The sequence below is a fragment of the Schistocerca nitens genome, chromosome 1, assembly GCF_023898315.1.
Source record: "Schistocerca nitens isolate TAMUIC-IGC-003100 chromosome 1, iqSchNite1.1, whole genome shotgun sequence".
NCBI lineage: Eukaryota > Metazoa > Arthropoda > Insecta > Orthoptera > Acrididae > Schistocerca > Schistocerca nitens.
The window spans coordinates 200,430,124-200,718,481 of record NC_064614.1 but is presented as its reverse complement, the minus strand read 5'-3'; the positions used below and the strand labels follow the sequence as shown (position 1 = coordinate 200,718,481).

Below are 288,358 nucleotides of genomic sequence, written 5' to 3'. Positions count from 1 at the left end.
CGCAGGTGATGATACTTACCCGCCGTCGCCCACCTGATGAGCAACCACTGGTTCTTTGCAACCAGTCCATCACCTGGACTATTACTGCCACCTACCTTGGAGTCCTCCTCGATCGCCAGCTTACCTGGAAGGCTCACATCGCCACTGTCCACCAGAAGACCTCTCAGAGGGCCGGGGCATTATACCCCATGCTCAATGCAACCTCCTCGCTCCCAGTCAACAATGTTCTCCACCTATACGTCACCTGCAACTGTGCAACTGTCCAGTCATGGACTACACGTGTGAAGTCTGGGGCAATGCTGCTCCCCCGCACATACATAAGCTCCAACAACTACAAAACAAGATTTTGCGACGCGTCTACCATGTACCAAATGACTTTCCTCACTGTCTCCTTCACGAAGCTGCAGAAGAACCCCTAGTAAAGGAGCGATTTCAAGAAGCGGTGCACACTTCTGACAACCCACTCGTCCAGCAGCTAGGACGACCAAATGACAGTCACAACCACTATAGGTGGCCCGTTGCCCTGATCGAATAGCCAGGTCAACATAGAAGCTTCACCACCACCTACTCCTCTCCGAGACTAACACCATCAAACAAGATGCCCACCACCACCTACAATCCACAGCAGTGGTAGGAAATGCCCTTCTGGGTAAACCCTACGTTCCAGATAGACTTGGACTACTCAACACCCAGTCCAGAAAATATGAGGCCGCGTGCTCCCACACAGGAATGATGAGCAGCACGAAAGGTCTACCGCCATTTATGTATAGTGGTTAGTGTTCACTAAGTGAGGTCTTCACTGGATGTGGGTACTGCGATGTTTTCGTACGTCTGTTTATGATTAACCTTTAATACACGCTCATCTGAAGATAGATTGGGTCGAAAACTGAATGAAGGTTAGTGTTTTGGAGGGTAGAGCGGAAAAAATACCAAGGCAAGAGCCAAAGGAAAAAAACCTCTGTGATAGTCGTGCCGAGTAGCAGTAGCAGTAGCGGACTACTTGCTACCTACGACAGATCATGCAAAGGTTAGGTAAGTTAGTAGTGAGTATCACGCAGGCGGATACCTTTGACATTGTGAGGCGTTGTCACTCGGCAGTTGCAGCTGAGTACTGGAGTTGTCATCTCGCCCAGCATCAGCATACCTGTAACAGTTCAGTTCATCATTTGTTAGTGTCCGATAGGCCATTACCGGATTGTTTGTCATTACTACTTGTTTATGCGTTAGTGTGCGACTTTATTGGCATCCATGCTGTTGCCTGTTGATCGACTGTGATAGCAGCTGGCATGTCCAGTCAGTATTGCTGATGTGCAGGGGCTCACCGATGTTGTCGCTTGTAAGTGTTAGATCGTCATAGGTGGTTAGCGCTAGCTAGCAGTGTCTTTGGTCACTTATGCTTCCATCTATGATTGTGATCATAGTTCCTCAGAGTAAGGATGTGAGGATTATTCGAGTGTCTCGAGTTCCTGTACAGTCATGTGGTGAGTTTTTTTAAATTTTTTCTTGAGGGTTTCAAGACGGTAGTCATTGTGAAGATCTGTGGTGCGAGTGTAGTGTGGATCTTTACTAATGACATGGTAGCACTTTCTTTTTTAGGATCTGCCGGAGTGTAGGAGTGGCATATCCCCAGACAAGAGCTGAATACGTCATCTGAGGTCTGATCGGTGTCATGTATATGGATCTTGATACTCTCCTATTTAGTGTACTTTCCCTGTTCAGCATTGGGTAAATTTGTTTGAACCTCACATCCACTCTGTTGGCTATGTATTCTGTGTGTTCCCCCCCACCCCCCCACCCCCACCCCGGTCCAGGTAGACACTAGGGTATCTTTCTCTTGGAAACGTACTGGGCGTCCATGTAGTATTACCAGTCTACAATGCTGATGTTTGCGCTATAGTTTTAGTTTGTGTGTGTACAGAACTGCTTCACATTTGTCAAAGTTTATTTTAATATGTCATCATTCGAACCAAGGCTCAGCCGTTCTGAGTGTTTGTAATTGCGAATTTATGTTCGACAGTTTTCAGTCTTGTTGCAAGGATGGCTGTGCCACCCACATAAATGGCTAACAGCATGTTTTGTGTTGCTGATGGATCATTATACTAGAGGCAGAACAAGATGGGCCCCAGTATGTTTCCCAGGGATACTCCAGCTCGAATACCGTGTCATTTCAATTGTTTTCAGTGGTGAAACATCTGTTGCTGAGATATGAGTGTATGAGCCTGCCAGGGAAACCAACATTGCTTAGTTTGCATCTGAGTCCGTTGGGCCACTGATGGTCGAAAGCTTTTTTGATGTCCAGGAGCACAGCCCCTGTGCTTTTGTTCGTGTTATAGCTGTGTATTGTGTGTTCAACTATGCAGAGGAGTTGTTGTGTTGTTGAGTGGTGATTCCTAACGCCAAATTGTTCTGGCCTTATGGTGTCATTCACGAAGTGAAGCATTTTAGTATTACATTCTCTGAGTGAGCACAGCAGACTGATGGGTAGGTAATTTTGTGGGAGGGAGTGGTCTTTCCCTGGCTTCCTAAACATCAGGACCTTACCCACCTTCTAAAAGTCAGGGACGTGTTGGTGTTATAAGATGTCATTCATTATGTGTGTAAGGATTCTACAACTCTATCCATTAACTCCTGGAGAACACGGTTTTGAGTGCCATCAGGACCAGGGGCTTTCCTAGCAATGGAATGCTTGACAGCCCATGTGATTTGGTTTGTGCTAGTATGTATGATCTCATTGCATGTGGGCCTGGCTACAAGTCGTGTAACCTCCTGGTCCGTTTCAAGTGTGAATACTGCGTCTGATGGAACCAGAATCGGCCTGAAAAACACTGCAAGTGTTGTGGCCATAAGCTCTGCCTTCTCCTTCGCCAAGCATGCAATGCTGTCTGGGTCTTGTAAAGTAGGAATGTGGTATTTCTCCCTGGTAATATGTCTGGCTAGATTCCACATGCCAGGATGTATGGCCGGCCGGAGTGGCCGTGCGGTTCTAGGCGCTACAGTCTGGAGCAGAGCGACAGATCCGGTCGCAGGTTCGAATCCTGCCTCGGGCATGGATGTGTGTGATGTCCTTAGGTTAGTTAGGTTTCAGTAGTTCCAAGTCTAGGGGACTGATGACCTCAGATGTTAAGTCCCATAGTGCTTAGAGCCATTTGTCATGGCCTATAGTCTGTGAAGTGTAGAGATCTCGATGTTCATGTGTTCTATGTCTTTATGTATGATGATGGCTTTCCCAAACCCATTCCTGCCATCCACTCGGTGGTACAATAGACACAGTAACTTGGGTGTTCAGTTGTTTGTGAGGCACAAGCAGCATCTCGTTCACAAGAACAATTTGGATGCTCTTTCGCTCCATCAGTGTGACCAGTTTGGTTCTTTTTAATAGGATCTTGTTGGCATTTCAAAACAGGATCTGTGAGGTAGTGTTAAAATTTGCATTACAAGGCTGGTGTGGTGTGTTATCCATGAATTGTCATAAGTGGTGGAGAGAGGACAGTTTGCATGTCAATCCAGTTAACTGAGCCTGACATGAACTGTGTGAAGAGTGTGTGGCACACCCCATAATTTTCATGTTTATTTCAGTGGCTGTGAGTCCGGGGAATAATGTCTCCACTAAACTTCCGAGTGTTATGTTGATTTTGGAAGTGTCAGAATGTGGGTTATCAGTGGTGTTGGCGCCCATTGATGCTTGTCTTGGCGTCAGGCTTGGTCTGGCTTGTGATTCAGCTGTTTGTGGAGTTGTTGTGGGTGAGTGGACGTGTACTGTGGGTCGTTGGGTTGGTGTCCGAGTTGTGTATCTGTGTATTTGTGTCTTGTTGTCTGCGTTCTTGTTGTGTTGTATTTGTGTTCTTTTTGTTCCAATTGTTTCTCTTCTGCCATCTTCTCTGTGGCTGAGACTGTCCCCGTGTGAGTGTCTTTTCTGTGGCCGGTGGTGGGCTGCAATCCATGGTCTAGAGGCGGTTGTTATTTGTGTCCTGTGGCGTAACTGATGGGGGTGTGGTGTTGGGTATTGTCTGACTTGGCTGTGTGTCTGATGCTGGAGGAGTTTTCTGTGTGCATGTGCAGCTCTGAGGTTCCTCTACCCCCCCACCCCCACCCCACCCCCCCACCCCCCGTGTTTCTGGGGGTTCCAGCTACCATTCCAGCAAAGCACATTCTGTGATGGCGATAGGTTTGATGTGTTTTACTGTTTTACACCTCAGAGCCATATTGTCAGCTATACACCCCCTGTAGTTGGCTGGATGGGCCCCTTCAAAGTTGACACATTTGCATTATGCTGTTTGAGGAAGTTTGCACTGTTGTGTTGTGTGGGATAGAATTTGTGGCAGCATGGAGCAAGACCACATCAAATACCTGCAAGCACAAAACGCTGGCTGTTGTGACTGGAGTGGGGGGAGGGGAGGGGCACCATGTTGTAGATCTCTACATTAACGACCATATGAAGAAATAACTTCATCCTCAGCAGGCCACGTGATTTGGCTGTGTCAGCCAGCTCAACCATGTAGTTGATCGGAGGTCTAACCATGCCAAACTGTCTGACCCGGTAGCTGAGTTATCGGCATGACAGATTTCCGTCCTACAGGCCCGGGTTCGATTCCCAGCTGGGTCAGGGAATTTTTCCGCTCAGGAACTGGGTGTTGTGCTGTCTTCATCATTATTTCATCCCCATCTGGCGCGCATGTCGCCCAACGTGATACCAAATGTAATAAGACCTGCACCAAGGCGGCCGGACCTGCCCCGCAAGGGGCCTCCCGGCCAATGACGCCAAATGCTCATTTCCATTTTACCATGCTAAACTCACTCATTTGATTTAAGTGAGTGCATTCCAGCCTAGGGCAGTGGGTTCATTAAGTACTGTGTTGGTGGGGGTTCGAGCATCTACCTCCTTATGTATTGCTGTGTTTTTTTCTAATATTGTCCTGTATGTGAAATGTTCTACCTTCCTTTCTTCCTTAAAGTTGAGTAGATCGTATAGTCTGTTTTGTTCGCCACATACAGTGCGGCGTGGTCCCCAGTGAGTTCTGAGTAATATGTTCTGGGGTTGTGCTTTTTGCTAAAATCTTTGTTTAAGAGCTCAAGGTCTCCATACTTGTGTACAATGGCTGGTGGGAAGCCAGCCAAAGACACGTTTGGGTTCCATGTAGTTACATGTATGTTTGAGTGTGATGCAGTCACTGGGTTGTTTGTGATGTTCCCTGTGTTGTGGTGTTGCTACTTGAAGTTGCTGGAGTTGGCAACAGCCACTTGGCAGTTGCCTCATGAGCTTGTGGGTTCTCTTGCCTGCTGCTGCCACGGTCTGTCTCCTGTTTCGTGTGTGTCCTCTGTCAGCTCTATCTCCAGTTCTTTCGCTGCCTGAACCGCCTGAGGTGACAGGGCATGTCTAGAGTATTTGTGGCAGCCGCCTGTGTGTGTGTGTGTGTGTGTGTCCGTTTTTGCGTAATATCGCCCTCCATGAGCAGTTTGATCAGCTCCTACTGGTCGGCGATCTGCTCTCAAGGCAACTATCGTCAGGAATGTGGTGAGTGGGACAGAGACGCTGGTGAGGTCAGCTGGCATCTCTGCCGCTTGTGCTCCAGCCATGCTGTGGGTGACTGGTTGGGCTTAACTAGGGAGATCCAACATCTCCCTAGCACAATGAATTTTATTAGCTTGGGAGGGATCCGACACATTTTGCTTTATTTTGAAAAGAAACAGATTTAAAATGTGCCCTACATAATTGGGAAGTTCCTACGACCTGTCAGTGCAGATTGCAATGCACAACACTTAAAGGAAGCGCAGGAGGAAGAAAGAAGTCCTGCAGCACACGGGAATGATCGATGTGAACAGGTCCCTGGTACTGCCTTCGAAGTCCCTAACAAAGGATGGGAGAATCCCACCAGGGAAGTTTGCAACAAGGACTGCGGAAGTTGCTAGTTGTAGACTCGTATCTTCTGAGTGCTTGTGAGTGTTAGTAGATGTTTACGAATGGCAGTTACACCTTAGTTCGTTTGCTACCACTCTGTAGAGCTATGAGTTGTATGTCGGTAGTAAACTGCACAATGAATTCGGCCTGCCTTCATTTGTGAGGCAAGTTGAGCTCAGTCACCTGCTGAAAACTTGGTCAAGGGTTTGCGGTCAGCAAATATCTTTCACGTAGGGTCTAAAATGCTTAATGGCTAAGTACATGATGAATAACACTCTATCAAATGTACTCCATTTCTGTTGTGATGCAGATAGTGTTTTTTTGTGGAAGAATGTCAGTAGTTGCCAGACACGCATTCCTGCAACACAGCACCCATGGCCCCCTGACTCGTATCACCCATCATTACAAGGCAAACACCTGGAACTGGATGTGCCAACAAAGTAGCTTAAGCTAATGCCGCCTATAGATCATGAAACGCAAGGTCCGCCTCTGTCGTCCATGGAACTTTTCTACTGCTACATTCTCTCCAGATAGCAATCTGTTGTGCGGTTTTGAATGTACACTACTGGCCACTAAAATTGCTACACCAAGAAGAACTGCAGATGATAAACAGGCATTCATTGGACAAATATATTATACTAGAACTGACATGTCATTACATTTTCACCCAGTTTGGGTGCATAGATCCTGAGAAATCAGTACCCAGAACAACCACCTCTGGCCATAATAACAGCCTTGATACGCCTGGGCATTGAGCCAAACAGAGCTTGTATGGCGTGTACAGCTGCCCATGCAGTTTCAACACGATACCACAGTTCATCAAGAGTAGTGGCTGGCATATTGTGACGAGCCATTTGCTCGGCCACCATTGACCAGACGTTTTCATTTGGTGAGAGATCTGGAGAATGTGCTGGCCAGGGCAGCAGTTGAACATTTTCTGCATCCAGAAAGGCCAGTACAGGACCTGCAACATGCGGTTGTGCATTGTCCTGCTGAAATGTAGGGTTTCGCAGGGATCGAATGAAGGGTAGAGCCACGGGTCGTAACACATCTGAAATTTAACGTCCACTGTTCAAAGTGCCGTCAATGCGAACAAGAGGTGACCGAGACGTGTAACAAATGGTACCCCATACCATCACACCGGGTGATACGCCAGTATGGTGATGACGAATACACGCTTCCAATGTGCGTTCACCGCAATGTCGCCAAACATGGATGCGACCATCATGATGCTGTAAACAGAACCTGGATTCATCCAAAAAAATGACGTTTTGCCATTCGTGCATCCATGTTCGTTGTTGAGTACACCATCGCAGGCGCTCCTGTCTGTGATGCAGCGTCAAGGGTAACCGCAGTCATGGTCTCGGAGTTGATAGTCCATGCTGCTGCAAACGTCGTCGAACTGTTCGTGCAGATAGTTGTTGTCTTGCAAGTGTCCCCATCTGTTGACTCAGGGATCGAGATGTGGCTGCACGTTCCGTTACAGCCATGCGGATAAGATGCCTGTCATCTCGACTGCTAGTGATACGAGGCCGTTAGGATCCAGCACGGCGTTCCGTATTACCCCCCTGAACCCACCGATTCCATATTCTGCTAACAGTCACTGGATCTTGACCAACGCGAGCAGCAATGTCGCCATACGATAAACCGCAATCGCGATAGGCTACAATCCGACCTTTATCAAAGTCGGAAACGTGATGGTACGCATTTCTTCTCCTTACACGAGGCATCACAACAACGTTTCACCAGGCAATGCCGGTCAACTGCTGTTTGTGTATGAGAAATCGGTTGGAAACTTTCCTCATGTCAGTACGTTGTAGGTGTCGCCACCGGCGCCAACCTTGTGTGAATGCTCTGAAAAGCTAATCATTTGCATATCACAGCATATTCTTCCAGTCGGTTAAATTTCGCGTCTGTAGCACGTCATTTTCGTGGTGTAGCAATTTTAATGGCCAGTTGTGTAGTCAGTAAAGGAACCTGCTCAACAGCTTCCACCTTCTCAGACAGCGGGGCAACGCTCGCCTGAGTGACAGCATAACCTAGAAAATGCACTTCTGTTTAGCGATAAGACACTTATCACTGTTGATTACAATGTCGTAACACTCTAAGTTTTAAATACCAAATGTAAGTGCTCAGTATGCTGCAGCCAGGTCTTAGAAACTACTAATATATCGTGCCAGTAGCAAAAAACAAATGTAATTCCCTGCCGTACCTTCTTCAAGAAGCGCTATCATGTTTGAGAAGCCTTTCGTAGTCTGAAAGGCATTGAATTACATTCAAACAATCTGGACGGTATTGTGACAGCTATCTTGTTTTTATCTGCCTAAGCTATGGAAATTTGAGAATATCCTTGTGCACAATCTATCACACTAACAATATGAACTTTGGACACATTGCTATTAAAATACGCTACATTAAATGCGGGATAATGTCGAGAATAGTGCAAATGTTTAAGACAGTATAGCCAACACACAGTCTCCAAGAGCAATTCTTGTTTCTCGCCCCGGCACTGCAATATCTTGTGATGTTCCCATCAGTAAGCATTTTCTTGAACTCTGTGCGGTCAGTAGTTTATCCAGTGGTAATCAACGCAGTCGAGCAGCAACAGGCTGCCATTGTGTGGTCCAAATGCAATGTTGCATAGAAAGGCATCACTTGTTTTTTGCCATAAGAATGTCTGTGAGTGAGGGGAATTCCTGAAGCAGCTACTGAAAGATGTCAGAACCGTTGTGTCGCTATAATTATTGGCATGTGGCATGGGGGGTGGCGCATCTGTTGCAGTATATGTTTTGTATTTTCCAGTACAGTCTTTGTTGCAGCCCTTGAGCACTAATGGTCACGTTTTCCTCTTGAGGTTTAGCTGTTATTGTTTGTAGTTCTTTATGTTTCAAGGCGATAGCACAAATTTTTGCTTTAGGTGTCCGATACATGGTTCTCCACTTTGAAAGTTCCTGTGTTTCGAGTGGGTGGCAAACTATGTTATTCTCGCGTAACGTACACGTGTGTGTTCCGCATTTTGCCAGCCGCGGTGGTCTAGCGGTTCTGGCGCTGCAGTCCGGAACCGCGGGACTGCTACGGTCGCAGGTTCGAATCCTGCCTCGGGCATGGGTGTGTGTGATGTCCTTAGGTTAGTTAGGTTTAAGTAGTTCTAAGTTCTAGGGGACTTATGACCTAAGATGTTGAGTCCCATAGTGCTCAGAGCCATTTGAACCATTTTTTTTTTTTTGTTCCGCATTTTGTCGAGAGCGGCAGCGAATCTTGCAGTACAGATGCTGATGCCACGGTATGTCCAAATATCTTCGTGCCATGTGTGACGGTGCCATTGTGCAACATGCGTTCCGACGTTGGAGATAGGCATTGAGAGTATGTCATTTTCACTAAATAATGATTTATTAATAGTGGTATTAGGCGAAAATGACGGAAAAACTCGGCGCCAATAATAACACCGCTTGCTTCCGCAACTACAGAAGTCCACTTAGGGCGGAAATAGTCATATATGTGAAGTGTCAACTCTTTCCTTTAAAATACGGAAGTCCAAAAATCACTAGCCACTGTGTGCAGAGAAAGTGCCATTTTTGTTGGGCGCTCATTGGGCCCTTACGGCACACACTAATTTCCGATCCAGTGTAGATAACGAAATGTTCACCAGTCATGATGTCCTGCACAAAACGACGACATGAACTGTTTACTGCAGACCCGATGGCGTTCTTACAACTATTAAGGAGCTTATTCTTCATTTGACGAGCACACACACCTTCCAGCACTCGTCATTAAAGTTTGGGTAGTGGGAGGATCTTGCACATTGCTTGGCAGCGTCGCCTAAACGTCTGTGGTACCAACATCAGCCGAAGACGACGCGCTTATTGTTCTTTGGTACCGGTACACTGCATATTCTCTCACCCTCACGTCGTTATCTGCCTAGCACTCTGTCTTCTTAACTCTGCGGCCAGTTGGCTAAAAGATGGCGCTGTGTTTGCCATGCCTAGCTCAGGGCCGTTTGCATCTGTGTGCGTGGATATCAGGGGTGCCAAACGTATGTGGTTCCTCGTACAAATACGAGATTTGTGGTCTGCTGTACGAGGTACGAGGACACGGTCAGTCTCGTTCAATTATGTACGAGATTCCGACATAGGAAATTTTATAACATGCTTTTTTTATTGTGGTAAACAATTTATAGCGGAAATGGGTCTTTACACTTTGGCCACATTGAGTGTGCTACATGAAAAGTAGATGCATTGGGTATGTTCGCGAATTTTTTTTTTTTTTTTGCTTTTTTATGTACCTTTTAAAGCTTTCCTACTTCCCTTAGCTCCCTCGGAGCTCGTCGACAGAGTCCGGAACGTTCCGTAGTTTTACGCACTGCTGCCAACGAATGCGATTTGCAGTGTGCAGCACTACAATGAACAGAAGTTCAGTGTGCAGTGGACGCGATAGTTTTATTGAGGATGATAGTGATGATGATGATGATGATGATGATGATATATTTCGTATTCATTGATATAAAAAGCTACTGTAACATAATACAAACTTGCACAAATATGCTCTTTCACCAAATGTGTTTTTCGTGCTGTTTACACAACAATAAGCGAGGACTGCACGCCCGTTGGCAATACTGTGAAGAAGCCATTCTGCTGTTACACACTGGCTTTTGCTTTCGTTACTCCTTGTCGCGCTCCCTCCTCATCCCAGGAAACTAGAAAGCTTTACAAGGAATAGTGGCCCATTCCCATGTGTATTATAAGTTATACTTCTAATTTACATGGAAATGACACATGCATGACAGATTGTTTATCAGCAATTCAAAAACCGTTAAAAGTAATACTCAAGGAGAATAGATCTGTTCTCCATGGTAATACATTAGACTCGTTCATTTCCTAAATATGGCGCAATGTTCTCTAAAATTAGCGCTTCTGTTGATAGATTTTTGTACTTTTTAGTTGACATTTAAATTTCTAAAATTTTGACATAAATGCAACATGCCTGTGACTTCCTACTAATAAAGAAATTAAATGTTTTTTCTAATACTGACATAAATCAATCTTTATTTATTTGCAATTCGTAAAAAATAGTTACTTGATAAAGGCTATCACTGGAATTCATTTTAACTAAGTTTCGAATTTTGCACACGTATGTGACAACGAGCATGAGAAAGTCCAATGGAAATAAAATAATTTTATCTTATTGATTTTAATTTTCGTTTCAGTGGCCTTCGGTCCACAAAAATTGAAGTAACAATTGTAATCGTATACTGAATGTCTAGTCTAAGCTATCCCTAAATAAACATGTCATCATTTAAAAGAAAAAGCAGTCTACTCGAGTCGGCGAGGAACAAATTCTGTTCTTCGCATTTGTTGTCTCTATCACAGAAGCGAAAGTACTACTCAGCCAAGAATAGATGGCCCATTCCTCCGACGCTTACCTACAATTACCAAAGTGAAATCGTAGCGCTGCCAACATATGCAGTATAACAGTGCTGGTGCGGTATGATTTCAGTACGTGTTTCATAATGAAACAGCCACAGATTTGAACATGAACACATATGTAACGCTCTTTAACGAAATCAGGCGATGGTTACGGCGCTCTGAGCTCACAGTGCATCAACAGCTCAGCACAGATACACTCCTGGAAATTGAAATAAGAACACCGTGAATTCGTTGTCCCAGGAAGGGGAAACTTTATTGACACATTCCTGGGGTCAGATACATCACATGATCACACTGACAGAACCACAGGCACATAGACACAGGCAACAGAGCATGCACAATGTCGGCACTAGTACAGTGTATATCCACGTTTCGCAGCAATGCAGGCTGCTATTCTCCCATGGAGACGATCGTAGAGATGCTGGATGTAGTCCTGTGGAACGGCTTGCCGTGCCATTTCCACCTGGCGCCTCAGTTGGACCAGCGTTCGTGCTGGACGTGCAGACCGCGTGAGACGACGCTTCATCCAGTCCCAAACATGCTCAATGGGGGACAGATCCGGAGATCTTGCTGGCCAGGGTAGTTGACTTACACCTTCTAGAGTACGTTGGGTGGCACGGGATACATGCGGACGTGCATTGTCCTGTTGGAACAGCAAGTTCCCTTGCCGGTCTAGGAATGGTAGAACGATGGGTTCGATGACGGTTTGGATGTACCGTGCACTATTCAGTGTCCCCTCGACGATCACCAGTGGTGTACGGCCAGTGTAGGAGATCGCTCCCCACACCATGATGGCGGGTGTTGGCCCTGTGTGCCTCGGTCGTATGCAGTCCTGATTGTGGCGCTCACCTGCACGGCGCCAAACACGCATACGACCATCATTGGCACCAAGGCAGAAGCGACTCTCATCGCTGAAGACGACACGTCTCCATTCGTCCCTCCATTCACGCCTGTCGCGACACCACTGGAGGCGGGCTGCACGATGTTGGGGCGTGAGCGGAAGACGGCCTAACGGTGTGCGGGACCGTAGCCCAGCTTCATGGAGACGGTTGCGAATGGTCCTCGCCGATACCCCAGGAGCAACAGTGTCCCTAATTTGCTGGGAAGTGGCGGTGCGGTCCCCTACGGCACTGCGTAGGATCCTACGGTCTTGGCGTGCATCCGTGCGTCGCTGCGGTCCGGTCCCAGGTCGACGGGCACGTGCACCTTCCGCCGACCACTGGCGACAACATCGATGTACTGTGGAGACCTCACGCCCCACGTGTTGAGCAATTCGGCGGTACGTCCACCTGGCCTCCCGCATGCCCACTATACGCCCTCGCTCAAAGTCCGTCAACTGCACATACGGTTCACGTCCACGCTGTCGCGGCATGCTACCAGTGTTAAAGACTGCGATGGAGCTCCGTATGCCACGGCAAACTGGCTGACACTGACGGCGGCGGTGCACAAATGCTGCGCAGCTAGCGCCATTCGACGGCCAACACCGCGGTTCCTGGTGTGTCCACTGTGCCGTGCGTGTGATCATTGCTTGTACAGCCCTCTCGCAGTGTCCGGAGCAAGTATGGTGGGTCTGACACACCGGTGTCAATGTGTTCTTTTTTCCATTTCCAGGAGTGTATGTAAAACCTACAGGAAGATGTACCATTCGTGTGGGTATTAGTGGCCATACACAGCTCTTAGAATTCATCGTCTTACAGGAGTGTAGTCATGACGTCATTCTCGGATGGGACTTTTTGAAAGCTTCTCAGGCAATTATAGATTGTGGTCGCTCGAAGATTATGCTAGACGAGATGAGATACTGTGGACAGGAAGATGCGCATCCGAGTGTGTGGAGACTACGTGCGCTGGATGAAGTGATCATTCCTGCATTCAGTGCTAGAAAGGTAACGGTCACATGTCATGTCATGCATCAACCCATGGATCTTGTAGAGGAATCTAAGAGAAGCTTACCACTGAAGAATAACTTGGTCATCCCAGCCTCTGTCGTCTCGTTTATGAATGGATTCGGTGAATTGTGGGTAGTTAACTGTCGCCGAGAACTGCAGATCCTTCCAAGACGCATGTGCATGGCAAACACTGAGCCGTTAATTGAAGAACAGCTGAGCGCCATAGAAACCTCCCATGACGAGTGTGTGGGTGAAATTAGCTCTACCAGTACAAGACAAGATCTTCTAGCTCGACTATCACCAGATCTCACTAAGGAACAACAGAAGAAGCTACTTGCCATTCTTCAAGAGTTCTCTGAATGCTTAAATCCACAGGTGGAGAGGAAATTAGACAAATCGATGGTGAAGCACCGGATTAGCACTGAAGACCATCAACCAATAGGCCATAGAGCATACCGTGTGTCAGCAACAGAACATCGAATAATTCGCGACGAGGTAGAGAAAATTATGAAGAATGACATCATTCCCCTTGAAGAGTCCATGGTCGTCACCAGTGGTCCTTGTCTGGAAGAAGGATGGCAGTTGGCGCTTTTGTGTTGATTACAGGAAGCTTAATAAGATAACTAAAAAGGAGGTTTACCCTCTTCCACGAATTGATGGTACATTAGATTGCCTAAGGGGGCTAAGTTTTTCTCAACCATGGACGTGTACTCGGGGTATTGGCAAATCGCAGTAGATGAGGCTGATCGTGAGAAAACTGCATTCATCATCCCTGAGGGCCTGTATGAGTTTAAGGTAATGCCGTTTGGTTTGTGTAATGCACCAGCAACTTTTGAACGGATGATGGATAATATTCTACGTCACCTGAAGTGGACGATGTGTCTTTGTCATGTAGATGACATTATAGTGTTCTCAGAGACACTTAATGAACATACAAAGAGACTGAGGACCGTTCATAAGTGTCTCCAACAAGGCGGACTGAAACTTAATCCAAGAAAGTGTCTCTTTGGAGCAAAATAAATCAAAATACTTGGACACCTTGTGTCAAACGAAGGTGTGCGGCCAGACCCAGAAAAGGTGAGATCTATAACGGAATTTCCTCTTCCTAAAAGTATTAGAAATGTTAGAAGCTTCCTCGGATTATTTTCTTATTACCGTCGATTTATCAACGACTTTTGTATCAAAGCCAGGCCACTCCAAGAGTTGTTAAAAGCTGATGCTAAATTTATTTGGGGTGGTGCTCAACAAGATTATTTTGATGTGCTGCGAAAAGCTGTGATGACTGATCCTGTACGTGGTCTGTATGATGAGAGAGCACCTACAGAACTACACACAGATGCCAGTGGGTATGGGATCGATGCTGTTTTGGTGCAAATTTCGTATGGAAAAGAGAAGGTTATAGCCTATGCTTCTTGGACACTTACAAAAGCCGAGAGAAACCACTCAACTACAGAAAGAGAATGTCTTGCTGTGATCTGCGCCATGTGCAAATTTCGACAGTATATCTATGGAAAGGCCATTCACTGTTGTTTCAGACCGTCATTCACTTTGTTGGCTGACAGGTCTTAAGAATCTGCCAGGACGACTCGCCAGGTGGGCACTACCTCTTCAAGAGTATGACATTACCATAGTGTACAAAAGTGGAAGAAAATACCAAGACGCCAACTGCCTCTCACGAAACCCTGTGCAAGACCATCAAGGCTTCGATGTAGATAATTACTGTCTCGCTGCACTCCAGGATCTCTCTGCTGAGCAGAAGAAGCACGCCAAGATATCTCAAATTATGCTTGCCTTAAATCGGTCAGAGGATGTGAAAGGACAATTTAAGGTAGTTAATGGATTACTTTGCAAGAAAAACTTTGATCCGTTTGGAAAGAGGTGGTACCAGTGATTCCTAAACACATTGCGCTTAGTTGCTCTACAGAAATTCCGGACATTTAGGATTTATTAAGACCTACGATAGAATCCGCAAGAGATTTTTCTGGCCAGGTCCGTGACTTTGTGTAGCACTGTAGAGAGTGCCAGAGGAGAAAGGCAGTTCCTCAGAAACCACCTGGCCGACTCATACCAATTCCACAAGCCAAAATGCCTTTCCAGTGCGTTGAGATTGGCCTCTTCGGACGATTTCCAACGTCTGTTAGTGGCAATAGATGGATTATTGTTTGCACTGATTATCTGACACACTATGCCATTACAAAAGCCGCGAAAACAGCCGAAGCATCCAAGGTAGCCAAATTCATCGTGGAAGACATTGTATTAAAATACGGCGCCCCAAGGTCGTTAATTACGGATCGAGGGAAAGTTTTTCTATCGAATCTTGTGACAGAGATAAACCGTCGGTGCGACATTGCTCATCACATGACGACTGCCTACTGTCCGCAAACTAACGGGCTTACTGATAGCCTTAATAAGACCTTAGCTGACCTGCTATCATTGTTCGTCAATGTTGAGCAGAGAAACTGGAATGAGGTGCTACTTTTCGTGACGTTTGCCTACAACACCGCCAAACAGGACACCATAGGATTTACGCCATTTTTCCTGGTGCATGGGTGTGAGGCGACTACAATGATGGACACTGTGTTTCTGTCACATCCTGATGACATGGGCGACGACTGCATCGGCCAGGTGTTAACCAGAGCTGAGGAAGCTCGGCAGTTAGCTCGACTACGCACGCTGCAGCAGGCTCAAGAAAACGATCGCCGAAGGTATGACGCGAGCCACCGCCCTGTTGTCTACTAGGCTCGTGACCTCGGCTGGATCTTCACTCCTGTTCGGGAGGTTGGTCTCTCTGAGAAGCTCCTCTGGCGCTACTTTGGACCTTATAAGGTTCTAAGATAGTTGTCTGATGTTACATACGAAGTTGAAGATTTCGACCCCGACGCAAGACGACGAAAGATCAGAGATACGGTCCACGTCCTTCGAATGAAGTGCTGCAAGGATCCTGACACCCAGAGTAAATTCGGAGCTCCAGCGACAGGCAACAGGCGGAAAGGTGGCGAAGAGAGTAGCGGCAAAAGAAATTCTAAGAAAATCACCGCTAGGGCGAGCATCAGTCATCGGGAGTCGGAGTACGCAGGACCAATGACTCGTTCCCGACTAGGACGACGAACACCGAGACGCTGTTCTGTTAAGGAGGGAGCAATGTCACAACAGAAGCCGAGTAGCACCGTGGTGTACTGGTTATGATACTAAACTGTTGTGTGGAGGGTCGTGAGTGCAAAACTCATCTGCACTGAACAGTTTTAATTTCTATATTCTGTTCGAATACATTCAAGAAGGATCCACAAATGTCAAGAATCAATGTACTGGAATGTTCTGTAGCTGTATATATACTGTATGTGTTCTAGCCGGAGGCAGTTCGCTCCGCGCTCGTGTATGTACACTCCTGGAAATGGAAAAAAGAACACATTGACACCGGTGTGTCAGACCCACCATACTTGCTCCGGACACTGCGAGAGGGCTGTACAAGCAATGATCACAAGCATGGCACAGCGGACACACCAGGAACCGCGGTGTTGGCCGTCGAATGGCGCTAGCTGCGCAGCATTTGTGCACCGCCGCCGTCAGTGTCAGCCAGTTTGCCGTGGCATACGGAGCTCCATCGCAGTCTTTAACACTGGTAGCATGCCGCGACAGCGTGGACGTGAACCGTATGTGCAGTTGACGGACTTTGAGCGAGGGTGTATAGTGGGCATGCGGGAGGCCGGGTGGACGTACCGCCGAATTGCTCAACACGTGGGGCGTGAGGTCTCCACAGTACATCGATGTTGTCGCCAGTGGTCGGCGGAAGGTGCACGTGCCCGTCGACCTGGGACCGGACCGCAGCGACGCACGGATGCACGCCAAGACCGTAGGATCCTACGCAGTGCCGTAGGGGACCGCACCGCCACTTCCCAGCAAATTAGGGACACTGTTGCTCCTGGGGTATCGGCGAGGACCATTCGCAACCGTCTCCATGAAGCTGGGCTATGGTCCCGCACACCGTTAGGCCGTCTTCCGCTCACGCCCCAACATCGTGCAGCCCGCCTCCAGTGGTGTCGCGACAGGCGTGAAGGGAGGGACGAATGGAGACGTGTCGTCTTCAGCGATGAGAGTCGCTTCTGCCTTGGTGGCAATGATGGTCGTATGCGTGTTTGGCGCCGTGCAGGTGAGCGCCACAATCAGGACTGCATACGACCGAGGCACACAGGGCCAACACTCGGCATCATGGTGTGGGGAGCGATCTCCTACACTGGCCGTACACCACTGGTGATCGTCGAGGGGACACTGAATAGTGCACGGTACATCCAAACCGTCATCGAACCCATCGTTCTACCATTCCTAGACCGGCAAGGGAACTTGCTGTTCCAACAGGACAATGCACGTCCGCATGTATCCCGTGCCACCCAACGTGCTCTAGAAGGTGTAAGTCAACTACCCTGGCCAGCAAGATCTCCGGATCTGTCCCCCATTGAGCATGTCTGGGACTGGATGAAGCGTCGTCTCACGCGGTCTGCACGTCCAGCACGAACGCTGGTCCAACTGAGGCGCCAGGTGGAAATGGCATGGCAAGCCGTTCCACAGGACTACATCCAGCATCTCTACGATCGTCTCCATGGGAGAATAGCAGCCTGCATTGCTGCGAAAGGTGGATATACACTGTACTAGTGCCGACATTGTGCATGCTCTGTTGCCTGTGTCTATGTGCCTGTGGTTCTGTCAGTGTGATCATGTGATGTATCTGACCCCAGGAATGTGTCAATAAAGTTTCCCCTTCCTGGGACAATGAATTCACGGTGTTCTTATTTCAATTTCCAGGAGTGTATATGCATATGTTGAATAAACCTTCGTTAAGTGAAGTTAGTGTTCGTCACTCATCTAATTACACCTTCTTCTACGTGACAATATTTCCACAGCCAGTGCTGAGATTTTATACAGATCTCTTATCGATTCATTCGCCAGCTATAATGTCCCACTGAAAAATGATATAGGCTTTGGTTCAGATGGGTGTAACGTCATGATGGATGAAAACGACGCCATAAAACTAAATTACAACGTGACTTTAAAGGAATCACAATAGTGAAATGTGTTTGTCACTCAGACCATTTGTGTGCCAGCGAATCATGTAAACAGTTACCTGACAGTGTAGAGCAACTAGCTCGTGATATTTATAACTTTTTTAATCACAGTGATAAATATCGGTTTGATTTTCGTAACTTCCAGTCATTTATTGAAGTGGAGCCCCACCAAATTCTTAAGCCATTTCGGACAAGATGGTTTTCATTGCCAGAAGTGGCTGAAAGAATGTTAGAGCAGTGGCAAGCCCTGCGCCTATTTTTGTTTATCGATTTCACTGCAAATCGTGCACATAAAGTCAAAGCTGATGTGCGAAATCGGGCAGTATTTAGTTCTGAAAAATCCAGCAACCCATTCTACAAACTTTATTTTTGTTTCCTCGAATGGTCGCTCCCTTTATTTAATAAATTCAATCTGGAATATCAAACCGAGAAAGTAGTTATTCACAATCTACATGAGAAAATACATGAAATCTACCAGGAAATCCTATTGCGCTATTCATAATGCGAGTATGTCATGAGACCAAACCGAGGTCAAGACCCTGAAAGTCAGCGATATCAACTCCATAACACTGAACTGTATCTTGGCGTCAAAGTGTACGAGCTCTTAGAACATTCAGACGTGGTCAGACATCCTGTAGATATTGAACAAAACTTCTCATGTTGCAAAAATTTCTACTAAGTTTGTGCCACAGAAATAAGAAAACGATACAACATGGAGGACCCTGTCTTGTCAAAGTTACAAGTCTTCAAACCAGAATCAGCACTCTCTCACAATTTCAGGGGCCATTTCCCAACACTAATGCCTCTTATTGAAGTGGTCCCGCTTAAAATTGCACCAGATGATAACGCAAAAAAAAAACAAATAATAGACGTCAGTGGAGACGGCTGCCAAACGCACAAGCTCGGTATTCTGAAGGATTGAATTAAATTAGTTAGCCAGATAAGTTTTGGGACCTTTTACTGAAAACTGAAGATTTTTCTGAGCTGGCTCTTTTTGCTCTAACTGCATGTCCCTACCTCATACAAATGCTGATTGCGAGCAAGTTTTCAGTAAGGTTAATTTGATAAAAATAGACATAAGAAGCCGAATAACTGTGGAAAGTGTGAACGGGACACTTCTTGCTGCAAAGAGCGTAAAAGGATCAACACGTACTGGAAATTGCGTCAGATTTGAACCGACAAAAGACATGTACAGCCGTATGACTAGGGAAAAATTATACGGCAACATAAATAAGAACGATGTCAGTGAGGCTGAGGATGTACCTGAGACACAAACTAAGACTATAAAATACCACAGAAAATTTCGTAGTTGTATGCAAATTTAGGTTAGATGGCGCCACAGTTCAGTGATCTGTGGCGGTATCGTGGCCCAAGTCCCACATCTAATGGCAGACCAGGAACTAAATCGCTTCAACGTCACCAAACATTTGCCAAAGCAACGAAGAGGTTTTTCCCGCCAATATATTCCAGTCAGCTAACAACACAGTTAATTGGTTCAAAAATGGTTCAAATGGCTCTGAGCACTATGGAACTTAACTGCTGAGGTCACCAGTCCCCTAGAACTTAGAACTACTTAAACCTAACTAACCTAAGGACATCACACACATCCATGCCCGAGGCAGGATTCGAACCTGCGACCGTAGCGGTCGCGCGGTTCCAGACTGTAGCGCCTAGAACCGCTCGGCCTCTCCTGCCGGCCACAGTTAATTAAAGTGCCTTAAAGATCGTCTAAGCAATAATATCATTTAACTGAGTAATTTTATAAACTAATAAATTATCACCTAATTGTTACATCTCGTGGTGAAATTATTTATTAATGTGCATTCTCATTTAACCTCAAAGTATATTGCGCTTTTGCGAATTCTTGTGACTTCCGAGAGCGAAATATGTTATATCATTGTTGTTAATCCATATTAAGCATTCACACATTGCAGTACGTCTCATTTCACCGCCTCCCCGCCCCTTTCCAGCAACGGCTTGCTTGATAAATGTACAAGGTTTGAAAGCCAAAGTACGAGATTTTTAGTTGTTTACGTACAAGGAAAAAAGTTCTATGGTTGGCAACCTTGATGGATATGCGCATTTCAGGACTGCCCACCATAACCCCTTAACTGATGCACATGCACTCTCATCGCTGAATCCAACTGCACTGGCATCAGCTTCGAGCGTGAGTCGGGTAAAGCAGAAATAATCACCCTAATATTGGCCAGTTATCTGCACAGCCAGAAGATCCGCAATGATTGTTCAGATAACAGTTATTTGCCAGCCAATGCACGTAGCGACTGTAAAATGTAAGAAGGGAAGCTAGCCAACTCTATAAACTTGTGCAGACGTGATTCTGATAGCAGAACATAGCGCTGCATCAAGGGCTCTTTGAGCACTGTATATGATTGTTGATGCTGTGCATCTTCGATTTGCTCCATCACATTAAAGTCCAACTGTGACAAAACCACTGTAATAGATCTGAATCAGCACTAGTTCCAAGCTGGCGAAAGATGTATTCCACTTTCTTGAACCACAGCTGTGCTTTCATGGACCAGAATGCTGGGAGCTTTTTGTTGATCCTGTTGAGCAACGTGCTTGTTGACTGTCGTTCGATTTTTGATCGTTGTGTCATTATGATTCTGCACCTGTCCCTGGTGTCAGTTCGGTATTTATTGAAATCGCCACATGATTTACTTATTGCAAGCGCTAAAATAAGAAGCATGAGCAATACCTACAGCAACAAACACTACAGAGTATTAAAATCTCATACGTGTGATGTGTATGTAGATCCATCTGACAACCAAAAAGATTGGTTTCTGAAATTTAAGTAGCAAATGTATAGTTGCAAATAAAATAAATTAAAGTAGAAAGATAGTGTCACTTACTTTTGTGTATATTTAGAATAAAGGTCCTACATTTTCTTTAAAATATAAGTGAGATAGATTGTGAAAGACAGATAAAAATAATTTTATTACTACATTTTAGTCAATACAGAAAATTGATCATCTTTTGGTGGATGATAAGTGCTCAGTTGTCATGACAACAAACTGATGAAGAGTATGATTTCATTCTGTATAATAAGTAAAAAGTAACTCTGAGAGTGTCATGTATGTTTGATTCTAAATGGTATGTGTCTTCAACAGTAATAACAGAGTGTTTATTTTAAGAAGGACACAATATCAGCTTTCTACATTCACGATCGCTGGTAGTTCAAGGTTTTACTATTGGAGTTATAAGTACATAATGGTTAACTTATGTGGTGAAAGTATGTAATGTTTTTATTGTAACATGCGTAGGTAAGATGTGTGTGAGTAAGCAAGTATTAGTGGAAAGTGATTTGTAGTTTCACACCAGCTCACGTAACTCTACAAATGATGAAAATGATTTCAATACTGGCAGTATATTCATCAGATTTTAGTATCGCCAACTTAAATGCACTTAGACATCTGTCCAATGGATTTGAGAATGGAAGTAACAAAGTTTCTGGTGGCAGTATAATTTACACTTGACTGTAGCTTTTAATAATGGAATATGAATAACCAACCTCCACTTATACTGAAACAACTTTTTGTGTACATGCACAAAGAATAACTCAGAAATCTATATGGAATAACTTTGATATTTCGTCTTGTTTCACTTATGTGGAGTGCTAGAATGAAAATGTTAGCTTTTGTATGAGTTTTCAGAGTATGTTAAATAGCATCCTAGAACTCATACAAGAATTTTAAAATTGTGTTTTTGGGGGTTTCGTATACATGTTGAAAAGATGACAGGTGTGACCAGATGTGAAATATCGAAATGTTACTTGTACTCTCACTCGAATCAGCACTGAATCTCTAATGTATCCAGTTTTCTAATAGAGCACCAGACACAGCTCGACAAGTGAAATGAAATTTGCTTTAATTATTCGAAAGTAGTTCGCAAATGGATCTTCATTTATGAGTGCTACTACTTTTTAACTTTGTTTGATGCCCCTTTGTTATTTATGCATAAATTTCCTTTCCAAATGCAACATTTATGCTTTCTCATCTTCTTTCTAGATTTTTGGTTCAAATGTAGTATTTAAACGCATATGACAACACCAATGTCTGTCCGAATAATCTCAGCTGACGCGATATTGTAAACAGTGTCACCGGTATGTTATGTTAACTGGGGCACATAAAAAGTAGGACTGGTTCCACTGCTGTAATGTCATTTGTTGTGATGTCATATTAGTTACATGTGGAAATAAAGCCATTTTTCCACATGCTACAAAAGTCACTCCACTTGGCCGTCACATGAGTGGTGTCACCAAAGAGGTTTTGCTAAACCATTCATATACCGGTTTTATGATTAATGGTTGTTTCACAAATATGGTCTCTGGAAATTGGTTGTTCTGGTTTTTGGTTTAGTCAGCTCAGTCGCTGTTTCTCTTCAGTTAAATATCAGTGGCAGGCAACTTTTACTCAGTGTAATACGTCTGCTTCTTCTTCAGTGTACAAACACTCACTCCATCCTCATTAGCCAATTGTTTTGAAAAACAAAACATAACCTGCTAACACAAGAACATTTCAAAAACGGATATGCATTTATATGGAAGAGAAAATCAACTGTGGAAGAAGAAATCTAGCAGTTAGAACCACATTTACAGAATCGATATTGGAGTGTTTACATTACCAACTAGTATACTACAGGGAAATCAGTTTACAAAAGTCAGTTTTTGGAGCCCCACGATTGTGATACAGAAAGTCTATGAGGGGCTTACAACACAAGTGAGTGAACAATGAATGTCAGTAACACATCAGTACAGCATGCATAAAGATCAACTAATCATATTTTTGACAAGTTCCTACCTAGTCGGGCTTGAGGTGTGATTAAGACATGATATCCTTATGCACTACGATGTTATCACTGACTCCTATTTATTTCCTTTGATGTCATATTTATTCATTACTTTTGAAGTTCTCTTGTTTTGTTCTCAAATACTTTGTGCTCACATGTGTATGTATTAAATGTTGTTAATAAACTATTCACAGTAAAATATAACAGTTTTGATGACCACCTACGCTTCGAGCCTTGTCACATGAAACACTAAACACAATAATAACCGCATCAACCATGCTGCATATCTTCTGCATAACGTATCTTAATTATCTACAATGCAGAATGCAACACCGAATGTTGACATGCCTACAAGTGCACTGGTGAACCATATAACAGCTAAGACATCACCATTCTGACAAGAAAATACTATTCTGTGGTTTGCACAACTCGAAAGCAAGGCTATGTTAGTCCACATAACTTCCAAAGAAACCAGGTATAGTTACGTTATCGTTGCTCTCAATAAGGACAAGGCCACAAAAGTCCAGTATATTTTGGCATCACCACCAAGTGCTAATAAATATGCTGTCGTTAAAAATGCTCTAATCAGTCGCTTGTTTCAACCTAAGCCAAATGATTAGGAAAGTTATTCTGCGCAGAAGAATTAGATCAGTGGTTCCCAAACTTTTGTTTATCACGCCCCCTTTCTTCCGAAAAGAAAACTTCCGTGCCCCTCCCCCCTAAAAAATATAGAGATTTTTATTAATTATCAAGAAACTATTGAAAAATTTGTGATGGTGACGTCATGTAACATGGTGGGCTGTTAATGTATCGACTCGCAGTTATTACGTCATCAGTCTTGTCTAGTGATTATAAGCCACTCCTAAAGTAAAGAAAGTCCTTGGTAAACAAGGAAAAATATTTGCGACCTTTGCAGATTAGTGGATGTGGGCCATTATTTTGAGTGTAGCTCATTACTTTCACTCATTATCAAAAATAGTCACTCAGTCACGGTGTTAACGAACATCCCTGATTTGTACGCCTATAGCGCTCCCCATTGTCATTGCGCATAGGTTGACATTTATGTCAACGACGACAGTTACCGAACGGCGACAAAGGCCCAGTTCCCAGAACCAGACAAAAAATGAAAAGTAAGTTTTACGAAATAATTTTGCAGACTACACAGAACTTTAAAAAATACGAATAAAACAACTTCCTTACCTTGATTACATTCCCTTGCTGCACACCATTTCTTCGGCAGTATACAATTTTAGGACTGCTCTTCGCTTGCCATATCTAGGATAAACTTTCGCTGTGTCTTCATCGAGAAGAAATACTATTATTAGTTGAAATAACATACCAAACGTAACATCAGAATCCATAAGGATCACACACAGTATTTATATTTAAATCAGATTCACTATGTTTATTTTATATTGTTTCTTTGAAATAGTTTTTTTTTATAATTTTACAGTATTATCTACATGTAAGAATAGTTAGGAGGAAAATAGCAAGTTCTCTTATAATGTGACGTATTTATTATGAAAATATTATTTCCACACACATATGGCAAGAAACAAACAAATAAATCCATGAGAAGCATGAGCTTGCATATTTTTTACAAGATTTTGAATTCTTGGCTGAATAGTAGATACTGTGCAACGTAAATCATTGGCAATACTGAGTTTGCTTCTAAGCTTATTTTTTATCGCCACTACCACTGAAAATGCTCTTTTGCACAAATAAGTGCTTGAAAATGGTAAATACAGTTTCAGTGCTTGTTCTGCTGTGCTGGGATACACCGTGAGATATTTCACCCAAAATAAAGGCTTATCCATCTTCTCAATGTCATACTTCGCTGCAGAATCATTTTTTATTTCTAAGACTTCCTCTTGTAGTCTGTCTGGCAACACATCCACATCAATGTGAAATGGACCCGTCGCTAACCTATAATAAATTTTATCATCACAACTGTTAGGGAAGTACCATTCGAATTCATCAATGAGGTGCTGCAAATGGTTCAATATTTTACTCTTAGTATCAGTATCCTTAAAATCGTTTTGAAATCGGGCTTCTTCCAGGATTCCAAACAATCTGGGAAAGCAGGAATAATTGCAGGCTAAAATTTTACGTTTCCATAGTTACAACTTATCAGTAAATGCTTTGATAGCAACTCGATGAAAAATTATGTTTGACTCTCCACCTTGTAGTTTCAAATTCAATGTGTTTGAAGATTCGAAAATATCTGACAGATAAGCCAATGCAGCATGAACACCGGGCTTTCTAAATTCCACATACAATTCAGTTTGTTTGTTATTTTCCAAAAACTGCATCACTTCATCTCGAAGTTCAAATAACCTTCCTAGCATATTTCTTTTGAGAGCCAGCATACTTCTGTATGAAATAAAAGTGTTTTATACTCTGCTCCCAAGTCTTCACAAAGAGCCGTAAATAACCTGGAATTTAACGCACTCTTTTTAATATGATTCACGATTTTGGTGCACAATTTCAAGACATTATTGAGTTCCTTTGGAAGTGTCTTAGCTGCCAATGCTTGACGGTGTATTACACAGTGCATAGCAGTAACACTAGGGTTTTTTTCTCCGACCATCTGCACGAATCCTGAGCGACATCCAAGCATTGATGGGGCGCCGTCTGTGCATACGCCTATCAGTTTCTGCCGTAATAACTCATTTTTACAAAAGAATTCAGAGACGGCTGCCATTATATGAATTGCTTTTGAAGTTGTCTTTAACTCTGTAGAAAACAGCAACTCTTCTTTAATTGCTTCATTTTCTATATAGCGAACGAAAGTTATCAGTTGGCAACAATTCGCAACATCGGTACTTTTGTCTAACTGTATTGTGAAAACTGCTATTGTTTGACGGCTGTAACTAATTGATTTTGTATGTCTTCGTCCATATCATCAATCCAACGTTTCGCAGTATTGTCAGAAAGCGGTATTTGTGAAAGTTTTTGTTTACTTTCTGACCCAAGAACAATATCAGCAGCTTTCAACCAACAGGGTTTGACTAGTGTCTCTCCGATAATATGACTTTTCTTGGTCCTTGAAATAAGTAGCGAACTCATACGAGGCTTCCAGTACCTTTTCTGATGTGTGAGCGAAGGATCCAGCAGTGTTCAACTTCATTCGTTTCAAATTATAACATTTTGCAGCAAAAAATTCCTTCGGCTTCTCTTTCAATGCACCATGCTTTGCTCACAAATGGCGTTCCAGACGAGAAGGTCTCATGGAATCATTGCTCAATACCTCATAGCAAATAACACATTGCGGCTGGTCAACACCATTTTTTTGTATTGAAGCAAAATCGTATTTGATATAATCATTATTACATTTACGCTTTTTCACGACACTCGTGGTGAAGTAAAAAGAAAACAAGAAGTTAACAGTATAATTTCGCACTAACACTGATTTTACTGAGGCACAACTGTGAAAGATTCAACGCGATTTCAGCAAAACCCGATACATCAGATGTGTCAACAACTGCAAGCAACCAACTGAAATAAAGGAAAGATACTGTCGTCTGTCGGCACCACAGATGACTGCCTGTGAGGAGTGGTGCGAAGAACGGGGAAGCCCAGCCGCAGCGCAGGTAGTCAGTGCACTGTCTGTCTGCGACCTGGTGGCCGAGCAGGGCTCTTGCTGGGAGATACGGGCTTTTCCCGGATTAGGGCGGAAACAGCCCACAGGCACCCTAAGAATTTGCTACCTGTTTTGCTGTGCTGTTCTGAGCAGTGCAGCCTGGGGTTTTATGCGAAAATCGTTTTCGTGCCCTTATCCTTCGTTACTTATAAACGAAACGTTATAAGTTTTGAGATAACATCAATAAATTGGCTGTCAAATTTCACAGTAATTAAGTAAGGTCATGGATACACCTCATACATCGCTGGAAACTGTGTACAGTGCCAAGCAGTTATCTCTGTACTTGTACCAAAAGAAGCCATTGTCGCAGAAAAGAACGTACACTAATTTCAAACGAAATTATGCCGTATTTCAAAAAGGCAAAACAAAAATAACTGTTTTGTCAGATAAGTAATCCGAATGAAAGAGCTGTAGTACCGACCGCTCGAAAAAAAAAATAGCCTCACAAATGGACTTCATTGTCTACCTAGCTGGGTTATGTTTCATTGTTAGCAGTCACGACAATGTTTCCAGAACGGCGTGAAGTACTCTGCTCAGAACGAACACTTGAACTAGTTTCACATTCACGTCGTGCACATTTTTCTGGTGTCAAAAGGCATAACCCTGGCGTCTAAATTACGAACACGCCAGTTCATTTGAAGCGTATACAGTCTAGTAAAGTCACTGTAATCGCATCACATGGGGATCCGCGGGTTGACAGGGTATTAAAACGGCATTTTTGCAGTTACGCAGTATAAGTGATTATTACTCTGATGAACATAGCCTACTACGGCCAAAAGTTATAAGATGATTACGTTCAGTTCATGTGTACAAATGTACGGAATAGTTCTGTTTTCCAATTGTCAGAAGTAAGTTGTTTACAAATCTGATATATTAGAATTAACGCATATCGCCTTCGTAACTTTGAGAGTTTCTGTGTGTGACATTCTAAACGTGACATTCTAAACGTGATCTTCAAAAGCTGTATGTTCTAGGATAGGTTATTGAGATAGGATTGCGGGAAGTGGGACGCCAAACAATTGCATTCAGCACCATAATCTATCATTAATACCTGCACATTCATATTTATTAAAATATCGACATTAAAAAGAAATATCAGATTTATACCGCTGACTCCACCCGCGCCCCCATTGCAACATCATCACGCCCCCCCCCCCTAGCGTCCCCCCCCCCCAGTTTGGGAACCCATGAATTAGATGATCACATCCCTTCACAATTGCTGCTTGATGCGTGGCTCCTGGCTAGCAGTGTTGTTAATGAAGATATTCTGCAAAATATCTGGCTGTCACGCTTGTTGAGCGATGACAGAAAATCCTTACCATATGCGCCGGTGGCCTCAGTGGCCTGGCACACACAGCAAACCATATTGATGAGATATATACCCACAATCAAACAGTTCCCTGGCCTCACTAAAAGCATAGTTCTCTGAGGTTATTACTCAATTCGCCACTCTTCAAACACAACATTCCAGTTCACAGTGCCAATGCTCAACGAGGAAACACTGCTGTTAGCTTTCAGCTGAAAAGGCATGCTGATACTACAGACGATTTGGCTCTGAAGTTCGAAAAAGATTTCCATGTGTGAGATGGGAAATAGTCCCAGGAGTCAGTAATGATGGCAACTGAATTCCCAGTCAGCAACCATCAACTATTTATCACCAAACAGTGTACAAAACTGGAGTTTCTAGTGGACACAGGTGTTGACATAGCAACATGCCCATGTTCTTGACTACATATTCACAGCTGTGGTGACTGTCGCCTTTATTCTGCCAATGGTTCTACAATCAAGATGCATGGTCATATGAACTTCTGACTGCGCTTCAGCTTTTGTCATGAGTTGGTGTGGCAATTAAGAGTGGCAGATGTGCATTGTATACACCATCCTTGGAGCAGGATTTTTTATCATTTTTTGGCCTACTATTGGACTTTTATCATCACTGTCTTCTTGATACAATCACTAACTTAGCTAGCCATTGATTTTTATACCATGATGACAACACAGTCATACCCAAGATCGCAAGTAATTCTTCATATTTAGAACATCTTAATCAGTTCCCAGAGATCACTCTGGTGCTTCCATACTAGCATTTGTACATCACCCAAAAATGTATTACATTCTAACAATGCAGGACTACTGATTCACACTCGACCTCGTCATTTACCAGCCGAGAAATTGAAGTTAGTGAAGAAAGAATTTTCTTTTATGCTCAGCCTAGGGATGTCATCAGACACCAGCTCAACCTTGCCTCTCCAAGTAGGTCCAAAAAAGACCACTGGATGGAGACCTATGATGACTTTCAGCAACTTAACACCTTAATAATAAATTCCTGATAGGTGTGCTCTCATTTAAATTGAATGTTTCTCATTCTGCATCTACACCATACATGTTAGTTCAACAGTGGACATATTATGTGCTTTCTATCAAGTACCCATTGTTCCAGAAGACATACCTAAAGCTGCTGTCTATACTCAATTCAGCCTATTCGAGTTAACTATGATGTCTTTTGAATTATGCAACACTGCACAAACCTTCCAGCATTTTATGGATGAAGTCACACATGATCGTGACTTGTATTACATTTATACTGTCGCTGGTTCAGTGATGTTCAGCTCTGAAACGTAACATCTGGGACATTTGTGGCAAATCTTCAGTCGCCTCCATTCACATGGTTTACTCCTCAATCCATCGAAGTGCATAGTTGTAGCATCAGAAGTTTAATTCCTGGGTTATACAATTAACAACCAAGAAATTCAGCTATTGCAGGAGAGAGTGGAAACAATAAACAATTTTCCACAGCCTTTGACAGTCCGTGAGTTGCGAAGATTTCTCAGTCTTCCTAACTATTATCATCCTTTTTCGTGTAGCCATACACTTCTGGCTTCAGGCAATCTTGTCATGGCATGATGTGTTTCACCCCAGGGACCTGAGTACAATGCTTTTTAAGCAAGTTTTTGTGTTACTAAATGTGGGCAGAGATTGGAAAGCTTTTGTGCACCACTTTGTGGCCTTTCAACGTAATAAGATCACATGCCTCATCAGAATGCCTCTTGGCACTTCTGTCCCACCTAATGAATGATTCGAGCATGTGCACACAGACATTGTTGGACCTTTATCGTTATCTGAAGGATATACCTACTGTGTGACTGCCAACGGCTGCTTTACCCGCTGTTGTGAAGTTTTTCATATGGTTGATGCCGCCTCTTTTTTTGCGGAAGGATCACCAATTTTGGCCTGCCTCTCCATATCGCCACTGAGAAATGCAGGCAATTTGAGTTCTGTCTAGTCAAATCATTCACTCATCTATTAGGCATCAAGCATATTCAAACTGCAGTTTATCATGATGCATTAATTGGGTTAGTGGGGTCTTTGCACTGCCAATTAAAAGTATCTATGCAATGTCATGAATCTCAATGTTGGGCAGAAACTCTGTCAATTGTGCTATTGTGTCTCCTCACTTCCAATAAAGAAGAACTTATTGTGACAGCAGCAAAACTGGTTTATGATCACCCAACCAATTATTCAGCCTGAATGATGCGCCTATGTTAAAATTTATGCTCACACATTCACCCACTATGTCCAGTTGTGCAGAGAGAGCAATGCACTCTCCACCCTTTCAGTTTCACTGACGTTTGGAAGTGTAACCAGGTTTGTGTTAGGCAAGACACCTTGTACAAGCCTCTGCAGACACCATATGACAAACAATGCACAGTTCTTGATCTAGATGGGAAGATATTTAAAGTCGATATTAATGGTACCTCAACTAAAATTTCCATCTATCACCTTAAACCTGCTTTCTGCAGCTCCTAAGCTGGTACCTGCACAAATGACAAGCCATATCGGATTAATTTATGACAGACTTGGTAGAATTACCCACTCCTTCATGCCTCTGCCAATCCTCATGGACAATCTGCAATGGACTCCAGGTAAAACGTCTGATGAATCTAAAGCAGACTGGGAGACCCACTACCCCATCACCTGTCGCCATGTGATCTGGATGCCATGTCTAAATCAATAGGAAATACCGTCAGGATTTGGGTCGTGTCGAAATGTGTTAAAGCTGCTATATCGCTAATGCTCTGCAGTGTTATGGCTGACTCTTGTTTGTTCTTTGATCTTATATTTTTACATTTATTTTGCTGTTATCTAACCCAGTACATAGTTCACAGCTCATGGTTCCAGTAGCAGGCTGCCTATCTAACAGCTTCCAGCGATAACTAAAATTTGATCTTCAATATTTCATATTATTATGGACCTAATTTAAACATTTTAAATGCTGTCATAGCTGTAAGTTAAAGGTCGCAGTTTCACATTATAGGCTTAACACAGTAAGACAAGTATTACAGTTAGAAACTGTGTATTTGACTTCAGGCATTGTAACTATATACATCCAGTATTTGAGAATGCTTATCGACTTGCAACCAACTTGACACATAACTTCAGACCTTTATGAAACATTTTCTCACTGACATCCCACACAAAATGATGAAAGGAAAAAATTTATTGACATGATCGCCTGGTGCAAAAAAGGATTTTTGATATCCAGCTTCAAAAAGAATCCAAATTTAGCACAAGTTAGAGAACAAATAAATCCATCTTTCAACGATTTAAAATTTACAAACAACCCACACCGCCTTAAAAGTGATTATATACAGGAGAAACATCGATGAAGAGCAGTCCAACTTACAAAAACATCACAATCTGCAAATGATAAGAAATAAAAGTTTAAAACTACAGGTATTCTTAGATAACCAAAAACTGTAAATTTACTTGGTGTATCTGGAGTTGGCTAACAAATAATGCACTAGTCTATTTTCCCCCTTCAAGGCTGCCACTGTGATACACATTTTTGCAGAATTGATTAAAATAAATGTGGCTATTTAATACTTGCCAGAGGCAATGTAGAGTGTAATTCTGTGCTTAAAACCAAACAACTGAACTATGAAAAACATTCTGAACATCTAGCAGTACAGATAAATGCATGTAACTTACAGTTATATGCTTCTGACAATCACCTGACGATAACACTCCAGTATTTATTTTAAAACTAAACAAAGTGTTAGAACTCTACAACTGAAGCTATCTTAATACTTTTCTGAATGGTGATCTTAGCCCAGACGTTTTTTTAACAAAGTCCACAGCTTGGCAAAAACTATTGAATGTGTTTAAATAGTATAATGTTATAACATTGAAAACATGAACCACAGGCCTACACGAATAATTGTAAATACCAAAGATATTATCATTATGAACATTAAACAATATTTTGATGGCATTTCTAATCATAATTGTTTGATATTGAAAACAGCATTGCCAAACACAGTAAGAGACAGAAACATATCAACATGTATTCAAATAAGAATCAGTGGGCAACAGGAACGTGTACAGACTTCCACATGTCTGCTCCATAAAGCTGTAGGGGTGTTAAAAGTGCATGTGATACTGAAAGTACAGTAGATGAACTGATAATTGCTGTCCAATACTGTTATGATGTAGCATTTCCTGCCAGATTTGCATCTACACAACACCGATTTAAAAAAATCTAGTGAGGGTTAACTCTGGAACACAAATATCTAGCATAAATAAAAGGTAATTGCTTGTATGTATATAAAAGAACTATGGACAATACGTTATTTCACTACTATTTCAGACTGCATAAAAAAAATTCTCAATGGAGTTATTTGCAAATCCAAGAAATTGTACAACAGGCAGGTTATTGTCAATTCTAGGAATAAATTTGAAGCTATTTGGGAAGTTATTAATGAGACAGTTGGAAAGAAAAGCAGTGGTCACTCAAGAACACACACTAAGAATGAGAATATTACCATATAGGAACCATTCAATAACCACTACTAAATATTGGCAACTAAGCTCGTTTTCAAATTGCTAGTAAAGTGACCTCTCTCTGTTCAGGCATAGAACAGAAAAGAATAAAGGAGTATCTTCTACATCTACATCTATATGGTTACTCTGCAGTTCACAATTAAATGCCTGGCAGAGGGTTCATCGAACCATTTTCATACTACTTCTCTACCATTCCACTCTCGAATGGCGCGTGGGAAAAAGGAACACCTAAATCTTTCCGTTCAAGCTCTGATTTCTCTTATTTTATTATGATGATCATTCCCCCCTACGTAGGTGGGTGTCAACAAAACATTTTCGCATTGGAAAGAGAAAGTTTGTGATTGAAATTTCGTAAATAGATCTCGCCACAATGAAAACCGCCTTTGTTTCAGTGACTGCCACCCCAACTCGCGCATCATATCTGTGACACTCTCACCGCTATTGCGCGATAACACGAAACCAGCTGCCCTTCTTTGCACTTTTCAGTGTCCTCTGTCAATCCCACCTGGTAAGGAGACCACACCGCACAGCAATATTCCAGCAGAGGACGGACTAGTGTAATGTAGGCTGTCTGTTTAGTGGATTCGTCCCATCTTCTAGGTGTTCTGCCAATAAAGCGCAGTCTTTGCTTCACCTTCCCCACAATATTTCCTATGTGGTCTTTCCAGTTTAAGTTGCTCGTAATTGTAATTCCTAGGTATCTAGTCGAACTGATAGCTTTTAGATTTGTGCGATTTGTCGTATACCCAAAATTTATCGGATTTCTTTTAGTACCCATGTGGATGACCTCACACTTTTCTTTGTTTAGTGCCAATTGCCAATTTTCGCACCATACAGAAATTCTCTCTAGATCATTTTGTAATTGGAATTGATCGTCTGATGATTTTACTAGACGGTAAATTACAGCATCATCTGCTAACAATCTAAGGGGGCTGCTCAGATTATCACCTAGATCATTTATGTAAATCAGGAACAGCAGAGGGCCTATGACACTACCTTGCAGAACGCCAGATATCACTTCTGTTCTACTCGATGATTTACCGTCTGTCATTACGAACTGTGACCTCTCTGAGAGGAAATCACGAATCCAGTCACACAACTGAGACGATACTCCATATACATGCAATCTGATTAATAATGGCTTGTGAGGAACGGTGTCAAAAGCCTTTTGGAAATCTAGGAATATGGAATCGCCCTGAGATCCCTTGTCGACAGCACTCATTACTTCATGGGAATAAAGAGCTAGCTGTGTTGCACAAGAACGCTATTTTCTGAATCCGTGTTGGTTATGTATCAGTGTCATTTTCTTCAAGGTGATTCATAATGTTCCAGTACAGTATACACCCCAAAATCCTACTGCAAATTGAGGTCAGTGATATGGGTCTGTAATTCAATGGGTTACTCCTATTTCCTTTCTTGAATATTGGTGTGACCTGTGCTACTTTCCAGTCTTTAGGAACAGACCTTTTGTCAAGTAAGAGGTTTATATGATTGTTAAGAAAGGCGCTATTGTATCTGCATACTCTGAAAGGAACCTGATTGGTATACCATCTGGATCAGAAGACTTGCCTTTCTTAAGTGATTTGAGTTGTTTCACAACACCTAAGATATCTACTTTTATGTCACTCATGCTAACAGCTGTTCTGGTTTCGGATTGAGGAATATATACTTATCTTCTTTCGTGAGGGAATACGGAAAACTGTATTTAGTAACTCCGCTTTAGTGGCACCATCATCGGTAACATTTCCATCACTATTGCGCAGTGACAGTATTGACTGTTTTTTTGCCACTGGTGTACTTTACATACGACCATATTTTGAGACAATGTTTCGTTGTGGAAACTATTAAAGGCATCTCACATTGACGTCCGCATTAAATTTCGAGCTTCCATGAAACTTAGCCAGCCTGGGGGATGTGTCGTTCTTCTGAATTTGGCATACTACGAGTATTTTCGTTGCTTCTGCAACAGTGTTCTGACGTGTTTTGTGAACCGTGGTGGATCAGTCCCATCTCTTATTAACTTATGCAGAATGAATCTATCTATTGCTGTCGATACTGTATCTTTGAATTTGATCTATATGTGGTCTATACTTACATAATTAGCTTGGAAGGAATGGAGACTCTCTCTTATGAAGGCTTCAAGCGAATTTTCATCTGCTGTTTTAAATAGATATACAGGGTGCGTCAAAAAAATGTATACACACTTTGAAGCGTCACAGAAAATTTACTTCCTGTTCTACAAAGTTAAATTTCTGGAAATGGAAAGCTTAAAGTCCAATTGGAAAAATAAATGTACTTTGCAAATGTGATTAATGTTCAAACTGGTGGCCTTCGGCATCAATACATTTCTGAGTATGAGTCACCACTGATTCCGTACATTGTGCCACAGTGTCCAATGAGATTTCTGCGCTCACAGCCTGAATCTAATTCCAAAGTGTGTCCAGGTTACGTGGTTTACGTTTGTACACCTCATTTTTTACTGTGCCCCATAAGAAGAAATTCAGTGGCGTGGGGTCTGGAGAGCGTGCAGGAAAATCGATTGGTCCCCTGCAGCCTATCCACTGGCCTGGCACATTGTGATCCAGGTACGCTCGTACGTCCGTATGATAGTGCGGCGGGGCGCCATCTTGTTGGAAATAAAACTCATCATTACCGTATAATGCACGAATGGCAGGGAATATGGAGTCAGCAAGCATTGTTAGGTACGTTTCTCCAGTAACAGTACCTTCAAAGCGGAAAGGCCCAATGAGTCCCCTTGCAGACAAACGACACCACACATTTACACCAGGCAAATTCACAGCCTTTTCAACTGTAATGTGAGGGTTATCTTCAGCCCAGTACACACAATTGTGCCTATTGACAGTTCCATTGAGTTTGAATTGGGCTTCATCCGACCAAATTATGCTACCCATAAATCCCGGTTCACGTCTCACCATCTCCTGAGCCCATTCACAAAATTCTAACCTTCGATCTGAATCGTCGTCACTTAGCTGTTGCACTAGCCTTGGAATGTACACACGAAACTTGCCTTTCTTCAGAATGCGTATCATACTACTAGCACTTACATTACTCTCATGTGCCGCTTGCCTTGAAGATTTTTGAGGCGAACGCTGAAACAGTCCCAAGACCGCAGTTGTGGAATCATCACTTGTAGCTGTATGAGGTCGCCCTGATCGATCTTTATGCACATCACACACTGTTCCATGAATTTTGAATTTGTCACGTAGATGTGTAATTGTTAACCTTGAAGGTGGTTCTGTACCATACTCACTTCTCCACTGTCTTCGAACCGCAGCTACATTCTCAAACTTCCAGTACCACTTAATTATCTGCTTCCGCACTTCAAAGCTCAAACGCACGTCCATCATGTTGCAGTTACTTCCTTGCCACTGCTGCCATCTGTTGATGAAACATAACATTACTTTCTCACAGATATTTAACCTTGTAGAACGGGAAATAAATTGTCTATGACAGTTCAAAGTGTGTATACATGTTTTTGATGCACCCTGTATTTTGCATTTATTTTTAGTGGTTTTGGTTAATATGGTTTTGACCCTCGCTACAATGACCTTGTGTTCACTAATCCCTAAATCCGTCATAAGGCTCTCTATTAGATCAGGATTATTTGTGTTTATTGTGTTTATTGTTACATGACAGGTCATGCACAACCATTTGATTCAAACAGTGGTGACTTATCAATTAATACTGCAATATGCCTACATAGTTATATATTAAAAACAACATTTACAAATGCTAAAATAACGGGTATGCACACTCAAGAATGAACATTTTACATGTGTTCCTCTTGTTTGAATTTTTCGGAGTAAAATAATATTTTCTGTCGAAGTGTACTTCAGTGTTTCTTTTTATAGTTTATAAATAGAGAACATATAAAAAGAACACATTCCTCCATTTAAATAGACCACTACCATGCACAGAGATCATAAAGAATAAAAATTAATATTTGCTACTTACCTTTCTCATTTATAAAGTCTTCCACTCTGTAATAACATTTGAATTTTAAGTCTTTTTCAGTGTTTACTTCTGCAGTTTCTAGCTTGTAGTTCTTAACATAGAGCATACTGTAATGCTTAACTTCAAAGCAAATGTAATACATGGTATTTTCAAACAAGCTATGTCTGTAAGAAAACAAAATGTGGTCTGAGCAATTGCTTGTGAGCCAAGCTTCTGTAAAAGAATTTCCTTCGAAAAGGTGTAGGCTATTTATCTCAGAGAGTAGTATTTCATATATAAATACACAAAAAATTGTCATTAAGTCAAAACTTTTGGTTAATGGTTTGCATTATTGCCTATTGCTTGTTCCCATAATAGCTCTGATGGTTTCTTTCTGTAGCTTGAAGACTCTGAGCAGATTTGTTTTTCAGCACCCCAAAAATTATTCCACAGCTAACAAATGATATAAAATATGTATGATAAACAATTTTCTGAACAGCTAAGTCAGTTACTTCATTTACATTTCTCGTTGCAAAAATAAAACTGTTTAATTACTTCACTAATCAATCTACATGATCAGTCCAAGTCAAGTTTCTGTTCATAGTAGCGCCAAGAAATTGAATAGGGTCTGCAGAAATCAGGTCTGTGCCCTCATAACTGAACCGTGATATCTGTTCAATAGTTTATTTAGTCCTGAAATGTACCATTTGTGTTTTTGTAAGATTTAATTTCATAACTTTATTATTTATCCTAGTGCCAATTTCCTGGAGAGTTTTTTAAATATTCTCTGCGTGTTCTTCATTGCTTTTACAACAGACTGCTGCTGTTGAGTCGTCAGTATACAAAATTGGTTCTGAGGTTATCTTACATGACATGTTTTGTGATACACAAACAGTAATGTACTCGGTATGGATTTTTGGCGTGTGCCTGCTTTTATCTTCTGGAACTTTCACATTTTTGCTATAAAACTACCATCTGTTTTCTGTCTTAAGAAAGGTAATGCAGAAGACATAGATAACCACCAGTTCATTTCCCTGCTGTCAGTATTCTCAGAAATAATAGAAGAAATTATGAAAGGCAGATTAATGAATACAATCTTGTAAGCGAATCACAGTTTGGTTTCCGAAGTGGCAAAAATACAGAGTCAGCCATAGTAGAATTCACAAAAGTTGTACTTGATGCTCTTGATAAAGATGAGTGTGTCACAGGCATATTTATGGATCTTTGTAAGGCGTTTGATACAGTCGACCACAAGATTCTATTAATAAATTAGAAGCATTACGAATAAGAGGGGTAGCTAGTGACTGGTTTGGACCATACCTAACAGGCAGGGTACGAAGAGTAGATATCACATACTTCAAATAGATCTAAAAATTTAATAAAACACTTATCAGAAACAAAATACATTAATATAGGGGTTCCACAAGGTAGCATATTAGGACCAATACTGTTCCTCATATACATCAATGACTTTCCCAGTAGTGTTACTCATGGTGGAAAAATTATCTTCTCTGATGACAGCAATATTATAGTCACTGAGAAAACAAGACAACTCCTTGCTGATAACGCAAATGAAGCTCTCAAAGAAGTTTATGATTGGCCAATAAGCAATAAGGTGACATTGAACATAAAGAAAACTGTTTCCATGACTTTCAGTTTGAAGAGGAAAAATGACAATGTTAAATTAAATGCAGATGGCACCTCTATAGACTGTGTAACAAATGCAAAATTTCTAGGAATGAATATTGATTCTCAGTTGAAGTGGTGTGAACACACAAAGGTACTTGCAAACAGAATGTCATCAGCATGTTATGCCCTTAGAATCCTATCATCAGTGTGTAACATGCAGTGTCTTTTAGTTACAGATTATTCATATGTACACTCAATTCTTAGCTGTGGCATTCTTTTTTGGGGGATAAATGCACAAAATATGAACACAATTTTAAAACTTCAGAAAAGAGCCATAAGAATAATAACCAAAAATACTAGTCGAGCTCATTGTAAAGATCTGTTCAAAACACTCGGGATTTTAACTGCTCCATATGAATACATATACCAGTCAGTTGTACACATAAAAAATAACATTGGTAATTACTGCACAAACAGCTCTGTCCATGACCATGCAACAAGAGATAGACTCAACTTACATTTACCAAGAAAAAATAAACATAAAACTTAAAACAGCATTTTCTACCAAGGAATGAAACTTGTAGTATCATTGCCACAGATACTACTACAACGCCATGCAACACAAGGTTGGCTGCCCATCGTCTGCCGAGCACAGTGCATTCTAGCGAGCTGTGCAGCTCAACGGAACTGGAGTGTGCCTCGTTCACTTCTTACCTAGATTTCAACCTAGGCAGACGCACTTTCATAATCGGCCCTAAGCCAGTTCTGTAATGTTTGCATTGGTTCTCTGAAGAGGGCCCATCAGGCTTAGCCCCTGAGAATATGTTGTATTAGTTCATGGTATTAAATGTTAAGAGATTGTCAGTTCATAGCCGCAGCTGCAGTCCTACAAACTACTGAAGATAAGTAATTTCATTGTACTATGTGTTTCTTGAGTAATAATCCTTCTCTCTAACAGTGTGCCGTACCGTATATTATTGCAACCTGGACTCCTTCAGCTCCTATGAACTCAGCCTCCTACTTATTTGTATTTAGTAACGAGCTGAAAACACCCACGCATTTTGTGCCTCTAAACAGTGAGAGACAATAAAACTGTGCAATAAATTACCAAAAGGAGATTAAAGAAATTGCAAAAATGCACTTATTTAAAATGGCAGCTAAGAAGTACCTGTTATGCGATAGGTTTTATACATTGAAGGATTACTTAAATAAAATAGTGTAGGGGTTTGATAAAAAATTTTACACAAATAAATAGTAATAATAATGATTACAAAACATCCAACATTCCACAAAACACCTTCATTTTACGTTTTTTCCCTTCTTTTTTCCTTTCTAGAAATACATACCCCCAAGCTATGTATAGCACAATACTAACACCTCTTCCTCTTTCTGGGCTCAACATCTCACTCATTATGGAGGGAAGCTGACTCAGTTTTTTGGGATAGCAAATGGGATGCTGCATCACAGAAAATGGCTCAGAGATCACCAGTGTGGGTATGTGTTTGTGTGTGTGTGTGTGTGTGTGTGTGTGTGTGTGTGTGTAGTGAGTGAAGTGTTATGAAACAATTTTAGTATAGTGTGTGCAGTGACTGATAGTGGGATATGAGTGAGCAGTGTGGCATTACATTGTTTAATAAGTTATTTGTAAAAAAGGATTGTATACCAGGAGTAAATCTAATGATTGTCTCTAATTATTAGTCTGTAAATATATGTGTATACGAATTAGCTTATTTTAAATTGATCTAAACTTGTAAATACTTTGACATGTCCTATATCCTTGAAAAAAGAGATCTACAGATCAATAAAGCTGCTATTACTACTACTACTACTAAAGTCAACTAAACAATATGAGATAAATGAGAGCCGCACCAAGTGCACCTTGTTCATTCGTTTAAAATGTATTGGCACCGCCCTGCCCCACACATTGCCCCCTAGATGGGGCACAGCTGTCTAGGAGGACCACACACACTGCACCCTCAAATGCCCACTGTTCTGAATGCGAAAACACTGCACTGTAACAACTGTATTCAACGTCAACGCATCTCTTATAGTCGAGCATATATTAAAACGAAAAACCCAGTTGTGACGATAATAAAGTCGTCTTTCCACGAAAATAGGCTCAGTCAATTATTTTAGCTTTATGAAAAAAATCGGTATGGTTTTCATGTTCGACTGCAGGGTACAATATGCATCTCATTATTTTGCAACATCCCATGGAGTGAAAAAAATCTTCAGCGCCGCTTACATTTGACATTTTTGCTCCATAGCTCACCTCTGTTGACCTATCTGTAAAGTTTCTATCATACAGAAGACAATCAATCGTAATAGCAGCAGATTCTTGTGTTCTAGTTTTGTAAGCAATTTGATCATAGTAGATTGCGAATGCAAATAGATAACTATGCAGTATGTCAATTCAGCCTTGTGACCAATTGCAGAAATTTATACATGTCAATGCGTAAAATGGGGAAAAAAGGCTTCCACTATTTTGCTGTGAAAACTGCCAGTCACCGCAGAATGTCCTAAATATTTCGAAACCGTCACTGGAGTAAGGAACAAGCGAGCGTTTCAACTCTGAAGAAAAAAAACATCTACGTTAAGCAATTTCTTACAACTTGATGGACAAATTACGTGACCTGAAAGTGTCCCTTATATTCAGATCAGTGTCTGTAAATAAACTGACGCGCACTTGAGTATTACAAACATTTCAGATATGTGAAACAACATTACATAATGCAGCCTTTCACATCATTTGCTCACATATCGGAAAAAAACACAATCATTTTACATTCGACAACAAGAAGCTATACTTCAAGAATATGTTCCTGCTTTGTACACTATGACAGGTGCCATTTTATCAATGCCATGCTATACCACACTGGCATCTACGAAACAATTCGTGAGAGCCTGACTTGTAATCAAACCTCCTATAAGACTTTACTGTGTCTATTTCGTCTGATACATCAAGACCAATTACCGTCTGCACGCTTACATTTGACATTTTTGCTCCATAGCTCACCTCTATTGACCTATCTGTAAAGTTTCTATCATACAGAAGACAATCAATCGTAATAGCAGCAGATTCTTGTGTTCTAGTTTTGTAAGCAATTTGATCATAGTAGATTGCGAATGCAAATAGATGACTATGCAGTATGTCAATTCAACCGTATGCACCAAACTACACAAGTTGTTCCGTAATTTCAATGCCAGCCAATGACACAGCTGAATGCTGCCCAATTTGTGCAACATCGCATAATCACTCCTTCACTACTTTGCAAATATCATGTACTAATTTGCGTATGCAGGTAGATGATTGTGCAGTACATCCATATGGCCATATACACCAAAGTATACCAGACAGCGTCCTACTCCGATGCAATTAGATTATCTAAATATTTCCAGTGCATCGATCATAGTGCAGAATTTACTATTACGACTGGCCGTCTTTCCCTATGTGGATGGGCGCCACAGAGTATTGTCGCGTTCGTAGGACAAAGTCAGAGTTTGATAGATATGTAACACATTGTCCTTGAGCAATGCTTCCTGAAACACGGTCGCGAATTTAATCTGCAACTGACCAGAAGTGTGAGGATCCTACACCCACTCCATTGCATGTCGTGTAAAGGCACAGGGCGAGTTGTGTCCGTAACTGCTGTTCAGCAAAGACTCTGCTGCACCAGTCTTACCCATGTGCACCTATCCAAATGCACAAGATCTCTCCAGATGTGTGTCGAGGAGGGTTGAACCTCTTATTTGTATAAGTAGGCATGAGAGTGTTGCGGTAATATAACAGATGGTTAAGAGGAAACGTGTGGTTTTTGTATGATGGAGCTTCAGATGGATGGAGTTTGAAACATGTCACGTAAATCAACCGTGCTATCAATTTTGAAGCATTATTCCACTGTCTTGAGACAGTACCAGAAAGGTACTAGTATGAGAGAAATGATCATAGAGCATAAACACACACTTCTATGGTTACATGGTTCTGCACCTAAAAATGCTGTATTGCTAAATCCATATGGTTAACGAAGTATTAGTTGTGTGTAATACAACGCTCTCTACTGCTCTCATGCAGGATATATTTGTCCAACATCAGATATACAATCACCCCACAAGTTTCCTATCCCAATCACTACAGTGACATACTTAAAATGATAAAACTACTTCCTTCTACCCTATTTTTGTGTCCTAGGAAGGCATCGCCAGTGTTATGTCCGCCGCTCAAGCTGCTTATAAACCAACTAGAACGAAGTCACAAGACTGGTGTTCTGTCTCTTAGGAAATTAATGGGTTTTATACCTCTTTTTAAGTTAGAAACGTACATACCCTCAATCACACTTCCCGCATCAGTCGTGCTTATCATTAATAGTAGTAGTATCGGTTTTGAAAGATGTGGCTATGGCTCACAAGGAAATAGAGCGAGGAGAAACCGATATGAATACTTTGGATAGCTGTTACTTGAGATACCGCCTACGTCCTGCTGCATGAAAATGCTCACGAAGAAGCAGCAACTTCTTATGACGGAGTAAGGACCAAGGTCAGTAGCCAAAGGAGATGTAACAGTCTTATTACTGTTTACAGTAGCATTCCTTGTGCACATAGAAGTCCTGGTCTGACGTTAGGTAGTTTTTCTCATGTCTAGGATTATATAACAATTTCGTCCTAACACCACATCTCTCGAGTACACCTCCCTCACAGAATTAAAGGTGATTCATGTGGCATCAGTCCACTCTCCTACAGAACACTCTAGGGAATGGCTTAAGTCTGATAAACGCATTGATTCTTATCCTTAATACTTAAGGAATTACATTGTTTGTGAGAACCAACCGTAATTCGGTAATATCTATATTCGATTGCATTTGTGATACCACAGTTACGGATTAGGATACATACATTTTGCCTGTTTCAGTAGAGCGCTCATGCATAATACTTATGTCGCCTTTGTTGAAGTATGTGTTACGAAAACTCACATAATTTACAGGGGCTGGGGGAGGGTTAAAAGCAGCCAGGGCATAATTTTTAAGCTTTTCTCGGCCTTGAGTGTCTGGGTACCTCCAACCCACGTCAATGCCCAACTTTCGTGGTACTTTTTCTCTAATTTTGTTTTCTCAGTCAATTTACGTAATTGTGCTAGTTTTTAGCAATGTTACGTATTTATTCGTATATACGTATTTTCAAACAATTTGTAGTAATAATACTTGATTTTCCTCGATTTTTACCGATTTTATGTCATTCTTCATGTTTTTTTTATGTTTTTCTGTATGTATTTGGTCATATTGCCAGCATACCTATGAGTTGTTTGATTTTATACGAGGATATTTGCGTGTCCTATACACCAGCCTATTAAAAATCTTAAGAATTCCCATTTTCACAACGATCTATATGCAGGCATTTTGGACAGGAACATCATGAAAGGTATAGTAACACTCGCCACGTATCCAGATGACACCCAATGTGTCGAGAAAATTGGAAACTGTTAGTCTGGAAACAAATCTGTGAACTGCTCCAACACATCAGAGAGCTTGTCTGCAGACTCATGTAGCAATGCATTTTATGGGAACTCAAACTGTGGCAAAGTTCTACACCTTCATCTGACTTCTACTCTAGTGTGCAGTGGTCTATGACAGGGAGTTGACATGTGCACAGAGTTGGTTTCTGCTGCTGGTTTAACATTTTTCCCAAAAGTATATGCTCTTATTGCTTACCAGAGGAGCTATGCTACTTTTGTTTACACCTTCCAATTCTGATACGTCCAAACAACCATGTGAGGACATCTACAAACTGTAGATTTCAGATATTTTTTATCCCAGTAATAAGTTATTCGTTAGTTGACAGTGTGTCAACTGCAGTTAGCATCCTGGAATGTGAGAGTTTACCCTCCCCGTAGTTACAGAGTGCACACCCGCAGCAACATAATTTATAGACGAACATTTAGCAAGTCATGCATTCGAACCACAACCGTCCACTGCTCAAAAGTTCAACACACGTACATATAGAGACCATGCATTCATATTACGAATCGCAAAGTCTCGATTTCAAACGCTTGTATGTACTTTCGATAGTGCTAAAGCCCCGCAGATAGCGAAAAACTCTTCGCAAAACGATTCCGTAGGGGATGTAACACGTTTAAATTCATCCTCCTAAAGAGCGTAACATATTCGATTCAAATTATCTTACCGGTATTTTTTAGTAACAATATTATCTAGAGTCTCCAGTAATAACAACAAACCAAGGCATCCTGCCGCACCTATCACCCCTCGTTTTATACCCCTAAAGATACATGATGATGGCACATGATGATCAAATTCGCTATTATGTGCTGCATGCCGTTGGAAGGATGGAGATAGTCCTTCATGAGTATTATTCTTATGTACAGAAGTAAGACAGAACAGGAGATTAGTCGGATGGTATAGCACTGTACTCGAAAGCACCCAGTCACTCTTCTGCAACCTGGTCATCTGTGATTGGCGGCAGTGCTGTAATTTTTTTCCATTCGTTGGATGTTGCAAATTAGTGAGATGCGAATTGTATCCTGCAGTCGAACATAAAAATTATACTGATTTTGCTCATAAAACTAAAAGAAAATGGACAGCACTTATTTTTGTGGAAAGAGGACATTTACTATAGTTGCCATTGTTTTTCCTTTCTAATAGAGGCTCGATTATTCCTGACATGTTGACGTTAAATTCAGTTGTTGGAATGCATGTTTTGTTGTGGCAGACACTTGCAGGTGCAATGTGTGTGGTCGTCCTAGGCAGCTGTGCCCCGACCAGGGGCGGGGTGTGGTGAACAAGCAAGGTGCACTTCGGGTGGCCCTCATTTATCTCATATTGTTTAGTTGGCTTCACATCCAATTTGTGTTGGTGAAGGACCGTCGCTTCAAGGATGGCTGGGTGCTACTCATCCACCAGGGAAGGGGAGTAGGCCCCAGAAATTCCGCGAGGTGCTCGGTAGCAGTTGACCATTTGGAAAAGGCCTGTGTCCCTACCATAGATGGGGGGAGGGAAGGAGGGAGGGGAGATGGATGAGGGGAAGCAGGAGTGCCTATAATTCCACTAATTCTTCGCCGCACATTGAGGAAAACGCATGTTCAACTGCCAGCCATCTGCAGTCTTTTGGGACAATGATTTTCCCAGTACATGTGTGATGTTATGGCCTGCTCAGTAGAAGTGTTGGTTCTTTTTGCGACAATTTAACTGTCTAATTAGAGTAGTGAAGCATTTTCCATCAGCTGTGGCAGCCTGTATTTGCTTCAATTACCTGGGCCTCACGGTGAGGCATCTGTAGAGAACTCTGATGTGAAACAGCAATAGATAAAGTAGTCATTTGTATGCTTAGAGGTAATACATATACTAAACTCCTCTCTGTCGAACACCAGCATCTCGTCAGTTGAATTTATTTCCGACCAAAAAAATAAAGATAGTACTTCCCATTCCAGCCTATTTACCACCACCTCGTAGATGAAGGGTAGAGTTTGATTATGTCAGCCACTAGTTTCAAGTCATATTGTGAAATTTTTTTCCCAGGCAGGATGATCCAATCAAAATAAATAAAGTACACTAACCTAACCTTCCTCTTCTGCATCTGGGCAGTTTCCATCTGTTGGTAGCTGCACTTGGGCTTTCCATACAGAAGGACTAGGGTTCAAATCCCAGAAAGGGCACCATAATTTTTAATTTTCCGCCATTTCCCGGGTGGAGGGTGGGATAGGACATCAGCAGAGGCCCTGGGACAAAGAAATTCACACAATTTTTGAAATTCCCGCCAAAATTCGAAATTCCTACCAATAGGGTAGTTGGGGGGGAGGTGGGGGTTGGGGGGGGGAGGAGACGAGAACGCACGTGGCGGGTGAAGAAAACATTGACATCATTTTGTTGTGTGAGTGGTGGTAATTAATTGATCAGTTTAATTAATTTGCATATGAGTTTGAAATAAACTTGGTACCGAAATTGGGGTCGGAGCCCCATTACCTTACTACTGAGGTATGACAAGTGGTGATGATTTTTTCTGTATTGTTTTAAGCGCAAAACAAACTAAGGACATATGTGTCCATGTCAGAACCATACAACACGAAGATGAAAAAGGAGTTAAAAGTGACTATACGTGAAGCCTAATTGACGGATGGAAAGACAGCTAAAAACAGAGACTTGGAGAAAGGTCCATAAAACACGACATAGAGACACTGGAGATCCTGAACTGAAGATTAAATGTCCTTCGCCACATTGCTGCGACGGATAAAAAGTAAACTGAGGTTGACAGCCTGCTTGTCGTTAGTTAAAACGGCTGTTAACTCAGATGTCAAATACAAATTAGGACATAAGTGGTTAAGAAAAGGGCATACTGACAGGAAATGATAAACTGTCAACAGTTGAGGACAAAGAGCACAAAGTGGTTGGGCTCACCCCTTAATAAATGGCAATGGCTAGAAACACAGTGCCCAATACACAACCTTGCTAAAATGATCTCCTCATGGCGAGAGGACTGAGAGGAGGTCGGCCAATCTGCTTGAGATGTTTAATCCCCAGGAATCTGTTCCCATAAGGGAAGACAAGTGGTGTTGCAAAAGTGACACCACCTGCTGACAAACGCAACACAGAGACCATTGGAGGGAATGGAAGAAATAGCAGGCTGAGGTACGAGGACTGCAGCCTTAGCAGCAGCATCAGCAGCCTCGATTCCCGTTGACAATCATAGGAGCTCAACATCTGGGCACAGAGAGCCCATCGCTGTGCTGGTCTTCTGGAGCGTATATGTGGGCTGCATTTCCTCATTCAGTAAAGCAGGTACGTGCTATGGTGCATGATATTCGAATGGCTGTTGTTCATAGCAATAGTTTTAAATACTGTAGTGTGCTAATCCATCAGCCTCATTTACTCAACACATATTAGGAATACTATGGAGTAAACAAATAGTTCAAAAAAGGTAAATATCGACGTGTTGTGGGTGGACATACTCGGATTTTCCATCGTTTATTATTTATTGTGGGTGGACATATCCGGATTTTACATCGTTTATTATTTACGAGTGGGCTATACTAAGGCAGTCTATAGTGACATTGCATCAGTGATGACGGGATAATGCACCCCTGTGACGCTTTTGTTGCTAAATGATGCATTGTCGAATTTGTTAACCATCTATAACCACATATTTACTTATTTGCTTTGGAATAATAGGTGCCTACAGACAACGCCATGACATAATTAAATCATAGTAATTCTGTCACCAGAATAGTGCATCATTTTGACACACACCACAGCCTCATACACACATTAATAATGTAAGGGTGATGTAGGTTTGGTTTGTAGCAAGAGTTTATTTGTTTGAAAATCGTGCTATGGTACCTTAATTATACTTACATGTCTTTTTAATGTTTTATTTTCTGCCTGAAAGAGCAGGTTGACTATACTCAGTGTGCTAGCACTACACAGTATTCGATTCGACCAGTAGGCAGATCTCAAATTAATACCTAGGTACGTTTGATCTACATAGTTTATGTGGTTTACATATCATTAAATGGAAGCAGGTTGCCAAATATCTTCTTCTCTAGTTACACTGGTGCACATAGTGAAAAAGAAGAAGACCGCTGTAGTAGCAAGGCACTGACGAAACTTGCGAAATGTTATCTGGGTGGGCGGGGGCACACTGGCACAGAGCATGATGCATGTGTGCAGAAGCTCAGAAGCGAGCTAGACACAGTGTGGACACATCATGTGATGTGTATGAGCCATGCTGGATGTGCCCTGGAGATCGGCCAGTGCATTCTGGACTCTGGCCAAGACATTAAAATTAGTTAACTATTTGTTCCACACAGTGACCCACAGTACAGGTGTGTGTCCCATAATAAAGGACATATAGAGTGCACTTCCTGCTACATTCCTTTTGCTGTGGTAACGGCAATACATTGTGTGTGTGTATGTGTGTGTGTGTGTGTGTGTGTGTGTGTGTGTGTGTGTGTGTGTGTGTGTGCGTGTGGAATGTGACTGTAGATAAATTCCTAATTCCCAGGCACTGAATATAAGTACACAGGCTCCTCATCTTAGGCATTGTAGTGTGTAGGGCATTGTTTTCAACGCATCTAAGCACATGGTTGCTACACATCTAATCGACATTAAGTATTAATTTTCAACACAAATACACACTGTCTACTGGTTAAACATGTAAAATGTTTAAAAAATGCAGTGTAATACATGTTAAGCACAAATGACAATCCTGGATGGGGTTACACTATTTTTATCTATCCTGCCAAATTTGCCAATTTTACTGTCAATCCTACCAACTTGATAATTTTAAAACCAATCCTAACAATCGTACCAGTTTTTATGGATTATCCTGCCAATTTTACAGCCAATCCTCACAATTTACTCCTAATTTTTAGGATCTAGCCTCCTGCCAATTTTCTGTTAAATTTGCATCCCATCCTGCCAATTAGCCAATTTTACAGCACATGCTGCCAATTTTCCAGTTTCATGACCTATCCTGCCAATTTAATAGGAATACTAGACACAATTGTTTTAGTAGATTAACAGCCAGTCACACAGAATTCGCTTAGATGAGTGAATGGTCTAACATTTTCACTGATTTTGTAGAATTTTAAATCCAAAATATCTAGTAACTCACAAGAGCTTAGTTCAGTAATACTCTCATGCCTTATAGTGAATATGTTGGTGTTGTCCACCTTACTGGGCAAAATTATTTCAAAAGTTTCCACCAATTTGCAGAAGATCATACAATTATATGCAGACTTTAATGTCAAAGTATAAGGTGCAATCAAAAAGTTTCCACTTGAGGACATTGCTGCAGCACATATGCAACATAGCATGACTTGGATGTGGGTATATAAACATCGACATGTAGGCTTCCCAGAAAAGATAACAAAGGCTGCAGACTTTTGGTGGCCCCCACATGGAACAAAAGCTCCAACTTGTGTACACTAAGAAGTTGTCAATGGAAGTTTCTACCATCAGTTCGATTCAGATGCAACATTTCTGGGTAATATAATATCAATAAAATGCAGCCCTAAGGTTGATGATGAATCATAAATAGGCACAAAACACATTAGCAATTTTTAAATGCGACCTGCTTTGTGAAAAGGTTTTTCTTAGTGTTTTCAGAGTCGCCAACAAAGTGTGACAAACAGACATCATGTATATTGATCTGACTAAGAATTCTGAGGTGTGTTACTGGCTAGCTTGCTGTTGTATTTACAGGGTGAGTCAAAAAGAACTTTACATCTTTAGAATGTTATAGAAATTTGTTGAGATAATTCATAGAATCGGTATGTGTGTCATTTAGTAGCAAACGACGTCAAGTTGGATTGACATAGTGAATCAGTACCCCATTCCACAAACAGGTGTGCAGTGTAGTGCACAGTTAAAGTGGCTACTTTCACTGGTGCGGAGTGTGTTCAGTGTGTGTTCTGGTTTCATGAAACGAACTCTGCAACAATTATTTGGCGTCAGTTTCACCCTGGATACGCTAAAGAACCTCAAAGCAGGATTAAAATTTACTCTTGCCACAATAACTTTGCTGAGTCAGGTTATTCGCTTTGACATACTAAATAACCAAGTCGCATGAATGCTGATGATTACGTTGTGAAGGGCCAATCGCATGGCCACCTCGCTTCCCAGATTTGACACCACTGGCTTTCTTTCTCTGAGATTTCATTAAAGACCATGTGTATGTTCCTCCTCTAACAAATAATTTAGCCAACCTGAAAAATCGAATCTATACTGCTGTTGAGTAAGTTACACCCAATTTGACACAACTCAAATGGTAGTCGCATGGAACCAAAATGACACTCAAAACTCTTATGTAAAACTTGAGATTGTTTGCTACAAAATGACACATCTACTGATTCCATAAGTTATTTCAATACATTTCTCTATCATTTCAAAGTTGTAAAGTCTTTCTTGACTCATGCAGTACATCTTAGAATGATTAATTCATTACAGCAGCAATGGGTGTCTTACAGAAAGTACATTTGCAGAATTATGGAACACTGTTTGTGCATCCACTGTTGCAGTCTTAGACATACACAAATCCTGTTTCTATGATGTGAAGGTTGTTAACAAATACGTTGGGGGCCTATACGCAGAGCAAGTTGAAAACATTTACAGTGAGCAACCATTATCCTTTTTATATTACTGGCATAGAAATGTACCTATGGCACATATCCAAACTGGAGGCTGTTATTATCATCTCACCATAAGTTTGAGAAACGGTAGCTATTGCACACATAATATTGGCTTATGCAGTGATCTGTAGTAGCTATGTATAGTCAGGGATGGAGGGGTAAGCTGCACCTCTGCAGTGTTCCTATTTGCTTTGCATGACCATTTCAACATAAAACTATTTTATTATCAGAACAAAAATACTTACTCTGAAAAGTGAAAGAATTAGTGAAGTTACAGGTGGTGTTGCTTCAAAAGTAGCAAGATGAAAATCAGATGATCGAGGGAAAACAAAGCACAGAGCTACAAATTAGGATTAGAAAACAAAAACTGAATCAAATGTTTCCAGAACAAAAATACATTAATCCTGATACATTTGGTATTTCATTTACATTTAATTACAACAGAAAACCGAATTTTGTGCATGTTGTCCCTTGTTATATACATTCTTTTAATGATTCTGTTGGTCGTCCTCTTGTCAATACCAACAAAGTCCGCAATGGACAGAAGGAAATTACAAGAGGCAAAGTATCTCAGACAGTATCTTCCTCATATCCTCTGATTAACCGAGCTCTCACTTCTACCTCTTGACACCATGTATCATCCACCTTCAAATGCCACTACTTTCTCAAACCCAGCCCCGAAATGAGATCCACTAATCCTGATATTCCCGCCACACCATTCGCTGAAGCCTTCTGCCACCCTCTTAACCAGTTTATTACCAACCTCTATAACATCCTTAAAAATGGTATGACATTCCCAGATCACTATCCCTACCCCTGCAATAATCCTTGCGTACACACCCACTTACTAAAGTCCCACAATTGCTAAATTTTACAGCATAAAAAAGTTATCTCATCCCTTTCCATTATGTCTAGTGCAAATCTACCTTTAGGCCCCATATAAGACCTTTGAATTCCTTACACAACAGAGATATTTTATTGTAGGAATAGGTAGAAAACCCACCACCATTGTTTGTATTGAAAGCCTAGCAGTCATGTCTCACATGGTTTATGTGACCTTGTGATAATTTATACACTTTAGTTCATTTCAGTTCGCCCAGTGTTGCTTATCTATACAACAAGAGCTACATTTTGTACATGTTTAATTCTCTTTAAATTGAGTATAGATATTTGTATTACTTGTAACAATGATACAAAATGGAATTATGTATTTTGCAATTAATACGTCAATTTTCTTATATGTGCATCCAAGTACAAATATAAAAACAAATATTTTATTTCAGCTTTGCGCATATTTACATGCAGTTAGTGTCATCAAAGTTAATACATTAATAATAACAATAATAATAATTATACAAACTTGGGCAAATGTCATTAATTATAAGAAAATAATCCAAGGTAGGTACAACTATACATTTGAATAAATGCTAATAACAACAAAAAGTTTCCTCACAGAGCACTTACAAGATAAATAAACTACCTAGTGAAGTGAATGACAAAGACACAAAATAATCAGATAGATAATTAACAATAAGTAGATGAAACAGCAATAAAATAGTTACATAGTGTGGTATATGTTGAAAGGAGTCTACTGGGACACACTTGTCTGTGTCACCCAAATATGACAATATTATTAATGGAACTATGTTTTTGTAAACGATGTATGTCTCTGACAGGCTTTATAATGCGGATCGCTGACTGTGCACGATGGCAGAGCCTAAGATACTGCTTCTAGTCTGAGACTTAGTGCTGGAGTAAGAAAAGCGCTTGGTGCACAGTTGTAGGTTGTTGTCTGTGAGCAAAAGACGATGTAAAGATGCTAAATAATTATGGTTTATTTGTTACCAGCGCATTAGTATAGATGAGTTGGTTGATAATTGTCAGTTGTTGGGTAACCCCAGAATGAACGTAAACTGAGCTGATAAAAAGGCTAGTCAGATATTTCATTTTGTAATGTTTCTAAGATTTGTTAATGGAGCTATATGTAATTTGATGATTTGCATTTATGCTGGTTTAGTGAGGTTGTGCAGTATTTGCTGTAAAAAATCTTATTGTTTGTGGATCTATTAGTAAATACGAAAATTATGCTAACCAATGTAACTCCAGTTGTCAAGTGTTTTTGAAAAGTCAAATTTAACTTGCAATATAATTTTGCTAAAAAAATTTTGTTTTTTCTCACCATCATTCAGTGTATCCCGTACAAAGCAGAATAACTTTAGTAAGTGCCTGAAAGATCTTATCTAGTAAAGAAGGTAACACTTGCCGACAGCTCTGCTAGCCATTCGGTTTGTGAGGTCTTTGATATTAAAATAGTCAGGTACACATATTCTGTTCTCTCAACCACTCTGTACCAATAATATTTGTTAGATTCTTTTGGCGCAACGCAATTTACTAACTTGTGCAAAGTTTTTTTAACAGTTCGTCGGCATTCTTATGCTCCGCCTTGTTTTCAATTGATTTGATTGTTCAATATTTTTTGTCTTTGGCTTTGTACTGTGTGTTTCACGATGCCGCGCAAAAGTGTTAATGTTCCGACGCGTAATCTGACAATTAAAGATACCGAAATGGACGTATTTCCGATTATTGACAACAATGTTGGGAATAATAGTTACCACTCCGTGGTGCAAAAGTTGCAAAGCACCACTGAGAACGTGAATTTTGTTTCCGAAAGTAATGTACAGTTTACTGACACTATGATTTCACCTAGTTTAACATAGGCTCAAACTGTCGATTCCGGAATTGTGGACGCGGCTGAGGTAGATATTGCTATCACGCACGCGCCAGAATACGATTCTTCACCGAATCAGCTCAATGAACTTCCCAATTCTTGTACAGTCAATCAGAATGCCAATAGTGTGTCAGAGGACACAGTAATGCAAAGTATCCAGTCTGTTTTTAAAAATCCAACACATTTCTTTAACGGTTATGGTGCAGATAATGCAACAAACGAGACGTCCATGGTTGTAGATGATGTCTCCACACTGCAAAACCCAACACTGGTGACTCATCGACGCATCAGTTGATGGGAATACGGAAGCGTTGCTTCAAAATCTCATGCAAATGATGATTAAACTGAACAGTCAGTTACGAGAAATAGAAGTTGACACTACATGGATTCTGGAAACAGCGATCGTGTGAGACCCAACTCGTTTTATTTGTTCATGAGACCCAGAAAATATTAGATACAGGCTCCCAGGTAGATGCTGTTTTCCTTGACTCCGGAAGGCGTTCGGTACAGTTGCGCACTGTCGCCTGATAAACAAAGTAAGAGTCTACGGAATATCAGACCAGCTGAGTGGTTGGATTGAAGAGTTTTTAGCAAACAGAACACAGCATGTTGTTCTCAATGGAGAGACGTCTACAGACGTTAAGGTAACCTCTGGCGTGCCACAGGGGAGTGTTATGGGACCATTGCTTTTCACAATATATGTAAATGACCTAGTAGATAGTGTCGGAAGTTCCATGCGGCTTTTCGTGGATGATGCTGTAGTATACAGAGAAGTTGCAGCATTAGAACATTGTAGCGAAATGCAGGAAGATCTGCAGCGGATAGGCACTTGGTGCAGGGAGTGGCAATTGACCCTTAACATAGACAAATGTAATGTATTGCGAATACATAGAAAGAAGGATCCTTTATTGTATGATTATATGATAACGGAACAAACACTGGTAGCAGTTACTTCTGTAAAATATCTGGGAGTATGCGTGCGGAACGATTTGAAGTGGAATGATCATATAAAATTAATTGTTGGTAAGGCGGGTACCAGGTTGAGATTCATTGGGAGAATCCTTAGAAAATGTAGTCCATCAACAAAGGAGGTGGCTTACAAAACACTTGTTCGACCTATACTTGAGTATTGCTCATCAGTGTGGGATCCGTACCAGATCGGGTTGACGGAGGAGATAGAGAAAATCCAAAGAAGAGCGGCGCGTTTCGTCATAGGGTTATTTGGTAAGCGTGATAGCGTTACGGAGATGTTTAGCAAATTCAAGTGGCAGACTCTGCAAGAAAGGCGGTCTGCATCGCGGTGTAGCTTGCTGTCCAGGTTTCGAGAGGGTGCGTTTCTGGATGGGGTATCGAATATATTGCTTCCCTCTACTTATACCTCCCGAGGCGATCACGAATGTAAAATTAGAGAGATTCGAGCGCGCACGGAGGCTTTCCGGCAATCGTTCTTCCCGCGAACCAAACGCGACTGGAACCGGAAAGTTAGGTAATGACAGTGGCACGTAAAGTGCCGTCCGCCACACACCGTTGGGTGGCTTGCGGAGTATAAATGCAGATGTAGATGTAGATGTACCACTCAGTTCAATGAACACTTTTCCAGCATACGTGACGATCTTAACTCATACGTACATATGACTGATAACCGTTTTATACAGATAGATACAGACATTACCCCTCAACCGTGCTCCACTGGGCTCGGAAGCCATTGCTGCACTGTCATCGTGCTCGACGAACTGCGTTCGTCTAACCGTGCTCTCTCGCCGGGCGTGCTGGTCGAATTGAGTTCTGCCGCCTGTTGGCACTGTGGTACGTGCTCGACGAACGGCGCTCGGACGTGCAGTCGGCCGCCTACGAAATTAATTTTGACGTCTATATCAGCTGCTAGAGTCACCCTACACAGTGTACAGTTCTTTCAACGGAGGTCGCTGGCGGTCTTCTCGGTGAAACAATGTATTTCGTGGGACAGTAGAATTTTCTAAGTGCAAACATGTCGAAGCACGCATCTTCTTCGTCTTTGCGTGATGGGGACATTGAACTATTGTTAAACCAAACCGATAATAAGTGGTCCAGTGACAGTTTTTCGAGCGATGGAGACAATGATGACAATTTCAGTGATAGTGATACAGAAACGTCAAGTGTGGAAGAGGACGTCGCAGAAGTAGTGTTGACTGCTGACACTAGTTTTCCAAGCTCTTCGTCAGTTAAATGTAATGTTCGTAGGAGTAAGTTTCCTTTCACAGGCACTCCAGGAGTAAAATTTAGTTTCGACGATCCTCCAGATCCATTAAATATTTTTACCTTCTTTTCTGATGACAGCTTGTTAATAATTATATCAAGTGATACAAACAAATACGCTGAACAACTTAAAAGTTCATATGCGGACAAATTGAAACAACGATCTCGTGTGCACAAGTGGCTACCTACAAATAATGGAGAGCTCTATTTGTTGTTTGCATTGCTATTTCTCCAAGGAATTGTGCAAAAACCCGAATTCAAAATGTATTAGTCGAGAAAAGAAGTTGTTGAAACTCCAATTTTCCGAAAAATTATGTCTGAAAGTAGATTTAGTCTTCTCTTGAAGTTCCTTCATTTCAATTACAATACTTTGTATTCGCAAGACTGTGGAATTCCTTCCAAACTGTTCAAACTGAAACCTGTCAGTGACCATTTACAAAAGAAATTTGAAGAGGCTTATACTCCAGAACAAGAATAGTCAATTGATGAATCCCTCCTACTGTGGAAAGGGCAGCTTTCTATAAAACAGTATATTCCACTGAAACACGCGCGTTTTGGAATTAAGTCATTTCGTCTGCGCGAAGCAAAAAGTGGCTATTTGTGTCGCTTTATCATTTACACAGGAAAAGACACAGTATTTGAGCCGCAATGTACTGAATATCCTTTAGCGTAGAAAGTTGTCTGTCGTTACTCGAAGGGTATTTTGACAAGGGATATACGGTTTATACTGACCAATTCTATTCAAGTCCCCAGCTGTTAGATTTCCTTGTATCTAAAAGCACTGACTATTGGAACAGTAACTGTGAACAGAAAAGAAATGCCAGCAGCTTTGAGGGAGGGAAAATTCGAGAAAGGTCGAGTTAAGCCTTTTATAGAGGATAGCTGATGGCGACGCGATGGCGAGATAGAAAAGATGTGTACGTTCTATCCAGTATCTATAGTAACGAAATGAAACAAATCGAGTAGAGGAAAATAGTAAAAACAAAACCTAAAGTTATACTGAAAGTCTTGCCATGATAATAAAAATTTATTAGAGACATAGACATAACAGTCGTTGACATAACAGACGTTGACATAATAAGTTACATTTGATGCCGGTACTAGTCGTTGTGACCAATAGATAGCGCTAGTGCTCCACAACATCGACGCTGTCTGTTAGGTCACGTTAGTTGCTGGAGAAATGGCGTCGAAGCAGGAGAAAGAGCAGTGTATGCTTTGGTTTCACGAAACGAAATCGCCCATCAGTGTTCAGCGAGAAGTTCGGGCTTCTTAAATGTATGATGAGATAATTATTCAGGTAGTGAAGGGAGACGAAAATTTAATATTCATGGGTGACTGGAATTCGACAGTAGGAAAAGGGAGAGAAGGAAACATAGTAGGTGAATATGGATTGGGGGTAAGAAATGAAAGAGGAAGCCGTCTGGTAGAATTTTGCACAGAGCATAACTTAATCACAGCTAACACTTGGTTCAAGATTATAAAAGAAGGTTGTATACATGGAAGAATCATGGAGATACTAGAAGGTATCAGATAGATTACATAATGGTAAGACAGAGATTTAGGAATCAGGTTTTAAATTGTAAGACATTTCCAGAATCAGATTTGGACTCTGACCACAATCTATTGGTTATGAGCTGTAGATTAAAACTGAAGAAACTGCAAAAAGGTGAGAATTTAAGGAGATGGGACCTGGATAAACTGACTAAACCAGAGGTTGTACAGAGTTTCAGGGAGAGCACAAGGAAACAATTGACAGGAATGGGGGAAAGAAATACAGTAGAAGAAGAATGGGCAGCTTTGAGGGATGAAGTAGTGAAGGCAGCAGAGGATCAAGTAGGTAAAAAGACGAGGGCTAGTAAAAATCCTTGGGTAACAGAAAAAATATTGAATTTAAGTGATGAAAGGAGAAAATATAAAAATGCAGTAAATGAAGCAGGCAAAAAGGAATACAAACTTCTCAAAAATGAGATCGACAGGAAAGGCAAAATGGCTAAGCAGGGATGGCTAGAGGACAAATGTAAGGATGTAGAGGCTTATCTCACTAGGGGTAAGATAGATACTGCCTACAGGAAAATTAAAGAGACCTTTGGTGAAAAGAGAACCACTTGTATGAATATCAAGAGCTCAGATGGAAACCCAGTTCTAAGCAAAGAAGGGAAAGCAGAAAGGTGGAAGGAGTATATAGAGGGCCTATACAAGGGCGATGTACTTGAGGACAATATTATGGAAATGGAAGAGGATGTAGATGAAGATGAAATGGGAGATACGATACCGCGTGAAGAGTTTGACAGAGCACTGAAAGACCTGAGTCGAAACAAGGCCCTGGGAGTAGACTACATTCCATTAGAACTACTAGCCTTGGGAGAGCCGGTCCTGACAAAACTCTACCATCTGGTGAGGAAGATGTATGAGACAGGCGAAATACCCTCAGACTTCAAGAAGAATATAATAATTCCAATCCCAAGGAAAACCAGTTGTTGACAGATGTGAAAATTACCAAACTATCAGTTTACTTAGTCACAGCTGCAAAATACTAACGCGAATTCTTTACAGACGAATGGAAGAACTGGTAGAAGCCGACCTCGGGGAAGATCAGTTTGGATGCTGTAGAAATGTTGGAACACATGAGGTAATACTGACCTTACGACGTATCTTAAAAGAAAGATTAAGGAAAGGCAAACCTATGTTTCTAGCATTTGTAGACTTAGAGAACGCTTTTGACCATGTTGACTGGAATACTGTCTTTCAAATTCTAAAGATGGCAAGGGTAAAATACAGGGAGCGAAAGGCTATTTACAATTTGTACAGAAACCAGATGGCAGCTATAAGAGTCCAGGGGCATGAAAGGGAAGCATTGGTTGGGAAGGGAGTGAGACAGGGTTGTAGCCTCTCCCTGATGTTATTCAATCTGTATATTGAGGAAGCAGTAAGGGAAACAAAAGAAACATTCGGAGTAGGTATTAAAATCCATGGAGAAGAAATAAAAACTTTGAGGTTCGCCGATGACATTGTAATTCTATCAGAGACAGCAAAGGACTTGGAAGAGCAGTTGAATGGAATGGACAGTGTCTTGAAAGGAGGATATAAGATGAACATCAACAAAAGCAAAAGAAGGATAATGGAATGTAGTCGAATTAAGTCGGGTGATGCTGAGGGAATTAGATTAGGAAATGAGACACTTAAAGTAGTAAAGGAGTTTTGCTATTTGGGAAGCAAAATAACTGATGGTGGTCGAAGTAGAGAGGATATAAAATGTAGACTGGCAATGGCAAGGAAAGCGCTTCTGAAGAAGAGAAATTTGTTAACATCGTGTATAGATTTAAGTGTCAGGAAGTCGTTTCTGAAAGTATTTCTATGGAGTGTAGCCAAGCATGGGAGTGAAACATGGACGATGAATAGTTTGGACTAGAAGAGAATAGAAGCTTTCGAAATGTGGTGCTACAGAAGAATGCTGAAGATTAGATGGGTAGATTTCATAATTAATTAGGAGGTATTGAATGGAATTGGGGAGAAGAGGAGTTTGTGGCACAACTTGACTAGAAGAAGGGACAGTTTGGTAGGACAGGTTCTGAGGCATCAAGGGATCACAAATTTAGCATTGGAGGGCAGCGTGGAGGGTAAAAATTCTAGAGGGAGACCAAGAGATGAATACACTAAGCAGATCGAGAAGGATGTAGGTTGCAGTACCTACTGGGAGGCGAAGAAGCTTGCACAGGTTAGAGTAGCATGGAGAGCTGCATCAAACCAGTCTCAGGACTGAAGACCACAACAACAACATGGACGCAGCCCTCCTGACGTTAAATCAATAAAGCGATGGCATGCAAAGTTTAACGAAACAGGCAGCGTTGATGTGCGTCATGCCATTGTTGGTCGTATTCGGCAATCGTTTCAATGGAGCCCGTCTGAATCAACTCGTCAAGCATCACGTGAACTTCAGATACCGCAAGCAAGTGTGGTGAAGATTCTTCATGAAAGGCTTAGGTGGCGTGCTCACAAAGTGCAAATCGTCAGGCCTTGCAACCGAATGATTTGCTGACAAGTGCCGAATTTGCACTGAGATTCTCAACAGGTTTGATGGCGCTAACGATTACCTAAATCGCATATGCTTTACCGAAGAATCCACCTTTCATGTCAGTGGAATGGTAAATAGGCATAATGTCCGTATATGGGGTTCAGAGTCTCCACATGCTACTGTACATTTACTTCGAAAAATTGAATGTTTTGTGCGACCTCATGTATAACAACCTTTTTGGACCGTTTTTCTTCGCGGAAAAATCCATTACCGCTAACATTTACTTAGACGTTTTGCAACAGTTCATTGCCCCACAGTTAGAAGAGTACCAACCATGGATACTTTACCCTCCCCCCCCCTCTCCACTGGACTTTGATAGTGCGTGATTTCCTCGATGAAACATTTCCGGATCGATGGATTTGAAGGAACGGTCCAACAGCCTGGCCAACCCGCTCTCCAGACATTACGCCCCTTGACTTTTTTTCTGGGGCTGTTTCAAGGACAGAGTCTTCGTCACACCAGTTGCTGACTTCGACGAACTGAAGGCTAGGATACAAGTTGCTGCGGGTACTGTAACAGAACACACGTTACGAAACACCTGGCGGGAACTGCAATACCACCTCGACATTCTCCGAGCTACCAAGGGAGCACACTTTGAGGTTTACTAATGTAATTGGTCTTAAAAAAACTAGAAACACTAACCTATGTAACGGCATCAAATGTAAATTATTATGTCAAGCGGTTATTCTATAATAAATGGTTATAATGAGGGCAAGACTTTCTGCTCACCCTGCACAATGACAGACGGGGCGGTGTTGATTTGGCTGACCAGTACATGACAAATTGTATTGCCACAAGAAACCGCCTGCAAAAATATTATATAAAAGGTTTCGCCATTTCATGGAGGTAACAGCTCTCAGGTCCTATCTTATATATAAGAAACTTGCTGGAAAATTGGGACGACTCGATTTTCAAATTCGTCTAATCGAAAGTTTACTGGAAAAATACAGTGCACATGTTGTTTCGCCCTCTCAGCACAGTAAGGTTGGGCGCCCCTGTCAAGTTTCAGCCCCAACACGTTTGGTAGGCCGGCACTTTCCCAAACACATTCCAGCTATTGAAAACAAGAAGGCGCCGACACGAAAGTGCCGAGTGTGTTGCAGCAAATTGGACAACGGGAAAAAAATAAGAAGAGAAACGCGAGTGTATTGTGAAGAGTGCGATGTTGGAATGCGTGCAATGCCACACTTTGAGCTATACCATACAAAGAGTAATTTCTAATAAATATTCTTCAAGAAACTGTTTTTCCTTTAGCTCTACCACTAAAACCCTTCCTCAGAACACAAAAATGAATAATAAATAATTTTTATTCCAGCAACAGTGTTGCTACTGTGAAAACCTTCGAATTGTTCGCTATTCAGTTGTTAGATGATCACTTGTCCTCACAACAATCGCACATAAGCGTGTCAAATACGCACCGCTACAATAAGCGCCAGAGGTGCGAAAGAATTATACGCGCGGGAACAGTTTTAGGCGCCAAAACTCCCTGCCCGAGTAGCGCTGCAGCGGCTGACAGTAGCCCACCACTGGGCACTTTTCACCACAACAAACCAGTGTTGCCAATTTAGCGACTTTGTCGCTAGAAATGGCGACTTTTTCCTTCGTTTTAGCGACAAAAAAACTTTTTAGCGACAAAAATTATTTAGCGGCTTATCTGGCGACTTTTGGAGTACTGACGACTTTTGAAGTACAAATCAAAACTATTGTGGGCCAGTATTTAATTAACAAAACTAAGATTTTAACTACAGAATGGGTCCTACACTGACTTTGTTCTAGATTTACTAAGTTAAATTAAGTTCTTAGCAGATCATGTAGCATTGTTCAGCGTTTAGTAAACCTGAATATGGGAATTGCCTACAGAGTAAGAAAACCTTGACTTTAGAACAATTCATTATTCATTACCCACTAGCCTGTTATTATCGATAGCGTATCGATCTATAATTCTTCAACTTTTGAACTCCCTTTATTTTTCGAATTGACAAAAACGTATGTAATATTAAGTATAATAAAAATACATTTCTGTCCAGCAACCTCTAATTTTTCAAAATGTTAACTCGCAGTCAAATTATTACCACATGTACAGTGATAACGCAAGAACAATTCGGTGGGGGTATCTCAGACACTATTACGTTTTAAACAATGAACAATAGGACTGATATCGAGTTACCGAGTGAGTAGATTGTTTCATGACCTCTAGTTCGCCTGAGTTTTAATGTATTTTCAGTGATTATAAATTGGCGAAACTTATGTTGTGGTGGCTTACATAATGGATTTACCGCAGAAGAAGAAGAAGCAGTACACTCAAAAATATCGGTATGTGTGGGAAGCAGAACCTGAATTCAATGGGTGGCTGAAAGCAGTCGTTGGAGACTTATTCGAGGCACGATGTCAAGTATGTGCAACAGAGTTTTATGATAAATTGTGTGATATTAGAAAGCATTTGAAAACTATTAAGCATAAAGGAAAAATTGATTTTAAAAAAACACAAACCACATTACCGTGAAAATTGTTCCAAAAACTTCAGTTAGAATAGCAAGCAGAGCGGAAGGCGCCCTTCCTTTATTTATTGCTGAACATTGTTCTATTTTAGCTGTAGATCATTTAGGAATACCGTGCAAGAAGGTGTTTTCCGGTGATGAGGGCGCTAAAACATGCAATTACATCGTACAAAGTGCACTAACATTATAACTGAAGTTTTGGCTCCATATTTTACGCAATCATTGGTTGACGATATAGGTAACCAAAAATACAGTGTACTACTAGATGAATCCACAGTTGTATCAATATCTAAAATGCTGGGTATCGTTATACGGTACTATAGTGTAAACAGCCAAACCATTAGATCAGCATTTCTCAAACTCGCTGTAGTAGAAACTGCAGATGCAAGAAATCTGGCTGCTGTTCTTGTGAATTCTTTGAAAGATCTCAAACTTCCAATCGCTAATATGGTACGATTGGCACAGACAATGCTTCTGCAATGGTTGGAATAATCAATGGGCTTTTCGAACAACTCAAGAGAGAATATGGTTTGAGGCATTTGGTATTGATCTGCTGCATTTGTCACTCTCTTCAGCTTGCAGTTTCGCATGCCTCAGTGAATACCATACCTAGAAACATAGAGTTTCTTGTACGGGAAACCTACAATTGGCTCTCAATTTCACCCAAAAGACAAAAGAAATATAAAAAGGTTTATGAGGCAATAAATTGTGGAAAACAGCCACTAAAAATGTTGAAGTTCTGTGCAGCACGTTGGCTTTCAATTGAACCAGCAATACGAAGAATTCTGGAGCAGTGGGAAGAACTAAAGCTACATTTTTCACTTGCCATGGTTCAAGACAATTGTTACACTGCCTATCTTTTGTACAAGATATATTGTGACGACTCAAATCATCTTTACATGTTTTACCTTAAACATGCTTTAAAAGACGTACATATAGCAATAAAAGCTTTTGAAAGAGAAGACAATGACCCCACTACATTACTAGATACACTTGTATTTGTCATGCAGTCACTCGGACAAAACGTAGTTTTTCCAACTGTTGATTTGTTGACAACACCAGTTCCAAGCGAATGTATGTACGCAGATCCGAACCTTGGCTTTATGTTTGAACAGAAATTGTCTGAGTCAAGTTTGTCTGAAGAAAATAAAGTTTATTTGAAGAAGAGATACATTCAGTTTAGTCTGAAACTCACAAAAGAAATTCAACAAAGACTGCCAAGTAACATTAGGATCCTGAAAAAAAAATGTCAATGCTGAATGTTGAAGAAACACTAAAAGTGAATAAAAATAATGTTGTAGCGGATGTAGCCAAAGAATTGGGTTTTAGTGGCGATTTCATAGACGGTATGCTGCAAGAATGGCATAATATCAACTTCATTAGGTGGAATAACACTACTAACACCGTTCGGTTTTGGAGTGAGGTTTTGCAGTATAAAAATGCCGCAGGGGAGAATCCTTTTTCTTTGATTTCACAGCTAGCAATGACTGTTCTATGCCTACCGCATTCAAATGCAGAAGTGGAAAGAATATTCAGTCCTATGAACATTATAAAAACTAAACAACGTAACAGATTATCGTTAAAGACAATTAATGCTTTGATCATATTGAGAGACCAGCTGAAGAAACAAAATAAAGAATGTGCATCTTTTGACATACCGTCAGACGTATTGGATCTTATTGGAACGAACAAAAGTTACTCTTTTGCGACAAAACCAGTCGAACTGCAACATCATCTTTTGACCGACGTTCAACCCTCTACATCAACTACAGTTCTGTCAGAGCGGGAAACAGAAGAGTTATTCGATTTTCTGAGTGACGACGATGAATAGCTCTCATATCGGTATGTATATATTTTGTAACCTAATTTGAGTTCTTGCTTTCTTTTGTTACAAATATAGTTGTATATTTCTAGTATATTTGACTACTTTGATTGAAACAACAATTTATGTGTTGCATCAATTATGATAATATGTTTAATTAAACGTTAGCGTATTTTACATGTATGTTGTTGCAAGCGATGCGTCATTTAATTAAGACAATATAGCAATTACTTATGAGACAATTTTTATTAATATATTATTACCAACCCCCCCCCCCCCCCCCCCCAGCTGGATTATTGCACCATTCACAGCACGAAATTTTCAGTACACCCCTAATAAAATCAGTTTTAGCGACTTTCTAGCGACTTTTGATATTGAATCCAGCGACTCGGGTTTGTTAGAGTTGGCAACACTGAGCACAACAAACAGCACGGTCGACGGGTTACGGCCGGTGATAAACGTCTTTGTGATAAAATTCAAGCTTTAGCCAGGCAATGCGCAGACAATACCAAACCTTTGAGAGATGAATTTAATGCTTTAAGTCGTCAATGTAGTGAAACCTATAAGCAGCCTACAGATGAAATCCAATCTATTAATGACAGAATAGATCAACAAGACACTCGGTGAGAGGCGCATCTTAAAGTTCACACTGAGATCTCAGAAAAGGGGCACAGAGAGTTGCTCCATAAACACACAGAGGAAAACAATCGCAGCCGGCCGGTGTGGCAGAGCGGTTCTACGCGCTACAGTCTGGAAACCTGCGACCGCTACGGTCGCAGTTTCGAATCCTGCCTCGGGTATGGATGTGTGTGATGTCCTTAGGTTAGTTAGGTTTAAGTAGTTCTAAGTTCTAGGGGACTGTAGACCTCAGCAATTAAGTCCCATAGTGCTCAGAGCCATTTGAAAACAATCAGTTTTTACAATCATTAGCAGAACAAACACAGGAAGTAGAACATCAGATGGTCACTAGTCTTACAATTCATGTAGACGCTAGTACAAAGTCCGTTACAGATGAGATTAACAGAGTAAAACAGTCACAGAACTAAATTTCAAAACCACTGTTGAAACAAGAATCCAAAAAGTTGAAGAAAAGTGCACAGATGACATTGTGTTGTTAAGTTCCCGTCTGGTGCAGGACCCTGACACAATTAAAGCAGATTTGAAAAAGATGAACAAAATTACACGCAGACTACAGATGCAAGTCGACGCTTTAGATTTCCATCAATTCCACACACATTTTTACGCTCAGGGAAAGATGTGATAAGCGATCGGCAAGATTAGAAACACAGTGAAACCAAACTGAAAATAAATCAGACGACACAGCTCCCATTCCGTTTACTGAATCTCAGGAACATCAGTCCATGCAGCAAACATTAAACCAGCTTCGTGCACATAACAGTTCACTACGTAGGGAAGTTAATAGTTTACATCTGGAAGTAGCCAATATGAGAAATTTTTCTCCACGTAATCAGTTTCAAATTAACATGCAACAGCAACAGTCAGTCGCCTACTTTTCAACCTCACAACATTATGAGCAGGGTACAATGAGTGCGAGACATTGAAGCAAGCCAGTCATCTCACAATCAGTTTCTTTATGCCGCCGAACCTCCTCAAAATCTACAACGCGAAGGATTCGACTATAAACATTTCCTACATAACAAGAAACTCAAGGTATTTAGAAATATACGTACAGACCTATATCCCCTTGATTGGATGCAGCAATTTTCATTTTTGTTGCCACCAAACTGGTCGGTGACACATGCTGTTGTTGTTGTGATCTTCAGTCCTGAGACTGGTTTGATGCAGCTCTGCATGCTACTCTATCCTGTGCAAGCTTCTTCATCTCCCAGTACCTACTGAAACCTACATCCTTCTGAATCTGCTTAGTGTATTCATCTCTTGGTCTCCCTCTACAATTTTTACCCTCCACGCTGCCCTCCAATACTAAATTGGTGATCACTTGATGCCTCAGAAAATGTCCTACCAACCGATCCCTTCTTCTAGTCAAGTTGTGCCACACACTCCTCTTCTCCCCAATTCTATTCAATACCTCCTCATTAGTTATGTAATCTACCCATTTAATCTTCAGCATTCTTCTGTAGCACCACATTTCGAAAGCTTCTATTCTCTTCTAGTCCAAACTATTCATCGTCCATGTTTCACTCCCATGCTTGGCTACACTCCATACAAATACTTTCAGAAACGACTTCCTGACACTTAAATCTATACTCGATGTTAACAAATTTCTCTTCTTCAGAAGCGCTTTCCTTGCCATTGCCAGTCTACATTTTATATCCTCTCTACTTCGACCATCATCAGTTATTTTGCTCCCCAAGTAGCAAAACTCCTTTAGTACTGTAAGTGTCTCATTTCCTAATCTAATTCCCTCAGCATCACCCGACTTAATTCGACTACATTCCATTATCCTCATTTTGCTTTTGTTGATGTTCATCTTATATCCTCCTTTCAAGACACTATCCATTCCATTCAACTGCTCTTCCAAGTCCTTTGCTGTCTCTGACAGAATTACAATGTCATCGGCGAACCTCAAAGTTTTTATTTCTTCTCCATGAATTTTAATACCTAGTCCGAATTTTTCTTTTGTTTCCTTTACTGCTTGCTCAATATACAAATTGAATAAAATCGGGGACAGGCTACAACCCTGTCTCACTCCCTTCCCAACCACTGCTTCCTATTCATGCCCCCCGGCTCTTATAACTGCCATCTGGTTGCTGTACAAATTGTATATAGCCTTTCGCTCCCTGTATTTTACCCCTGCCACCTTTAGAATTTGAAAGAGAGTATTCCAGTCAACATTGTCAAAAGCTTTGTCTAAGTATACAAATGCTAGAAACGTAGGTTTGCCTTTCCTTAATGTTTCTTCTAAGGTACATCTTAGGGTCAGGGTTGCCTCACATGTTCCAATATTTCTACGGAATCCAAACTGATCTTTCCTGAGGTCGGCTTCTTCCAGTTTTTCCATTTGTCTGTAAAGAATTCCCGTTAGTATTTTGTAGCTGTGACTTATTAAACTGATATTTCGGTAATTTTCACATCTGTCAACACCTGCTTCCTTTGGGATTGGAATTATTATATTCTTCTTGAAGTCTGAGGGTATTTCGCCTGTCTCATACATCTTCCTCACCAGATGGTAGGGTTTTGTCAGGGCTGGCTCTCCCAAGGCTGTCAGTAGTTCTAATGGAATGTTGTCTACTCCTGGGGCCCTGTTTCGACTCAGGTCTTTCAGTGCTCTGTCAAACTCTTCACGCAGTATTATATTTCCCATTTCATCTTCATCTACATCCTCTTCCAGTTCCATAATATTGTCCTCAAGTACATCGCCCTTGTATAGGCCCTCTATATACTCCTTCCACCTTTCTGCTTTCCCTTCTTTGCTTAGAACTGGATTTCCATCTGAGCTCTTGATATTCATACAAGTGGTTCTCTTTTCTCCAAAGGTCTCTTTAATTTTCCTGTAGGCAGTATCTGTCTTACCCCTATGAGATAAGCCTCTATCTACATCCTTACATTTGTCCTCTAGCGATCCCTACTTAGCCATTTTGCACTTCCTGTCGATCTCATTTTTGAGACGTTTGTATTTTTTTTGTCTGCTTTATTTACTGCATTTCTATATTTTCTCCTTTCATCAATTAAATTCAATATTTCTTCTGTTACCCAAGGATTTCTACTAGCCCTAGTCTTTTTACCTACTTGATCCTCTGCTGCCTTCACTACCTCATCCTTCAAAGCTGCCCATTCTTCTTCTACTGTATTTCTTTCCCCCATTCCTGTCAATTGTTCCCTTGTGCTCTCCCTGAAACTCTGTACAACCTCTGGTTTAGTCAATTTATCCAGGTCCCATCTCCTTAAATTCCTACCTTTTTGCAGTTTCTTGAGTTTTAACTACTGTTCATAACCACAGATTGTAGCCAGAGTCCACATCTGCCCCTGGAAATGTCTTACAACTTCAAACCTGGTTCTTAAATCTCTGTCTTTCCATTATATAATCTGTTTGATACTTTCTATTATCTCCAGGCTTCTTCCATGTATACAATCTTCTTTAATGATTCTTGAACCAAGTGTTAGCTATGATTAAGTTATGCTCTATGCAAAATTCTAACAGGCAGCTTTCTCTTTCATTTCTTACCCCCAACCCATATCCACCTATTATGTTTCCTTCTTTCCCTTTTCCTTCTATCGAATTCCAGTCACCGATGACTATTAAATTTTTGTCTTCCTTCACTACCTCCATAATTTCTTTTATCTCATCACACATTTCATCAATTTCTTCGTCATCTGCAGAGCTAGTTGGCATATAAAGTTGTACTACTGTACTAGGCGTGGGCTCGGGGACACATAAGCTCGAATTTATCTGTAGATTTTTGTAGGGCGAACCTTCGATGCGTATGAGACCCATAGCAAGGTTATGTCACTTCGTCGGAGAGTTACAAAATGCGTTTCTATCTGCGTTTCGATCGGAAACGACTCAGCGAGGCATTAAGGATCAGCTCATCATTTTACTCGATTTTGAACACTCCAGTTTTCCCACTATCACTAAGTTTTTTGAATATACGAGCCAACAAAACCAATTCCTGACCGAACCGTATAGCCAATCTGTGCTCATACAATTATGCATCTCAAAACTTCCGCGTTCATTACGAGTTTCCATTCTCACCCGACAGCAAAAGGGAAGTATTTCAGCACTCAGGGACTTCTTACAATTACTAGAAGTTCAGCAACCGCACTACTCATTTGTCAATAAGAACTTTAATAACAGCATTCAAGGGAATAACTTTTTTCGTTACAACGAGCAATCCTGCCCATTCCATAGCAAAATACATATACGATTTGGTTCCGATAATGATTTTCGTAGACATTCTAATAAGAGACAACATTTTGATAACCAGTGTATTCAGCAGCAACATCTATATCAGAATTTTGACGCCAAGAATCACAGTTACCAGCCGCAATTCTTGCCGCAGCAGCCTGCAAATATTCAACAATACGGTCTTACAAGCTCAACCGAAGGTCAATGTGCCGCCGCCCAGCTTTGCCAGTAATTCCCAGTCCAATAATTTGACGCAACCGCAAGGGAATAACTTCTCCCACAAAAACCAAAAGCCGCAGTCACATCAAAGCAAAGCAGTTTTCACTACAAACATAAAGGGCATAATCAACAATTTAAACGTAATTTCGGAAACAGCAACTTTCATCAGAATCAGCCTCAGCAGTGTCACTCTTAGTGGACCTAATATTCGTTTCCATCTACCGCAGCACTCTGCAGATCAAAACAACCATACAGTACAAATAATAGAACTACCGCAGCAATCTTCTGCCACCAATAAGCCCATTAGTAATGCATGACTAGAAACTACCGACGCTGTTCAGCCGGAAAACGTACAATTCCATTCTGCTACTCATAACACCGTTCAGCAAAACGTCACAACTTACGACGATATTAGGGACACACTATTGCAAGAGAGACGCCAGACTCGAAAGAATATTTCTCATCCCACAGTTGGAATTAAAATTGACTTGTAATTTTCTGCAGTGATCGACTCTGGTGTACCAGCATTTTAAAAATGTAACACCGACAATACCTGTCCTACCTTTCCACTTTGCCAGCTGAGGAGCAAAGACATTAACAGAGTAGAGGTCATTTCAGCATGTAAGAATACTAATTGGCATACAACATTTTTTACATACACGTATTACCGTAGTAACAATATCCCGATAAATTTGACTACGACGTTGTACAGACGATCAACAACAGGTAAATAGATGTAAAGCTTCGAGCGACGAAGAAGGCCCACAGTTACAGAATTTTTTTTTACAGCGCTCTAAAGTATTGAACAATGTTCCAGGAAACATGTCCAATTTTGTTTACGAATTCCAAGTAAAGCCGAAAGATACATTTAAGGCAAAACATTATTCCATTCCAGAACGAAATTTTCACTCTGCAGCGGAGTGTACGCTGATATGAAACTTCCTGGCAGATTAAAACTGTGTGCAGGGCCGAGACTCGAACTCGGGACCTTTGCCTTTCGTGGGCAAGTACTCTACCAACTTTTTTTTTAATCTCATTTTGTTCGTTTTCGTTCGTTGTAAGTGCTCGGGGCGGACGTCACAAGACACCCGTTTCCATTCGTCGTTGATCCATTAACTCAGTTTTTTTTTTATTACAGAGGGCAGCAAACACGCTGAGTTAGCATGCCGGCATCAACTGAGCTACCCAAGCACGCCTCACGCCCCGTCCTCACAGCTTTACTTCCGCCAGTACCTCGTCTCCTACCTTCCAAACTTTACAGAAGCTCTCCTGCGAACCCGCGAAAGGCAAAGGTCCCGAGTTCGAGTCTCAGTCCATTACACAGTTTTAATCTGCCAGGAAGTTTCATTATTCCATTCCATTCATCTACAGAGATCAAGTCAAGCAAGAATTACAAGCTATGTTAGACCAAGGTATCATTGAACCAGCTGTTAGTCAATATATTAATCCTCTTCACATTGTTAACAAGAATGATGGCTCACTTTGTCTTGTATTGGATCCACGTCAGATCAACAAAATCATCATTATTGAAACCGATCGTCCGCGAACGCAGGAAGAACTCTTTGAAAAATTTCACAGAACGTTAATGTTTTCTACTTTGGACCTAAAATCTGGATTCTGGCAAATTCAACTTCATCCAAACTGCAGAAAATACACTGCTTTCGTTTCGGTAACTGCTAGCAATTTGGTAAATTGCCTTTATGGTTAACAATTAGCTCCGCTCCATTCATCTGTGCGACGAATAATATTCTTCCAAATGAATTAAAAGACAAAATCATCACATACAATGACAACATTCTAATTGCAGAACCTTCTTGATTGGAACACATTTCTGTTCTTCGCATGCTATTGCAAACTTTTCTTACAGAAGGTGTTACCGTGAACCTAAGTAAATCTCATTTTCGCAAGGCTTCCATTAAATTTCTAGGTCACGTAATTTCGGCAGACGGCATTACGCCCGATCCCGACCAACTACAAGCCTTCTGTGAAATTTCAACTTCGTCTACCAAAAAAAAAACTTCACAGCTTCCTCAGTTTGATCAGTTTTTCCGCCGTTTCATACACTGCTAGATTGTGTTACGTTACTGGTAAAAATACTATCTGGTCGTAGGATGACCAAGTACAGTCCGAGTTTCCCAATCTAAAAAATGCTGTACTTAACGGTCCTCTTCTATCAGATCCTGACCCGACAAAGAATTTATCGATTACTGCAGACAGCTCCACAATTGCTGTTGGTGTTCATGTATTTCAGGAAATAGAAGAAAATAGTGCACCTGCCAAGAAAAACATCGCGTTTCCTAGTCGCATCCTCACATCGACTGAACTCGAATTTTGTTTTTTTTTTTTTTTGGGGGGGGGCTTTCACTAAATTTCGCCACTTTCTCTACAGCAGATGCACAACAGTTTACACAGATCACAGAGCTATTCAGTTTCTTTTACCAGCTAAATTCACACATGGCAGACGTAGTCGTTGGAAACTTTATTTGTAGGAATTTGATTTTACGATTCTCCACATCCCAGGAAACCAGAATACTGTAGCAGATGCACTTTCATGCTCTCTGCGCGGTAACCAGCAAGATATCGCCGCTAATCTCTGTAAAATCAATTTCAGCCTCCTCTACATTAAACAGGCAGCTTTTTAAAGCTTTATTTCAGAATCATTAAAGGACATCGCCAGAAAGCAGAGCAAAGACGACGTCCGGAAAGAGATCAACCTTCTGTGGCGTGACACAAGCCAGACAACAATCAGAACTTACTACACCGTGCACAATAACATTGTTTCACCGCGCTCGCCCTGACAGTGATAATTGGACTTCCTGCATACCTGAAGAACTTGTCAATACGTTAATCTGGTACACACACTTGAGCTACGCCCATCATGGTGCCCGCAAATGCTTTTTGATCCTACGACAGAACTGTTATTTCAAAAATATGGAAAAGCACATTTGACGAGTCTAGGCAACTTGCAAAATTTTCCAAAAAGTCAAATCTTCTACAACATCTCACATTGCCCCTCTGTAACTTATTGTGCCCACGAAATAAGACATATGGCAGCTGTTGACCTATTTGGATCCATTCCAAGAACTAATAAAGGTTTGTGTTGCATATTTGTTGCTGTAGAACTAACTTTGAAATTGTATCTTTCACTCCGTTACGAAAAGTCACAGGTAGAATTGTTTCTAATGCTTTTACTAAATATTTTTTTGCTTCATGTTGGACATGTTCAGAAGGTAATCTCCGACAATGGACCTCAATTTCGATCAGTATTATGTGAACGCACACTGTAAGCTAGAAATATTACATCCATTTTTATTTCCAGATACAGTGCTTCCAACCCATCACAGCGCATAATGAAAGAGATTGGAGAACTTTGTCGTGCCTACTGTCACAAAAAAAAAAAAACATAGTGATTGGGACAAGTACATTACAGATTTTCATGGCATCATCAGTTCCATAGCAAACATCTCTACTATGCTTTAGCCGTATCTTGTGTTGAAAAATATAGATCACCTAATAAAATTTGTGAAATTGTTTCTTTTCCTACCACAAAAAGATTATAGACATGGCACGTAACAATATAAAGCGTCACCACAGTGCCGCAAATGTTAACAAAAAATGGTTCTGAGCACTATGGAACTTAACATCTGTGGTCATCAGTCCCCTAGAACTTAGAACTACTTAAACTTAACTAACCTAAGGACATCACACACATCCATGCCCGAGGCAGGATTCTAAACTGCGACCGTAGCAGTCGCGCGGTTCCGGACTGCGCGCCTAGAACCGCTAGACCACCGCGGCCGGCGCAAATGTTAACAAAAACAGGTTAGTAACCTCCAGGAATTTTGCATAGGACAAAAAGTGTTGGTACGCACTCACTACCTATGCAACAGAGGAAAATGTTGTTGCAGCAAATTTGAACTCTCATATTCTGGACCTTTTAGTTTTCGATATGTAATCTTCCCCATCCCAATGTGGTTCATATTAAAAATTTACGGAAGAGAAAATCGTGAGGCAATCATCACACTAACAACATCAAGCACTTTAAAGAATAACTTTTGCTTTGGTTCAATACATGTAGCTTGATAGAAGTTTGGTGATCACATAGCGCAACTATTTTTTTCCCCTTTCAGCTTTAAATAATTTTTTTGTTACTTTTCAGGAAATATGATACTTAGCATTTGTTTTGCAAAAGTCGCTATTTGCATTACCAGTAAATCTCAATTTACACTTATTTTGGTTTTACTGCAAGTCCACATATCTATAGGACACACCAGACCTTTTACTTGACACATTTCCTATGCTTATACAAATTATATTGGTACCTTGTTTTCATGATTCCTTGATTATTTAGCACTTTATTAGCTGGCGATGTGGTCAGTAGGGAGGGTCTTGCAGGTTGGTTCTCTTATCTTATGTTTAAATCTTGCACGTTTTTCTGTTTTCATATGCATGAGCATGAAACAATAACTGAAAGAGACACTATTTATCTTGACATATGTCTAGCGGATCACATCCCTTGGGTGGTCTGGTCGCTGCAAATTGTAACGCAAACATTTTTTTTCATAATAAGAATTTGTATTCTTCGGTATATAATCTCTAAATATCTTATGTTCATATATTTGTGATACTATTTTGACTTTGCTGTTACCATGTAATGTGCTTTTTTTCTGATGTTATGCTGAAATTTATGCTATTGCCTGATGAATTATTACTACTTTTTATTAGATTATTCACTCTTTGTATTTTATGATGTTGCCATTTATGACCAGTCTTGTGGCCTATTTTGCAATATATATATATTGTAATTGATGATGGCACTAGTTTACTTGCTTTCACCTATGTAGATTTAAGAAATCAATATATCATGTAACTCATGTCCATTGCATATACTCATCCATTTTGTATATTTTGCAGAAGCAAAATACCAAAGCCTCATTGTATCCAAATGAGCCATTATGCTCATAAATAGAAGCACAAGAAAGTGTGAGTGAACTGTGCCAGCCATAAAAGTGTGCAGGAAATGCAATTACATGGAAAGCATGATGTAAGTAACTTATATGGAATATTAAACACCACTGACACTGCTCACACTGTTTCCTGGCTGGCTTTTATAAACATTTCCTGTTAGTGTACTAGGTAAATTAGGCAGATTGCCAATAATGTTTAGGATTAAAGATATTTTTCTTTGCATTTTTATTAGGTATAAGAGTATTATTAGAATATTTACTGTGTGTTCATGCCCTGAGCTGCACCAATTTTCAGTGTTCATGCCATGAGCTGCACTCCAATAATAAAGATTATATTAATATATTGATGATTTTTCTATAATGATATTGTATGATGTTGATATGTATTTTGTGTATGTTGTGTCCTTTCTAGGAAAATCTTTTTTACCTTGTGCCACATGATTGGAGACGTTTGTGGAAAACTATCACAGAAGCTTTACACCTAGAAACATTTTTACACCATTCCTTATGAGATTGCATATGACACTGCCTTCTTATGTTATCATGCATGACTAATTTTTCTTCCAGGTTAATAATCACATTTCCAGGTTGCACTATTTCTGCAATTCACCCTCATCTTTACATACTTGTCTCATGATTTACTAGAATATGTTAAGTTTACCTAGTCAGTAAGCTATATTGCACTTACTATTCCTGTTTTTATGCTTGCATATATTATAATCATATTTTTTCTTTTCTTTGGCCAAAGCAGTTCTTGACTGAAGACAAATGACAATTAACTGCAAATCATTTTCTTTACAGATAAAGTGCACTGCCCTCATCAATCGTTCCCATATCCTTCCCTGTAGATATACAAATTGTTAGAGATACAGATTATTTCATAGACTGAAATTCATGAATGCCTGAGGGTGCCATACAACCTATAAATATTGCGTCTTTACTCATATGGTACTATACATTGATTCTATGACTCTATTTGTCTAATATATACTCATAAAGTCCATACATAGCCATACTTTCACGTATTACTACTATTTATGCACTTTGTTCTTGTAAAAGCCATATCGCGTTGCGTATTCTCATTAAGAATTATGCATATGCCTCTGAGTACCACATAAAGTTATAGGTAAGAGATATTTTATTATACTTTCTAAGCTTTGATGTTTATTTCATGTAAAACGAGGCCACTTTGAGCCACATTTTAGCTATTAAGGCCAGTATTCATTTCATTTTAAACTAGGCAGACTTTCAGCCACAAGGGTGATTCCTGTCACATTTTAGCTATTAAGGTCAGCATTTATTTCATATAAAACTAGGCCACTTTGGGCCACAAAGATAATTTCTGTAACATTTTCTTAGCTACTAAGGTTAGCATTTATGTATATGGAAAGGCCACTTGATTTTTTCTATACAATTGTTTTGTTATTAAGTACAAGGTCACTTGAAGCCATTCAGTTCATGATTTTACAGTTAAGTTTTCATAAGTAATTATGTCTCAATATTTCATGTACAAGGCCATTGAGAGCCATAGCATAATGCTATGAACCAGTGATGTTCTCTGTTGTGTTAGATTATTCTATGTCTAATTGACAGCCTGATGCCACAGTTATTGATTTTGTCTTATTCAGAGTTCACTTTCAATTTTGCCTATTCACTCTGATGTAAAGCGTTGTTGTGTCATCCAGTATGAAATTTCATTAGGATACTGAACTTTCCCTGATCAGATAGATTACTCTATGTTGGCATTAGGTAGAAATGGTCATGTTCTACTACCTTACCTTTGTTACCTTTTCATACCTTCCATTATCCAGTCTCCTACCTCTGTTCACGGGTATTGGAGCAATTTATTATTGGTATTCATACTTCAACATAAGTGACTATATGTATGTCTTTTGGATCTCAGATGAATCTCGACTATGAAGAACAGTGATGATGCAAATTATCACATTATTGACATTACGATAATCGTCAGTTGTGGTTGTTGGTAATCTCTTGCTGAGTACCTATTGTATCTCTGCAAATGACTGAGGAACAAAATAACGAGTTTCAGATGTCTTGGTACACTGAATGCAATCCACATTGGTCACTATTCATTTGTTGAACCTGCACAAAAGAAAAAAAAATGCACTTTATGATGCAGTCACTTCAATATGCTCTTAGGCTTCAGCCATACTCTTCCTTTCCCTTGCTCAATCCTATACCAACATCTTGACAATTAGGATTGTATATTGGGCGGAGACTACTCAAGAGGATGTCGTTATCAGGAGAAAGAAAACTGGCGTTCTACGGATCGGAGCATGGAATGTCAGATCCCTTATTGGGCAGGTAGGTTAGAAAATTTGAAAAGGGAAATGGATAGGTTAAAGTTAGATATAGTGGGAATTAGTGAAGTTCGGTGGCAGGAGGAACAAGACTTCTGGTCAGGTGACCACACGGTTATAAACACAAAGTCAAATAGGGGTAATGCAGGAGTAGGTTTAATAATGAATAGGAAAATAGGAATGCGGGTAAGCTACTACAAACAGCATAGTGAACGCATTATTGTGGCCAAGATAGATACGAAGCCCACACCTACTACAGTAGTACAAGTTTATATGCCAACTAGCTCTGCAGATGACGAAGAAATTGAAGAAATGTATGATGAAATAAAAGAAATTATTCAGATAGTGAAGGGAGACGAAAATTTAATAGTCATGGGTGACTGGAATTCGAGTGTAGGAAAAGGGAGAGAAGGAAACGTAGTAGGTGAATATGGATTGGGGCTAATAAATGAAAGAGGAAGCCGCCTGGTAGAATTTTGCACAGAGCACAACTTAATCATAGCTAACACTTGGTTTAAGAATCATGATAGAAGGCTGTATACATGGAAGAACCCTGGAGATACTAAAAGGTATCAGATAGATTATATAATGGTAAGACAGAGATTTAGGAACCAGGTTTTAAATTGTAAGACATTTCCAGGGGCAGATGTGGACTCTGACCACAATCTATTGGTTATGACCTGTAGATTAAAACTGAAGAAACTGCAAAAAGGTGCGAATTTAAGGAGATGGGACCTGGATAAACTGAAAGAACCAAAGGTTGTACAGAGTTTCAGGGAGAGCATAAGGGAACAATTGACAGGAATGGGGGAAAGAAATACAGTAGAAGAAGAATGGGTAGCTCTGAGGGATGAAGTAGTGAAGGCAGCAGAGGATCAAGTAGGTAAAAAGACGAGGGCTAGTAGAAATCCTTGGGTAACAGAAGAAATATTGAATTTAAGTGATGAAAGGAGAAAATATAAAAATGCAGTAAATGAAGCAGTCAAAAAGGAATACAAACGTCTCAAAAATGAGATCGACAGGAAGTGCAAAATGGCTAAGCAGGGATGGCTAGAGGACAAATGTAAGGATGTAGAGGCTTGTCTCACTAGGGGTAAGATAGATACTGCCTACAGGAAAATTGAAGAGACCTTTGGAGAGAAGAGAACCACTTGTATCAATATCAAGAGCTCAGATGGCAACCCAGTTCTAAGCAAAGAAGGGAAGGCAGAAAGGTGGAAGGAGTATATAGAGGGTCTATACAAGGGTGGTGTACTTGAGGACAATATTATGGAAATGGAAGAGGATGTAGATGAAGATGCAATGGGAGATACGATACTGCGTGAAGAGTTTGACAGAGCACTGAAAGACCTGAGTCGAAACAAGGCCCCCGGAGTAGACAACATTCCATTGGAACTACTGACGGCCTTGGGAGAACCAGTCCTGACAAAACTCTACCATCTGGTGAGCAAGATGTATGAAACAGGCGAAATACCCTCAGACTTCAAGAAGAATATAATAATTCCAATCCCAAAGAAAGCAGGTGTTGACAGATGTGAAAATTACCGAACTATCAGTTTAATAAGCCACAGCTGCAAAATACTAACACGAATTCTTTACAGACGAATGGAAAAACTAGTAGAAGCCGACCTCGGGGAAGATCGGTTTGGATTCCGTAGAAATACTGGAACACATGAGGCAATACTGACCTTACGACTTATCTTAGAAGAAAGATTAAGGAAAGGCAAACCTACGTTTCTAGCATTTGAAGACTTAGAGAAAGCTTTTGACAATGTTGACTGGAATACTCTCTTTCAAATTCTGAAGGTGGCAGGGGTAAAATACAGGGAGCGAAAGGCTATTAACAATTTGTACAGAAACCAGATGGCAGTTATAAGAGTCGATGGACATGAAAGGGAAGCAGTGGCTGGGAAGGGAGTAAGACAGGGTTGTAGCCTCTTCTCGATGTTATTCAATCTGTATATTGAGCAAGCAGTAAAGGAAACAAAAGAAAAATTCGGACTAGGTATGAAAATCCATGGAGAAGAAATAAAAACTTTGAGGTTCGCCGATGACATTGTAATTCTGTCAGAGACAGCAAAGGACTTGGAAGAGCAGTTGAACGGAATGGATGGTGTCTTGAAGGGAGGATATAAGATGAACATCAACAAAAGCAAAACGAGGATAATGGAATGTAGTCGAATTAAGCCAGGTGATGTTGAGGGTATTAGATTAGGAAATGAGACAGTTAAAGTAGTAAAGGAGTTGTGCTATTTGGGGAGCAAAATAACTGATTATGGTCGAAGTAGAGAGGATATAAAATGTAGACTGGCAATGGCAAGGAAAGCGTTTCTGAAGAAGAGAAATTTGTTAACATCGAGTATAGATTTAAGTGTCAGGAAGTCATTTCTGAAAGTGTTTGTATGGAGTGTAGCCATGTATGGAAGTGAAACATGGACGGTAAATAGTTTGGACAAGAAGAGAATAGAAGCTTTCGAAATGTGGTGCTACAGAAGAATGCTGAAGATTAGATGGGTAGATCACATAACTAATGAGGAGGTACTGAATAGGATTGGGGAGAAGGGGAGTTTGTGGCACAACTTGACCAGAAGAAGGGATCGGTTGGTAGTACATGTTCTGAGGCATCAAGGGATCACCAATTTAGTATTGGAGGGCAGCGTGGAGGGTAAAAATCGTAGGGGGAGACCAAGAAATGAATACACTAAGCAGATTCAGAAGGATGTAGGCTGCAGTAGGCACTGGGAGATGAAGAAGCTTGCACAGGATAGAGTAGCATGGAGAGTTGCATCAAACCAGTCTCAGGACTGAAGACCACAACAACAACATTGATTTTGCCCTATATGATTTACTTGTCAGAAACCTTGTTTACGAGACAATTTACTCATATTATAATCAGATAATGATTCATGCTAGCGCACCTGAACACTATCAATTCTTCCAAGTTTAATGATGTTATACAGTTAGATTTTTTCGTTCAATCATGACAGGTTGCTTTATAATGGTCTTTAGGTTTGCACTGTAATGGTTTAATATTACTCAAAGTTTCTACTTGTCAGTAATGAGATAAATTTACCACACATTTGTCGCACAAGGCACTTCCAAATACGTATCATATTTATTAAACCCTGCTAAAGAGTTGTGAAAGGAGTCTACTGGGGCACACTTGTATGTGGCACCCCAGTATGACAATAATATTAATGTAAATTAAAATGGAACTATGATTTTATAAACAATGTATGTCTCTGATAGGTTTTATAATGTGGATCGCTGACTGTGCACGACCTCAGAGCCAAAGATACCGCTTCTGGTGTGAGACTTAGTGTTGGAGTAAGAAAAGTGCTTGGCGCACAGTTGTAGGTAGCTGTCTGTGACCAAAAGATAATGGAGTAGGCAGATTTTGTGGTGCGCTCAGTGAAGCCACCAAGTGTTAGATTAATAGAGGAATTAAAAGAACATGGAAGCTGAAGTTTTCATGCAAGCAAGGTAAAGATGTTAAATAATTATGGTTTTCGTTTTGCCAGTGCGTTAGTATATATGAGTTAGCTGATGATTGTTAATTGTTGAGTAACCCCATAATTAACGTAAACTTATTTATAAAAAGGCTAAATAGATATTTCACTTTTGCAATATTTCTAAGATTTGTTAACACAGCTATATGTAATTTGATGATTTGCACTTTTGCTCGTTTATTGAGGTTGGATAATATTTGCTGTAAAAAATCTCATTACTTGTAGATCAGACAGTCAATATGATATATTATTCTAACAAATGTAACTTCAATTGTCAAATGTTTTTGAAAAGACAAACTGAACTTGCAGTATAATTTTGCTAAAAAGAAATAAGTGTTAGTAATTCACCACAATCAGCACCGCTTCCTTGTCCAGGTCGTATGTTCTTCATAGAAGTTGGATTTTCTTAAATGTTTTCATTTAACAGCCAAAAGAATTTCAAGTGCATTTCAAAGTATTATGGCCAGCATTGCACGCTGCTGAGCCTGTAGCTAGCATATTTTTATTTTTTTTATTAGAGACTCGAATATGTCACATTCCACCATTGCTGCTTTAGAGGTTAGACAATATAAATATTTATATGCTGTCGCCATCATTCAGTGTATTCCATACAAAGCAGAATAATTTTCCTAAGTATCCAAAAATTATTATCTTTTAAAGAAGGTTACAATGTACAGTTTGTAGTTAATTTATTCTTCATTCTCATAAGAAATGTGGGTCATTTGACACACACTCAAGAAAGTCTTGAGCAGTGTAAAGTACTTTACTTTTAATCCATCCTGAAAGACTAATTTTAAATTTATTTGCTGGCACTATGTAAGCATTTCAGGCAATTTGTTGAAGTAAGCATATCCAAGATATCTGTAAATGTTATCAGTCTTTGCGAGCCTAGCATATTGCACATTAATTGTATGCCCACTTCTTGTGTTATCATGGTTATGAACTGTCCTCCTTAGGTCAAATTTACTTAGATTCTCTTTAACAAATACAAGGCGGTTGTAAATATATAGGCTAGGCAGTGTCATTGTATTTAGCTGCTTAAAATAATCTCGACATGATTCATGTGGACTAAGTCCTGCAATGCATCTTACAGCTTTCTTTTGCCATTTAAACACTAATTGTGAGCCTACAGAATTGATCCATAATAGTATTCCATAACTCACATGGGAATGAATGAATGCAAAACATGCATATAATAGAAGTTCTTTACTGACACTGCTCCTCACCTTTTGCAGCAGACAGATGACATGTGCTTGTCTGCCACATAATTTCCCTGTATAAGTATCCCAGCTGAGCTTTTGATCTGTGTGAAATCTTAATAATTTGACTGTTTTGTTCTCTTGTCTGAGAGCATTCAGAATGAATAAAATGTCTCCAGTTTTACTATTATTCTTCTGCAATACATTTACCTCAGACCAAATAGTAGATCTGTCCACTGCCACTGCAATGCAATATTGCACATTTTCAAGGTTGGCACCTGTCCACAGCTCGTGGTCTAGGGGCTAGCACTGGTGCCTCTGGTTCATGGGGTCCTGGGTTCAATTCCCAGCCAGGTTGGGGATTTTCTCTGCCTGGGGACTGGGTGTTTGTACTGTCCTCATCATTTCATCATCATTCTCTTCATTTGTGAGAGTGAATAGACTGGATTGTGAAAAGAAAATGGACTATGTAAAAATTGGGATTTTGTATGGACGCTGATGACCACGCAATTGAGCGCCCAACAAACCAAACATCATCATCATCAAGGTTGGTACCACATGTGATGAGTGTTATGTCATATGCCTATAGCTCTGCATCACATGGTACAACTACGGGTAAATTGTTTGTGTAAATAATGACACCAAGCGAGTTGGCGCATTGATTAGCACATTGGACTTACATTCAAGAAGACGTTGCTCAAACTGCATCCAGCTGTATGGATTTAGATTTTCTGTGATTTGCCTAAATTGCTTCAGGCAAATGGTGGGGTGGTTCCTTTGAAAGGGCATGGCCGATTTCCTTCTGCATCCTTCCCTAATCGGATGGAACTGATGACCTATGTTTGGTTCCCTCCCCCCCCCCCCCCCCAACTAACCTAAATAACGACAAAGAAAGGTCCAATAACAGATCCTTGAGGTTCACCTTTTACAACTGGAAGACATTCTGATATTTGATTATTTACCTTAACTAACTGTTTTTTACTGTTAGAGTACAAGTGCATTAGACATAGAGCATTCTCTCTCACTCTGTACTGGTAGAGTTTTTTATGAGAATATTGTGGGAGACCATATAAAAAGCTTTCCTGAGGTCCCACAGTGTAGCACAGATAAAATCTCTATTTTCAAAAGTTGTGTATTTTTTCTACCAAGCTCTCAACTGCTTTGACTGTAGAAAGGCTGGATCTGAAACCATACTGTGAGTAGGTAAGTACACTGGTGTTCAAAATTAAAGCAACAAACCGAATTATTTTATTTTGGCACAAAACAATATAATCAGGCGGTAGAAAACAGAAGCCATATCAAGAATACAGAACATAAACAACTACAACATGCATAATGGTATACAAAAATTGTCTTCGTTTTTTTCAACTTAACAGATTTTCACATAGAATCTGGCCTCTGGTTAATGCCCTCAGTATAGGGTGCGACCACCTCTGGCAGCAATCTACATCACAATCTACATCTACATGACTACTCTGCAATTCACATTTAAGTGCTTGGCAGAGGGTTCATCGAACCACAATCATACTATCTCTCTACCATTCCACTCCCGAACAGCGCGCGGGAAAAACGAACACCTAAACCTTTCTGTTCGAGCTCTGATTTCTCTTATTTTATTTTGATGATCATTCCTACCTATATAGGTTGGGCTCAATAAAATATTTTCGCATTCGGAAGAAAAAGTTGGTGACTGAAATTTCGTAAATAGATCTCGCCACGACGAAAAACGTCTTTGCTTTAATGAATTTCATCCCAACTTACGTATCATATCTGCCACACTCTCTCCCCTATTACGTGATAATACAAAACGAGCTGCCCTTTTTTGCACCCTTTCGATGTCCTCCGTCAATCCCACCTGGTAAGGATCCCACACCGCGCAGCAATATTCTAACAGAGGACGAACGAGTTTAGTGTAAGCTGTCTCTTTAGTGGACTTGTTGCATCGTCTAAGTGTCCTGCCAATGAAACGCAACCTTTGGCTCGCCTTTCCCAACCGAGCGAGGTGGCGCAGTGGTTAGCACACTGCACTCGCATTCGGGAGGACGACGGTTCAATCCCGTCTCCGGCCATCATGATTTAGGTTTTCCGTGATTTCCCTAAATCTTTTCAGGCAAATGCCGGGATGGTTCCTTTGAAAGAGCACGGCCGATTTCCTTCCCATTCCTTCCCTAACCCGAGCTTGCGCTCCGTCTCTAATGACCTCGTTGTCGATGGGACGTTAAACACTAACCACCACCACCACCACCACCACTGCCTTTCCCACAATATTATCTATGTGGTCTTTCCAACTGAAGTTGTTCGTAATTTTTACACCCAGGTACTTAGTTGAATTGACAGACTTGAGAATTGTACTATTTATCGAGTAATCGAATTCCAACGGATTTCTTTTGAAACTCATGTGGATCACCTCACGCTTTTCGTTATTTAGCGTCAACTGCCACCTGCCACACCATACAGCAATTTTTCTAAATCGCTTTGCAACTGATACTGGTCTTCGGATGACCTTACTAGATGGTAAATTACAGCATCATCTGCGAACAACCTAAGAGAACTGCTCTGATTGTCACCCAGATCATTTATATAGATCAGGAACAGCAGAGGTCCCAGGACGCTTCCCTGGGGAACACCTGATATCACTTCAGTTTTACTGATGATTTGCCGTCTATTACTACGAACTGTGACCTTCCTGACAGGAAATCACGAATCCAGTCGCACAACTGAGACGATACCCCATAGGCCCGCAGCTTGATTAGAAGTCGCTTGTGAGGAATGGTGTCAAAAGCTTTCCGGAAATCCAGAAATAAGGAATCAACCTGAGATCCCCTGTCGATAGCGGCCATTACTTCGTGCGAATAAAGAGCTAGCTGCGTAGCACAAGAACGATGTTTTCTGAAACCATGCTGATTACGTATCAATAGATCGTTCCCTTCGAGGTGATTCATAATGTTTGAATACAGTATATGCTCCAAAACCCTACTGCAAACCGACGTCAATGATATAGGTCTGTAGTTCGATGGATTACTCCCACTACCCTTCTTAAACACTGGTGCGACCTGCGCAATTTTCCAATCTGTAGGTACAGATCTATCGGTGAGCGAGCGGTTGTATATGATTGCTAAGTAGGGAGCTATTGTATCAGCGTAATCTGAAAGGAACGTAATCGGTATACAATCTGGACCTGAAGACTTGCCCTTATCAAGCGATTTGAGTTGCTTCACAACCCCTAAGGTATCTACTTCTAAGAAACTCATGCTAGCAGCTGTTCGTGTTTCAAATTCTGGAATATTCCATTCGTCTTCCCTGGTGAAGGAATTTCGGAAAACTGCGTTCAATAACTCCGCTTTAGCGGCACAGTCGTCGGTAACAGTATCATCGGCACTGCGCAGCGAAGGTATTGACTGCGTCTTGCCACTTGTGTACTTTACATACGATCAGTATTTCTTCGGATTTTCTACCAAATTTCGAGACAATGTTTCGTTGTGGAACCTATTAAAGGCATCTCGCATTGAAGTCCGTGCCAAATTTCGCGCGTCTGTAAATTTTAGCCAATCTTCCGGATTTCGCGTTCTCCTGAACTTCGCATGCTTTTTCCGTTGCCTCTAAAACAGCGTTCGGACCTGTTTTGTGTACCATGGGGGATCAGTTCCATCACTTACCAATTTATGAGGTATGAATCTCACAATTGCTGTTGCTACTACATCTTTGAATTTGAGCCACATCTCGTCTACATTTGCATAGTCAGTTCGGAAGGAATGGCTTGTAGTGACACTTTATCCGCTTTTTTAAATAAAATTATTTGGCGTTTGTTTTTGGTGGATTTGGAAGAAACGGTATTGAGCCTAGCTGCAACGACCTTGTGATCACTAATCCCTGTATCAGTCATGATGCTCTCTATTAGCTCTGGATTGTTTGTGGCTAAGAGTTCAAGTGTGTTTTCGCAACCATTTACAATTCGCGTGGGTTCATGGACTAACTGCTCGAAATTATTTTCGGAGAAAGCAATTAGGACAATCTCGGAAGATGTTTTCTGTCTACCACCGGTTTTGAACAAGTATTTTTGCCAACATATCGAGGGAGGATTGAAGTCCCCACCAACTATAACCGTATGAGTCGGGTATTTATTTGTTACGAGACTCAAATTTTCTCTGAACTGTTCAGCAACCATATCTTCGGAGTCTGGGGGTCGGTTGTTGTTGTTGTTGTGGTATTCAGTCCTGAGACTGGTTTAATGCAGCTCTTCGTGCTACTCTATCCTGTGCAAGCTTCTTCATCTCCCAGTACCTACTGCAACCTACATCCTTCTGAATCTGCTTAGTGTATTCATCTCTTGGTCTCCCTCTACGATTTTTACCCTCCGCGCTGCCCTCCAATGCTAAATTTGTGATCCCTTGATGCCTCAAAACATGTCCTACCAACCGATCCCTTCTTCTAGTCAAGTTGTGCCATAAACTTCTCTTCTCCCCAATCCTATTCAATACCTCCTCATTAGTTACGTGATCTACCCACCATATCTTCAGCATTCTTCTGTAGCACCACATTTCGAAAGCTTCTATTCTCTTCTTGTCTAAACTGGTTATCGTCCATGTTTCACTTCCATACATGGCTACACTCCATACAAATACTTTCAGAAACGACTTCCTGACACTTAAATCTATACTCGATGTTAACAAATTTCTCTTCTTCAGAAACGATTTCCTTGCCATTGCCAGTCTACATTTTATATCCTCTCTACTTCGACCATCATCAGTTATTTTACTCCCTAAATAGCAAAACTCCTTTACTACTTTAACTGTCTCATTTCCTAATCTAATCCCCTCAGCATCACCCGATTTAATTTGACTACATTCCATTATCCTCGTTTTGCTTTTGTTGATGTTCATCTTATATCCTCCTTTCAAGACACCATCCATTCCGTTCAACTGCTCTTCCAAGTCCTTTGCTGTCTCTGACAGAATTACAATGTCATCGGCGAACCTCAAAGTTTTTACTTCTTCTCCATGAATTTTAATACCTACTCCGAATTTTTCTTTTGTTTCCTTTACTGCTTGTTCAATATACAGATTGAATAACATTGGGGAGAGGCTACAACCCTGTCTCACTGCTTTCCCAACCACTGCTTCCCTTTCATGCCAATCGACTCTTATAACTGCCATCTGGTTTCTGTACAAATTGTAAATAGCCTTTCGCTCCCTGTATTTTACCCCTGCCACCTTCAGAATTTGAAAGAGAGTATTCCAGTTAACGTTGTCAAAAGCTTTCTCTAAGTCTACAAATGCTAGAAACGTAGGTTTGCCTTTACTTAATCTTTCTTCTAAGATAAGTCGTAAGGTTAGTATTGCCTCACGTGTTCCAACATTTCTACGGAATCCAAACTGATCTTCCCCGAGGTCCGCTTCTACCAGTTTTTCCATTCGTCTGTAAAGAATTCGCGTTAGTATTTTGCAGCTGTGACTTATTAAACTGATAGTTCGGTAATTTTCACATCTGTCAACACCTGCTTTCTTTGGGATTGGAATTATTATATTCTTCTTGAAGTCTGAGGGTATTTCGCCTGTCTCATACATCTTGCTCACCAGATGGTACAGTTTTGTCAGGACTGGCTCTCCCAAGGCCATTAGTAGTTCTAATGGAATGTTGTCTACTCCCGGGGCCTTGTTTCGACTCAGGTCTTTTAGTGCTCTGTCAAACTTTTCACGCAGTATCTTACCTCCCATTGCATCTTTATCTGCATCCTCTTCCATTTCCATAATATTGTCCTCAAGTACATCGCCCTTGTATAAACCCTCTATATACTCCTTCCACCTTTCTGCCTTCCCTTCTTTGCTTAGAACTGGGTTGCCATCTGAGCTCTTGATATTGATACAAGTGGTTCTCTTCTCTCCAAAGGTCTCTTCAATTTTCCTGTAGGCAGTATCTATCTTACCCCTAGTGAGACAAGCCTCTACATCCTTACATTTGTCCTCTAGCCATCCCTGCTTAGCCATTTTGCACTTCCTGTCGATCTCATTTTTGAGACGTTTGTATTCCTTTTTGCCTGCTTCATTTACTGCATTTTTATATTTTCTCCTTTCATCACTTAAATTCAATATTTCTTCTGTTTCCCAAGGATTTCTATTAGCCCTCTTCTTTTTACCTACTTGATCCTCTGCTGCCTTCACTACTTCATCCCTCAGAGCTACCCATTCTTCTTCTACTGTATTTCTTTCCCCCATTCCTGTCAATTGTTCCCTTATGCTCTCCCTGAAACTCTGTACAACCTCTGGTTTAGTCAGTTTATCCAGGTCCCATCTCCTTCAATTCCCACCTTTTTGCAGTTTGTTCAGTTTCAATCTGCAGGTCATAACCAATAGATTGTGGTCAGAATCCAAATCTGCCCCTGGAAATGTCTTACAATTTAAAACCTGGTTCCTAAATCTCTGTCTTACCATTATATAATCTATCTGATACCTTTTAGTATCTCCAGGATTCTTCCAGGTATACAACCTTCTTTTATGATTCTTGAACCAAGTGTTAGCTATGATTAAGTTATGCTCTGTGCAAAATTCTACAAGGCGGCTTCCTATTTCATTTCTTCCCCCCAATCCATATTCACCTACTATGTTTCCTTCTCTCCCTTTTCCTACTGACGAATTCCAGTCGCCCATGACTATTAAATTTTCGTCTCCCTTCACTACCTGAATAATTTCTTTTATCTCGTCATACATTTCATCAATTTCTTCATCATCTGCAGAGCTAGTTGGCATATAAACTTGTACTACTGTAGTAGGCATGGGCTTTGTGTCTATCTTGGCCACAATAATGCGTTCACTATGCTGTTTGTAGTAGCTAACCCGCACTCCTATTTTTTTATTCATTATTAAACCTACTCCTGCATTACCCCTATTTGATTTTGTATTTATAACCCTGTAATCACCTGACCAAAAGTCTTGTTCCTCCTGCCACCGAACTTCACTAATTCCCACTATATCTAACTTTAACCTATCCATTTCCCTTTTTAAATTTTCTAACCTACCTGCCCGATTAAGGGATCTGACATTCCACACTCCGATCCGTAGAACGCCAGTTTTCTTTCTCCTGATAACGACGTCCTCTTGAGTAGTCCCCGCCCGGAGATCCGAATGGGGGATTATTTTACCTCCGGAATATTTTACCCAAGAGTACGCCATCGTCATTTAATCATACAGTAAAGCTGCATGCCCTCGGGAAAAATTACGGCTGTAGTTTCCCCTTGCTTTCAGCCGTTCGCAGTACCAGCACAGCAAGGCAGTTTTCGTTAATGTTACAAGGCCAGATCAGTCAATCATCCAGACTGTTGCCCCTGCAACTACTGAAAAGGCTGCTGCCCCTCTTCAGGAACCACATGTTTGTCTGGCCTCTCAACAGATACCCCTACCCCTCCGTTGTGGTTGCACCTACAGTACGGCCATCTGTATCGCTGAGGCACGCAAGCCTCCCCACCAACGGCAAGGTCCATGGTTCATGGGGGGGGGGGGTCGGTAGAAGGAGCCAATTATTAACTTAGTTCGGCTGTTAAGTATAACCTCCACCCATATCAATTCACACGGAGTATCTACTTCGACTTCACTACAAGATAAACCACTACTGACAGACACAAACACTCCACCACCAATTCTGCCTAATCTATCTTTCCTGAACACCATCTGAGACTTCGTAAAAATTTCTGCAGAACTTATTTCAGGTTTTAGCCAGCTTTCTGTACCTATAACGATTTCAGCTTCTGTGCTTTCTATTAGCGCTTGTAGCTCAGGGACTTTCCCAGCATAACTAGAATAATTTACAACTACAATTCCGACTGTTCCTTGATCCAAGCACGTCCTGTATTTGCAATGCACCCTTTGAGATTGCAGCCCACCCCTTACTTTCCCGAGGCCTTCTAACCTTAAAAACCGCCCAGTCCACGCCACACAGCCTCCGCTATCCGTGTAGCCGCCAGCTGAGTGTAGTGAACTCCTGACCTATTCAGCGGAACCCGAAACCCCACCACCCTATGGCGCAAGTCAAGGAATCTGCAGCCAACACGGTCGCAAAACCGTCTGAGCCTCTGATTCAGACCCTCCACCTGGCTCTGCACCAAAGGTCCGCAGTCGGTTCTGTCAGCGATGCTGCAGATGGTGGGCTCTGCCTTCATCTCGTAAGCAAGACAAGGCAGCCTTCACCAAATCAGATAGCCGCTGGAATCCAGAGAGAATTTCCTCTGATCGAAAGCGACACACGTCATTAATGCCGACATGTGCCACCACCTGCGGCTGGCTGCACCTTGTGCTCTTCATGGCATCCGGAAGGACCCTTTCCACATCAGGAATGACTCCACCTGGAATGCCCACGGAGTGCACACTGGAATTCTTCCCCTCCTTAGCCGCCATATCCCTAAGGGGCCCCATTACGCGCCTAACATTGGAGCTCCCAACTACCAATAAGCCCACCCTCTGCGATTGCCTGGACCTTGAAGGCTGAGAATCATCCTCTGAAACAGGGCAGGCAGCTGCATCTGGCTCAGCCAGAGACAGTGTCTGAAACCTGTTTGTCAGACGCACCGGGGAGGCTTTCTGATCAGTCTCCGGGGACGTCTTTCGCTGCCTGCCATGCCTTGGAACGACCTCCCAATCAACCACAGAAGAGGGCTCAGTCCCACTGCGGGCAGCAGCCAGGGCAACCACAGTAGCAGACCGAACTGGGGACAGACGGGACGAGGTTGACATCCCTGTGATACCCAAGTCCGGCTCCCCACAGTGGTGCCCATTGGCAACAGCCTCAAGCTGTGCGACTGAAGTCAGCGCCGCTTGCAGCTGTGAGCGAAGGTATGCCAACCCAGCCCTCATCTGAACACAGCAATCACAGTCCCTGTCCATTCTAATCGATGTCGAACAACAGTTACTGAACCACAAGTCCGTGCCTAGATAACGCAAAGGAAACACGCAAAGAATGTATGAACTAACCTGTACAAATGCCTAACGGCTGCACTACAATCTGCCTGAATTTACGATTACAATAACTAAAATTACAACTCCTATACGAAACTCACACGCAATTTAAGTAAGAATCTACGGAGTGAACACTAAAGCGCGATGCTACAACTCTCAAATACTATAATAAACCAGAAATTTATGAATTAAACAATGCAAGTAACCAAAAACACGCAAAGAAATTAAGAATTAAACTATGTAACAAATAAGTAAGCTAGGGGTATACGACTTGCTGCTGGCAGCTGCTTATCCAACGGCGGCGGGAAGCACACTCCAAGCAATACAAGCCTAACAAACGATGGGGCATTCTGTGAATGATGCCATGAATCCCATATTGAGGCAATAATGCCCATTCTTCTTGCAGCGCTGCTTGTAAGTCTTGGAGAGTGGTTGGTGGACGGTGAGATGATGCAACCCTTGTCCCTAGTGCAGCCCAGATGCTCTTTAGGGATTTAAATCGGGAGAGCAAGCAGGCCGCGCCATGCATGTAATATCTTCCGTTTCCAAGAAAACATCAACCACTCATGCTCTATGAAGTCGAGCATTATCGTCCAGCACCATGAAGTCTGGGCTGCAGCACCTCACAACAACCACACATGAGGTCCCAAGATCTCGTCACAATACTTCACAGCAGGAAAACCTTGTTGATTTAACTGTACAATTTCATGAAGTGGTCACCATAATCCCTGGCCACACTAATAGAGATCATCCTCGAAATCAATCTCTTTCCACAGTACTTGGGTCCCAAAATCGTGTTCCACATTCCTTCCAAATGTGAATCTGGCGTGTATCACTGTTCAGATCAAATCGGGACTCATTTTGATGTCTCCAATCTAGATGTCCCTTCTGTGAAGATGCGTCAGAGGTACACATACAACAGGTCTCCGACAATAAAGGCCATTTTGCCGAAGCCTTCTGTACACTGTTTGCTCGCTACAACGCGTCCACTGGATGCCGTGAGGTCAGATGCCAGTTGCTGTGCCTTATTAAGGCGATACTGTTGGCCCTTACAGCCAAATAATGGTTCTCTCTTTCTGATGTTACACGTGATCAGCCACATCCTGGTCTTTAGGATAGTTTCGATCTTTATAAACTGTCGCCACATCCGAAAAACAACAAACGCCACATCCGAAAAACAACAAAACGACTCACATTAAGCCATTGGACCACATCAGTTTGCAACTATCCTGCTTCCATTCTTCCCATGGTTCTCCGTCATGGAAAGCCTGGTAGGCGTCTTCTCTGTGCCATACTGCACCGTCTATGACTGTGTACCCAGCGATTGCAAATGTGGGACTACCCAGCAAATACAATCCCATTTGATAGGTGCCCTGATATCATTGTTGGTGTGAATGTTCGTTGGCCAGAATTCCATTTTCTGTGTAGGATACGACCGTACAGACATCTATTGACAGTTTGTATGATTGTATTGTGAATTAGACAGAGGATGGGGGAAATAGTGGTTTGTTGGTTTAATTTTGCACGTCTGTATACATAATTATGTTTAAAATATTGACTCATCTGTTTATGTATGCAGTATCTTTTATTTTTAATATTATGAGTATAAGTGATATAGGTCAATAGTTACCTGTAGATGCTATATCTCCTTTCTTAAGCACTGGTTTAACTACAGATATTTTTTAAACATGCTGGATGAATATCTTAATTTAAAATTTTCTTGATTAGTTTGGTCACTGGCGTTACAGTTTCATTTCTGATATATTTAATAACATAATTCGAGAGTCCATACTAATCCTCTGCTCTAGAATTACTGAGCTTAGCTATTGATTCATTGACCATCTTGTCAGTTACACAATTCCAGCGAAAGCTCTCTGTCCACTTAATGTTCATTTCAGGCAGCAGTGCCATTGCTTAACTCGCATCCTTCGTAATGGTGTCATCTGCCTGAGGACTGACAAAACGTGCGTTTAGAATATCAGGTGGTATTGGTATCTGGTATACTTTGTCATCACACTGTATTTATGTTTTAATAATTTCCCATGCATCTCTGCATTTATTCACTGAGTTCAATATGTATGTATGATTTGCTTTGCACTTTGCTGCCTTGATTTCAGACCTGTAAATCTTTCTCCCTTTCACATACATTTCCTTTTCAGCATTATTATGCTTAGATCAATCGTGACAGAGTAGTATTAAGATCCTTATTCTACTTTGATTTCGGGTGTACCAGTTTTTTAAATTTTGCAATTTGGTTGCAGTGATTTTGCTTCAATATTTTCTTGTAGTGTTTAGGACAACATGCTTCAAATTAACATTTTTTTTAAAAAAATTGGTAGTTACACTTGCATCAGCAGTGATTATTATTTTATCCGACTGTATTAAATTCAATTTACTTGTCAACTTGTTTAGATTTGATTCATTAACTGGTCTTACAATTATTCTATGTTCAGTGGAAGTTTCAATGATTTTACTGCGAAGAGTTATATGAGCCATAGTCCCTCATGCTCAGTAAAGCATAATTTGATTGTTACAAATTCTATTTTGTTTAGATGAAAATTACATATCATACACTCCTGGAAATTGAAATAAGAACACCGTGAATTCATTGTCCCAGGAAGGGGAAACTTTATTGACACATTCCTGGGGTCAGATACATCACATGATCACACTGACAGAACCACAGGCACATAGACACAGGCAACAGAGCATGCACAATGTCGGCACTAGTACAGTGTATATCCACCTTTCGCAGCAATGCAGGCTGCTATTCTCCCATGGAGACGATCGTAGAGATGCTGGATGTAGTCCTGTGGAACGGCTTGCCATGCCATTTCCACCTGGCGCCTCAGTTGGACCAGCGTTCGTGCTGGACATGCAGACCGCGTGAGACGACGCTTCATCCAGTCCCAAACATGCTCAATGGGGGACAGATCCGGAGATCTTGCTGGCCAGAGTAGTTGACTTACACCTTCTAGAGCACGTTGGGTGGCACGGGATACATGCGGACGTGCATTGTCCTGTTGGAACAGCAAGTTCCCTTGCCGGTCTAGGAATGGTAGAACGATGGGTTCGATGACGGTTTGGATGTACCGTGCACTATTCAGTGTCCCCTCGACGATCACCAGTGGTGTACGGCCAGTGTAGGAGATCGCTCCCCACACCATGATGCCGGGTGTTGGCCCTGTGTGCCTCGGTCGTATGCAGTCCTGATTGTGGCGCTCACCTGCACGGCGCCAAACACGCATACGACCATCATTGGCACCAAGGCAGAAGCGACTCTCATCGCTGAAGACGACACATCTCCATTCGTCCCTCCATTCACGCCTGTCGCGACACCACTGGAGGCGGGCTGCACGATGTTGGGGCGTGAGCGGAAGACGGCCTAACGGTGTGCGGGACCGTAGCCCAGCTTCATGGAGACGGTTGCGAATGGTCCTCGCCGATACCCCAGGAGCAACAGTGTCCCTAATTTGCTGGGAAGTGGCGGTGCGGTCCCCTACGGCACTGCGTAGGATCCTACGGTCTTGGCGTGCATCCGTGCGTCGCTGCGGTCCGGTCCCAGGTCGATGGGCACGAGCACCTTCCGCCGACCACTGGCGACAACATCGATGTACTGTGGAGACCTCACGCCCCACGTGTTGAGCAATTCGGCGGTACGTCCACCCGGCCTCCCGCATGCCCACTATACGCCCTCGCTCAAAGTCCGTCAACTGCACATACGGTTCACGTCCACGCTGTCGCGGCATGCTACCAGTGTTAAAGACTGCGATGGAGCTCCGTATGCCACGGCAAACTGGCTGACACTGACGGCGGCGGTGCACAAATGCTGCGCAGCTAGCGCCATTCGTCGGCCAACACCGCGGTTCCTGGTGTGTCCGCTGTGCCGTGCGTGTGATCATTTCTTGTACAGCCCTCTCGCAGTGTCCGGAGCAAGTATGGTGGGTCTGACACACCGGTGTCAATGTGTTCTTTTTTCCATTTCCAGGAGTGTATTATCTAGACCTGCTTCCTCCCTTATGGGTTTGTCATTTGTGCAATGGAAGTTAAGGGTTCTTAATGCAATTAGGAAATGATCAACATTTATATTCTTAAACCTAATGCCTATATTGCTATCAATATAGTATTCTATGATCTTTGTGTAAGAGTTGCAAGATTATTAGTTTCTCCAGAAGCTTCACAAACATTTCTTCATTGTGTATCAGGGGCAGTATACTGAAGCTACTATAATTTCCTGTTTTGGCAACTGGCTGACACTGACGGCGGCGGTGCACAAATGCTGCGCAGCTAGCGCCATTCGTCGGCCAACACCGCGGTTCCTGGTGTGTCCGCTGTGCCGTGCGTGATCATTTCTTGTACAGCCCTCTCGCAGTGTCCGGAGCAAGTATGGTGGGTCTGACACACCGGTGTCAATGTGTTCTTTTTTCCATTTCCAGGAGTGTATTATCTAGACCTGCTTCCTCCCTTATGGGTTTGTCATTTGTGCAATGGAAGTTAAGGGTTCTTAATGCAATTAGGAAATGATCAACATTTATATTCTTAAACCTAATGCCTATATTGCTATCAATATAGTATTCTATGATCTTTGTGTAAGAGTTGCAAGATTATTAGTTTCTCCAGAAGCTTCACAAACATTTCTTCATTGTGTATCAGGGGCAGTATACTGAAGCTACTATAATTTCCTGTTTTGGCAACATTATGGCTGTAGCTTCCAGTTTTCCTTCTATGCACAGTCCACCTACATCTATAACTTCATAGATTAGGTTTACACTATTTTTAACATATACTGATACACCACCATGTTTAACACTTGTTTTACAGTAACTGTCTGCCAATTCATATCCAAACAACAGAATTAATTTTAGTTCATTGCTAAGTCAATGTTCATTTATTAAAATCACAGTGCAGTTTAAGTTTTCCAGCAAGTAATGGCTTTCATTAAGTTTATTCTTAAGAGCCTGCACATTAATATGTAAAAATATTACTTGTGCACTTATCTTACTATGGTTTTCCTGTAGTGCTTTGGAAAAAGAAAATCAGTGAAGTGGAATGGAACTGCTGCTTTCCTCTTCCTAAGTGGATGATAATTTGATGAGTTTTCCAATGCTGACTGCTCCACTTCTCATAGGCATCCACCTGTTCTGCGTCTTTTGGTGGAGCATCGACATGTTCTGTAGCTTTTGGTGAGGCATTGACTTGTTCTGCAGCTTCTGGTGAGGCATCCATTTGAGCTGCAGCTTGTCGTAAGGCATTCATTTGTCGAGCAGTTTCTCCACCTGTAGTTGTTTCTTTTTTCTCTTGGTGAAGTTATTTCTGAAAACATGGTATTATTTTTGTTGAATCTTTGTATTTGCGGGATTCAGTCTCAGTCACGAGATTAGCTGATGATGCAGAGAGGATTTATATTGCTTTTTGGTCACAATGTTGGCTATTCTTTCGGCTGCCAGTCGTTTATCCAATTTATTTACATGCAGACAACGCAAAGTACGAAAACTGTGACCAATACAGTTTATGTCCACAATTTCAACGTCTCTGAATTCTACATGTGGATTCGGTAAACCGTCTTGAGGTGTTTGGCATTCACTGCAAATGCTACTGAATATATTATTTGGAACTGTTATTTCCTTCGACACAACAGTGTCTACGTAGACCCAGAAGAAGGCTACAACCGTGGCCGGAAGGTTGATTTCTCTCCAGCAGTAGTTTTATACATTATGATGCGGTACCACACCCAGAAACTTTTATGTCGATTGATTCTGGCTGCGGAAGCCTATGCAATTATGTTATTTCCATGTTTACAGAAGATCACTCTTGTAAATCGTACGTTTGTGGTACGTTCCAAACAATAACATAGTTATGAGTAAGACAGTTAGGCACTTTTTTAAATTACTTGCAGTTACTTGCTTTTCATTTCTGTATATGTCGTTCGATTCGCCTACTAGAATTACTCAGTCCTTTTGATTTCAATTGATACAATCTGCAGATATTATGAGTTTCCATATTTCTGATAGAGGGGCATTTGACTCTTGTAGCTACATTCGCATGTACTTTTCGTGGATTTTTCCACACGTTTGCTTTCACTATGTCTAAGTTACAGCACACACTTTCGCTTAGTTCTGTTGTACTCTGATTCTCCATCCTAGTATTCGAAAGTTCATCACACTTTAACCTGTGTGTATCTTCTATTAGTGGCAAAATAATTTAGTTTTAGTATCCCTTTTACGTTTTTCTGTTCAATTCATTTTGGTCACATTTTGCATACAACCGTATTTTCCATTTTGAAGTTGCGTCTGCACACTCAAAATGTAATATTGTTTTACAATTGACACATGTAATACCTTTATGAGCTCGCTTTTCACAGTAGCAATATCCAGACTCGAGAAATATGTCCACGAGAAATATGTTCACATGACTGTTGTAGGACGTGGTTGGTACGCAAGCAATCTCTTTTTTCGTTTTTATGTATATTTTGCTCTTATTTCGGTAATATAACACACGAGGCACTTATTTTCACTGTGTACGCTGTATTGTTTGCACTTTCTTTGTTTACTAACAGGAATATCATACTCACAATTTACACTAGCCGCCATTCCACAAATCAGTGGAAAATGAAATATTGGTTTGTAGTTTCAAATATAGCTTAGTCAATATATCTTCTAGGGAATTCTTCGCCTACTTGGAAAGAGACGCGACACGTCAAGTGATATCGACCGAGATCGATGCCGTTTGGTAGCACTGCGGAATAACTGTGCTGTGTGCTCTGTTCGTGTGAAGTCGAGGGGCTGTGATAGGAGGAAACGATTTTCTATGTTTTGTTTATGTGTGTAGTTTCATGATCGTATTTGTATGAGTATAAGTGACAGCATTGATTCCGATTTTAATGGAAGTTGCTCTGATGAATGCGTTGCCACGGAAACCTCCCTGAAACAGTCTCCAACGATGGTTATTAATGTTGACGAGGATTCTGCAAATAGATGTGATGCATTGAAACCTATGTGTCCCTTAGTCGATTTAACAGACGCAAGTGATCGATCCAGCTGCTCAAGTAGTAATCTGAAGGGAGATGCCGTGAGGAAAAAAGAACCCATATTCAGTATAAGGTTTAGGGATCAAGGGACGGCAAGGTTAGTGTTTGCATTCGTTTGTGTTTATTTGTGTTTATTTTGTTAGACTGCCAGCTTTTCAACAGTTAGCTATTAGCGACCGTAAGCTTGTAGTGTAGTTCGTAGTCTGTTTTTATTAAGGACAACGGATTGTTTGTTCTAATGTCTTCCATTGTGTGTGTTTTCTTCTGGCTGTCCAGAGACACCATATAGGCCTATATTAATTTTTCGTTCTTGCCTGCTTGTGTGTGTTTTCTACCGGTTCTCTACGTACTTACAGCGATATATGTATGACTACTTTGTCTCTGTTCCCTTTCAGCAACTTAATTCACCGCATTTTTCTCTTTTTTCCTTTCATTAATTAAATTGAATACCTCGTGTGTTATACAGGGATTTCTACTAGGCGTTTTCTTTTTATGTATGTGATTCTCTTCTGCCTTCCCAATTTCATCTCTCAAACCTGCCCAGTTGTCTTCTGTTGCATTTCTTTTACCCTTTTCAGTCACATGTTGCCTAATGCTTTCTCTGAAACTTTCAATAACTTCTGGTTCTTTCAGTATATCCAGGTCCCATCTCCTTAAATTTCTGCATTTGTCTAATTTATATTGTTTTAGTCTGCAGCCACTAAACAATGGTTAAAATACAGACCCACTTCTGGAAATGTCGTACAGTTTAAAATCTTGTTTTGAAATCTTACTGTTATGTAATCCATCTGCAAATGTCCAATGTCAAAGATCTCTTCCACATATACAACCTTCTGTCATGACTCTTCAACAAATTGTTAGTGGTGATTAAATCATTCTCCGTGCACTTCCACATACACAACCTTCTTTCATGACCCTTCAACAAATCGTTAGTGATGGTTAAATCATTCTCCGTGCAAAGTTCTACCAGGTGGCTTCCTCTTTCATTCCTTTCCCCCAGTCCATGTTCGCTTACCATTTTTCCTTCTCTTGCCCTTCCGTCTACTGAATGCTAGTCACCCATAAAAATTCTCATATCCTGTAACCATCTGAATAATATCCTTCATATCATCACATGTTCTTTCAATTTTTTCGTCATCCACAGAGCTAGTTGGCATATAAACTTGTACAACTGTGGTTGATGTTGGTTTTGTGTCTATCTTGGCTATGATATTGCATTCACTATACTGGTTATAATAGCTTACCCACATTCTTATTTTCTTACTCATTATTAGGCTTACTCCTGCATTATCTCAATGTTATTTTGTGTTGATAAACCTGTACAGACTTGACAGAAGTCCTGTACTTCCTGGCATTGCATTGCACTAATTCTTACTGCATCTAACTTCTATCTACCCATTTCCTTTTTTTAATTCTGTAACCTATCTACCCCCATTAATGGTGCTAACATTCCACGTTCTGACCCATAGGAGGCCAGTTTTGTTTTTGGTAATGACAGTATTCTCATGAGTAGTCCCTGCCTGAATCCAAAGGGGGACTGTTTTACCTTCAAAATATTTTAGCCAAGGTGTCTCATGAGTTTGAATTTGAGTGTTAGTGAAGTTATCTGGTCATGTATAACAGGTCTAGATGAAACCAAGTTAATTTTTTTTCCACTTGATTCCACTGTGACAGGTTTAGTATCATTCAAAGATAGTCTATGGCCAGTAGTTTCGGAAATATCCAGATTGTGCAATATTAGTTTGAGGCAACCTACTAGATACAGACTGGTATGTATGTGGATTCATTGCAGGGTGTGCAGACAGTCAGTCAGTCTCTCAATGTACTTTTGAACACTGTTTTCTGAAAACTGTCTTGGGCAGCTAGTTCACCAGCCCCACACAATGGAAACATTTTAGACCTTGTAGCTACAAACAAGCCTGACATTATTGACAGCATCAGTATAGAGATGGAGATTACTGACCATGATTTCATCATGGCAACTATTATTACTGAAGTTGATAAATCAGTCAAGAAGGCTAATAGACTATTTATGCTAGAAAGATCAGATAAGCACGTGTTGGTATCCTGTATAATAGAGGAATTACGGGTAAAATTTAAGCAGATTGTAAATGGTGCTCCAGAAAAGTATGTGCCAAGTAAGTGGATTAAGGACAGAAAAGATCTACCATGCTTTAACAATGAAATTCAGAAAGTGCAGGTTGTTGCACACTCAATTCAAAAGGGAAAGCACAAATGATAGCAGAGTAAAGTTAGAGATTTGTATGACTGTAGAAGGATTGATGCATGGAGCATAAAACTTCCGTCATACATTGACAAAAGATCTTGCTGAGAACCCGAGAAAATTCTAGTCCTACATAAAATTGCTACAGCTGTTTAAGGCTTCTGCACAGTCACTCATTGACCAGTATGGTGTGGCAATAGAAGAAAGCGAAAGGAAAGCCAAACTTTTAAATTTCGTGTTTAAGAAGTCATTCACGCATGAGAATCATACAATCATATTACCGTTTGATCTTCGCACAACTCTCGTATGGAGGATACTAACAAGCATTCCTTGCATACAGACACAACTGAAAAAGTTGAAAAAGAATAACTCACCTGGTCCACATGGAACCACAGTTTAGTTTTACAGAGGGTACCCTACAGTGCTGGCCCCTTACTCAGCTTGCATTTATTGCAAATCTCTCACACAGGACAGAGTCCTAAGTGACAGGAAAAAAGTGCAAGTGAATCTTGTACATATGAAGAGTAAAAGAACAGACCTGCAAAATCACAGACCAGTATCCTCAGCATGGGTTTGCTCAGAATTTTTGAATATAATTTCGATTTGAACGTAGTAAGTTTTCTTGAGATGGAAAAACTTCTGTTCATGAATTGGCACAGTTTTAGAGAGCATCACTCATGTGAAACTCAGCTTGCCCTTTTCACACAAGATATAGTGCAAACTATGGATGAAGGGCAACAGGCAGATATCATATTACTAGTGTTCTGAAAAGCATTTGGCACTGTGCCCCACTGCAGAATGTTAATGAAGGTACAAGCATACAAAATACGTTCCCAGATACGTGAGTGGCTCGAAGACTTCTTAAATAACAGATCCCAGTACATTGCCCTAGATGGCAAGAGGTCAGCAGAGACAAGGGTGTTGTTGGGTGTGCTCCAGTGAAAAGTGGTAGGGTTGGTGTAATTTTCCATAAAGATAAATGGTCTGGCAGACTGGGTGAGCAGCAATCTGCAGCTGTTGTTGTTGTTGTTGTTGATGATGATGATGATGATGATGATGATGATGTGATGTTCGGTAAGGTGTTAAGTGACTGTAGAAGAGTACAAGAAGACTTAGACAATATTGCTAGTTGATGTGATGAATGTAGAAAAATATAAGTATATCGGCATAACATTGCAAAGTGATGTGAAATGGAACAAGCATGTAAGGGTTGTAGAAGGGAGATGGCAGATGGTCTACTACAGGTTATTGGTAGAATTTTAGGAAAGTGTGGTTCATCTGTAATGGAGACTGCATATAGAATACTAGTTCGACCCTTTCTTGAATGCTGCTTGAGTGTTTGGGATCCCCACCATGTTGGATTAAAGGAAGACATTAAGCAGTTCAGGGGTGGACTGCAAGATTTGTTACCAGAAGGTTCAAACAACTCACAAGTATTACAGAGATGCTTCGGGAACACAGATGGGAATTCCTAGAGCAATGGTTCCCAACCTGAGGATAATTACTCCTGAGGGGTAAAATGAAATTTTCTAAGGGTAAAAAAATGATTCAGTATTGGTATGAGTCTCGAAATTGAACTGTTTTCAAAAGATCATTAGTATTTATTATCACTACTTCATAAAACTGTAATATTAGTTACATAAGTTACGAACAATGGCATTTTTATTAGCATGTGAGACAATGTGGTGGAGGTTACAGCATGTGAAATGAATGTATGAACATCATCTTTTTTGTTCCTCACCTACTACACATATACTTTGTATAACCTATCTGTGACTGTAAAACTGATACACATATGCTTAAATATCTCATGAAAATGCCTTCTCCAAGTTGTTTGCAGTTCTCACGATGGACCAGAAACTGCTTCATTCTTCACTTCACAACAATAAACAATGTAACTTGAGGTCACAAAATAGAAATACAGAAGCATCCGGTTCCTCCCATCTGCTTTGACCCATAATGTCACAAATATGGCGGAAACGACCATACACCACGACTCCAATATGGCACCCATGAAGTTGTTACGTAAGCACGATAACAAACACGAAAATACATCGAAAAACCAACACACATGTCCCACAAAAAAAAAAAAAAAAAACCTAATGACACTAACGAGACAAGCATGGGAAATTGGGGGGGGGGTTGAGAGGGGACAAAGTAAATATAAACAAATTTAGACACACACCTCCATACCAGACCACACAAAATGATGAAAAAAACCGACAACACAAAACCCAAATTCCACTAAACACAATGTTCTCTGGCATCAGACATTTCCCTTGACCTATATACCTCAATATCAGCTCCCGATCCCACAAATTGGAATCGAACACTTCCCATGACCTATATACCTCAATATCAGCTCCCGATCCCACAAATTGGAATCGAACACTTCCCTCAACCCGAACACACAATAAATACACTAAGAACAAGAAAAATAAAAATTTACCACAACAACGTTCCGACACACACACACACACACACACACACACACACACACACACACACACACACACACACAGAGAGAGAAAAACCACAAAACAACGAAAAAATACACAACCAAAAGAAAGACCCAACCCACCCTCACCCCACCCCCCAACCCAACCTCACCCCTCACCCCAAAATAAAATACTCATAAACAAAAACCAAACACAAAATAAAAAAAATCTCAATCACACACTAGAACTCAACAAAAACTGCAACAAAATAGATCCTGCACAATTAAATCACAAGCCAACACACTCCCTCCCACCCCTCACAAGCAGTACCAAAAACCTAACCCCCCCTCCCCCGAGCCGCAGCCACCCACCCACCCGAACTACCCTAACTAACCACCTTCAGCCTGTACATCTTACTAATAGCCCTTAAAAAAAAAACTGAAAAAAGCAGCCCTCAGGGATGCTCCTCCGCCAACAGTACTCATCTAAATGAGACTGAAGGTTAGAAGAGTGCCTCTTCTCCCTCCCAAGAACTGACTTAAGGCCCCTCCACATCCACTCTATGATATTCATACAAGCCCTCGTCTCATAATTTTTAACTCTTAAACTATGGTTAACAACTAAATGATTGTACCCCCCCTCACCCAACCCCGTATAAGAAGAAAAATCATAGGAAACTACAGTAATACCCGCTTCTTTGAACTCCTCAATTAACCCCACTAATTCCACCTTAGACCACCCCTCCACAACCCTAAAAACACATTCCGAACACCCACCCCCTGGTACAACAGCCCCCCTACATGCAGAGACCGACCACAGACTTACCCCTCCCATACTTCCTTTTCCCAAACTGTGACTTGTCCACCTCCACCACAACCCATCAAACTTACCCCTGTACGTAATAAACTCAGAATATACGTCACTGCAAAACATGCCTGTCTCATGCGCGCAAAAACTTTGAGGATCTATAACAAAAGTAATACGTCAACAACACAATCTCGTGCATGCCCAAACTAGACTTCTCGAACCAGGAACCATGACGTACGGAGTGCCATAGGTTATCGCTACGGCACTGCCACATATAACCGTCCCTGGTCCGAGATGACGAAACTTTTGCCAATCTCATTTCATTCTGACAGACAGCACACTCAACCACCTCTGCAATCAATCCAAAAAGCTGTAGAAATTTGATCAGCTTAAACTGAGTCGCACCCATCATAGCATGGAGTCGCACACTATTTATTTTATTGGTCGTATCCATACCTAACAAGAGCAACAACAATTTAATTTACTCACATTAACACACGACCTGCAGCGAACAGCACTATAATAACTTTCACACAAAACCACTAAATTGTTAACTCACTGAAACTAATTCTGCTCCAAACACTGCCAAAACAAGAACCAACCGCTAGAATCAGTAACACCAAACTGAACCCAATACACCATACCACACGAAACCCCTAAACACATCACCAGAGGGCACCATGAACCGCAACACGACGACACCTACAAACACGCCACACTCACAAACGAAACTCCGCAGCGTCATGACATCACACACCATAACAGCCTTACGTCATGGGTCAAAGCCGACGGGTGGGATCAGACGTTTCGGTCGACCCCACAAAACAGCTATAATTAGGTAATGGCTACTATGTTGGTGTGCAGCAGTGGTCAGATGCAAAGCATTGGTAGCCTAATTTTCCAATTTCTACAATTTCGGAGGTAATGGGGTACGCAACTAGTAGCTATAATGTACACTCTTTGCTTTGGCTGATTTTAAAATGAGATTGCAGCGTGTGGGTGCAGCAAATGTCACTAGGGAGAGGAGTGGTGCAGAGGAAGCATGTTTTGTAATAAATATTTGATATCAATGTGGATAATTAGCTTTCTTTTCTGCGAAGGAGTTGTAGGTAGCACTCGCAATGGACTGAGGATTACGTCATCTTTCTGTAAGTACAGTGAAACCCCTATCTTACTTTTTCGTTCTGTCCAGAAAAAAAAAACAAAATTGAGGCAAATGCAGGATTGAATAAAGTGTTAAAACTCTCAAAAATTTGGGCAGAAACACATGTAATAGACATATATGATTAAAAATCGCAATCCTCCAATACTTTGTATAAAATCTGTTAAGGAAATTAAATATATAATACAGTTTATGCAATAACTTGTTGTAATGAATTTCATAAGTTCTTAAAAAAATCACAGATGTATAACAACAAGTAAAAACTCGTCAAAAATATTGGTATCTGGGTACAAGGCAATCAAGCTATTTTCCAGCATGCTACGACCTCAAATTATACATTCAAAACACGTGTTTTTGGGGATCATCCTTTGTGTTCACACAGAAAGAAGCAAAATCTGATTCAGTATTAAACCAAAAATATCACAGCAGCTAAATGGTTAAACCATAAATGCAGGCATGTGCTTAATGACAAACTTAGTCACCATGCTGTTATTGTTTAATGCTTTTATGAGCTGCACTTCATATGCACAGCATTGTTGAAGTGTTATTTTAGGCGTGATGAGAGAAACAGAGAAGTGAAAAAATGAGTTTGCTTCCCCAATTGATGTTACAAATTTATTAGAAGTGTGAATTTCTGCACACTGTGTAAAATGTAAATTTGAAAGAAAGCTCTGGTGTTACAGTTTCATGCCCTCTATCACTGCTGGCAGTCTTTACAATCTACAGTGTGTGGTGCAAAGTGTACACAGGGGTAGTGTATGTACTTGTTGCTACTGTATCATGTCAGATTTGAACACAAAAGTCTTTAAAATGCATGCAAAATCCTTGTTTTATTTCCGTGTGACATCTCTGTCATAGCGCATCATCTGCATGAAAAGTATATTTTCAGCACTTCACAAAAGGCTTTCACCCCTACTTGCACTCCTGTGGTTGAAGGGCCACTCTCTCTCTCCACACATCCAGTAGGTGAGCTCATTTTGTGTGTGTTAGTGTGGTGTGCTTGCGCTGGCTATTGGGTGACTTAACAAATCACTAGCCAGAAATGGACGATGTTTCCTCGATTATGACTGAGCATATTCTTCGTGACTCGGTGTTTGAATGTAAGAGGTTGATGATTGATTTTGTTGCTGGATACAGTACTTGGGAAATACATGCAAAAATATGAGACTGAGTTATAAGTGGCACAAAAAAAGGTAGTGACTGGGTCCCTTCATCACATATTGGCTCGGTCCAGAACAATTTGTGTTGACTGTCTTGTTTTTCCAATAATGCTGCAACCTAGCAGTAGGTGTATCATAATTTACGCAGTGAAGCTAAATGTTGCAAGTTGTGTTGGCAACACTGATCTTGGATTACGTAGCATTTCCTGTTTCACATCTCCCCTCTCAACAGTGACCTAAAATATTCCCTTAACCCCGTCACCACTCATGGTGTGAACCAGCTGCATTTTGTGCTACTTATAACTCGTTCAGCCACATCAAACATGAATGGGAAGGAAATGTGACAAAGTCAAGCAAGATGTCAAGTATGTACTTAGAATTGAGGTAAATCTTATTAGGAAGAAATGTAAAACTGGGGAAATTTTAGCATTGATCTTATTGGTTTTTTACAGGGACTATGAATTTATGGCGTAGAATCATGAAAAATGTAAAATCGAACACCGACTGTGTAAATAAAATGTTAGAATTAAGTGTTACCAATTGTCTCAATGACTCATTACTTCAGGATTTAATAAGATATATACAAAAACTAAATATTATTTATCTTCCATCATTTAAAAAATAAAAGTGTTCAAAGAAATTCTTTTTCGTTCTAAAGTTTAGTTAGGCGCTAATGTTGTTGATGGTAGGGGAACGGGGTTGCGTATTAGCCAATATCTGGTTTCACCCAGAGGAAGTAGTTTCAGAAAGGTTGAGAACCACTGGCCTAGACGGAAGGCAATATTCTTTTCGAGAAACACTATTGAGAATATTTAGATAACTCCCATTTGATGCTGACTGCAAAATGATTCTGCTGTACCAACATACATTTCGCGTCAGGACCACGAAGATAAGAGAAATGAGGGCTCACCTGAAGGCATATAGACAGTCATTTCTCCTTCAGTCTGTTTGTGAATGGAACCAAAAAGAAAATGACTAATAGTTATACAGAGTACCCTCTGCCATGTACCGTATGGAGGCTTGTGGACTATGTATGTAGGTGTGGAAGCCATTATCATTTAGCAGTATGGTACTGGTGCAGGTGCTTGCCTGTGGGAAAAATAATGACTGTGTAACAGTACCAAATCAATCATTTAGACTATTGCCCTGCAACTACTGAATAGTATGTTACCCCTCTTCAGATCCCACCCACTGGTCTGGCCTTTCCACAGATATCCCTTCATTGTTGTTGCACATGTGGTACAGCTATCTGTATTAGTGAGACACACAAGCCAACGTACTATGACAAGGTCCATGGTTAATGTGTTCCTGGATAATGGACATCTTTCTGGACCAGAGTAAATCTTTGTGAAGATTATTCATATTTTTACTATTGATTCCATGACCTGAGCTGTGGATTTGTGAAAAGGACATATTCTTTACTACCAATTTCACTATATACTTGAAAGCAGATGTTAGCATCCTCAGTTCTATGAACAAGCCTTGGTTTCTGAATTCACACCACATTCAGTTCATAACATTACCAGATACTGTGTTTTGTGTGCAGGTACTGCAAATATTGAGACAATAACATATTGAATATTGTTTTAGAAAGTGCTGTTAATAAAACTTCCATGGGTATTAATACATGCTTTCAGCCCAATTCCTTGTCACTGAACTTTGAAAAGGCACACTACTTTCACTTAATAACATGTAAGAGGTTTCCAGTCAGCATATGTCTAAAATATGATAAGCGCATAGAAGAGGTTGATGCTGTTAAATTCTTGGATTAAAACTTCATAATAGTTTCTGTTGAGAGGAACATACCACAGAACTGCTACAACACCTAAAATCATCATTTTGTCAGACATGGGAGATATAAAAATAGAAAAATCTAACATATTTTGCTTGCTTAATGTCATACTTACTTACTTAATGTCATACGGGATCATATTGCGTAGTAACTTCTGAGCCAAGTTCAGGCTTTATAGTTCCGAAAGCATGTATAGTTTCAAAAGTATGAACTGTTTTTGGTGTGTATTCAAGAACTTCCTGCAGAGGCCCATTCAAAGAACCACAGTTGCAGACAACTGCTTCCCAATATATAATGAAATTTGTCATGATTAATCCCCAACAGATCAGTTTGTGGAATTAGCTCTAAAATTAAGGATAAGCTTCATAAAAACTTAGTCACTTACTTTGGTTCTGAAAGGAGTCCTATTCTCTCAGGAACACACATTTTATATACAATTGCCAGCTGCTATAAAAGGTCTTAGATACTAACAGATTCCAATTTATGAAGAGTTCAAAGGAATGTATTAATGACCACCTCCTACACCATTCACCATTTTTTAATACAACTCATCAATTTATGTGCTATTAATAATATGAAATAATGTAGGTGTTTTGTAAAGTTTGACCTGTGAACATCTGCAGTGCACAATTACAGGCTGTGTAACTTCTGTAAAGTTTGTTCTGTAATTGCTATAATGTACACATGAGATCTTATGCAATTCATTGTATATAACAAGTTTGTTTGCATGGCCATCCTCTGCAGCAAGCACAGAAATACTTGTTTTGTAAAACCGCCTTACCTTGCTGCAACTTAATTTATTTTTCCCTGTCATGTTTCCCCATTTTCCTGCTCTAAGGCATCTTCTGTGGAATCTACAACGATACTGTTTTATTATTTTTAGAAACACTGTGAACAGTGTGAAAAAGTCTCGAATACTAAATTGTGCTTATGTGTCGGAAATAAAGTGGTAGTGCGACCTCGAGACCAGATGAGAGGGAGCACAGGTCTCAGCAAACTGTAATTACTTGTTTGTATAAAAAATGTGACGTGAATTGTTTAATAATCTAAAAATAACAAAACTGTAATGTTATATATCCCACTGAAGATGCCTTAGAACGAGAAAGAGGCGAAATGTGCCTGGGAAAAATAAATTAAGTTGCAGCAAGAAAAGGCAGTTTTATTTACAAAACAAGCAATGTATATAAATTTATGTACTTGTGATGAGTTTGCTATTGAATTTTAAATGGAAATATGTTTTGGATTTTTTTACCTAATCCATGTCATTGGACATCATTTTATGTAAGATGTGCTAATGGGGCATGAGAATGTGTCTCCTTTAGTAAATGTGAGTCATGTATCTTTGTTTTAATGACATGTTCCACAGGCTTGAGGATCTCCTCACTGTGAATCTATGGTACAAAAAGTATATCAAACTGTATGTGAAAATTTGAAAGCTAAATGCCTTGGATGTTCTTGGAAAAAATAGTTCCTTGTTGGCAGCAGAATAATTATTTGTTGAATTCAGTACAGCATATAGAGGAATGTTGAAAACTTGCTGTGGTATTAATTCTGTTTTCTGGGTTTCACAGGAAATACCAGAAGAAAATTAAGGACTTTTTGAAAGATCTTATTTCAAAGCAACTAACAGATTCGGAAGATGGTGGCTCATCGGACTTAGAGTTAGATATTTGGGAAGAATCACTTGAAGAAGCAGACGATGATGACCAACTCGATGTGTCACATCTCTTTATGGTTGATACTCATCCATCCATGAAGGATGACTTAGACATTCCTGCATATAATCAGGTAAGATGTGCAATAAATTATTCATTTTCGCTTTATAGGTGATCAAATCAAGAATTTTGTTTGAGAGTATGTATTTAAACTGGAACTAGCTCTCTCAAAGACTAGTGAGATTTTCTGTGCTATTAAGTGTGTACATATTTAGGTTAGTGGTTGCCTTTCCTCATTTTTTGTAATTGATCAAATTCTTGGTTTTCCATAATTATAAAATATGTACAGTAATCATTTTGAACTACTGTTTTCGCCCCATTCTATAGTCTTCTTTCTGCTTGAATCTAAAGCTTTTCAATATATCGTAAACTTCTAAGTAGTGTGTTTTTTGTTTGATATATTGCAAAATTTTCTTTTGTGTAAAAAGTCTCTTGAGGTGTTGATACTTTGCAATTAGAGAGAAAAAGAATCTGCATAATTAAAATCCATCTTTCTCACTGTATTTATCATTCTGCAGAAATTTAACGAAGTTCTTCAGAAACAAGAAGAAAAGTCAGATGAGAAGAATACACCAAATGCATCAGTGCAAACATGTTTCAACTGTCTGGGGAATCACTGTTTGAGGGACTGTCCAGAACCTCGTCGCCCTGCTACAATTGCAAGAAATAGGAGAGATTTCATGAACAAACATGGTAACACTCCAAAAGTCAGGTATGGGCAATTGTTCCAATTTCTTTCCATTTAATTAGTTTTTCATCTTTCCATTTACTTCGTTTTTCCTGTTTAGCAATTAATTGTAGCCCATATCCTTTGTTGTCTTAGTATCATAACTACATTAATCAGCTGATATCGTATTAGGAAAAAAGTGTAACAGTTATTTTTCAATTGGATGTTTCCCTACCAGTCTATCTGCCCAACTTCTAACTTTGATTCATGTAGATTAGTTAATTTGAGAATCCCCTGTAAAACTAGTATGCTGACCATTACACTGAAATGTAACCATTCCTGCAGAACTTGGATTTCAGCATGTTTTTTTTCTTCCCCAAAGGGTCTTTCAACCCTTTTCTGTGCAGATAACTGATGATAAGCAGTTGTGGGCCCCGACCTTTTGTGATTCTGCTTCCCTATCCGTTCTCCAAGGCTAACTTCTTTCCAGTTCCTTTCCTTTAGGGCTGCAGTGAGTGATGGCTGAGTACAGGCCTAGAAGTTATGGGGTTCCCAAGTGGCGGGCTGTTAGTGACTGTCAGTCATCTGCTGCTGTAAACTCTTTGCTTGCTTCAGCAACCATGGTGGGCATAGAGGTGGAACGCTGTGTATTTGGAAGAGTTGGGAGCTTGGCTTAATTGCACAAATTACGGTGATGGTAAAGATGTGTTAAAAATCACTCAGCCTCAAGATATTCTACATGTCAGATCACTAGTAGGTAACCTGTGGAGCATCTGCAGCACCACAGTTTTATAAGACTTATCCAGCCCAGCAGAGCTTTGCCTGTGCAGACGTTTACACTATGTGATCAAAAGTATCCAGACACTCCCAAAAACGTATGTTTTTCATATTAGGTGCAATGTACTGCCACCTACTGCCAGGTATTCCGGACTAGCGACATCAGTAGTCACTAGACATTGTGAGAGAGCAGAAGGGAGTGCTCCGTGGAACTCGTAGATTTCGAACGTGGTCAGGTGGTTGGGTGTCACTAGTGTCATACGTCTGTACGCGAGATATCCACACTCCTAAATATACCTAGGTCCGCTGCTTCTGATGTGATAGTGAAGTGGAAACGTGAAGGGACATGTACAGCACAAAAGCGTACAGGCCAACCTCGTCTATTGACTGAGAGAGACCGCCAACAGTTGAAGAGGGTCGTGATGTGTAATAGGCAGACATCTATCCAGACCATAACCCAGGAATTCCAAACTGCATCAGGACCCACTGCAAGTACTATGACAGTTAGGTGGGAGGTGAGAAAACTTGGATTTCATGGTTGAGCAGCTGCTCATAAGCCACACATCATGCCAGTAAATGCCAAACGACGCCTTGCTTGGTGTGAGGTGCGGAAACATTGGACGATTGAGCAGTGGCAAAACATTGTGTGGAGTGACGAATCAACGTACACAATGTGGCAATCTGATGGCAGGGCGTGGGTATGGCAAATGCCGGGAAAATGTCATCTACCAACAGTAAAATTCGGAGGTGGTGGTGCTATGGTGGGGGTCATGTTTTTCGTGTAGGGGGCTTGCACCCCTTGTTGTTTTGCATGGCACTATCACAGCACGGGCCTACGTTGATGTTTTAAGCACCTTCTTGCTTCCCACTGTTGAAGAGCAGTTCAGGTTGGCGACTGCATCTTTCAACACGATCGAGCACCTATTCATAATGCACAGCCTGTGGTGGAGTGGTTACATGACAATAACATCCCTATAATGGACTGGCCTGCACAGAGTCCTGACCCGAATCGTATAGTACACCTTTGGGATGTTCTGGAACGCCAACTTCGTGCCAGGCCTCACTGACCGACATCGATACCTCTCCTTAGTGCAGCACTCCATGAAGAACGGGCTGTCATTCCCCAAGAAACCTTCCAGCACCTGATTGAACGTATGCCTGCAAGAGTGGAAGCTGTCATCAAGGCTAAGTGTGGGCCAACACCATATGGAATTACAGCATTACCGATGGAGGACACCACAAACTTGTAAGTCATTTTCAGCCAGGTGTCCGGATACTTTTGATCACATAGTGTATTTCCCTAGCAGTTTGTGGGAACAAAATGATTCTTACTGATCAAACTCACAATATAGGGGTGGACCATAAGGGCGTACTAACACCCAACCAATGAAGAGAGCTCTTAAAGTTAGGAGCAAACAGGAAAATCTGTGATGAATTAACAACACTGAAATAGAATAGATTGCTACTCACCTCATGGAGGAGTCATTGAGTGATACAGAGGCACATTTAAAGTACATTTAGAAGTAGACTAAGCTGTTGGACAAAAGTCTTTCCTCAGACAGAAAATACACATCTATACATGCACAACACATGTGACCACTGTTGTTTCCAGGCAAGAAGGTGAGCAAAGATCTCGGCTGTGTTGGGTAGTGCAGTTACAGAGGAGGTGTGGAGCCAGAGAGGTTGGAGAGATAGCAGGGTTGGGGTTGGGGAAGGGGCTGTGTTGCTACATGTGGGAATATGTAGGGACATTGTGGGGACAGGATGGTGGGCTGGTAGGTAGATGCAGTGTCAGAGGCTGTACCTGGGGAGAAAAGAGAAGAGGAGAAAGGCAGAGAAGGGGAAAGGACTGTGAGGTGTACAGGAACAGAAAATACATTTTAGATGGAGTTTTCACCTGCAAAATTCAGACATTTCTGCATTGTGCAGGTGGAACTCTCCCCATGACCTCTCATGACCACGGGACTGGTGAGCTCATCGTTTAGTCCCTTAACCCTCACAGCCAACCATCTTAGACCATATTATGAGCTATAAAGATATAAAGTAGCTTGAACAGAAGACCTTCTCTGTGCCAACCTCCATGGATTCTGAAAACATCAGTCATGCAAAGCAAAACTCATGATTTACTAATATTACATCCTGAAAGCTACGGATTAAGGCCATACTATGGTTGTAGTTTTTTACTTCTATAAAGCAGTTGACAAAGTACCAAACTGAGTATTGATGTGTGATCTAACAAAATTTATGACGATTGAAATTTCTCAGTAGGGAGGACGCTACATATTATCTTGGATGTAATGTTATTAGTAGATACAAAGTAATTTCAGACGTACCAGAGACAGATGTATTGAGAATATTGCTATTGATTCAGTATGTTAATGACTCGGCTGACAATAGTAACTGTAACCTCAGATGTTTTGGTGATGATTCACCTTTCTGTAATGAAGTACTATCTGAAAAACATTGCACAAATATTCATTCAGACTTGATAAGATTCCAAAGTGGTGTAAAGATTGGCAGCTTCCTGTAAATGTTCAGAAATGTAAATTGGTTACTTCACAAAATGCAAAAACATATGTTCTTGTGACTGTAAATATCAGTGAGTCACTATTGGAATCAGTCAATATGCGCAAATGTCTGGATGCTACAATTTGTGGGAATATGAAATGGAATGGTCATAGGTAAACCAGCAGGTGTACTTATCTTCAGTGATAGGATTCTGGGAAAATGCGAGTCTTTAAAGAAGATTGCTTAAAATCACCTGTATGGCAAGTCGAAGAATATTTTTAAAGTGTATGTGGCTCATACAAAATATGTCTAACAAAGGATATTGATTGCATACAAAGTATAGAAATCTGGGAAAATGTAACTTGACAGATGTTTGAATATCGATGTCAACTATTCTGCAAAAGCTTGCTTTTAAATTGTTGAGAACCACTTTTAAGTGAGAAATCTAGAAATTTTCTAAAGCCACCTAAGTATTGATCCTGTACTGTGGAGACAAGATTTGACTAATTGCAGTGCACGCAGAGGCATTTAAGTATTCCTTCTTTCCATAATCCACATGTGAATGGAATGGGAAGGAACACAAATACATAGTTCAATAGGAAGTGTATTCTCTCCATGCAGTTAACTAAGAGCTCCTTAAGCCTTGCAGATTTTATAGTGTCTCAGTGGAAAGATCTGCAGCGCTGACAAATACTGTCTACAACAACTTTTCTAAGCAATTGCGTGGTCCCTCATCGACTATGGGAACATCATTTGTGGTTCAGTCTGAACTTCATATCTTCTATAGATGGATACAGACATCAAACTGGCATCAGAGTCTGGCAGTAAAAGTCCTACACCAATTCCTAGCCTCTGTGCTGAAGCTAATGAACCACCACTTACTATTGGATTGCTACATAAGTTCATAGCATTTCTCTGTAAGTTAATAAATGCAACAATACACATAACAGAGACATTAGTTATCAATAATGTGCTCTCTGTAAACAAACAATGGAAAATCCAGGTAGGAATATCAACAATATAGGAAAAGACAGACTGTTACTTACCACAAGGAAGACACATCAGGTTGCAGACAGGCACAATTAAAGGACACAAATGAAGCTTGTGGCTACAGCCTTCATCAGTAAAAGAGAGACACACACAAGCAAGTACACGTCATGCACACACGACCGCCAACGCCAGCTTTGGCATTCTGCCCTGAGATGCTGGAGTTGGTGGTCATGAGTGCATGAGGTGTGCTTGATTGTTAGTGTGAATGGTGTGTGCGCCTGTTTTACTGATGACGAAGGCTTTGGCTGAAAGCTTTATATAAGTGTCTTTTAATTGTGCCTGTCTGCAACTAGATGTGTCTTCTTACATACGGCAAGTAGCAATCTGTTTTTATGTATTCTCCTTAACTATTTACAACAGTCTACCAGTGCTGGAGTAACTTCTTGATTCCGCGACTGTAGAAGTTTTTGAGGCGAAGACCTCATGTTCAAAGCTCATTTTCACATGGGAAGGAAGTTCCTTGAAGGCTTTTAAATAGAAAACAGAAAATGATCACAGTTCATCACATTTGCCAGTTCTCAAGTACACTGATGTGGTTCATTGTGGATTAATGTGTTTAAATGATCTTCATCAAACTCCGAAGGTCTTCTTGAACTTGGAGAGTAACTAATCTCAAAACGATCCTCCTTAAAATGAGAAAATCATTTTCCTGCCATGCTCTGCCGAATGGCGTATCCCTATACACGGTGCAAATGTTTCTGTCATCTTAGCTGCCACTCCTCTGTTGAACTCAAACAGAAAAATATATCGGAAAATTCAGATTTCTACACTTGGCACTAGTATTTTCTAGCATCTACCAGCTCCACTTACTATCTCCAAATGACAATTGATAAATAAACAACTGGAATACCAACATGCAAAACAAAAATGCTATGAACTTATGCAGCAGCCTGATATTTGATGCCAGTTTTTCACCATGCAGTATGCCTTCAAATTCAAGTCGATCAAAAAGTCTTTAGTATCCACTTTCATTGCTCACCCTCCAGCAATGTGACTATTCCGTGACTGCCTGTGAGCCAAAAAGCCGTTTGTGATCCAATTTAAACAACTTTTAGTTGAGAATAACATAGCAAATGTTTCTCCCAGAGTGTGAGAGCAAGCAGGCAGTTTGGCTTGTAAAGAGACCAAGAATAGATTTTAAATTATTTGCTTTCAACAATTTGAATATGGCAATTTTTAACCCTTGTGTAGCAGTATAAATATTAGGGTAGATTGTTACTCATGACCTAGAAGAGGCAGCATTGAACAGCAGACAGGTACACAAGTTTCCTAATGTATTGCTAGGCAGAAAAATTTGCAGAAAACGTAAAAAGCAAATATCACAAAAACCCATTAACCTCTGCAGGTAGTGCCTCAGCTGTGCTGGGTATTTCCAGAGAGGACGTTAAATGAAGATGAAATTGCGTTGGATATGGCACTGGATTCTTCGATTACTAGCATTCAATTTTTATGAGGATCTCCTGTGAGGAAAAGTACCGAAAGCAAAAATTGAAAAAAATAGCCTCATAATTGGAGTATACTTGTGTGGCGCAACTGGAGAAAGAAGAGTGTGAAAAAAATGGAGAAAGAGAAATCATAGCCCAACTGAAAGAAAAGTTTCACAGTACAGAATTTGTGCATGAAAAAATATAAATTTTGATAATACTTCCAAAGAAGTGGAGTGTAAGCAAAACCATGTAACAGTTATTCCACTTCAGATGGCATGAAGAGCAAAACAGTTAGTACCAGAACATAGCATATCAGTGAGACCAGTCCTAAGCCAGGCAACATGTTGTGAAAAAACTGTTCATTATGTGCACAATTTTTGCTGTGATCATAAGTGAGCTGTGTGATGCCAGGAAGAAAAGACTGTGCATCTGTGAAAGAAAATAGAATTAGATTACATAAGGAGAAGGAGCTAGGATTGGGCAATCTTAAGTAATTGTATGCATATTTCATAGATACATACCCATCTGTAAATATTAAATTCTCAAAATGTGAGTTTCAGCGAAAGCACTGTGTTCTTGCCTATGGCAGTGAACCCCATGCTATTTGGTAGTGTGTCTCACATCAGAATTTTAAGTTAACGGTTAACGGTTGGTGGATGTAAATTCAAGGACCTAATGAAGTGTGGAGAACACACATTTGTTACATACAATTGTACACTTTCAACATGTTTTTTAGGTGCATGTCCCTATTGTCAAAGTTTGACAATATTGACTGATTTCTGTTTGAACTGTTTAATATGAACTGCATTGACGAAATTACATACATGTATTGGTTAACTACAGGTAGGGTAGTTCTAGAGACTGTAACAAAATTAACAAATCATTTCATTGAGGTGTCTGCATGAAGTTTAAAATGGCTCCTACCACACTCAAGTATCACTCAGCAGCAGTCACAGAAATCACTAAAGAAGAACTTAAGTAAATGACTGTCTTGTTGTTTGTGATTTTGTGTAGTGTTACTCCTTCACCATCACAAGAAATATAAAGATTTCACTGGAATAATCCAGAGGTAAAATTTCACCCATTTGTAAACACAATTACACCATGTGTGATATGTGGAAATGTCTGACTACTTTGAGCGTGATACAGACACAATTCCTTTAATTCCAAAGCACATTTACAGGTTTTTGAGTGGATGTGCTTTCCAATACAGAAACAGAAAAAAATTCATGAAACTGTCTTACGACCAAGAAGATTTTGAATTGCATTTTTTCCGCAGCACATAGTAAACGACCTTGTGCTGGGGCTGTAAAGAGGTTAGCCACTCTTGCCAGTCTCAAGCAACCTCATGGAAACAATATTTTGACTCCATGACAGATGTTTCATTGGTGCAAAGAAAATATTCCTTCACGTGTCTTTGACGATATATTGGTTTCCCATCATGATCAAGACATTTCCAAGCTGAAGCAATGTTTCAATAATACAAGTGTGATTTCAGATACCCATAAACTGTAGTACGTAATATATATTGACAGAGGTGTTCTAAAAACACACACACATTCTGCTTTAGTGAACAGAGAAGAGTCTGTGATTACTGTATGGGTGGAAATGCTGTTAATAGACATACATGGATTTGTTGTCTGTATGTATGACAGTCATTGTTGGATTGCATAGGACATTCAAACTTATGAAGAAACAGATGAAGTACGGGCCAGCTTCTCGCAACCACATTGACCATATCCATCAGTTGTGTTTCCTGCTGTACCAGGCACTTGTGTTATTACAAGAGGTGAAATTCTCACAAGAGTGGATACAGTGGCATCAATTGGAAGGACATTATGTCTTCTTGCATCAGATCTGGTGAAAATTAACAACGTAATTGGATGCTTGTGAAAAGAGATGTATCTTCTTTTTAATGCTTTTTCATTGAAGCTACACTGTAAATGATTCATAATACCACTGCAGTTATATAAACCATGTTTTTGTACAATATCAAGTAATATATTTTTTAATAATTTGCATTTTGTGTTTATTTGCTACCTTCTGCATATTGTAGTGTTCTGACGCGCATAAAACAAATTTTTGAGCATAATACATTTGGAAAGTTCTGCTCATTAGCTTTTCAATAGTAAAGTTTCAATGCTGTATTTGTATTAAAACCAGAATTATAATCATTTGTATGGAGACAGGTACATGTAAATTTCACACAGTTTCCAAACTTTGCAGACGTGTAACTCTTCACAGTTGTCATATACCCTGGCAAATTAGTAGTTTTCCTCATCGTAACTGGATCACTGAATGCACCAGATTTGTAAGCAGTATGAGGTGGTGGGTTGAAAATGTTACTTTTCTGTGTTGAATTGACATGGCATTATCCTGACACTATTCACAAGGCACTGTGGCAGAAGTTGAGAGAACCAGCATTTGCAGCTGACTGCAAAATGATACTACTGCTGCTAATGTATGTTTTGTGTAAGGAGCATGAAGATAAGTTGAGGGAAATTAAGCTCTTACAGAGACATAGACATTCAGTTTTCTGTGATTCTATTTGTAAGTGGTACAGGCAAGGAAAGGACTAGTAGTGGTATGTGGTACCCTCTGCATGCACTGTACAATGGCTCGTGGAGTATGTACATAGATGTAGATCACTGTATAACGTTAATTATGGGTTTATTATATTAAATAAATTGTGGATAGTGTTGTTTGTTACTGGTGTTAAATTTATGTAATTCTGTATCTTTGTGATTTCAGCCGTTATCATATGGATGAAGAGCAAAGGTTTGCCCGTTTCCGACCAGGAGAAATAAGTCGCAGTTTGCGGAAAGCGTTAGGTTTATCAAAACATCAGCTCCCCCGTCATATATATCGTATGAGGCGACTGGGCTATCCACCAGGGTGGATGGAAGAGGCAAGGATATCACATTCCGGGATTTCATTATTTGATTCAGAAGGACAAGGTATTCCATTAGGTTATGATTTGAGAAATATGTTTGCTGTTTGTTTGAATTTGTAAGCTGGATGAATTCGATGATTTGGGGGTGAGCTAACCAGTAAAATCGACAGAAGCACTGAATAAGAGTAAAGATGTGATATTAGGTGGGATTAGATACTGGCAAAAATGAGCTTAGTTTTATGATAGTCATATACTTGGGTAATTTTGATCCTTTGTTTAAGAATACCACTAGTAGATTTATTGCGCAGTTCGTCATGCGTTTGCTCAGTCAGCGCTGTTCATAAAAAAAGTGTTAAATGTCCAGGAAACCACTTCCAGGAGAAGTGGATGGATAACTTAATAATTTGAACATATCACATCAGTGAAAACAGTGATAAAATTCTAACAATTTTGGCTCATTCATCGCTGTGGAAATGGCTATCCATGAAGGAATTAGATTATACTGGTACAATATGCACCCTCAGCTACATTTCATATGCTGATCATTTAAGAATAAATGTAATATCATACATGTGAATTTGTATATTAGTGATGTAGTATATTGTCTTTGTGGTCCTGTCACATGGTCCTATGGCAGGGTGTATACGCCCCAGCAAATCTGGGAAAAACCTGGGAATTTTTTCATTTGGGTGAAAACTGGGAAAAAGCCAAGAATTTTTCAGAATTCCAGGAATTTTTCAGTGTTCTAGTTTTCACTTAACTTTTTGTAATTTTGGCTGGTAAGAACTGACATTCTAACATCTGTCAACAGCAAAATGTGTCAAAGGCTTTAGGACGAAGACTGTGCAATACTTCATAACAAAAAATTGCGTATGACGAATGTGACATCACAATTGTTCGCATCAAGGCCCAAGAGAAAGTTAGGCCGTGGCGCGTACGTCATGATGGTAGGCCTGAACTTGCTCACCCAGTTGCCCAGCTCAGCAGATAAAATGCTTTTCTAAACCTGTTAATTTACAGCTGGGTGTGTACATACTAACAAGAATTGCATCTGCTACTGGAATCTGCTATTATTAAATCCTACTAATTAACAGTGCTACAACAAAATTTAATTTAAGAGCAATACTTGACATAAATGGTATTACAGCTTGTTCTTAGCATTTATCTCTTCTGCTTAACAGTCCTCATCTCGTTCAAGAAGTGATGCCTTATGCAATTGATAATCATTTTGGCATGATTTTAATTTTATTGTACCCCAGTACAGCCATAACAAATTGTAGACCTGTGGACTTCCTATCATTGTAGGACTAATAACAGTAAGACTCCATAATGGCGGATTCTAGCAGAAGATGCTATTGTCATTTGTACATACACATCTAGTTAAGAGTTAACAGGTATAAAAACGTAGTTTGTCTGCTGAGCTGAGCGAGCGAGCTGGCTAGCTAGCTCAGGCCACCTTTGTGACGTAAGTGCTGCAGCCTTCCTTTCTCATAGGCCTCGGTTTGCATTAGGTTCATTTAAGCACTTGCCAGCGGGTTCACTCACATGTGTAGTTGAGTCGCATATGAGCAGTACCTTCTCCTGCCTCTGGCTACTTGAAGTGTGTCTGTTACTGATTTTTCTGTTTCTTTTTCATCAAATAAAAACATAATGGATTTCTGTGGCTGGGAGCTATCAAGTGAATTAAAATACATTCACATAATTACAGAAGGCTATAATTTTTATTAGTTTGTTTCCTGATTTTATTTTATTTCCATGTTTTTGGCTGTCAAGCTTTAAGTACCTTGCAGAACAATGGAGTTATTTTTGTCGGCTTGCTAAAGACAGTCAATTTATTTGAAACGAAGTGTTTCAGTCCAAACTGTTAGCTAGTTTCAACTGTTTGCTGAATTGCAAGTGCATATTTTCACCTTCTGGCATGTGTGGCATTATGCCATAACAAAGAACCCAACATGAAATAATACAGTTGTGGTACACCAAGAAATTTTATGTCCCAAAAACCACACTGAAAAGATTAGTATCAGGTTGGGGCCTACTTCCTTGTGAATCTGGACATACGAATGTGCACTTTAAGCCGAATTATGCATTTTAGTATCGTTTAGCAAATTATGATGCTCTTGAAGTAGCCGCTAATTTCCTGTTTCTTTAAGACATAATGTAAGTACGTCATGGTAGCTGCGTATGCACAGTGATACCTGTTTTCTGATGCTCTTTGGCAGCTGCTGAAACGAATCTGTTTCTAACAGGCTGCGGGGAAGTATTACGAATGGTGGTTCAAGAAGTGTTAGTATCAAAGTAAATTTAGTTTTACGCAAGATGAATTACATTACGTGTGAGAATGTTGGATGAATTTCGTAAGTCACAGAGCGTTTGACTCTCATTTGAAACTTAACACTTTGAGGACCAGCTGCTTAGAAGAATTTAAAGCCCAGAAGACCAGACATTTATTCATTATTTAAAATTTTACCAGCACATTTATGTGATGTGTTTTAAAGTGTAACACACACAAAAAATCACCAATATTATATGTATACTATGTGTACACTAAGTGTATTAATTTAAACCATAAACATTTTTCGTATTTGTGTTTGCGCTACTTAACAGTGATGTTTCTATTGACTGACCACATCATGTGGCATAAGTTCTGAATATCTGCTGTCATCGGCTTGCGAGATCAAGTGACGTGAGCTATGATTAGCCTACAATGGCACATCAACAAAATCAATTTCAATGCTTCGGAAACTAATGTGCTGTGTTGGATGGAATGTGAATTTATTGTTTTGTAATATTAAAATATGCAGCTCTCTCTCTCTCTCTCTCTCTCTCTCTCTCTCTCTCTCTCTCTCTCTCTCTCTAAAATGCCGGAAAGTTCTACGCCGGTGTATAAAACTCAACCATTCGTAGGATTAATAAGTTTTAGAGTCCCGAGGGTAAGTATACCATCACTTAACACGGAAAAACTGTATTTTTAATTGGGATTTTTTTTTTTCTTGTCTACGTATACAACCTGTGTAGTCATGGCCTAGTGATTTAGTGATTTTCATCGCTGACTGACTATCCTGAGTTCAGTTCCCAGAGACCACCTTGAATTTTCTGGTGTTGGAAGCATTGCTATGGGTCCTCTTGACCACATAAGGCTAGTTAGCAAGGTGTTTGATTACTTGAGCAGTGACATCAAAACACAAACCATTGAAACAAGGCTAGATCCATACTGAGACTCGTAGGACATTTATTTTTATTGTTTGTAATTTGATGTTAATTATTTTCTGATGTATTGTTAATGTATTAATATTTATATCAGATGGCTGTAACATTGAGGCTGTTTTCATAACTATTTCGTATCTTAGCTGTTTAAATATTTTTTTTTTTACCATTAAGATTTGTAATTTTATTTTGTTGTTGCTCTCCTCTCACTTTAAAGGCTTTATACATTTGGCAATTCTGACAGGCTGTTTTACTGAAATTCCAAGATCATTGTCCACTGATCATTAGAATTAACTCACTCATAGAAAGATAATTGATATTAAACTATTTGATTGTTTAGAAGTTGCTGACCCTGAAGATGAGGATGGAGAAATTGTTGCTAAGGGATCAAAAGATACGTATGACATGAAAAAAATCATCAGTTATCCTGGTTTCAATGTACCCTGCAGTCCAGATATTATTGATGTAAGTTCTGTAGTGACAGAATTGATATTTTTTTGTAGCAAGTTTGGAGTTATTTCGTGTTATTAGAAACTAGCTTAGCACCAGCTGCTTGCTCGCGTAGACTGTATGGTCTGCACAGATTTTTTATTTTAATCGAATTTTTATGTTGTTCACGAATTGTAACACCTGAACTTTTCACACTAAGGCCATAGAGGCATGGTCTCTTCTGAATATACATTTGACCAAAAAGTGAGTCTTGGTAACTGGAGTCAAAGGTTTTTGTTAATCATGTCCTTTGTGTTCTTGCGATAATATTTCCATAGGAACATTCATCCCCTAAACATATTTCTTTATATATAACTGAGAAGCGAAATACCAATTTTCATAGATCTTGCTTTAAAAATACTGTAGTGATTGTTTAATGACGGTTAATTTTCAAAATACTTCCACTCACTATTTTATTCCATTGGTGATTGAATTTCCAAAAAATGCTGCAACACGTATGTTTTTACTTCTGACTGAGAAACCAAATACCAGTTTCCATAGTTCTGGCTTCATATATATATATATATATATATATATATATATATATATATATATATATATATATATATATAATATGTCTGCTTGTGTCTGTATGTGTGGATGGATATGTGTGTGTGTGCGATTGTATACCTGTCCTTTTTTCCCCCTAAGGTAAGTCTTTCCGCTCCCGGGATTGGAATGACTCCTTACCCTCTCCCTTAAAACCCACATCCTTTTGTCTTTCCCTCTCCTTCCCTCTTTCCTGATGAGGCAACAGTTTGTTGCGAAAGCTTGAATTTTGTGTGTATATTTGTGTTTGTTTGTGTGTCTATCGACCTGCCAGCGCTTTTGTTTGGTAAGTCTCATCATCTTTCTTTTTAGATATATTTTTTCCACGTGGAATGTTTCCCTCTGTTCGAGGAAAAAATATATCTAAAAAGAAAGAAAGTTATGAGACTTACCAAACAAAAGCGCTGGCAGGTCGATAGACACACAAACAAACACAAACATACACACAAAATTCTAGCTTTCGCAACAAACGGTTGCTTCGTCAGGAAAGAGGGAAGGAGAGGGAAAGATGAAAGGAAGTGGGTTTTAAGGGAGAGGGTAAGGAGTCATTCCAATCCCGGGAGCGGAAAGACTTACCTTAGGGGGAAAAAAGGACGGGTATACACTCGCACACACACACACATATCCATCCACACATATACAGACACAAGCAGACATATTTAAAGACAAAGAGTTTGGGCAGAGATGTCAGTCGAGGCAGAAGTGCAGAGGCGATGTTGTTGAATGACAGGTATGAGTGGCGGCAACTTGAAATTGGCGGAGATTGAGGCCTGGTGGGTAACGGGAAGAGAGGATATATTGAAGAGCAAGTTCCCATCTCCGGAGTTCGGATAGGTTGGTGTTGGTGGGAAGTATCCAGATAACCCGAACGGTGTAACACTGTGCCAAGATGTGCTGGCCGTGCACCAAGGCATGTTTAGCCACAGGCTGATCCTCATTACCAACAAACACTGTCTGCCTGTGTCCATTCATGCGAATGGACAGTTTGTTGCTGGTCATTCCCACATAGAATGCATCACAGTGTAGGCAGGTCAGTTGGTAAATCACGTGGGTGCTTTCACACGTGGCTCTGCCTTTGATCGTGTACACCTTCCGGGTTACCGGACTAGAGTAGGTGGTGGTGGGAGGGTGCATGGGACAGGTTTTACACCGGGGGCGGTTACAAGGATAGGAGCCAGAGAGTAGGGAAGGTCATTTGGGGATTTCATAGGCATGAACTAACAGGTTACGAAGGTTAGGTGGACGGCGGAAAGACACTCTTGGTGGAGTGGGGAGGATTTCATGAAGGATGGATCTCATTTCAGGGCAGGATTTGGGAAGTCGTACCCCTGCTGGAGAGCCACATTCAGAGCCTGGTCCAGTCCTGGATAGTATCCTGTCACAGGTGGGGCACTTTTGTGGTTCTTCTGTGGGAGGTTCTGGGTTTGAGGGGATGAAGAAGTGGCTCTGGTTATTTGCTTCTGTACCAGGTCGGGAGGGTACTTACGGGATGCAAAAGCTGTTGTCAGGTTGTTGGTGTAATGGTTCAGGGATTCCTGACTGGAGCAGATTCGTTTGCCACGAAGACCTAGGCTGTAGGGAAGGGACCGTTTGATGTGGAGTGGGTGGCAGCTGTCATAATGCAGGTACTACAGTTGCTTGTTGGTGGGTTTGATGTGGACGGACGTGTGGAGCTGGCCATTGGACAGATGGAGGTCAACGTCAAGGAAAGTGGTGTGGGATTTGGAGTAGGACCAGGTGAATCTGATGGAACCAAAGGAGTTGAGGTTGGAGAGGAAATTATGGAGTTCTTCTACACTGTGAGTCCAGATCATAAAGATGTCATCAATAAATCTGTACCAAACTTTGGGTTCACAGGCCTGGGTAACCAAGAAGGCTTCCTCTAGGCGACCCGTGAATAGGTTGGTGTATGAGGGGGCCATCCTGGTACCCATGGCTGTCCCCTTTAATTATTGGTATGTCTGGCCTTCAAAAGTGAAGAAGTTGTAGGTCAGGATGAAGCTGGCTAAGGTAATGAGGAAAGAGGTTTTAGGTAGGGTGGCAGGTGATCGGTGTGAAAGGAAATGCTCCATCGCAGCGAGGCCCTGGACGTGCGGAATATTTGTGTATAAGGAAGTGGCATCAATGGTTACAAGGATGGTTTCCAGGGGTAACAGATTGGGTAAGGATTCCAGGCGTTCGAGAAAGTGGTTGGTGTCTTTGATGAAGGATGGGAGACTGCATGTAATGGGTTGAAGGTGTTGATCTACATAGGCAGAGATACGTTCTGTGGGGGCTTGGTAACCAGCTACAATGGGGGGCCGGGATGATTGAGTTTGTGAATTTTAGGAAGAAGGTAGAAGGTAGGGGTGCGGGGTGTCGGTGGGGTCAGGAGGTTGATGGAGTCAGGTGAAAGGTTTTGCAGGGGGCGTAAGGTTCTGAGGATTCCTTGAAGCTCCGCCTGGACATCGGGAATGGGATTACCTTGGCAAACTTTGTATGTGGTGTTGTCTGAAAGCTGACGCAGTCCCTCATCCACATACTCCTGACGATCAAGTACCACGGTCGTGGAACCCTTGTCCGCCGGAAGAATGACGATGGATCGGTCAGCCTTCAGATCACGGATAGCTTGGGCTTCAGCAGTGGTGATGTTGGGAGTAGGATTAAGGTTTTTTAAGAAGGATTGAGATGCAAGGCTGGAAGTCAGAAATTCCTTGAATGTTTGGATAGGGTGATTTTGAGGAAGAGGAGGTGGGTCCCGCTGCGACGGAGGACGGAACTGTTCCAGGCAGGGTTCAATTTGGATAGTGTCCTGGGGAGTTGGATCATTGGGAGTAGGATTAGGATCATTTTTCTTCGTGGCAAAGTGATATTTCCAGCAGAGAGTACGAGAGTAGGACAGTAAATCTTTGACGTGGGCTGTTTGGTTGAATCTGGGAGTGGGGCTGAAGGTGAGGCCTTTGGATAGGACAGCGGTTTTGGATTGGGAGAGAGGTTTGGAGGAAAGGTTAACTACTGAATTAGGGTGTTGTGGTTCCAGATTGTGTTGATTGGAATTTTGAGGTTTTGGGGGGAGTGGAGCTGGAAGTGGGAGATTGAGTAGATGGGAGAGACTGGGTTTGTGTGCAACGAGAGGAGGTTGGGGTTTGCTGGTAAGGTTGTGAAGGGTGAGTGAGTTGCCTTTCCGGAGGTGGGAAACCAGGAGATTGGATAGTTTTTTGAGGTGGAGGGTGGCATGCTGTTCTAATTTGTGGTTGGCCTGTAGGAGGATGCTGTGAAAAGCCGATGTGGATGTGGGAGAGGGAAGATTGAGGACTTTTATTAAGGATAGGAGTTGACGGGTGTGTTCATTGGCTGAGTTGATGTGTAGGTGAAGGATTAGGTGGGTGAGGGCAATGGATTGTTCAGTTTGGAACTGGTATAGGGACTGATGGAAAGAAGGGTTGCGGCCAGAGATGGGAACTTTAAGAGTGAGGCCTTTGGGGGTAATGCCAAATGTTAGACAAGCCTGAGAAAATAGAATATGGGAGCGTAATCTGGTTAGGGCGAAGGCATGTTTGCGGAGGGAATGTAAATAAAACTTAATGGGGTCGTTGTGGGGGTGTTGTGAGGGTGACATGGTATTAGAAGGTGGAAAGTGTAACATGAGGCTGAACTGAAAATGAAAATAAAAATATATGGGGAGAGATAAAGGTGAACTGGAAAGTAACTGGAGATCTGGTGTGAAAAAGGCGAAAAGGTGTTGGTTACAGCTGGGCTATGTTGGACTTGCGTTTGTAGACACTTGTGACGGATACTTTCCGGGACTGGATCAGACTCTGAATGTGGCTCTCCAGCAGGGATACGACTTCCTCATATGCTGCCCTGAAATGAGATCCATCCTTCATGAAAGCCTCCCCACTCCACCAAGAGTGTCTTTCCGCCGTCCACCTAACCTTCGTAACCTGTTAGTTCATCCCTATGAAATCCCAAACGACCTTCCCTACCCTCTGGCTCCTACCCTTGTAACTGCCCCCGGTGTAAAACCTGTCCCATGCACCCTCCCACCACCACCTACTCCAGTCCTGTAACCCGGAAGGTGTACACAATCAAAGGCACAGCCACGTGTGAAAGCACCCACGTGATTTACCAACTGACCTGCCTACACTGTGAAGCTTTCTATGTGGGAATGACCAGCAACAAACTGTCCATTCGCATGAATGGACACAGGCAGGCAGTGTTTGTTGGTAATGAGGATCACCATGTGGCTAAACATGCCTTGGTGCACAGCCAGCACGTCTTGGCACAGTGTTACACTGTGCGGGTTATCTGGATACTTCCCACTAACACCAACCTGTCAGAACTCCGGAGATGGGAACTTGCCTTTCAGTATATCCTCTCTTCTCGTTATCCGCCAGGCCTCAACCTCCGCTAATTTCAAGTTGCCGCCGCTCATACCTCACCTGTCATACTACATCATCTTTTCCTTTTTACTTCCGCCTCGACTGACATCTCTGCCCAAACTCTTTGCCTTTACAAATGTCTGATTGTGTCTGTGTATATGCGGATGGATATTCGTGTGAGTGCGAGTGTATACCTGTCCTTTTTTCCCCCCTAAGGTAAGTCTTTCCGCTCCCGGGATTGGAATGACTCCTTACCCTCTCCCTTAAAACCAACATCCTTTTGCATTTCCCTCTCCTTCCCTCTTTCCTGATGAAGCAACCGTTGGTTGCGAAAGCTTGAGTTTTGTGTGTATGTTTGTGTTTGTTTGTGTGTCTATTGACCTGCCAACTCTTTTGTTTAGTAAGTCTCATCATCTTTGTTTTTAGATATATTTTTCCCACGTGGAATGTTTCCCTCTATTATATTCATATCATTAATTTGAACCCAACAATTACGTTTGTTATTGTCACTGTTGCATTTCGAAATCTTTTTGTCGTCTTATTTTCTCTTTCTGTTTTTGCCAGTAGTTTCACTTTGTATTCACCTTCTCCCTTTTACCGTAATCTACTATTCAATTTTACCCCGCCGATATATACTCAATAATACGTAACTCACTTCCAAACCATAACCAAAAAAAATTTTTTCTGCTTTCAACACTACCGCTGCTATAAAATCCACCGTTTCTAGTTCACAAACAGTTCCTTTCACCTATTAAAAAACCATTTCGGCTAGATCTAATAACTTTTGCTTTATTTCCATTTCCGTTTTTCTCACATCACTGATCATTTTTAGCTGGTTCCCACAGAATTTAACGTCATTATTTCTTCGTCAGACAATTGTATACCTCATTTTCATAAGCTGCCACCACAAAATCACTCCTTTTAACACATTTACGCGTAGTTTTTTCGAAATTTTCCCGAATTTCTCCACCCTTTAACGTGTTTTGGTGGCAACACAACCACCTAACCTTTATGCACGTCGTTGTCTACCAACCCAAGTTCACCACAGGATCAACATAGCCCAGCTTAAACCAATATTTTTTCGCCTTATTTCACACCAGATCTCCAGTTGCTTTCTAGTTCACCTTTATCTCTCCCCATATATTTTTATTTTCATTTTCATTTCAGCCTCATGTTACACTTTCCACCTTCTAATACCATGTCACCCTCACAACACCCCCACAACGACCACATTATGTTTTATTTACATTCCCTCCTCAAACATGCCTTCGCCCTAACCAGATTACACTCCCATATTTTCTTTTCTCAGGCTTGTCTGACATTTGGCATTACCCCCAAAGGCCTCACACTTAAAAGTTCCCATCTCTGGCTGCAACCCTTCTTTCCATCAGTCCCTATACCAGTTCCAAACTGAACAATCCATTGCCCTCACCCACCTAATCCTTCACATACACATCAACTCAGCCAATGAACACACCCGTCAACTCCTATCCTTAATAAAAGTCCTCAATCTTTCCTCTCCCACATCCACACCGGCTGTTCTGAGCATCCTCCTACAGGCCATCCGCAGATTGGAACAGCATGCCACCCTCCACCTTAAAAAACTATCCAATCTCCTGGTTTCCCACCTCCGGAAAGGCAACTCACTCACCCTTCACAACCTTACCAGCAAACCTCAACCTCCTCTCGTCGCACACAAACCCAGTCTCTCCCATCTACTCAATCTCCCACTTCCAGCTCCACTCCCTCCAAAACCTCAAAATTCCAATCAACACAATCTGGAACCACAACACCCTAATTCAGTAGTTAACCTTTCCTCCAAACCTCTCTCCCAATCCGAAACCGCTGTCCTATCCAAAGGCCTCACCTTCAGCCCCACTCCCAGATTCAACCAAACAGCCCACGTCAAAGATTTACTGTCCTACACTCGTACTCTCTGCTGGAAATATCACTTTGCAATGAAGAAAAATGATCCTAACCCTACTCCTAATGATCCAACTCCCCAAGACAGTATCCAAATTGAACCCTGCCTGGAACAGTTCCGTCCTCCGTCACAGCGGGACCCACCTCCTCTTCCTCAAAATCACCCTCTCCAAACATTCCAGGAATTTCTGACTTCCAGCCTTGCTTCTCAATCCTTCTTAAAAAACCTTAATCCTACTCCCAACATCACCACTGCTGAAGCCCAAGCTATCCGTGATCTGAAGGCTGACCAATCCATCGTCATTCTTCCGGCGGACAAGGGTTCCACGACCGTGGTACTTGATCGTCGGGAGTATGTGGCTGAGGGACTGCGTCAGCTTTCAGACAACACCACATACAAAGTTTGCCAAGGTAATCCCATTCCTGATGTCCAGGCGGAGCTTCAAGGAATCCTCAGAACCTTAGGCCCCCTGCAAAACCTTTCACCTGACTCCATCAACCTCCTGACCCCACCGACACCCCGCACCCCTACCTTCTACCTTCTTCCTAAAATTCACAAACCCAATCATCCCGGCCGCCCCATTGTAGCTGGTTACCAAGCCCCCACAGAACGTATCTCTGCCTACGTAGATCAACACCTTCAACCCATTACATGCAGTCTCCCATCCTTCATCAAAGACACCAACCACTTTCTCGAACGCCTGGAATCCTTACCCAATCTGTTACCCCCGGAAACCATCCTTGTAACCATTGATGCCACTTCCTTATACACAAATATTCCGCACGTCCAGGGCCTCGCTGCGATGGAGCATTTCCTTTCACACCGATCACCTGCCACCCTACCTAAAACCTCTTTCCTCATTACCTTAGCCAGCTTCATCCTGACCCACAACTTCTTCACTTTTGAAGGCCAGACATACCAACAATTAAAGGGGACAGCCATGGGTACCAGGATGGCCCCCTCGTACGCCAACCTATTCATGGGTCGCCTAGAGGAAGCCTTCTTGGTTACCCAGGCCTGCGAACCCAAAGTTTGGTACAGATTTATTGATGACATCTTTATGATCTGGACTCACAGTGTAGAAGAACTCCATAATTTCCTCTCCAACCTCAACTCCTTTGGTTCCATCAGATTCACCTGGTCCTACTCCAAATCCCACACCACTTTCCTTGACGTTGACCTCCATCTGTCCAATGGCCAGCTCCACACGTCCGTCCACATCAAACCCACCAACAAGCAACTGTAGTACCTGCATTATGACAGCTGCCACCCATTCCACATCAAACGGTCCCTTCCCTACAGCCTAGGTCTTCGTGGCAAACGAATCTGCTCCAGTCAGGAATCCCTGAACCATTACACCAACAACCTGACAACAGCTTTTGCATCCCGTAAGTACCCTCCCGACCTGGTACAGAAGCAAATAACCAGAGCCACTTCTTCATCCCCTCAAACCCAGAACCTCCCACAGAAGAACCACAAAAGTGCCCCACCTGTGACAGGATACTTTCCGGGACTGGATCAGACTCTGAATGTGGCTCTCCAGCAGGGATATGACTTCCTCAAATCCTGCCCTGAAATGAGATCCATCCTTCATGAAATCCTCCCCACTCCACCAAGATACGTGCGTAGCGAGCACGGGACCCCGAGCTGATGTGGCCTTCCTTCCTTTCCGGGCTGCATACCTTCCCTTTCCGCATCCTTCCCCATCGCCCATCTTCGTCACCCCCCCCCCCCCCCCCCCCCCCCCCGCCCCCCCTTCACCTCTGGCTCTTTCTTTCCCTTTCTCTGGGGTTATGGTTTGTGCCTACGTCCGGAGACGGACGCTTGTACATATACTACATTCTTCGCCTTCCTTCCTTCCTTGCTTGTAAGTCTTCATCCTTCCTTTGTCCTTCTCTTTTCCTTACCTCTTCTCTCTACCTTCTCCGCTGCGGCGTTTGAGACCTCTCTTCTTTCCTTTCCCTTTCTCTTTCTTCCTCCCTGTGCGTGTCTGAAGGCCAACCCACGCACTTCCATGCGTAGCCGGTGACGGGGTAACGCGTAATTCCCCGCCCCGGGTAGACAGGTAGGACACGTACGTACCCACTGGTAACGGCCAGGCCCAGGGAGGGGTGATTACCCGAGCTGATACCTTCTGAAAGTGCCGATTGGTCCGTCCGTCCGTTTGTCGGGAGGTGTGACCTGAGGTGTGAACAATCACCTAAGCCGGGAGTGCCCTCAGAGAGGGCCCCCACAAGGGAGGAGCGCGCCATCGGAGACGCCGGTAATCATGGGGGATTCTTCCGCAATGGTTTCCTCACCTTCCACTATGTCTGCTCACAAACGTAAGTTCAGTGAGTCTCAACCACAGTCAGTTCTTCCATCGTTGCCACAGTTCCTTGTTTTTTTTCTCGGTCTGACGAAGGTCACGACTTCTCCACGGTCAACCCTTTCATTATTCAGAAAGGTGTCGACGCAATTGCAGGTCCTGTAAAGTCTTGTTCCAGATTACGGAATGGCACCCTGTTGTTAGAAACAGTCAGTGCCCTCCAGGCACAAAAATTGCTGCGTACGTCACTACTACACACCTTCCCTGTCCGGGTGGAACCGCACCGTACCTTAAATTCCTCGCGTGGAGTCGTTTATACACGCTCCCTCGATGGACTGTCTGACGAAGAAATTCAGCACTACCTGTCTGACCAGGGCGTAACGGCTGTTCATAGGGTTATGAAAAGGGTTGACACGAACATCATTCCAACCCGACCTCTCTTCTTGACATTTGACAAAGTTCAACTACCATCGAAAATCAAAGCCGGCTATGAGATAATTTCCGTTCGCCCTTACGTCCCGAACCCTACGCATTGCTATCGGTGCCAGCGGTTCAATCACACCAGCCAGTCCTGTTCCAATCTGGCCAAATGTGTTACATGTGGCAGGGATGCCCATGAGGGTGCTTGTCCACCTCCATCCCCTCGCTGCATCAACTGTATGGGTGACCACGCCGCTTCCTCTCGAGATTGTCCCGTTTTTAAGGACAAAAAGCTCATCCAGGAAATTAGAGTAAAGGAAAAGGTGTCGACCTTTGCTGCTCGAAAATTATTCGCCAGTCGACAGCCCACCGTGCCTCAGAAAGGAAAATACAGCACTGTCCTTGCTTCTCCTCGGCCAACAAAGGAGGCGGCCACGCAGACTTGCGACCTCACCTTTAGTGCCACGGTCGTCAGATCGGCCAGCGCAAAGATCGCCCGTTCAACCTCACCACTTTCGCCTGCCCACTCTATGGCTCACCCTTCGTCGAGTTCTGCTAAATCTCGAGCCCAAAAGTCAGACACCAAGACTTCGAAAAAAGAGCATACTCGTGAAGAGTTTTTACGTACGGCAACTTCCCAACCATCGGTTCCTCCTTCCTCTAAACATCATACTTCCAAGAAGGCTACAAAGAAACCCAGTTCCTCTCCTTCTCCGCCAAGGCGTGTCCCATCTACAGTACCACCTGGCGGAAGTCGCCCTCGGCCGTCTTCTGTGTCGCCGAGGCGCACTGCTGGCGGCCGATCAACCGGCCGGTCGCTGGTGGCAGGAGCTGCTCCTGACCAACCTATGGATCAGGATCTTCTGCCTTCGGCTGAATGCCATTCCATGCTGTCGGTTGCAAGCTCAGAGCAGTCGTTGAGTTGACAGCGACCTTGGTCACATTCCTCCATTTTCTGTTCACCCTATGTCCATTATCCACTGGAATATCCGCGGTATTCGAGCCAATCGGGATGAATTGTCGATCCTCTTACAATCCTACTCGCCGGTCATCTTCTGTCTTCAGGAAACAAAGCTGCGTCCCCATGACCGCTTTGTTCTCCCTCATTTTCAGTCCGTCCGATATGATCTCCCCTCTGTTGAAGGCACTCCAGCACATGGAGGACTCATGATTCTTCTCCATGAAACTGTCCATTATCACCCAATCCATTTAAACACTTCCTTCCAAGCTGTCGCCGTCCATCTTTCCCTTTCCGGATACACGTTCTCTCTTTGTACTGTATACATTCCATCGTCCACACCAATGGCACGAGCTGATCCCCTTCATCTTCTTGGTCAGCTTCCACCCCCATATTTGCTGGTTGGGGACTTCAATGCCCACCACCTGCTTTGGGGATCTCCACATCCTTGTCCACGTGGCTCACTATTGCTAGACGTCTTCCACCAAGCAGATCTAGTTTGCCTCAACACTGGGGTCCCTACGTTTTTGTCTGCCTCCACGGCAAATTTATCTCATTTGGACCTTGCGGTCGGTACTGTTCCACTAGCTCGACGCTTCGAATGGTTCGCCCTTGATGATACACACTCGAGTGACCACTTTCCATGTGTCCTTAGACTGCAGCCTCAACGGCCATATATGCGCCCGCGACGCTGGAAGTTTGCTCAAGCCGATTGGACACTTTTTTCGTCTCTAGCGACATTCGATGACCGTCACTTTCACAGCGTCGACGATGAGGTCACACATATTACCGACGTTATTCTTACAGCTGCGGAACATACAATACCACGCACCTCCGAATTGCCCCGGCACCCCCCAGTTCCTTGGTGGAACGAGGCATGCCGTGATGCACTACGTGAGCGGCGACGTGCTCTCTGCGTTTTCCGCCACCATCCTACTTTGGCCAACTGTATCCGCTATAAGCAGCTACGAGCGCGATGCCGTCGTGTCATCCGCGATAGCAAGAAGGCAAGCTGGAAATTCTTTATTAGCTCATTTAACACCTTCACTCCCTCCTCGGAAGTTTGGAGTCGGCTTCGACGGTTCTCAGGCGCGCCTAGTTTCTCCCCGGTCTCTGGGCTCACTGTCGCGCATGACACATTAGTGGACCCCGTCGCAATTTCTAACTCGTTGGGTCAGCACTTTGCCGAGATTTCGAGCTCTTCAAATTACCCGCCAGCGTTTCTCCCGAAGAAACGTGCAGCGGAAGTGCGACCTCTTGCTTTCTCCTCTCAAAATCGCGAAAGCTACAATGCTGTTTTCTCCTTGCGGGAACTCCAACATGCACTCTCTTCTTCTCGCTCCTCCACCCCAGGACCAGATGGTATCCACGTCCAAATGTTGCTGCATTTATCAACCCATAGTCTGCGTTACCTCCTTCGCCTTTATAATCGAATTTGGACCGACAGTACTTTTCCCAGACGATGGCGGGAAGCTATCATCGTTCCTGTTCCGAAACCTGGAAAGGACAAACATCTCCCCTCTAGCTATCGCCCCATTTCTCTCACGAGTAGTGTCTGTAAGGTTTTGGAGCGTATGGTGAATTACCATTTAGCGTGGTGGCTGGAATCCCGCAGTCTTTTAACACCTGCCCAATGCGGATTCCGAAAGCATCGTTCTGCAGTTGACCATCTTGTTGCTCTCTCCACTTATATCATGAACAATTTTCTCCGGAAATGCCAAACGGTAGCAATATTTTTTGATCTGGAGAGAGCATACGATACCTGTTGGAGGACAGGCATCCTCCGCACACTGTTCTCTTGGGGCTTTCGAGGCCGGCTGCCCCTTTTTCTTCGCGAATTTATGGCAGAGCGCACATTTAGGGTGCGGGTGAACACTACTCTCTCCCGCACTTTCTCCCAAGAAAACAGGGTACCCCAGGGCTCCGTGCTGAGTGTTGTACTGTTTGCCATCGCTATAAATCCAATTATGGATTGTCTCCTTCCCGATGTCTCGGGCTCCCTCTTTGTGGATGATTTTGCGATCTACTACAGCTCTCAACGGACCAGCCTTCTTGAACGACGTCTTCAAGGATGTCTCGATCGCCTCCACTCTTGGAGCTTCGAAACAGGCTTCCGTTTCTCTCCCAGTAAGACCGTTTGTGTTAATTTTTGGCGACGTAAGGAGTTTCTTCCGCCTTCCTTACATCTAGGACCTGTCAACCTTCCGTTTTCAGACGTCGCTAAATTCTTGGGTCTTATGTTTGACAGAAAACTGTGCTGGTCCTCCCACGTTTCCTATCTTTCGGCTCGCTGTCTGCGATCGCTTAACACCCTCCGTGTCCTGAATGGTACCTCCTGGGGAGCGGACCGAGTGGTCCTTCTCCGCCTCTATCGCGCCTTAGTGCGCTCGAAATTGGATTATGGAAGCATAGTCTACTCCTCTGCTCAGCCGTCTATTCTTCGGCGTCTCGACTCTATCCACCACCGTGGATTACGTTTAGTGTCTGGAGCTTTTTACACTAGCCCTGTGGAAAGCCTTTATGCTGAGACTGCTGAACCTCCGTTGTCCAATCGGCGAGCGGTCCTTCTAAGTCGTTATGCTAGCCATCTGTCTTCCATGCCTGCTAATCCAGCCCATGCCCTTTTTTTCGACGCCTCATTTGATGTAGGGTATGCTGGCCGCTCCTCCTCCCTACTACCCCCGGGAGTCCGCTTCCGTCAACTGCTCCATTCTCTTTCCTTCCGCTTTCCTAAAACCTTCTTGACAACTTGGGGTACAGCACCACCTTGGCTCCGTCCCCGGATCTGCCTGCTCCGTGACCTTTGTCGATTTCCCAAGGATGGTACCCCTACACTTGTTTATCGTCGGGCATTTGCTGCTCTATGTGCACAAATGACGGACGCCACATTTATTTACACCGACGGCTTGAAAACATCGTTAGGTGTAGGGAGTGCCTATATTGTTGGCGACACCCCAAATCAATTTCGGCTTCCCGACCAGTGTTCGGTGTATACTGCGGAGCTTTACGCTGTTCTCCAGGCTGTCCACTACATCCGCCGCCATCGGCGGATACAGTACGTTATCTGCTCAGATTCTCTCAGCTCTCTCCTCAGTCTCCAAGCTCTTTACCCTGTGCACCCTCTGGTCCACCGGATTCAGGACTGTCTGCACTTGCTCCATCTGGGGGGCGTCTCGGTGGCGTTCCTCTGGCTCCCGGGACACGCTGGTATCTGTGGGAATGAGGCGGCCGATATAGCGGCCAAGGCTGCAGTCTCTCTTCCTCGGCCAGCTATTCCGTCGCTTCCCTTCACCGATCTACGGAGCGGTTTATGTCGCAAAGTTGCTCATTTATGGCATGCGCATTGGTCAACACTTCCCAATAATAAATTGCGGGAAGTGAAAGCTCTTCCTTGCGCTTGGACTTCTTCTTCCCGAACGCGTCGTCGGGAGGAGGTAATTTTAACTCGACTCCGGATAGGGCACTGTCTTTTTAGCCATCGACATCTTTTAAGCGGCGATCCTCCCCCACTCTGTCCCCACTGCTCTCAGCTGTGGACGGTAAGACACCTTTTAATTGAATGCCCCTATTTTAATCCGTTACGCGCCCGTCTACAGCTATCGCCTGATCTATCGTCGATTTTAGCAGATGACACGCGCTCAGCCGACTGCGTTCTCCAGTTTATTAGTGCTAGTGAAATGACGTCAGTCATTTGAAGCTTTTTTTGGGGACAACCACCCCCTTTCTGTAGTGGATTTTTAAGTCTTCCTTCTGCTTTTAGTTTCTCCAATTTTATGACTTTGTTCCCATTGCTGCTGATTTTCAGTTTCGGTTTTTTTACTGTTTCCTAAGTCACAGGCTGGGCGCTAATGACCATAGCAGTTTTGCGCCCTAAAAAAAAAAACCCTCCACCAAGAGTGTCTTCCCGCCGTCTACCTAACCTTCGTAACCTGTTAGTTCATCCCTATGAAATCCCCAAACCACCTTCCCTACCCTCTGGCTCCTACCCTTGTGACCGCCCCTGGTGTAAAACCTGTCCCATGCACCCTCCCACCACCACCTACTCCAGTCCTGTAACCCGGAAGGTGTACACGATCAAAGGCAGAGCCACGTGTGAAAGCACCCACGTGATTTACCAACTGACCTGCCTACACTGTGATGCATTCTATGTGAGAATGACCAGCAACAAACTGTCCATTCGCATGAATGGACACAGGCAGACAGTGTTTGTTGGTAATGAGGATCACCCTGTGGCTAAACATGCCTTGGTGCATGGCCAGCACATCTTGGCACAGTGTTACACCGTCCAGGTTATCTGGATACTTCCCACTAACACCAACCTGTCAGAACTCCAGAGATGGGAACTTGCCCTTCAGTATGTCCTCTCTTCTCATTATCCGGCAAGCCTCAATCTCCGCTAATTTCAATTTGCCGCCGCTCATACCTCACCTGCCTTCGACAACTTCTTTGCCTCTGTACTTCCGCCTCGACTGACATCTCTGCCCAAACTCTTTGCCTTTGAATATGTCTGCTTGTGTCTGTATATGTGTGGATGGCTATGTGTGTGTGTGTGTGTGTGTGTGTGTGTGTGTGTGTGTGTGTGTGTGTGCGTGCGCGCGCGAGTGTATACCCGTCCTTTTTTCCCCCTAAGGTAAGTCTTTCCGCTCCTGGGATTGGAATGACTCCTTACCCTCTCCCTTAAAACCCACATCCTTTCGTCTTTCCCTCTCCTTCCCTCTTTCCTGATGAGGCAACAGTTTGTTGCGAAAGCTTGAATTTTGTGTGTATGGTTGTGTTTGTTTGTGTGTCTATTGACGTGCCAGCGCTTTCGTTTGGTAAGTCACATCATCTTTGTTTTTAGATATATTTTTTCCCACGTGGAATGTTTCCTTTTACACCCCCTTTTTGGAATTTTGAATAATCCCTTCTTAAATGATGCCTCCACTACAAGATCCACACCTTCTCCAAATTTCAAGTTTCTTTCCTTAGTGAGTTGGGCTGGGCGATGCTGAGCTAATGAATCAGTCTGGCCCTGTGTCATGCCCATAGGTGATGAATTTCCAAACATAGTGCAACATATATTTTTTCGATTCCAACCAAGAAGCCAAATATCAGTTTTCAAAGATTTAGCTTTAAAAATGCTTTCACAATGAAAGTCATTTCATAAAACATTTCACCCCGCATTTCAACCCCTTAGGGGTTGAATTTGTGAAAACAATGAAATGTGAATTTTTTATTTCTAGTAGAGAAGCCAAATACATATTTTCGTGTCTTTAGCTTCAAAAATACGTGCGTAATAGTCATTCCCCATTTCATCTACTTAGTGGTTGAATTTCCAAAAACACTGAAGCTTTTCTTTTTAATTTTATTTGTAATCAGGAAGTGAAATACAAATTTTCACATCTTTATCTTCAAAAATGCTTTCATGATGAAGTATTTCAATTAAAATGTTCATCGCCATAGTGGTTAAATTCCAAAATTGCTGAAACATGTATTTCATTTTGTGTGTGTGTGTGTGTGTGTGTGTGTGTGTGTGTGTGTCATTGGCAATATCCTGACTGACTGACTATCATTGCCCAGCCAAAACCACTTTTTCAAAAATAATGAGTCAAATTCAGTCATAAATAATGAAATATATGTTTCAGCATTTTTGGAACTTTAACCCCTATGGGGGTGAACGTTCTTTTTATGAATTGTGAAACTTAAATAATAAACTAGGATTAGATGCCCTATTATTTTAAATGTAAATTAAACTATTTTTATGGAAATATTTCATTATGCAAGCATTTTTGAAGCCAAAGCTGTGAAAACTGGTATTTGACTTCTTGATAACAAATAAAATTTTAAAAAAAGAAACATATTTCAGTGTTTCTCAAACTCAACTCCTATGGGGATGATACAGGAAATGAAAGTTTCTATGGAAATATTTCATTAAACAACTATGATTATGAACTGAACCACAATTTGGCACTTTTCAGTGTGGCTTCATGAAATTTAATATGTTGTCAGCAATTCATTCCTTTGACAATAAATTGCATAAAAGATCAAAGCACTTTGTCATTGGCGGAAAAAAGTAAGATCATAATGCGTTAAATCAGAAATGTTTAAGTAGTTAATGAGGAAATATTGAAAATAGCACATCTGCTGGTAATCACACACTATATGTACCCATTTTGTGTTCATACCGAATGTGCTCAATAAGCATGAGTACTGAAGATTTAACCCCATTCTAGGAATTATTAGAGTGATTTCAATATTTAATGGCCAAATCGAGCCCTGCTGATTTATGTCATTGATCCAAGATGGATATTTAACATCTTTGAATATACCGTATTTACTCAAATCTAAGCCACACTTTTTTTCCGGTTTTTGTAATCCGAAAAAACCACCTGCAGCTTAGAATCGAGTGCGAAGTAAGCGGAAGTTCTGAAAAATGTTGGTAGGTGCCGCCACAACTGACGTCTGCCGTCGAATATATGTAGCGCTACACAGGCACAAAGCTAAATACTGGCACCAAAATCTCTGCGTCAGTAAATAAATTAAAAAAAAGGGGGGGGGGGTGGAAGACGAGCTTTTTTTCCTCTGCCCCGAGTTTTGACCACTGCATTTTCATACATTATCCACCGAAGTAAATACAAATTACGTATTGTTCATCTTCGAATGTTGCAGCGTTTCAATGTACTATGAAAATCTGACTGGCAAGACTGTTAGGGATGTTTGTCAATATGGCCAACTGTATGGTGTGAGTTTTTTCCTACCTGCGAGATGAGATGGTTGCTAATAGGAACTTTTATGAATTGTGGATCACATGCAGTATTCTCTTCACCATGAGAATAATATGAATATAAACATTTTACCACGTATTCTTTCGTGTTTTGCTGCTATCTCATTTAAATTCTGTCTGCCTAATAAACTACGAAACTAGAGTGAGACAACAGCAAACGTGGAAGAATATACGTATCATGTCATGTTTATATTCTTATTATTCTTATGCATAATAGCGATACAGTCAGAAATGAAGCACGGCAATTGACTAGATTTTTAAATCTAAGATGACTCTAATTTCTGTGCAGAATTTAATGTACTAAAGAGGCGTCTGCAATGATTTTCAAACAGAGAAAAATTTTCGCTAAACTCTCGTTCAGAACATCTTCTACCATAAGCAGTCTATTATTTGGTTCTTGTTGATCATCAAAGAAAGCAGCAATGTAAGTAACAGCAAATAGCAGCGACAAACAATGCATGACACAGTACAGTAATGCATCTTCAGCTTAGAGTGATGTAAACACCTACAACAAATAGAACGGCACTTATCAGATCAAAGAAAAATAAGCAATCAATTCAAACCAGACAAAGCACGTGAAAAAGGAAGGGTACCCATATAAATACGGACGGAGCACCTGACACATAGCAATGGCTACCTGGTAAAGCCTAACTGCTAAGCTTACGTCTCTGACCAAACTACTGTAGCTGTATCGTCATTCATTCGACCTAAATTGTGTCTCATATTACAATGGACCAACTTTGTTTCGATTTGGAGGTGCGGCCTAAAACTTTTCTCTCCCCTTGAATTTCGAATCTCAAATTTCAGGCGCGGCTTAAGATTCGGGAAAATTTTTTTCCTTGATTTTGAGTCTCATTTTTCAGGTGCGGCTTAGATTCGAGTGCAGCTTAGATTCGAGTAAATACGGTAGTGGAATGCAAACAATCTGCCACACACAGAATTTCACCCATAAGGCCAGTCACGAAGTTGGTTTTAAAAGATTCAGGTCGTCCAAATAGCTTTCATGGGATAGCTGAGAACACACTTGTTGCCAGCTTTCAGGATGCATACAAAGATCATAAAAAACTGTCAGTTGTCTATTATGCAAGAAATTCATTTTTGAAGAATATTAACTCTGTGTATATCTCGGATAAATTTCTTTTTGTTTTTGCAGTCCCAGTACTCAGACAAATCCTGTATGTTGTTTTAAAACATGAAATTTCTGTTCGTATTTTCATCTTGTTGTTGTTCACTTCTTCCTCCTCGGCACTTTTTTTCTAGAGAAACTGTATGCATTAGAGAAATAAACAGTATACGTGTGTGTCTTACTTATCTACCAATGAAGAACAACCTGGAGAGGATATTTAAGACCACTTTGCTAGGATGTCAAAATTTCTTTGCTTTTGTTCAGATTGTTGTTTGTGGTTTGCAGTTTTAAGGTGCCACTTTTGCAGTGAAATAAAGTAATTGTAGGGATATAAGTAAGTACTTAGCTTGGCATTAATGCGGTAATGCTTATCTTTGAGGTAACAAGTTTGTCTTGGGTAATGTACCTCATTTACTGTAGGAGATGTATGGTTATTGTACACATCTGACCATCTAGATTTAGATTTTATGTGGGTTTCCCAAAATGCTTGCAGTAAATGCCAGGACAATCTCTGTGAAAAGTCCACCTCATTTCATTTCTGATTCTTGTTGAATTCAAGTTAGTGCAATGTATCAATCAACCTCATTCTGAACAGGACATTAAATCTTAATTTTTCTTCATCCTTCAAATCTGGGTGGTCAAGAAATTTTATTCATAATTATTTGTCTAGCAAGGGGAGGACTGATAGTGGTGTATGTTTCTGGATCAGCAGACTTGGTACCAATGTCCTGGGTTAAATCCTAGACCTCACTGCTGTATCCTATAGATTGTAACACTATTGATGGTGATTTGATTGGCTGATGATAATATTAACTCATTTCCATTCAGTTTAATACATTCCAGGTGCCTTAGGATTTGGATTTAAAGTCTAAAAGTTTTAGTTTCCTTGCCTTTTGGGTTTATTGCCCACATTACAGGCAATCAATATGCATATACCCAAAGTATAAAGGTAAGTGCAAAAGTAAAGTCCGTGGCGCAAGCGTTTGACCAGGCTATTTGCCCGTAGGTAAAGTGCAGGCATTCTTCGTCACTGCGTGAGGATTGAGTGGGTGGCAATCCCATCACAGTGGCTGCCTTTTACTCCTGGGAAAGATCCCCAGTACTCATTTTACAGTGGGCTGAGTTGGCTTGAGGTCATCCTGGAGGGACTGGAAAGATGAACAAGCCTCATTTCCATCTGCTATTGAACCCGAGGCTTCCAGGACTGGAATTTGGTGCCCTACCTGCTAGACGACCAAGGCTACAGAACTCCAATTTAGTCTTCAATTTTGTGACTTTCTGTTGACATTTTTGTTTTCAAGTTCCTACAATGTTAGCTGTTCCATTCTTGGAAGGCAGTAACTGAATGTTGTCATTGTCTTTACACTCAGTGCACAAATGTATGCTAGCCAAATTTATTAATATCCTCTACTGCGATTCTTCTTCAGATTATTGTAGCCACACATTTCCTAATATGTTGCTTTGCTTCTTTTACTGTCATCTGTTAGTTATTCTTATGAAGAGACATAGAGAAGATTACCATTTACAAACCTGCCAACTTTCACATATTATCTGGAGATTTTACAGAAATCGCAGCGTTTAACAGTTTCATGGATGGGTGGTGTTATCTTACAACTTTGCAGGAAAAAATTTGAAACATTGACATTCGATAATCATACCACTTCCATATTTGCTTTACTTAAGATGATGTTTCCCACATCAGAAGTTGCAAAGAAATATAGCATTGTAAATAAAATGGCAAAAAAGCACCATCTGAAGTTATTAAGTGCCTTCAGAATGGACGATTTTCTTTGGCAACGGGAGCAATGATACAAATGCCAAATTGTATCCTGCTGTTGTTGTTACATTCTATGATATTGTGCAAGAAAAAGTAGTGAGCACTGTGCTATCCATACCAGCGTTAGTTGGGAACTCGACAGGGTGAAACATAAGTAACCTAATGTTATCAGAGCTGAATTGCCACAACATACCAACTGAACACTGTGTGGCTTTCTGCTCCAACAATGCTCCTGTTATGATAGGACACAAAAATGGGGTTTCAGCAGTTTTGAAGGGAATTCAACCATGTATTGCCATCATAGGTTGCATTTGTCACCTGATTAATCTAGCAGCTGAAAAAGGTGGTGGAAGATTACCACTTAAAGTGGATGAGATCCTTGTTGACATATTTTATTTCTTAGTGAAGAGTGTTAAAAGAAAGAATACTTTCAGAAATCTCAGAACTTGCACAGACAAAGAAAATTCTGAAGCATGTATGTACTAGGTTATTACCTTTAGGCAGATGTTTGGCTAGACTACTGTGCCAGTGGGATCTGCTGCTTTCTTTCTTCAAAGAGGAAGTAGTACTATGAACCCAAAACATTTTTACAAGCTTGACATCTTTTAGAATACCTAGAGTTGAACACAAAGTGGATTAAAGATTATCAGAAGATGAGAAGTCTTGAGTCTGCTACTACACATGCCCCTAAAAGACTATCATATCCTCCCAAATGTGACCAACTCATCCCAAAAAAGTAAGATTTCTGCTACAAAATGTGCAGATAAATTGCTTATGTTCCTGTCTTCAAACTTGAACAAGGCCTTTTGCACTTTGTTCATGTATTTGACAAATTGAATGTTGCCCTTCAGACTTCTTCCCAAGAAGTTCACTTTTTATTAGAGCTTCTATTGGATTTGCTAAAGCAGTTGTTCACCAAGTTTCTTAAGCCCAAAATTATCAAAAGCTCCTCATTTCTTGACACTGAGTACAACTTGATTCAAAATCAAAGAAGTGAGGATGAGTTAGTTATTAGCATTCAGACTTCGAACATAGTGAATGATCTCCAGGATACAGATACATCCCTTGTCTTTTCATCAGCGAGAAACTACTTTTGTCCTGCCTGTGACTACATCAACAAGTTTCTACTCAAGATGATGTGTTAAAGCATGCGCAAGTTGCTAGGTTACACAAAATTAAAGAGGAACAGTTTTCTTCCATTAATTTTTTATTGGAAAAGTTGCCTATCATGTTATACAAGGAAGAGAATGAAATTACATATGAAGTGGTAAACGAGCTTCAGAGACAGTTCACATCTCTTCAGGTAGGTGACAATTTGGCTGTAAATAAAGATGCTGCAAGTGATTCCAGCTGGGCGCAAATATAAAGAATTTGTGGAGCCGATGGGCTTTTTAAATATAATTGAATTTCTAGAGTACTGCTCTCTATTCTCACCATAGCCCATAGTATGTAGAATGTGAATGTGTTTTCAGCCTTTTGAAGAAAAGTAGAACATAGTTCAGGTCATCCATGTCCAGTGAATCTCTTTGAGTCTATTTCTGTTTTGAAGACCAGGAGTTCTGGTCCCCATTATGGAAAAACATGTTCTCAAGACTTGTGTGCTGTGGATGTGTTTATGTACACTGCTTGGGTCTTCCTACAGTGCTATGGACATCTGTATCCATCCTGAGCTGCTGACTTCCCATTGCTGTGGACAAGTTACTTCCATATCTTGGTGAATAAAAAAGTTTCAAGTATTTATCATGCAACATATGTGCCTTGTTGTGTGCTATCATTTCGATGTCTTAAATCATGTACATGAGATGATGATTGTTATGACCATATGATTCGCGATGCGCAAGGACATGAAAGGGTGTGTTGTGTGCGACCATCCATCAGATGTAAAACCCAATAACTAAAGAATGAAATGAGATATCGTTCTTCTCTCAATTTTAAACAAAATTTCGATATCTTATCTACATCTCATTCACTGCAATGTATGAGCTAAAAATCAACCATAACACGAAGTGTTTGTATCTCTGCAAAATCTTCAAAATTTCATGCAATGTTTTACTAAATTTGATGCAGTGCAGTGAGTATGATGGATAGTCGAAAGAAATACAGTTATTTTTCAAGTGATGGTATCAGACTGTAAGATGTGTAAAAATCGTTTTTTTTTTTTTCACCTAATAGTTCTCAAAAAAATGGATGGAAATTACCCATACCAGCTGGAACGCCATCTATAGCATAGGCACCAGCATCAGGCAATTGGGTTCAGCCATTACAGAAGCTGCCCTCAGCATGAAAAGCAGAGAATATGTCTTCATCAGTGAGAGGATTAAAATCAGTGTATGACGTCTACTGGAAAATGGGGCACACTTGTTCACGTGTTGGTGCTTGTAGACTACTCTCTGGATGTGATCACCTACTTAAGTTTTAAAATTTATCTGTAGCCAGAGAAACTACAACTGAAGCCTACTATTATAATTGTTTACATCAAAATAGCCAAAGCAGAGTAAGCTTTATCGCACCTTCAGTAGTGCCAATCCATTTCTAATCAATTTTCTAACCTATCCTGTTCAGGTCAATGATGCTATCGTTGGCTCTGGCTCGACACTAAACACTTGTAGATGAATGTGATAAATTTAACATGATCATATTTTCAGAAATCTACTAAATGGGTGAGTACTTTAATGTCATCTGATCAGAATGAATTTTTCACTTTGCAGCAGAATTTGCACTGGTATTGAAACTCCCTGGCAGATCAAAACTGTATGTCGGACTGGGACTCAAACCCGGGACCTTTGCCTTTTGCGGGCAAGTGCTCTATGAACTGAGCTATCCAAGCATGACTCAAGACATGTTGTCACAGCTTTACTTGCACCTGTGCATTGTCTCCTACTTTCCAGACTTCACAGAAGGTCTCCTCCATGTCTTCCAGGACTAGCATTCGTAGAGATATGGCTTAGTCATGGCCTGGGAGGTTGTTTCCAGAATGAATTTTTCATGTGGCAGCAGAGTGTGTGCTGATAACAAAATTTCCTAATGGATTAAAACAGTGTGCCAATTCGGAACTTGAACTCGGGGCCTTTGCCTTTTGCAGGCAAGTGTTCTACCAACTGAGCCACCCAAACACAACTCACAACCTGTCCTCACAGCTTTACTGCCTACAGCTTTGATAGTGGCAAAGATAGGTCAGAACCCATACTGTACAGAACTGAGGAGGTTATTATGTTCAGAATTCTGGCTATGCTCTTGCTGCGTACAGTACTTGATTATCTTCTAGATATTATTGGAATAAATGAAATGAGTCAGTAATTATTTGGTTATGTTTCCTGTTTTATAAGCATGTTTGATTACTGAGATTTTTAAGCCTTCTGGATTCACACCTTCGTCTAATGTCTTTATTTCCGATATTTATTAATGACATTATGATTTCTTTATTCGTTTGATTACAGAATTTTAGACACCATAATAATCTGTGGCTTTTGAGTTGCTCCATTTGGTTACAGATTCGTTGACTTGGGTACCTGTTTGTCTTAGCTTGTCTTGTCTTCCATTACTGCTTATAGTTACCATTCTGCTTTGCTCACGTCTTCCTCCAAGCTGTATATTTATCATGATGTGATTTATTGAATGACAGGAACGTCAGTGCTCTTGCATTATTTAATTGCTGTGTATTTATTGTATAGAATTTTAGTTTTAGGTGGAGGCTACTTCTAACAATGGTTCTTGTAATATGTAGAATATGTTTAATCAAAAGTTTCCTTTAACACCTTTGAGAATTAAATTATGGCGCATTAGCATTCATATCTTGTTTGATATTTTTGCTACATTTTGTTAATTTTAATCTGATTTTTTGTACATTTAATTTTTAATAATAGTTTTTTAATAATTAATAGTTCAGATTAATGTTACATCTTCAGTGTAACAGCTATTTATTTTATTATCTACTATTTCTTGGAGCCACAGCCCATCACAATCTTAGATACTTTAATAGAGTTTGCCTTCTGTGTAACTGAATGTTATCAAAACATGACATTAGCCTGATGGGTTTATCATTTACATGGTAAAAATTGAATGACTTTAATATATTTAGTAAATAGCTTATAGTTCTACTTTTAAACCTTACATCTGTATTAACATCATTAAATTGTGTAACTTATTTTTATTCATAATCAGTAGTTTTACCAGTTCCTCAAGTGTTTCTATAAAGAAGTCTTCATTGTACTTAGGAGGGCGATATTAGAGAGAGAGCATTTGTTTCTAGTTTTAGGAACAATACTCTGCAGCCACAGTGTTTTCTCCTTTGAAGATTATTTACATGTATAATATCATTACATAGTTCTAACTTTTTGTTAACAAAGCCTTATGGTACACATTATTCACTGAGGGAGAGCCATTGTTCATTAACCAGATCCATACTGGAATTAAGGTTTTCTAGCTAATATTGTAGTTCATATAGTTTAGATTTTTAATGATTTCATGGCACGGTAAACATGAAGTTGTAATTATAACTGCAAGAAAATATAGTTATGTAATTTTTCTTGTTTATTTGCAGTCTGCAATCCTGGTGCATACTGAAATCCTCATGTCACAGTTAGAGAAACCAAAACAGAATCTTCACTTCATCAGTGGGCTGCCACATATAGCTTCAGTTGCTGTAGCAGTGTGCTACAGAGATTTCAGTGTATACCAGGACTTCAGACATGTGTCTGTAAACAAAGAAAATATTAGTGATGATGTAACTTTTCTTTTTCTTTTTTTTTTTTTTTTTTCTTTGGGGGGGGGGGGGGTGATCAAAACTTTTGCATTATATCCAGGAACGTCAAATCTCTGATTGCAAATGATTGTTGGTGTGTATACTTCAACATTTTCATGATTACAGAATGTTGTTGAGTATTTTAATTACTGTAGGTCTAAAAAATTTCTTGTGGTCCAACTCAATAGGGAGCTGGGGCTTGAAAGTCTTCAGACTACTGCGAATTCAGCACAAGCGAGCTGAGCACTTGAGACTTGGTTTACAGATCGTAAGTTATGATGATATGTGATATGAGAGTGAATTTGAAGAGTTAAATTTTTATCACATGGGCTCCTTGACAGATAGGATTGATGGAGGACATTGAAAAAAGTTCAAAGGACGGATGGATCTTTTTGTGTTATTGCAAAATAGGGAAGTGAGTATCAGTGATATAAGTGAGCTGGGATGGCAATCATTAACCCTTTCACTGCTGAGTTTGCTTTAACAGTGTGAACATCTGTGTGCAGCTGGGACACTTGATGTGGTAGTGCCTGCTGTGCTGGGCACAATATTGGACTGAGGACTGCAGCGCCTGCTGCACTGGGTTATCATTGTTGGAGGCTCTTCTATATTTATTCTACCAATAAATTTTCAAAATAAAGTGTACTTTGAACTTTCTTCACTGTTGCAGTTCCTAAAACTAGATGACATTACGAAGTAGCAAATTTCAGAAAGTCAGTATCTCTCTCTCTCTCTCTCTCTCTCTCTCTCTCTCTCTCTCTCTCTCTCTCTCTCTCGCTCTTTCTTTCTTGTGTTGTGTGATATATTTCAAAATGAGGTGTAACACAAAGTTCCACATCAGTTTGTTTACAGCAGTAATGTGATTCCTTTCAGTTTTTGTTCTTGCTGCATATGGAGCATTTTCTTACAAATTCATATTGTTTTACGGATGATTCAATGATGCTTGGTAAGTGCCTTTCTTGAAGCCACAATGAATTTTCTTCATGTGTTTGATGACCTTCTGATGATTTCCTTTCTTGGTGGTGTGTTTTTAAAATCTCACTAAGGAGACTGACAGGGAGAGCACCCCCTAGCAATGAGACTGACTTTTTAAAATAGTCTGTATGGTGATGCAGGTTAATGTCCCACCTGCAGCCATTCATGCTGGTGTGCCCTCGTTTGTGAGTAATTGATTAAAAAACCTTCCGAATTTCAGGTGACGCTCTACAGGTTGAAGAAAAGCAATGTTTAAAAGACTGGTTGCACAGTGTAACAGTTAAGGAACTGGTCTCTCACGCAAAAGGTTGTGGGTCTGTATTTTGTCAGGTGCTTTGAACTTTTTTATTTTTAAATCTTTATACAAATAGCTTAGGTAATTATTTTTATTTAGTTATCTGAGTTGTATTTTTCTTTATTTCTATTCCTTTGTCACATCATTTTAATCACATATATTAACTTTTTCAATTGCTCATTTTTATGTTGACTGTATAATGGTGTCAAAAGGAATTTTCCTTTATACGGCGTACATTTTTGTGGATGGTAATTATTATACAAACATTGAAAACATAAATTCTTATTGCACTATGGACAAATCAACACAGATGAAGATTTAAATGAAAGAAGGGATTATAAATAAAAGAAAATTAGGAATGGAAATACTGAATGCTGTAATATGGACAAAAATATAGGATGATGAAACAGAAGAAATTAAATTGAAGTTAATACATATCAGTAATTAAAATTACATGAACAAAGATTCTAAGTGTAAAAATAATGATAGAAAGAAAAATGAGAGCAAATTAAAAAATTAATATGATGATTAAAATGATGTGACAAAGCAATAGAAATAGAGATTTTATACTTAACCCAAGTAATTAAATAAAAGCAATGACTAGCATCATTTCAGTAAAAGATTAAAAATAAAAATTTTCAAACTGCCTGACGAACTTGGAACCCACGATCTTTGCATGTGAAGCCTAGACCTTAAATGTTATGCTGTGCAACCAGTCTGTTAAAGTTTGCTTTTTTAAAACTGTAGAGCGTCTGCAGGGTATGATACCTGGAACCTTAACCTACACCACTGTATAGATTATTTAAAAACTCGATCCCACCTCTGGGTACCTTCTCTTGTGAGATGTAATTCAGTGATTGAAGTATTCTTTCAGGTATGAACCTTGTCAATAACATGTTAATTCAGTATGCACATTTTTAAGGTACGGAAAAAGAGCTTTTTGTACCATTTCGTTGTTTCACAATACATTCTGTTGAGTCAAGTAACATGTCTTATTTGTCGACTGCACCCATAGACTCATTGTAATCCAACATACAATTTGGTTTAAATTTTTTGGTATTAGTTTGGCAGTCCATATACCCAGCTGATTTCATTTCAGTTGTATGGCATGTCATCAACATGCTTATGTCATCATAGTGTCTGGTGACCCAAACTTCATCTCTCCTGTTTGCAAATTATCTTAAAGTTGTAGTGTACCTTTTCTGTGCATACTTCATTTGTTCCTTTTTCATGCAAGTGGTGAAGAGAGGTGAACTTCTGCAACAGTTGTCAACATGTAGTGTGTGCCCTCTTCCCTAATAAGTTCCTGAAAGTGTTGTCGTAATATTGCCACTAATTCTCAAATAGTGTTCACTGACTATTTCACACTTTTCTCCAGTATAAACTAAAAAGTCAAGTGTAAATCCCATTTTAGAGAGTCACAGAACAAATATTTTTATACCAGAACAACATCTTTTAGATGGAGTGTAATTTTTGAGTCAGGCACCCTAAAAAAATTGGAGATTTCCTTCAATACCAACTTTTTGGGTGGAGTGAGTGCTGTTCTGAACTTCCCTTTCAGGTAAGAAACAACTGAACTTACTTTGTACAGTCTATCATCTTGAGCAGGAACACTGTTATTGCGAAACTGCAGCATTCAGCTTAACAATAAATATGTCATGAGACTTTATTTTACCAAAAATTTGGATCTTGAAGAGTGGATCATTGATATGGAGATACCTTATTACTTTTGAGCTCAGAGTATTTTCTAAGATTCCATAACAAATAGATGTCAAGGATATTGGACACTAGCTTGTGTATCGCTTCTGCTACCGTTCTTGTAGACAGATGTGACTTGTGCTTTCTTCCAAGTACTCGGCACAGTCTTTTTGTTAGCAAGATCTACGAGAGATTATTTTTAACAGAGGGGCTCAATATTGCACATACAGAAGGGTGGTTACCAAAACACCATTCAACAAAGCCGAAATTGTGCAGTGCTGATGAATACAAAATAAAAGCATCTTTTAATCCAACCAGTCAGTCAGTGTGGCCAGTTGCTATCATTAAGAAAATTAGCATGTCTGCAAACACTATTAGAATTTACTTTCTCAAATGAGTGTAGGGAAACTTCTTATTGTAATGAAAATTTTTATGAGTAACTTAATGCAGTTTTGAAAGTACTTTGTTCCACTGAGAATAAATGTGTGTATACTTGTGGCTGAGGGAGAAGGTTTAGTCATATATTTATTTTCTCAGCTTTTGTCTGCCATTCTTACAGACTCCTTAACTCATTGCTTATTATTTAGTGTATAATGTGTGGGCGCCTGCTGATATTGCTAATTTATCCTCGGTCTATTTACTGTATTGCAGTGTTTGTATGTGCTGTCAATTCTAATGGCATTGATAACTGTCAAGTAAATTTATACGTAAAATTGTAGTTCCATTAATATGTACATTAATTGCTAGTTCATATAGCATCTTTCTTCATGCAGGAGTTCGAGCATTATAATTCTCCACCGATGGCATTCCATCAGAGTAAGGAAGCTATGCTGTCACAGTTGCAGGCAAGTCCTGCGTACAAAAAGAGAAAGCTGAAAATCACACCTGTGGCAACAGAGCCAAAGGAAGTTACTGTAACTCCAGCAGACATGGAAGTGGAAGAAGTTTCACGTAATATAATGACCCTGTTTAGTACTTTTCTCTTATTGATGTTGTTCTGTAGTTATTTCTTGTTAAATGTCACGTAAATGTAGACTTTTACAGTATGGCATAATTATTTATTTTGATGGAAAATACTTGCCACTTGTTAGAAGTGGGTGTTGTAACGGCGACCGGAACAGTCGCGGGGTTGAAATGACGGAAAACACGACGGGACCTGCAGAGCGGCCCCCGAACAACAACACAACGGGAGAGAATGGACACAACCAATGAAGGACCTTATGACAACAACAAGAACAAAACAACAGAGTCAAGAAAACCTAACTAGACAACCACGTACACTCGTAAACAAAACACGAAAGTAAATACACTGTCTAAGGCGAGGCGATATGTCCTGAGACGTACACAAGGTTAGACTGGCTGGCTGAGTGAGAGGCAAGCGCTTAAGTACTCTGTCAGGGACGCCGCTATTGGCCGCTGCAACCAAGTGTTCCACTGTGGTGCCCTCACCCTAAATGCGGGCCAAGAGGCGCGCGCTGCCACAGCTTACGGCGCGATGGTGCAAAGACCTCTTAGGGGTCTTCGACGTCCATGACGTCTGGTGGGGATTCAAATTCTGTCGTGCGCGTACCAGAGTGGCAAACACAGTTGTTTAGAGACCAGTAGTGAGTAAAGGCACCCTTTTTATCTAGTACAGGGTGAGGCATACAGGATGAACTGTATTCAAATGAACAATACATCGTTAGGAGTGCTTTAAAATTTTTTTAAATTACAGAATAACCCTCAAGTGTTGCCATTTAACAAAATTAATGCTTGAAAACAACTGTATTCAAATGAACAATACATCGTTAGGAGTGCTTTAAAATTTTTTTAAATTACAGAATAACCCTCAAGTGTTGCCATTTAACAAAATTAATGCTTGAAAACATCATCTCCCAGGTGACAGTCATTTTCAGCAATGCACTTCTCAAGGCGCTCTCGGAAGTTGGCTTCAACTCTCTGCAACGTGCCCGTCTATGTGGACGATTTTCACACGAACAGCTTCCTTCAGTTCTTCAAGTGTACATGGTTTATGCAGGTACACACATGATTTGAGGCAACCCCGCAAAAAGTAGTCACACATGGATAGATCAGGGGAATGAGGAGGCCAATGAATGTCCCCGAACTGAGAAATAATTCTACCACGAAAAACAGTCTTAATTGCTTCCATAGTCAATCTTGTCGTGTGAGCTGTAGCTCCATTCTGCTGAGACCACACTCGCCGGATAGGAATACGTTTTCTTCTTAATTTAGGTAGGAATAATTCAGTGATCATCTCTCTATATCGTTCAGAGGTTATGGTTACAGTGTTGCTGTTCTCATCTTGGAAAAAGTATTGACCAATAACATCTGTACCTGTCACAGCAACCAACCAGTCACCTTGGGACTATGTAATGGTTTCTCATGCAGTAGTTTTGGGTTTTCACTGGCCCAATAACAACAGTTCTGCTGATTTACCATTCCAATCATATGGAAATGAGCTTCATCACTCGTAAGCAAAATAATGTTGTCATCTCGCTCAAATATGGCCTCCATTTCTCGGGCAAAATTTAGCCGCTGTTCATAATCTCTTGGGTTTAATTTTTGCACAATGGCCATTTTGTAGGGATGAAATTTTAGGTTAGTATGCAAAATACGCCTTACAGAGTGATTACTTAGAACATTTAATGTTGGTTTTCATGGTAGTGTAGGTATTGTGTGACTATTCAACCATTGTAGTGTTTATTACGGGTGACATCCAGGAAACACTGAGTGTATAATCTTTTAAGTATCAAGGAGGGAGAACAGCTCAAGTGTGCCATGTCCATTAATGGCAAAAAGCACATTAGTGCCCCGCAAAGTATTTTCCATCCCTTTCTGCACAGAACAGCTCGTGATCCTGCCTCATAATTAGCACACCACTTTAGCAGAGTTGGTTATTCTGTTGATTCAATGGGTGGTGTTGCTCACTCATTCATTCATATATTATGTTATACATTAAACAAACAGAAGCAGCCACTGCAGGCTACTTTTATTTTTATTTTTGGGGGGGAGGGGTCATTAGTCATCTGACTGGTTTGATACAGCTCATCACAAATTCATCTCCTGTGCCAACCTCCTTGTCTCAGAGTAGCAGTTGCTACCTATGTCCTCAGTTATTTGCTGGACGTGTTCCAATCTTTATCTTTCTCTATAGATTTTGCCCTCTACAGCTCCCTCTAGTACCATGGAAGTCATTCTCTGATGTCTTAACAGATGTCATATCATGCTGTCCCTTCTCCTTGTCAGTATTTTCCACATATTCCTTTCCTCTCTGATTCTGCGCAGAACCTCCTCATTCCTTACCTTATCAGTCGATGTAATTTTCAACATTCACATTTAGCACCACATCCTAAATGCTTTGATTCTCTTCTTTTCCGGTTATTGCACAGTCCATGTTTCACTACCATACAATGCTGTACTCCAGATGTACATTCTCAGAAATTTCTTCCTCAATTTAAGGCCTATGTTTGATACTAGTAGACTTTTCTTGTCCAGAAATACCCTTTTTGCCAGTGCTAGTCTACTTTTGATCTCCTCCTTGCTTCGTCCATCATTGGTTATTTTGCTGCATTCCTTAACTTCACCTACTTCATGACCATCAATCCTGATGTAAAGTTTCTCACTGTTCTCATTTCTGCTACTTCTCATTTCTGCTACTTCTCATTTCTGCTACTTCTCATTTCTGCTACTTCTCATTTCTGCTACTTCTCATTTCTGCTACTTCTCATTTCTGCTACTTCTCATTTCTGCTACTTCTCATTTCTGCTACTTCTCATTTCTGCTACTTCTCATTTCTGCTACTTCTCATTTCTGCTACTTCTCATTTCTGCTACTTCTCATTTCTGCTACTTCTCATTTCTGCTACTTCTCATTTCTGCTACTTCTCATTTCTGCTACTTCTCATTTCTGCTACTTCTCATTTCTGCTACTTCTCATTTCTGCTACTTCTCATTACTTTCGTCTTTCTTCAATTTACTCTCAGTCAATATTCTGTACTCATTAGATTGTTCATTCCATTCAGCATATCATGTAATTCTTCTTCACTTTCACTCGGGATAGCAACGTCATCAGCGAAGCGTATCTTTGATGTCCTTTCACCTTGAATTATAATTCCACTCCTGGACCTTTCTTTTCTTTTTGTCATTGCTTCTTCGATGTTCAGATTGAACAGTAGGGGGGAAAGACTACATCCCTGTCTTACACCCTTTTTAATCAGAGTGCTTTGTTCTTGGTCATCACTCTTACTATTCTCTTTTGGCTCTTGTACATATTGTATATCACCCGTCTCTCCCTGCAGCTTACCCCTACTTTTATCAGAATTTCAAATGTCTTGCACCATTTTACATTGTAGAACCCTTTTTTCAGGTTGACAAATCCAATGAATGTGTCTAGATTTTTCTTTAGTCTTGCTTGCATTATCAACTGCAACATAAGAATTGCCTCTCGAATGCCTTTACCTTTTCTAAAGCCTAACTGATCGTCATTTAGCACATCCTCAATTTTCTTTTCTATTCTTCTGTATATTATCCTTGTTAGCAACTGGGATGCATGAGCTGTTAAGCTGACTGTGCAAAATATGTGCGATAATTCTTGCACTTGTCAGCTCTTGCAATCTTCGGAATTGTGTGGATGATATTTTTCCGAAAGTCAGATGGTATGTCACCAGACTCATACATTCCACACACCAACATGAAGAGTTGTTTTGTTGCCATTTCCCCTAATGATTTTAGAAATTCTGACGAAATGTTATTTATCCCTTTTGCCTTATTTGAACTTAAGTCCTCCTAAGCTCTCTCAAATTCTGATTTTAATACTGGATCCCCTAACTCTTCTAAATCGACTCCTGTTTGTCCTTTTATCACATCAGACTAATCTTCCCCCACATAGAGGCCTTCAGTGCATTCTTTCCACCTATCTGTCCTCTCCTCTGCATTTAACAGTGGAATTCCTGTTGCACTCTTTATGCTACCACCCTTGCTTTTATTGTCACTGAAGGTTTTTTTTTTATTGTCCTGTATGCTGAGTCAGTCCTTCTGACAATCATTTCTTTTTCGATTTCTTCACATTTTTCGTGCAGCCATTTCGCCTTAACTTCCCTGTACTTCCTATTTATTTCCTTTCTTAGCGACTTGTATTATTGAATTTCCCTGAAAATTTTGTACTCCCTTTTTTCATCGATCAGCTGAAGTATTTCTTCTGTTACCTATGGTTTCTTCGCACTTACCGTCTTTGTACATATGGTTTTCTTTCCAGCTTCTGTGATTGCCCTTTTCAGAGCTGTCCATTCCTCTTCAACTGTACTGCATGCCGAGTTCTCCCATTTCTCTGTCCACTGCCACTTCCATTCTCTCTCTGATCATCTCTTCACCCATCTCTCCATCCATCTCCACCAAACCCCTCTCTCTGTCAACCCTCCAACCCTCTGTGTCCATTTCCTCCTCCTTCGTATCTCTACTCAGTTGTGACTATCTTCTCCTGTAGCCCCTACATCACATGCCAATACTGCCCCCATGACATGGCATTCGTGTCGGCAGCCTAGATGTTGGAGAGGAAACCCTTTTTCACATGTATATCCATTCCTCTGGAAGCTAGGAAGTTCTAACCCCAAAAATGCTGATACTTGTGGAGTTTGCTGTATATGTATAAAATTTGGTCCAATAGTTAATGGATATGGAAGGAGGTGCTTGGCACGCGCGCGCGCGCGCACACACACACACACACACACACACACACACACACGCTCACATGCATGTGCTGCTTAATATATTGAGTGTCTCTCTTATGAGTAACCGGGGGAATTTTATCTGGTGTTTCAACAGATATTTACAATTTAGTTCTTGCAATTTTTTGTTGTAGTCAGCCCATCCATATACTTCTCATTATGTGTCTCATGTGACACCCAGTTTTGACAGAAAGCATTGGTTTGTTTTCTGTTAAAAACTAAATGATCCTTAAATCAGAATTTTATGTGCCCATTAGACAGGGCAGTCTCAAATTAGTCTAGTGCAATATTCTTGTTATTGATATGTACCAACAGGGACAGTAAAGCACAAATAATAATACATACTCGAGCAGTGGCAGAGAAGTGGTGCTGTTCTATGGTAGTACTCGGCATGTGCCATGGCTATGCTTTCGCAAATGGAGTACTGGTTATTCTTAGTGGTTTACTGTCCCTGTTAGCATGTAAAATTATAATTTTCTTTGTAATGGGAAACTAACTGACTTTTTCCGTCAATGCTGGTGTCACATAAAAGACCTTATGAGCAGTATTTGTTTGAGCTGACTCTAGCTATGCTTTGCAAGTGTGAAACTGTGAATATCTGCTGAAACACCAAAGAATCCTCCTCCCCCTTGCTATGTCCAACTCTTCTCCCCACTCTCCTTTCACCTCATCCTCCCACCTCTGTATGTCTGTCTCCTCCCCCCCTCTTGTCCCTGTCCATCTCCTCGTGCCTCCCTGTCCTTAGCAATTTTCTTCTGCCTGCCTCTCTGTAGCCATCTCCTTGTGCCCGCCTCTGTGTAGCCATCTTCTCCTCATGCGCCCCTCTCCCTATCCATCCTCTCCTGCCTCCCCTCTCTTTTCATCCACCCTTCTATCCGTCTCAACCTTCTCCCCAGCCATGCCCATCCACACATGTAACCCCTCCAAACCGGGTCGATAAAGTTGGCTGATACTACTCAACACAAAATACCTGTCATGCAGGGGTTGTTGATTTTCCAGATACGATTGAAATCGATCCAGGTGTTTTGGAGGAGATGCTGGATGTACATACAAACATGGTGACATTGTGCTTTACACACACACACACACACACACACACGTGCTAGCCATTTCCCCGCGCCTGTGCCTGTGTACTCGTTCAAAACATACTGCACACACCTCCTCCTGCCCCCTCTCTGTGTCCCCCTCTTCCTGATCACATTTCTGTCCACCTCTTCCCGACACCATTTCTGCCCACCTCATCCTCACACTTATATCTTTTCCATCTCCTCCTCCACATGCTCTTGTCTTCCCATTCTCTCCTCCCATTCTCTGTCAATCTCTTCCGCACTCTCGCCCTCTCTTGGAACATATCTTCCTCCTTCCCTGTCCACATCCTCCTCTCCCTGATTACATCCAACTCCCCCCCGCCCCTCTTACTTTTCCACCTGCACACAATCCCTCTCCCAACTGGGAAACTATGCATCTAGGAGGTTATAACCCCCAAAGTGTACAATTTTTTTTTTTTAATTGATGTAGTGCTTTATTACACACACACACACACACACACACACACACACACACACACACACACAGTTTTATATACTAAGCATTTGTGTAGTATTATTGATTTCAAAGAAAGAACAATATCGGTTGTCTGTGTACTGTAAAAATTAATTCTGTTTGTACATCCTGGGGTCCTCAGATCTTAGTAATTTGTAGTAGTGGCTAAATAGATACTCCTTCACTTTGTTTTGTAATATCTGGACATTTCCAATTTCCTGCCTAATGTCTACCAGCAACCTGTTATATGCTTTCCCACCAGAATATAAAATGCCATTCTAAACCTTTGACATTGCTGCCAAAGTCTAGATTGAATTGTAGGTGCGAATTTCACATTCATCCTAAAGCCACTCACAAAAAAAAAAAAAAAAAAAAAAAAAAAAAAAAAAAAAAAAAAATAGGGAGTAAAAGTATTGGCAGATGAGTGCCAGAATCCATAGGTCCTTGAAGGGCCTTCTACAAGATGTTAGATTACCACATTTATGCAATATTCTTATGTAATGCTTCTGTAGAATACATACTTTTTTGACCCTAGCTACATTGTCCCACAAGATGCCATAAGACTCAATTATGTGAAAGTATGCAAAGTATACCTGCAGTTCTGCCCGAAGGTCAACATAGTGAGAAACCAATTCTTAGGTGCACACCAAGCAGAACTAAGATTTTTGGTTAACTTGCCCATATGCCAGGGCCTCCTCAGTTTATTATCTATCTTGCTGCCAAGAGATGTCACACACGAGAGTTTCATTTAGTTTGTACTGTTGATCTCCACTTTTTGGCACCTTAAAGTTTTTTTTAATTTGTTCGGAATTGCTTAACATGAGTTTTTGTTGGATAGGGAATAAAGGTTTTTTGCTTGGATCAGTTGTAATCCTATTCCATTACTCTTGTGATCGCATTTAGCATAGATAATTTGCTCCCTTTATTGGTGTCCCTGTATTGTCAGCAAACATTGGTGTTCAAAATGTTCTCCAATGTTTTCAATAAATAATTTATATTCATAAAAACAGAAATTCTCAGCAAGCTGGTTAATGTCATCCTCCTTTAAGTTGTTGAAATTACAGTTCAAATATAATCCTCCTCTTCTCTCCTCAATACATTGTTGCCCACAGCACAGTGATTTCCCCTGAACTGAGATATTTGTGGTACACCGTTAAAAATTTCCAAAGCCCAGTGCCTGCAAAACTTGGGAGATAGTGTGTACTGTGGGTCAGGCCCTCATGGTAGGCTTGTGATCAGATGTAGTGCATTTTGTTTGTGTTCATTCAATTGTTGAGTCTGTATCCTGTACAAGGCCTGATGACATTCTTACCACACAGTAACTTATGTTCAGAGAAATGGCATATAATATTTTGATACGCACATAGCTGTAGCATTTACAACAGAGATTCTGCAGAGACTATAAATCAGCTACAAGTCCAGCAGAATGCAACTGTTGTGTCCCCATTTTTGCAGAATGTTGCCATCAGTTGTCAACAGAAGTGCACGGACACATGGACTGCAGTTCACTTTTATTGACAGTAATGGCCATATACACAGAGGTTGTGGAAATCCTTGGAGAGCCATAATATTGAAGAAATGAATCTCTCTTGCTATTCACAGCCTTAAACTGCACCATAACTGCGTGGTTGTTACTGAAACAATGTCCACATTTGTAACAGACATTACATGGATAGACAATATGTAATTTGCTGCATAAAAGTTGGTCTCGGTAATCTGATTTTGTATATCTTCCATTTGTGTCCAGGTGTTTTATGTTGTTCTTGTAGTGTTAATGTCTGCATATTATTACTTGGACACTTTTGTTGCAGGGACAAATGGATTTTGCTGCAATATGTGTACCATATTAAACAGTTAATTATACTTGGTTATTGATTCCGAATCTTTGCACTTATCACACTTATTTGTTTATCCCAGTACTTTTTCTTTGCTGCTTGCAAATGGGGTTAAGCATTTACACAGTGGGTGATATGGAACAGTGGGGGTAAGCTTAGCATCATTCATATAGTGTTACCAGTGAGAGAAATGACAGCCATGCCTAGTGCTCCATGTGGAGGACAGATAAATGCCCAGGCTAAAATATACAACTGACAAAGATTTAAATATTTCATCCATCTGAGCCAGAAATTGGGTTTAAAGTGGCAGATGAGCAAAAGGTGATTATTGCTGGGGTAAATTTCAGTACCCACAAAAGTATAAGGACAAAGATGTTGTGACTGTCTGTCTTAAAAATAGTTTGACTGCAATAGCTGTTTGTCCTTAAAATCTTTCCCCAGTTGAGGACTGGTGATCCACCAGGCAGAGAAAATTGCATTGATAAGAACTTTCTTGGCATTAATTAAATGTGTGTAAGTACCGTCTGGTGGATCCACACATTTGTATTATTCTATTAGTTCTCATAGCATGCAGATCTTTTCTGACATTGCATAAGATGTAATTGATAGAGAAAATTGAAAGGTCTGAAATGACTACTGAAGCTGTACATAATTATTGTTTGTTGTTAAGCTTATTTGTCCCAAGTATGAACAAACATTAGAGAACTGTGTGTTAGTTATAACTGACAGACAAGTAAATTACTAATACTGAAATGAAAGGTCTTGGTAAAATTATTTAGGAGTAAAGGTAACGGATCCAAGTAGCAGATTCATTGAGTCAACGTAGACACTTAAACAAGGCTGAGAAAGTGATAGCTTTTGGATGAATTATTTTTGCTGACTAAATAGTAGCCATACACAAGTGTGTGTGTGTGTGTGTGTGTGTGTGTGTGTGTGTGTTTTTTTTTTAAATCATCATAGTCTTATTGAGGTAACCAACAAATAATAATAAAATACTTATTTACGTTAGAAAAAAACTGAAATATGAAAATATAGGTCATGCCAGATGATGTTGATGAAACAATCACTTATCCGTTAGCGTAGCGTATATTAGCATACTACAAGTATGTTCTGAACACAGTCCAGTCCAAAAGTACTAAAAACAAACAAAATTACTTTTATTTCTTGAAGAAATGTTGCTACTGTGATAAATAGGTGTTTTTGAGCGGGATGCTGCCACCTGGTGGGAACATGCAGAAATGAAAACAAGTGATGCACTAAAAGCAAGTAGTGTAAAAGTTTGTGCTACAATCAGGCATAGCAAGTTTAGTTATTCCCTGAACTAAAAAAAATAATTGGATGTAGCATACAAGCAATCACAGTTAACGCAGTGATTGAGACACTAAAAGTGGGGCACAAATTCCCCTCCCCTTTCCACTCAAGTTCAAGTTTTCATGGTTTTACGTAAATTGATGATGACTGATCCTTCAAAATAGCCATGGCTAATATCCTGTCCAGTTGTGTTAAGTAGAATCTTGTGCTTAGTTTCTAATAAACTTATCGTTAAACATCAAAGGTTCTTTCTTTTTTTCGTAGTGCTAATGAAGAGAGAACAAATGTTGCAGTTTATAGAAATTATAAACAAGTACTGTTATAGTGATATCAGGTACCTGTGGCTGGTGTCAGTTTCATAAACAACTGTGGGTGCATTGCTGAGCCATAATAACCACAATGTGAAAGCACAACCAGAAGGTTATAGATAAATAGATAAAATAAAAATACACAATATAAACTTTTTTGTTGTGTTAATAAAATTTTGACAATCAAATATCTACAAAGTATTATATTGATTTTTAAGTCTTATAATGTAAATAATAAGTCATTAAAACCATTTGCAGAATGTGTGAGCTTGCTGCCAGATGATGGTTGCCGATTCATTCCACCTCTGCCCAAGGATACACCTCCTCCACCCCCGCCCCCACCACCACCACCACCTCCTCCTCCTCCTTCAGAGAGTGATTCAGAAGGAGGAGAGACACGTAGCCAGGAAACCTGTTCACCTGTTTCTACAGTAAGTGTAAACCACTATACATGCCATATAGAATCTGTGTTTCATAACATACTAGGTATAAACATTTTGTATCAAGTGTGGGCTGGAATGTTCAGTCCTCCTTTTTAACTTTTTCATGGTACAGAATTATGATTAATTTATATTATACTACTATAAACTTAAGCATAACAGTGTGGTACAGTACATTGAGAAGATTCCAACCCAGTTGTAATTCATTTATTATTGACAGATGCTCAGTGTTTCACTGGAAACATTTTGAGAAGTGCAGTGTAATAAAAGCACTCGGTCCTGTTGCGATGTGTTGAAACTGAGGTGTGTTGTGCAAGGGAGGAGATTGTCATTCATTATATTTCCAGTTGGAGTGAATGGAAATGAAGAAATTAGATTCCTCAGCAGCTTTCAGTGTTTATTGAAAGGTTGATAGACCATTCGTGATCTTTCAGTGAATAAATGATCCCAGAGATGAAGGCCACTAGAAAACATCTAATTCTCAGTGAGGGAGTTATTCACTCTGGAGAAAAACTTTTGGTTTCTCACCACTCACCTGCACAGAAAATACTTAGGGAGGCTGGTGTGTGAAGAGAGAATGTGCGCATAACTCTTGAGATATGAATGGCAGAGGAGAAAACCATAAAGGAGAGTGCTGAAGCCATACTATGTCCTGGATGAGCAGAGATTTCATAAGCACATGTACATATTATGTACCAAACTTTGTTACAAAATAACATCGAAGCATCAGATATACTCAGTCACTTCATATGTTGCTGCAAGGAAAACTATGAAGGGACCCACATTGGCTTGATTTGGATATCTTCCACTATGTCATGTTGTTTGCTTTTAGGCTCCCTGGTCACATTTTGGAGACGATATCTTCCCCCATTTATGGAGAGCTTCAATGATTCATGTTATGTGGCTATAGTCAAGTCATCTGCATAGCTGAACTTACCAAATTATGTGTTGGATATGTTGGAAATAAAAAGATTGAAGAAAAGCGGGGCAAGGACTGAGCCCAGTGGCAGCCCATTGTCGAGCATTTTGGAGGAGCTAATCCTTTCTCTGGTAGTCACTTCAAAAGTTATTTCCCTGAGCATGGTATCAATGAGACAGATGGTATAGCTGCATGGATTTATTCAAATTTGACAGAAAAAATCTGTATGCACAGATGGGTAAAAAAGTTAAATCTTGATGTAGTTACTCCTAACTGATCTGATAGATTGGTGAAGAGACATTATTTTTGTGACTTATAGTGTCCCACAGAATATTAAACATTTGTAATTTGTAACTGAAGATATTTGATCTTTTAAAAGTTTTAGATTTTTATTTATTAATTCTGTTTGGATGTTGGCTGGCTGTAATTAACATATTAAATTATAACTAGAAGAAAAAAATTGCTAGTTTAAATAAACAAGTCCTGACTTTGAAAACTTGCAGTTTTGGTGAAATATGTGTAAGAACACATGAGGAGGAAAAATATTGCTTTATTTATTTCATGTGCTCCAAAGAATAAGTTGGACAAAGAAGTAACCTAACTGATTTTTGTAGATATAAATTGGTTTTATTGCATGGTTATTAATTTTTGGTAACAATTTTAATATGAAATATTTTGGGGAAAATATCAACAAGAGCAGGGTCCACATGCATGTTTCTATAAATAAGGTCTGTAAATCACTTTTATAACATTTGGGAATTGTGTGTAACATTGCTTTGTTACATTATTTCCACAGTGTACAGTTAATTTTTGTATGATAAAGAAACCTTTAATTTAAGTGTATTATATATTAATTATGTTGCAGGGCCATAGCAGTATTTCATCGCCCAGGCCACAGTCCCCATCATTGTCTGACTTGGAAGCAAAGAAACAGTCACTTCTGGCAGAGCTGGAAGATGGAAGTTCTGGGGAAACTGTTCGGGCAGCTGCAACACCCACACTTGGAAAAATAAAGTCTGTTGCACTTGGTACACCAGTTTTATTGGGGAGGTCTCCTTACTCTAGACTTCCCTCTCCAAAGAAATTCTCTCACAACATCTGTGATGTTATAAATTTTGAAAATCTTCCTGATTCAACAGGAAAGTATGAGAAGATGACTGATATAATACAGAAAGTACGGACAGTTGTTTCACGCATACAGAGTGATACAGCTACATGACAGGCACAGGTGGAGTATAGTAATTTTTTACACCAATATACAACTAAAAATATGTGCTACCATTTTTAAATTTAATGTCCAAGATTAAAGAAGAAAGTACATGTAAGATGCATTATTCAGCAAAATGACAGCTATGTGGAAGACCACAGAAAAAAAAAATTCAAATTCTTGTGACATTCCTTCTTCAAGAGACAGATAAAAGGAGCAGGAAATAAAAATGTGTGTAAGGGGAGCTTGAGAAATGTTCAATGATCACAGAGGAGACTATAATAATTGAGTTTAATACTAAGGAATATTAATATTTGACTGTTAAAGAACATAACTTCTCTAGATGTCAGCTACCTTTCTCCTAAATTTGTTAACTTCTGTGCCTTGGGGAGTTCTGTCATCTGTGTTCTAGACTTCATGTTCAGTTTTATGAGTAACTGGCCATCCAATATATTCTCCATGTTTGGACAGGTTATCTCACATGGCCTTTTTGTACATTTAGTCCAGTTTGAGGATTTAATTTTTAATTTTATTGTTTAAATTAGAAAAAGATTATTTTCTATTTATGTAAGATAAATCAAATTATTAATTTTTGGTAACAATTTTAATATGAAATATTTTGGGGAAAATATCAACAAGAGAAGCTATGTACATAAAGTGAAACTGTTCAATAAATGTTTATTTACGATAATCATGTCTCATAATATTTTTTTCTGTCTTTATAATTGATTATGTTGTGGGACATAGGTATAATTTGCAATTGAGACCTGATTCTTTAAATAAGTAATCTCTCATTCAATGTAAATGAAATAAAGTTCAAAGCAGAAATATTTTATTATTAACATGTTAATTATTATTTAAGTGGGTAATCTAGGTAAAGATCTCCCCAGCATGAAGGTTGGTTTAAGTAGTATAGTGCTTGACTAAAAAAGGCGCCTATTGACCTCTGAGCTGACATGCCCAACCATGTATAGATGATTTACAGTTTAACATGGACTCAGAACCATATATTTAATAATTTAAGCATGGTAAATATAAAACAGAGAACACAACAATGTCTAAATTGTAAATATATATACTGTGATTTGCCTGTTTATTTTGTCTGCTAAGTACTAGGAACGTGGATTATTGTTTACATTTGTAAGATAGCTGGCATTTAAAACACAAAGCTGCAAGTGATGAGTTAGTGATAGTACTTCTTGTACGGATAGTGTGTGTGTGTGGGGGGGGGGGGGGGGGGAGATTAAAACTTGTCATTGAAGGAAATAGATTCCAAAAATGTTGTTGCAACATTCGTTTACAGCTAGCTTTATTCTTGTGCTTCACAAAGAAGAGTCTGTGTATACTATGCCTCTTGGAATATTGTCTGGTTTATCGTGAATGGAGAGCAAGAAAAGGGGCATATATTTAAATTTTGGATATGGATTTATTGTTAACACCTCTCCTCTGGTAATAAATATCTCATACGCGTGCCCACGCACACACACGTACACGTGGTCGTAATGTTCTGGCTGATTGTGTATGAGATCATTATCATCATCATCATCATTGAATCATCATCATCATGAAGTGCAGTTAACTACCATGAATGCTACTGTGGCCGTATCTTGTAACTAATACTTAGCTTGCAATGTCACAAATAGGGCTAGAAAGAAACACACCTGTTGTAACAGAGATTACATTGTGTAAACAACTTGACTTTGTTCATCAAGCTGTCACTTTCATGTACTGCAGTGGGTTATTAACTAGAATAGTAGTATAATTATTGTTACAATTTCTTATGTCAACAGCCTTGTTGACAAAACAACTAATACAAGCAGGCATGAGAGGCACTCACTGAGCCGTCAGTTTATATTTCCATGGTTCTCTGGCTGTGCTGACATTTTTTATTGAAATTTTTATATTTTACGTGCAGATATTCTGTTACTGTTTACAGAGAAATATTTTGTTCGTGTTAATTAATATGCAAACAAATTGAACATCATGTGAAAAGTTGGCAACTTCATCCATCAGCAGCCACGTGTGTGTGTGTGTGTGCGTGTGTTTGTGTAGTAAATTTGCTGCTGGAAGACACAGTGGTAGATGTGTTGAAGATATTTACAGATAACTGATTAGCCAGAACATTATGACCACCTACCTAACAGCCAGTATGTCCACCTTCAACACAGATAACAGCAGTGGCAAATCATGGCATGGAAGCAATGAGGACTTGGTAGGTTGCTGGAGGGAGTTTGCACCACATCCGCACACGAGTCACCTAATTCCCGTAAATTCTAGGGAGGAGAGTGCCTGTAAGAACAGACGTAGTTTGTTACAAGGACCTATTGATGTAGTCATATGTGGTGCCAAACTAATTAAGATACTAATTGTAAGTTCACTAGTTTGAGTAAGCTTGGGTGTGTCTTAGTGCCCACTGTTTGCTTGTCTTGCATACTACTTTGAATTACTAACTGGACATGTAGAGAAATGTTAGCTGTGTTACTGTTTGACAGCAAATGCTCATTTGTGACCCCCCCCCCCCCCCCTCTCTCTCTCTCTCTCTCTCTCTCTCTCTCTCTCTCTCTCTCTCTCTCTCTCTCTCTCTCTGTCTCTCTGTCTCTGTGTCTGTGTGTGTGTTTGTGTGTGTTCAAAATTTACTGTGGTCTGGTTTTCATTAATGCAGTTCCGGTTTACTTTAATGGCAGTGCATAAGACAATGCTCAATAATAATAGTGAAGTCAGAACTTGTTCAGGTTTTCTGATTAAGTTTTATGCCCGTGCTTAAGTAATGTTTTGCTCTTTGGCTTTTTTTTATCTCATCAAACAGTGGTGTTGTGCCTTGCCGTATGACATACTCACTTATTCAGTTCTGACCTAGTAACTTATTCAGTTGTCTGTTACAGAGCTAGATAGTTCTGCTTTCTCTGCACCTTGCTCCTTCGGCAGCTGATGGGGTGCATCCTATCATTGCCACCGATGCCGTATCAGTAGCTGGGGTCGTTGCTTCCATCATCTGGGTCAAGGAGGGGACATTGGGTGTCTGGATGGATGCTGCATGACTCTTTGCCTTTACAAATGTCTGCTTGTGTCTGTGTATGTGCGGATGAATATGTGTGTGTGTCCTTTTTTCCCCCTAAGGTAAGTCTTTCCGCTCCTGGGATTGGAATGACTCCTTACCCTCTCCCTTAAAACCCACATCCTTTCGTCTTTCCCTCTCCTTCCCTCTTTCCTGATGAGGCAACAGTTTGTTGCGAAAGCTTGAATTTTGTGTGTATGTTTGTGTTTGTTTGTGTGTCTATCGACCTGCCAGCACTTTCGTTCGGTAAGTCACATCATCTGTGTTTTTAGATATATTTATTGACTTATTTTGAAATGCGGAAGGACTGTGTTGCTGTGGTAAGCTTCTACCATAGCCATATTACAGTTGTTACTGGTGGCTTGTATCTCGCATGCGATTTTTGGTGTACTTTTGTAGGAAGAGTAAAAGGCTTATGTGTTCGTGATCTATTTTGTGTCATGCGTTCAGGAATCAAGTATAGTTCCATGGGAAGTGGTTCCACCATGACTTGCATATGAAGATAAGTTACACATGTTGGGTGTACATTGGTAGTCCAACGTTGAGAATTCTTCCTGTGGTCAGGACCCACAAACTGTTGTCAGAGCCGGTGTGTAATGTCATTGGCTTGTGATCCACTGCGAGTGGTTCCCCTGTGACGTGATCAATGATGAGGTGCACGTGTCTTGTGTTTGCTAGTTCTGTCAAGTGAAAGATAGTGGCCTATAATTTGGTTGTCTGTTGTGTTGTGTTAGCTTATGTTAAGGCCATGTAGCTGCTGTTTGAAATTTGGTCTTAGTGATACGACACTAGTAGCCTTTACTACCAGGAAAATGGTTTGCACTCTCCTGAGAGGATGACTGGAAAGCATCGAGCATGTGGACTAAGTGCAATACCAGTCACCAAATTCAGACTGGCGGTACCACTGTTCGTTAAATGTCCACTTAACTGTGTGATTGGAGAACATGTTTGTGAGAACTGTGTCTGACACTGTGTTGTATTTGTCTGGTTGGATTTTAGTTGGCTACAATCTCTTTGTTTCTACCTGTAAGTATGTTGGAATATTAAAGGGTATTGCCGTTCATATTTACTCATATTGACTTTGTGTGTTCCCATTGTAAATTTGGGATGACTTACCTGTAATTGATGTGTAGTCTCAGAATTGTGCAATTTGACTGCTTTAAAAAGTGCGAGGGTCTTGTATGTTTTATGCTTGTCCATGTGGTTTGTTATGGGCATTTCCACAGTTATTTAATTGTTCTTGTGTAGTACTAAGGAACAAGGAATGCATATTTGTTGTCGCCGTCATCCTCGTCCCTCAGCATTTACTCACTTGGTGGTGCTTAAGTAGCCTAAGACGCACTTTACTGTTACAGCACATTCTCTTTTAAGTTATGGCTAGTCCTATTTAGTTTTAAAAGCTGTTAGGTCCCCACCTTGGCTAGTGCCTGTAAGAACTGACATAGGTTGTTCTAAGGGGCCTGTTGATGATGTCGTCAGTGGCACCAAACTAATTAAGGCACTAAATGTGAGTTTACTAGTTGAGTAAGCTTGGGTGCGGCTTAGAGTGGCCACTGTTGCTTGTTATATGTACTACTTTGGATTACCAACTGGGCATGTAGAGAAACATTAGCTAGGTTACTGTTTGGCAGTGAATGCTTATTTGTGTCCATACTGTGTATGGTTTTGACCTTTCTCGTCCTCTTTTTCTCTTCGTGGAACAGTGGTGTTGCAATGTAATGTAGTCACGTATTCAGCTCTGACCAAGTCACTTATTCAGTTCTCTGTTACAGAGCAAGATAGTTACACTTTCTCTGTACCTTGAACCTTTGGAAGCTGATGGGATGTATGCCATCATTGCCACCCATGCCACATCAGCCCTGGTGCAGTGGGTCCTTGCTTTCAGCACCTTGGTCAAGGAAGGGACTTCGGGTGTCTGTGTGGGCACTGCATCCTTACACTTCAGAAAAAAAAGAAAAGGAATAAAAATTTTAGGAATAGAAATTTTACAAAACAATTTGTGTAGAGTCTGAACATCCTCAGTCATAAACGCCCAGCTCTCCACTTGCCTTTCCCCATGATCTCTGCACATTTCAAGCAAGATCACCAGATCTTTCACAAACTGAATGTGTATGGAACATAGTGAAGTAAAAACGTACTCGTTGTCTGGTGCCTGCAAGAACCATTGCTGAATTGCAACAAACAGTGCAAGTTACTGGGGACAATCTATTGCAGATACCATTCTGCACACTTTTGGTTGTTTGAATACAAGAATACACACCTAAATTGGTGTCATAGGGGATCACACTGTGTATGCATAGATGTGATTGTTTAGGCAGCCCTCACTATGACATGTTTCATTTGGTCTTTACAGTGATGAACTGCTTATCACGTCGCTTGTCAATAAAATGATGTTATCCTTGAGGATGTACTCATAAATCTCCTCTCCCAACCCCCTCCCCCCCTGCCTTTCAGTGTGTGAAAACTGAAAGCAGGACAGGACTCTACCAGCAGTAAATATTTCTCAAGACATTACTGTTCCTCATCAGTGCCACATGACCTAGTAATGATATTACAATGAGGACAACTGCTCATTGCGATTGACAATATACCGTGAAATGAGATTAATACACACACTTATCACCCGTAAATTAAAGATGGTCGGTAAAGTTTCATTTGGAGTATTTGCAGTGCTGCGTAGATAAGCCACTGTCTACTTCCACAGATTAATAATGTCTAATGCTTGGATACACCATAATACACCATATTTGAAACTGAAAATACCTGTAGTTAAAAACTAGACTCCACAACACTGAAGACAATACAGTAGTGTGCAGACTGGAAGTAAAGTATGTCTGAGGTTCACTTCCCTTTGGACTATAGAGAAGAGTAAAATTACCCAGCATCATTTTGGTGTGGCATTATCACAGATGATTCTAAAATTGCTCTATGTACAGCAGTGCATGGTATCAATATGTTCCAAAAACCTGCATGCGAAAATGCAACCTTTCAGAGGGGTCACATCTTGTGTTCTATTGATCAGAGCTAATACTCAAGTGGTTTGGATTGCCCTTGGACTAGCAGTCATTTGTATACCTATCAGAACAATGTATATACTGTAGCTATCCTACACTACAGGGCCGGCCACGGTGGTCTCGTGGTTCTAGGCGCGCAGTCCGGAACCGTGGGACTGCTACGGTCGCAGGTTCGAATCCTGCCTCGGGCATGGATGTGTGTGATGTCCTTAGGTTAGTTAGGTTTAAGTAGTTCTAAGTTCTAGGGGACTGATAACCACAGCAGTTGAGTCCCATAGTGCTCAGAGCCATTTGAACCTACACTACAGGGTCAAAATGTAAACATTACACATTTCCTCCAGCCCAGGCAAATTGAGCAAATTGTTTGGTAATTTTGTATTAGGTGTGGTCTAGGCTGGATCGTAGATGGCTTACTAAAGTGCCATTTTCTGAGAAACCATTAAAAACCTTTTTTTTTTGGGGGGGGGGGGGTACCAAAAATATCAGTTTTGGGGATGTACACTTCTCTAATTTCTATTCATGGCAGATCATCAAAATGTTCCTTATATGTGCTTAAGAGTATGTTCTTGGGGAACTTCGAAACGTTTTACGATATCCTTGTCACTGAGATCCAGAAGATCAAAGTTACCATACTTATATACCTAATAAAATATGCACCTAATATCTGCTATGAGGTGTAAATTTAGTTTTAACTGATGTGAACACACAACAAGGTTGTGGGATCATCGCATGGCTCCTGAGGTCAGACTATGTTTTCAGTCACAATTTTTTTACCAATAAAACGTAAGCACGCTGTCTTTGTGTAATGGCCACTTCATGCCTATACAGATTGTTTTGACCGGCAAATCATTCAGTGGTACCACTTGACAGTGTAAGCTCCTCACAAAAAATTATTTTGTAGTACAGAATTCTTTGTACTTACAAATCCAGCTGCACATTTGACAGTATACTTTAGGTGTAGCCTAAAATGATTTGGTTTATGCATACTTATTTGTTATTTGTGTATGTCAAAGTATGTTAATTTTTTTGAAGTACATAAATGATCTAAAATCTTATTGGATGACAGAATTCACTTCACAAGCAGCACACTCCGGCGTAACTGGAAGAAGGAGGAAACCAGCTGAAATATGCTGCTGCCAGAGCACAAAAAAGCCGAATGTGCTCCTCTTTAAAAGACTCTGACAGAAAAATGGGGAACCAACTGCTTGGATCCACATTCTGCCTGCTTTGCCAAAAATTTTGGCATGTGATCGTATTTGTGCTTTTTGTGCCGAAAAAGAGTAGCCCAGAGACAGTGACAGTGACAGTGAAAGAGAGAAGAGACAGTGCCAGTGGAAGGGTGAATCACCAAGCACGTGTGGAGAGGAGACAGTGGTAATTGAAGAGAAAGGCAGCAGACAGTAAGTGAGAAAGAGAGAGACAATGACACTGGGAAAGAAAAAGATTGGGCAGAGAGACAGTTAATTCGGCAGAGAAGAAGACAATGGTAATGAAGAGCGAGAGAAATGGCTGAAGACACTGGCAGTGAGAGAGAGAGAGAGAGAGAGAGAGAGAGAGAGAGAGAGACAGACAGGAAGAAATACCAGTAGGAGAAAGAGGAGACAGTGGGACAGAGACACATACAGACAGTGGCAGTGAGAGGGAGATGTTGAGAACGAAAGTGTTACTACAAACAGAGATTGGGTTAAAAGGATTTGGAATCTTCTGTGTTAAGAGGAGAAGTATGTTCACATGCCCAAATTTTTTGTGAGGAAGTCAGAATGAAGATTGAGGCAGCTGATTTCCCAATTTTCTGTTAAGAGTCCTTTAGAGGAGCATATTTGCCTTTTTTGTGCTCTGATAGGAGAATTTTTCAGCTAGTAAAGACAAAGACAGCTCATAAAGGTTTTGCTCCACCTGCAAAGTCTGGATATAGATCCAAGGGGAGCAGGAAATGAAAGAGTATGTTTTATGAAATAATTTTATTGTGAAATAGAAATTAAACAATTATCAAAGTAAAGGCAGCTTGTTACAAAGTACAAATTATGTGCATACATGAAATCAAAATCTACAGCAGCAGATAACATTCAACCCAATATTGCTCTATCCCATGCATTGTAATGTGCTTGGATAGCACAGTTTATCATAAGTAACACCAAACAATAATTGAATCTCATGAAACTTTTGCTACAGAAATTGTTTCTAACTTGAAAACATGAGAAAATGTGACATAGTAACATACTTGTTACATAATACATTTTCATATATTTGGTTATTACAGGCCACTGAAGATGCTTCATAAATAAAAAGAGGTGAAACACACATGGCAAAAAACAAACTGACTTTCATTTAGTTGCAAAGATAAAATATACCTCCATGAATTTTGAAGCAACTAAGGAACGACAAAAAAAAAAAAAAAAAAAAAAAAAAAAAAAAAAAAAAAAGAAGAAGAAGAAATGACAACAATTTACCTGCTTTTGAAAATGTAATGTAATTCGATACATAAAAAGTTTACTCACCAGGTGGCTGCAGAACACATGTATATATAGAAATTTGGAAGCTTTCAGAGTCAGTGGCTTTTCTGGCAGGAGGGTTGAAGGAGAAGACAGAGGGATGAAGGATAAAGAATGGGGAGGTTTATGGAAAACTTACCCAGGGGAGGCTTACCGGATGGCATGTGAAGGAAAGATTGGTTGTTGGAGACTCCACCAGATGAGATTTGAAAACCTGGGAGCTTAAAGGTGGAAGATAGGGCAATACACAATACAGAGGTACCTGACAAAATATAGTGCATGTGTTACTAAGAGTGTTAACAGTGGTAGAGATGGGGGATGGGGAAAAGTAGTAGTTGTGGTCTTCAGTCCAGAGACTGGTTTGATGCACTCTCCATGTTACTATACTGTGTGCAAGCTTCTTCATCTCTAAGTACCTACTGCAACTGACATCCTTCTGAGTCCGCTTAGTGTATTCATCTCTTGGTCTCCCTCTACGATTTTTATCCTCCATGCTGCCCTCCGACACTAAATTGGTGACTCCTTGATGCCTCAGAACATGTCGTATCAACTGATCCCTTCTTCAAGTTAAGTTGTGCCACAGATTTCGCTTCTCCCCAATTCTACTCAGTACCTCCTCATAGTTACGTGATCTGCCCCTCTAATCTTCAGCATTCTTCTGTAGCACCACATTTTGAAAGCTTCTATTCGCTTCTTGTCTAAACTGTGTATCGTCCATGTTTCACTTCCATACAGGGCTACACTCCATTCAAATGCTTTCAGAAAAGACTTCCTGACACTTAAATCTTAAAAGTAGACAGGTCATAAAATAAAAGATACTAAAGGAAGGATTACTGAGACCAAAGAAATTAATGGAAATTAAGGCCAAGTGGGTGGCGGGTACCAAGGACGTGTTGTAATGCCAGTTCCCACCTGCAGAGTAGTGAGAAACTTGTCTCTTGAGGGAAGAATTGAAATGGCATGTGTGATGAAACAGGCTCCAAGGTCACAACTATTATATTTTAGAACGTGCTCTGCAACAGAATATTGTGTGTTGTCAGAATACAGTCTTTGCCTGTGCTTGCTCATCTTCACTAACAACTTGGTGACAGTCATGCCAACGTAAAAAACTGAATGGATTTACGCAATAGCTCAAACATGATGGGTTGTTTCCCAAATGGCTCTCTTTGGTAGTCCATGTTTTGCCAGTTACGGGCTGGTATATGTTGTGGACAGAAAAAGATTACACACACCCACTTATAAAGCTACATGAAACATCTAATATATAAAAATGAATCGCAAAATGTGTTGGTAAGCGCATAACTCAACAACGCCTCGACCAATTTGGCCAAATCTTTTTTTAAAATGTTCGTTGAAGTTCAAGGATGGTTTTTACGGCGAGAAAAATTAGAATTATTGCTGGAAAAACCCTAAAAATAGCCCTTTTCTTTTTCCTATACAAATGATTTGTAACTAAAACGTAGTCAATTTGAGCTTTATTGCTATGGTATAAAGTTCATATTAAAATGAATCGCAAAATGTGTTGGTAAGCGCATAACTCAACAACGCCTCGACCAATTTGGCCAAAGCCTTTTTTAAAATGTTCGTTGAAGTTCAAGGATGGTTTTTACGGCGAGAAAAATTAGAATTATTGCTGGAAAAACCCTAAAAATAGCCCTTTTCTTTTTCCTATACAAATGATTTGTAACTAAAACGTAGTCAATTTGAGCTTTATTGCTATGGTATAAAGTTCATATTAAATTACAAGCACACACTGTTGTCTAAGCAATGTAGGTGTGTTCCTAACGTCAAAGATCATATCTATCAAAACAATGTGCGTGTGTGCGTTGGAGCACAGAATACATAGTTGGAGAAGTTTAATGTCGCGTTCCGAAACTCGCGTTTCTTTTGTATTAGTTTCGGCACGCGAGATAAAATGCATCAGTTTCCACGTCATTACATCAGTCAAACAAAAATCGCGTTACCAAGAGTTGCATCGAGAAAAACTGTATGATCTCAACGCTTTGAAAGAATTAATTCAAACAAATCTTCCACTGTTAACTGAACAACAGAAGTATGTATTTGAAACTCTTATGAAAGTAACAAATGATGAAACTGGAGGGATTTACTTCTTAGATGCACCTGGTGGTACAGGAAAAACTTTTTTGATTTCATTAATATTAGCAACAATTCGCTCACAAAATAAAATTGCACTTGCACTCGCTTCGTCGGGAATCGCAGCAACTTTGCTTGAAGGTGGTCGAACAGCCCATTCAGCACTAAAATTGCCATTAAATATGCAAAGCAATGAAACTCCAACCTGCAACGTTTCGAAGAACTCTGCAATGGCAAAGGTTTTGCAGCAATGTAAATTGATTGTTTGGGATGAATGCACGATGGCACATAAAAAATCTTTGGAGGCTTTAGACAGAACCTTAAAAGATCTACGGAGCAATAATAACCGATTTGGTGGTGCAATGATTTTATTAGCAGGAGATTTTCGTCAAACATTGCCAGTGATTCCACGATCAACGCCAGCTGATGAACTCAATGCATGTCTAAAGTCCTCCAATTTGTGGAAACATTCAAAGTACTTCATTTAAGCAAGAATATGTGTGTCGAGTTGCGAAATGACCAATCTGGAAACATATTCTCTAAACAACTCATTGACATTGGTAATGGCAAATTTCCTATAGACATGTTGACTGGCTGCATTAACTTTCCTCAAAGTTTTTGTCAGTTAACTCGATCAAAAGATGGACTTATTCAGAAGGTGTTTCCAGATGTTTCTCAAAATTACAGAAACCATGATTGGTTGAGCGAACGAGCTATACTGGCTGCAAAAAACATAGATGTAAATGAATTAAATTTCAAAATTCAAGAACAAATTACAGGCGAATTGAGGATGTATAAATCAGTTGATTCGGCTACTAATCAAGATGATGTAGTCAACTATCCACCGGAATTTTTAAACTCGCTGGATTTGCCAGGATTGCCACCTCACAATCTTCAATTAAAGGTTGGATCGGTGGTTATAATGTTGCGAAATATCAACCAACCGCGTCTTTGCAACGGTACACGGTTAGCGATAAAAAAATTACTAAACAATGTGATAGAAGCAACTATACTCAAAGGAAAGTATAAAGGAGAAGATGTTCTCATACCGCGCATCCCAATGATTCCGACTGATGTGCCATTTGAGTTTAAACGACTACAGTTTCCAGTGCGGCTTGCTTTTGCTATGACTATAAACAAGTCCCAGGGGCAATCATTAAGTGTTTGTGGTATTAATCTAGAAAACCCATGTTTCTCACATGGTCAATTGTATGTTGCCTGTTCCCGTGTTGGAAAACCATCAGATTTGTTTATCTATGCGCCAGGTAATCAAACAAAAAACATCGTATACCACAAAGCACTACAATGATAATAATAATAATTATGATTCACATGATTAACAATAAAGCGATTACTTACTTTTAAATCCTTATATATGTTTTATTTAATTATTTTTTATTCACAATGCCCCATCACCAGGGTGACGGTTCTGTTCAGGAGAATTTTTTTAAATACGTAGGCAAAAAAACTGCCATATTACAAATCTTTTTGACAGGACGAAGTCTGTCGGGTCAGCTAGTTTAAAATAAAACTAAGCATAGTTAGAGGGAAACTTGTGAAAGTAGAGCATACCCACTTGGGTAAAGATACAAATGTTAGAAATGTAGAAGTGGGGGAGACTAGCAATAGAGAAAAATTGCAATCAAGAAAAAAAAATTGCTTGAATGTCTTTCAGGCACGCATCCAGAATGAATTATTTACCATGGAAACTAACACTGTAGCAGCATAGAAGTAGAACACTGAGCAGGATGAAGGCAGATCCCAGACTGACATCCACAACTGGACTGATGAGAGCAAGCCACCCCCACCCCATGGCCATTGCATTGCGTGGTACACATATAGAATGGGAGTGGAGTGGTGAAGACATTAGTCAGCAGCTGTATCCTGTTGTTACTTTATCAGTGTTAAATATATGTTCTACAATGATCAAGCGGCATGCCCAAAAGACTTTCATGTACAATATTCACCAGGAAATGCTATAAACGTACAGTATGAGAGTTCTTGAAGAATACCACAGAAGGGTAAAACTATTGCCAAAAACATAATTACAGGTACAGAACCACTGGATAATTACTGATCTTGAATATAGCTTTGGTAGGGCAGAGTGGCTGCATGGCATTGTACTCCCCAGTGCTGTCATGGACAAACAATATATGACTTGTAAGTAAGGAGGGCAAGGTGTGAGACAAATAGATACAGCATATTACAATTGTAAAGTTGAATTTGGCAGGTACTATTTTTCCACAATAAATTGATCCTTTTTACTGTTGCTGCCAGTAGTGGAGAAAATCTGCTCTAGTTGGAAAATATTAATTTTTCTCTGAGCCCTGCCAATATTTCTGCATTTGTCACTTCTGCTTTTGTATAAGCACAAAATAAGACATATGGTGTCAGCACTGCGGAAGCAGGTGGCACTACCCTCTCCTTACATTTCTCTCCCCTCAGCAGTCATAACACAGAGGCAAGACCCACCTCCCGCCATTTGTGACAGCCACCGTGTGAAGGGTCAACTCATTGCGAACCAGCAAGTAAATGATCCACTTATGCATCAAATAATACAGTCTGAGATGACAAATGGAAAGAGGGGCATTATTGCCCAAGTTAGGAAGGTTTCAAGGAGGTTCTCACAGAATTCAGAAGGTAATGACACTGACTCACTTCTGCAACATAACATCAAAACAAAAAATCGCGTAATGCACAAACTGTCTGGACAACTTAAGATACTGATAGAAATCAGATGTATCTGTGGCTTAAAAGAGGAAGATAGAGAGCAGTCAGAAGCTCTAATGCTGGTTGCTTAAGATCAGGCTGTGAGGATGAAGAACTATGAAAAAGTTATAATGAAAAAGCACTCAAGATGACAGATGTTGACTTTACAGAGTACATAGTGGGACAGTGTCATGAAAGGAGGGTATAAGATGAACATCAACAAAAGCAAAAGCAAAACGAGGATAATGGAATGTAGTCGAATTAAATTGGGTGATGCCGAGGGAATTAGATTAGGAAATGAGACTCTTCAAGTAATAAAGAGTTTTGCTATTTGGGGAGCAAAATAACTGATGATGGTCGAAGTAGAGGGGATATAAAATGCCGACTGGCAATGGCAAGGAAAGCGTTTCTGAGAGTATAGATTTAAGTGTCAGGAAGTCATTTCTGAAAGTATTTGTATGGAGTGTAGCCATGTATGGAAGTGAAACATGAATGGTAAATAGTTTGGACAAGAAGAGAATAGAAGCTTTCGAAATGTGGTGCTACAGAAGAATGCTGAAGATTAGATGGGTAGATCACATAACTAATGAGGAGGTATTGAATAGAATTGGGGAGAAGAGGCGTTTGTGGAACAACCTGACTAGAAGAAGGGATTGGTTGGTAGGACATGTTCTGAGGCATCAAGGGATCACCAATTTAGTATTGGAGGGCAGAGTGGAGGGTAAAAATCGTAGAGGGAGACCTAGAGATGAATACACTAAGCAGATTCAGAAGGATGTAGGCTGCAGTACATTCTTGGAGATTAAGCAGCTTGCACAGGATAGAGTAGCATGGAGAGCTGCATCAAACCAGTCTCAGGACTGAAGACAACAACAACAACAACAACAACAACAACAACAACATAGTGGGACTACATCTGACTGCCGTATCTGGATGAAGAATTAATACCTCATGAGACACAATCATACATGCACATACCTTCATTAGCAAATAGGCAGAAATCTAAGAGTACAAGATTTCTCCAACAAATTTTACAACCACTTAGACGATAAAACTTTCTGGCAGATTAAAGAAGATGTACAGACTGGGACTCAACTGTGGGACTGGGACTATTGCCTTTTGCAGGAAAGTGCTCTACCAGCTGAGCTATCCAAGCACACTCACGGCCCACCTCCACAGCTCTGCTTTTGCATTTAGGTCTCTCTTACCTTCCAAACTTCACAGAAGTTTTTCTGCATATCTTCCAGGACTAACCACTCCTGGAGGAAAATACACTGCAGAGAAATGGCTTAGCCATAGCCTTGGGGGAATGTTTCCAGAATTAATTTTCACTCTACAGCAGTGTGACCACTGGTTTTAAACATCCTGACAGATTAAAACAGGATGCCAGGATGGGACTCAAACATGAGACCCTCTATGAAGTTTGGAAGGTAGGAGAGAGGTAGTAGCAGAAGTAGAGTTATGAGGGTGGGTCATGAGTTGTGCTTAGCTAGCTCAGTCAGTAGAACATTTGCCCACCAAAGGCATAGATCTCAGGTTCGTGTCTCAGTCTGGAACATAGTTTTAATCTGCCAGAAAATTTCAAATTGGCACATATTGCACTGCAGAATGAAAAATATTACTAGAAACAATCCCCCAAAGTTGTGGTTAACCCACTTCTCTAAAATATTCTTTCTTCCAAGAGTGCTAATCATGCCAAGTATGAAAGAAAACTTCTGTGCCATTTGGAGGGTAGGAGAGAGGTACTGGCAGAAGTGCAGCTATGGGGGCAGGCTGTGAGTTGAGCTTGCATAGTTCAGTTTGCAGAGCACTCATCGTGAAAGACAAAGGTCTCCGGTTTGAGTTCCAATCCTACTCACAGTTATAACCTGGCATTAAGTTTCGAATTACATTCGGTCAGGTAAAAGATCATGCTTCTTAACTGATATATCTGCATCTACAATCACTCTATGCAACCCATTGTGAAGTGCGTGGCAGTGGGTACTTCCCATTGTACCAGTTAGATCTTTTCCTGTTTCCTTCACATATGGAATGCTGGAAGAATGACTATGTAGGCATCTATCTTCAATGTTCTGCAGGTTCAGTTTCTTCAGAATCTCTGAAACTGTCCCACAGGTCAAACAAGCCTCAGTATGAGGTGTAATCAAAAAGTAACAGGAATTTTTTAATTTTGCGGGTTTTATATACGTCCGATTTATGGTAATTTTTGTAATCTTGTTGGTACACAGATTCCTGATGTACATTTGCATTCTCAGCTGATTTAAATATTTAGTTTCTTGTTGACCGTTGAAAAGGTTATGCACATTTTCGATTGTTCGGCACATTTTTATTTTTAGATGTATCAAAGAATTTGCATTAAGCTTTGCTTGAAAAATTGAATAAATTGCAGCACCATATTTGAAGTGTTGAGTGTGGCAAAACTACTCTGAGTAAGACACGAGTTTAAGCCTGGTATAAACATTTCAAAGAGGGTCGAGAAGATATGGAAGACGACAACTGCCCTGGCATATCAGCTACTGACGACACTATGAAAGAACTGCAGAAAATGGTTTTAGAAAATTGCTGAATCATTATCAGAGAGGTGGTTGATGATGTCAGCATATTCTTTGGCTTGTGCCAAGCAATTTTTCAGTATATTTTGGGCATGAAACATGTAGCAACAATGTTTGTTCTGAAACTATGGAATTTTTACCAACAATATTGCTCAGAAATTGCTGTATGAAGTGGACAATGATCCAGAACTTGTGAAGCAGGTTATAATAGGTGATGCAACATGGGTATGACATCAAAACCAAGGCCTCCCAGTCGTCCTAATGGAAGCTGCAAAAAAAAAAAAAAAAATGACAAGTTTGATCACACATGGAGGTTCTTCTCACTGTTTTCTTCAGTTACAATGGGATAGTGTTATCATGTTTCTGCCTAAGGGTCAATAAGGAATTCTTCCTGAACGTTACGCGTTGATTGCGTGAATTGTGGGGAAAACCACTTGTGGAAACTGCTTCACAGTAATGCTCCTGCTAAAAACTCAATGTTTGTTCATGATTTTTTGTCAGACTAGACACCCCCACCCCCATTTTCTTTTTATTCCAGAGGCTGAAGAGAGCGACAAAAGGACGTCATTTTACCTGCACTAATGAGATAAAAACAGAATCACTGAAGAAGCTGAACACCATAATGAAACGTGAGTTCTAGAAGTGCTTAAAGATTGGAAAAAAGAGATGGCACAAGTGTATTTTATAAGGGGCATTTAAAAACAGAAGAGCCAAGTCGAATGTGCAAACCAGTGACAGTAGCATAATATCGTAGCATGTGTAATGAGGTGTGGTTCCGACCAGTTCGTGGAAGTTCATAGCGCATTGATAGAGGGCACGCGTGCATGCCGTGTGAGTATACAGAACTAGCAGCTGCCAGTCGCATTCCAAACAGTGACATGGAGGTGTCAACAGAAGAGCGAAGAGGTGTTGCTCGTTTTCTGACAGCAGAAGGAGGAGGAGGAACAGACATTCATTGACGAATGTCACAAGTGTACGGCGAACACTGCATGTCTCTTGCAAGGGTCAAGGCAAGGCACAAGCGCTTCAGGGAAGGATAGGTGTCGTTAGCTGATGATGCACGGTCTGGAGCTCCACACTGCATTGCCGATGACATCTTCCGGCTGGTGGATGCACTCATTATCCAGGACCGCTGAGTGACAGTGAAAGCCATAGCCGCCATGCTCGAATTGAGCGTCGAAAGTGTTCACACTATCATGTAGGAACAACTGCACATGCACAATCTGTCACACCAGGAAGCATGTTGCATGGCCCACTGTCTTGCTCATCTGCAGCACTATATATGGGAAGGGAATGCGTTCCTGGCATGAATGGTGGCTGGAGATGAGTCATGGTGTCATCACTTCGAACCAGAATGAAAATGACAGTCTCCAGTGGAAGCATGCAGGGTCACCGCCACACTATTCACACACGTGCAGGAAAGGTTATGCTGATATTCTTCTTTGACCACGGCCCCCGTCTGATTCACTGCCTGCAGCATGGGACAACAGTGAATGCCCAGCGTCACTCGCAAAACCTTCACCACCCTTTGCCAAGTGATCAAATCAAAATGACTATGCAATTTCACCTGTGGGATCGTTCTGCTCCACAACAATGCAAAGCCTCATACAGCCAACACAGTTGTGGCACTCGTGCAGAAATTCAAATGGGAGGTTCTTGGGCACCCTTTATACAGCCCAGAACCTCTCCTTGTGATTACACCATTTTTGGTCCCCTTAAAAAGGCTCTAAGGGCAAACGATTCACCTCGGACGACAACGTCCAGCTGTATGTGCGGAACTGGTTAACATCGCAGCCCTGGGAATTTTATGAGACAGTTATTCACTGCCTTGTGTTGCAGTGGGACAAGTGTCTCAACAGCCAGGGTCAATACTTCTAACATACAGCTACTGGTTTCTGTAAGTGTGCCTCTGGCTCATTTCTTTTTGAATGTCCCTTATACTTTGAAAGGGACAAAGTTGATTCTGTTGAATAAATATAAATTCTTTAACAAAAACAAAAATTCCCATTATTCTTTGATCACATCTCATATGTGTTCAATATCCTGTTAGTGCTATTTGGTATGGGTTCCACAAACTTAAGCAGTATTCTAAGATGAGTTGGGTGAGTTATTTGTAAGAAATTTCTTTTGAGCCTGATTGCATTTCCTGAGTATAAATTTTGTGTAGATGAAGCATTAATGATAAAGTGGATCAGAAGAAATTGAAATACAAGGACTTGAGCGTCAAGGTTAACTGATGTCAGCCCCAACATTGATGCACTGGAAGAGTGCTTTGTCTATAATTCTAGGGTGTAGAAAGGGCAGTGAAATAAAAGATATAACTTCAATACACTGCCTATATCTTGCACACAGTATTGCAAAATGAGTGAAGTCACCAGACCAACTCCTTACAAAGCTGGGAGTAGCCTTCAGTAGGCATGACCACGTCCAAAAATGTAACCTCTGCTGCAAAAAGTAGTAGTAGTAGTAGTAGTAGTAGTGGTAGTAGTAGTAACAACAACAATACTATGGCATTAAACTGATATTCAATGTTTAAGAACCCTGTCCGTAAAACACAAGTTTTCTGTTGTTCGTTTTTAACATTTTCATACAAGGTACTCAAACTTTGAGTTGAAATTATACATTCTAGACCAATGTTAAGTTCTGAACATTCAGTTCTTTTTATTAAGATAAATTACATCTTATAGCAGCTGTGCCAGTAATACTTCCCCACTTTATTCTTCCAAGCATGCATTTCACAGCAAGTTGATTAGTACTTAACAAAGAATCTTCTTGCACATGATCCAATAACATTTCCACAAATTCTACTATGTAAACAATTTTTTGTCATGAACATTAGTTAGTACTCCGTGAATCAGATGACCTAGTTTCTATCCATGCTGATAATTTTTTTTTCCCTCTGAACAATACCTGTTGCATAGCTTTTCTCTTTACTTTCATTTTGTTTTCTATGCATTACGTCCTGCTGCAGCAGGCATTAAGTGCATGTGTGCAATAAGTAATGGTGCTCCATGTTAAACAACCAGCCATGATGGTAAACTCATTCATTGGCACATTGCAGGCAACTATGTATTGCTTTTCAAAGTGGCACCACCAATGCAAATACAGTAGGCAGTATGCATTGCCCATTCAAGACCTGGTACTCTCTGAAACAGTACTTTTTAGTGATTGGTTCTTTATCTCAAAATACTCAGTTTGGGATTGTCTACCAAGTGTACAGTTTTGCTCTGAAGTCTGGGACACACTGTATATATGACCACTTTCAGACCATACAAACAATAATGGGTAACCAGGCTGGTTGCTGCATTATAGTAGTATGTTGACTGTTGTAACAAACATACAAGGTGTGTGTGAAAGGTAATGAGACTGACAACACTGCAAGCAATCTGGCAACACTGTGGTCTTCTTGTGTAGACCAATGTGTCCATCCCAGCCAGCTGCTCAGTCCAAATTTCAACTCCTTACAACCATCATGTGATTTTTGAGAGCACCATCAGTTGTGTTACGAAACTGGAACAGCAGAATTTAGAACAATGTTATGCGATTAAGTTTTGTGCTAAAACTTGGGCAGTCCACGAGTGTGTCCTTTGAAAAGTTGAAACAGGCCTATGGAAAACATTCCTTATCAAAAGCACTAGTTTTCCACTAGTACAAAATCATTTTTTGAAGGGCGAGAACACGTTGAAAATGAAACTCACTCAGGGAGACGTTCAACTTCAAAAACAGACAAGAAACACAGAATGTGTGCATGCTCTTGTTAGACCATCGTTTAACAATAAGGATGGTGGGTTATCTGTAAAACTTCCACCGTACACCAAATTTTGACCAAAGTTTTGCATATGTGAAAGGTTTGTGTCAAAATGGTACCGAAAACCCTCACAACCAAGCAGAAGGACAATCAAAGTAACGTATGAGCTGACCTTCTTGAGAGTATTTCAGTGACCTCCAATGGTTCAGTCGTGTGATCACAGGTGGTGAATCCAGGACTTTTGTCCTTACACAAAGTGGCAATGCGAGGAGTGACACAATGAGACCTTTCATCGACCGAAAAGTAAAAGCTCGAATCAATAAATCAGGTTAAAATTATGCCGATTTGCTTTTTTGACATTTGGGATATTGTGCATAAAGAATCTGTTCCTCCAGGGCAAAGTGTCAACCAACTGTTTTACAAAGATGTCCTTGAAAGGCTCATGAAAAGGGTGAATAAAGAAAGACTGGACATTGCAGACATGTGGATGCTGCATGACAATGCCCCTTGTCAAACGGCCACTTCCATCATGGAATTTTTTACCTCAAAAATGCATTCCTGTTGTTCCACAGCCCCCCTATTCACCTGGTCTGACTCTCCTTTTCCAAGTTGAAAAATGTCTTAAAAGGACATTATTTTGGGACTCTGAAGAACATTCAAAAGAATGTGACTGACATGTTAAAGGCCCTACCACTTGAAGTCTTTCAGTGCTGCCACCAAGACTTGGAAAGACGACTCTGCCCTTGTACAGTTGGTGAAGGGAACTACTTTGAAGAGGATAACATTGTTGTTCAAAAAGATAAAAATGATGGTAAATGAAAAAAAAATCAGTATCATTGCTTTTCTCAAACACCTTTTATAAGTGAATGAATGGGTTGCAGTATTAAGCTATACAGTATCAAGGTGATACACAAAAACAACCAACATTTCATTTAACATTACAGGCACTGAGTCGTCAATAGAGACATAAACAAGACTAAAAGAATCTGTAGTTTTTAGACAGAGAGAGAGAGAGTACAAATATACACCCACACAACGCATGTAGGAGGCTTGACACTTGGGAGGTTGAGGCAACTGTGAACTCCTCTGGGGAATGGGAGGGGATAGAGGAAGGAGTAGTCTGCAAGAAGTGGGAATAAATTAGGGTCATGGGGGGGGGGGGGCGGCAGCGGCATAGGTGCATAGAGAGTACAAATATACACCCACACAACGCATGTAGGAGGCTTGACGCTTGGGAGGTTGAGGCAACTGTGAACTCCTCTGGGGAATGGGAGGGGATAGAGGAAGGAGTAGTCTGCAAGAAGTGGGAATAAATTAGGGTCATGGGGGGGGGGGGGGCGGCGGCAGTGGCATAGGTGGAAGACAACTACCTCACTGGTGCCCCAATCATTAGTCTAAAAACTGCAGAAAACTAAATTTCCTCTTTTCAGACAACCCGTTTAACAGATAAAACTAGCTTCATCTCTTAGTAATAAAGGTAAAGATCACTTGAAAGTGTGAAACTGAGTAGTAGCACCATTAAACTCATTTTTATTTACTTTGAGTAATTTACACAGGTTTATACATTAAATGTTACAACACCTGCACTTTGTAAATGATGTAACTGAATTTATAAAATATTTTACAATGTTAATATTTTAACAACAGATATATATTTCAGAAATATATATATATGAACTAATCCAATACACAACATGATGTTGCACATTAATAAACTTCAAAAGTGAAAATTATTAAAATTAAACTTCCTAGTTAAGTATGTTTTATCATCTGTGCAAAGAAAAATCATGTCTTTCAGTGCTGGAACAATGGAGTACATCAACTCCATCTTGCAAACACAAATTGTATATGAAACAACACAAAGTAAAGCTACAATCAGATCTTTTCATTCAGATAAATATCAGTTCTCAAAAAAGGAGATAGCATATAACTCAGATCTATTTTTCAGTTAGTTGTTGGAGGTGGAGTTGGTGGACTTCCTGTGGGGCCCTGGAAAGAGTGAAACAAGTGCATTACTTTTTCATTTCGAAGTATGAAAATTTTACATTTATTCGATAATCAAGAATAAAATTAAAAGTATTTAGATAACTGATCCATTTAAACATTGTCTATGTAGCTCACAGTAACTGAAGATCAGTGGAAATAGTCTTGCAGGTAGGAGTGTGTACTGTAGTTGCGAGGTCTAAGTGAGAATCACAGAAATAGTGAGCGTTATCAGCTTTCGTGTCCACTGACATCAGCCTTTCGTAACTGCACACATGCCTGCTTTTTAATTCATCTTGTGGACCTTCAGTGGTTTCAATTTTTCTAGATACTTGTATCTGTCTTTCCTTCACATCTCGTGCAGTAAGTCTACCCTGACCTGCAGTTCTCTCTCTCTCTCTCTCTCTCTCTCTCTCTCTCTCTCTCTCTCTGTGTGTGTGTGTGTGTGTGTGTGTTTGTTTTCCTTCCTACTACTACTACTACTACTACTACTACTACTCCTTTTCCTGACCTCTCCAGTCCTTTCCCTTCAACTCTATTCCTTCCCCTTAAACCTTTCTGCCTGAAGAAGGAGCGACTGGCTCCGAAAGCTTGCCTAATTACTACCCCTTTTATGTGTGTGTTTTGCCGCCACTTGGTTAGTAGATTTTTTTTATCCACCCAATTAAATTATTTTGTCAAAAATTGATTGTTTTGTTGTTTTAACTGTTTAATTTGATTTATTTACTTCAAATCTTTTCTGGAGCTTTTGACAGTTTGCATCCCAAATGAATATTCCTAAAGAATTACATTCACATCCCTTGGTTTTCTCCTTGCCCTATTTCAGTAATCTGTGTACATACGAGACAATCTGTATTACCTACAGACACACATTTTTGTGGAATTTGTTTGAAACTGACATAATTCCCATTAAAACTGAGTGTCCTTCAAATTGCAACTTTTCATTAAATATTTGTCTCTTCTTAAAAGGGTTACATTTGATCAGAATTCTACTGCCGTCATTAACTAGGACTTGGCTGGCTGGTTCATTATAAAAATCAATAAAGAAGGAAAACATGTTTGAATTGTCTAAAAATCAAAATACGAGGATGAGTCAAATGAAAACCTTAAATATTTTTTTAAAATAATATTTATTGTGCAGAAGTGGTACAAAGCTGTATCACTTTTCAACATAATCTCCTCCACGCTCAATGCAAGTCCTCCAGCACTTACAAAGTGCATAAATTCCTTTAGAAAAAAATTCTTTTGGTAGTCCGCGCAACCACTCGTGCACCACATGGCATACTTCTTCATCAGAACAGAACTTCTTTCCTCCCATTGCGTCTTTGAGTTGTCCAAACATGGAAATCATTTGGGGCAAGGTCTGGTGAGTATGATGGATGAGGAACACACTCAAAATGCAGGTCTGTGATTGTTGCAACTGCTGTACAGGCAATGTGGGGCCCAGCATTGTCATGTTGGAAAAGGACACCTGCTGACAGCAATCTACGTTGCTTTGATTTGATTGCGGGCCGCAGATTATTTTTTAGGAGATCTGTGTATGATGCAATGGTGACAGTGGTCCCTCTAGGCATGTGATGCTCCAAAATGATGCCTTTTTTGTCCCAAAAGAGAGTCGGCATAACCTTCCCTGCTGATGGTTCTGTCCCCAGTAACGATTCTTGCAAGGAAGCCATCACCTTCTCGTTCAAAGTGCCAAAGAAGTTCTTCATAAGCATCAATATGTCATTCTCTCATTTCAGGAGTCAGCTGCCGCGGCACCCATCTTGCAGACACTTTGTGAAACTGGAGCACACCATGCACAATGTGGTGTGCTGACCTGTAACTAATCTGTAAACATGCTGCAATGTCATTCAGTGTCACTCGGTGGTTCTTCTTCACTATGGCTTCAAACTGCTGCAATGTTCTGTGGAGTCACAGCTCTTCCCTGGTGCAAGTCACAAGTGGGGCGGCCATCTTTATACCGATACTGCAATGGTATATGTGCATCATTTGTAGTGCTCTTACCAACTTACAGGATAACGGCGCGAAATTTCAATTTGTTATTACACATTCAAGGTTTTCATTTGACTTACCCTCGCATATGTCAATTACAAACTGACTATTTTTAAATTGGAGGCACTTTAAGAGAGAAGTGTCTCAGTTAACTTGAGCTTTTATATATACCACTGTGTTTGAGGGACAATTGTCCTCCCTCCCCTTCATGTTTTTAACTGCTTGAGTGTCCTTCCTCTTCATAACAGCTGGATAAATATTCAATAGTATTACAGTTTCAAGTACAACTCACTGATTTCACAATATTCCTCATTTTTCCCAATAAACTTTAACTATTTCTGAGCCACACCTCTCCTAACACTATTTGGAAGAACAGTCATGTATTGGGAGGGAATGATAGATCAGGGGAAAGGGAAATTGTTCAATAGAGGGCAGAGGGACAGACATTTAGCAGAGATTGAAGCCAGAGGTTTATCGGAATTTCAATCTCCGCCAACCCACTGCACACTATAGCCAACAGTCTTACCTTCCTCTGTCCTGTCACCTCCACCCAGTCCAAACTTACATGTCATTTTCATTGTGCACTGCACGTCACAGGTCCCTGAATCCACATATCACATGCCTAGTCTGTACACCTACCATCCCTGCCTCCCACATTCTCAGCCAGCAAACCTGCTGCCTTCCTCCAAGCTGCTAGCTATCTATCCCCAACCCCTCTTCCTCCCTCTCATCCCCCCCTCCTTTCTACCCCACCCAACACATTCCCCACCGTAACACGGTCCACCAACTAAAATGACAATAAACTTGTCTTAAAAATACATTCAGTTCCCACATCCTAATGACTCGTGCTCTCTTTATATTCACTGATGTTACTAAATTTTTGTCCCTAGTAATAACACACTCACGCAATTCTGTGGTTCTTGCTCTTTGCGATCCATATAACTGGGCACTGGAGGCAAGAGATGTACAAACAAAACATTATGATTGCTACTAGTAAGTGGCAGACTATGTTAGCTCCAGTCTGTTGAAGCTTAAAAACATAATATTTGGGACAATACGTAAGTCAATTAACAGTTATTCTAAAATAGTCTGTGATGTGTATAAAAAAATTACATTGATATCACTACAATGCACACTTTTTCTTGACTAATGCTGTAGGGATTGTGGGGTGTAGGGGCACAGAATGCCATGACAGCGAGGGTTGTAGAACCAGTATATTCCACTTTCCTCCTATGAAACAAATGGTGTTCAAATGGTTCAAATGGCTCTGAGCACTATGGGACTCAACATCTGTGGTCATAAGTCCCCTAGAACTTAGGTTTAAGTAGTTCTAACTAACCTAAGGACATCATACACATCCATGCCCGAGGCATGATTCGAACCTGCGACCGTAGCAGCCGCGCGGTTCCTGACTGAGCGCCTAGAACCGCAAGACCACCGAGGCCGGCAAACGAATGGTGTGCTCGGTAATTAATGTTTATATGTTTCATATAATCTAAGTTGAAACTATAACATATATATTTATAAAAATTCTGAAATTTGCTGCAAATCCTCCAGATCTATAGACAGAGAAAAGGGGATATGCATTACAAAAAAATTAATGGCTATTCACTAATTCTCACATTAAAACTGTACCTGATACTCACAGAATCATTGTTTTTAGGCTTCTCAACTTGGCTTCGAAGTGAATTTGGTCGTAGTGTGAACAGTATCACTGCTACAGCAATCCAGAGGACAAGCATCATCATAAAGCTATTTGAATTTGTAGGTGGTCCACCAGGTACTGAAAAAAAAGAGTAAAATAGTATGTAATGTTTGGTGTCAGGATATATTATACACAAATATTGTCAAATAGATTAAATGGTCATCATCATCGTGGGCTTGTAAATTTGTGCTTTGATTTGTAGTATTATGTGATACAGTGCATTTACAATGTGCCTCATATTAAAGGACACTTGAAATGTCAAATGTAATGTTCCCTCAATGATAAGTCAAATTCAGAAGCCATGCCCTCTGGTTATAAATGTCACTGGAGAAAAGGCAATCCAGAAGTACACATGTGATGGAAATATAGTAACTCTAATGGCAACAAATAGACCTGACCACTTTGAAGATGTCTGACAGCAACAATTACTGAACTGTAAAGGGAAACTAAAACTAAATAAAAAGATATACAAGTGGAGTAAACAGGTATTGGGGGAGCAGTGTCAAGAAGGCCGCAAAACATGTGGCTCTGCTTGGGAGCATGTAAAGGAACTGTGACTCAAGTTTAAAAGACTAGTTGATCAAGCACTGGATGAATCTGAGGCTTAATGCAAGAACAAGTAATGTCAGTTTTTCATGAATTTGAGATACATAAAAGCCAAGTTACATCGTGGTTTGGAATCTTATAGTGAATATAGGTACCCCGATAACTTGCTGGGAAAGTCAGTTTGTAGGCCTAGCTCCACCAACAGGACCATTCATAGTAATGAACTGTGTTCAAATAAATCTTCAGATTGATAACAGTGTAACTTAGTTTGCATAATCGGCTAAGAAAGTTACCAAGTTTTATATGTGAGAATAACCAAAGTCTAATTTCAACAGAACATAGCTTGTGGAAAACCAGTGTCATACTGTAAGCATGGAAGTATTTCATGCAACAATAACCAATGTTTCCATTGGTGAAGGATCTTCAGAGTTCTTCATTGCTTAAACAGCCAATCTTAACTTTGATTAATTTAACATCAAAATGTGCTCAGTTACATGAATTTGACTTGCCACTATTTATTCCTTGACTTCAGCTTGTCACTGTTTAATGCCTGACATACATTACACTAATGGTAAATATTGTGAAAACATGTTTTTGTGGTGAGGAAGATGTATTTTGCTAACTTAAGCAGACATTCTTTAAGAAGCACTGTAGTTACACGCAAAATTTTCAATTTCTTATGAGAAAAATTGTAAGTTCGTGCAGTTCTCAGGATATCTGATTTGAAAATTACTTCTTTCAAAGGTCTTGTTTTTTCTGGCGATGGTTTTGAAGAACACGGCACACACGAAGCTACCACTACTGATATGTCTGCAAGCTCTGCATCTGAAAGTGACGCAACTAATCTAAAAAAAGAAAGGAATTAAAGCCAGTGTCAAATGCAAAACACCTGAACAATGTAACTGCACCTTGAACTGCTAGTTCTACTGGTTCACCGTTTGTGAGAAAACTGTGTGTTACTGAAACTAATGTCAATGCTAAGGATAAGTTACCAGCTGATGGAGCAGCAGGGCAAAGTTCTCAAAGGAAGAACTGCACAAGAAAGTAAAAACCCGACCCAACAAAATGGACTAATAATATTAAAAAACCAGTCAGGATACAAGGGAAGCAACACATTTTGACAATGGCAGAACAGCAGCCAAGTAAGAGATTGAAACAGACATGTAAACGTTGAAGAAAATGCTTTGAGAAATTTACTGAACAAGACCAGGAAAATATTTTTATGGAGTTTTATAACCTATTGAGCTAGACATAAAATCAACAAATAGTATGTTCTGTATACTAAAATACCCAAAGAAAAATGTCTGCTTGAGAGAAGGAAATGCAGCAGGTACCAGCAGTTAGTTGCCACTTTTCAAGAAAATACTTCTTGCAAAAATCTAGTGAGGAAACAATCTAGGTGTGCCAGACAATGTAACTAAACATGCTAGCTTCAATCTTAATGAAAATTTGAGTAACTGTTTAAAAGAAACATACTAGTAATTTTCGCATTTCTCACAAAAACAGTGGAGGAAGACACGGAAAACAAAAACATATGCTGAAAGCAGCAGTATTATGAATCACAAAGCTATGCTTCCTCCTTACTATAGTCATTATTCGAAGTCATAAACAAAAAAAAAAAAACTTATATTCTGACTTAGCTATACGTAAGACTCTTTTTCATGTCGTCCAGCAGACTGTGTAGACTATTTACCAGATGAAAGTGATGATGAATAATGTTACAGTGTGAAAATTGCAATTTATCTGAGTTTTTAAGAGTTGTTAATCTTTCTCTACTATGGACTGATACACATAGTGATGATTCTATATGGAGAATGCCTTCCAATATTGCAACATCCACCAATTTTAATTGTACAAATACCCAATTTTGTTGTATTGCCTAAAACAGCAAAATAGGTGTATTTTGTAATTAATAAATGTAATATAAAAAACCAATGTCTAAAAGTTATTGAAACTATTTCAGTACAAAAACAACTAATGTCAGAAAAATTCTAATGAAGAAAAGTACCACAGAATTTTCAGATAGCACAAGTAATAACATTCTCGATCATACTTTTTAAGTGTCAAATATGAAACTGAATAAACTATTAACAGCACTAATGGCAATGAAACTTTTCTCTAAATTTCAATGCTCAATTCCCACAAATACCATTTTTTGACACTGGTTGTTCTTGCATTAACCCATAGAAATATGTACTTTGTACAACAGTTCATGGTCTGAGGGACCCTTTTTTTTCGTATACTGTCTCTCTAAAGAAATTCCTGAAGGAAATAAGGCATAAATCGAAGTATAGTATTGTACACAGGGAGAGACACTGAATGAAAAACAGACACTTAGTGAAGTGGCTGGTGACTACCATAATAAAATCTATCACCAAAGAAATCCTGATCAAATGTTTAGGCTGTCAGTGGCATGAAATTATGAAAATTGTCATATCCCTAAAAAGCATCAGCTCTTCTGGGTATGCCAGAATATCTACCAGGACACTAAAATTATGTGCTGACTCCAACAGTAACAAATTGTGCTATTTATCTAACCATTGGGGTATTTTCTACTAGACTGAAACATGCTACAATAATGACAATACACAAAAGCAGTGAGACATGTGATATCTAATTATTGGCCTACCTCCCTGCTGCCAGTTCTTTAAAAAATATCAGAGGGAATAATGTACATCAGGCTATATGAACATAAAATGGCTTACTGACACCTTTCTATTTTGGTGTTCGCAAAGGGCCCTCCATAGAGAGAGCAATATTCAGTCTCACAAAAGAAATTCTAAGTGAACTGAACTGTAGAAGGTATCCTGTAGGCATTTTCTGTGCTCTCGCTAAAGCTTTTGATTATATACACCACATAAGTACAAAAACTCCCACGCTATGGCATCAAAGACAAACCATTAACTTGAACAAAATCCTACTTATGTAACAGAAAACAAGGAGTCGCCCTAACATATGCAGGTGAAACAATAAAATCAGTGTGGTGAATTATTTAGTGTGGTGTTCCCCAGGCTCAATTCTTGAACCACTGATCTCAGTAAACATGAACACATTCCAGCTGAGCAATAGTGACTGCTATAGTTCCCCAGACACCCTAAGTGTATGGATGTAGATGTACACGAGTTTGATAATTTCTATTTAACTTTTAAATAGTCATAATTCTGGACATGCATTTCTACGAGCTTTATCTGAATCTATTCATACTCTCGCCTTCTTTGCACCTCACTGTCTTGATATACATAATTTATTTTAAACTTGATGACAAAGGTCAGGAATCTTCATATATACAAGGAAATTGTTAATTATTTGTGGATCTACTTATGTTTTTTTGGAAAATTACATTTCATAAAAGAAAGCTCATTAACTTTGAAATTTCATTATGCTACATGCAACTCAAGAGAGGCCACAAAATCTCTTTTAAACTTACATTCTTGAAAGCATTCATTGTCCGTACAGTACGCCTGCGACTGCCGCAGCTGTAACCAAACATGTTTTTAAATACAAAATGAAATTTAAGTGGCAATATTTAGCAAAGCATATTAACTCTCCACAATGGCAGTTTGATATGCAAACTACAATGACATCTTGAGAAAACAGCTTTACTGTCAAGATGCTACATGTGATACCTCAACCAAAAACTGGTGAAATAAATATGAAAAATTACATTAGGAATTTTAAAATAACTAAAATTGGCTGAAAATGAACATGTACACAATACCAGGAGAAACTGCATATCTGCTTTTAACAGCTAAATGACTTTTCTTATTAATGTTTGCTTGTACACAGATATGTAAGTATAATCTATTTTCTACATGTTTCTTGAAACTTGTGCAGAGTCAAATACACTTAAAAATATAAGTGTATACAATGAAATGTATAAAAAATGAGCATACAGAATCATAAGCACTTCACAACTACAAAATCATCACCTGCAACCACATTTCTTACAGCAATTTGTAAAGAATCTAAGCAAAGTTAGATATATAAGCAACATGGTTTGTACAAACAATTAACAGTTTTGATGATGAATTTTAAGCACAAGCTGTTGCCAAGAGTATTTAAAAATTATATATTAGTCTAACTTTACACATGCATTTGTGATGAGGGCAGTCTTGTAAGAGGCAAACAATTCCATGTCAAGGTGTATATCCCTTGCAATAATCATAAAGATAAAAATAATAAAACAAGGCACTGTTAATTGTATGAAAGGCAGTCATCAATAACCATAATGATAACCCCGTAGGCCTTCAATGTAGTTGGTTATGACTTTAATAAAATATGTACTAATACTAAATGCTCATCTGAAAAACATAGACGCTACTCATTTTACACATCTGGGCACAGTAATAATGCATATAAGCTGTTACCATAAATAAGACTGACCACCTATTAAAAACACGGTTGACGGCATTAAAGCCATCACAATTATTACACAGCAAAGCTAGGACTGTTTCAACTTTCTCTGGAAGTCAATGTTACATTATTTTGTTATTACATGAAAAAATATCATTGCAAAGTTTTTTATGTGTCATTAATACTGTAACTCAAGTGACAGGGCCAGTTATTATTGCACATCGAACAATGTTTCGTGAAAAATTAAATGGCAGGCATCCAGACAAAAACGAACGTAACAGCAACTGCATTCTTTACTTATGTGCCGTCATAACAGTATGCCAGTTCAATTATATATTTCAAAATATATCTTTACTTGTCCTTTAAATCATCTGCATTTTTATTTTGTAAATTACTGTACTGAACGAGGAAATAACCTAACCTTCAGGGATTTGATGAATTTTTTCCTGGCATGAATAATTTCACAAGCAATACTCTACCAAACGAGTGAACTACATCAAATAACTTCGAGGTTAGAATAACTAATTTAGGAGGTAAACATATGGAAAGGGTGATTTGCATCGTCTATTTTACAATTACCCGTAAGTGTCACATATCATTCGTGGCAGAAATAATGATTCAGGACTTACCAGTGACAGCAGGCGCCTCATCGCTAATTCATGGCTGCATAAGCATTCGCAAAGATCGGCACCGTCGTCTGACATTGCACTAGCAAAGGTTTTTCGAGTTTCTACCGAAAATGCTGAAACAATCGCAGCAACAAATACCAGCTGTAGATCTGGTTGTCAAAAAAACTGTCATACGTGTACGGAACAGACTGTTCACAAAACAACTTAACAGCAGAGTATCAAAGGCACTCACCTCTCAGGTGTATGCACACGAATATTTATTGCATTTCAAGATCGTGTAGGTATATATCTACTGTAATCTCGTTACCTAATAATAATTATTTACAAAACAATTCTTCTCCCGTCAGAGTGGAGAGCTCTACTGGTAATCTTCCGTCATTGGTCGGCTTGACAGCCAATCACGCAATGGCACTGATTAGCGAGTTTGCTGTTTGCACTGATATGGCCAGCTTGGCAAGTGTTGCACTGTAGCCTCGTCTTCAATTCGTTAGCAATGCAGTTGTGGGTGATCGCATTCGGAAAGCGGCTACCTTTTTAGCGTGCGCATCAACGCCTTGATGTATATCAGTCACCGACGTTGTTTTGAAAGTTACTGAGGAGGCCATCCCATGCCAAATGATCTAATTTCGGAAAAGTTCCTGCATGACCATCACACAATTTGATGAAATTTTGTGTGAACATTGTTTCGAATGAAAATTGGTGAAGTTTCACGATCACTAATTCAATACTTCCGGAGCACGATCACTAATTCAATACTTCCGGAGATATAGTCACTTTACAAGGGTGTGGCATAAAATAACGTGGGAGGCTAGCGACCATTCTAGTAAATAAGGGTAGATCAGCAGTTGAGGTGGCTACGTCAATAAAAATTGGGCGATTAAATCGTCAATTTAAATCACAGTCGCAGTTCGTCATCCACAATGGATAAAAATTATACAACAGGCGAAGAATGACTTCATTGATCACAAAATATGACTCGTTTCGGAATTGTTTCTATCGTCAGGTGTCCAAGTTCTAGCGTAGCGCAAGAACAAGATCTTTACCAGTTGTACGTCTAACATGATATGACAGACTACTCACTGTCTCAGTGGGCTGTCATCTCATGTTACGTGAACAGCTGGTAACGCTTTTGTCCTTGCGCTGTCTTTGCACTTGGATTCCAGAAACGGGAATAATTCTGAAACTTCGTGATCAGTTATGTCATTCTTCACCTGCTGTATGACTTTTTATGCGACCTAACCAGCTTAAATAACGATCCACGCACGATAGTCATTTGTTTGTAAATGAGCACACCGTCTATTGACTGTACTGTTGTTTATTTAACTACGACCCAGGTTTCGGCCTTTTATGCCATTTTCAAGTGACTGAGTGAATGTCATGGAATTTTGTGGGGAGCGAATATTTTTCTTAATTTATGGCCAATTTTGAGCTTGATGCCCTGCAGTATGTGTTAATTGCATAAACTCAAGTCACTTGAAAATGGCGTAAAGGGTTAAAACCCAGGTCGTAATTAAATAAACGGCAATACAACCAAAGGACGGCGTGTTGATTTAAAAATTATCGTATAACTGTTTTTCAGCAACATCAAAAACTGTTTAGTCATTTGTTTGGCTCCGTAGCGCAGTTGTCAATAGTGCACCCGTTAGTTTTCGGCAACTTTCAGACATACCATCTCAGGCAACTTTTTCTCGAAAGAAACAATACTAGGCCATTTCGCACAACTTGTTGCGCTTTGTTATTCGATAATAATAAAGAGAGGATTGCGGTGTAGCGTGCATGTGGATACTTTGAAGCAAAGTCGTCCAAAAAAATAGACCCTCGGAGAAAATACGAAGTTAAGCTTTTTATGTTTCTGGAAGTAATTGCAGGATACACCTGAAAATTTGCACGCTATAACTTACCAATACAAGGTCTTAGAATATAAAATTTCGTTCACCTACTGCTTTCCAATAATTTTCAAATTGAGGGCAAAGATGACTTTTCTAAAAGCGCCAAAGATGGCTGTTTTTGGGCCACGTTTACAAAAAAGAGTCTTCTGCAAACTCTTTTAAACTGTTTTCATTAGAAAGATCATGTCCTAATCCACCTAAAAACTATAGTTGGTTTTGCATTGCGAGTATATAAGGCCCTAAACAACAAGCCGATGTGAAGTTTAGCTTTATACAGTATGATTTTTTTCCACCATGTACAAACTCTAGGGATTGATCGATGAGAGAGTAAGGAACAAAAGAGTTCTAATGAGCTTATGTCTGGAAATGCATGGTTTCCATGCTAGAGAACATTTATTCAGTCGTACTTTGTTACAGAGACGGCAGTCTATTATGCGCTGTACCATGTAGCCACAGTTACAGTCGGCATGGTTTTCTCCTAGAGGATGGTACTGTTCCTCATGCATCATGCTCGAGCGCCCTATGTTGTGTCCGATTCACTTCTCTTGCTGACTCACCTTGTAGTGGATGTGATAGAACATTGTACACAATGGTTCCGTATTTGAATCGAGACCTTGCCGATGTGGTGTTTACTTAAGGAAGAGCAACTGGCAATGGGCGGAGGGCAGCAAGGTTGTATCAGGAGACCCATCCCCGCCAGCAGCAACCACAGCAATCAATGTTTGCAACAGTGTTTCGCTATTTGTCTGAGACAAGATCGTTTCAGGGAGCAGGAAATCATGAAGGACATACCCACAATGTTTAGACACCAGACTTGGAGGAACATGTGAGTAACACTGTGGAAGGTAATCACCATGCCAGTACCAGGCAGTTGGTCCACCAGAACAGGGTAAGCCAGACGACCATGCAGAACATTCTACATGACAATTGTTATTACTCCAATCACTTATGGCTTGTGCAGGGCTAACTAGCGACAGACTTTCCACATTGGGAGCAGTTTTATCACTGGTTTCTTCACCAGGCAACCATGATTCCATGATTTGTGTCGTTCATCCTGTTCACAGATGAGGCCACCTATACGCAGAGTGGTGTCTTCAACTTTCATAACAGTTAGCTGTGGGATAGTATGCAGAACCCCCATGGCAGGGTGACAGGAAATCATCAGCATCGGTGCAGAAGGAATGTGTGAGCCGTGATAACTGACAACTGTATTTTGTGACTAGTCTTCTTTCCTAGCACGCGGAACTATTGGCGTTTCTTGCGGGCGACTTTGCCTCCTCTGCAGGAAGAGGAGCCATCAATGATTTGAAGGGTTATGTGAATCCTACATGATGGTACTCCAGCCCACTTCACCGTTAACATCTGGATACATGTCAACCGTGTCTTCCCTGGTTGATGGATTTGACGAGGGGGTCCAGTTGCATGATCTGCTTGCTCACCAGATCTCAACCCATGCGATTCCTGGTTATGGGGCCACCTGAAAAGTATTGTGTATACAGAGCCCATTCCAGATGTGTGGACACTGGAGCGGTGTATTCATGCTGCCTTTGACACTGTTAGGATGCAGCCTGGATGATGTGATCATGTGAGACAGAACATGCTACTTGGTGTATACGCATGCACTGAGGTGCATGGAAACCATTTTTAGCACATACTGTAACTGTGGCTGCTTGGTACAATGTGTATTATACTGTAGTCTCTCTGACAATGTATGATTGAATAAATGGTCTCTAGCATGGAAACCACGAATTTTCGGACGTAAGTTCATTCGACTTTTTTTGTTCCATATCCTCTCATCAATCAGTCCCCAGAGTTTGTTCGTGGTGGAAAAAGTCACCCTGTATGTCTCCGAAAGTAGCTGTGGGGTAAACATGAGACCTTGCACATATAAACCTATCAAATCATGGTCTTAAAGTACAAAATTTTATTCTTCAACTGCTTTCCAATAAATTAAAAATTGAAGACAAAGATGACGATATTTAAAAAAAAAAATCCCTATTTTTGATCCACTTTTACAAAAAAGTCTTCTGCAAAATATTTTAATTCTTTTTCATTAGAAAGACCATGTTCTAAACCACCTAAAAACCAGATTTGCTTTTTCAATGCAAGCATATAAAACCCTAAAAAACAATGACAAGGTGGAGTATTCAGATGGGCCTATATACCGCTAGTACTCAAATCTGACATCTTCGAACTGAAGGCAGGAGCGAAGTAAAGCTGTGAGGACGGGGCGTGAGTCGGAAGGAGAGCTTCTGTAAAGTTTGGAAGGTAGGAGACGAGGTACTGGCAGAAGTAAAGCTGTGAGGACGGGGCGTGAGTCGTGCTTGGGTAGCTCAGTTGGTAGAGCACTTGCCCGCGAAAGGCAAAGGTCCCGAGTGCGAGTCTCGGTTCGGCACACAGTTTTAATCTGCCAGGAAGTTTTTTACTTTGTATTAATATTTATCTGACTCTGACGGTCATGACGCTGCCCCCTCACAAAACTTTGAATTCTGGAATTTTTTCTTATTTTTGTAGTAACGTTTGAAGCTAAACAAATAAGAAAAAGCATTCGGAAGTGAAATAATTTTTTAAAAATTCTTCAGGTCGTAAAGGGTTATGTCACTTCCTACACATCAAGACTTTTGATATTGCCTTACTCAGGGAGTACAAAGCAATTGTAGATCACAATAAAAGATTTGAGTACCAGCAGTATGTCAGTCAGTTTTCAATGCACCTCCAGCTTGTTGTTTTTTAGGGCCTTATATGCTTGGCATTGCAAAAACAAGTCAAGTTTTAAATGGTCTTCCTAATGAAAGTGGCTTAAAAGAGTATGCAAAATACACATTTTTGTAACAATGGTCCAAATATAGCCATTTCTGGCGTTTTTAGATAAAGTGTCATCTTTGCCCTCAATTTGTAAGCTACTGGAAAGCATCAGGAGAAGAAATTTTATGTTCTATGATTTTGTATTGGTAAGTTATTACGTGAAAAGTTTCAGGTTTATTCCGCAGTTACTTCTGGAGATGTACAAAACCTAACGTTCACATTTTTTTCGAGTGTCTATTTTTTCAGGCGTCTTTGCTTCAAATTATCCGTATAAAAGCTGCTCAGGAATTTTTTCTGATTATTTCGTTTAAGAGAGCGCAAAAGGATGAACAAAATGGACTAGTTTAGTTTCTTTCAAGAACATATTGCCAGAGACACTCCATCTGAAAACTAATGGGTGCACTGTTGATAGTTGTGCTGTGGGGTCAAACAAACGACTATATCTTTGGAAGTATTGAATTAATGATCATGAAACTTTTCCATTGTTTACTGGGAACATGTGCGAATGTTAATACAAAACTCAATCAAAATACATGATGGTCATATGGGAACCTCTAGTCCACTTGGCATGGCATTGCCCAGGAAGAAAGTACATAGATGGACAAACGAAACCAACCTATCATAACGAGGGAGCTTGAAATGGAAGCACTCCTGAACATTGAAAATGCAAAGAATATCTAAAAGAAAACAAACTTTTTATATATCAGTCTATAACAATATACATAGTGTTTCAAACAAAACAGAGTGAAATGTAAAATTTAAGTATTAAAATAAATAGAGGGCAAAGAAGTAAACACACAAAACTCTTAGGAAGTAGTATAGATAAGCATTTGACTTGGGGAGCACACAGATGTAAATAAATAAATACATAACAATTTTCTAATGCACAAAACAACAAAGGTTCTTAAAAAGAATATTTCAAATTCAGAAAAGAGCAGTGCAGTTGATAGCAAAAATATCAGACATTCATACAAGTAAGCATTTATGCACCATAACACAATTGTATGCAGAACTTAAGGATGACCTAACTTTTGCATGTTGTGTCACTGCCAACTAACATGGCTCAATAAAATTTGGACCTTACATAGAAAGAATTGCTACTGTGTAGTACAGAAGGCAACACAAAAAAATACACAATGAGATGAACAGAAATGACACTTTTAGTCAAAGACACTTGTAACATTGTATATGCTACCCATGAAATACATATATACATTGCCCTCATGTGACTTTGTGACTGTGCAAAGACTGGGATGAAAAATACCAATAGAAACATATTAATACTCTGCTAGATTGTGAATGTAAGTTGTTGGTTTTCTATGTAAAAATAAGTTTGTAGTTAACATCATAATCAAATCGTTTGGTCAGAGACTTTTGCTGAAGAGGTCAAATGGAAACGAAATCTGAATTAGTTTGGTTGTAAAACAAATGATATGGCACTTTATTTCTTCTTGCCATTCTGTGGGGCCTTCTCTTATACTGCTGTTACAGAGTAAACACACATTTCTATGTACCTTGTCTTTAAATAAAGTTTTTTGACATTTGTAAGAGGAATTTAATTGCAGTCAAACCTAATAATATCCATCACAACAACCATAACTTTGCATGAATATTTGCATCTTTCTTATCAGAGGCCATAGAGAAAGGATTGGCTAAGAACTGTTCGAGGGTAAACTTATTCAACATCACCAAGGAGAACCGCCCTGAGATCGAGTTACCAATCAATTCTTTTCATTCCTTTTGTTTATTTTACGTAAGAATCACATTAGGTTCACCTGTCAATTACATTCAAAGTATGACGTCAGCAGTCGCATGAGAGACTTGATATTAATAGACGGTAAACTCATAATTACGTGAATACGCAAATTAGACCATTAATTTCATTTATCTACGGTTTTTGCTCTTGTTTGTCGCCTTTGAACTTTTCTATTGCCGTTTACATAACTGCATAATAATCATTATTTTTTGTTTTCCGTGATGTAATGGGACAAGTTTACATAGTAGTAATATCCCACACCTTACTATTGTAATATAAATTCCAGAGGGAAACGTTTCACACTGAAATCATTACGATTTAATGATGGTCCCCTGGACATTACAAAGGCCAGGATGCAGTTCTTAATAGGCTGAGTGATTACCAGAAAAGCAATGCATATTTTGAAACGTACTCCCTCGCAGGTCACAAAGTTGGTTAGGAGTTCTCGTGGTAGGGAGTTTCAACCCTCCACGAGCACGGTTGACAACTGCTGGATGGTCTTCGGTGCATGTGGATGTACTGCAATACATTTCCACAGTGCATCTCGTACATGCTAGATGGGATTTAAGTCAGGGGAACAGGCAGGCAAGTCCATTTGCCGAACATCAACTCGTTCCAGGAGCTCCTCCACTTGAGCTATTCGCTGAGGTCGGATACTGTGATCCATAAAATTGAAGTGGATGCCGAACGCGCCTTTAAAAAGATGCACATGGAGAAGGAGTACAGCGTCAACAAAAAAATAATGTTGATTGGTGTGTGTATCAGTATCGTATTCAAATATTTGGAGGCCAGTATGGGAGTGCAACATAATAACACCCAACACCATAACACCTGAACCACTAAAACGATGAAGTTTGACAATGTTCCTGGGTGCATTACGTGTTCCAACCTCTCGCCATACGAGGATTCGTCCAGAATCACTATTCAGATTGAATCTGCTCTCATTTGAGAACAGCATATGACCATACGCTCTTGGCACCATTGCTGTTTTGCGGGTGTCAATGGAACATAAACGTTCTGGTCGCCGGGCAAAGAGACTAACCTCACGCATTCGCCGTACCACTGTGGAGACTGAAATTGCATGCCTTGTAGTGCTGTTGATTGTGGTTGCAATTGCTACCACTATTTGATGTGGGTCTCTTCTTGTCTGTTGAAAATGTGGCGGTCATCTGTTGCTGTAGTTGACTGTTATCGACTACCTCTCTCCTTTGGGTAGCGATGCCTGCGGTTCCGAATGGTCTCCATGCCTGTGAAACAATACTGTGAGCAGTATCGGACTCCTGGGTGACACTCATCACATTTCATCCTTCTTCCAGTTTCTCAATGATTCTTCCCCATGTGAGGTCACCCAAACGTTGTCTGTGGGCCATGTTGTAATGAAGAGTACTTCCACAGTGCACCGAAAATGCTGGGTGACCTTTGGCAACATATTCCTACAATTTCATTCACTTCCACAGAGTTGTTAATATGTTTCATAACTTTACCTAACTCGTCCTTAAGTTTTGAGGAGCAGACTGTTATGACAGTGTAGTCACTGCATATTCAGGGTGGTCCACTGATAGTGACCGGGCCAAATATCTCAAGAAATAAGCATCAAACGAAAAAACTACGAAGAACGACACTTGTCTAGCTTGAAGGGGAAAACCAGATGGCGCTATGGTTGGCCCGCTAGATGGCGCTGCCATAGGTCAAACGGATATCAACAGCGTTTTTTTTTTTTTTTTTTAAATAGGAACCCCCATTTTTTTTATTACATATTCGTGTAGTACGTAAAGAAATATGAATGTTTTAGTTAAACCACTTTTTTCGCTTTGTGATAGATAGTGCTGTAATAGTCACAAACGTATTAGTACGTGATATAACGTAACATTCTGCCAGTGCGGACAGTATTTGCTTCGTGATACATTACCCGTGTTAAAATGGACCGTTTACCAATTGCGGAAAAGGTCGATATCGTGTTGATGTATGGCTATTGTGACCAAAATGCCCAACAGGCGTGTGCTATGTACGCTGTTCGGTATCCTGGACGACATTATCTAAGTGTCCGGACCGTTCGCCGGATATTTACGTTATTTAAGGAAACAGGAAGTGTTCAGCCACGTGTGAAACGTCGACAACGACCTGCAACAAATGATGATGGCCAAGTAGGTGTTTTAGCTGCTGTCAAGGCTAATCCGCACATCAGTAGCAGACCAATTGCGCGAGATCGGAAATCTCAAAATCGTCGGTGTTGAGAATGCTACATCAACATCGATTGCACCCGTACCATATTTCTATGCACCAGGAATTGCATGGCGACGACTTTGAACGTCGTGTACAGTTCTGCCACTGGGCACAAGAGAAATTACGGGACGTTATATTTAGCGACGAAGCGTCATTCACCAACAGCGGTGACGTAAACCGGCATAATAGGCACTATTGGGCAACGGAAAATCCACGATGGCTGCGACAAGTGGAACATCAGCGAACTTGGCGGGTTAATGTATGGTGCAGTATTATGGGAGGAAGGATAATTGGCCCCCATTTTATCGATGGCAATCTAAATGCTGCAATGTATGCTGATTTCCTACGTAATGGTCTACCGATGTTACTACAAGATGTTTCACTGTAGCTCAGAGCCATTTGAACCTTACAACATGCGTCAGCGCATTGTCAATGCATGTGCGAACATTACAGAAGACGAACTACTCGCTGTTGAGAGGAATATCGTTACATCTACTGCCAAATGCATTGAGGTTGACGGACATCATTTTGAGCATTTTTTGCATTAATGTGGTATTTACTGGTAATCACGCTGTAACAGCATGTGTTCTCAGAAATGTACAAAGGTACATTTATCACACTGGAACAAGCGAAATAAAATGTTCAAACGTACCTACGTTCTGTATTTTAATTTAAAACACCTACCTGTTACCAACCGTTCGTCTAAAATTGTGAGCCATATGTTTGTGACTATTACAGCGCCATCTGTCACAAAGCGAAAAAAGTGGTCCAACTAAAAGATTCATATTTCTTTACGTACTACATGAATATGTAATAAAAATGGGGATTCCTATTTTAAAAAAAAAAACGTAGTTGATATCCGTTTGACCTATGGCAACGCCATCTAGCGGGCCAACCATAGCGCCATCTGGTTTCCCCCTTCAAGCTTGGCAAGTTCTGCTCTTTGTTGTTTTTTCGTTTGACGCGTATTTCGTGAGATATTTGGCCCTGTCACGATCAATGGACCACCCTGTATATCATGTAGTGATAAACACTTCCTAAATAAAAATATACTTGACCATAAACAAGAGGAAACGAAATTTATTACACAAGACAACGAAATCTCAAATTGACAATGACTGCTGCAAATGAAGCAGGCAAAGGTTTTTTTAACAAGGTACCCAAGTCAGTTAAGGAAAAATAAACAATGGAAGAAAAGAGATTAAAAATTTTCAAAAGTCATTTAAATATCTATCTGAAGAGAAATATGCATACAGTATATGTGACTATTAAAAATAAAACTAAATGTCAGTGTTACATTGTAACAGGAAATATGTAACATCCTTTTATGTGTTTGTAAAGAATAATATCCGTTATCTTCGTTGTACACATATTTACATTTATTGCATATAATTATAAGTAATGTGAAATGGTAGATGTCACATCTATCTTAGTCTTTCTGCTGATACAATTGTAAGACGCACACAGTGCTCTCACTGAAAATTATAAGCTAGAGTCCATGACCAAAGAATAATAAATAAATTCCATAGAAACGAGAACCTGCAGTGTGAGAAGAGAATAGCCACTTTCGCAGAACGGAGATCTCGTTGCACGTTAAAAGAAAGCTATTTTAATTTGTAATATATGCAACTGAATGTTTAACACATGCACACAAGAATGAATCACTGATATCTTTTCATTTAAATAGCTACAAACGGAATTTTAGCTAGTGTCGAAGTGTCAGTCTTGTCATCTAGTTTTAGGTTTTCTGCACATTCCACAAATAACAAGGCATAATAGCAATGTTACCATCAACACATGTACACAAGAAAGAATCTGTGATAAACCCTATTTGTTCCCATCTAATCGGTCAAGTATGAAATTTTTACCAAATCAAGAAAATTTTGATACACGAAAATAAAACATTGTGTAATTGTCAAGTACAGGGCAGCATGCACGGTATGCACATATGCAACACGTTAAAATACAATTTCTCCACGCAACAAATTTCAAAGATGATAGCATCTTGTTGATATGCATTAAATGTAAAACGTAGTAAACAGTTTATAATATTATAACAGCGTCACTTACTTCAAATAAATCTCAGCAGTTTCCTCATAGTAAACAGTAAGATGTAATGATGTGTACGGTGTGGCAAACAACCCATTTTTGATGAGCTGTTTGTGTTGATTCCCTCCTAGTTTTTGTATATACAGAAGCAATTAGACAAAGATAAACGTAAAAAAACAACGAAACGCAGGAAATTATCCGGAATGCAAACACAACTTCCCTTTAAGTAACTGTTTAAAAAATTTTTGCATTAAGCTGACGTATTGCCTGACGATTGAAAATGGTATTGTTTTATCGTCACAGTTTCTTATTCAGAAAAACCAACACGTAAACACTGAAATCAGATAAATGAGAAAGAAGTATGAGATACTTCGATATAGGTTTATTTGATTTATTCTAAGCTGGCATGTGTAAGGCAGCAATAAGTGTATAATGGCCAAACTTCACAATGTTCGAGTTTTTGAAATTCCTTCCACTGATAACCTGCATAAATATAATTAATTGTTTACTTCAGTATGGTACCACTTGTCTCTGTCTCTACCTCCATTTTCAAACACGACTGTAACCTTTTTATTACATTTTCTGCAAACCACTCGTCATTTCTTTTCGAAGCTATTCTTCTCGCTGCAGTCATCTTTCATTTGGATCTTCCCCAGACTCATATTTAGTTGGTTTACTGAAATAGTGTGGTAGACTGGGGGAAACTCATAGAATCGCACCTTCACGTTACTTTTGTTGGCCGTCTTCACTGTGTCGCCACTTCTCATTTCTCCGGCTACTGTAAATTTGTCTGTGGACCTGTGACACTGCATGATACACACTGCATGGAAAATATTCAAAGGTGAATACGAGGTGTGGTCAAAAAGTAATTGGGAATTTTTTCATTTCGCAGGCTTTATACATCCAATCTTCAAATTTTTTTATCCTGTTGGTACACATGTTCGTGATGTATGTTTGCATTTTCAGCTGTTTTGAGTATTTAGCATATTATTACAGTCGAAAATGGTATACGTGTTTCCGAGTGCTTGGAGAATTTTTACTTTCGAAAAAGATGGATCAAGGAATCTGCACTAAATTTTGCTTGAAAAATGGAATAAAGTGTAGCACCACATTCTAGATGATATCTGTGGTTCTTGGCGAATCTACTATGAGTAAGACAATAGTTTACGAGGGGTATAAACGATTCAACGAGGGTCTAGAGGACTCTGAAGACGACGGCCGCCTTGGACGCCCTAGCATATCAACACGGCCGACTCAATTCCTGACAATAATGTGCAAGAAGTAAAGAGAATGGTTCTGGAAAAGAGCCGAATCACCATCAGAGATCGTCGCTCAAGCTCAAAAGACTTGCACCAGGAGAACGGTCTACCTGACGGGAGGCCCTAATCAAACGACATTTCATTTAATTCATTTTCATCATCAGATAAGTTGCTGATGATGTCGGCATATCCTCTGGCTCACCCTAAGCAGTTTTTTGTATGTTTTGATCATTAAACGTGTAGCAGCAAAGTTTGTTCCGAAACTGCTGAATTTCGACCAAAAACGATGTCGCGCGGATCTCGTTTAGGAATTTCCGAAGGAAATCGACAACGACCCAAAACTTCTAAAGGAGGTTGTAACTGAGGACGAAACATCGGTGTAAGCGTATGATGTCGAAACCAAGGGCCAATCGTCCAAATGGAAACTGCCTAAAGACAAAGACCGAAAAAAATTCTACAAGTTCGGTAAGGTTCTTCTCATTGTTTTCACCGAGTACAATAGGACAGTGCATCATGAGTCCCTGCCTCCCGGTCATAAGGTCAATAAGTAATACTACCTGAAAGTTATGCGCCTTTTGTATGAAGCAATCTGATGAAAACGACAAAAATTGTGGCAAAACCACTCGTGGAAATTGCAGCACGATAATGCTTCCGCTCACGCCGCAATGCTCGTTCGTTATTTTTGGCAGAAAAAATTAGATTAGATTAGATTTACTTTCATTCCGATTGATCCGTAGTGAGGAGGTCCTCCAGGATGTCAGAAAAACAATAATACATGACAAATATTTACAACTGAAACAAATAAGCTAATGTACCTTGTAAGTAGGCTGTTTATGTTTTCTTATTGGCAACGTTACGTAGCGCTCTGTATGAAAATCACTGGCTGTGCTGTGTGCAGTCTGTGGCTAGTTTGCATTGTTGTCTGCCATTGTAGTGTTGGGCAGCTGGATGTGAACAGCGCGTAGCGTTGCGCAGTTGGAGGTGAGCCGCCAGCAGAGGTGGATGTGGGGAGAGAGATGGCGGAGTTTTGAAATTTGTAAGACTAGATGTCATGAACTGCTATATATATTATGACTATTAAGGTAAATACATTGTTTGTTCTCCATCAAAATCTTTCATTTGCTAACTATGCCTATCAGTAGTTAGTGCCTTCAGTAGTTTGAATCTTTTATTTAGCTGGCAGTAGTGGCGCTCGCTGTATTGCAGTAGTTCGAGTAATGAAGATTTTTGTGTGGTAAGTGATTTGTGAAAGGTATAGGTTAATGTTAGTCAGGGCCATTCCTTTGTAGGGATTATTGAAAGTCAGATGGCGTTGCGCTAAAAACATTGTGTGTCAGTTTAAGCACAGTCGTATATAATTGTTCAATGGGGACGTTTTATATGACTGTGCTTAAACTGACACACAATGTTTTTAGCGCAACGCCATCTGACTTTCAATAATCCCTACAAAAGAATGGCCCTGACTAACATTAACCTATACCTTTCACAAATCACTTACCACACAAAAATCTTCATTACTCGAACTACTGCAATACAGCGAGCGCCACTACTGCCAGCTAAATAAAAGATTCAAACTACTGAAGGCACTAACTACTGATAGGCATAGTTAGCAAATGAAAGATTTTGATGGAGAACAAACAATGTATTTACCTTAATAGTCATAATATATATAGCAGTTCATGACATCTAGTCTTACAAATTTCAAAACTCCGCCATCTCTCTCCCCACATCCACCACTGCTGGCGGCTCACCTCCAACTGCGCAACGCTACGCGCTGTTCACATCCAGCTGCCCAACACTACAATGACAGACAACAATACAAACTAGCCACAGACTGCACACAGCACAGCCAGTGATTTTCATACAGAGCGCTACGTAACGTTGCCAATAAGAAAACATAAACAGCCTACTTACATAGAGGTACATTCATTTCAGCTACGCACATTTTGGTCCACGAAAATGTCATCATATTCTTCGAACGACTTGTTATTTTAACAATATGGAAAAGAGAATTCGAAGAGTCTTGTCTATTTGTAAACTTTGTCAGAAGGCGAAACCATCTACTGTCTCACATCGTGCTCCGTTGTTTCCTATTATTCCTTCGAAATTAAAAGAATTTGCTGCTGTTGATCTCTTGGGACCGCTTGTCAGAACATCTAATGGATTTTCGTACGATCTAGTCGCTGTTGAACTTACTTTAAAATTTGTTTCTTTCACTCCGTTACGTAAAGCCACTGGACGGTCTGTATCCAACGCCTTTGTTAAAAATTTCTTACGTGAAGTTAGACACGTTAGTAAAGTCATTTCAGATAACGGACCGCAATTCAGATCTGCTGTTTGGTCACGCATGCTTCGGAATCATAAAATCAAACCTGTTTTTATTTCATTGTACTCACCACATTGTAACCCGTCTGAACGGATTATGAAAGAAATCAATAAGCTTTGCAGACTTTATTGTCACAGAAAGCATCAGCATTGGGACTGATATTTACACTTATTTCAAAACGTGCTGACTGAAATGCCTCACGACTCCACTGCTTTACCACCTACCCTTGTACTAAAGAATGAAGAACCACCGAACAGAATCAGAGATATTGTACCTTTCCCGAATACACGTAAACTTCGACACAAAGACATAATTGATTTGGCTATTATAAATATAAAATCTGCAGCAGACAAAAGGAGAAAACTACACGGTAAAGCAAATGCAAAGAAATTATATATTGGTCAGAAAGTTCTCATTAAAGCTCATTCATTGTCACATAAGAAGAAACACTTGAGTCACAAATTCTTTCTAGTTTACAATGGACCTTACAGAATCCGACGTATATCAAATGATAATTGCGTTGAAGTTGAAACTCTGCGTACTAGGAAGAGTAAAGGTTTACACCACATTTCACATGTAAAACCGTTTATTGAAAGATAATCTGCTTTTTAACTTTGTCTTTGCCATATAACTTTTCACTTTACATTGCTAGTAGGCTTAGTCAGACTTAGAATCTGTTAATATGCAACAATGTTTGAAGTTAAATATCCAGTCAAGAACCAAGAGAACTTATTTCAACAGAAATTATGAATGCATTGTTATAGTGAACAGACGACACAATGTTGTTATTTGTACATTCTTGCTTGTTAGTTGCACGATTACGTAACGACTATAAGGCTCACATACTTAGAACATTTACCAGTACTGCTAATGAGATTGTAATGCAACATTTTGGTTTACTTGAAAATACATTCTGGATTTAAAGTACTTTCTGTGAAATACCAGATGACACAGTGGTTAGTTTATGTGACAGTTACACGATTTTATCACGACGCTACTAATGAGTGACAATTTACAATGTTGCTTTTGCGGTGTATCTGTTTTATATCCGCACAGTTTTTCTGAATTATTCTGGAAAGTAAAATATGTTGTAGTAGTAACTTTTGTGGTATAGCTACAATGAGACAGCCTTTTCTGTAGCACAACAATACGTTACAGCACAGTACTTTCTTCATCACAGCAATAAGCGTAATAACTAAGATATCTATACGCAAAGCATTTCACTTTGGTTTATCATGAGGTAAGTACATTGACTTCTGCAGAACTTAGCTTTTGGAGGACAATAACTACGACACTTCCACAGAGATTATGTTGCAACAAGACGCACATTTAGCGCTACTGGACACGTATTTGAGTGATTAATTTTGCACTTAAATCATTTATTTTTAAAGATATTTGAAGTACAATGATACAAAGGTTTTCCGTGATACATTTCATTCCACTGCTGGAATCTGTAACACCTGAGGGTATAATTACATTAATCCTCAGGGGGGTACACACCTACTTTGTGTACCATGTGTTTGGCAAGCACAAGGAGCCCTAGCTAATATGGTATTTGCTTATAGAACTTTACACATCGGTACAATTTTTCTCTAACACATAAATTACACAGCTAATTGATTATTTAACAGAGAAACAAACATTTTTCTACTACATCAGTGACACATGTTTACGCAGTTACACAGATGGATAACTTCACACTTATGAAATTGTAATTCGTCTGTACTTTGTGAACTGTTCATATTTTTTCGGAACCATTGTGATACTATGAGGGCTTTGAATGATATATTTGGTATGGGATCACGATTTTTGAAGTACATTTGAGGTAGATGACACTATTTAAATGAGCAGAGAATTTTTTTTAGGTTTTGAAATTATTGGAGGAAGCTACGACGATTTTGAGAGTTGACCAAGGTGTTATGATGTTATTATTACGATGACTATGTGTATTATGCTGTTGCGGTATGTTTATGATCAATAAGCTGATGCTATATGAGTTATTTGAGTATGCTACGTATCTGTTGTGATGAAATATTGAAGAAGTGTCAACGAATAAGGTAAGGAATAATGAGAAGTGGTTAGGGACTCTGGTTTGTGAAAAAGGTTGTTGGAAACCAAGAATCGTATTTTAAGAGTTATGAAATGTGTGTACATGTGTGAATGTATCACAATGCCACTGAAAATTTTTTGGACACTGTTATATTCATAGGATTTTGTTTCTACACATTTGCAACGCAAATTCTCGACCTGTGAAATTTTTTATATGAGACTGCCACTGTAGTGGAAACTGCTGTCATAAATATTTCCGTAAGAAAGTTAAGTGACCACCTGCACGTAATGCGTCGTGGGCACCCAGCTGTGTCAGACACCTGGAGAAAAAGCCATTAGTGTGTGCCTTTTCAGAGGCACAGGTAGAAAAAAAAAGGGAGGCCATTATCCACGCTATTGACGTTCCTTTGTAGAAAGCATCGCAAATACGACACGCTCAAACTTGAAAACATATGATTATACTGTGGAGCTCTTAATTTATGATGTTTACTAAAATGCCTAATGAAACGATGAGAAACATTTCACGGCTATTGTCTTGCTAGTTGAGAGAAATGCCACATGGCTTGCTTTGTGTATTTATTTACTCAATTTGTTTAGTATCTAGTTTCTAGTGGCGCTGCAGCATTGGTTAAAATAAAATTTATAGATGTACTAATACAAATATTTTCTGTCTACAGATCGAGTAAATAACAATTTTTTTCAAAAAAATGAGGGAGCACAAAAAGACATTTACCTTCACAGGAACTGCATTCATAATTTTCTTTTCAAGTACTTGGTAATTTATTTTGTAGAATAAGTTGTGGTGCACCACTTTAATGACATAGATATTAAGATGTGAATAGACATTTCCCTTATCTGCATTGTTGCCTTTACTGTAATATTTTTCTGCTTGAGCTTTGTCATGTTTAGATATAATTTATTGCATTTGCTTCTGCTGTTTGCCAGGCATAATGTTACTGAATTTGACTTTGTATTACGCTCTTAAGCCAGTTTTACTACGGATTTATTTTTCTTGCTTGTTGCACAGTGCCTTAAATTAGTTGTAATATTGCAATTGCTTTGCCAATTTCCATTTTTTTTGTCATTGCTGTTTCTGTTAACCGTCTTGTGCTGCTGCATTGCCTCGTCCCTTAGTTTAGCATCTGAGCTCAGTAGATTAAAGTTAGCTTAAGATGGGGTAGGCCATATAAGAGAACAAGTTGTGATGAGTTGGAAGAAATACACTGAAAAGCTATAAGAAAATGGTTTGACCAAAACAGTATTTCGAAAGAGGATATAAACCAAAAAAAGTAGGGTTTAGGGACAACAGGTTTAGGTAGGATTTTCTTGGAAATAAATGATGAAGTAAGATAATGGAAAATAAATAATGAGGTAAGAAATATGTGAACATATATATATACAGAAAGCATGCTTGAATAGGTTTTTTTTGGTGGAAACAAATTTGGAAATAAGACGAAAGATCTATGGAATGAAGTTTTGGGTTGGACTGTAGTACCAAATGTTACACTGAAAACAAACCCTGTCCTTTACTTTTGTGTTATCCCACTATGTGTTTGTGTACCCTTGTGTATTTGTTTTCTTCCTGTCTCTGTGTAGTTTCATAGAATTTTTTCTTCTTCTAATACTAAGCTACATTTACTATGATTAGGAATACTGTTATCCTCAAATATAATTGGCATTAATAATATGTTATTTACCTTGTAAATATGCTTAGACATTATTTATTCTGTTTTGTTTTAATGCTTATGTGTAAAGTTGATGTTTCAAAAGTTATTCTGATCTTTTATGTATTTACTTATCTCATAATTCCTGTAACATTGATGTATATGTTTATTTCTATTATTTTGTAAAGCCTGTATTACTACAAATGTTATGTGTATTATTATGTTTTTAATGATGTATTTTGTACCTTTGTTATTGTATTCTTATGTTATAAAATTGTAATTGACAGCAGTTCATCAAATTAAGTAACTTGTAAGTTCCATTTCACTGCACACGTTTCTGTTGGTCATACTATATGGACAATATGTGAGAAGTAGGGACTGTTAGTGTTTGCACGTATGTTAATAATTCAGCAAGGGACTGGATAACAGCATTGCTGGTTCTAAGGACAATTCCAAAAACTGTGTGAGTGCACAAGTGGTGGTTTATAGACTTGCTATATTCTCCGCAAGACTCTTCGATGGTGATTGTGCACCTGCACAGTCGCAGCAGATGGCTGCTGGCCATCTCTACAAGGACTACAGTGGGTCTACACCTTTGATGATCCATCAATACGATTATTTCTACAAGGACTGCAGTGGGTCTGCACCTCTGGTGGCCCACCAATACCACAATCTCTACCAGGGCTACAGTGGGTCTGCACCTTTGATGACTCACCAATACCATACTCTCTACCAGAACTACAGTGGGTCTGCTCTTTGATGACCTACCTACCAATATTCTTCAAAACTTCGACTGACTCTGTAGTGGGTTTGCTCTGTTGTGGCCCATTACCTGTCAACATGTCAAGAGTCAGCACTGTCTTTCCGTTGGAAGGACAACACTACTTCTTGAAGACTGCATGGAAATCCACTACTTCCATGTGCATTGTCTTTTACTGCTCAGACTTTGAGAAAAGAAACGGCAGTTTTACTGTGATGAATGATCAGGATTGTCTTTATAGACTGTGAGAAAATTTTAGCTTTTGACCAACATTGGATTTTATTACCTTTGTTATTGTAATTATGAAAAATTTTATAAATCATTATTGGCCACTGCCCAAAAAAATTTGTAAAATTTTTTTGTGGGGAGTATGTGGGCTATGTAAGTAGGCTGTTTATGTTTTCTTATTGGCAACATTACGTAGCGCTCTGTATGAAAATCACTGGCTGTGCTGTGTGCAGTCTGTGGCTAGTTTGCATTGTTGTCTGCCATTGTAGTGTTGGGCAGCTGGATGTGAACAGCACGTAGCGTTGCGCAGTTGGAGGTGAGTCGCCAGCAGTGGTGGATGTGGGGAGAGAGATGGCGGAGTTTTGAAATTTGTAAGACTAGATGTCATGAACTGCTATATATATTATGACTATTAAGGTAACTACATTGTTTATTCTCTATCAAATTCTTTCATTTGCTAACTATGCCTATCAGTAGTTAGTGCCTTCAGTAGTTTGAATCTTTTATTTAGCTGGCAGTAGTGGCGCTCGCTGTATTGCAGTAGTTCGAGTAATGAAGATTTTTGTGTGGTAAGTGATTTGTGAAAGGTATAGGTTAATGTTAGTCAGGGCCATTCTTTTGTAGGGATTATTGAAAGTCAGATGGCGTTGCGCTAAAAACATTGTGTGTCAGTTTAAGCACAGTCATATATAATTGTCCAAAGGGGACGTTTTGTAACCTTCCACAGGTCCCAAGTGGAATGATCGTCATTTTTTTAATGAACACTAGATGAAAGAATCATTTTACAATTTTATATATATATATATATATATATATATATATATATATATATATATATATATATATCACAAATCAGTTGATTCCACTGAAAAATTCATCAATCGAGTAGAAGGAGTTGGCCACCAATAAATCCTTTAGGCTTCTCTTAAACTGAATTTCATTGGTTGTTAAGTTTTTTATAGCTGCTGGCAAGTTATTGAAAATGTGTGTTCCTGAATAATGCACACCTTTTTGTGCAAGAATAAATGGCTTTAAATCCTTGTGAAGATTATTCTTATTTCTAGTACTGATTCCATGAATTGACCTGTTGGTGTGATATATTTTTAATGACAAATTTCATTAAGGAATAAATATATTGGAAAGCAGTAGATAGTATCCCTAGTTCGCTAACCAGGCTTCAGCAAGATGTTCTTGAGTTCACACCACAGTATAACTCTTACTGCGCGTTTTTGTGTTCAGAAAACCTCAGCCTGGCTTGATGAATTGCCCCAAAAAATAATCCCATATGACATTATGGAATGAAAGTAAGCGTAGTATGCCAGCTTTTTCATTTCTGTATCCCCTATGGCTGACACAATTCACATTGCAAATAGAGACTTGTTAAGACACTCCAGCAGTTCTGTGGTGTGCTCCCCCCAGTTGCATTTATTATCAAGCTGTAATCCCAAGAATTTAATACTGTCCACTTCTTCTATCTGCTTGTCATCGTATGTTAGGCATATACTCGTGGGACACTCCTTACAAGTTCTGAACTGCATGTAGTGTGTTTTTTCAAAGTTTAGTGACAATAATTGGCTAGGAACCAGTGATTAATGTACACAAATACTTTATTAGCCGATCATTCTAAGACTACACATGATTTGCTATTTATTGCAATGTTTGTAGCATCGGCAAACGAAACAAACTTGGCATATGGTAATGTTGCTCATGAAAGGTCATTGATATACACAAGGAAAAGTAAAGGCCCTAAGATGGAACCCTGTGGGACCTCACATGTAATTAGTTCCCAGTTGGATGCTGCCTGATAGCTTAATACATGTCTCTTTCCTAATAACATCCTTTGTTTCCTGCCAGAGATATAAGATTTGAACCATTTTGCATCATTTCCTGTTACACCGTAGTATTCTAATTTACTTAAAAGGATATTGTGATTTACAGTCAAATGCCTTTGAGAGATCACAAAATATACCAGATGCCTGCAAATTTTTGTCTAATGAATTAAGTACATTTGCACTGTAAGTGTAGATAGCTTCTTAATATCAGAGCCCTTTAGAAATCCGCCGGCCAGTGTGGCCGAGCGGTTCTAGGCACTCCAGTCGCCTAGAACTTAGAACTATTTAAACCTAACTAACCTAAGGACATCATACACATCCATGCCCGAGGCAGGATTAAAACCTGCGACCGTCGCGGTCGTTCGGTTCCAAACTGAAGCGCCTAGAACCGCTCGGCCACTGCAGCCGTCTCATCATACCCACTAGATGTTTTTGATTTTAAATATTTTATGTGTGTGAAATCTTAATGGACTTAACTGCTAAGGCCATCAGTCCCTAAGCTTACACACTACTTAACCTAAATTATCCTAAGGACAAGCACACACACCCATGCCCGAGGGAGGACTCGAACCTCCGCCGGGACCAGCCGCACAGTCCATGACTGCAGCGCCTTAAAGATTTTATGATGGACATTACTTCTGCTGGGGTAGTGAGGGTTAAATTCATATTATGGAAGTTACTTGAAATGTCTGGTCTGAGGTATTCCATGGCAGCATCTACAGAACCTGACAACCCCATCTTTTTAGTAACAGTTATAAAATGTTTGTTAAAAATTTCTGCAAAACAATACACATCTGACACCAATGTCACCAAAAGAAAACCGTTATGTTGCGTCAGCCACTGTATTCGCCCGACATGGCCCCATGCAGCGTCTTTCTATTTCTGAGGCTGAAAAGAACCATGAAAGGACGTCGTTTTGCCATCACTAATGAGATAAAATCAGAATCGTTAAAGGAGGTGAGCACCTAACGAAAAGTGAGTTCCAGAAGTGCTTCCAAGACAGGTAAAATCGCCGGCACAAATGTATAATATCTAAGAGGGATTACTTTGAAGGGGAAAATATTGATATTGATGAATAAATAAAGATTATTTGTGAAATACAAAAATTCCCTTTACTTTTTATCACAGCTCGTATATCTAAGTCAAATGGTACCATAAGGTGCTGAACCGCGTACTGAGAAGGTCAGTATGTTCTGGAACAACAATACAATAGCCAAAATGGTATAAAACAGATTTATCTGCCCTTATTCGTTGAATGACGATTTTCTGGGCATCTGTGTGTCGTATTTCGATGTCGTACCTCACTGTCTTCTTCAGATATACTGAAGGACCGGTGAACTAATTCAACAACCCCAGTCAATATTAGTACATCCATACACAGAGTAATGAGACCAATCTGCACTTCAATCTTGGTGTTAGAATAATTACTACATGCCGTCATGCACCAAACTTACTGTATAATAAACGATTATCTTGCAAGTGAGGTCAGTTACTGACTTGTGAACGAGAATGTGCAGTGTTGAAACACTGGATCGGTCTCTGCAAGTAGCATGCCCAAATTTATATCTGGTCACCTTGTTTTATGTTTTCCGTGCATTCCACAGATAACCACTAGGCCAGAGAAGAAAGGGTGCACTTGATGTAAATACAAAACTGCTTCGCATTATTGTTGGTTATTCCAAATGGTACTGAAGCGTTTCATGGTGTCATATGCATCATCCGATAAGCATCTATAATGACATTAAAAAGTCGGCCAAACATTTTTTACAATAGCGGAGAAGACTACAGGTTATTAGATTCACCATAAATCTACAGACAAAAAAGAACAAGAAAGTGAATGGCCTAGAGTATAATACATCAGTTTCAATGTAACTTACTGGAGAGTGCAAGCCATTTTGGAGTCTTAAATATCCGTCCTGCCAAATGGAGTCTTAAATATCCGTCCTGCCAAATAAGCGAAGTGTTTCGTTTATCTTGTAGGTGGTGTTGAGAGAGATGGGAGTGGTGATGTTTAGTTGGTGGTTGTGGGTTAGGGCAGATAGGGGCGTCAACGACGAGGTTATCAGTGCCCAACTAGCAGAAATGAATGTGGTTAAAATGTAGAAAATGGGATAGAAAAAATAATAAGCAATCTGAGATTAAATTACACTCATTCTCTGCTACTCCCACCAATGATAACCCGCAAAATCACATTAGCACACATCATGTAAAATAGCGTTAAAAACGGTCAGATGAGCACACATCATGTAAAATAGCGTTAAAAACGGGCGGGCAACCAGCGACAGCCACGCTTTTGATTTCAATACAGCACACAGAAGTAATTCGCAAAGTTACTCCTAATTGTTTGTCGACTGAGTTTGCCTACCTCAACACCGTATTTTGTTTTACTCGTATTAACATTGGCAAATAATCCTTGTCCGTTGTGGACATGTTAGAACACCACAGCTATTGAAACTGAAGGTAACTTACAATGAATTAGATAAAGCCAGCTGCTTTGGCAGGCGTTTATTTTTCCTTGATGACATATGGAGCCTGGCAACACATCTTCAGATTTTTAGATTCATTTATACAATGAGGTGACAAAAGTCATGGGATAGCGATATGCACATGTATAGATAGTGGTATTATCGCGTACAAAAGGCGTAAAAGGGCAGCGCATTGATGGAGTTTTCATTTGTACTCATCTGATTCATGTGAAAAAGGTTTCCGGCGTGATTATGACCGCACGACGGGAATTGATAGATTTTGAACATGGAATGGTAGTTGGAGCTAGACTCACGGGACATTCCATTTCAGATGTCATTAGGAAATTCAATATTCCGAGATCTACATTGTCAAGAGTGTAACGAGTACACCAAATTACAAGCATCAGCTCTCACACGGAAAAGGCAGTGGCCGATGGCCTTCATTTAACGACCGAGAGCAGCGTTGATTGTGTAGAGTTGCCAGTGCTAACAGATAAGCAACCCCGCGTGAAATAACCGCAGAAATCAGTGTGGGACGTACGAAGAACGTATCCGTTAGGGCAGTGCGGCGAAATCTGGGGTTAATGAGCTGTGGCAGCAGGCGACCGACGCGAGTGTCTTTGGCAAAAGCACGACATCGCCTGCAGCGCCTCTCCTGTGCTCGTGACTATATCGTCTGGATCCTAGACTACTGGAAAACTGTTGCCATGTCAGATGAGACCAGATTTCAGTTGGTAAGAGCCTGATGGTAGGGTTCGAGTGTGGCACAGACCCCACGAAGCCGTGGAGCCAAGTTGTCAATAAGGCATTGTGCAATATGATAGTGGCTCCATAACGGAGGGGGTTGTGTTTACATGTAATGGACTGGGGCCTGTGGTCCAACTGAACTAATCATTGACGGGAAATGGTTATATTCGGGTACTTTGAGACTATTTGCATTCATGGATTCTTCGCGATTGGTTTGAAGACAATTAGAGCGAATGATTTGGCCACCCAGATCGCCCGACATGAATCCAATTGAATATTTATGGAACATAATCGAGAGGTCAAATCGTGCACAAAATCCTGCACCAGTAACACTTTCGCAGTTATGGATGGCTATGGAGGCAGCACGGCTCAATATTTCTGCAGGGAGCTTCCAGCGAGTTGTTAAGTCCACGCCATTGTAAATGCTGCACTACGCCGGGCAGAAGGAGGTATCCTAATACTTTTGTGACCACAGTTTATGTTGTGAACATGCTTTACTACAGGCGTTGCAGAACGGATGTTTTTAAGATAGCTGTTGTAAAACGTCGTAAGTAAAGATGAAATGTCCATCATGTGTAAATAAATGTAAACATCTGACAGGGAGCGAAAGGCTATTTACAATTTGTACAGAAACCAGATGGCAGTTATAAGAGTTGAGGGGCACGAAAGGGAAGCAGTGGTTGGGAAGGGAGTGAGACAGGGTTGTAGCCTATCCCCGATGTTATTCAATCTGTATATTGAGCAAGCAGTGAAGGAAACAAAAGAAAAATTCGGAGTAGGTATTAAAATCCAAGGAGAAGAAATAAAAACTTTGAGGTTCGCCGATGACATTGTAATTCTGTCAGAGACAGCAAAGGACTCGGAAGAGCAGTTGAACGGAATGGACAGTGTCATGAAAGAAGGGTATAAGATGAACATCAACAAAAGCAAAACGAGGATAATTGAATGTAGTCGAATTAAGTCGGTTGATGCTGAGGGAATTAGATTAGGAAATGAGACACTTAAAGTAGTAAAGGAGTTTTGCTATTTGGAGAGCAAAATGACTGATGATGGTCGAAGTAGAGAGGATATAAAATGTAGACTGGCAATGGCAAGGAAAGCGTTTCTGAAGAAGAGAAATTTGTTAACATCGAGTATTGATTTAAGTGTCAGGAAGTCGTTTCTGAAAGTATTTGTATTGAGCGTAGCCATGTATGGAAGTGAAACATGTACGATAACTAGTTTGGACAAGAAGAGAATAGAAGCTTTCGACATATGGTGCTACAGAAGAATGCTGAAAATTAGATGGGTAAATCATATAACTAATGAGGAGGTATTGAATAGGATTGTATAGAAGAGAAGTTTGTGGCACAACTTGACTAGAAGAAGGGATCGGTTGGTAGGACATGTTCTGAGGCATCAAGGGATCACCAATTTAGTATTCGAGGGCAGCGTGGAGGGTAAAAATCGTAGAGGGAGACCAAGAGATGACTACACCAAGCAGATTCAGAAGGATGTAGGTTGCAGTAGGTACTGGCAGATGAAGCAGCTTGCACAGGATAGAGTAGCATGGAGAGGAGAGCTGCATCAAACCAGTCTCAAGACTGAAGACCACAACAACAACTGAAGATGGGGTGAATATAAAATGAATGTACTCCCAAAATTCCCGTTTTGAGGCATAATGTGGTGGCATGGCGTGTCGGGAAAGGGGTGCCACTCATATCGGCGCTTTACCTCATAACCATTAACGTCGCAGACGCAATAGGTTTGAGTTTATGTGCTAGGAGCGCAGTTATCACGTCATGCGACGAGACGCTCCATGAGTATGTGAATCAGGTCAACAGATCGCCAAAGGTTCCAAAGGTTGCACGAGACCATTCTAAAATATTCAATTAAACCAAGTGGAAAGCTAAAGTGGAATCACAAGGATATGCAGCAGACAAATCACTTACAAAAAACACAGGTAAGCGTACCACCTTGATGACATATTAGAAACGTCAACCTCAAAAAGCGAAGGGATTAAAACCAAGTGGGTCACTGTGGTTGGGGCCTACCACAAGTCGTTGGCGATGGCGAGATGTGAAGATTAAAATTTAACAGAAAATACATTATTTTAGAACAAAATTAACAGACGAAGTGCCAGTTGAGACTTGTTATTATCTATTTATACATAGCAATATCTTTGGTTTAAAAATATTATTAGATTTATTTCAAAGTTATTATTAATTATTCAAAAGCAAATTTAAAAATTTTTGGTAAGTGGTTCAAAGATTCTTTTCAACATGCTGTCTTTGAAATGTGTCACCACATGCAGATTTGTGACACTGATATTACCAAGATAAATAGAAAATTTTTGAATTGAATGGGAATCTTGATGACTTTCTTCTTATTATCTAGACGTTTGTAGGGAGATTAGCACTCTTAAGAAACCTTCTCCACGGACTGGGTGCACTTCACCGTTTGGACAATGTGCCCAAGTTACACACTATTTCAGCCGCACTTGGTGTCTTTAGACGGCATGAAATTTCATAGAGAACTATCATGCGTCCTCTATGTGACTTCACCATGAAAAATCAACTACTAGTATCTTTTTCAGAATAAGATACTATCGTCAGTTGCAAATATACACTATTGGCCATTAAAATTGCTACACCAAGAAGAAATGCAGATGATAAACGGGTATTCATTGGACAAATATATTATACTATAACTGACATGTGATTACATTTTCACGCAATTTGGGTGCATAGATCCTGAGAAATCAGTACCCAGAACAACCACCTTTGGCCGTAACAACGGCCTTGATACGCCTGCGCATTGAGTCAAACAGAGCTTGGATGGCGTGTACAGGTACACTTGTCTATGCAGCTTCAACACGATGCCACAGTTCATCAAGAGTAGTGACCGGCGTATTGTGACGAGCCAGTTGCTCGGCCGCCATTGACCAGACATTTTCAATTGGTGAGAGATCTGGAGAATGTGCTGGCCAGGGCAGCAGTCGAACATTTTCTGTATCCAGAAAGGCCCATACAGGACCTGCAACATGTGGTCGTACATTTATCCTGCTGAAATGTAGGGTTTCGCAGGGATCGAATGAAGGGTAGAGCCACGGGTCGTAACACATCTGAAATGTAACGTCCACTGTTCAAAGACCCGTCAATGCGAACAAGAGGTGACTGAGAAGTGTAACCAATGGCACCCCACACCATCACGCCGGGTGATACGCCAGTATGGCGATGACGAATACACGCTTCCAATGTGCGTTCACCGCGATGTCGCCAAACACGGTTGCGACCATCATGATGCTGTAAACAGAACCTGGATTCATCCGAAAAAAAGACCTTTTGCCATTCGTGTACCCAGGTTAGTCGTTGATTACACCATCGCAGGCGCTCCTGTCTGTGATGCAGCGTCAAGGGTAACCTCAGCCATGGTCTCGGAGCTGATAGTTCATGCTGCTGCAAACGTCGTCGAACTGTTCGTGTAGATGATTGTTGTCTTGCAAACGTCCCCATCTGTTGACTCAGGGATCGAGACGTGGCTGCACGATCCGTTACAGCCATGCGGATAAGATGCCTGTCATGTCGACTGCTAGTGATCCGAGGTCGTTGGGATCCAAAACGGCGTTCCGTATTACCCTCCTGAACCCATCGATTCCATATTCTGCTAACAGTCATTGGATCTCGACCAACGCGAGCAACAATGTCGCGATACGATAAACCGCAATCGCGATAGGCTACAATCCGACCTTTATCAAAGTCGGAAACGTGATGGTACGCACTTCTCCTCCTTACACAAGGCATCACAACAACGTTTCACCAGGCAACGCCGCTCAACTGTTGTTTGTGTATGAGAAATCGGTTGGAAATTTTCCTCCTGTCAGTACAAAAAATGGTTCAAATGGATCTGAGCACTATGGGACTTAACATCTGTGGTCATCAGTCCCCTAGAACTTAGAACTACTTAAACCTAACGAACCTAAGGACATGACACACATCCATGCCCGAAGCAGGATTCAAACCTGCGACCGTAGTGGTCACGCGGTTCCAGACTGAAGCGCCTAGAACCGCACGCCACACCGGCCGGCCCTGTCAGTACGTTGCAGGTGTCGCCACCGGCGCCAACCTTGTGAGAATGCTCTGAAAAGCTAATCATTTGCATATCACAGCATCTTCTTCCTGTCGGTTAAATTTCACGTCTGTAGCACGTCATCTTCGTGGTGTAGCAATTTTAATGGCCAGTAGTGTATTTTTATTACGCCTTACCGGTTTTGACAAATTAGTTTGTTATGTTCGGAAGCCTAGTATTGGTTTAGCAGATGTCAATATTTCCTTCATAGAAGCACAATGCCTTGATATGTCCAGAAAAGTACAAATTGTATGTGATAAGTGTAAACAAAGATTGACGCTTTACAACTGACGACTGAATTTAATTCTGAAAAATACATACTGCAATTGTTGAAAATTACAGCTGTGAATAAATTAATAGAAGTACTATTTTTATTCAACAGCTGCACAGCTATAAAGACAAGTGACATATTTGCCGCGCAGGGTAGCTTCGCGGTCTCAGGCGCCTTGCACGGTACGCACGGCTGCCCCCGTCGGAGGTTCGAGTCCTCCCTCAGGCATGGGTGTGTGTGTTGTCCTTAGCGTAAGTTAGATTAAGTAGTGTGTAAGCTTGGGGACCGATGAGCGATGGTCCCATAAGACTTTACCACAAATTAAAAAAAAAATTACAAGTGACATATATCGAGAGCAGTAGTGATTAAGAGCAGAAGTCATAGCTACACTCTTAAGAAAATTTACAGCACGTAAGTAGCACAGACAATTGGTCCTAGTGGTTGGCAGAGAGCACCGATCACATTCGTCTACAAGAACGAGAATAGAATTGACATGCAGAGCAATCAGCATGCATTATTCAAATACGCTCGAAGCAACGTTCTATAAGATATTCTGAGTTCGAAAATAATGACTTTTCTCGAACAAGATGACTTACGGTATTTTACGGCAGATATTAAGGCTTCTAAGAAAACAGCATGTACAACGCAACTTGTTTTCTCTGACTTACGGTATCCAACAGCCATCAAGTGGCTGTAGTGTTCCTAGACCTATAATTAACTTTTAATTCAGTACTACGGAGTAAATGCTCGAACTGAGAAAGGAAACTGCTGGCCGTGTAGTTTTCAAAGGAGCTATCTGAACATTTGCCTCAATTGATTTAATGAAACCGCAGAAAACGTAGATCTGACCAGCTGGGGTTTGGATACTGATGGTGCTGAATGAGAGTTCATTGTCTTCACTACTGCACCACTTCGTTCACTTCGGTATCCTGGACCTGAGACCTTGTCCACTGTCATAGAAGTAATTTCGACTCCCCTTAGGGATGGGCAATGGGAGCTCTATACATCTAGTAGATAATACTAGTTGAAAAAGCAACAATGTTTTCGCATTCGATGTGAGTATCTCGCAGAAGTATTGTAAATAAAGTTATATACACATTCTGTCGGATCTCGACAAGATTTTTGACTGGTTTGAAAACTTTCTCTGACCCCCACCAAATCTAGACTGAGCCTTTGCATTTCCATCTTCAGATTTTCTAGCTTTCCCACTACGTTCAAACATCTGGCAATCCACGCTCCGACTCGTAGACTGTTATGCCTTCGTTGGCTGTTCTATCTCTTTCTGAAGGTCACCTCCCCCTCGGCAGCCTCTCCCGGAGATCCAAATTGGGGACTAAATCGAAATCTTTTGCCAGTCATGTGATTCTTTATAGAATTCAGCTTCAATACAAGTTTTTTGTTTCCGCGTTGTGTCTAAATCTCTTTTACAGATCACGTATTTAACAAAGTTTTCCTCGAGTCACATAATAATATTATTATTTTGTTTTGGGAAATACATCGCATCTGATGGTATCATTTCTACCGTAGTGATGATGCATCTCAGTCAGTTCTTCTAAAAATGCTTCCTCTTCCATTACACTGTTCCAGATAGTAATCTAACCATAGTAAGTAAATCGAGATATTAACGTAATCAGTAGTCCACATTTGAGACACAAGTTGGCATCGCTTAGTCCAATGGCAAGTATACATTTATTTGTTGGTATAACGTTACTGATCACACTGTACAAAGTAAACCACATTTCTGTTGTTAAAATTTATTACTAACATTTTTTACATACGTTCTGAGCCACTCTGTCACACGAATACACTGAATATTTCGGTTTGGACAGTTATACGCAGACCTTACCTACTCAGACAGGTCGTATAAGCGTTTATAAGCGCTCTCTCATAAGAAAACTGCAGTGCATCAGTATTTTGCCAACGTATCAAAACCTGTCAGTTGCTTCAACTTGAGTGATTTTGAGGTTTACTGGCTTGGCACTGAGCATTAACTAGGCGATTCTGTGGAATATTGGACAAAATCTGTAACACTATTGGAAATGCACTCTGAGACTATAACGACCACTCCTCATGTATGGTTTCGGTCCTGATTCGCAGAAAAAAAGAATGTACCTCCAACAGTAGCACACACACTCTCCCCTATTAAGCTATCATGTTTCTGCTATTCTTAATGTATCAACAGTGAGCCATGTTATTTCGTGCATGACATTTGCTAGTTTTCCTGCTTCATATATACAGGGTGTTTCAAAAATAATGGCCTGATTTCGGACGGTAATAATTACGAAACATGGGAAGTGCTGGCAAGGAAATGTGTTTTGTTTGAAGAGACGTTCCTAGAGTTTGAGAAAATCGCCGTTAGACGTCAGTCAATGTGTCCCCTCAGTCTGCAGTGTCAGAAGTAAGATGGCGTGCACTCAAAAGAAGGCTTTATGTGTGCTGCAGTTTGCAAAGAGTGAGTCAGTGACTTCGGTCCAGCATTCTTGTCGTCGACGTTTTGGCGTTGAACCGCTTGCACCCAAAAGCATTCGTCGCTGTTATCGAAAATTTGAAGGGACAGGATGCTTGTGCAACGGTAAGAATTCAGGTCGACTTCGCACTTCTGATGACATGGTGGAAAGCATACGGCAAACGTTTCAGCGGAGTCCACGAAGGTCTATTCGTCGCGCAAGTAGATAACTGGCAGTGCCTCATACAACTGTCTGGCTGGTGTTAAGGGGATTTTCTGGTCTAGAAGTTTCAAAAATAGATTTTTTATTGCATATTTCTATACCTACGATATTTTATGGATAACATGGGGGTGAAACCGTTCTGACCGTAAACTATTGCATATAGTCGAAAGACACGATCATTGGACCAGCAGTCTCATGTCGTCTAGCGCCTACGGACGGCGCTCGGGTGGCAGTGAGACCTGTATACGAAGACCTATCGGCAGTTTACTGGAGAGACGTGTTGTCGTGAACACTCAAAACTCTAACGAGTAGATAAATTCGCTGATTTGGTTGCTTTCCTCAAAATACATATACTCAAGTAAAGAAGTAATCGAAATTCCAAACAATTTTGCTACAGTTACCTTCGACGACAGCTTCATGGGACTCACACAGGCTTTTAATGTCATGGGCATTCAACCTGGCAACACGACGTCATCCCACAAGTCCCAAGAAAAAGAACTCATGTATCACACCGACTTAAAATGTGTTACGTGTACGAAAAAAAATGTGTGTGAAGTCCTTAGGTTAGTTAGGTTTAAGTACTTCTAAGTTCTAGGGGACTGATGACCTCAGATGTTAAGTCCCATAGTGCTCAGAGCCATTTGAACCATTTGAGCAATTAATACAGACACACCCATCAAGACTCCACCTGATCTCATAAATCCTCCAACACTCCAAGAGGTGGAAAGAGATGAAAAATTATAAGGCATGAGGAGAAGACCAAGTTTTTGCAGAAATGTGGAAATATGCTAGTGGTATAGTTCGAACATCCTTACACATAGCCCTAACAAAAATCTGGATAACAGAAAAATCTCCCGAACATTGGACCACAGACATAATCCACCCACTCCACAAAAAAGGAGATAAAAGCAACCCAGATAATTACAGAGGTATCTCTCTCTTAGAATGCACATACAAGATTTTCCCCAGAATCCTATACAAGAGGATCAAAGAGCAACTAGAGGAAGAATTAGGTGAATACCAAGGAGGCTTCAGACCTTGGAGAAGCTGTGCTCAACAGATCATCACTTTAAAATTAGCCATAGCATATTACAAGAAACGAAATAAACCTCCTGTAATAACCTTCGTGGACTTTAAAAAAGCATATGACGGTATCCATAGACCTTCAACGTTAAAAATCTTAAGAAATTTCGAGGTCCATACAAAATTAATCAAACTGATAGAACTCACCTAACCAACACTGTATCAAAAGTCAAGTTCAGGGGGGAAATCTCTGAGCCATTCATAATAAAACCAGGTTTAAGGCAAGGAGATTGCTTGGCACCCCTGCTGTTCAACTGTGCTTTAGAATACATAATGAGGGAATGGTACAACACTAGCCCAAAGAACATCCAAATCGGAAGACCCAAAGACAACATAAGTTTAAATTGTCTAGGATTTGCTGATGGTCTTGCTCTCTTGTCCAAACCAAACAACAAGTTATTTCACTACAGGAAATAGCACAGAAAATTGGTCTTGGAATATCCTTTGAAAAAAACAGTCATCATGTTAATTGACCTACCACTCACAACAAAACTGCCATAGGAAACCAAGAAATCAAAATTGTAGATAAATTTAAATATCTGGGAGAAATCATAACCTCAATTAAAAGCCAACATGGCATAACAGAATAAACAAATTGACTAGAGCACAATATATCACCAAAAACACCTACAACAAAAGGAGCCTGTTAACAGCAACAAAATTAAAACACTGCAAAACAGCCACTCAACCAGAAATAACATACGCAAGTGAAACCATCTTCAAAACAACTAACACAACCGCTCGGCCACTAGGCCGGCTCATCAGGAGAATAACAGAAAAATTGTAGATAGTAAGTGCAACATTAAGTGGATTACGGAAATAAAGGAAGATATGGATGAGCTACAGATTACATTGGAAGACCTAAGAAACAAAACTGACAAAATCAGGAAACTGACAGACAAACAAACCAGACTACAAACGGGAATCAACAAACAGACAATAGGAAGGGTGATTTCCGATGAAGAAAGAAGGATGAGCTCTGAAAGAACGAAGAAGTACTGGGATGACAGGAAACTGAAAAATTCTTTCTATAAAGTTGGCTATATTGGCCCAATGAAGGCCATAAAATGTAAATAATAATAATAATATTAATAATAAAGGAAAAGAAGACCGATAAATTAAGTAAATATTATAACTTCCGTCGAAACACGAGAGAGAATATTTTGTTTCTCATATACAGCAAAGATTAAAAATATAATTCCTGTCGAAACCAGCGAGAACACGATAACGACCAACGCTTTAAGTAAATGCAATTTAAAACGCGCACCAGGAAGTGACGTCATAACAGCCATTAAGTCACTCGTGGAAATTAACGGGTAGTATCGCAAATTCCAGTTTACCCGTCGCTACAAGGCTAAATTACTGTCTGCCATGCATTTCACCGTGATTTTCAGTGTGTGTATGTAGATGTAAACAAAAATTGATAACTGTTGTTAGATGCAGATGTCTGTATTTGTCTCACTTTTCGAAGAGCTACACGGGGCAATAATTTAAGGACGACGCTTTTGTCATATATGGATGCTGTCGGTAAACAAAGGTTCAACTCACCTTTAGTATTCAGTAACGTGAAATCATCGAGCGTGTGTAAGTATGGCTGGGAGTATACTCAAGTCGAAGTGTACCATCAAGTACCGCAGAATCGGTCTACTTTACTAGCCACAGCATCCAAAACTTAAAAAATAGTCACAGTTGTCCATTTTGTTATTCAGAAACGAAATCAAAAAAGAAGTGCTTGTAGATGTCGCATTCTCTCCTGTTACATGGTTCTTTAAAGGCGGCAATAAACAATGCGAATGACCGAGTACCCGTACTATTTTTCTAAAATATTGTTCACGAAATTGAGCATTTTTATGAAAACATAGAATCGTAACGTCTGAGAAAGCTTTACAAAGAAATGATTGGTGCATGAGTTGGGTGAACATCCAAACATATATTAATTTGCATCAGTCTACAATCTCCACAGATTATTTTTCTGTAGATCATAGGAGACACCTCGGAAATTTTGGCCATGTGAAAACTGGTCAGTGAGAGCTAAATGTAAATTTATTGCTGGCATATTGCAGCAGAAAATATTACTAATCTTCGGGAACGTTCCCAAAGAAGTTCGAACATTTTCATAATGCTCGGTTCAAAAGATGACCATGGTTAGCGATAGAAACGCGTCATAACTCATATCCTAAATCATAAAGAAAAATACTATACGAATGAACAACAAGGTTATGATGATTATGAAGGAACTAACAAATCATGACAATTCGAACTCCACCTAACAGTATTAATTCGGCTAAATAAATGTTACGTGGCCCAGTGTGGATAAACATAGTCATCACTGTAAATTGCACGTATGCATTATGATTAATATTAATAAATTACCTAGAACGACCACAACATATGAATGAACATGGTAAAAATTTTCCTATCACCATAGGAAACTGAATTATTCCGAAATAGCTTCCATGGTATACATAAACGTACTGAAAAGTTCCCGAAGCTTGCGTTTGTATTCCTACATTATTGACAACGTATCCACTCACCGGCGAAGTGCGTTAAGATGTCCTAGTGTAAAGACTAAGGTGACCTCAATGGTCGTGTTGTAGCAGCAGCAATTCTTGCTGTTCAGTTTTTTGTATTCGTCTCACAGTATTCTGCTTCTTATTTTCGTCAGTCTCAATCTCTTTACATCCAAGGAGGAAAGTTTTATCAGCGCCTACGTGGTGATCGTCTAAGAAGTAAGCATGGAAAAGAGAAACTGTAGAATTGTAAAAACACTCACAGTTTTAATAGTTTCACTCCTCCATTGCCTCTGAATCTAGCCGGAAAGAAATATAGAGATTTTTCCATGACTTTCTTACTTGTTTACGAATGAGTAGTCCATTTCAAAGAATAGTGATATTTGTTGAAAAGAAAGCAGCAACAAACAGAGAAAGTCGGTTGAATTATGTTTATTCCTTGGAAATTGACGTTTTGACTTCCGTAGGCGTTGAGAAGTTTAGGTAACACACATTTCACATTCCCTGAAAACATGACGTCATTTTGATGTCACACAATATCGATGACTACAGGAACTGCTATCGACTTTCGTTAGCATTCGATATGGGCCTCTCTTGACTTCACGCACGCATATCAGAGATTTACAGAACTATGACATTCTTGGGATGATTTATTATAATTATTGTGACAATTAAATGTCACACGATGATTTAGCGACGGTTAATGCCTTCATGATAGTGTTCCCTCAGGAGTGAGTCGTAACATCAATAACTTGAAAATTAAGCGTGAAACACGTTTGTATTATAATTTGCAGTATGCCGTTTCAAGGAAACGGAGCATTGAAAATTTATTACAGACATTTTACCATTATCATTAAATGTCGGTTAATAAAGCGTCGACGGTATAAGACTTCAAGAGAGACTATGACAACGAAGACAGGAGAGCAACACCACATGAACATGTGCTAGCATATGCATAAAGCTATAGTTTCTGGTGGCGAAAGATGGAAGTTCATATCTCGCTACATGCATTTTTTTCATATTAGCGTTATTAGCACAGTCTGGGAGTTTCTTATGAATGTAATACAAATATGTTTTGCAATATTATGTGTTATTTACATTTCTGCCTGATTAGAGACTGCAGAATGAAATAAATATTTAGCAATTTCCGAGTGTGGGCTTAGGCAGGAACCTAAGAGGACGGCTAAAATTCCTGTGACGGAAACGAGCAACAGTAAAATTAGTATTCTTCTTTCTCGCAAATATTTCGCTCTTTATTTCCGAATATATGGCGACTTTCGAGTGTGCGATTAGGCAGGAGCCTAAGATGACAGCTTAAATTGCTGCGAGTGAAACGAGGAGCTATAACCTTCATATTCTTGTCACAAACATTTCGCTGTATACTTGCGAATATGTGGCGATATCTAAATGTGCGGTTAGACGGCAACCTAAGAACATAACTTCAAGTGCTACGACTAAAACGAGCTGCAATAAAAATAGTATTCTTCCTTCTCACAGATATTTGGCTCTGTATATCTGAATATATGGCTGTTTTTGATTGTGAGGTTAGGTAGGAACCTAGGAGGACAGCTGTAAGTTGCTGCAAGTGAATCGTGGAGCAATAACTTTTATATTCTTCCTTGCCACAAAGTCAATAGCATGTCATGACACTCTACGATATTACACGTGGCGTCCAAATGGCGTCACGTTTGTAGCAAGGTTGTGAAATTAATATTACCCAACAAGTATAAATAAATATCTCTCAGTGTCTTTCGAGATTCCTGCGAGTTTTCTGTTTTTAGATATATGGATTAAACTGCGAACTACATTTTTATCAAGTTTTTATATGTTCCTGATATTTTGTCTTCTTAAAATGAGGAAATCGATTGTGACCAGGCCAAAGGAACCGCGGTGGCATTCCCCTGAAGTGGTTTAGGGAAACCATGGAAAAAGCGAAATCTACGAGTATGTAGCCAGATGGGCATTTGAACTTTGGCTCTTCTCGAATGCCATTTAGCTCTTACAGTAAGCGTTTCATTTTTAACTGCTGGTATAAAAATGAACTGCATTTCTCTCGCCCTTTCTCTCGTTTTCTCCCCATTTCTCTCTTCTCTTATCGTCTCTCCTCTCCCATATAAGCGTTATCGAAAAGGTGTGACGTGGAGCGATGGAAGAGGATAGAGTAGGGGCAGAATGCATGCTCACATCTATACCTTTCGTTGTATAGTATGTAAACAGCACCTGTGGAGAGAGGAACGTATCAGTTGGTCTGCAAATGTCTGTAACACTGCCTTTCTCACCAGTTATTAATGATGAACAACACACAGTGTGCCTCATGAATGTGGTAGCCAAGGTCGCTAAGTATGTTAATGTAGTGGTGCGCTACTGTTGATCCCAACCTCACCACAAAAATTTCGCAGTACAAAAACGAATGAGGGTATGTGACACTAAGGGTGGTGATCTGCCAGATGGAGGTGCTCATTTACATGATACTGTTGACGCTATTATGGAGAAGTACGCTTGTAAGGGCAAAGACTTCAATACCACTCTGCTGGACTCAATATAACAAGTAGTGTGGTGTTGCCCTTCATGGCTGGGGAGTGGGATGCGCTTTTGGCGCCTGCACCAGATGTGTGTACACAGTTACTCTGCAAGATAAACTCACGGAATTAACAAGTATGAATCTAGCTGCGGTCTCCACTGCTGTGAATAGAAACATGCAGTAATCATTATACTAGCATTATGCAATATGGATCAATATATTTTTCTTAATGGCGGCCAAACGAAATCTTAAAGGACAAGGACTAACCCTAGTAACAATGTGGATAGTAGAGCCCGCACAGAATACTGTGACCGGCAGATGCACAGACGGCAGAGTAAGTGTGGAGAGAGTGGTAGTGGTGGGGGTTGAGGGAAGGCGCTGTAGGAGAAATGCCGCACGCTGGAGAGGAAATGCTGTTCTAAATTGAAGCCTACACTCGTATTTTTTGTGAATATTAAGTGGGCCCCTCCACGCCTACGAATGCATGGTGACCATTCAAAAAGATCTGTCACCTCTGCTTTAGTTAGCATCGAAATATAATTTCGAAGAAAATGCAGCGATTTATTTTCGTCTGACTTGTTAAGCATTTGTAACTTTCAGAGAAGCATAATGAGTGGCGAATTTTGAGTAAAACCTATATATTTTTCTTGTTGCCATATTAAAATTTGCTTCTATTTCCAAAACACAGCGGAGCTTACACACTATCAGCTCGCTAATATGTTGTGCAGACACAAATATGAGAGAATTCTGAAACAGTGGTTTATTAAGTGAGGAACTGAGGAAAAATGAGGTGACTATCTTATGTAAAAGCACATTCTCGGCACAAAGAAAAAATGTGTTCACTTATGCTATTCCTAAATCCAAAGCATTTCTCCTTTCACCAGCTATCGATAGCCCTTAAAAAATGAATTCTTTCATTGAAAAAGTTTCTAATTAGTGGAATAAAACGTTAGATAATAAAGTTTTGTTTAATAACCTTACCGAAAAATACTCTCCTCTTTGCGTGCTATCACCTGCCAAAATCTCATTTCGGTATTTGAAACCGTTTACGAAATATGAGGAATGTTGTGGCTATTCCACTCTGGCCTTATCGCTGGCGCGATGCTATGGCAAATGAGTGTGCTACGCCAGATCACTTTTCTCGAGATTGCCCAAACAAAAATTCAATATGTTAGCTAAATTTCATATGCAGCAACATATTATGTAATATGCAGCAAACGCAGAATCATAGCGACCCATTTTTTTCATTGAAAACTTTTTCGAATTTCTCGCACAAAAACTGCGACCATAAACGAAATGATGGGCACATCATCATGGACCTGATGTTTAAAGCAAAGCAAAGCTGATTATTTTTACGGAATTGTTTCTGCAGGGCGTGCGGCTCGATTCTGTCATCGCCTTCCGAACAAATGAATGATCCCGCCCAGCTCATTGGACGATAACTGGTCACAGCGCATCGGCTGTCGTATCCTGTGCAGACTCTATGCACGTTCATGCACTCTAGAGTCAACTGCAGTTCGACATAGGGTATTGTATTGTATTGTATTGTATGTTAACCGGGGACCTAGAAACGACGGAGAGGCTCCATCCCCGCCGCAGCCGCAGTGGTCCACAACCCCACGACGACTACCGCAGTCCACTTCACCCCTCCGCCGCCCCACACCGAACCCAGGGTTACTGTGCGGTTCGGCCCCCGGTGGACCCCACAGGGAACGTCTCACAGCAGATAAGTGTAACCCCTATGTTTGCGTGGTAGAGTAATGATGGTGTACACGTACGTGGAGAACTTGTTCGCGCAGCAATCGTCGACGTAGTGTAACTGAGACGGAATAAGGGGAACCAGCCCGCATTCGCCGAGGCAGATGGAAAACCGCCTAAAAACCATCCACAGACTGGCCGGTTCACCGGATCTCGACACAAATCCGCCGGGCGGATTCGTGCCGGGGACCAGGCGCTCCTTCCCGCCCGGAAAGCCGTGCGTTAGACCGCACGGCCAACCGGGCGGGCTTCGACATAGGGACTTATTCATGAACGCGAGACAGAATAAACCCTGTTAATCATAGACTTTTTTATTTCACAATCCAATTTTCATCATAATATATCTATTGAGTGAATCAAATAAAAGGGGGGTAGTACACGACTAAAAAGACATGGGTGATATAGGCAGGCAGTTATGAAAGTTGTTACAGTGGTATATATACCTTGGTGGTAAGTTCTCCAGAGATGCCATCTACAAATAGTCTGATGCCAAATCAATACAACAGCAAATAACAGATCAAAATGTCATAATGAGTCAATTAACAATTTATAAAATCGTCAAATGAATGGGCAACCAGTTACAAAAATATTCTTTGTTTTCGCTGCTCATCCGTAACAAGAGTAAATGAACATCACGCCACGTAGAAACTTATCACATCACATAGACGTGTTTGACAAGCTACGCTGAGAAAGGAGAGGAAATCACGCACTAGTGCGTCACAAAATTAAGGTTAGGCCTAAACATTACGATCTTCTTATTGCGTCCTTCCTTAAATGTTGTGTAACTGTCTGCACTGAATGTTCGCTGATCTGTGGACACCTCAGCAACCACAAACCTGGGAAGTATGGGCTAGTAAGGTGCAGCAGTACTTACACAATGAACTATTATTGTGGAGGAGCGGTGTGCAAATGGTCGTCCAGGCATATAAAAATAGGTTACCTGTGGTTTTTCCTAAATCACGCTGTCCAGTCAGCAAACCACGACACTCTCCACCCACCATCCAAATTAGCTAATATTCTTTAATACCCTTTAATTCATTTTCTTTATTGGAGTGCTTGGTCAGGAAATATCACCATGAATAACGTCAAGTACGGAAGGGAATATTCATAGCGATGTATGTACTCGATCCGTCAATAGTTAACGTTCGAGCATAATGTTGGGATATATGGTGTGTTTGTGTTTAATTGCGTAATGACAAATCTTTGTGGACTAGCCAGATGTTACTCGAGATCTCAACTGGTTGCACTAGTAGGGTTATTGAGAACTGCCACTGCAGTAGTGCATCGACTGTGGACTAGCTGGAAACAAAAGTAATTATGGTGAAATCAATACTACATTCCTGACGAACATGCACAGGTCTCCACTATATACAGGCTCTAAGAAGACCCTCCTTGAGGCGGATGATGGTGTGAGTTGCATATATTGAGTGGTTACAGTTAAAGTGTAGCTAATCTCAGAGGCCCAGTGTGACCTGTAATCATCGTATGACAGTGAAATTTTGGAGGTATTTTAATGCGTCAATGCAGAACCGATTAACTTTCGAAAAAATTGGTTCAGATTCTGCCTAACAGGTGCAAATCTCGCGCTATGAATACAAGAAAGACATATAGAAATTTTAGCATATGTAATGGATTAGGAACGGGATGTCGAAAGAAAAGGTCAAACAAGCGAGGAAGGCACAGTGTTGATTTTATTATTAACCGCCGGTTATAAAATTTGTTCAATGTGAGCACCGAAGATGTCAACAAGGTGCTGTACAGCACCAGACTTACACCAGGTGGCTAAAATTGGAACTAATTTTTTTCTACTAACATAAATCGGTTGTGCATTGACGCATTAGCATATCTAATGAGTTTCGCTGCCATACGATAATTACAGCCACACTGGACCTCCTTGAACAGCTGTACTTTAATTACGAGGGTCACTCCAAAAGAAATGCACACTATTTTTTTAAAATCCATCTTTTATTCTATATGTTTGAAAGTTTTACAGTGTGTAGATACATCCTTTAGGAACAATATTTTCATTTCTCTACATAATTTCCATCCCTCTCAACTGCCTTACGCCATCTTGGAACCAGCGCCTGTATACCCGCACGATAAAATTCTGGACCAACCTGTTGGAGCCACTGTTCGGCAGCGTGCACAAGGGAGTCATCATCTTCAAACCTTGTTCCACGAAGAGAGTCTTTCAGTTTCCCAAAGAGATGATAGTCACATGGAGCCAGGTCAGGACTGTAAGGCGGGTGTTTCAGTGTTGTACATCCGAGTTTTGTGATCGCTTCCACGGTTTTTTGACTGACATCTGGCCGAGCATTGTCGTGCAACAGCACAACAACCTGCTTTTGCAGATGTGGTCGAACACGACTCAGTCGAGCTTGAAGTTTCTTCCATGTCATCACATATGCATCAGAATTTATGGTGGTTCCACTTGGTATGATGTCCACAAGCAAGAGTCCTTCGGAATCGAGAAACACCATAGCCATAACTTTTCCAGCAGACAGTGTGGTTTTGAATTTATTTTTTCTTGCGTGAATTTGCTTGATGCCACTCTATTGATCGCCTCTTCGTCTCTGGTGAAAAATGATGGAGCCATGTTTCATCACCTGTCACAATTCTTCCAAGAAATTCATCTCCACCATTCTCGTACTGTTCCAAAAGTTTGCTGCATCCCGTTTATCTTGTTTCTTTGTGAGCCACTGTCAACATCCTGGGAACCCACCTGGCACAAACCTTTTTTAACGCAAACACTTTTCAGCATTCGGCAAACACTTCCTTCCCCTATCCCAACGTAGCGAGACAATTCGTTCACTGTGATGAGTCTGTCAGCAGTCACCAATTCGTTAACTCTCTGTACATTGTCTGGAGTGTGTGCAGTACGAGGCCTGCTGCTGCGAGGACAATCCTCAATATTGCCGTGCCCGCTTTCATCACGTAACCTGCTTGCCCACCGACTAACTGTACTGCGATCAACAGCAGCATCCAACCTCTTGTGGTTGTTTCCCACTGTCTCCTTTTCACACCGCAGGAATTCTATGACAGCACGTTGCTTCTGACAAACGTCTAGAGTAGCAGCCATCTTGAAGACACGCTGTGATGGCGCCACTCACGGGAACAGGTTGAACTAAGTTTGAAAACAAGCGGGAAGGATGTATCTACACACTGTAAAACTTCCACACATGCAGAATGAAAACTGTATTTTTTCAAAAATAGTATGCATTTCTTTTGAAGTGACCCTCGTACAACCATCCGGCTGTTAACAGTCTGCCGTTAGCGTCGTGTTTGTGCCTTTGGCGCGTTATCGGTGGCGGTTGTCATGCAAATGCAGGGGCTGTTGGGATCCCACTAAGTACAGAATAAGAGAAGCTTGTATCGATCATAGGAGCATGGGGCGGAACGTGAAGTATAAAAGTTTTGTTTATGCTCTTAGAAAAGGCATTTATTTGGTAGTGCAAATACATATGCGCCACGTAATAGTGCAACTATACATTTCAGCGCACAATTTTAAAAAAAAGTCGCACGTGTTATAACTTTGATTCATATAAGCTGCCGCACCGCACTGATTAAATCACGCATTGGAACAGTGAGTTCTATCAAAGAATTAACTGTGAACATACAGTGCTGTGTATTAGGCCTATAGGCTGACTGCGAATGTATCACTACGATACTTAGAAAGGAAGTGATTATCGCAATAGGAAGCGCGTGATAATGCTCATGAGAAAGCAATCAATGGACTTGTGTGGCTTGTCTGTGAAAGTGAATGCGATTTACGTACTGGAACGGCATGAGAACAGTGCAGCCCTGTGAAGAACGATTTGATAATTCCAGAAATGTGTTATCTTAACTGATATAGTACCACTCATTCCCCCCGCGTCGAACTTCTGTACGGTGTTGGAACATTTCAACATTTCCACAAACGGCAGTGCCACGGAAGCAGATCGCACTGAAGATTCAGGTAGATGGTTTAGGCCAGAGATGTTAAAACAACTTTCCTATCGCCTACCTGATCAACATCGAAGGAAGTGAGAGACCTTTCCCTTCAATCTTCCAGCCAGCCTGCCTGCGATAAGAGTAACTGTATCAATAGAAAGCGAATGATGTCGAACGAACTGATTATTTTCTGGTTTCTGCCAATGTTATCTAGCAAGCAACATTATATTTATTGCACCTACGTCTACAGATTGGGTTAACGATTACTAAACAACTGTATCCTACTAGTTTGAAATCATTTTATTGACACGGTAGACTCACTGAATACTGTGTTGTTCGCTAGTTAATGTTAACAGCGATGGAAGGCATTCAGTACCACTCAACTTATTTCGATTTTCATCGATTCAGTTATACCCATCAACAATCTGCCCAAGCGGCTTCGTAGGCTGTACATACATCTACACCTACATCTACATCTATACTCCGCAAGCCACTCAACGGTGTGTGGCGGAGGCCACTTTACGTGCCACTGTCATTACCTCCCTTTCCTGTTCCAGTTGCGTATGGTTCGCGGGAAGAGCGACTGTCGGAAAGCCTCCGTGCGGGCTCGAATCTCTCTAATTTTACATTCGTGATCTTCTCGGGAGGTATAATTAGGGGGAAGCAATATATTCGATACCTCATCCAGAAACGCACCCTTTCGAAACCTGGATAGCAAGCTACACCGCGATGCAGAGCGCCTCTCTTGCAGAGTCTGCCACTTGAGTTTGCTAAACATCTCCGTAACGCTATCACGCTTACCATATAACCCTGTGACGAAACGCGCCGCTCTTCTTTGGATCTTCTCTATCTCCTCCGTCAACCCGACCTGGTACGGATCCCACACTGATGAGCAATACTCAAGTATAGGTCGAACAAGTGTTTTGTGAGCCACCTCCTTTGTTGATGGACTACATTTTCTAAGGACTCTCCCAATGAATCTCAACCTGGTACCCGCCTTACCAACAATTAATTTTATATGATCATTCCACCTCAAATCGTTCCGCACGCATACTCCCAGATATTTTACAGAAGTAACTGCTACCAGTGTTTGTTCCGCTATCATATAATCATACAATAAAGGATCCTTCTTTCTATGTATTCGCAATACATTACATTCGTCTATGTTAAGGGTCAGTTGCCACTCCCTGTACCAAGTGCCTATCCGCTGCAGATCTTCCTGCATTTCGCTGCAATTTTCTAATGCTGTAACTTCTCTGTATACTACAGCATCATCCGCGAAAAGCCGCATGGAACTTCCATGCTCCTATAGATGCATGCTACGTCAGAGCTGCTTAAACGAGTTTGTCAGCGAATCAAGGTATCGGATTTTTGACAAATGGAAAATGTGGCATGCTCCGTCAGCCAGACGGCAATCCACGGCTTCTTTACTGTCACCCATCAACTCTTGGCCGTTTTACGTCAGCAAGCACGCGACCAAAGGAAGATTTCATAAGACCTTGTACCGCCTGCAGACGGCCTTCTCCGTGTTCACATCCTGTAGCATTAACATCTTTATCGTTTCCGGCTGTCTTATATACCAGGCTTTTCAAAATTAAAACCGGGTTTTAAGATTTTGTGACATATACTGCATTCAACTTACAATTATAAATAAAACATCAAATGAAAGAGCAGATGAAACACTTTCTCTTACAAATGTTAAATGTGAGCACCATTCGTCACACAACGCACATCGAGTCGATGGACAAGTTCTTCCCAAACCTTGATCAGTATGTCTGGGATAATTGTTGCAACAACTGCTTTAATCCCTTTTCTTAAGTCGGGTAGATCAGCTAATAGCGGAGCACATGGTTCTTTATGAACCCTCCATAGGTAAAAATCGCTTGGCGTCAGATCGGATGAATGCGGAGACCATGAGAAACAAGTTCTGTCATCCGGCCTCTAGCGGCCAATCCAGCGGTAGGGTAAAACGTTATTTAACCAGTCGCTCACTGAGTCATGCAAGTGAGACGGCGCACCATATTGCTACCAAATAAACTTCTGCGGTTTAACTTCTTCCAATTGAGGAAAGAGCCATAGTTCTACCGCATCAAGATAAGGAACACCAGTTACAGTTGCTTCACCGAAAAAGAAAGACCCGTAAACTTATCTCCGAGATACGGCACAAAAAAAAAGATCACTTTAGGGGAGTGTCGTTGTAACTGTACCATCTTATGGTGGTTTGCTGACTCCCGGATATTCACATATTGTGTGTTTACATTTCAACTTACGTGAAATGTTGAGTCATCACTGAAGACCACACGATCCAGAAAATCTTCTTTGTCATGCGGCAACATTTCGTTTGCAAAGCTGGCACAGGGAGCAGTGCATGAGCATGCACACAGATTAACAAGCAAAACCTTTTGAGCTGTTCTTCTTTCATTTGATACATTATTTTTAATTGCAAGTTGAATTTAATAAATTCTATAAAGCATTAAAACGCTGATATTCATTTTTAACACCCAGTATTACGAACTGTGCTATTCCTCTTGCCTAGGACTTTGAACTTCTTTCGACTTGCTAATGACTGTTATGTTTCCACATGGAGCTCAAAGGTCTCTCGCTAATATACCGAAACGTCATATGTGCCTACTGGTCGATTTAGAAGTAACAATACCGATAATAATAATAATCATAACAATAATAATAACCAGCGGAAAAATGCTCTTATAAGAGCACAAAAAGGTGAATATGCTACTATTTAAAAGACTTTGACTGAAAAGTAGGGTACCAGTTGCATTCTACGTTCCTCAGTACCTTTAAAGACTTTCCCAAAAATTTTGGAATGCGAACATGTTCGCGCTCTTTTTAACTCGTATCTCACATCTCATTTCCGCAAGTTCCCCTAACTGTAACTCGCTCACATCCACTAGTACATCGCTGTATGTCGCTTATATCCATCCGTTTCCACTTGCCCATTCTCACACTCACTCATTGACATCATCTGTTTGTGTCTCTCTGTCACTGTCTCCTGACTCACAACCACAGTCTCCTTCGTGCTGCCCTACTACTACTGTCTCCTCTCACTCTCTCTCTTACTGCTACTATCTCATTCATTGCTTCCCACCGGTGCTGTCTCTTTTCATTGTCACTATCTCTCTCTTCCTCGTTGTCATTGTCATAGACTATGTCTCTCACTGGTACTGACTCTCACCCACTTCCATTTCCATCCTCTTGCACTGTCTCCTTCCCTCTTTTTCCTGTTCCGTCACTGTCAACTGCAATATGTTCCACTACCACTGTCCCTCTCTTTCTGTCACGGTGCACTGAGTCCTTCTTTCTACACCACAACCACTGTCTACTATCTTCCAGTGCTTATTATTTCTCCATCTCCTTCACACTGCCACTGTCTCTTTCTCTCAGTATAAAAAAAACCGAATATGCCAAAATTCTTGTGAAAAATTTTGAAGGTGATGAGGAAGGTAGAATGAGGCAGCTGGTATTCCACTTTTCAGTCAGATTGTTTTAAACAGGAGCATATGTGCCTTTTTTTGTTGTCCGATAAGAGCATTTTTTCTACAGGTTGCCTTCTTTTCTCTTCGACAGCAAGGCTTGTCACTCAAATGAAAAGAACTGTATGGCTCAGCAAAATTTTGATAGCTTACTTTGTGAACCTGAAATAATGCAAAACTGAATTTACACCACATACCTGATTTTATGTGTTGGTGGCAAGCCTTTCAATAGGATGCCAATTCGGCGACTTTCGTTTCCATAACTCACCCAAACAACTCTACTGGGGAAAGGGCACCTGTAGTTTAACGTGGAATCGGAACCATTTGTCGTTTCTCGCGAATATTCACATCACTGAGTAGTGAAGGCTAGGTCAAAGACAGACAAATATTCCGTGGTCCGAACAGGATACAATTTCTCAACTTTTGGTTTCCAGGCCCGTCCTTTGCCACAAGACCACTAGGCCCGACGATTCCGAAACGATCTGTGTGAATATTCGGGTTGCATGGTACAGTGTCGCCTCTTACCATGTTTGTTTGTTTTTATTAAAAATCTGTTCGACAGACCAGGAAACAGGTAGCTAGCCTCGCGTTGATGCATTAACTCTCCTCGTACAAAGCTATTTGGTGTCAGCAGCGTGAAATCAACTATTCAATATGCATATTGCCCACTATGCAGGAAGTTGCCGACGATGGCAAAATGCGAGCGTTGTTACAAATGGCTCTGAGCACTATGGGACTTAACATCTATGGTCATCAGTCCCCTAGAACTTAGAACTACTTAAACCTAACTAACCTAAGGACAGCACACAACACCCAGCCATCACGAGGCAGAGAGAGCGTTGTTACAAGACAAGCTCTTGGACCCATGGTACTTATAGGGGATTTCAGAAATGATTTCTACTATGGTGACCTCTATGCAGACATGGGTACACCTGTAGTGACATGCACACTCCCCCCCCCCCCCCCCCCGCAAAAAAAGAAAAATAAAAATCGCACCTTTCGAGACCACAAAGCACATGAACATTTTGCACATTTATACAGTGTGGCCAGTTATCTTCAGTGGTCCGTAACTTGCCAGATCTTAATCCGTCGAGCACTTGTAGAACTTCATCATTCGGTGCTGCACTCTTTGAGGATGGTGTGCGTCCACGCGAATGACTCGATGCTGTGGATGGTCTCGGTCAAGAGTATATAATGGAACAGTCGCACAAGGGGCAGTGGGCGTAGGAACAGATGATACTTTTGACGTGGCCTGTGTGTCGTGGGGCTCTTGCCGATTGACTATAATATCTAACATAGTCATATAAATAAAAGCAGTAGACACCAGCGTCCAGACTGATGCCATTCTGCTTGACTTTCGGAAGGCGTTCGATGTAGGACTGCTCCGTTGCCTACAGAATATCAGACCTGCTTTGCGATTGAACTGAAGAGTTCCTATGAAATCGAACACGGCAAGTAATTCTTAACGGAAAGAAATATTTAGAAATAAAATTAACTTCGAGTGTACACCAAGAAGTATTACCCGTGGCCTGGTCAGATCAGTCCCGATTTCCCTTGGTAATAGCTGATGGTGGGAGTGTCCGAACGTCGAGCAGACCCGCACGAAGCCATGGACCCAAGTTGTCAACAAGGCACTGTACAAGGTGGTGGTGACTCCATAATGGTGTGGGCTGTTTTATATGGAATGGACTGGGTTCTCAGGTCCAAATGCACCTATCATTGACTGCAAATTGTTTTTTTCGGCTATTGGGAGACCATTTGCAGCCATGTGTGGACTTAATGTACCCAAACAACGATGGAATTTTTTCAGATGACATTGCGCCATATCACCGGGCCACAATTGTTCACGATTCGTTTGAAGAACATTCTGGCCAATTTGAGCGAATTGCTTGGCCACCCACATCGTCCCACATGAATCCCATCGATCATTTATGGGACATAATCAACAGGTCAATTCGTGGACAAAATCCTGCACCGGCAACACTCTCGCAATTATGGAGGGCTATAGAGACTGCAGGACTCGTTATTTCTGCAACGACTTGTTGAATCCATGGCTCGTCAAGATGCTGCACTACACCGCGCAAGAGGAGACCCGGCACGATATTAGGAGGTTTTACGGTTTCGTCGAAGCACTCTGTTACAGAGTCGTTCATGTTCACATGTGGTACTTATTTTCAGCAAAAAATACGAAATTAAATTAAGCCTATTATGATACAAATATTGAATGAGTAAGAGAAGAATGGCATTTAAAATGGTTATTAAACTTTTATATCACAAGTAATATAAACCAGTTGTGCAAGAGAGTAATAAACTGACCGTGGAAAACAGTAAATTATAGTGAATACGTAAAATGTAAAGCCTTTCAAAGGTATCAGCTAAATAAACTAATCTTGACAGCCACTGATCATCAGCGAAAAACTTCTTCATGTTATTACTGTTGGCAATGAGAAACATGAAAAACTCGGACATGAAAAACTTGGACCTCACAAGGGAACCTCCCCATCGCACCCCGCTCAGATTTAGTTATAAGTTAGCACAGTGGATAGTGTTTTGCGAGCACAGGGAATACTGTGCGACTGTGAAACTGTTGCATTCATTTGTTGCAGTTTATGTGACAAACTCTTATGTTTTCATCACTTCTTTTTACCCATTCGCCAAGTGTACAAGTTAGGTGGGTCGACAACATATTCCTGTCGTGTGACGCACATGCCGTCCCCAGTGTCGTATAGAACATATCAGACGTGTTTTCCTGTGGAGGAATCGGTTGACCTATGACCTTGCGATCAAATGTTTTCGGTTCCCATTGGAGAGGCACGTCCTTTCGTCTGCTAATCGCACGGTTTTCAAGTGCGGTCGCAAAACACAGACACTAAACTTATTACAGTGAACAGAGACGTCAATGAACGAACGAACAGATCATAACGTTGCGAAAATAAAAAAAGTAAACTTTTCACTCGAGGGAAGACTTGAACCAAGAACCTCTCGTTCCGCAGCTGCTCACGCTAACCATGGGACCACGGTGCTCCCGAGCTCATACTAGCCTTGATGTTGCTTATCTTACACATGGACAACTTAGTTTGTATATTTTGTTTATTTTTTTCATAGTTCCACACAACTTCTTCCTGTTTTCTCGAGTGATCTGTGTTCAGTTTTTCAAGGCCTATCCACTGTGCCAACTTATAACTAAATCTGAGGGGGTGCGATGGGGAGGTTCCCTTGTCAGCTCAATTATTTGGTTTGCCGGCCGCGGTGGTCTAGCGGTTCTAGGCGCTCAGTCCGGAACCGCGCGACTGCTACGGTCGCAGGTTCGAATCCTGCCTCGGGCATGGATGTGTGTGATGTCCTTAGGTTAGTTAGGTTTAAGTAGTTCTAAGTTCTAGGGGACTAATGACCACATATGTTAAGTCCCATAGTACTCAGAACCATTTGCACCAATTATTTGGTTTAAAATTTTTTGCGGGAGAGCCAACTTGCTTCAGTATGTAGAAGAAAGCTTTTAAATTTATCGCCCATATCTTCACACAATAGCGTGAATAAAATGTGAGTCGTATTGAATATGATTTATGCTGTAGCATTTGATTCAAGCGGTTTGCAAAATAAAAACTCCTCTGTTATATCTTCGTGATTGTCAAAACGCACAAAAACGAGTAACTGCACCATGTTTATGACATCTGTACTCTCGTCTATTTGAAGGGCGAAATAACGATATTATGAAAAGGAAAGTTGCTACTCACCATATAGCGGAGATGCTGAGTGGCAGACAGGCGCAACAAAAAGAATGTCCCAAATAAACTGTCGGCCAGTAAGGCCTTCGTCAAAAATAAACTACACACACACACACACACACACTCTCACGCAAAACGCAACTCACACACACATGACAGCAGTCTCTGACATCTGAATACACAGTGGTTAAAGTCGGTGGGTTTACCAAGTACATCAGAGTGCCTTGGACTTTTATGACATTTTAAAAAAGAAGGCTTCATACTTTGATTTGAGAGCGTTCCTAAGCGGACAACGCATTGGGGAACTGGGTTATTACTTGTTTCCGTACTGGCCTTTACTGTAAAACCAAATAATAAGTAGCTTTCATTAAACTTGAGGATAGATGTTGCTTTAGGTTTTTTAAGTGTATCGTTGGACGTATAAGGAGCTTCCTGACTTGAAAATCGCTTCATGGTTAACTGAAAACGCAGTCACTTACATGTCACACAGTCAAGTTAAACTTCACATCACAGTTATTTTAATACAACGAAAACCCAGTCCAATGTTGCAAATTTTACTTTTTTTTTCTTATTCACTCGATGATTAGTTTCGGTCTCAGACCCATTTTCAAATCATCCTATAGGGCAGAAAACAAAATTTATATTCATGTATAATACATGTATTACCAAATTTTTAAGCATATGCCAAAAATACAGAACATACGTAAAATTGTCAAAAATGGTATTTCCGAAGAAGTGAAAACCATGTGAAAAATGTGCAACGAACTGTTACAGCACATACAGATAACTGGCAGTTTACTCCTTCTGCTGCCGTAAGGAAACCTTGGAAAGGGGGCACCATATCAGGATATAGGAAACCTTTTTCTTATTTATTAAAATGTTGTCCGACCATCAAGAATACAGAAAATAATACAATAACCGTACAGGTCAACAATAAAATTAATACTTTCTCAAACCTTTACCAAAAACAGTCAACTACTTAAAATCACTGAACAGTAGAACAAATTAGCGCCACATACGGCGCATGTTACAAAGTTATGTGCCATGTTGGCACGTAAAAATCATTAAATGTGAACACAATATTAGTATTAAAAGAAACCAAAACAATAGGAGGTTAAAAATCTTCATAACTTCCGACCCTTTACAAGCATAGAGACTTTACCATAACAAACTTTACAAATTACGTGAAGATAAAGCAACTTTCCCCCCTATGAACAATGTACCTTGCCGTTGGTGGGGAGGTTTGCGTGCCCCAGCGATACAGATTGCCGTACCGTAGGTGCAACCACAACGGCGGGGTGTCTGTTGAGAGGCCAGACAAACGTGTGGTTCCTGAAAAGAGGCAGCAGCCCTTCCAGTAGTTGCAGGGGCAACAGGCTGGATGATTAACTGATCTGACCTTGCAACATTAACCAAAAGGACCTTGCTGTGCTGATACTGCGAACAGCTGAAAGCACGAGGAAACTACAGACGTAATTTTTCCCGAGGGCACGCAGCTTTACTGTATGATTAATTGATGATGGCGTCCTCTTGGGTAAAATATTCCGGAGCTAAAATAGTCCCCCATCCGGATTTCCAGGCGGCGACTGCTCAGGAGGACGTCGTTATCAGGAGAAAGAAAACTGGCGTTCTACGGATCGGAGTGTGGAACGTCAGATCCCTTATCGGGCAGATAGGTTAGAAAATTTAAAAGGGGAAATGGATAGGTTAATACAAGATATAGTGTGAATTAATGAAGTTCGGTAGCAGGGGCAGCAAGACTCCTGGTCAGGTGAATACGGGATTATAAATACAAAATCAAATAGGGGTAAGGCAGGAGTGGGTTTAATAATGAATAAGAAACAGGAGCGCGGTAAGCTGCTACGAACAGCATAGTGAACGCATTATTGTAGCCAAGACAGACACGAAGTCCATGCCTACCACAATAGTACAAGTTTATATGCCAAGCAGCTCCGCAGATGATGAAGAGATTGAAGAACTGTTTGAAGCGATAAAAGAAATTATTCACATAGTTAAGGGAAGCGAAAATTTAATAGTCACGGGGGACTGGAATTCGATAATAGGAAAAGGAAAGGAAAGAAAAGTAGTAAGTGAATATGTAATGGGAGTAAGGAAAGAATGAGGAAGTTGCCTGTTAGAATTTTGCACCGAGCATAACTTAATCATAGCTAACACTTGATTTAAGAGTCATGAAAGAAGGTTGTATACGTGGAAGAGGCCTGGAGACACCGGAAGGTTTCAGATAGCTTGTATAATGGTAAGACAGAGATTTAGGAACTAGGTTTTACATTGTAAGACATTTCCAGGGGCAGATGAGGACTCTGAGCATAATCTACTGGTTATGAACTGTAGATTAAAACTGAAAAAACTGCAAAAAGGTGGGAATTTAAGGAGGTGGGACCGGGATAAACTGAAAGAACCAGAGGTTGTAGAGATTTTCAGAGAGAGCATCAGAGAACAGGGGAAAGAAATACAGTAGAAGAAGAACGGGTAGCTTTGAGAGATGATATAGTGAAGGCAGAAGAGGGTCTTGTGTGTAAAAAGGCAGGACTTGAAGAAATCTTTGGGTAACACATGAAATACTGAATTTAATTGCTGAAAGGAGAAAATATAAAAATGCAGTAAATGAAGCAGACAAAAAGGAATACAAACATCTCAAAAATGAGATCGACAGGAAGTGCAAAATGGCTAAGCAGGGACAAATGTAATGATGTAGAGGCATGTACCACTAGGGGTAAGAGAGATACTGCGTACAGGAAAATTAAAGAGACCTTTGGAGAAAAGAGAACCACCTGTACGAATATCAAGAGCTCAGATGGAAAACCAGTCCTAAGCAAAGAGGGGAAAGCAGAAAGGTGGAAGGAGTATATAAGTAGAGAGCGATGTACTTGAGGGCAATATTATGGAAATGGAAGAGGACGTAGATGAAGATGAATTGGAGATATGATACTGTGTGAAGAATTTGACAGAGCACTGAAAGGCCTAAGTTGAAACAAGGCCCCGGGAGTAGACAATATTCCTTTAGAACTACTGATAGCCCTGGGATAGCCAGCCAAAACTCTACCATCTGGTGTGCGAGATGTATGAGATAGGCGAAGTACCCTCAGATTGCAGGAAGAATATAATAATTCCAATACCAAAGAAAGCGGGTGTCAACAGGCGTGAGAATTACCGATTATCAGTTTAATAAGTCATGGCTGCAAAATACTAACACGAATTCTTTACAGACGAATGAAAAAACTGGTAGAAGCCGACCTCAGGGAGGACCAGTTTGTATTCCGTAGAAACGTTGGAAAACGCGAGGCAATACTGACCCTACGACTTATCTTAGAAGATAGATTAAAAGCAAACCTGCGTTTCTAGCATTTGCAGACTTAGAGAAAGCTTCTGACAATGTTGACTGGAATATTCTCTTTCAAATTCTGAAGGTAGAGGGGTTAAATACATGGAGCAAAAGGCTATTTACAATTTGTACAGAAACCAGACGGCAGTTATAAAAGTCGAGGGGTCTGAAAGGGAAGCAGGGGTTGAGAAGGGAGTGAGACAGGGGATTAACCTATCCCCGATGTTTTCAATCTGTCTATTGAGCAAGCAGTAAAGGAAGTAAAAGAAAAATTTGGAGTAGGAATTAAAATCCATAGAGAAGAATTAAAAACTTTGAGGTTTGCCGATGACACTGTAATTCTGTCAGAGAGAGCAAAGGACCTCGAAGAGCAGTCGGACGGAATGGACAGTGTCTTGAAAGGAGAATATAAGATGAACATCAACAAGAGCAAAACGAGGATAACGGAAAGTAGTCGAATTAAATCAGATGATGCTGAGGGGATTAGATTAGGAAATGAAACACTTGAAGTAGTAGATGAGTTTAGCTATCGGCGGAGCAAAATAACGGATGATGGTTGAAGTAGAGAGAATATAACATGTAGATTGTCTATGGCAAGGAAAGCGTTTCTGAAGAAGAGAAATTTGTTAACATCGAGTATAGATTTAAGTGTCATGAAGTCTTTTCTGAAAGTATTTGATTCGTATGGAGTGTAGCCACGAATGGAAGTGAAACATGGACGATAAATAGTTTGGACAAGAAGAGAATAGAAGCTTTCGAAATGTGGTGCTACAGAAGAATGTTGAAGATTAGATGGGTAAATCACATAACTAACGAGGAGGTACTGAATAGAATTGGGGAGACGAGGAATTTGTGGCACAACCTGATTAAAAGAAGGGATCGGTTGGTAGGACACGTTCTAAGCCATCAAGGGATCACCAGTTTAGTATTGGAGGGAAGCGTGGAGGGTAAAAATCGTAGAGGGAGACCAAGAGATTAACACACTAAGCAGATTGAGAAGAATGTAGCTTGCAGTAATTACTCGGAGATGAAGAAGCTTGCACACGATAGAGTAGTATGGTGAGCTGCATCAAACCAATCTTTGGCCTGAAGACCACAACAACAACAAAGCAACTTATTCTAACATGTCCCCTGTAAAAACAGACATTAAACCACAAAGTTGTCTTTTACAAAGCGCAAAAAATGTTCTTGCCATTCTGAGGAAGACATAGCATAACCACACTCAAGGGTGTGTAGGGTTGGAGTGTGGTTATAGGGGGAGAGGAGGGGGAGAATGGAGGCTGGATAATGAAGGGGGAACATGAAGATGAACTAGCAAAAAAGGGGGTGGGTTTAAGTGAGCAACATGACAATAATGTAAGTATATTATCAGTAGTAATAAAAGAATATTACAGAAATTGGACTGAAAACGATTATTCGTCATTTTTTTAATAATTAAATAAGAACTACCATATTCAACAGCGAAAGGATATGTTATTCAGGATTGATCATGCAGATAATATATGCTACTTTCTTGCCATGTTGCTTACTTCATCCCGCACCCCCACTCGCGCCTTTTTTTTGCTCCTTCAATTTCATGCGGCTCAACCCCCCGTTTCCCAGCCCTCTATCCTCCTCCCTCTGCCCTCCCACACCTCTCCCCCTATAGCCACACTCCCACCTATTTCCAAATTTCTGTGGATGCATATCAATGGCGGAGCTCCCGCGTCCTTCAAAGCCATTGTCTCAACAAACAAAACGATAACACTCCAGATTACCTGGAAACAATTTCACTGAAATCTTAAACCACACCTTTAAAAAAATAACTTTTGAGTTCGTCTGCAACAATCGGCTTCCTCTTATCTCTGATTATTCCGATATTTCAAAATAATTGTTGACGAATGGAGTGGGCGTATGGTAGTGTGTCACTTGTAAGGAAACATGAAAGGAAACCGAGAAGATGGGATTCCATTTCCAGTGTAGTGCGTCTGTTATTCTGTGGAGTGCCTTTGACTTGGCCAGAGAGAGACAAGAAACGGGGGAGGGTATTGTTTGGTTTCCTTTGCACAAAGACATCTGAAACAAACAGATTCGTTTAAGAGGTCAGAAATTTTAACTTCCATCTCAATGTTTCAATAGTTCATTACTTTTTGTAAAGGCGGGTGAGAAATATTTATTTTATTTTGTTTTTACCAAACTAAAAATTTTGTGGATGCGACCCACCCACAAGATTATATTTGTGGGTGCTCTAGCCCTCGCGCACCCACCTAGTCTGCAACCATGAGTGTGATTAAGGTAGGCTATGTCTTCCTCAGGATGGCAAGTGTATTTTTGGTGCTTTATAAAAGACAACTTTGTGCTTTAATGTTTGTTTTTACCTGGGACATGTTAGAAAAAAAGTTTCTTTGTCTTTATGTAATTTGTAAAGTTTGTTATGGTAAAGTCTTTATGCTTGTGAAGGATAGGAAGTGATGAAGATTTTAAATCTCTTATTGTTTTGGTTTCTTTTAGTATGTGGGAACAAGAGATCGACCAGCGAAGTGCACTGTTTATTCGTTCGAAGAGTCGGTCTGCTTAGCTGGGTGGTAACGTGCTCGCCTCCCATGCAAGAGGGGCCCGGGTTCGATTCCCGGTCGGCTCATTATCGTTTCATCATCATCACCGGCGTGCAAGTTGCCCAATGTGGCGTTGACTGAAATAAGACTTGCACTTGGCGACCGAACTTCTCCGTATGGGGTCTCCCGGCCAACGATGCCATACGCTCATTTCATTTCTTTTCCTTGGAAGAGTTGCTGATTTTTGATGGTTTAATGTTCATTCTTTGTTTTTGTTTTTTGTTTGGAGCTGCACTTCCGAATGTTAACCCAAGTAAATTAATTTCTTTAAGAATACTTGGGTTTGATTTCTGACCTACAAAATTGGTGATCCCGAAAACAAGAACGGTTTAAGCTGCAATAACATTTTTTTGGATTGCATCCATTAAACATGGAAGGTGAAAATAAATTTTTACAAACCACTGGTCACGAGATCCTGCAGCTGCAACAAGCGATTGAAGTTTTAGAACAGTCGACGCTGAGAAACGACAGTAAGACGGACACGACGAGATCACAAACTTCATCGGTAACTGCAGAGCCACGAGAAAACACCCGCACCGAAAATTTTCCGCGTTCGATTCGTTCGTGCCAACTGCGCCGCGCCTACAATTGGGGGCACCTCCATTTACGCCCGCACAACCGGACTTACGGTTTGCGATATTGGAAAACATTTTAGAACAGCAACGGATCACGGAAGACCGTGAACAATTTCGCTGGCAATTAGTAATTTGGACCAGAGAGCGACGACAATAGTTTCCAATGTAATTCCACACCCACTCCATCAACAAGTATGCCTCGCTAATCACTCGCTGTACGAAGTTACCTGAGCAGAGGCTTTCGCAAGTTCTTTACCAGGAGAAACTTGAGGACAGAAACGCTGCGGAATTTTGGAGACATTTGCGAGAGCTAGTGGATTGTAGCGTAATATCTAATGAGTTGCTGCTACGTATCTGGCAAAAACAGCTTCAGTCTCAAGTACAGTTGACATTAATAGCGTATGAAGGACAACCGTTGGATAAATTCCTGCTAGTAGCTGATAGAGCATATACCACATTGGAGTGAACCACTGTGACATGTGTAGTGGCGACAAATACGAGCGTCGCAACAGAAGGTGACAAACACGCATCGTAGTTTTTGGAGGAGGCGATGCCGAATTGTGCTGCCGCGTCTTGTCGACAATCACCGTAATTGCTGGGGAACTCCGAGAGTTACGGACCACAACGGTAAGAATTGTCACGCAGTTACAGATCTTGGGAGTTACGGACGGATTCGGATAAGAGGACACGGTCGCGCCTTTCATCCAACCTATAGACGTTAGACACCACTCAAGGTCAAACTACTGCCAATGATATCTGCTGGTACCACAGACGGTTCGGCGTCCGTGCTACAAAGTGCACGAAACCATGTGAGTACCCAAATGGCAAGGGCAGTCCGAATTAGGCGCCACAAGCTGCTGCACTCACAAATGGCGCCGCCGACGTCATATTGCAGCAACGCGCAGATGGACTCACGGCTAAGGTAAGGCCAATGATGGCATACTTAGTACCTTTCCGATGAGTACCGGCACGACAATGTGTCGGCTGCACGTGATTAATAAGATTTCAGGTTTAAGATTGTAAGTAGGCTGTTTAGGTTTTCTTATTAGTAACGCCACGTAGCGCTCTGTATGAAAATCACTGGCTGTGCTGTGTGCAGTCTGTGGCTAGTTTGCATTGTTGTCTGCCATTGTAGTGTTGGGCAGCTGGATGTTAACAGCGCGTAGCGTTGCGCAGTTGGAGGTGAGCCACCAGCAGTGGTGGGTGTGGGGAAGTGAGCTGGCGGATTTTTGAGAATGGATAATCTGGAGGTGTGTCCATCAGAAACAGTAGATTTGTAAGAATGGATGTCACGAACTGCTATATATATTATGACTATTAAGGTAAATACATTTTTTGTTCTCTATTAAAATCTTTCATTTGCTAACTATGCCTATCAGTAGTTAGTGCCTTCCGTAGTTTGAATCTTTTATTTAGCTGGCAGTAGTGGCGCTCGCTGTTTTGCAGTAGTTCGAGTAACGAAGATTTTTGTGAGGTAAGTGATTTGTGAAACGTAAAAGTTAATGTTAGTCAGGGCCATTCTTTTGTAGGGATTACTGAAAGTCAGATTGCGTTGCGCCAAAAATATTGTGTGTCAGTTTAAGCACAGTCTTGTACAATTTTTCTAAGGGGACGTTTCATATGTCGACCCTTAGCCGAGGATACCTCACTGGAATCTTCTGATTTTTTCTTGTAGTAGTGTGTAATTAGTGTAGCTATTGTTTATTGCTAGCGCGTAATTATAGAGAGAATTTCCTTTGTAGTTTTTCATTGTTGTACAGTAAAACACTTGTGGCATGCATGTAGATTTGCACCAAGTACACTAGTAGAAATTGAAATAAGAACACCGTGAATTCATTGTCCCAGGAAGGGGAAACTTTATTGACACATTCCTGGAGTCAGATACATCACATGATCACACTGACAGAACCACAGGCACATAGACACAGGCAACAGAGCATGCACAATGTCGGCACTAGTACAGTGTATATCCACCTTTCGCAGCAATGCAGGCTGCTATTCTCCCATGGAGACGATCGTAGAGATGCTGGATGTAGTCCTGTGGAACGGCTTGCCATGCCATTTCCACCTGGCGCCTCAGTTGGACCAGCGTTCGTGCTGGACGTGCAGACCGCGTGAGACGACGCTTCATCCAGTACCAAACATGCTCAATGGGGGACACATCCGGAGATCTTGCTGGCCAGGGTAGTTGACTTACACCTTCTAGAGCACGTTGGGTGGCACGGGATACATGCGGACGTGCATTGTCCTGTTGGAACAGCAAGTTCCCTTGCCGGTCTAGGAATGGTAGAACGATGGGTTCGATGACGGTTTGGATGTACTGTGCACTATTCAGTGTCCCCTCGACGATCACCAGTGGTGTACGGCCAGTGTAGGAGATCGCTCCCCACACCATGATGCCGGGTGTTGGCCCTGTGTGCCTCGGTCGTATGCAGTCCTGATTGTGGCGCTCACCTGCACGGCGCCAAACACGCATACGACCATCATTGGCACCAAGGCAGAAGCGACTCTCATCGCTGAAGACGACACGTCTCCATTCGTCCCTCCATTCACGCCTGTCGCGACACCACTGGAGGCGGGCTGCACGATGTTGGGGCGTGAGCGGAAGACGGCCTAACGGTGTGCGGGACCGTAGCCCAGCTTCATGGAGGCGGTTGCGAATGGTCCTCGCCGATACCTCAGGAGCAACAGTGTCCCTAATTTGCTGGGAAGTGGCGGTGCGGTCCCCTACGGCACTGCGTAGGATCCTACGGTCTTGGCGTGCATCCGTGCGTCGCTGCGGTCCGGTCCCAGGTCGACGGGCACGTGCACCTTCCGCCGACCACTGGCGACAACATCGATGTACTGTGGACACCTCACGCCCCACGTGTTGAGCAATTCGGCGGTACGTCCGCCCGGCCTCCCGCATGCCCACTATACGCCCTCGCTCAAAGTCCGTCAACTGCACATACGGTTCACGTCCACGCTGTCGCGGCATGCTACCAGTGTTAAAGACTGCGATGGAGCTCCGTATGCCACGGCAAACTGGCTGACACTGACGGCGACGGTGCACAAATGCTGCGCAGCTAGCGCCATTCGACGGCCAACACCGCGGTTCCTGGTGTGTCCGCTGTGCCGTGCGTGTGATCATTGCTTGTACAGCCCTCTCGCAGTGTCCGGAGCAAGTATGGTGGGTCTGACACACCGGTGTCAATGTGTTCTTTTTTCCATTTCCAGGAGTGTATTTCGCAGCTGCGCTTGCAATTAACTAGATATTATTTTCAGTGCTATTTTAATGTGTTTTCTTATTTTTCTCTTCAAATTGTGCTTTTCTGGGTTGTCGTGTGAAATATTGTGACAATAATGGCGTGTGAAGAACGTAATACTAGGCTCCAAAGTAAACTGAGGAATGACAGTGAAGACGAAAGCAGTGTGTTAGCGCCACCGTGTAATGAATTAACTAATTTTCAAACTAGTAATTTGGTAATTATGCATAGGGAAATGGAACGGGCGGCAAATAATGGTGTAGACAGTGAAACAAGTAGTGAACAGGGAAGCATTATCGTTCGATCGGTCGGCAACAGCTCGCCTCAGGAATCCGAAATGACAGAACACAATATTGCAAATACTGTAGTCTCAGGTTTTGGGTCCTCACCGTTTTCTCAAATAAGTCAAGACACATTTTCTGCTCGTCAAAATGTAAATGTTGCCGGTGCAAATGCACTGCCGAAAAGCATAGAGGAACAGATTCCAGACACTAATACATTATTATTGCAATTAATGCAGCAAATGAAACAAAATCAGAGACAAACACAGCAACAGTTAGACACAATGGAACAAAATCTTCAAAAGTTAGACACAATGGAACAAAATCTTCAAAAGTTAGACACAATGGAACAAAATCAGAGACAAACACAGCAAAAGCTTCAAAAGTTAGACACAATGGAACAAAATCTTCGGAAGTTAGACACCACGCTTGAACAAACACGTGAAGATTTAACTACTGAGTTACATAAAATCGAAGCGAAATGTCAAAAAGTCTGTAATGACGTAAAAACACAAATTTGTGAGCATTTCCAACCTATTTTTTCGCGGCATGAAAATGCATTACAGAATCACGAAGCAGCCATAAAAGAACTGCAAACTATTGTTCATGAAAATCATAAGACCCTGCAAACTAAAATTGACTCAGTTGCACCTACTGATTCGGTTGCGCAACTTGCAAAAACTCAGGAAAACTTAAAGGACACAGTAGATACTCTGAAAATTGGTTCAGAAAGACACATGGAAGAAATTAGTTCACTATCAGAGAAAATAGTCGAACTTTCGGATCAGCTAAATAATTTATCTACGAAGGTAGATGATAATCTGAATGACGCAAGACCGGCAGTCTTTAATGAGAAAGAAGAGTACGAACAAATTAGGAAATTCAAACAAAATCAGAATCAAATTAATACACAACACCAAAGAGAAATCCGGGAAGTACAAGATCAGCTCACACATGTGACACAAGAATTACGTATTTCAGAGGACACTCGCGCTCCAACACGGGAAGAGGGACTTAGAAATACGGAAAAGCCGCAAAATAATAACACAGCGCATTTCGGAAATTATGAAAGAAATTGGCAAGGTGCACCGAATTTTGAAATGGAACCGCCGAAACGACGCAACAATGACCGACATGCGATTCGCCGACACGATGATTTTGACTATAAGCCGTTCATTACTACACGCAAATTCAAAACATTTAAGAATTCTGGCAACGACATTCTTCCACAAGCGTGGCTTCATCAATTCTCTCATTGTTTCCCCCCCAACTGGTCATTAGAGCACAGATTAGAATTTATGTGTGGCTATTTAGAGAATGAACCAGCTGTAAGAATGCGATCGGTCATTCACGATTGCCACAGTGAAGGAGAATTTTATCATGCCTTCCTCTCAGCATATTGGTCTCAAGCTACACAAGACCGAGTAAAACATAGCATCATAATGATGAAACATTTCGAACAATCTGAATTTTCCAGTCTTGTGAAATATTTTGAAGACATGTTGCACAAGAATCAGTACTTGTCAAACCCATACAGCCCCTCAGAACTCATCCGCATTTGCTTAATCAAATTACCTGAACATTTACGACATATTATTTTGGCAGGACGTTGCAAAGACAACATCGAAGCTTTTCAGGGACTCTTACAAGAATTAGAAATTGACACTGACAATCGCGGAACGCGAAAACAGGAACACAACAATTACAGGTCACATCCGTCGCAATTCCGCGATGAAAGAAATAATAACTGGACACGACAAGGCAATTCTCACAACACAATAGTGACCAAAACAGACATCACCCGTATGACAACCGTTGACAGAGTAGTAATAATTACAGGGAAAGATCACCTCTCGGCTGTAGTGACTATCACAGAGACAATCAGACAAACAGACAATATGGGAACCAAAATAATTATTATCAAGGGAGACAGAATAACTTTAGACGCAACGGTACAGCGCGCAGTTACGATTCAGGGAGAAATTCTCCACCATGTGACCGACAAGAAAGAAACTATGGAATCTACCGACATGACGACAGACGATATGATCGTAACGACAGACCTGAACTGCATCAGAACTGGCGGCATTCAAACAGGGCAGGGCCCTCTCGACAAGGTGAATTTGTAGAAGTTAGGTCTCCAAATCCCAATAACGATGCGCGCCAACAAATAGACAATAGGCAATGACTCACACCGCTGGCAGCCACAAAACGTACTTATGAAACTGACGACGCAGCTGCCGTAGCTAGTAATTATGTAAAAATGGTAGACATTAGGGACATCTTACTCCAGGAACACGACGTAAAACATAACAACTTTGCATATCCTGTGACTCACATTACAGTAAATGACGTAAAATTTACGGCAGTACTTGACTCTAGCAGTCCCATTTCAGTAATTAGTGAAACAGCCTTTAGCAAATGCAACAAATCGAACGATTGCCCCACACTTCCGTTACGTAAGATTAAATTACAAGGTGCGATCGTTGGAAAAAGTGTTGATGTACGCCAACAAACCAACGTAGAATTCTTTTGTCAGAGCCATAGCTTCTCTATGAACTTTCTTATTGTTTCATTATTGTCGACGGAAATTATATTGGGAGTAGACTTTTTGAATGAATACAAAGCAATCTTAAACTTTCACGATGCCTAAATAAGTTTAGAGAAAGAAGGTAAGTCAATAGCTTTGAAATTTGAAGAGTGGCTCTCAAACCATGACGAGGAAATTAATCGGCTTTACCTTCTGTTAGACAACAGTTCGGAATTTTCTACAGAACTAGACACTAACAATCACTCTGCAAGTACTGACAGGGATGATATCGACGACATATTTGAAACTAATGAGTTAATTCAGAATAAAATCCAAACAATTGAGAATTGTAATGACACTGATAGGCAGGACCTTTTTGAGATTTTACAAGCACATTCCACAGATTTCACTCACAAAACAGGAACAATCAAGGGATTTCAATACCAATTTCGTGTTCGTGAGCATACTAAATTTTGTGTTAGACCATACTTATGGACTGTGTTAGAACAGAAATACAATCTATGCTTGACGAGGGCATTATTGAGCCTGCAGTAAGCTCATACAACAATCCATTACATGTTGTTGAGAAGAAAAATGGATCGATCAGACTTGTCTTAGATTCGAGACAAATCAATACTATCATTATTCCTGAAACAGACAGGCCGCAAACGATGGAAGAACTTCTTCAAAATTTTAATGGTGTAAAAGTGTTGTCTTCTATTGATCTCAGATCCAGCTTTTATCAGATCGAACTTCATCCAGAATGTAGAAAACACACAGCTTTTCTTTGTTTCGGTGTTTGTTGTCAATTTCGGAAACTTCCTTTTGGTTTGAACATTTCTTCGGCAGCATTCATTCGCGGGCTAAATTCCATATTACCTGAGTTCTTAAAACGTCACATCACCTTATATGTGGACGATATTCTGATAACAGAAGCCTCATGGGAACAACATAATCGCATCCTCAACAGTTTGTTACGTATTTTTGCAGAATCTGGAATTACAGTTAACTTGGAAAAGTCTGAATTCGGTAGGTCAAAGGTGAGGTTTTTGAACATATTATTTCTTCTGAAGGCATTCAGCCGGATCCTGAAAAGTTAGAAGCAATCAGAGCCATTCCAGTTCCATCCACAAAAAAACAAGTCCGCAGTTTTCTAGGTCTCGTAAATTTTTACCGTCGTTTTCTGAATATGCAAATTCTAGTTACACCAAAACTTTGTTCTCTCACTGGAAAAAATACTATTTGGAACTGGGACGAACAAGCACAGTTGGAATTCAATTCTTTGAAAGAATCGTTACTTAACGCGCCAATACTAGCTCATCCAGACCTGTCACATGATTTCTGCCTTAGCACGGATTCTTCTAAAGTCGGTCTTGGTGCCTATTTATTTCAAGAAGCCATAGAAAATGACACTACTGTTCAGAAAACCATTGCTTTTGCTAGCCGAGTGCTAACAAAATCTGAAAAAAATTATTCCGTTACTGAATTAGAAGCTTTAGCTATCGTTTGGGCATTTAACAAATTCCGTTTCTTTCTTTCTGGCAAGCACGTAAAAGTATACAGTGCTCATCGTGCATTACAATTTCTTATGTCTTCAAAATTAAATCATGACTGGTTAAAACGTTGGGCATTGTTTCTGCAAGAATTCCACTTCACAATAGTCTACATTCCCGGCAAGGAGAACATTTTGCGGACGCACTGTCACGCGCACCAGCTGGGCTTGAGAAAAGTAACACAGAATGCAAACTCGAGAAAAATTTCAGTATTCTCTACATTCAGAAAGTCGCCTTTGAAAACTTCATCACCACATCTTTAAAGGACATTGCTCATGAGCAAGATAAAGATCCGATTTGGAAAGACATCAAAAGTAAATGGCATGAAAAGACGCACACTCAGATTCGGCATTATTATCTGGTTGGAAACAACATACTCTTCAAACGCTGCACTGTTGATGACAAGCTATGGGTACTTTGCATTCCAGACGATTTTGTTAATAAGCTCATTTGGTACATTCATTTCAGCTACGCACATTTTGGTCAACGAAAATGTTATCATATTCTTCGAACGACTTGTTATTTTAACAATATGGAAAAGAGAATTCGAAGAGTCTTGTCTATTTGTAAACTTTGTCAAAAGGCGAAACCATCTACTATCTCACATCGTGCTCCGTTGTTTCCTATCATTCCTTCTAAATTAAAAGAATTTGCTGCAGTTGATCTCTTGGGACCCCTTGTCAGAACATCGAATGGATTTTCGTACGTTCTAGTCGCTGTTGAACTTACTTCAAAATTTGTTTCTTTCACTCCGTTACGTAAAGCCGCTGGACGGTCTGTATCCAACGCCTTTGTTAAAAATTTCTTACGTGAAGTCGGCCACGTTGCTAAAGTCATTTCAGATAAAGGACCGCAATTCAGATCTGCTGTTTGGTCACGCATGCTTCGGAACCATAAAATCAAACCTGTTTTTATTTCATTGTACTCACCACATTGTAACCCGTCTGAACGGATCATGAAAGAAATCAATAAGCTTTGCAGACTTTATTGTCACAGAAAGCACCAGCATTGGGACAGATATTTACACTTATTTCAAAATGTGCTGAATGAAATGCCTCATGACTTCACTGCTTTACCACCTACTCTTGTACTGAAGAATGAAGAACCACCAAACAGAATCAGAGAGCTTGTACCTTTCCCAAATACACGTAAACTTCGACACAAAGACATAATTGATATGGCTATTAAAAATATAAAATCTGCAGCAGACAAAAGAAAAAAACTACACAGTAAAGCAAATGCAAAGAAATTATATATTGGTCAGAAAGTTCTCATTAAAGCTCATTCATTGTCACATAAGAAGAAACACTTGCGTCACAAATTCTTTCTGATTTACAATGGACCTTACAGAATCCGACGTATACCACATGATAATTGCGTTGAGGTTGAAACTCTGCGTACATTTCACATGTAAAACCGTTTATTGAGAGATAAGCTGTTTTTTTTTTAATTTAGTCTTTACTATAAAATTTTTCACTTCACGTTACTAGTACTCTTTGTCACACTTAGAAACTGTTAACTGCTAATGAGATTTTAATGCAACATTTTGGTTTACTTGAAAATACATTCTGGATTTAAAGTACTTTCTGAGAGATATCAGATGACACAGTGGTTAGTTTATTTGACAGCTACACGATTATATCACGATGCTACTAATGAGTGACACAATTTATATTATTCCTTTTGCGCTATATCTGTTTTATATCTGCACAGTTTTTCTGTATTATTCTGGAAAGTAAAACATGTTTTGGTAGTGACTTTTGTGGTATAACTACAATGAGACAGCCTTTTTCGTAGCACAACAATACGTTACATTATAGTACTTTCTTGATCACGGTAAGGTACGTAATAACTACGATATCTATACGCAAAGCATTTCACTTTCGTTTATGATGAGGTAAGTACATTGACTTCAGCAGAACTGTGCTTACAGAGGACGATAACTACGACAGTTCCACAGAATTATCTTACAGCAAGACGCACATTTAGCGCTACAGGACACGCATTTGAGTGATTAATTTTGTACTTAAACCACTTATTTTTCAAGATTTTTGAATTACAAAGGAAGTTTTCCGTGATACATTTCATTCCATTGCTGTAATCTGTAACACCTGAGGGTATAATTACATTAATCCTCAGGGGGGTACACGCTTACTTTGTGTACCATGTGTGTGGCAAGCACAAGGAGCCCTAGCTAATATGGTATTTGCTTATACAACTTTACACATCGGTACCATATTTCTCCAACACTGAATTACACAGCTATCTGATTATTTAACAGAGAAACAAAATTTTTTTTTATGTCAGTGACACATGTTTCGCAATTACACAGTTGGATAATTTCACACTTATGAAATTGTAATTTGTCTGTACTTTGTGAACTGTTCATATTTTTTCAGAACCATTGTGATAATATGAGAGCTTAGAATGATGTATTTGGTAAGGGATCATGATTTTTTAAGTGCGTTTCAGGTAGATGACTTTATTGAAGGTCTTGAAATTATTGAAAGAAGCTGCGACGATTCTGAGATGTGATTGATCTGTTATGATGTTATTATTGCGATTAGGATGTGTATTATGCTGTTGAGGTATGTTTATGATCAATAAGCTGAGAATCATACTTTAAAGAGTTATGAAATGTGTGTACATGCGTGAATGTATCACAATGCCGCCGAAAATTTTTTGGACTCTGTTATATTGATAGGATTTTGTTTCTACACATTTGTAACGCAAATTCTCGACCTGTGAAATTTTTATATGAGACTGTCACTGCTGTCGTAAATATTTCGGTAAGAAAGTTAAGTGACCACCTTCACGTAATGCGTGGTGGGCACCCAGCTGCGCAACAATCGCCTGGAAAAAAGCCATTGGTGTGTGCATTTCAGAGGCACAGGTGCAGAAAAAAAAGAGGCCATTATCCTCGCTATTGACATTTCTTTGTAGAAAGCATCGCAAATACGACATGCTCAAACCTGGAAACATATGATTATACTGTGGAGCTCTTAATTTATGATATTTACTAAAATGCCTAATGAAATGATGAGAAACATTTTACATCTATTGTCTTTCTAGTTGAGAGTTTGCTCATTTTGTTTAATATCAAGTTTCTAGCTGCAGCAGCATTGGGTAAAATAAAATTTAATAGATGTACTAATATCACTATTTTCTGTCTACAGACCCAGTAAAGAATAATTTTATGATGTACTTTCGTAGAAAAGAGAGCACAAATAGACATTTCCCTTCACAGGAATTGCAAAAATAATTTTTTAACAGGTTGGTAACTTATCTGCTAGAGTAAGTCAAGGTGATCCATCACTCTAGTGTTAAGATGTGACATAGGTATTAAATATGGCCATTTTTACTGTAATAATTTTTCTGCTTGAGCTTTGTCATGTTTAGATATAAGTTATTGCATTTGCTGCTGCTGTTTGCCAGGCACAGTGCTACTAAATTTCACTTTGTATTACTCTGTTAAGCTAGTTTTACTACTGATTTATTTTTCTTGTTGCTGAACATTGGCTCATATTAGTTATAATGTTGCATTTGCTTGGTAATTTAGATTTACTGTAGCTTGCTTTGCCAATTTCCATTTTTTTGTCATTGCTGTTTGTGTTAATTGTTTTGTGTTGCTGCATTGCCTCGTCCCTTAGTTTAGCATCTGAGCTCAGTAGATTTAAGTTAGCTTAAGATGGGGTAGGCTATATGTGAGAACGAGTTGTGATGAATTGGAAGAAATGCATTGAGAAGCTATAAGAAAATGGTTTGGCCAAAAAAGTATTTTGAAAGAGGATATGAACAAATAAATAGGGTTTAGAGACAACAGGTTTAGGTAGGATTTTCTTGGAAATAAATAATGAGGTAAGATATATGTGAACATATAAATACAGAAAGCATGCTTGGATAGGATTTTTTTGTTGGAAACAAATGTTGAAATAAGAGGAAAGATCTATGGAATGAAGTTTTGGGTTGGACTGCAGTACCAAATGTTACACTGAAAACAAACCCTGTCCTTTCCCCCTCTGTTATTCTGCTATGTGTTTGTGTACTCTTGTGTATTTGTGTTTTTCCTGTCTTTATGTGTTTAGCTAATAAGATTTATGTTGTAGAATTTTTCTAGTACCAAGCTACATTCACTATGAGGAGGAATACTGTTATCCTCAAATATAATTTGCTTTTAAAATATGTAAAAATGTTTAGACATTATTTATTCTGTTTTGTTGCTCATGTGTGAAGTTGATGTTTCAAAAGTTATTCTGATCTTTTATGTATTTACTTATGTCATAATTCCTGTAACACTGATGTATCTGTTTATTTCTATTCTTTTGTAAAGCCTGTACTACTACAAATTTAACTGTATTGTTATGTTCTTTAATGATGTACTTTGAACCTTTGTTATTGTATTCTCATGTTATAAAATTGTAATTGACACAAGTTCATCAAATTAAGTAACTTGTAAGAATTCATTTCACTGCACATATTTCTGTTGGTCATAGTATATGCTCCATATGTGAAAAAAAGAGGACTGTTAGTGTTTAGACGTGTGTTAATAATTCAGCAAGGGACTGATTAACAGCATTGCTGGTTCTATGGACAATTCCAAAAACTTTGTGAGTGTACAGGTGGTGGTTTATGGACTTGCTATATTTTCCGCAAGGCTCTTCGATGGTGATTGTGCACCTGCACAGATGGCTGCTGGCCGTCTCTACAAGGCATCTTTGATGGCCCACTAATCCCATTATCTCTACAAGGACTATAGTGGGTCTGCATCTTTGATGGCCCACCATTACCGTAATCTCTATCAGGACTACAGTGGGTCTACTCTGTGATGACCTACCTACCAATATTCTTCAAAACTTCGACTGACTCTGCGGTGGAGACCAAGAGATGAATACAATAAGCAGATTCAGAAGGATGTAGATTGCAGTAGGTACTGGGAGATGAAGAAGCTTGCACAGGATAGAGTAGTATGGAGAGCTGCATCAAACCAGTCTCAGGATTGAAGACCACAACAACAACAACAACATCCTGACAGGGCGCCCTCTACGCAAGGTCCCCTTACGGCAGCGGAAGTAGTAAACTGCCAATTATCTGTATGCGCTGTACTGTTCGTTGCACATTTTTGACATTGTTTTTACTTCTTCGGAAATACCACTTTTGACAACGTTATGGAAGTCTTGAAAACGTATGTTCTGTGTTTTTGGCATATGCTTAAAAATTTGGTAGTACCGTGCTATACATGAGTGTTAATTTGATTTTCTGCCCCGCAGGATGATTTGAAAATGGGTCTCGGCCCGAAACTAGTCAACGAATGAAAAAAAATTAAAATTTGCAACTCTAGACTGGTTCTTCGTTGACTGATTAACGGAAGTTACTGACCCACAGCTACTTCAGCATGCTGGAAGTTCAGAATTGTATTAGTCAAGAATCAGCTCGTTGTAGTACGCACACTCCGATTCGAGACGCAAGCTTTCTGCGTATCACGGTGGCATTTAACGCGACAAGAACACCAATAAACCGTTCACTGCGCAATAACTACTGCAGCGCCACACATTGGCACACCGCCTAAGTTGGCAGCAGTTGCAGAGCGTCACGAAAACTTTCGAATAACCATCGATAACATCCAGTCAAAGTATCGCCAACGTCAAAACAAGACGAATCATTCCCGGCCAAGACGACTAATGAACGGAGGGTTTGGGAGGGTACGATCCGATCTTCCTGTAAACAGTCCGAAACAAACATTCTGTGGCAAATCCATTTTCTGTAAAATTACACAGATGCCACTTCTATCAATCAGTTTTCTTACAAGCGTTTCATTTTAAAAATAAGGTAAATAAAATAATCTTACCTATATCAGAACATTTTTGTTCACTTGGACGCGTACCACCCTAAATGTCCTTGCGTACCGTCAGTGGTAGGCATGTCTAGGAACTTCTGACCTAGTGGGTAACCACGGAAGCCCCATGGATGACGCGTTTTTATATAGTGAAGTCGCAACGCTTGAATATTGGCAGCTAACCCACAACGTAAACAAATGTAACTTATTGCTCACAAATAGGCGGAAGAAACCGTTACTGTGTTATTATACGATTGCCGAACAGTCACTGGAAACACTGACATCCCCGAAATATATGTGAGGACGTATACGGATTGATGTAAAGTTGAATGACCACATAAAAGCAATCGCAGGAACGATAGATGTCGGACTGTGATTCATTGGGAGAATCCTGAGGCAGTGTAGTCTACCTACGAAAGAGGGTAGCTTACGAAACCCTCCTTCGACCTACACTTGAATATTGTTCATTAGGTTGGGACCCTAAGCGGATAGGATTGGTAGAGGAAAGAGAGACGATCCAAAAAAAGAGCAGCGCGTTTTGTCACAGGTTCGTTAAATTAGACAGGTTCGTTTAATTCGCGCGGATGCTCCGTAGAGATGCTCATTCAACTCCGCTGGCAGACGCTACAAGAGGAGCACTGTGCGTCACGATGTGGTTTACCGTATGTTATTCCTACGTATATCTTGCGAAAAGTCCTAAAACTGGAGAGATTCGAGCTCACACGGCCGCTTACCAACAACCTTTCTTACCGTGCACCATTCGCTACTGGAACAGGAATAGAGGAGAAGTGGCAACGGAATGCAGATTACCGTTAGCAACACACCATAGATGCGGAGTTATGAAGACATTAAATATCGTTATCCACTACCATTCATCAGAATGGGCAGTCATCGAAAAAACAGAAGTATTATCTTGCTTTCTCCAAGGAAGTTTTGTAGGCCTTCTGCTATTCCTGATCTACATAAACGATTTAGGAGACATCTGAGCAGCCCTCTTTGGTTGTTTGCGGATGATGCTGTCATTTACCGTCTTGTGAAGACATCAGATGACCAAAACAAATTGCAAAACGATTTAGGCAAGATATCCCTATGGTGCGAAAAGTGGCAATTGACTCTAAATAACGGAAGTGTGAAGGAATCTGCTAAATTTTGGTTACATAATAAATTACACAATAATCTAAAGGCTGTAAATTTAATTTAGTACTTAGGGATTACAATCACGAATAACTTAATTTCGACCGATCACATTGATAATGTTTTGGGTAAAGCAAGCTAGAGACTACGTTTTATTAGTGGAACACTGACTCAAATGGACCAGGTCTACTAAAATGACTGCCTACGTACGTCCTCTTTTGGAGTACTGTTGGTGTGGGATCCGCATCAGACAGGACCGACGGTGGGCAGCAAAAAACTTCAAAGCAGCTCGTCTGGTACTACCATGAGTAGAGGAAAGAGCGCCATGGGCATGATACGTGAATTGGGGTGGCAATCACTACAACAAAATTGCAGCGGAATCTTATCATGGCCGGCCGCTGTGGCCTGCTGCTACGGTCGCAGGTTCGAATCCTGCCACTGTCATGGATGTGTCTGATGTCTTAGGTTAGTTAGGTTTAAGTAGTTCTAAGTCTAGGGGACTGATGACCTCCGATGTTAAGTCCCATAGTACTTAGAGCCATTTGAACCAATCTTCTCATGAAATTTCAATCACCAGCTTTCTCCACAGAATGTGAAAAGTTTTTGTTGGCGCCCACTTACGTAGGAAGGAATGACCATCATAATAAAATAAGAGAAATGAGAGCACGCACGGGAAGACTGAAGTGTTCGTTTTTCCCGCGCGGCGTTGGAGAGTGAAAGGGTAGAAAAATAGCTTGAAGGTGGTTCCATGAACCCTCTATCAGGCACTTAATTGTGAACTGCAGAGTATGATGTAGATGATTTAAAAAATTGCTTGAAAACACTGGAAGAAATGTTACATGTGTTTCAGGGTGCTACCAGTCGTCCATCTAGAACAATGACTGTGCGTAAGGAGTTAAAAACGATCGAACAGCTCCTTGTAAGCCACACGTTTCTGTAGTCAGTATTAAACGACATTTGCAGTGGTGCAAGGAGCGAGACCACTGGACAGTGGACGTCTGGAAAAGTGCATTGGAGTGACCAATCACGCCATATCCTGTGACAATCCAATGGAATGTTTTGGTTTTGGCGAATGCCTGGAGAGCGTTATTGCCATCATGTGTAGTGCGAACAGTGAAGTACGGAGGTGGAGATGTTACGGTATAAGAGTGACTTTCGTTGTTAGGGCGTAGTCCCCTTACTGCGCTTCAGAAAATGCTGAATGCGGAAGGACTGAACACATTTTACAACATTGTGCGCTGTGCACAGTAGGGGAACAGTTTGTCGATGATGATTGTGTCGGCATGACACAGTATTCCATCATAAAGCAGCGCCTGTGAGGCCATGGTTAATGACGAACAACATTCTTGCAATGGACTGGCTTGTCCAGAGTCCCGACCTGAATCCAATGGAACACGTTTAGAATCAGTGATAATATCAACTCCACTCCAGACCCCAGCGTGCAACATGATTACCTTCCGTGGTTTCGGCTCTAGAGGAAGAGTGGGCTGTCATTCCTCCACAGACATTCAGACACTTCATTGAAAATGTCCCGCACAGAGTTCAAGCCGTCATAAAAATGACGGGTGGACACATCTCGTACTAATGTCCAGTAATAGGGGTTCAGAAACTTTTAATCAGACAGTGTATAGTTTATCACTTACCTGTTTCCACACCGAGTCAGAGAGAAGAGAGAGAGAGAGAGAGAGGGGGGGGGGGGGGGGGGAGCGAATAGAGAAACAGGCGAACGTCCAAAATGACGGCACCATGACATGCTGTAGCACGGTAACGTGTTTTCACCGACTGTTAATACACACATCAAAAAAAGTTTTGCATCATCTGGGTTCCGAGAGTTCCGGAAACTGTACAGAAAATTGGAACAGAGATCAACAAAAACGTAATTTCCGACCTTTTTATTGCTCATGAAAACCACATATTGCATGTTGTACCACCATACAGCGAGACCTTCAGTGTTGGTGATCCAGATTGCTGTACACACTGGTACCTCTAATACCCAGTAGCACATCCTCTTGCATTGATGCATGCCTGTATTCGTCGTGGCATACTATCTACAACTTCATCAAGCCACTGTTGGTCCAGACTGTCCCACGCCTCAATGGTGATTAGGCGTAGATCCCTCAAAGTGGTTAGTGGGTCACGTCGTCCATAAACAGCCCTTTTCAATCTATCGCAAGCATGTTCGATACGGTTCATGTCTGAAGAACATGCTGGCCACTCTAGTCTAGCGATGTCGTTATCCTGAAGAGTCATTCACAAGATGTGCACGATGGAGGCGCGAATTGTCGTCCATGAAGACGAATGCCTCGCTCATATGCTGCCCATATGGTTGCACTACCGGTCGGAGGGTGGCATTCACGTATCGTACAGCCGTTACGGCGTCGTCCATGACCACCAGCGGCCTACGTCAGCCCCACATAATGCCACCCCAAAACAGCAGGGAACCTCTGCCTTGCTGCACTCGCTGAGCAGTGTGTCTAAGGCGTTCAGCCTGACCGAGTTGCCTTCAAACACGTCTCCGACGATTGTCTGGTGGAAGGCATGTGCGACACTCATCAGTGAAGAGAACGTGATTCAAATCCTGAGTGGTCCATTCGGCATGTTGTTAGGCCCATCTGTACCGCGCTGCAGGGTATCGTGATTGTAAAGATTGACCTCGCCATGGACGTCGAGAGTGAAGTTGCGCATCATGCAGCCAATTGTGCACAGTTTGAGTAGTAACGCGACGTCCTGTGGCTGCACGAAAAGCATTATTCAACATGGTGGCGTTGCTGCCAGGGTTCCTCCGAGCCATAATCGGTAGGTAGCGGTCATCAACTGCAGTTATAGCCCTTGGGCGGCCTGAGCGAGGCATGTCATCGATAGTTCCTGTCTCTCTGTATCTCTTCCATGTCCGAACAACATCGTTTTGGTTCACTCCGAGATGCCTGGCCACTTCCCTTATTGAGAGCCCTTCCTGACACAAAGTAACAATGCGGACGCAATCGAACCGCGATATTGACCGTCTAGGCATGGTTGAACTACAGACAACACGAGCCGTGTACCTCCTTCTTGGCGGAATGACTGGAACTGATCGGCTGTCGGACCCCCTCCGTCTAATAGGCGCTGCTTATGCATGGTTATTTACATCTTTGGGCGGGTTTAGTGACATCTCAGAATAGCCAAAGGGACTGTGTCTGTGATACAATATCCACAGTCAATGTCTATCTTCAGGATTTCTTGGAACCGGGGTGATGCAAAACTTTTTTTGATGTGTGTAAGAGAGAAGCTTAACTGGAAGGTTATTTAAGACCTTTTATTTCTCTCGATCTCACACTCTCTGGCCAATTGCTTTCCTCTTTATCATCCTGCAGTATTTGAGAGGACTCCTTCCAAATCGAAGATAATTCCTAACTCGACGACTTCTTCTAATCCAAGGTAACAGATTTCTTCTAATGTATAATCCAGAGGGTGTGTCTGAAGGGTCAAAGATGATGGAGGTGGATGTTATCGATTAATTACAGTGTGCTCTCTCACCCTTAGCGTCTATATCGTCATACAGGATGCGCTGTTTTCATTATTTGCCACATTTAATTTATTTTAACTTTGTGGCCGTCTTTTGATCCTGTCGCTGAGGCAATCAGGGAAGACATGCGCGCCCGCGTGACTCTGAATGGTGAAAACTTTCTTCTGTGTGTTACCGTAGTTTAACAGTTCGCATATCGTATTTTCTGAGGCGGAAATTGGGGATCCATCCAGAATTTGCCTGAACGAGCACGGAAAATGTCTTTAAACACACGGAGGCTGGATGATGTACCAGACAAGTGGTCGTTAATCCGCTGTATGGATTCGATCCTGTTTTGGCTCACTTGCGTATCTCACAAGTTAGCTCCGATTGCGTCTAGTACGCTATTCATCACGAATGAAACCTTTTCCGTAACTAAAATACGCTACCAGTAGTAAACGGATACGTAATCCGAGTGTTCAACGTCTGCCTTTACCGGTCCGCAAGTCGTGGTTAGTCCTGAGCGCTGAACGGTTAACAAAGCGTGACGCCAGTAAGCTTTACCCAGCTGCACCGACCGTCCGCGTCCTCGGCGCCTTATTGCGAAACAGTTTTCTTTATCTCGCTGGCTGGCATCCGCTGACGTCCTTCACAGGCGGTCGGTTATCCGGCTAAGCCGCGCCGGCCCTGTCGCTGCAGCTGCTCCGGGCAACAACACTAAATAAACTCCGGCGTCCTCAGGTGCTTCAGGGGTCGCACGCTAACTCTTTCTTCTGATAGTCATAAAATTTGTGCCTTGATCTAATGGTGGTGATACAAGTTGCAACCAATATTTTAAAATTCTGGCTTGTTGCTGACATTTTAATTATGTCAGCGATGCTTTGGACTTCGAAGACCAGTTGAGTGGAATGTATAGTGTACTGAAAAAAAAAAGAAAAGATCTAATAGGGGAACCTCCCCATCGCACCCCCCTCAGATTTAGTTATAAGTTGGCACAATGGATAGGCCTTGAAAAACTGAACACAGATCAATCGAGAAAACAGGAAGAAGTTGTGTGGAACTATGAAAAAAATAAGCAAAATATACAAACTGAGTAGTCCATGTGCAAGATAGGCAGCTTCAAGGAGAATGTGAGCTCAGGAGCGCCGTGGTCCCGTGGATAGCCTGAGCAGCTGCGGAACGAAAGGTCCTTGGTTCAAGTCTTCCCTCGAGTGAAAAGTTTACTTTCTTTATTTTCGCAAAGTTATGATCTGTCCGTTCGTTCTGTGTTTGGTGTCTGTGTTTTGCGACCGCACCGCAAAACCGTGGGATTAGTAGACGGAAGGACGTGCCTCTCCAATGGGAAACGAAAACATTTGATAGCAAGGTCATAGATCAACCGATTCCTCCACAGGAAAACATGTCTGACATATACTATACGGCATGTGCGCCACATGACAGGAATATGTTGTCGACGCACCTAACTTATACACTTGGCGAATGGGTAAAAAGATTCTTCTACCTTACCCGATTTAGGTTTTCTTGTGGATGTGATATTCACTCCCAAAAAAGTGATGAAAACATAAGAGTTTGTCACATAAACTGCAACAAATGAATTGTCTGAAAACAAAAAATTAAACTTTTCACTCGACGGAAGACTTGAATCAAGGACGTTTTTTTTAATTTTTATTTTTTAAAAATTTTTTTTCATTGATGTAGATATCAATGTGCGAACAGTCATAGTTAATCAAGCCTGGAAAACCAAAACAGAATGAAGACACTATCGAAGATAGTAAACATAAATAACATGAAAATAAAGCCACCACTTCGTAGTTAGGCTTCCCAGCGACTGCGCCCACTGATAAAGATTGTTCAATATAGGATCGTTTGCAGTTCGTTCTGACGTCATCTACCACTGCCTGGAACATTCCAGCTACACGGCGGGCTGTGAAAAGCACTCCAGAGGTAGTTTGCGAAGCATTGTCGATATCTGGTATGTCCGGAAATAGCATGATGTCTTTCTTGCAAATAGAGCCAGAAGTCAAGTAAATTCTTGTGTCCGTCACGACAGAGGTAATGGACCGCATGTCCACGTATCCAGGTGACAGAGTTGGTTGCGTCGTGGGGTAAAATGTCTCATCCGGAAACAATAACGTGCGTGCAGATATATGCTCCGGCCTAACTCGCAAGAGATAACCCAGCATCTGCCGCACTAGGTGCCAAACCGGTTCCGCCTCTCCACAGTTGAGGCGGTGCTCGTCAGAATCTACTTTATTACAACCCACACAATTGGGAGATTCTGCCATGTGAATATTGTAGAGACGTTCTTGCGTCACCAGCTTCCCATTAACGACTACATACAATTGGGAAACAACATCGGAATCAAGCATGGCATCGTGTACAGTCTTCCACACCATTCGCCACCGTAGTCAGGATATTTTAGTTCGACCACATTGAGGGGGCGGCGTTGCTGCATGTCGTGATATAGGCGTCGAGTTGTGACCATCTGCGGTGTCGTGAGCGCTACACTGCAATAACTTTGTTCTAAATAGAAACGTCCTATATAAAAGAGGGGCGCTGGGATGTCCTGTAATGGCACGGGCGCTCTTAGTGAAGCAGGTCGCAGCGCCGTCAGAAGCAGACTCGTGAGGCTCGTAGGACAACGGCGCAGCAGACATAAACGTGAGCTAACATAGAGGGCAATGGCCCTGACCTTTCGTTCCGCAGCTGCTCACGTTAACCACGGGACCACGGCGCTCCTGAGCTCACATTCTCCTTGATGCTGCCTATCTTGCGCATGTACTACTCAGTTTGTATATTTTGCTTATTTTTTCATAGTTCCACACAACTTCTTCCTGTTTTCTTTGATCTGTGTTCAGTTTTTCAAGGCTTATCCACTGTGCCAACTAAATCTGAGGGGAGTGCGATGGGGAGGTTCCCTTGTAAGATGGACACCAACAAAAGCAAAAAAAAAAAAAAAAAAAAAAATGGTTCAAATGGCTCTGAGCACTATGGGACTCAACATCTTAGGTCATAAGTCCCCTAGAACTTAGAACTACTTAAACCTAACTAACCTAAGGACATCACACACACCCATGCCCGAGGCAGGATTCGAACCTGCGACCGTAGCAGTCCCGCGTTTCCGGACTGCAGCGCCAGAACAAAAGCAAAGAAAGGGTAATGGGGTGTAGTCGATTTACAACAGGTCACGTTGATTGAATTAGATTAGGGAAAGAGTGGTAGACGAGTTTTGTTATTCGGGTAGCAGAATAATTTACGACGTCAGAAGTAAGCATATACAATGTAGACTGGAGTAGCAGGAACAACTGTTCTGAAAATGAGAGTTTCGAAAATCGAGTAGCGTTAGCACACCTTTTTTTTGAAAGATTTTGTGTGGAGTGCAGCCTTCTAGGGAAGTGAAACATAGAAGGTAAATAGTACAGACAAGAAGAGAATAATGTGGTGTTACAGAAGAGTACTGAAGATTTTATGGGTAGATCGGATACCAGTGAATGGGTACTGAAAGGAGTAGGAGAGGACAGAAATGTATGGTATGTTGTTGTTGTCATTGTGTTCTTCAGTCCTGAGACTGGTTTGATGCAGCTCTCCATGCTACTCTATCCTGTGCAAGCTTCTTCATCTCCCAGTACCTACTGCAGCCTACATCCTTCTGAATCTGCTTAGTGTATTCATCTCTTGGTCTCCCTCTACGATTTTTACCCTCCACGCTGCCTTCCAATACTAAATCTTGACTAAAGGATTAGTTTGATTGAACACAACAACAACAGCATTAACAACACCAATATTTACGAGAACCGAATATCGCACCCAAGCAACACCACATAGACGTGAAGGCCTCACACTGCGGGAACTCTTTAAATCGTGATGTCAGCCAGAAGTAGCCGGCACGGTAGCTCAGCGGTGCTCCGTCAGAGGGTTAGCTACCCTCTGTAATAAAAAAAACTGAGTGAACGGATCAACAAAGAACCTGAACGGGTGTCATCCGACGTCCGCCACGATCAAATCCAATGAACTGGCATGGTAGCTCAGCGTGTTCGGTCAGAGGGTTAGCTGCACTCTGTAATAAAAAAAAGGGAAGAAAACTGAGTTAATCGATCAACGACGAACTTAAACGGGTGTCTTACGACGTCCGCCCCGAGCAGATGCAACGAACGAAAACGAACAAAAAAATGCTGGCACGGTAGCTCAGCGTGTACGGTCAGAGAGCCGGTTGGCCTCTGTAATTAAAAAAAAAAAAAAACAGATTGGAAGGATCAACTAACTTCAATGGAAGACATGTGCCATCAGCGACGACAAAAAAAAGGTAGGTATGGGAAAATCCGACCGGTTAAACGCTAGACCGGTATTTTTAGGCATTCGTTTGGTCTCTGTTATAACAGATGTTGTTTATTTTTTTACTAACAACTGTTTAAAAAACCGAATTATCGATTAGCCATGGCAAAGTGCTAAAATTTTTCGTTTTTAAATAAACCTTTTTTAAAAGAGGTGTAATTTTATTCGTAAAATTTTGCATTGGTTTGAAATATTGCGTCATTATAGGAAATGTGAAAAACGAACATTGCTACTTTAATAACAATACCGACAGAAACAAGCAACAAACATATAGTATATGAATTGGTACAACATTGCTGAGACAATAATGTCACTGTTGGCGTGTGTCGTGGCTTAATGTACACGTGAACGTGCAATGTGCAAGACCTGCCCCCATCTCCTCCGTAAAGCCATTAAAATTGCTACACCAAGAAGAAATGCAGATGATAAACGGGTATTCATTGGACAAATATATTATACCAGAACTGACGTGTGATTACATTTCCACGCAATTTGAGTGGATAGATCCTCAGAAATCAGTACCCAGAACATCCACCTCGGGCCGTAATAACGGCCTTGATACGCCTGGGCATTGAGTCTAACAGAGCTTGGATGGCGTGTACAGGTACAGCTGCCCATACGGCTTCAACACGATACCACAGTTCATCAAGAGTAGTGACTGGCGTATTGTGACGAGCCAGTTGCTCGGCCACCATTGACCAGACGTTTTCAATTGGTGAGAGATCTGGAGAATGTGCTGGCCAGGGCAGCAGTCGAACATTTTCTGTATCGAGAAAGGCCCGTACAGGACCAGCAACATGCGGTCGTGCATTATCCTGCTGAAATGTAGGGTTTCGCAGGGATCCAATGAAGGTTAGAGCCACGGGTGGTAACACATCTGAAATGTAACGTCCACTGTTCAAAGTGCCGTCAATGCGAACAAGAGGTAACCAAAACGAGTAACCAATGGCTACCGATGCCATCAGGCCGGGTGATACGCCAGTATGGCGATGACGAACACACGCTTCCAACATGCGTTCACCACGATGTCGCCAAACACGGATGCGACCATCGTGATGCCGTAAACAGAACCTGGATTCATCCGAAAAAACGACGTTTTGCCATTTGTGCACCCAGGTTCGTCGTTGAGTACACCATCGCAGGCGGTCCTGTCTGTGATGCAGCGTCAAGGGTAACCGCAGTCATGGTCTCCGAGCTGATAGTCCATGCTGCTGCAAACGTCGTCGAACTGTTCGTGCAGATGGTTGTTGTCTTGCGAACGTCCCCATCTGTTGACTCAGGGATCGAGACGTGGCTGCACGATCCGTTACAGCCATGCAAATAAGATGCCTATCATCTCGACTGCCAGTGATACGAGGCCGTTGGGATCCAGCACGGCGATCCGTATTACCCTCCTGAACCCACCGATTCCATATTCTGCTAACAGTTATTGGATCTCGATCAACGCGAGCAGCAATGTCGCGATACGATAAACCGCAATCGCGAAAGGCTACAATGCGACCTTTATCAAAGTCGGAAACGTGATGGTACGCATTTCTCCTCCTTACACGAGGCATCACAACAACGCTTCACCAGGCAACGCCGGTCAACTGCTGTTTGTGTATGAGAAATCGGTTGGAAACTTTCCTCATGTCAGCACGTTGTAGGTGTCGCCCCCGGCCCCAACCTTGTGTGAATGCTCTGAAAAGCTAATCATTTGCACATCACAGCATCGTCTTCCTGTCGGTTAAATTTCGCGTCTGTAGCACGTCGTCTTCGTGGTGTAGCACTTTTAATGGCCAGTAGTGTATGTTTGCAATTTCTTTAAGTTCTCTTTCATTCCTATGAAACAATAAAAGTGGAAGGATGTTATGGTAACTGTAATAAATTAAAAATTCAACAACAATTCATTCATAGTATTCAATAAAAACAGAAATTAGCCGATCTACTCCCGTTGTCTACATAATAGGCAATTAGCTGCGTGTACCTCTTGAAAACGGACAAATTAACATGAAAAAAAAGAGTTATTCTATCTCAGTTTTCACGCTTCAGCGCCGACTACTCATAATGCTCAAATTGTGATAGGATACCTGGCTGGGACATGATTTTTCAGCAGAGTTTCAAAAAATTAGAACCAATATGAGAATACTTGTGATTTTTGTAGTATTCACGCACCTACCACTTTTCAAGAAAAGCAGCGAACAGTGGACAGGCTACGTTTTCATTTATTTGCCTATTTAATTTTATATATTGATTCTAGATATGTTCAAACTGAGAGAGTGAATCTTTGTTCGATTCATACGTTTATTACAGGAAATAATAGGAATAATAATTCGAAAATCGATTATTTCAGAAACCGGTTATATTGAGCGGTTTTAAAGACAGATTAAATTGGCGTGGAAAAAACCGATGTAAGTGAAAACCGGTTGTTTCACCGGTCGTTTCAGCGAAACCGCCACCGGTAGCGAGAAGTGGCGATAGTCAACGGGCGTCTTTTGCCACAACAACGTCTCGGGTATAATGTGTGGTCGTTACGAGATAGTTGTTTGTGCACACAAAAATCATATTACATGTTACTAAGTTGAGTTTATGTGAGTTTCGTGCACTATAATCTTCGACTATTCTCGTATAATATACGTTTCACTTGGCTAAATACACTCCTGGAAATTGAAATAAGAACACCGTGAATTCATTGTCCCAGGAAGGGGAAACTTTATTGACACATTCCTGGGGTCAGATACATCACATGATCACACTGACAGAACCACAGGCACATAGACACAGGCAACAGAGCATGCACAATGTCGGCACTAGTACAGTGTATATCCACCTTTCGCAGCAATGCAGGCTGCTATTCTCCCATGGAGACGATCGTAGAGATGCTGGATGTAGTCCTGTGGAACGGCTTGCCATGCCATTTCCACCTGGCGCCTCAGTTGGACCAGCGTTCGTGCTGGACGTGCAGACCGCGTGAGACGACGCTTCATCCAGTCCCAAACATGCTCAATGGGGGACAGATCCGGAGATCTTGCTGGCCAGGGTAGTTGACTTACACCTTCTAGAGCACGTTGGTGGCACGGGATACATGCGGACGTGCATTGTCCTGTTGGAACAGCAAGTTCCCTTGCCGGTCTAGGAATGGTAGAACGATGGGTTCGATGACGGTTTGGATGTACCGTGCACTATTCAGTGTCCCCTCGACGATCACCAGTGGTGTACGGCCAGTGTAGGAGATCGCTCCCCACACCATGATGCCGGGTGTTGGCCCTGTGTGCCTCGGTCGTATGCAGTCCTGATTGTGGCGCTCACCTGCACGGCGCCAAACACGCATACGACCATCATTGGCACCAAGGCAGAAGCGACTCTCATCGCTGAAGACGACACGTCTCCATTCGTCCCTCCATTCACGCCTGTCGCGACACCACTGTAGGCGGGCTGCACGATGTTGGGGCGTGAGCGGAAGACGGCCTAACGGTGTGCGGGACCGTAGCCCAGCTTCATGGAGACGGTTGCGAATGGTCCTCGCCGATACCCCAGGAGCAACAGTGTCCCTAATTTGCTGGGAAGTGGCGGTGCGGTCCCCTACGGCACTGCGTAGGATCCTACGGTCTTGGCGTGCATCCGTGCGTCGCTGCGGTCCGGTCCCAGGTCGACGGGCACGTGCACCTTCCGCCGACCACTGGCGACAACATCGATGTACTGTTGAGACCTCACGCCCCACGTGTTGAGCAATTCGGCGGTACGTCCGCCCGGCCTCCCGCATGCCCACTATACGCCCTCGCTCAAAGTCCGTCAACTGCACATACGGTTCACGTCCACGCTGTCGCGGCATGCTACCAGTGTTAAAGACTGCGATGGAGCTCCGTATGCCACGGCAAACTGGCTGACACTGACGGCGACGGTGCACAAATGCTGCGCAGCTAGCGCCATTCGACGGCCAACACCGCGGTTCCTGGTGTGTCCGCTGTGCCGTGCGTGTGATCATTGCTTGTACAGCCCTCTCGCAGTGTCCGGAGCAAGTATGGTGGGTCTGACACACCGGTGTCAATGTGTTCTTTTTTACATTTCCAGGAGTGTATATTATTATTATTGCCGTACTCCACTGCTCATTTTTCACGTGTGTCGCAGGCATTTTAAAGCTAGCAACATTATCCGGGGAGTAGCTGCCAGCGACGAAAAAAGTGGAAAAACCAAATCTGCTTCACATTCGAATCCAGATGCTGTTCCATGCATTTTTCCGAACTGCCTGGTCTACCTAACTTCAGCTGCAGGGCCATCCAGAAGGGGATTAGTGTAGTCAGCCACAATCAATATTTAAAAAGAATATCGTATAAAACCCTTCAGGAACTGTAAGATGAAGGTAATGTAATATCTTTACAGAAGAACTTGGTGAAAACTGTGAGAGGAGAGAGTTTTATGTTGATGTATATCGGTCTATATCTTTAGTTAATGTATAGTGTGACTGATAATAATTTGAAAGTGGAGGTCTATTCAAATGGATGTTCATTAACTTGCAATTGACGAATGTTAACACAGTGTGACTGATAATAATTTGAAAGTGGAGGTCTATTCAAATGGATGTTTATTAACTTGCAATTGACGAATGTTAACACTGACAGAGTTACTAATATAACTGACCTGAATTCCATCACTGATCAGTGTGATTGCACCATAGATAAGTATAAAACTAAAAGCTCTCCATGAGAGGAAATGATGTTACGTTTAATAGAATAGTTACTTGTGCAGTATAAAAGCCTCAGTAGTTTCATGAAGTCACAGCTGTCACAAAAACAGCAGACTGTATGATACTGATTTTATAATGTTCTGTTCCCTTTTGCTCTTAATTTCACCTCATGATTATAACACTGACAGAAGTCGAAGTCAGCTAATTTTCTCCCTTCCAAATACTTAGAAAACTTTATGTTCCAACTTTTATGATAGTCGAAGAGTAGAATAAAATTCTAGTAAGTTTTCGCGATACATTGTTGACAAAGTGGATATTTTTCAAGAACGTGAAAGACATGTCTTATTGACGGTAAATGAAATTTATATTAAATCATATATGGATTAGAAAGGGGGTGATACATTACTAGCTACATCACCTCGTGTATTCAGTATTCAGAGTATTTTATAAGCCAATAAAGAAGTTGTACGTATTATTCCTGTCATTATCCTGACAGCTGTTGATCAGACTCAGGTCATTAAACGTGACATAGCAGGATTACATGCACAAAACTATCTAAATACAGTCTCCAGATCGCTCGCCTTTATTTCCATGTGAGCAGTTTTGAGCCAGCTGCCCATTTTCAGATCAAAAAAAAAATTAATTTTGAATCTGAATATGGGCACTGGCCCGAAACCGGTCATGTGGAAATAAGGGAAAGCGATCTGGAGACTGAATGTGGCCTTTTTTGTGTAACTCTCGATCGTGGACACTCCCTCATAACGATTACGTCTAGTTGCGATAAAGGATTACATATATCTGGTTTGACAGTATTAGCTGTAGTCACTGACAACAATGCTGTGAACAGTGAAACAATGTCTTTCGTTGCAACTCTGTCAGAGCTGAAAACCCAGTATTGTCACGCTTCATCAAATGAGAAAACTCTTTTGAAATCTTTCATCTGTTTAAGGGCATCAGAAATTATTGGTTAAGCCAAAAAAATGAAAGACTACGTTTGTGTTCCAGTTTCAATAAATTATCTCATAAAGCTTACTATGAAATTGAAAGAAACGATCTTGTAAAACATAGCTATCATTTTCCAGTGGAAGCCCTCTGGACAACAAGTTTTGTGAGACGAAATATTCAGTGTGTGTGCAAGATATTCAGTGACGATGTAGGAAAAGGACTTGTTATGTTAACTGACGAACAACATTTACGAAATGGAAAAGAAACAGCTCCATTTTTGCGAATCATCATTGTGTGATGAGTGCTATAAATGTGGAAAACACACTCCAACAATACCTCATAAACAAAACTGTACACGAACAGAAAATCTTCCTCAGAGACTTTTTAGTTTGGCTGGAGCACTGGAAAAATATAAGTGCTGGGTCACGGAAATTATTCTCACAAACTTATACTGCTGTCAGGCGTACCACAAAAGAAGTACTTCGGCTTGCAGATTAATCTATACACTGAAATGCCGGCCGCGGTGGTCGAGCGGTTCTAGGCGCTTCAGTCCGGAACCGCGCGACTGCCACGGTCGCAGGTTCGAATCCTGTCTCGGGCGTGGATGTATGTGATGTCCCTAGGTTAGTTAGGTTTAAGTAGTTCTAAGTTCTAGGGGACTGACAACCTCAGATGTTAAGTCACATAGTACTCAGAGCCATATGAACCATAAACTGAACTGGGATTATTTATTTCCTGTAAAATTTCAGACAAATGTTCTGAAATCTAGATTTGGTCCGTGCAGGTAACTTGAAGGTTTCTGTGTGACAGGTGGAAACTGAAAAGAAAATTAAGTAAATGTTTTCCATTGAACTGCCCATTGGTCATGGAATAGCGACATGCACATATACAAATGGCGGTAGTATCGCGTGCACAAAGTGTAAAAGGACAATGGGTTGGCGGAGCTCCCATTTACACTCAGGTGATTCATGTGAAACGGTTTCCGACGTGATTCTGACCACACAACTGGAATTAACGGACTTTGAACACGGAATGGTAGTTGGAGCTAGACGCATGGGGCATTCTGTTTTGGTGGTCGTTAGGAAATTCGACATTCCAAGATCAACAGTGTCAAGAGGGTGCCGAGAATTCCAAATTTCAGGCATTACCTCTCCCCACGGACAACGCAGTGGCCGACGACCTTCGCTTAACGACCGAGAGCAGCGGCGTTTGCGTTGAGTTGTCACCACCAAAAAACAAGCAACACTGTTAGAAATAACCGCAGAACTCGATACACGAGCAACGGCTTGCCGTGCGATGTGTGGGCGAACGTTGTCACGAAGAACTTGTACGCCCTTGCTCAACATTCCTCTTCTCCGGTTCTGAATTGCCCGTTTGAGTTTTTACAGAGTCTCACAGTACTTGTCAGCGTTAATTGTCGTCCCAGCAATTCAGCTCCGACGACGAGGTGAAAGAAGAGGTTCATAATTTTCTGAACAGCATGGCGGCGAGCTGGTATGACATGGGCATACAAAAACTGCCACAGCGTCTACAAAAATGCATTGACAGAAATGGTGATTATGCCGAAAAATAGCTGAATGTTCCAGCTGTAAACTGATGTAAACCATTAAATAAATAAACGGGTCTATGTACTTATAAAAATAGGAGACCTTACTTTTGGGATTACCCTCGTAGCACATACGGCCAACATATCCGTTAGAACAGTGCGGCGGAATTTGGTGTTAATGGCTTATGGCAACAGATGAACGACGCGAATGCATTTGCTAACAGCACGACATCACTTGCTGCGACTCACCTGGGCTCGTGACCATATCGGTTGGATAACTGGAAAACCGTGGTATGGTCAAGTGAATCCCGATTTCAGTTGGTAAGAGCTTATGATACGTTTCGAGTGTGCCGCAGGCTCCACGAAACCATGGACCTAAGTTGTCAACAAGGCACTGTGCAAGTTGGTGGTGGCTCCATAATGGTATGGGCTGTATTTACATGGAATGGACTGAATCCTCTGGTCAACTAAACCGATCACTGACTGGAACTTACTATGTTCGGTTATTTAGAGACTTTTTCTGCCGTTCAACGACGCATTTTTAATGGATGACAATGCTTCATGTCATCGGGCCACAACTATTGGCGACTGTTTTGCAGAACATTATGGACAGTTCGAGTGAATGATTTGGCCGCCCATATCGCCGGACTTGAATCATATTGAACATTTGCGGGACATAATCAAGAGATCTGTTCGTGAACAAAATCCTGCACCAGCAACACTTTCGCAATTACGGACAGCTAAAGAGGCAGCGTAGCACAATACTTCTGCAGGGGACTTCAAATGACTTGTTGAGTCCATGTCACGTCGAGTTTCTGCTCTACGCCGGTAAAAAAAAAAGTTCAAATGGCTCTAAGCACTATGGGACTTAACATCTAAGGTCATCATTCCCCTGGACTTAGTAACTACTTAGACCTAACTAACCTAAGGACAGCACACACATCCATGCACGAGGCAGGATTCGAACCTGCGACCGTAGCAGCAGCGCGGTTCCGGGCTGTGCAGCGCTTAGAACCGCTCGGTCACAGCGGCCGGATCTACGCCGGTCAAAACGAGGTCCGGCATGATATTAGAAGTTATTCCATGACTTTTGTCACTTCAGTGTAGATGATACGGGTGTTACTGACCAAAATTACTGCAGCTCTAACCCCATAGCTAGATTTTCTGAAGAATTTAAAGTAACAATCAAATCACATCTCCCAGCGTTGCCCTACGCACGTTACTGTTGTGACTCGCTGCTTAAAAAATTTGCCTGTAATGGTTGTAAACAGTTTTCACTTACGCGTGGTACTTTAATGACTGAGGTAGATTGTGTAATTGAAACTATAAATAGGGGAAGGTTTGAAGTGCCCAACTGAGACATCACTGCTTTTAGTTATATTTGCTGATACCATTTTTAGGAAAATGCTGAAACCTGAAAATTAGTGAGTTTTGCTGGGTTTAGGTAGCGATCGATAATACGTCATTGATTATGTTTTTGAAGTTGTTCTGTTAACAGAAAATTGTGTGAATACAACAGACTGCGAAATGCATGCTTCAATGTTATATAAAAATATTGCTTGGATATATCTGAATCTTTTAGTAAACAATGCCTGTACATTTAAAAGTGCTCCAGGTATTCCTAACAGTACATACTCACGAAAATCACGCATTTTTTCAAAGACGTGAGCAGCTTTGTTTACAGATCTTCTTGACATGTTGTATATCCTCTGTACTAAGTAAACTACACAGCAGTTACGCCTTGTTAAATGTTTTTGTCTCATTTCGGCTTAAACAAATGTATGTGTCTTTTGTGCTGATCAACCTCATTTAAAAATCAACTCAAAACTCTCTAATTTTAGGAGCCAAACAATTCTTCTTGTACAGGCTGCTTTATGTTATGATCGCCACCTGATTATGACATCACACTATGGTCGTTTGCCCTGCTTCTAATAATTAAGACCCAGGTTGTTTTGGCCCAAGCCGGTACTAGTACCGACTTTGCCCGTTAGGTGCCTCTTCCGATGTTACAACACACGGTCTGTCACGTAGCAACTTTGTGACATTGCGCACACATCTATTTTTGTTGGATTCATGACATCATTCTCTCCTATGTCTCCGAAACGGTTGACTGAAGAACTATCATTTTTTATATCTTTACGTGGTGCATCAGCTTGATTACAAAATTGAACCGTATATATTTTTCTGAAACAATGTATATATGCATTATTATTGTGGTTCCTCGAAACAAAACGTTCTCGTTCTCTGTCGGTGGAAGACTGTCCCAATACTCGCTACTTCTCATCGTTTTCTCCTACGCTAAAACTCAAAACCGTGGACGTATATTAACACTGGTACATATGACGTCAGAAGGAGGCCCAGTAATGAATTTGAAGGGGTCGGTGGAAGAAAGTGCTAAACCTCAAATTCGTGGGAATTTGTCTGATCACGCCATCTATTTTGGTTTTAACTCCACTACACACTGGCAGCAGGTGCTTCTATTCGAACTGCTAGAAAGTGAGGTTTGGTTATATACATTGTTGTGCATTTCATTATTTATGTTGTTGTTTTGGATGAAAGCAACGTCGTCCCTGAACGTGGCAGTGATGCCGAAATATTTTACTCGTGTAAACAGGTATATGTTTGGTTAGGATGTTAATGATGACAACGATCCATTTACTGGTGACAGGAATGCAGGTACTGGCTACATACCAGGAATACATCAGATGTTTAAGATACCGTAAGTGTGGCTTAGCATTACATTGGAGCCAGTCTAATCCCAGAAGATTTAGACACACCGTCTGCTAAAATTTTGGGAAATTGTGAAATGTTAGAAGTATATAGATAGAATATTTATGAGGTAAAATATTTAGAATATTTATGAGTAAATGCCAGTAAGGTTGTTATTCACTAATTTGTTTTAACTTTAACGACAGAAAAACATATAATAAATACGTTTGAGGGTTAGCGTTGTTTTGCCTCTAGTAATGAACCCTGTTTTATTTCTCTACAGGCGTCTGTGTGTACTTATTTTTAGGAGGGAGCAAAGCATACGTCCACTGAAAGATAAGCAGGAAGCAGGTGACCACATCCTGCACGAGATAGACCACAACAATCCTGAAAAAGGAAAAGAAGTATTTTTAAAAAAGTCAGGAAACAAACAAAGAAGAACTGAAAGCAGATCTTATGAAAATTAAAAGAGGAAGTAGTTCCTCGTCACTCTGCTGGGGAACTGTGTACTCCTTCACTGCAGCGTGCAGAAATACTGTCAATGTTAAGGATGAACATTTATTGGCTTCTGAAATCTGGCGGACAATTAAATTCGTGTTTATGTGGTCTTAAAAAAACACATCCTATGAAAAGGAGGTATGGCTATGCCTTGCCACAATCTTCATGTTCGCAAAGTCCTATCACTTTAAGATTAATTTAGATGGACAATTGCAATGTGTGTACAGACAGTCTTTTCTGGCGGTCTGTGCTCTTCCCCATAACACGTGTGATCAACTTATTGAAACAACTTAAATCGCAATGCTTGCCAAAAAATGATCAAAAGTCAAGGGTCCAGGCTATCCAGAAACCTATCAAAAACATGCCTACATACGGGAGATATTAGGGCCGAATGAAAAGTCCGCATAAAGTGTGTTATAATATTATCTTGAATATGATAGCTTTATGTCGTGATTACTATCTAAGGCACTGCAAACAAAAAACGTTCAACAGAACAACGTTTTGTCGGTTATATAATATTGGATTTCTGTTACCAGAGTAAGATACTTGCAAGACTTATGATAGACTCCACGTTATACTTACCAATCCGACGAGCACTAGGATGAGATGAAAGAGGTCCTTAAAGAAGAAGAGCTGAAGCCTTGAGCATCAAACTTCAAGAAAAACGTGTCAGAGCTAAAGAAAACTCGAAAAAATACACGACATCCATCGACGTGCAGGAAACATTTCCCAGATGAAAACTTTATTGTCGTCTTGTTTTTTATTTGCGCAAGATTCGGAGATATAAAGTAAGCACTATGCCGCAGACGTCGAGTTTATGTTCATGTGGGACTAGAGTGTTGCTGGCACGGGCAGCCAAGAGATAGATAGCTGCTTAGGAAGTATGTCTGTAATGTGAAGATAAATAGTACGTCGTTGGTCATATTTCCGCTGAAGAGACAGCTTACAATACACTTGTCTTCCCTCTTCTGGAGTATTACTGTGCGTGTGCGATCTGCATCAAAAAGTTCAAAGAGGGACAGATCGTTTTGTATTATCGCGAAATAAGGGAGAGAGTGTCACGGATATGACACAGCAACTGGGGTGGCAGTCATTAAATCACAGGGGTTTCCGCTGCAGCAGGACCTTCTCATGAAATTTCAAACACCAGCTTTCTCCTTAGAGTGTGAAAATATTTTGTTGACGCCAACCTACGTAGGGAGATATGATCATCGTAATAAATTATGAGAAATCGGAGATTGGCACAGAAAGATTTAAGTGTTCGTATCTCCCGCGCGTTGTTAGAGAGTGAACGGCAGAGAAGTAGCTTAAAGGTGGTTCGATGAACCCTCTGTCTGACACTTAATTGTGAATTGTGGAGTAATCATGGATATACAGGTGCAGAGGCGTCGCGATAGCGCTATGAGCAGATTAGTCCAGGAAATTCAACTAATTTTCTTTTTAATCTACTTGCAAAGTTTCTTACTTGGCGACTGAAGGAAGCTCAGGACTTCATGGTCGCATTGACAATGAAGTCATTATAGACGCAGCACGAGTTCGGAAAGGGTAATTTCATAGAAAACATCCCCATGTTTGCCAAGAGACGGGGTATGACAATCCTGGAAACCAGCTCCATATGAATATCAACTGAAGTTTCGGATGCTTGGCTTTTCAGAAGAAGTCGATCGCTGACACATCCGATGATCGAACTGGTCATGGGAATGGACCACCACAACCAGTCCAATTTTGCCCAAATTCTACATAATGATTATTACGAGCATCGATAGCAAAATGTGTGCCAGCATTAAATACAACCGCAAAGGAAATTGGGATAACTAAGCGAATGATTGATCTTAATGAGCCACTCAAGGTAAGTCATGCATGTCTACATCTACAGGGTGTCCCGGAAGGAATAATCAATATTCAGGAATATGACAGGAACGATCAAATTCAAATGTTTCAAATGGCTCTGAGCACTATGGGACTTAACATCTGAGGTCATCAGTCCCCTAGAACTTAGAATTGCTTAAACCTAACTAACCTAAGGACATCACACACATCCATGCCAAAGGCAGGATTCGAACCTGCGACAGTAGCGGTCGCGCGGTTCCTGACTGAAGCGCCTAGAACCACTCGGCCACAACGGCCGACCAGAAACGATCATTACAAAGAAAAAAGTCCAGTAAACATGGGCTCTAAAACGCATACCTAAAGAGCTAAGAAGACTTCTTCATCTTCTATTCTGTGAAACGAATCTCTTCTCTTCAAGGTAAACACTTGAAAGCCTCCATTTACAGAATATTTTTTCTTGTTTTGGTCGATACCATAACCTCTCAAAACATGGAAGCAAAGAACTTGCTGTAAGATGGATTTATTCCACGGCGTCGAAGATGAACACTTGCTCATAGTTCTTAAGGTTGCATTTTAGAGCCGATGTTTACTATATTCTTTGCATCGGATTGTTGTATTTCTGAATATTGACCATTCCTGGTGGAAGAACCCGTATATTCCGCAAGCTGCCTTATGATGTGTGGCGGAGGGTATTCTGCTTACCACTGACATTTCCCCCCTATTTTGAGCGTGGGAATAACGACTGTTTGTAAACCACCGTATGATCTTGAATCTAATTTTACCTTCTTGTTCTTTCCATGAGACATGCGTAGGAGTAAGTAATATATTGGCTTGCCTATTCTAGGAACGCACCTTCTCGGATGAAGCTTTGATAGTTTGTCGGTAGGTTTCGGACTCATCCCGTATACACTCTTATACTTCGCTGATGCCGCACAAAGCTCGGCCACTGGAATATCTGGCTACAGACGAAGTGTGATAAAGGTAACGGGAATTTCTTAATTTCGTGGGCTTTATACATCCGATTTTCGATTTCTTTTTATCTTGTTGGTAGGAATGTTCTTGATCTATGTTTGCATTTTCAGTTGTTTTGAATATTTTGTTTATTGTTGACAGTCGATTACTCGGCGGATGTTTACTTTCGGAAGAGATTGCTCCAAGAATTTGCATTAAATTTTGCTTGAAAAGTGTAATAAAGTTCAGCACCGCATTCCATATGTTGACTGTATATTTTGGACAATTTACTATGAGTAACACAAGAGTTTACGAGTAGTTTAAAAGTTTCAAAGGAGGTCGAGTAGACGTTGAAGACGACTACCGCCTTGGACGCCCTAGCGCATCAATTACCAACGACAATTTGGAAGAAGTAAAGAAAATGGTTCTGGAAAATCGCCGAATCACATTCAGAGGGTTTGGTGATGATGACGGCTTATCCCTTGGCGCATGTCAAGCAATTTTTCTGATGCTTTCTGCATAAAACGTGTAGCAGCAAAGTTTGTTCCGAAATTGTTGAATTTCGACCAAAAACTGCGCCACGCTGACATCTCTCAGGAATTGCTGAATGAAGTCTAAAACGATCCAGAACTTCTAAAGAAGGCTATAACAGGTGACGAAACATGGATTAACGGCTATGACGTCGGAACGAAGGCCAAGTCGTCGCAATGGAAACTGTGTGAAGAGCCAAGACCGAAAAAAATTCGATAAGTTCTATCACATGCGAAGGTTCTTCTCACTGTTTTCTTCGATTACAATGGAATAGTGCATCATGAGTTCCTGCCTTAATGGTCACACGGTCAGTAAGGAATACTGCCTGGAAGTTATGTGCCGTTTGCGTGAAACAACCCGAAGAAAACTTCCAGAACTGTGGCAAAACCACTCGTGGAAAGTGCATAAAGTTAATGACCCCGCTCACACCCCAATGTTCGTTCGTGATTTTTTGGCAAACAACAAAACTGTCATGTCGCCTCAGCCACCGTATTCGTCGGACATGGCCTACTGCAACTTCTTCCTGTTCCCGAGACTGAAGAGAACCACGAAAGGACGTCGTTTTGCCAACATTAATGAGATAAAAACAGAATCGGTGAAGGAGCTGGACACCATAACGAAAAGTGAGTCCCAGAAGCGCTTGCAAGATTGGAAAAAACGCTGGCACGAGTGTATTATATCTGAAAGGGATTACTTTGAAGGGGACAAAGTTGATGTTGATGAATCAGTAAAGAATATTTAAGAAAAACAAAAATTACCGTTACTTTTTGATCACACCACACATACCAGTTACTGACGCAGAGTTCGGTGTCGTTCCCTGCACACTATTCTACAGTAGGGATAGCGGTTATCGCTGGAACAACCGGATTTTCAGTTATATCGGTTTTCTCGCATACCAGTTTAACCTGACTATTAAAACCGATCAAAGTAACCGGTTTCTGAAATAACCGACGTCGGTTTTTCATTCTTATTATTTCCTGTAATAAACACAGAAATGGAAAAAAGATTAAAAGAAATTGACTCAGTTTCAAGATGCATAGAATCAAAATATTAAATTGAATAGGGGAATAAAAGAACTTATTCCGTCGACCGTTCGCTGCTTTTCTCGAAAAGTGTTAAGTGGTTGAACACTACTAAAAATAACCAGTATGCTCCTATTGATTCTAATTTTTTGAAACTCTGCTGAAAAATCAAGCTGTAATCGGTAATCATATCACTGTTTGGGCATTACGGGTAGTCAGTGCTAATGGGTGCTAAGTGAAATTGAAGAGCTATATTTTTCGTGTTAATTTACCTGTTTTCAAGGGCTACAAGCAGATAAAGATATATTATGATATCATGCGGACACAGGCAACAGATTGGCTACTTTCTATTATTATTGTGTACTCTGAAGGAACTGTTGCCAAGCTTTAATTTATTACTATTACCATAATTTTCTTCCTCTTTTTTTATTTAATGGAAGTGTCGCACAAGTCGCTAATGTTTTAAAGCAAATGAAGCACTGTACTTCATTTCTACGTCACTTCGTAAAAATATTTCCGTACTAGGGTTGGAGGCACCCTGCAAATCGTGTACAACGGATGTCCGGCGACGAGCGCGATGTGGGGGCAAGTCTTGCTCAGTGGACGTAGTACAAGCGTACCTTAAGCCACGACGCTCGGCAACAGGGACCTTATTGTCTCAGCATTCCTGTACCAATTCTGATGCCATGTTTTTGTTGCTCGTTTCTGTCGGCAATGTTATGAAAACAGCACTGATCTCTTTTCCCATTTTTTATAATAACGCAATTTCAAACCAATGCAAATTTTACGAACAAAAATTACTCCTTTATAAAAATGGTTTATTTAAAAACGAAAACCTTTTAGCACTACTGCTAAGGCTAATTGATATTCCGATTTTTTTTCACTCGGTTATTAGTAAAAAATAAAAGAAAGCACCTGTTATAACCGAGACCAAACAAATACTGAAAACAAAACGGTTATTCAGAACTAAAATACCGTATCGTTTTTAACCGGTCGGTTTTTCCCATCCCTGTTCTGTAGTACGAATATGAGTACGTTGATGAGTGTGCCTGCTCATGTTAATAGTGACACGATAAAACTGAGTGCACAGTATTTGACAGTGGTGACAGTTGAACGCAATACGTACAGCAGAGCCGCGTCGCGTGGCGTTGCCAGCGCAGCTGGGCCGTCGTAACTACTGCCTGGCGCCTCGCTACACCCACGCTATGTAGTTGGCCGTTTGTAGCCACGGTCGCAGCGCCATACACTGACGTGGAGTTACTTCACTCGCCAGTCGCTGGCGCTCCGTGCCCAGCGAGACGGACGTGTTGCTGTTCCATACGTCGCTGACGACCGTCTCATTGTTGCAACAAAACTCATTAGCCTACCTGCAATAACATTCTTCTGATGGATTGACCCTCACAAAACTGCTACTGTTTCTTATACACAGCGCATAGCGTCAGTGCAAGAAATGTTACGCTATATTTGCTTCATCATAGCACCGACTTCCCCTCAAAATTACTTACAGGAAAATTTGCGCTTCTTGTTGTTACTGGTCGAGCTGCTTACTTTTACGCTGAAAATTAGACGTTGTGATCATTTGTCACAGTACACCCTCAATGGGCGGTGGTACCATATTAATATTCCATAACCACATCGGACGTGTG

At 40.8% G+C, this 288,358-nt stretch overlaps 2 protein-coding genes across 4 annotated transcripts; one reads left to right on the top strand and one right to left on the bottom strand.

Moving 5' to 3' along the window:
• Positions 1-96,334: 96,334 nt before the first annotated feature.
• On the top strand, positions 96,335-162,324 carry LOC126245639 (zinc finger CCHC domain-containing protein 8 homolog). Of its 2 annotated transcripts, XM_049948333.1 has the most exons (9): positions 96,335-96,729; positions 107,787-108,003; positions 108,449-108,642; positions 117,111-117,316; positions 120,797-120,921; positions 149,614-149,791; positions 159,817-159,886; positions 159,923-159,989; positions 161,783-162,324. In XM_049948333.1, exons 1-9 carry the CDS (start codon positions 96,452-96,454, stop codon positions 162,134-162,136), a joined length of 1,689 nt encoding a protein of 562 aa, XP_049804290.1. In that variant the 5' UTR covers positions 96,335-96,451; the 3' UTR covers positions 162,137-162,324. The 2 variants fall into 2 exon arrangements, with proteins under 2 accessions (XP_049804290.1, XP_049804289.1); XM_049948332.1 differs by having other exon boundaries at positions 159,817-159,989.
• Positions 162,325-183,295: 20,971 nt separating this feature from the next.
• LOC126245613 (small integral membrane protein 14) lies at positions 183,296-287,953 on the bottom strand. Of its 2 annotated transcripts, none has more exons than XM_049948331.1 (5): positions 287,839-287,953; positions 193,000-193,112; positions 191,445-191,493; positions 187,413-187,549; positions 183,296-183,777 (listed from the first exon to the last, which is right to left on the bottom strand). In XM_049948331.1, exons 2-5 carry the CDS (start codon positions 193,072-193,074, stop codon positions 183,733-183,735), a joined length of 306 nt encoding a protein of 101 aa, XP_049804288.1. In that variant the 5' UTR covers positions 193,075-193,112; positions 287,839-287,953; the 3' UTR covers positions 183,296-183,732. The 2 variants fall into 2 exon arrangements, with proteins under 2 accessions (XP_049804288.1, XP_049804287.1); XM_049948330.1 differs by lacking the exon at positions 287,839-287,953 and adding an exon at positions 193,232-193,435.
• Between the last annotated feature and the right edge of the window lie 405 nt (positions 287,954-288,358).

What these genes read in the sequence shown, in the direction of transcription:
- LOC126245613 (XM_049948331.1), bottom strand. Translation starts at nt 193,074, where the DNA reads ATGTCAGACGACGGTGCCGATCTTTGCGAATGCTTATGCAGCCATGAA. An exon ending in TGAGGCGCCTGCTGTCACTG is followed by an intron (nt 191,494 to 192,999) that starts GTAAGTCCTGAA and finishes GTTTGGTTACAG; the next exon opens with CTGCGGCAGTCGCAGGCGTA. An exon ending in AGCCTAAAAACAATGATTCT is followed by an intron (nt 183,778 to 187,412) that starts GTGAGTATCAGG and finishes CACTCTTTCCAG; the next exon opens with GGCCCCACAGGAAGTCCACC.
- LOC126245639 (XM_049948332.1), top strand. Translation starts at nt 96,452, where the DNA reads ATGAGTATAAGTGACAGCATTGATTCCGATTTTAATGGAAGTTGCTCT. An exon ending in AGGGATCAAGGGACGGCAAG is followed by an intron (nt 96,730 to 107,786) that starts GTTAGTGTTTGC and finishes TGGGTTTCACAG; the next exon opens with GAAATACCAGAAGAAAATTA. An exon ending in ATTTGATTCAGAAGGACAAG is followed by an intron (nt 117,317 to 120,796) that starts GTATTCCATTAG and finishes TTGATTGTTTAG; the next exon opens with AAGTTGCTGACCCTGAAGAT.